At 50.2% G+C, this 270950-nt stretch overlaps 5 protein-coding genes across 7 annotated transcripts; 2 read left to right on the top strand and 3 right to left on the bottom strand.

The window, feature by feature from the left end:
- On the top strand, positions 29523-60539 carry FIBCD1 (fibrinogen C domain containing 1). The gene is made up of 7 exons (XM_018054790.1): positions 29523-29738; positions 38754-39233; positions 44173-44332; positions 44744-44880; positions 56072-56168; positions 59562-59741; positions 60261-60539. The coding sequence occupies exons 1-7, from the start codon at positions 29667-29669 to the stop codon at positions 60518-60520; spliced, it is 1386 nt and encodes a 461-aa protein (XP_017910279.1). The 5' UTR covers positions 29523-29666; the 3' UTR covers positions 60521-60539.
- QRFP (pyroglutamylated RFamide peptide) lies at positions 71272-71825 on the top strand. The gene has a single exon (XM_005687272.3). The coding sequence runs from the start codon at positions 71390-71392 to the stop codon at positions 71792-71794; it is 405 nt and encodes a 134-aa protein (XP_005687329.1). The 5' UTR covers positions 71272-71389; the 3' UTR covers positions 71795-71825.
- On the bottom strand, positions 77276-215710 carry ABL1 (ABL proto-oncogene 1, non-receptor tyrosine kinase). Of its 3 annotated transcripts, none has more exons than XM_018055988.1 (11): positions 214066-215709; positions 111976-112149; positions 111123-111418; positions 103309-103581; positions 93350-93434; positions 92424-92601; positions 90496-90680; positions 87076-87228; positions 85438-85527; positions 84925-85089; positions 77276-80960 (listed from the first exon to the last, which is right to left on the bottom strand). In XM_018055988.1, exons 1-11 carry the CDS (start codon positions 214199-214201, stop codon positions 79240-79242), a joined length of 3456 nt encoding a protein of 1151 aa, XP_017911477.1. In that variant the 5' UTR covers positions 214202-215709; the 3' UTR covers positions 77276-79239. The 3 variants fall into 3 exon arrangements, with proteins under 3 accessions (XP_017911477.1, XP_017911478.1, XP_017911479.1); XM_018055989.1 differs by lacking the exon at positions 214066-215709 and adding an exon at positions 126829-126991; XM_018055990.1 differs by lacking the exon at positions 77276-80960 and having other exon boundaries at positions 84095-85089; positions 214066-215710.
- On the bottom strand, positions 217702-227971 carry EXOSC2 (exosome component 2). Its single transcript, XM_005687271.3, has 9 exons — positions 227826-227971; positions 226085-226186; positions 224356-224401; positions 224012-224101; positions 223095-223160; positions 222082-222150; positions 220755-220931; positions 220227-220355; positions 217702-219724 (listed from the first exon to the last, which is right to left on the bottom strand). Exons 1-9 carry the CDS (start codon positions 227945-227947, stop codon positions 219644-219646), a joined length of 882 nt encoding a protein of 293 aa, XP_005687328.1. The 5' UTR covers positions 227948-227971; the 3' UTR covers positions 217702-219643.
- Positions 237193-252014, bottom strand: PRDM12 (PR/SET domain 12). Its single transcript, XM_018054789.1, has 5 exons — positions 251792-252014; positions 249857-250047; positions 248214-248369; positions 239587-239698; positions 237193-237599 (listed from the first exon to the last, which is right to left on the bottom strand). Exons 1-5 carry the CDS (start codon positions 252012-252014, stop codon positions 237193-237195), a joined length of 1089 nt encoding a protein of 362 aa, XP_017910278.1.

Below are 270950 nucleotides of genomic sequence, written 5' to 3'. Positions count from 1 at the left end.
GGGCTGATCGATGCTAAGCCAGCATGGAAAGCACGGGGCTCCCTGGGCCCCCCTGGCTGGTGGGCTCATGCTGCTGGGCCCCTCTTTCTCCTCTGCTCAGCCCGTCGGAAGCCCCTCACCACGTCTGCCCCCTCCCCAGAGGACTGGATTCAGCTAATCAGGTTACTGATTCCTCCTGTCCGGGACTCTTCTCCTCCTTCCTCGACGTTAGAGACAACGTGGAGGACTCCTAATGACGGGTGATTGGATTCTGTGTGTCTCTCGGGGCTTTTATTGCGGTTCTGAGGTCACTACAAGGACGGGGGGTGGAGTAGAAAGCCTGGCCACTGCCCTGGAAAAGGCCCAGCCAGAGTCGGCGGAGGAGTGGGTGGTCATGAGGAGACCGGACCCCTCCGAGGGCCAGAGCAGGCTCCAGTCTCCCCACCGTTGTCAGCTGCAGGCCCCGTGTCTGCCGCTGCCAAAGCCACAAAGCGGGGCTGCTGCTTGCAGAAGGCGGGCTCCGGGGAAGACCTTGGGCTCCGAGTCACGCCAGCCTGGCGGGCCTCCGCCGCCTCGCCCTCCCTGCTGAGAGAATGCTGCAGGGCTGAGCTCTCACTCTCTCTGGATCCCACCTGTTACACAAACCGACCGCACACAGGGTCTGACGCTTCCTCCTGGGGCCCCAAGCAGGGCCTGGCACCCAGCCGGCTCCATGTGACCGTCCGATCCCTTCTCTTCTGGAGGCTGGGGTGGGGTGGGGGTGGCATCCACACCAGCCCCTGTCACTGACTGCCTGCTTCCTGGGTGCCACATGCCCGGAAGGAGCTGTCCACACCATCTCTTGTCTGATGTCCCAGTGAACCCTTGAAGGCTATAACTAGTGTCTGAGTCAGTCCTGGGGCTCAGAGAAGTTAAGTAAGTTGCCCAGCGTCATGCAGCTTAGAGACAGTGGAGCTGGGGTTGGCACTCAGGCAGGTCTGACCCCTAGGGCCCCCTCGTCTTGGCCCCTGTGCCATCCTGCCCACACACCCCTGCCTGGGGCAGGCAGCAGACAGCAGGAGGAAGCAGTGTGACCCAGCTCCTTCCACCGTGGAGAGGATTTCGTTCCATCGGCTCATCTCTCCCTCCTCAATTATCTCGGCACCAGGAACCTGAGAGAATGAAATGTACCGCAACGACCGCCTCTCGCAGATGAAAGCCATCGCCTTCAAGTGGGGCCAAAAGCCCCATGGCAGGGGTGCCCCGCTGCAGTGTGGGGGCCCTGGGGGAGGGCCAACGTGGGTGGGGTCTCCCCTCCAGCCTCTTTCCCTTCCCACCAGCCAGCGGCGGGCAGGATAGGTTGTCTTGGCAACTCAGGCTGAGTTGATGTTAGTCATCTTCCTGGGATTTTTTTTTTTCTCTGTGATGAAAGGTGGGAGCAGGAGGGGCAGGGTAGGGGGGGAGAGCCAGAAGGAATCAGATGCCCTCCTTCCACGGGGGCTGCCAACTTAATAAGAATAAAGGCAGCTCTGGGGAAGCTGGAAAACCCCAACTGCAGGTTTGAGATATGTTCTGGGGGGATGGGGAAGCCAGGCCCGGCTGTGGGGAAAGTCCTCGGGTCCCATATGTTCCCCCACCCTGGGGGGCAGGGGCAGAGCCTCGGAGGGACCCGTGTGGGTCAGTGATTCCACAGACTTGGGCACAGCATTCCAGTGGTTAGAGCTCACCCTGGTTGACCTTGATTTCCCTCTTCACAGGTGGGTAGCCTTTTGCTCATCAGAACAGTGTGGGTGGGGTGTGTGTAATAGTGTCCCTCCCCTTGGGGTAGGGGGTTGAGTGAGATGCTGCCCTTGGTGGGTGCCCCTTCCAATAGGCCAGCACCGCCCTAATCACGGATGCGGTGGGCTGGATGGCCTGGCTGGGATGTCTACCCAAGAACTGGAGGGCACAGGACCGAGACCAGCCTCCCTCTTCCCTCTTCCCTCTTCCTTTTCCTTTTCTTTGAACCAGCCTGCAGAACAGCAAACCATCTCCCTTGGACTGGGAAGAGAGGCTCGCCCTGGCCTGCGTGGGGCAAGGGCATGTCTCTGCCTTGACCCCTTATTCTTACTCTTTATAGACATGGCCACAAGCTGGGGGGGACGCAGCATGACTTGCCAAGGGGTTCCGGGCCAGTTGGGTTTTCTCAGACCCAGGTGGGTGTCCTGGGGTAGGGGTGAGCAGGGGTCCAGGCGGCCCCCACCCACAGCTCTTTTCTTTTTTACAGCCCATCGGCTCTGCCCTCTGCTCAGAGACCCTCGAGGCCGCCTGGAATGAGGATGGCTTCACTCATGAGGTAAAACATCATCACTCTCTAACCTGGAGCCCCACGCGGCCTTGGCCACGCCTCAGAAATGGCCACATTAGAGGACAAACTCGCTCTCCTAACTGACCACCCCCAAGGCACCAACCCATGGCCTGAGAGTTGGGCAGAGCGGTTCTAATCAGAGAGCCAAGGACGAAAACTCTGATGGGAAAAGGTGGGTGGGACAGGACTCAGAGGCAGCTACAGACATTTTCTTTCTCTATTTTTTGGCCACGCCACGTGATATGCAGGATCTTAGTTCCCCAAGCAGGGATCGAACCCTTGCTGCCTGCAGTGGAAGTACAGAGTTAACCACTGGACCGCCAGGAAGCCCCAACAGACATTTCTAAAGCTGCTTTTCCCCAGTCACTGGGCAGGTGAACTGGGACAACCCCGACTGCCCGAGGGGCAATGCCTCATTCCTGAGTACCCTTACTGACAGGACGGCTGTGTGTTCCACAGTAATCAGAAGAGATTTCATTTAGTGAGCCCTTACTGTGAGCCAGGCCCTATGCTAAGACCCCTCGTGCTAGTAGTGAGGAATGTTACGTCCATTTTACAGATGAGGCAAGTGAGGCTCAGAGAGGCAAAGTCACCTGCTTATGTTAGGTGGACTCTTCCAGGAGCAGACCTGAGTTGAGGATTTTAGGACAAGCAATTTTATAAAGGAAGTGCTCCCAGGAGAAGCCAGAAGGAATAGGGGAAGCAGGACCAGGAAAGAGAGAAGGCCAACGAGGTTGTGATTTCAGGTTGGGCCCTGGGCTCAGCACGGGAACATAGATTGTACTCTCGGCGTTTGTCTCATTCGAGGAGCGGCTGGGCTTCTGTGTAAACTGAAGCCAATGGCTGCAAACTGTTCTCGGCAAAGCCGGGGGAGCTGGCAGATGTGCGCCAGGGCCATTAGGGGGCTCTGGGGATCTAACCGGCTTCCCAGGTTGGGCTAGGAGTAAAGAACCCTCCTGCTAATGCAGAAGACCTCAGAGACGTGGGTTTGATCCCTGGGATGGGAAGATCCCCTGGAGGACAGCGTGGCAACCCACTCCAGTGTTCTTGCCTGGAGGAGCCCAGGGACAGAGGAGCCTGGCAGGCTACAGTCCATGGGATTGAAAGAAGTTGGACACAACTGAGTGACTTAGCACGCACGCACCAGGCCAGACACCAGAGTCCCTACCTTACTTGCTGTAAGTCACACCCCTGGCCGGTGGCGGAGCCAGGATTCAAACCAGCACAGCCAGGTGCCCAGCCCTGGGCTCTCGCCCACGCCCCGCCCCCCCAACAACCCATGGCCTCTCCTGGGGCTGGCTATCCTCATTCAGAGCTTGGTGTCCCCTCTGTTTCCTGCTCTCTGCTAGGATGCCACGGGGCACATAGTAGATGCCCACATGACAGGCGCACACATCACACATTTCCATCACTGCACGCACTGCGTCAGGTCTAATACAAGTCTCGCCAGGAAAGCATAGCTCAGGGCCTCATGCATCTTTCATGCATCAGGACTTTCAGCGCAGGTACTGTGGGGGAGTCCTGGATATATGCCAACGTGGCCCTGCATGCTTGGAGCATCTTCCGTGTGCAGGGGGACAGTTAGACACTCCTGAATTAGGGCCCCTCTCCTTGCCTGGCAAAGCGAACAAACAAATGAGTGGATTTGAAGAAAAGGACCTGTAAATATGTGATGGTTGGCCCATGGATATGGCAGGGTGACGGAGGTTCGGATCACGCTGCCCACTTGCGGGTTAAGGGAACAAAGGGGCAGGGACAGGGAGGCAGGCCTGGGGATGAGGTCTGGGAAGTCATTCCTGCCCTACACTGGGCATCAGCTTGTGCCCTCTGGATGTTAGACACAGACATGTGACTAGCTCTGGCGAAGGAAAGCTGACATGGAAAGATGGGGCCACTACTGGGCCAGAGCAGGGAGATGGGGGTGCAGGAACCCCGGCCTGGCTCTCCCTCCAAATAGTAGAACATCTGTTCACCTGGTCCCCACGGCCCGGGAGCCGCAGGTGCTGACAGAGACGTCGGGGGGTCAGTCTGGGGTCTGCACAAATAGGGGGTGGGGGTGGTAGACCCCGCACCCTCCGATTGGGTCCCCAGCAGGCCGGGGGGCCTGTGCAGCTCCAGGGGCCACCCGAGGCTGCAGCCCACCTGCTGCAATTTCAAAGGCAAATGTTCTGAGAAGAAGAGAGGCATAATAAACTGGGTTGATCGATATTCCACTGAAGGAGAGGGACAGAGGGAGCTGGAGAGACTGACCTGGAGAGACATAAAGAGACACAGAGAGACCTGGAGAGGCCTAGAGAGACACAGAGAGACATGGAGAGACATAGAGAGACCTGGAGAGACTTAGAGAGACATGGAGAGACACGGAGAGACATGGAGAGACATGGAGAGACGCGGAGAGACCTAGAGAGACCTGGAGAGACCTGGAGAGACACGGAGAGACCTGGAGAGACACGGAGAGACCTGGAGAGACATGGAGAGGCCTAGAGAGACACGAAGAGACATGGAGAGACACAGAGAGATCCGGAGAGACCTGGAGAGACACGGAGAGACCTGGAGAGACATGGAGAGACCTAGAGAGACACGGAGAGACATGGAGAGACATGGAGAGACCTAGAGAGACACAGAGAGACCTGGAGAGACACAGAGAGACACAGAGAGACATGGAGAGACACGGAGAGACACGGAGAGACCTGGAGAGACATGGAGAGGCCTAGAGAGACACGGAGAGACATGGAGAGACATGGAGAGACCTAGAGAGACACAGAGAGACACGGAGAGACCTGGAGAGACATGGAGAGGCCTAGAGAGACACGGAGAGACATGGAGAGACATGGAGAGACCTAGAGAGACACAGAGAGACCTGGAGAGACACAGAGAGACACAGAGAGACATGGAGAGACACGGAGAGACACGGAGAGACCTGGAGAGACATGGAGAGACACGGAGAGAACTGGAGAGACATGGAGAGACCTAGAGAGACACGGAGAGACATGGAGAGACCTTGAGAGACACGGAGAGACATGGACAGACACAGAGAGACACGGAGAGACATAGAGAGACACAGAGAGACCCGGAGAGACCTAGAGAGACCTGGAGAGACCTGGAGAGACCTGGAGAGACCCGGAGAGACCTGGAGAGACATGGAGAGGCCTAGAGAGACACGGAGAGACATGGAGAGACATGGAGAGACCTAGAGAGACACAGAGAGACCTGGAGAGACACAGAGAGACACAGAGAGACCTGGAGAGACACGGAGAGACCTGGAGAGACCTGGAGAGACCTGGAGAGACACAGAGAGACCTGGAGAGACACGGAGAAACCTAGAGAGACACGGAGAGACATGGAGAGACCTGGAGAGATACAGAGAGACACAGAGAGACATGGAGAGACACGGAGAGACACGGAGAGACCTGGAGAGATGCAGATTAACAGGAACGAGACTAGAGAGAGACCCTTCTATACAGAAAGGTACGACAGACAGAGATACAGGCAGAAATCCACAGAGAGAGGGGGATGGAGAGAGAGACACAGATAAATACATGAACAACAGGGAGACAGACAGAGAGACAGACAGTGAGATACACACCAGCCCCACCGTACACCGGACACGTGTGACAGACGCGTGCACAGACACAGACAGGGTTGCAGGCGGACACCTGGAGAATGGGGGACACGGGTGATCGGGCGGCTGCGGGAGAGTGATGTAAGAGGCGGGGGAGGAGAGCTGCGCAGTCTGAGCCTGCTGGGGAGCTCGAGTGAAGCTGCTGGAGTCCTGGGCCCGCTGTCATTCCAGCCTCGAGGTCTTGTCCTTGGTCCTCCGGCTCTAAGGCAGTGGGGGCAGGCATGTGGTCACCCCTACCCCAATGCTCAGAATGACGGTCAGAGGGACGGGCGAGGCTGCGACCTCCCACCCGGGGCCAGCCCACCTCTCACCTGCCTCAGTTTCTACATCTGCAAAATGGAGGAGGCCCAACTCTTGCCTCCCAGGGTGGTCTCGAGGGTTAAATGAGGTGACGACCACAGAGACCACTAGTCCAGCAGCAGTTACCCTTTCTAGAAACTTCTGATGTGCCAGGTCCATCTGGGGACCTCAGGAGTCCAGCAGTGAGTGAAACGCAGAGACCCCATTTCCAGATGAGAACATAGGGGCCAACAAGAGAAGTGACTCACCTGAGGCCGCAGAACTGCCTTCACAGAGGTGAGCTGGGACACTGGCCCCCTCCTGTTCTGTCAGCCTTCCAATAGGTTTCTACCACCTTGAGGAGCAGACAGCCCAAGTCCTGTGTTAAGTATGGTGAATGAATAGCCAAGACAGGGAAGAAATCTACACGCCCATCAACAGAGGACCGGATGAAGAAGCCTTGTTGCACACACACAACGGAATATTACTCTGAAAAGAAGGGAATGCCGCCGTTTGCAGCAGCGTGGACAGCCCTAGAGACGATCACACTAAGTGAAGTGAGGCAGACAAAGACAAACCTCATAGGACGTCGCTAACATGCAGAATCTAAAAAAATGATACAAATGAACTTATTTACCAAACAGACTCACAGACACAGAAAACGGATGATTATCAAAGGGGAATGGTCAGGGGAGGGAAAAATTCAGAGGCTGGGATTAATATATACACACTGTGTGTGTGCTAAGTCACTTCAGTTGTGTTTGACTCTTTGCGACCCCATGGGCTGTAGCCGCCCAGGTTCCCCTGTCCAGGGGATTCTCCAGGCAAGAATGCTGGAGTGAGTTGTCATGCTCTCCTCCTATATATAAAACAGGTAATCAAAAAGGACCTATTGTATAGCATAGGGAACTCTACCCATTACGCTGTAATGACCTTTATGAGAAGAGAATCTGAAAAAGAATGGGTATACAAATATGTATCGCTAAATCACTTTGCTATGACACGCCACTGTAAATCAACTATACTCCACTATAAAATTTAAAAAATTTAAAAAAAAACAACAGGTGAACATCCACCCTGGAGGGCAGAGAACCATTCACTCATTCATCCCCCGCTCTGCTCACTCATTCATTCCTTCCCTTCTTGAACATGTGTGAATTGTCTGGCTATCACAGATTACTGATAACTAAACAGCATTTTAGAAACCAGCTACCTCCTGTCCCTTCTGCTGTTCCTCGGAGGCTGTTTTGAGCGTCCTTGGCCACCCGTGGATTGAGGGACCTGAGGCCTCCTCCTCCGAGCTCAGCAATAACGCGCATCCGCTTCTGTGCAAGGTTCACATTTTGGCTGGCGTGCCCCCCAGAGCAGGGCAGGGGGCAAGGCACTGGGGCTGGACATCCGTCTCAGGGGCCTGCCTGTCTCGCCCCATCAGACCAGCCTGGGCCGCATCCACGCGCCTGCCACTGGAGCATCTGCTGGATGCCCGCCCCTTGCCAGGCCCACACGCTGCCCCCTCTCAGCTTTGCCAAGAAGGAAGGGGAGCTCTTCACAGCTTTGTTCAACAGCTGGGAGAGGGAGGAGTCAGATCCAGGTCACACGGCTTGCGATAGCAGGGCTGGGACCCCAGCCCACGCTCTTGGCCACCCTCCTGCCCAGCAACACCTCCTGGGGCCCGGGGCCTCGCTCGGTGGCCACTTGGGACTCATCTCTGGAGCTTGGTCCTGGAGTCTTTCCTCCACAGGGAGCAACAGGCTTTCCCCACCCTGGTCTACGAATTGTCACCATAACCAGCGAAGCAGCAACTGGACTCTTCCTTTTTCTTTGAATAATTGACCTACTTCTGGCCGTGCTGGGTCTCCGCTGCTGTGTGGGCCTCTCTGGCTGCGGCGAGTGGGACCTGCTCTTCAGTTTCGGTGCCTGGGCCTCTCCTGGCAGTGTCTTCTCTGATTGTGGAGCGGAGGCTCTAGGGCCCTGGGGCTTCAGTACCTATGGCAAGTGGGCTCGGTAGACGCGGTTCCCAGACTCTAGAGCACAGTGTCCACCGCTGTGGCACACAGGCTCAGCTGCTCTGCAGCACGGGGGATCTTCCTGGACCAGGGGTTGAACCCGTGTCTCCTGGCTTTGGCTGGCGGATTCTTCCCTGAGCCACCAGGGAAGCCCCTGGACTCTTTCTCTGCAGAGCGCCGGCTCAACGGTCCAGCCCTCCTGCGGCGCACACGCTGCATGGGCCTCGGGGCTCCGTAGAACAGGGTTTGAGAGAAAGTGCTCCCCTCTCTGTCCCACTCCCCCTCTCCCAAGAGCTCCCTCTCCAAATGCACACTTCCTAAAGACCTCCTCTTAGGTGTCTGCCACCCAACCCTGGGTGCACATCAGAGGCCCACACAGCACAGTCCAGTTCCACCACCTGGATGTCTCCTGATAATTGTTTATAGTGGTAAAAAACACAAAACATAAAATTTGCTGTTTTAACCATTTTAAAGTGTACAATGCGATAGAATTCAATATATCTACCATGTCCTGCAACCATCTCCATCATCTGTGTCCAGAACTTTTCCATCATCCCAGTGGAAACCCTATACCCATTAAAGAGTCAGTCTCCATTCTCACCTCCCCCAATCCCCGCCCCGACCCCAGCCAATCCCTGCCCCGACCCCAGCAACCATTTATTCTTATTCTACTTCCCGTCTCCGCAGACTTGCCTGTTCTGGGTATTTCACATAAACGGGGTCATACGGTATGCGGCCTTTTGGGTCTGGCTTCTTTTGTTTGCCGTGCTGTGACATGCATCAGAACGTCATTCCTTTTCATGACTCAGCAATTTTCCGGTGTACGGACGTACCACATTTTGTTTGTCCGTTCATCCGTCCACAGATGGACACTGGGCGTCCATTTTATAAAAAAAAATTGCATTTCTTTATTTGACTGTGCCAGTTCTTAGTGGCAGCATACAGGATCTCTAGCTGTAGCATGTGGGAGCTAGTTCCCTGACCATGGATCAAACCTGGGCCCCCTGAATCGAAATTGCGGAGTCTAAGTCACTGGACCGCCGCAGACGTCCCTGCTTCCATCTTTTGGCTACTGTGAATAAAGCTGCTATGAATGTGGGTATACAGATATCTCTTTGAGACTTTGCTTTCAATTCTTTTGGGAATATATTTTCTCAGAATGTACCCAGAAGTGCAATTACTGATCATTCTATTTTTAATTTTTTGAGGAGCCACCATTTTACATTTTAACGGCAGTGCACAGAGAGCCAATGTCTCCATATTCCCATCAACATTTGCTATTTTCTGCTTTTTTTTTTTTAAATATATAGCCTTCCTAATTAGTGTGAAGTGGTATTTCTGGTTTTGATTTGGATTCCCTGATGGATGCCTTTTATCTTTTTCTTGCTTAACTGCTTTGGCTAGAACTTCTAATACTATGTTGACCAGATGTAGCAAAAGCAGACAACTTCACTTTGTTCCTTCGCGGTGGTTGTTCCCAGAATATTTTTTCAGGATCTGGGATGATTCTGATGGGCAGCCTGAGGTGCAAGTGCCTGGCTTGCTTTGGTCAGTGTTTCCCATCGTATCTCATTTACTTCTCATAGCAGTCTTTTGAGGCCCCATTTGTGTACCCACTTTATAATAAGAGAGAAAACAGATGTCCCGAGGTGGGGGTTTTCCACAGGATCGGGGGTGGGCAGCAGAGCCGGGAGGACCCAGGCAGGGAGGTCCCCATGTGCCCTGCTCACAACTGGCACCTGTTCTGATCCGTGGAATAAAGTGGCACAGCTTGGTGACTATTTCAAAGGTCACCATGCCTGGCCCAGGACTGCCTGATTCCAAAGCCCTTTGCTTCTCCCTCTCTGGGCACACTATGGTAGCCCTGGTGTTGGCAAACTATGGCCCACAGTCAAACTCAACTCCAGCCGGTAAGCTAAAGGTGTTCACGTTTTTAAAGGGTTGCAGAAAGAAACCTAAGAGGCACATGCGACGAAGTCTAAAGCATTTGCTGCCAGCCCTTTACAGGAAGTTTGCTGGCCCCAGCTCTGCCCAGGGAAGAAACCCTACTGGAAGGACCCTCCCTTGCCAGGGTTAGATCCGCGCCCGTGGGTAGTGTCTCCCAGCTGTGCTTTGTCCAAGGACCAGGCCCTGGTCGAGGGGTGTCCCCACCCAGTGCCAGACATCAGCTCTCAGCAGCTCAACCATCACTCACCCCAGGGGGTGAAAAATGCGACACCTCAAAGTACTCCATTAAAGTTTAAAGGGGGTGATGCATATTTCATGGGGCTTAACAAAGCATTCTTACAGAGGCTCAGACAGCCCCCCAGGGGTGGGGGCAGGCTGCAGGAGAGCCACCCTGCCCATGGCAGCCCCCCTCCCACCCGAGTCCCCTCATCTGTCTGTGGTGGGACAGCTTGGCATTCCAAGCTCCTTCGGGAGCCAAGTGCAGGCCCTTCCATTATTAATATCATGCGGATGTCTGAGGAGCTGTGTGAGTAGGGTTGCAACTCAGGCTGGCCTGGCCCCATTCCAAGCAGCCCCCAGCCTGTGGGACCTTTGTGGGAAGGCTGCCCCCCACCTCATCTCCATCCTCTGACCCTCCACTCGTGTTAGGGGTCACTGCCAAAGGCGAGAGGTCAGCAGGAGGCATCCCTGGGAGTAGGGCATGGAGACAGCCCTCCTGGGAGTTTTGCTTGTGACAGGCCCCAATCCCTGACTCAGACATCAGTGTCTGGGAATCAGAGGTCACAGATTCATAGAGTCACGGCATCTTAGGAGAGCTGTTCCTGACCCTCCCACATCCCAGCGGCCCGGCAGCTATGAGTTCTGACGAATCCACGTGAGCCACAGGACTCACTTTGCTGCTCCTCACCATCTGAAAAGCAGAGACCTCACTTTGCTGACAAAGGTCTGTCTAGCTGAAGCTATGGTTTTTCCAGTAGTCGTGTACAGATGTGAGAGTTGGACCATAAAGAAGGCTGAATTGATGCTTTTGAACTATAGTGCTAGAGAAGACTCTTGAGAATCCCTTGGACTGCAAGGAGATCAAACCAGTCCATCCTAAAAGAAATCAACCCTGAATATTTATTGGAAGCACTGATGCTGAAGCTGAAGCTCCAATACTTTGGCCACCTGATGTGAAGGAAGAGCTGACTCATTGAAAAAGACCCTGATGCTGGGAAAGATTGAAGGCAGGAGGAGAAGGCGACGACAGAGGATGAGATGGTCAGCTGGCATCATCCACTCAGTGGACATGAGTTTGAGCAAACTCTAGGAGATAGTGAAGGACAGAGAAGCCTGCTGTGCTGCAGTCCACAGGGTCGCAAAGAGTCAGACACGACTGAGCGCCTGAACCAGCACCATCCACATGGTTGTGTGGCTTCTGTCTCCTCTTAGAGCCACCCAGAGCCTTCCAGGGACCCCAGGGGTTTCCCACAAGGAGGCCACCAGTCCTTACCGATGTCCTGCCCTGGCCACTTGATGGAGGAGGCTCTCCTTGGCCACACGGCAGGTGCCCCGCCCAGGACGGTGACCTGGAATTCTCAAGCTGGGAGTCCCTGAGACTTGCCGTGGCATCTCTAACCCTTGATCATTCTGTGTGCAGAGATGATACATGACCTGCACCCACAGTCCAGCACATGGACCTCTGCCTTCAAGACACGCTGCATGGAAGGTTTCAGGGGTTCCCCGCAGCTTAGGGTATCAGTAGAAAGCTTCAGATCTACATCCACTCCCCTGCAAGCCTGGTCCCCACCTGGGTTCCTTGTTGAAAGCACCCCATCATTGAAATGCCTGCACCAGATGCCAGCTTGGTCACCCCTTGACACCCACCTCTCCTTCACCCCTGCCCACTCTGTCCTCCCCACTCCCCCTTTTTTCCCCAGGCTGGTCCAAGTGGGCAGCGCCTCTCTTGGCCCCTGTGCAGCCCCTCATGGGGCCCCAGTCCATCTCCCATTGTCATCAGGGTGGACTTCCGGAAGCGCCATCTGATGACATCAAGCGCCTGTTTGAAACCATCAGTGAGTTCCCAGTTCCGTCCCCAGCAGGACATGCAGGGGATGTAGAGTCTGACCGCTCTTCCCACCAGCCCTTATCACACACCCTTTCCCTCCCCGCCCTGCCAGCTGTCCCCGCCCCCTCCATCACAGGGCCCTGGCTCCCTCCCCTCCTCACCTATAATACCTATTAGCCTTCCCATCTCTTCTACTCCTTGTCACTTCCTCAGTTCCTCCACTGACCCTTCCTGACCAGGTAAGACCCCTAAGGAAGTTCCTGCCTCCCAGAGTTACACATCACAGAGGACACTCGATTGCTCTTGGGTGACCCGCCCCCATGCCAGCTGACCCCTTCCCACTGTCCAAGGGGTGCTGGCTCTGCTCTAAGACTCCAGGGCACCACCCAGGAGCCCAGCTTCAGGCCGAGATGAGAGATGACCCCCTCTGTGTCAGTTAATCTGTAGTTAATAAGCACCTGCCCAGGGTCAGGCCTGGTCCCCTGGGTCCCAGAGCAGCACCATGTAACCCAAAGTATTGCAAGTTTCAACTCCCAGGGTCCAACCTGGGAGTCCCTGAGACTTGCCCCAGCATCTCCAGCCCCTGACCATCCTTGTGCAGAGATGACACATGACCGGCACCCACAGTCCCGCAGGTGGACCTCTGCCTCTAGGACGTGCCTCATGGAAGGTTTCAAGGGTTCTCCCCAGACTTGCTCCATGGAAGGTTTCAAGGGCAAGGCTAGGGGGAAAAGGCCCCTTCTCAGAGCAGACACACCAACCCCCACCTCCTTCAGTGACCTCTGCTGGCCGACATCTGGGCCCCTGCTCAGCTGGTCACAGATGTGAGCAGAGCGGCTGGCCAGCCTGGCAAGGAGCCCCAGGCTCCCTTGGCATCTGAGGAGCTGACCCATTGTCTTAGACTCTGAGGATTTTCCAGTGTGTGCAGGTTTGATGTTACCTCTGCAGAGCATCCCTCCAGGCCAGGGGTTAAAGATGTCTGTCTTGCCAGCTCAGGTTCTGCGGAGCGGCTCTGCGGGGCTGAAGGCAGGAGGGGCTGAAGGGGGTGGCTGGCAGGCCAGCAGGGAGCCAGGGGCCTTCAGCACCCCCTCCCCACCCCTCAAGAACAACTTTGCTCTCCAACCACAAGGTTCTGTAAAAGATCTCTTTTAAACAGAGTATCTTGGCTAAAATCAAATCCAGAGACCTCATTTAAAGATGGGGGAGGTGGGGCAGGTTCTGAGGGGAGGGGGCCTGGGCTGGGGGCTTGTCCTGGTCACAGTGGCATCCCAGGCTAGCAGGGACCCAGTCGCAGGGGTGGGAGTTAGCAGGAGAAGGTGGGGGTGGGTGGGGGGCTGGGCGACATCTGGAGTGGGTGTCAGTCTCTGGTTCTGGCTCAGGAAGCAGCAGGTGTCCGGGCAGCCTCTCCAGCAGCCCCTCCGTGTTCCCACCCCCTCCCAGACACCCCGCACCCACCCGCCAAGAGGCACAAAGGAATCAGCCGTGCTCACATTTGGGAAGAATTACCAAATTCCTTTGCCATTTGCTATCTCTCACTTTTCTTTTTTTAAAAAAAATATTATCCCAAACATCCTGGGAGGCCTGTGATTTCATGATTCTACGAGCCTCTGGTCCTCAGATTCAGCAGTCGGAAGATTCTAGAAGCTGGAGATCCCTCTCCAGTGTCTGGGCCCAGCGTCCCTAACTGGGCGGTCAGCAGAGCCCATCCTGGCCTCAGGCCACCTGCCTTCTTCCTACTTTGGTCTGAGGCCTCACACCTGTTGTGTGAGCTGAGAGATGGTCCCAGGGCCTGAAGGGGGAGAACTGACTTTTCCTTTCCGGGCAGAGACTTGGGGTCAGAACCACCTCTTGGCCCACTCTGATCTCGGCAGTTGAGACTGGAGTCGCTCAGGACTGGACAGAACTCCCACAGAACCTCCTGGAATTGGATGCACACTCAGGTCCCATTTTGCCTCCCATTCACCATCATCATCCCTGGACCAAGCTCCTTTGGGGGCCTCTGGGCTGGGGAGACCAGGGTCTGGGGCAAGGTCCCCGAGTTCCTGGCCAAACTGTATCCTATGAGAGCCTCAGTTTCACCCCCTTTTCCAGGTCCCTTTGGGGCTGGAGCCCTGAGGTGGCCATCCTGCTCCTTATAAGCCCTCTCGACTCGGATGCTGACAGTTTATGGAAAAGGGGGCAGACTGCAGGCACCTGGGCACCTAAATGGGGGCAGCCCAAGGTACGATGAGGGCACTTCCTGGCTGTGCAATCATAGGTGGGTGTCTCAGCCTCTCTGAGCCTGGGTCGGGACTCAGCACAGGCCGCGGAATAGGATAACATATTGGTCCATGGGCTTGTAGAAGAGGGCTCACGCTGGGGCGAGTGGTAGCAGCCCAGAGCCTTGAGATCCACACAGGAGGCTACCCTGCCACCAGTACCCCCAACCCAAGGATGGACCGTCCTCACCCTGGAGGAGAGGACCCAGTACATCCCGGTGGGCTAGAAGCCAAAGCTCCCCCTCGCCTACCGGTCTCAGATGAGGAGCCTCGGAGATGAAGAGCCATTCTGAGCAGCTGAGCTGTGGGTCCCGGGGATACCAGGCAACCCAGGGCTCTGCCTGGCTGCCTGGAGGAGGTCATCACACACAGAACTCACTGTCCCCAGGGTGGCAGGGCCTCTTGGCGGGGGGGACCTCCAGGCTGGGCTGCAGCCCCCTCTGCAGCACCCAAGCTGTTGATAGTGGAGGAGATTGAAAAAAAAAAAAAAAAAAAAAAAAAAACCAGATGCTTCTCTGAACATTTTTGGCATTCATGAGTTTCATCCCAAACGCGGCTAACTTCCGCTCCCCTGCTGCCGCCTGTCTCTGCCCTACGCTTCCCCCACCCTCCAGGTGGGCAGCAGGATGAAGGGAGGGCCCTCTCCTCCCTCCAGGTCCCCCTCTGCCCTCCTCCCCCTTCCTCCCCCATCACTTAGCCTCCCCAGGGAGCCACATTCCTGGCCTGGCGGCTACAGCTGGCCCCATGCCTGGGTCCCCGTCTGATGACCCCTCACCTGCTCCCTCCTCCGAATGAGGGAGGCCATGGCCTCTGCCAGCCCCTGGGGGCCTCTGGTGGAACAACCGAGGCCCCAGCTGTGTTCTGGAGAAAGGTGACTCATGACAGGAGCTCGCTCAGCCAGCACCCAGGGAGGGGCGGGCCTCTGGGGGGCTTCTGAGGGGCTTCAGCTTCAAGAGGGGTGGTCCCACCTGCCAGTTCCAAAGGGGCAAGAGATCTGGGCTCTGAGTCTTTCCTGGATACCTGCCCCGGAAGGAATCTGTGGAGGGGCCCCTGCTCCATGTGCTGAGGGCCCTGTGGCCTCAGTTTCTCCCCAGACATTGAAGGGAGTTAGACTGGATGGCTTCATGGCCCTTCTGACTCTGATAGTGCAGGATTCTAGAACCGCGATCCCCAGTAACCTCACCTCCATCTACAAGGAAAAGAAAAGGAAAAAATAACACCCACCCCATCTAATCCTTTGCTGGCTTATACCACGCAGCTCAGCTCTCTCGCCGGCTTCTCTGGGGGATGATGGAAATGTGAATTTAAATAGAGTTATGCTGAAAGAACATTAGCCAGCATGGCCCCAGCAGGGAGAAGCCCCGCGGAGCCGCAGAGGCAGGCCGCGAGGTCCCCGCGTTCACGAGGAGGCCGGCACCTTCGGACAATTACAATCAGGAGGCTTGATTAGCCCTCCTCCTGCCTTGCCCCCTTCCAGGGACTCTCCTTAATAGCCCGCTGCCTCCTCTCTGGGTGCCGGGGGGCCAGCTGCTGGGGACCAGCCGGGTGTAGCTAATCTCCCGGTGGCACCACTCTGCCATCCAGGGCGAATGGGGACTCCGAAGTAGCTCTCTGGGGTGGCTCAGTGCCCCCTCCACGGCTGCCAGCCTGAGACGGGATTAGCACGGCTGTCAGCTCTGAGTTCAGGGCTCAGCCGTGGGGCTCCGGGCAGAACAGAGCTGGTGCCAGGAGCTGGGGTCATCTGGGAGGCCCTGGCTTCCCCCTAACCCCCGCACAGCCCTGAGCCAACCCCCTCCTCTGCGGCCCCTGCACTCCCTGCTGTTTCCCATCACCTGGGTGCCCTGGAGGGAGGGGACAGTCTGACTCCCTGACTGCTGGGCACAAGGCAGACCCTCAGGGAATGGCTGTCCCTGCTCTGGGCCAAGGGTTTTGTAGGGTTTGGAAGGTGGGCAGGGCTGACACTGAGGCCTTGTGTTGGAAGCGCACTCCTTGGGGTGGGGGTAGGGATCCCAGTACACCCAAGCTCAGGCCAAGGGGGCAGGGCAGGCCCCAGGGGTGCAAGCCAGGAGGCAAGTGGGGGCCCAGTGCAGTGATGCCGGGGAAGGCGGTTGGACACACCGAGTGAGCCAGGCCCTGGATTGGGAGCGAGAGGCCTGGACTGAGCCCAGAAGGCAGGATCCTCACGTGATCGGAGTAAGGGGCCTCTGAGCCCACGGGGGCGGGACCAGCATGGGGAAGGGACTGCGCTTCCCACTCTCCTTTCTGACGCTGTGGGGCCTGATGTGGCTAAACGGGGCCTGCTTTGGGGTTAGGTTCCAGAAGCTGCTCTTACCACACCCCCACCCCCGGAAGTGGTGGTGGAGGCGAAAACAGCTATTGTGGCCCCCGGGATGAACCAGGTGCATCTAGAGGGCCCTCCTTGCCCAGGGCAGGCCGCAGCCCTCGTGCCAAGCTCTGGTTACTGCTGGAGGTTCTGGGGCGGGCTCTCAGGGCCCCAGGAGCAGGTGGCTCCAGTTCTGTGCCTGCAGAACTCCAGCCCCCCAAGTAGGCTCCTGGCCAGGCCCTTCTCCCAGTCCCAGGAGGCAGCAGGGATGAGGTGACTGCGTCCATGGAGCTGCTGACTCACCCTTGCAGCTCAGGTAGGCATGGTGACAAGGCCCCTTCCCCTTGCTGAGCTGAACTTAACCCCCTCCTGCCCATTAGCCACACTCTTGGGTCCAGAGTCTCAGTCTCTCCAGGGAACCGCTGCTGGTTTGAATGTTCTGGGTGAGTCTGTACCATCCTATCCAAATCTTTGCCTTCTAGCCACATGCTAAGGCCTCTGCAGCCCCACCATCCCATCCTGTGCTCTTGGTGAATTAGGGAAAGGCGCCCATTTCAGTTCTCACCCCCTTTCTCAGTCAGGTGCCCTTATTTTTGTTTTGTTAATTATGTTAATTCATCATTTATTTGGATGCACTGGGTCTTCGTTGCAGCACACAGGATCTTTAGCTGTGGCATGTGGGATCTGGTTTCCTGACCAGAGATTGAACCCAGGCCCCCTGAATTGGGAGCTCGGAGTCTTAGCCGCTGGACCACCAAGGAAGTCCCATAGCCAGGTGCCCTTGTGCAGCGCACATCCTGGACAACTGTTCCAGGCAACCCTGCCTCGTTTCTCCTCCTGAACACCTAAAGCAGAAAGTCCTCTTGCATTAGTTGCCTGCATCGGGATCTCCCAGGTGTACCAGTTCTTTGAGGCTGCAGGCAAATCCACTCTGGATCCCAGTTTTGACTCAGCTGTTGGTGCCATTTGACATAGACTGGGTGTTGGATAATTGTAATCAGGTTGGGTGCTGGATAGATAAAATAAAACAGAGGGCCTGTGGGTGCCCAGCACCAGGCTCAGAGCTTGTCAGACCCATCTCCATGTATTCTCAGCACCCCTGGGAGGCAGCTATGGTGGGCTTTTGAAAAAAATATCCGTTCCTTTCTTAGGGCAAACCTAATTCCCCTCCCCCTAAGTGAGGACTGTCCATAGGGGCTTCTTTCTGATGAACAGAATGTGGAGGAAATGATGGAGGATGACTTCTAACTGTAGATCATAAAACACACGGTGGCTTCTCTTGCTCTCTCTGACCTGCTCCTATGGGGGAAGCCGGGGGCCATACTGTAAGGATGCTCGTCACCCTCTCAAGAGGGCCAGTGGCGAGGAGGAACTGAGGCCTCCCTCCAAGCAGCCACGTACGCTCTCCACCTTGGAAGTGGGTCCCTCCAGCCCCAGTCAAGCCTTCAGATGATGCAGCTCCATCAGCATTTTCTCTGCACCCTCCAGAGGGGGCCTTGAGCAAGAACCACACAGCCCAGCTGCTCCTGAAGTCCTGGCCCCTATACACTGTGTGAGATGATAAGTGTTTGTTGTTTCAAGCTGCTAGGTTTCGGGGTAATTTGTAATGGTGCAGTTGATAACCAATACAATAGGCATTTTTGTTCCCTGGTTTGTTCAGACTAGAAAAGTGAGCTCCAAAGTGTCCTGGCAGGGACCTGGCTTAAGCAAAGGAGCCCTGGCTGGAGCACTCATCTCAGAAAGAAAAGCACTTGTCACATGTACAGTGGAGATGCGACCAGGGATGGCTCTGGGGCTTCAGTTGCAAAAATGAGGGGTCCCTTCCCTCCTGCCCCCCAGTGGTGGGGGGCTGCCCTGTGGGCATGGCAGCTGGCCCTGTGGGCTTCAGAGGGGGGAAGCTGCTTCACAAGGAGCTGCTGGGCAACCAGCAGTAGATCTAGGCAGGCCAGGCATCTTGCTTGTTTGTTCATTCATTCAGTGATAACCAAGCCCCAACTGCGTGCTGGGAGCAACCATAGTCCCTCTATTAAGACCCTCCTCCTGTCCTCCCTTCTCCCATCCTTTCTGGAAAAAAGCTGACTCACTGAGAGCCTCTGGCCTCCTTGGCAGGGATACAGACAGGACCCGGGATGTCAGGCTGGAGGTCAGGTGCAGATCTGGGCACGCGGGGGCCAGGTGGAAGGAGGCCAGGGCTGGATACCTCCCGATGATGCTCGGCTCAAGACGGTGTGGGAAAGAAGGCGAGAGATTCCAGAAGCAAGGCCGAAGCAGGGCGATGGGGACGAAGAGTCTTAAAGACAGTGCCGTCCTTTGACCCTGTAATTCTCTTCGTGGAAATCTACCCTAAGGAAGTAATTAGCAAGGCCGACAGCAATGGGGGGTGGTAGGAGGCTGCTGCGCATTGTTTACAACTGGAAAATAGAGATAAATGTCTAACAATGAGCCAGGCTTGTAAATGCCATGTCCCCTTCCCACCCCTCTGGAGTTGGAGTCTGGTGACCTGGATGTAAATCTCCAGTCTACAGTGGTGACCTCTCTGTGCCTCTGCTTCCTCTTCTGTCAATGGGGAGAATAACGGGACTGAGCTATGGGCACCTGTAAGGGTCTGATGAATCAGCACTCTGAGCAGGCTAAGCTCAGCTCCTGGCGCAGAGATCCCCTCCCGTACATATTAGCTAATAGCTTTGTGGTGGTGTCGCTCAGTCACTAAGTCGTGTCCGACTCTTTGTGATCCCCACGGGCTGTAGCCTGTCAGGCTCCTCTGTCCATGGGATTTCCCAGGCAAGAACACTGGAGTGGGTTGCCATTTCTTCTCCAGGGGATCTTCTCAACCCAGGGATGGAACCCTCGTCTCTTATGTCTCCTGCGTTGCCGGGTGGCGTTCTGCTCTGACACAAGCCTAACTCTAATAGCGAGTTCTGGAATCACCAAGAACATGGGCCAGTTCTCACAATCAGGTTACACGAAGCTATGTATCGCAGGCCCTCCATCTGGTAAAACATGATGTGTGCCAGAAATAACCATCTCCACCACCGCCTGGGGCCCTCCTCTGGGTCAAGGGAGAGACCTGGTCACTGGGGCGCAGACGCCCGGCCACTTGCATCGGCGCATTGGTCACGGTCCACGTCTGGCACACAGTAGCAGCAGCAAGCGGAGTGCGGTGACGCTAGAATTTGCTGAATGACTGTGAGAAGGAATGGAGACGAAGGTGAAGCGTATACACAGAACACCTGGTTGCCTTATGTGGGCTTTCCCAGAAGCAGAGACATAAACACAAGCGGTTTGTTTGGAGGTGATCCCAGGAAGCGCTGCCAGGGGAGGAGGAGGGTGAGATGGCGGGGGGGCGGGGGGAGGCAGACAGCATGGTGGGGAGAATGTGTATCAGATCACACCGTGGAATCTGCAGCACCAGCCCCAGGGGACTCTGGGAAATGGGCCAGACCACGCCCTCAACAAACAGTGAGGGAGCTGGGGATTTACCCCTCACTCTCCTGACTCCACTCTGTTGTTGGCAAAGGGCTGCCCTTGGGGGAGAAGGTACAGCACATTCTGGAACCATGAGTACCCCCATGGACAGAGATTCAGCTGTGCCTGCTGCACTGATATCTGGTAAATGTTGAATAAATGCTGCTGGTATTTTCCCATCTCAGCCTTACCGGCCTGCTCAGAAAAACACTGCCAAGATTCTTTCCCGTCTGTGTTATGTATCGGTACATACAGATAGACTCCCAAGCCTTTGCTAGTGCCACAGCCCGTAGTCTCCGGCAAATACTTAGAAAAAAGACTGGAAGGAAGAACTCCCAAATGGTAACCTAGCTAAACTAGGCGATTTTTACAACTGGAAAAACTGATGAGATTGAAAACAGAAACACAGACGGACAGATGGCATTACCTGCGAACCTAAGCCCGAAAGCCTCCCGTCTGAGTGTTCCCGTCCCTGGGCTCCTCACGGTCATCTCTGCCACAGTCTGTCCCATCTGTTTCTCAGCCAGTGCTCAGCGGGTCTGGTGTTGGGTGCACGGGGCTTCCAGATGGGTCTCCAGAAGGGGACACAGATGGTACAGGAACCACGGCTCTTGAGCCCTGGGCCCCCGTGGAGGGCAGGCCAATCCCCGCTGGGATGTTCTGACCCAGAGGAGTTCCCGGGGGCCTGTCTGCCTGCCGGGCTTTCTCTGTCTAGCCTCCTCTGTCACTCAGGTGAGACTTGGAGCATGGGACAGAGGCTACCTGGAACCTCCCGCTCCAAGGCCTTGAGATCCGGGAAGGCAGGGAGTCAGAACCCAGCAGAAAGCCGGGGCCACACCCTCAGTGAAGAAGGAGACTGAGGGCATACCCGCCCACGTGAAGGAGCAGTTTAACAAGGACATATGTCCACCACAAGTGCATGGCCGGAGCCTTGTTCTCGGGGAGACCTGGGATTTTTTTGTTTCGTTTTGGCTGTGCCATGCAGCATGTGGGATCTTATTTCCATGACCATGGATCAAACACGTGCCCCCCGTAGCAGAAGCGTGGAGTCTTAGGCACTGAACCACCAGGGAAGTCCAATTTGGGCTTTGAATTTTATTTTCCCCCTCATGCTGCTAATGGGGGTAGCAAAGGCTACAACCACGTTGCGAAGCAATTGGACCACTGTTTTAGGAGGCACGGCCTTCAGCCCTTGATGCTGCTGGGTGCTGGGCAGTGCGGCTAGAGAGAGTGGGGAGGCTGGGAAATAGAATGATGATTGACAGGCTCTTCCACACGCTGACACGTTTCTGAGGCTTGAGCAAGACATCAACTCCAGAGCACAGATGACAGCCGAGCTGCCCTCCAGACCACGGCCACAAGACAGACCCTCAGGTAGGTGTGATGGGAGAGGGCACCCTGATGGGCAGAGTGGCACCAGCGGGCAGGCCGCCCAGCTATCCTGAGGCCCTAATGAATGGGACAAAGCAGGGGAGGTGCTCAGGAAATGTTTGCAGAATGACTGAGGGAGCAAGCGATGGGGCTTCGAGCACCCCCATCAGAGCCACCATCACCCACGTGGCACCCACAGGCGCACTGGGAGGAAGCCAGGTGTAAGTCACAGGGCACCTGCACCCCCCAGACACGGCTAGTGGGGTGTCAGGGTGTACAGCCAAGTTGGAAAGCAACTTGGCTGCTTCCTATCAAGTTAAACTTACTCCCACCCTGTCACCCAGCGATTCCGAGGACTGTGTACATGTGTGTACCAGCACGGGCGTACAAATGTTCACAGCAACGCTGGGCTTGACAGCCCCGCATGGAAACAGCCCAAACGTCCATCACCAGCAAAGTGCTTAAGCCAATTATGCAGAACCATAAATAAAATACTATTGCAGTAAAAAGGAAGAAACGACCGAAATACGCAACATGGACGCATCTCTTCAGCCCAACGCTGAGGGAAGGAGGCCAGATCCGAAGGAACACACACCAGGTGGTTCCACTATGTGAACTTTAGGAAAAGGCAGAACGAAGCTGTGGTGATAGAAGGCGGAGCAGGGGTTACCTCTGGGGGGACCGTGTGTGGCGGGGGAGGGGCAGGAGAGAACTCCCTAGGGCGACAGAACTGACAGGAGTGACGGCTGAAATTCACCGAACTCTGCCCTGAAGGTCTGTGCATTTGCGGACTCCCCTGGTGTCCAGTGGCTAAGCCGTCCCCTTCCAATGCAGGAGGTACGGGTTCCATCCCTGGTCGGGGAGCTAGGAGTCCTACCTGCCCGTGGCCAAGAAACCAAAACACAAAACAGAAACAATATTGTAACAAATTCCATAAAGACTTTAAAAAATGGTTCACATCAAAAAATCTTTTTAAAAAGATCTGTGCATTTTATCATACATAAATTAGAATTTATTTTTTTAGTTAAAAAAAGTAAATAAGCATGAGAGAAGACGTGAAAGTGGAGTCGCTCAGTCATGTCCGACTCTCTGTGACCCCGTGGACTGTAGCCTACCACGCTCCTCTGTCCATGGGATTTTCCAGGCAAGAGTACTGGAGTGGGTTGCCATTTCCTTCTCCAGAGGATCTTCCCAACCTGGGGATCGAACCTGGGTCTCCTGCATTGTAGGCAGACGATTTACCGTCTGAGCCACCAGGGAAGTCTTGAGAGAAGAAGGGACTTGTGTGTTTTATAATATGGTAGACTACTGCTGCTGCTAAGTTGCTTCAGTCGTGTCCGACTCTGTGTGACCTCATAGATGGTAGCCCGCCAGGCTCCGTCATCCCTGGGATTCTCCAGGCAAGAACATTGGAGTGGGTTGCCATTTCCTTCTCCAAGGCATGAAAGTGAAAGTGAAGTCGCTCAGTCGTGTCCGACTCTTTGCGACCCCATGGACTGCAGCCTCCCAGGCTCCTCCGCTCATGGGATTTTCCAGGCAAGAGTACTTGAGTGGGTGCCATTGCCTTCTCCGAATATGGTAGACTAGACTTGCGTTTTTGATAACATGGTAGACTCAACTGCTACCTGGTGGCGCAGTCAGTAAAGAAACCACCCGCAATGCAGGAAGATCCCCGGGAGAAGGAAATGGTAATCCACTCCAGTATCCTGGTCTGAAGAATCCTACAGACAGAGGAGCCTGGTGGGCTACAGTCCACGGGGTCACAAAGACTCAGACATGAGTGAGTGACTAAACCACCACAGACACCTACCACAACAACAGACACCTGCAAAAGTTGGATATGATACCACAGATGTTCCTTTAAATGTGTAGTTAGACTGAAAAATAAAGACGGAATCAACAGGGGCAGAAAACAAGAAGAACCGGGGCTAGGGAACCTGCCTAGAGATGGGCAGGCTAGGAAAAATTCCACCTTGGGAAGGGAAAAGGACCAGGAAAAAGTTTCCACTTTGGGTGACCAAACGGAAATCTGTTTTCATGAGGATTTGGGGTCTGAATTCGTTCTACATACAAGATAAGAACTTAAAGTAGCTCTGAGTTTGAAGCATCTTCAGTTACCTAGTGGAAACAAAAGCCATTCCTCCAGGGAAGGACAAATTCTCAGCTCAGAACACACCGGATTCCCAAAGATAAAGTTCTGACCAAGTTGGAACACGCAATCCAAAATTACAAAACACACAGGGAAGCAGGCACAACAGAATTAGCAGTGCAGGGACTCAAGACGGTGAACCCAGTATCACAGTACCCAGAACAGGAGACAAGCAGAGAAACAGGCACACCGCCTTTGAGGGTTTGGCCACGTGTGGGCTGGAATGTGGCCACTGGTTGCAAGAGATTTTGTTTTCTTCACCCAGTCTCCTTCATTGAACAACAAACATCGGGAACCTGAGGGTTAGCCACATAGGGGTCTCCGAATTCTAAAGGAGTGGGTTCTGGGACCAGAATGCAGAGGTCAAATTGATGCTGTGATTTTATCGGATGTATAACCTTGAGCAAGGCACTTGGCCTTCACATGCTTCAGCTGTTCCTTTATCTGTGAAGTGGCCTAAGAAATGCTAGCAATCTGCCTCTTAGGTACCGGCCAGGGTTTCCGTGAGAAAATTCAAGTCACCTACACGGTGCATAGCGGGCATTCAGTAAAACAGCACCTACCCTGATTCCTCTATAACGAAAGCTTAAATCACCTGCCAGCTGGATTTCTTGCTTGGCCTGAATTCTGGACCACAGCCGTAGCATCCCTCCTGTCCCCTGCCATAGCCGACCCTTCACTGTGCCTTGTGCTCACCTCGGTAGGGGCAGGGCCCACTTCCTTCATTTCTCCCAAGCCTTTCCAACACAGGTTGTTGAGCAGAGCAGACTCTTAACCAAAGACTGGGGGATAACAGATGGGCTCTCCTGTATCACAGCTCGGAAACCACAAACACCACTCTCGCACTCACATCAGCGCTGGGGTTCCCAGCCCAGCCTTCTCCCCAGGCCCCCAGGCGGCTGGGTGGGCTTCAGCCCCTCCCCCTCTGGTTCCCTCTGCCTCCCTTCCCCTCCCCTACATCCCCTCCCCTTCCAGCTGCTTCTGCCGAAACCACATTTCTCCGAGTTTCTTGCCTCCCCGCCTCTCCAGGTCCTGCCCTTCCCTCCCCAGTGAAGCTTGAGCCTCAGCTTTTTATACCCAAGTAGTCCATCGGGATGTTTTGCTGAATAAAAAGCCAGAATTCTGCCTCCAGCTTTGAAAATACCAGTGTTGCCCCCCTGCTCCATATTTCCAGAGTGCTGATCACGTCTCAGAGGACGTGGGAAGAGGGCTGGGGACACTGAGACCCACAGGGAGGCCCCGTCTCGCCCGCCAGGCCTGAGTTATCCTGCTCCTGGGTTCCGCCCTCAGCCTAGGCCTGCATTTCCCTGGCGCCCTCTGACAGACCCGCGGCAGAGGTGGCCAGCATCCCAGGGGACTCGGGGCACAGAGCCACCCGCCCATGCACAGCGCATCAGCGCCAAAAGCTCACGCTCACACACGCACGTCCACTCCGTGCTAATTCCTGCCTTTGATTGCGGCCTCTAGCCTGTCATCACCACTCAGTGTTGACAAAGCAAAAATAAAAAATAAAACGAAAGAAACCCGCCCTGTCATTTGGACTCCCCCCACCCACCGCCGCCCACCCACACCGGGCTTGGCAGCCCCCACCCCCGCCCCCGCCTTTGTATTATGGGTTTATGTCAAGGTATGTTGGATTCTAAATTAAATGTCAGCCCACTGTACGCTTCTGCCTCCAGCCGCAGAAAATGAAGAGCCAGCGCTGGAGACCATCCAGTTGTTCCGCTCCCCGTGCCTAACCGTGAGGGGTGACAAGCCCATTGAATCACCGCATGGTAGCTTTCCATGCCGTGGGAAGCCAAGATAAATTTATTTTTAATGATAAATGTAACTGTCAGAGTGAAGTTGAGACAGCTTTACAGTGAGAGTCAAGCGCCCTTGGCAGCGCGGGGCAGAGGCTGGGTGGACGAAGGCCAGAGGTCCCAACCTCCCAGCCAGCCGGTCCCCATGAGACAAAGCATATTCAACATTCGGCCCACGTGTGCTGAGCTCCTGCCACAGGCCGGCTTCGTAGCGCTGGGCTCAGGCTCAGCGCTGGCCAAGCAAGAGGACAGAGGCGAGGAAGAAAGGAAGGTGCACTCCAGCAGTGAGGAGCCCTCGGTTCACATTCTGGCTCCATCAGTTGCTGTGGGATCTCGGCTGAGGGACTTAACCTCTCTGAGCCTCAGTCGCCTCATCTATGAAATGGGTATATCGATAACATCCATGGGCTTTTGTGGAGAACCACGTGAAATAAGATCTATTGCTGATGAACGGTACACAGCACATGAAAAATGCTTTCTGAATGGTAGCTATTATTTATATCATTTTTGCTAATAGCACTTTTACCCAAGTTATGTAACTTACCTTTGGGAGTCAATTTTGTCATCCGTGAAACAAGGATAACAATATCGCTCACTTATGAGGGTGGCTGGGAGGATGCTGTGTGCCTGGCGCAGGGCCGAGTGTAGGAATGAGGGGCAGTGGATCCCAGCGAGTCGGACAGCAGTAACCTGAATGTTGTTGCCCGGCGTCTCTGGCCATGCTCGTCTCCTTGATGAGAAGGGTCTCCTCCTTTCCATCCCTCTCAGGCTGGCAGGCCTCACAGCCTGTCCTGTACCCCCTCCCTGCAAAGAAAAGGGGGTACCATGCATCAGGACCCCACAGCCATCCCCTCCTTCACACTACGGTGGGCACCTGGCCAAGGACAGCTGATGACCTATGAGTGACACGTCCTGGCTCCAAAAGATGAGCAGGATGAATCAGAGCCCTTCTTTTGGGAATTTCAAAATCCCCCACGAGAGATTTCTGTTGGTGCGGCCATCATGTCCAAGTGGCCAAAGGCAGGAAAGACAGGAACATGGGGAATCAGTGAACCAGAGGGAGAAGGGTGAGGGGATGTGTAGGGAGTGGGCAGGGTCCCGGAGCAGCTTCCCTGAGGTCCTGGCTGGAGTGCCCTGGTCCAGCCCTGATTCCACTGAGCACACCTGGGCTCCTCACGGGGGCTCTGTGGACACCAACTAGGAAGTTAGAGGGAGGGGCACTGTCCCCTCTGTGGGGTCAGCTGCCCTTCTGCTCATATAGACCTGGAGCTCACAAACAGAGGGCGGACCCTCCTCTCCCCCAGACAGGGCAGTTTGCAAGGTGCTGCGCAGAGGCCAGCAGCCCCCTTCTTCTAGGCGGGCTCTTCTTCTGGAGGGACTGAGCAGGGGCCACCATCACAGCGGGGGTCATGGGTGAAGACCACTCCCACACGCGCACTCACCACACCCCGCACTCACCACACCCCAGAAGGCAGGAAAGTGAGGAATCTGTGGCCCAGCGCGTGAGACAGGCTGACCGCAAACAGTGCTCGGAGCAGCCGCTAGGTGGCCCCCGCTTACCTGTCCAACCGCCCTTCTGCAGGCCTGGGAGCAGGACCTCTGGCTGGCGTCCTCTGGTTGGTAACTGCCTGTGCCCGGGAACCATCATGTCCCATCCTCTGCCTTTGCTTTGCGGCTTCACTGCCTGGAATGCCTTGCCCCCAACATTCCAGGTGTCTCCACCTTCACAGCCCAGTGCCCCACCCCCTCCTCTAGGATGTCTTCCCCACCCATCCAGAGGAGATACCCCAAAACTCTGCTGGCCCTTAGCACCCCCTCCACTCAGAATCTAAGCTCAGGGTCCCCCAGAGGGTGACCTTCTGTCTGCACAGTGACGCTTCTGGAGCTTACCTCCTCTCCCCAAACCGGACTCAGGTTTGCAGTTCCCGCCTCATGTCTGCAAACCTCACAAGTCCCCATTTAGAAGGGGGAGGTGGCAGTTTCTTGTTCAGTGAGGAGACCCAGGCTTGGAGTCTCCTCAAGGTCACAGCAGGAAAGTCTGAGGTCTCACCCTGCCAGGTGTTTCAACGCACTGTCTCTCAGAACTTCACAAGGGCCCTCTGAAGAGGCTGATGTTGGCCCTTTAGCAACCGTGGGGAACCCGAGGCTCAGAGGCACAGCTGCTTGCCCCAGGCCACTCGGTCACCACATGCCTCTCCGCAAGGCTGATGGCCCCCCTGCCAATCCATTTAACCTACAGGAAAGGCCTCAAGTGAGAGATGACATCAAGAAAGGGCACAGGGACCAGGACTCCAACCCAGGTCCCCGACTCCCAGTCGATGCTGGGGGACCCAAACTCCCAGGTGGCCCGACTGCCTCCCTTGGGCCTGGGGAGTAGGCTGCAGGTAAGGCTGGTAGACAGCTCTGGAAGGAGGAGGCGGCTGGCAGGTTGAGAATCCACCTTCCGTGGGTGAATGACAGTCCACTCGGATGCCAGGGGCAGCGAGTGCCCCCCAACCCCAGCTTTCAGGGCCCCCCACCCCCAGGCAGTCTGCTTCACCCGTGAGGGCCCCCGGGAGGGGGACGAGTACGGGGCGACAGACTGGGAGCCGGTGGGAGAGAGACGGAGACGGTGCCAGGGAACAGCCTGGCGGGCCAAGGCGCCCCGGGAGCCTGAACACAGCTCTGGGGAGAAGCGTGGGGAAGGGAACACGGGAGTCTATTCTGAAGCTGGGGGAGCCGAAGATGGGGGGGCCCCCGCAGAGAGGGGCGGGGGAGGGGCAGTCGGTCAGGCTCTGACGGCGGCCCGGGGGAGGGGGCGGCCGGCCGGGAGCGCGGCCTCGGTCGTGTGGGCGCCTCCCGGTCAGGAGTCACAATAGCAGCTCGTTAACAGAGCAGATTAAGGACTTTTGTCAATTACCTCTGAAGGCTACACCGGGCGGATTAAATGCTTTTTAAAGTGCTGCCGGTGGGAGGGGGCGACTAAGAAGCCCCCTCCCGGCACAAATCCCTCCTCTCCCGGGCAGAGGAGGAGGCGGGGGCCGAGGCAGCGCTGGGCGCGCCCGGGGAATGCGGGCGATCGGCCGCGAGCGCGGGCAGAGTGCGGAGCGGCTCGCACGCGACACCGCGGGCCGCCTGGGCGAGAAGAAGGCGTGGGGCCGGCTCTCCGTCCGCGAGCACCGGACGCAGGCCTACCGGCTCTGGCCGAGGAGCCCCCAGGGCAGGCCTCGCGGGTCAGGGTCGGGAGAGGGCGGTCCCTGGTGACCGGAGACTCCGGGCCTGGGCGCACTTGCCCCGGGACCCAGACTCAGACCTCGGACACCCGCAGGGGGCGCCCTTCGGCTGGCCCCCACCCCCGGACCCCGCCGGGTCTCAGGGTGAGCCCCTGCGCCTTGAGGGGGCCGGGAGGAGCGCGGCGCCGCTCCCCGGAGACGCCCGAAGGCCCCCCGGGGGCGCCCCCGGGGCCTGCCCGGCGCCGCGCTCCCCGCGCACGGTGAGTTGGCGCGGGTCCGGACCGGGAGGAAGTTTGCGAGGAGGCGGCCCCCGGGGTTCTCAAGCCCCTCCGGGCCCGGCGAGGGGAGGGCTGCCCGCGGCTCTTTGCTGTCCTCCCGGGCTGGCCCCGGGGGTCTCGGCCGGCCCGCCTCTTCTCTATTAATTAGCCTTTGGGGAGGTGGAGTTTCCCCATCGCCGTCCGCGGTGTGTGCGTGTGTATCAGAGGGAGAGCGGGGGAGCAATAAAAGGCAAAGAGAGTCCGAGACAAAAAAGACACGGAGATTGAGAAGGAGGGAGGGAGGAGGGAGGAGCGCGCAGGGGAGGCGCGGGAGCCGGGAGCGGGGACGGCGCGCAGCGCGAGCGGCGGGCGGGCGGCGGGCGGCCGGCGGCTCTCGCGCTCCCGCTCCCGCTGTCGCCCGCACACACCCGCGCACACGCCGGCACGCACACACACACGCACACACACACACTCGCACACCCACCCGCTGGCCCGGGCCGTCCAGGTGCGGGGCACCGAGGCGGGAAGCCGGCGAACAGAGCGAGCCCGCGCCCACCTCGGCGCCTTTGCGCTCCGCAGCGGCGCGCCTCGCCCAGCGTCCCCGCCAGCGGTCCTGCCGGAAGATGGTCAACGACCGGTGGAAGACCATGGGCGGCGCTTCCCAACTTGAGGACCGGCCGCGCGACAAGCCGCAGGTACGCGCGGGCCCGGGGCGTGGGGACACGGGCGTCCCGCGCGGTGGGCGAGGCCGTGGCGGCTCCGACCGGCGGGCTGGGCACCCGGGCTGGAGTTTGGGGCGTACCTCCCGTGAGGCTCGACAGGCCCGAATTGGGGCAGGCACCCTCCTTGGCTCCAGAGGAGACCCTTGAACTTGGGGTTCGGGCTGCCGATGGGGGCGGCACCCTTGCAGGAGTCCCCTTGCTCCTCCAACGGATTCAGGTGCACAGAGAAAGTAAGGGACCCATAGAGTTCACAATGTCACTAGCCCTTGAGCGCGAGCCTCTGTTTCCTCATCTCTACAATGGGCATCTGAACCATTTACCAAGTATCCCACCCTGGGTAGCACCCCGTGCCAGGCGCCTGGCATGCGACCCCCTCCCCCTCATCTCCTCTGAATCCTCTCACCCTTTAGCCAGCCTATCCCTACCCTCATACAGAAGAGGATCAATAAATATTTGCCTCTTGTAAGAACACTGGATATTGTGATTCTCCAGCTTTAAGACAAGGGAAGCAGGATTCAGAGAGAGTTGCTTCTGCCCCAGGCCTGTGGCTCTGCTGGGATTTGAACCCCGGGTCCTTGGGCTGCAGGTCTGTTCATCCCATGTGTTGTGCTGCCTCTTCAGGGGGCCGTGGAGGATGCCCAGGGCTGTGCACTGGAAGGCGGGTGAGGGCAGAGTTCCAGGGCTGGCCGGAGAGGGGGCTAGGGATGGGAAGCCGAGTGGAGGGGCAGCCCCGGGGCCGCCCCAGGCTGGGCTGCCAAGGGACTGGGGCAGGCAGGCGAGATGCCGAGGTCTGCTAGCCAAGGAGAGGAAATAATGGAGCTGCCCGTTTTAAATTTCAAATTTCTCCCAGACAGATGTCATTGGGGAAGGAACAGTTCTTGTTTGCAGAGGCAGGAGGGGGGTGGCAGGGGCGGGCCTTGGCGGGCCCCTCACTCTCTCGGGAGCGGGAGCGGCAGCCTGAGCGAGCGTTGTCTGGAGCCACATGCCTCCACACTTTGCAAAGCCCTTTCCCAACCGTCTGCACACCCTCGCTGTCGGCAGCAGCCTGGGTGGGGAGGCAGGGGTGCACGTGCCCTTGTCGCAGGAGGATGGTGGCGCAGAGAAGTCGAGGCATGCACCCAAGTCACACAGCATGTTAGCGGGAGAGCAAAGTTTCAAAGCAGATCTGACTCCATCCCTCTCCCAATGCATCTTGGTCCATTCTCCTTTCCTGTGAGCCCCCTTACAGGTACTGACTGCTTGTCATTTGCCAACAAGCAAATGACACCAGACTACCTGTTTCCAAACGTTTGCTGCCTCATCGTCCCCCAAACACACACACACACACACACACACACACACACTTCACTCAGGGAAACCCTACATATACTTCAAAACCTACTCAGATGCCACCTCCTCCAGGAAGCCCTCCCCGATGCCTGATGCCCCTTAGGCTCTGCCTTGATTCCCAGCAGCATTTAGCCTGTGCCACTCAGCTGCCTTTATCTCTGCCTTGGTCCCTAGCCTTGGTCCCTCCTCTAACAGGAGCTCCCTTTGGACACATGCTTCTTCTGGGCCCCCATCCTGGGGTCTCCCCCTGGATCCAAGCTCCTGTCTTTCCATGCAGTTCAGACTGGGAGTTGAGGGATTTTTGCTGAAATGAACTGCATGAAACCCGGCCAGGAGGAGCTGGAAGAGCAGAGAGTGCTGATGTGTCTCAAGGGGAGGTGGCTTCTGGGGGATCTATTTGAAATGTGGCTTTAAGGCCTCCTGGGTCAGCCCTGGCCTCTCTGCTGCGTCGTGGGGTATATATTCCAACTGCCACCAGGCCAGAGCCCAGCTGTCTGCCCCTTGGCATCGGAGGCTACCAAGAGCTTGTGGTCCCAGCGGCCTGGGCCAATATCAAACACCACCTTCTCACTCCACCCCTTTGGTGATCCCACATGTAGACAGGCTGTCCCATTGCCAGCTCCAGGCTTGTCTGAAGCTTCAGGTAGGAGGCAAGCCCTTTCCTGTGCCCACCGTCAAAAGGGAGCCAGGGTTCCCTTGGGCCTGGCCTTCTGGCATCCATCGCTTCTAGTTTCATCTCCACCACTGACATGCTTTGTGACTGGGTAAGTTACATCCCCTTCTGAGTCTGGACTTTACCATCTGTAAAATGGGAACAGCAATCTTTGCTTCCTCCTCACTTCACAAGGACTTAACAAGAGCTGAGTGAAATAATGGTGTGCTTTGCAAACTGTCAAGCGCTGTACACCCTTGAGGAAGGTGGTTCTCAGAGCAGCCTGACCCCTTTGCCAGGCTGTCAAAGTCCTGATCGCCTCTTTGCCCACCAGGGAAAGCAATATGACCACCCACTTCCCTCCAGAAGGCTCTGATTGAGGTTCTCTAACAAGGTACTTCCTCCAGAAAAGGCCCCAGAGCCACAGTCTGAGTGCCAGCTGTGCTCATCTGCATAACTTCTCGTTTCTTAGTCAAACCACTCTAGGAGTTTGGCAGCAGGAATGATCGACCCATTAAACAGATGAGGAAACTGAGGCTGAGATTTGCAGCCAGGACTTGAACTTTGGTGGCCGATGAGCCTTGTTGGGAAGACTAAGGGAAGAGAGGCTGGCTGCCCTTGGCTCCTCCTACTTGGGCGCATTATGTAATTCCCAAGGAGAGGGCTCTGGTACCTAGTGCATGGTTCTCCAGGGCACACACCGTACCCACTGCCACTGAAGGGCCTACATCCAAGTGTTGCTGTTTCTGCGGACAGCCTCGGGCCGGCTGTGTCCTGGGCCTGTCCAGCCTCAGCTCCTCATTTGCCAAGTGACCTTGGACAAGGTGCCGACTTCATTAGAGCTTCACTTCTCCCCCTGTGAAACCAAGGGGCTCTCACACCCTTAGGGCAGCAGGTGATGGTGGGATATTTGCCAGGAGTTCAGAGTTGCTCAGATAAAAGGACCCAGAAATAGTCATAATTCTCCTAATCTTCTAGTGTGGGGCAGAAAGTCACCCTGTAACTATCTCCTCTTGTTGCAGGGGGGTAGGGGGGCGGGGAGGCTCATTTCTGAGCAATCCCTGAGTCAAACCACCCCACAGGGAGGTCAACCTCTGAACCATCCCAGGCAGTGTCCCTTGATATTTTCAAAACTTTGAAAAATATTCCATACAGGGAATACAGTTCTCATTGGGAAGTTCTTCTTGATGTCTAACCTAAACCCTGCTGCATTTAATTCACTCAGTGGCTATTTATAGAGTCGCTCCCTCTTCTAGGAGAGACAGCTGTAAACCTGTGCCTCGGGAACTTAGAGTCTCTTGGGAAGAACACACTCGCATCATGGGATTATGACAAACCACGATGGGCACTATAAAGAAAACCATGCTGCCTCTGTCCTCATTGCCTGGGCTTTGGGCGGAGGTCACTGTGTCCGGGTTGGAAGGGAAGGAGGCTGAAGAGAACAGGGCCTGCCAGTCAAGGACTCCTTTCTCCTTCTGTTTCCTGAGCCCCTCCCCATGGAGCTCACCCCCAGCCCAGCGTGCGGCAGTGATGAGAAGGCTGGAGGCTGGGGTGGGAGGTCAGAGACCACTCTGGCATTTAAGCTGGACAGTGTCTGCCAGATCTGTGACACCAGCGTGTGTTGGGGGAAATGACAGACGGGGCGTCCCGGGTGATGCTAGTGGTAAAGGGCCCGTCTGCCAATGCAGGAGACTTAAGAGATGCAGGTTCGATCCCTGGATGCAGAAGATCCCCTGGAGGAGGGCATGGCAACCCACTCCAGTGTTCTTGCCTGGAGAATCCCATGGACAGAGGAGCCTGGCGGGGCGATATGGTCCATAGGGTGGCAAAGAGTCGGACACGACTGAAGTGACTTAGCATGCAGGCAGGCGGCTGGAGAGAGCTGGGCAGGAGTGGGGATGGGGGGAGGGGGCAATAGCGGAGGCTGGGGGTGGGGCGGGACCTGCTCCTGAGGCCTCCGAAGCCCCGCAGTGGTCTGAGTGGAGCGTCCTGGGTTCTTTGCCATCAGGAGGGTCCTGGGCCTCTGGGTGGGGTATTGGTTGGTAGGGCTGGGAGGAGGTGGGGAGGCTAACGGGGAGATGGTTGAGGTGATTTTAAAGCAGACGATGCGGCTTGGACCAGATCAGGGCTGGGGGGCCATAGGAACAGAGGGGCCCTGGGGATTCGAGCAGGTCAGAGTGGACCCAGCGGGGGTGAGGGAGGGGAGCCCAGGGAGATCCCCTGTTTTGGAGGGGGCTGGTGAGGCTGATACCATCCCTGGGTGGAACTCTCAGGAGGGCTCAGGTTTGAGGTGGAACGAGCCTGGTTTAGGGGTCAGTGGGCTGGAGGCCTGGAGATCTGAGGGGTGGGAAGGGTGAGCAAGACCCTCACAAGACACATCAAGAGACCCTCCCTCATCGGAAATAGACTCAGAGCTGAGTGCTCTCTGAGGAGTGACAGGGCTGGTGGCTCAGCTCCTTTGGGAGGGGTGGACACAGGCAGTTCCCAGACCCTTCTCTTTGTCCCTAGAACACCCCTGGCCAGTCTCCTGGGGCCTTCCTGGTGGCCTGAGGCTTCAGATGGCCTTCAGCGTGGGTCATGTGCAGAGGCCCCTGGCAAGACAGAGAGCTCTTCCCCTAGGACTCATAGAGTGAGCCAGCAAGGCGTCTTCCTAAGTCTTTGGGACCCCCCACCCCAGAATTTTGAGCAGAACAACCACCTCCTCTTTTTAAGGGATCTCTGGGACGCTCCTTCTCCCAGGGCCAAAGCATCAGAGCCCAGCCCAGGTCAGGCGCTGTTTGCCTGGCTGGGGGAGCAGATGTGCGTTCCTGGGGAGTGAGGAGGAAGTCTCCCCCAGGGTCTTTGGGCTGGGCAGGGGCTGGGCTGCCCCGCTCGCGACAATCACAAGCCCAGGTGCAACTCTGAGTCTCTGCCAGGCTCAGACCATACTGCCGCACCTTGGCTTTCCTAACGCAGGCCCACACAGTGTGTTTCTGGGGCTGGGGTGCTCCTAGGAGATAGGGGCTGGGAGCGGCTTGCACCTGGATCTCACCTTGCCTGGCCTCCCCTTGGGGGAGGTTTTCTTCTTCCCACTTTGCTACAAGGAGTGTAGTCTCAGCCTGCTCGCAGGACCACGACCCAGCTCCCTTATAAACACAGGGAAAGGGGCTTCCGTGGTGGCCCGCTGGTGGCCCCTTGCACACTCCCAGTGCAGGGCTCACAGTTTCGATCCCTGGTCGGGGAACTAAGATCTCACATGCTGCACAGTATGGCCTTAAAATAAACAAGAAGTGGGGTACAGTGCAGGCAGAGCACTGCCTCCGGGAGCCCTTTCTTCCAGAGCCTCTTAGTCTCAGCCAGACCCCGTGGCCGTCCCTGGAGGCTGGGGACTCAGAGGAGGCAGTCAGGACGCTGCCCCCCCTCTAATGAGGCAGCTCCGGGGCTTTCTCCTCCTGCCTCCCCTGGCGTGAGCCCACCGTGTCCTACCCTGGCTGGGGCGTCCTGGGCCGCCTTGGACCGCAGGCCAGCACTAGGGCTCATGCAGGGGACGAAGCCACATTCCCCCAGCCGGAAGCTTACACAAGTGTTTAGCCCCAGCAGCAGGTCTCAGACCCTGGGGTTCCTCGAATGTCCCCCACCCCCGACCTGGGATACTTTCCCAATCTACAGGCTCCTTGCCCCTGGGAGGTGGGGACCCCAGGCATGCACCACTCCGCCCCGGCCAAGGGCTGATGAGTTAAATGCCAGCCCCCCGCACGCTCCACTGGGCGGCTCGCACCCGAAGCCCCCCTTATGGTCTTGGACAGATTTCTTTGCAAGGCACGTAAACTGCAGCCTATAAAAGCGAACAGCACTTCATGTTTAAGGTGATCTCTGAAGACTGATTCTCCTCTGCTGAGTGGCCGGTTTCATCTCCAGGCTCTGGCATCCCCCTGCCCCTCAGGGGAACCCCTGCAGCATTCTCCAGTGTGCCCCCTCCTCTGCACCCTTGGCCTTCCCGCCAGGGACCTAGGGCCTGGGTGGAAGCAGATGCCCAAGAGGACCTGGGGACGCACACGGGGGACGTGGCTGGCTGCTCTGCCTCCCCAGCTGGGGACCTTAACACTCTCCTGTGGAGGACGGCACTCAGAGCTGCTCGGGGCAAGGTGTCTCGCGATGGAGTCCGGGAGGGGACTGACAGGGACTCACTAGCTGACACAGGGCTTTGTCTCAAACCCTGGCCAGTCTTCCCACAAGGCAGGACTGTGGTTGGATGGTCAGCAACAGCCGCACAAACGGGCGATGGGTTTGAACCCAGTCAAGCAGGGCTGGGTTCAAATGCTCCTGTGACCTTGGGCAAGGCTCTTCTCTCTTTGAGCCTCAGTTTTCCCATCTGCAAAATGTAACCAACCACAACAAGGGGATGTTTGGAGGTTTCAGTGGTGGGAACATAGCATAAACTCAAGTGATAGCGGTAACAATGCAATGTCCGCCCCATGGATCCTGCTGACTCGTGGCAAGGTTGGGGCAGCCTGGAGGCCGCCTTCATTCTGTGCCAGGCCATCCCGGGTGGGCACAGGGCTCAGCATGGAGGTCATGACCCTTTGCCCTGCCAAGCACCATGGGTGCCAGGGCTTTCACCTCCTACGCCAACAAGGTCATGGAGAAATGACCTAGCCCGCCCGTCCTGCCCTCCATCCATCCAGCAACCAGCCGCTCTATGCCTTTTGGGGGAGGGTGGGGCTCACGGTTTAGAGCGGGTTTCCTCGACCTGGGCTCTGCAGGCCCCAGAATTCTAGCTTCCCTTGTGTCCACATCATCTCCAAGGGGATCATGCCCCCAAAGAGGGTAAGAGTCATAGTCCATGGGACACGAGGTCCCTACGGGCAAGGCTGGCATGACTGTCCACTGCTACCCCTCAGGGACTGGCTTGGACCCTGGCTCGAGGGGAACACCAGGTAATACTGAATGGATGTTTGAGTGAATGAATGCAGTCAAAGGTGATGACTGTATTTGTTAGGGAGGAGCAAGGGCTGTGAGGAAACACTGAGGAGGAGCCTCACCCAAACTGGGAGGAGGGCTGAGGAAACAGTCTAGGAAGGCTTCCTGGAGGAAGTGACATCTAGCTGAGCCCTGAAGAAAGAGAGTTTAGCTGTGGAAGAGAAGGAGGGGGAGCTGATGCCTCAGGCTGAGGGAGCAGCCTGTGTAGAGCTGGTGGAGGGAAGCCGACGTGTTCAGGTCTGGCTGGAGTAAATCGTGCCACTGTGTGGAGTCCCAGCATGTCTGGGCAGGTGTGGGGAGAGGTGGGGTAGAATGTTGAGTCCCATCACTGCAGGGACAGACTAAGGAACCCTCTCCCTTGTCTCTCCAACAACACAGACCCCTGACCCCCTCCTCCTCTGGTGCCAAATGGGAGATTCAGGAGTTACTTGTAGAATTTGAATTTAGGGAAAAGTAGCTACTTGCTCTACCATATTTTCTCAGAAAAACATTGTATAAGAGGCTGTTGGGTTTTTTTTTTTGCTGCATCCTGCTGCACATGGGATCTTAGTTCTCTGACCAGAGATCAAACTTGTGCTCTCTGCAATGGAAGCATGGAGTCTTAACCACCGGACCACCAGGGATGTCCCTAGAGGCTATTTTATGGGTCACCAAGAAAGAAAGTTGTCAATCACAATTGTAAGATCCTCCCATATGTCAGAGATGTTGAGATATGGAGACAAAAAAAAAAGGCGGGGGGAAGGGACATTCTAGCATCAATGACACAGAAATAGCACTTTGGGTGGAAAATAAAAAACCCGACACCTCCAGATGCTCTGTGCACACTGATCATGAGATAATAAAAGCCGCTAATATTTATTGCGCAAACAGAGTGTGCCAGGCATGGCTCCAAGTGCTTTAATATACTAACTCATTTAAAGATGCCTCTTGGATTCAGAAAGTTGAAAATGTGGGGAAAATTCAGCGCTTGGACATTCCTGGCCCCGGGAAGAGGCGGGAGGCGGGGGTCCAGTCCTAGCCCAGCTTCTCATCTGCAGGGTGACCGTGGGCAAGCCCCTGGCCTTCTGTGGGCCTCAGTGTCCCCGTGTGTCAAAGGCTGTGATTGCTCCGCAGGCTTCCCTTGGGCCGTGAGTGATGCGGGCCAGTGAGTCTGGATTTGGGCTCCATCACGGTGCCTCCTTTAATTACAAGCTGCACTGGGTCCAGGGGGTGGAGGGGTGCTTTGTGAAAGAGGGGGAGGAAGGAAGGGCAGGCAGGAGAGGAAAGGGGGTGGGGAGGTGCTCAGGAGGCCACCCCCGGCCTGGGGACTCACGGCAGCCTCGTGGGCCTGCAGTGGCTTCAGGACGCAGGGTGTGGGTGCTCTGGGTTGAAAAGACCTTCAGTGACAGCAGCCCGTGGCCCCGAGGCGTCCATTCCGCTGAGACAGCGCGATGATTGTAGCATTGCTGGGTCACCATCGCAGCTCTCCCTTCCCGAGTCTGCACGGGCGTTGGGCGCCTGCCTATGGGGCGGGTGAGTCACCATTGCCCCCATTTGACAGATGAGGACACCGAGGCTCAGGGAGGCGAAGACCCTCACTCAAGGTCACCCTGCTGAAAATGACAGCTTGGGGACCTGAGCCTGGCCTATCTGGCTGCAGAGTGGGAGTCCACCTCCCGCTTGCCCTTACCAGACCCGGGAGGGCTCCACGTGCGGTGATGTGCCCGCCAGGGGCAGGGGCAGCGTGGGAGAAGGGACTGTCCCTCCATCTCCTGGCTCTCTGCCCTGGTTCCTCTTGTCGCCATCCCCATCTCTGTCTCCCTGCCTCTCTTGCCTTCTTGGGGGGCGGCCGGTGCAGGCCTGTTTCTCTGTCTCCCTTCTGGGGCTCTGTTTCTCTAAGACTCCCCTCCCTCGTCCCCCAGAAGGAGCCTCGCCCAGGCTTCACAAAGGCCAGAGGGCCCCGCCCGAGGGTTGGAGCCGGAGGCCTGGGCCTGCCCCTGATGCTGTCCCTTCTCTCTCCCACCTGCCCTCTGTCCTGTCTGCGTCCGTGTGCCCGGGCTGGCCTGCAGCGGCCAAGCTGCAGCTGTGTGCTGTGTACAGTGCTGCTGTCCCTCGCCGTGCTGCTGGCCGTGGCGGCCACCAGCGCCGTGCTGCTTGTGAACCACGCCCGTGCGCCCGGCACGGCGCCCCCGCCCGTCGTCAGCACCGGGCCGGCTGGGGCCAACAGCGCGCTGGTCACCGTGGACAGGGCCGACAGCTCGCGCCTCAGCATCCTCATTGACCCGCGGTGCCCTGACCTCACCGACGGCTTCGCCCGCCTCGAGGGCGCCCAGGCCTCCGTGCTGCAGGCGCTGAGCCAGCGCCAGGCCGAGCCGAGGCTGCCGGGCGAGCAGGAGCAGGAACTGCTGGACACGCTGGCGGACCAGCTCCCTCGGCTGCTTGCCCGGGCCTCGGAGCTGCAGGCCGAGTGCTCCGGGCTGCGGAAGGGGCACGGCGCCCTGGGCCAGGGGCTCAGTGCCCTCCAGAGCGAGCAGGGTCGCCTCATCCAGGTAAGGGTGGGGGTCTGTGCCTCCCTCAGGATCTGGGCAGGGGTGGGTGGGGGGGCTGCCACCACCTGCTGGCCCTGCTGAGTGCCTGGTGCCCACGGCGTCACTCTGTCCCAGGGCCAGGGGCTGTTGTGATTCCCGTCTGCGGACAAGCAGATGAGGCTCAGAGAGGTGGGAGTCTCACCCCAGGTCACACAGCTCGTGCAGCCATCCTGGTGACCTGGGTGTTAGTGTGGTCTCCATGGCAGGCAGTAGTCCACCCATCAGTCAAATCCATCCATCGAGTCAAATCCAGGGCTGGAGGGGCTTCCCAGGCGCGCCTGTGCCAATGGACACAGGAGACGCAGGACGTGGCCTCCATCAGGCTAATAGAAGTTCAAGGTCATGTGGTGCTCAGTGGCAAGCACCCCCACCCTCGGCTGTGCCATGTGGTCAGAGAGAGCCGTACCCCCTCCGCCAGGTCACCCCATCCACTGCCATTTGACGCCCACAGCCTTCCAGGGAAGGGGGGAGCCAACTGAAGAGCTCAACCCGACCCTTAGTGTGTCCCCAACACCTCCGCCCCACTCCAGCCCCGACCAGAGCCCAGCCAGGTAGGTCCCAGCATGCACCAGTGGATCTGGGTGAAGGGTTTCTAACACTGACCATGCTTGCAGCACCAGCAAGAATCTTCCCCCTCGTGGAATCAGGGTTCAGGATCAGCTCACTGGGTCTCTGCCGTTTTCCAGAAGAGAAAACTAAGGCCCCGAGGCGTCTGTTCCGCTGAGACAGCGCGATGATTTGTAGCATTGCTGGGTCACCACCGCAGCTCCCCCTTCCCGAGTCTGCACGGCGTTGGGCGCCTGCCTATGGGGCGGGTGAGTCATCATTGCCCCATTTGACAGATGAGGACACCGAGGCTCAGGGAGGCGAAGACCCTCACTCAAGGTCACCCTGCTGAAAATGACAGCTTGGGGACCTGAGCCTGGCCTGTCTGGCTGCAGAGTGGGAGTCTACCTCCCGCTTGCCCTTACCAGACCCGGGAGGGCTCCACGTGGGGCGATGTGCCCGCCGGGGGACAGTGATATGCCTGAGCGGGGCAGTGATTTGTCCGGGGTACAGTGGCCAGGTCTCCCCAGGCGGCACTAGTGGTAAAGAACCCGCCTAACGCAGGAGATGTAAGAGACACAGGTTTGATCCCTGGGTGGGGACAATACCCTGGAGGAGGGCACGAATACTCATGCCAGTATTCTTGCCTGGAGAATCCCCTGGACAGAGGAGCCTGGGTGGCTACAGCCCATAGCATCACAAAGAGTCAGACACGATACGACTCACCACATGCTTGTGCACAGCAGCCAGGTCAGGCCTGGCATCTGGCCTCTGGAGCATTGCCCAGCCTCCAGCCTTTACCCTATCTGCTGCCCACCCCCCACCCCCATGACTTAGGTCCTTGGGGACTGGGAGGCGAGCCCCACCCCTGCCATGGGTCCAGCCCATTTCTGGACACGTGAGATGGCCAGGCATTTGGTCACTCACCAGCTCAAGAGTGACGGGCCTTTTCCCTCCCCCGAAGGCTGCAGCTGGAGAAATTACAGTCCTTGTCATCCTGTCAGGGTGACTGATGGGGAGGCAGCCTCCCCATCCTGGGGGGGTGTTCAGCTGCCCTCCTGCTGCCCCTCCATCTGCAGCGGCCCTGCCCCTCATCCTCAGGGGTCGGGGAGACCTCCAGACTTTCTTGGGCATCTGGGCACCTCACTTCACTCTCCCCGTGGCTCAGCCCTGGACAGCCTGGCCCGCCCACAAACACTCACCTTCAGGGCAGGGGCGGGGGACTGGGTGGGAGCCTTGGGCCTCCCACCCGCTCACCTGCACGGAGGCCTAGAGCCGTCCCCTGAAGACTAATGGCTCTTCTGGGGCCCAGCACTGCCTCGGCTCACCTGATATATTCACTTCTCACAAGAATGTTTAATTTGACTCATTTCCCACAGACTCAAGGTGATTTCAGAGACCGTGTGTCTTGCAGAGCCATGCTGCCATAGCTCCTAGTTCCCCTTCTACGAGCTTCCCAGACCCTCCGCTGTCAGCTGGAGACCTGGGCTTCTCAGAGCAATGCCCACAGCACTCCCTGTTGGAGTGACCAGAGCTGCTCGTTAAAAGGCATGTCCCTGGACCTCACCCCCAAACCCCCGGGAGCAGCAGAGCTGAGTTCCTGCCCTCACGGTTTGAGTCAGTAGAGTCAAGGCTTCACTGAGGACCCACTGTGGGTCCCTGAGCACCTCCAGTGCCCTCCCTGGGCGGGGCACTGCCCTCCTCACCAGTAACACGGGGCTAGCACGGTCCATGCCCAGTAGGATGCTGGCACTCATAGCTGTACTGGGCTCGGTGGGCGTGTGGCACATGAGGGACGTTGTCTACGCATTCCCACTTCCTTTATTAAGATGGTAGCAACTTTGTAAGCTGAAGTTTTGGCCTATGGGCAGCCACCACTGAAAATCTCTTTTTCGGTCCACACTGTGTGTGATAAACACTTTGCAGTACAATAGCCCCTGGAGGTGGTGAAATGAAAGTGAAAGTCTGACTCTTTCAACCCCATGGACTATACAGTCCATGGAATTCTCCAGGGCAAAATACTGGAGTGGGTAGCCTTTCCCTTCTTCAGGGGATCTTCCCAACCCAGGGAGCGAATCCAGATCTCCCGCATTGCAGATTCTTTACTAGCTGAGCCACAAGGGAAGCCCAGGAAGTGGAGGGAATCGTTACCCCCATTCTACGGAGTGGCAGACCGAGGCTCAGCGTGGCAAAGCGACTTGTTTAAGCTCCAACAACTGAGAAGTGCTGGAAACAGCAGCTCGGATTTCACTGCCTCTGAAAGTCGCCAAGTCCTCTTGAATGCAGCTGCGCGGCTCAGCGAGCAGGGACTGACTTTCCCCATTAATTCGGGGCATGTTTTTATGTACATTTTCAACTTTAATCATTTGCTGGTTTAAACTGAGGTCTTCCTTGCCCGTTAGCAAGAGCTGGCTGTGCCTGAGTTTCTCGAGTGTGTCTGCCTCGTCACAGAAGGATGGGCAGTACAGATTCGACTGAACCGATGGGCTTGGTGATCTTTCCTGCTCACATCCCGCAGGGCCGCCCCCTGCCCCTGCTCCCTGGGGCTGCCTGCATCCTACCGCAGGGCTCCTCCAATGGGGCTTGTCTCCAGGACACTGCAATAAAACCCCAGGAGAAAGCTGCCACCCCGCCTCAATGCTCTCTCCACCCGTCTGGGTGCCTCTTCCCCGGGCCTGAGCCCCCACTGAATCACCTGCTCAGCAGAGGGGAAACTGACAAGGAAACTAAAAGCTTTGTCGGGCCCCTGCTCCCGGACAAGCTGAGAATCATATTTTGTGAACTGCTGGCACTGTATATTTCTATTTCCCTTCCTCGAACGAGCTATTATCTGGCCAGTGACAGATTTGGTGTGTAAAGACCCAGCAAGCTTCATGCTCGCTGGCTGACTGCAGTCTGCCTGTGACCCTGCCTCCCTCCCGCTAGAGCCCTGGGGTGGGGAGGTGACAGACCACAGACCCCTCAGGCATCAGGCACAACCGAGAGACCCCAGGTGGAACAGAGCTGCACTAACTGAGCCCTAAACCTCTGGACTGCGATCACAGTGGGAACGGTACAAATCAAGAAAGAAGCATGAACACATGCTGTCGTGAACCTTCCCCCCTCCCCAGAAAACAGGGCCCACCACGGTGGTTCGCGGGGAGGGGAGTAATGTGAAAGGGGTTTAGTTACCCTTCCAGGGTTATTTGAAAGTGATTGGAGGAGGGTCCTGAGCCAAAACTCAAAATCAACACCAGAGCCTGGGTCCAAATCATCGCCCGGCCTGCCCCCACCTTAGGCTCCCTGCACGATGGCACAGCCCTGGGTTCCTTTCCTGCCAGTCAGCCTGTGGGGGACCTCCCCTTCTGGGCCTCAATTTCCCCATCTATAACAAGGGGATGACACCTCAAGCCCTTCCACCTGGCAATGCTATGGGGTCAGGTGAAGGGGTGGACATCAGAGAGCCCTGGAAAGTCAAAGCTGGGTTCTCATGAGTATGCGTGGGTGGTGCAGGCCTCCAGGGTCCCACCTGCGGAGGGCAGACCCAGCACCCCTGCTTTGTAGCCTTGCTGGGCGATGAGAAGAGATGTTGAATGTTGATTGAAGATGTTTTGTAATCTGGAAGGTGCCTCATGAATCCCCATACTGAGGCAGGCACCCAGGTGCTGAGTGCTGAGTCCCTGCTGGGGGCCTCACGCTGTGACTGATCCCCAAGGCACCTGGGCCAGAGAGGCTAGGTTAACCCCATCTCAAGGCTGGGTTAATCACTCACCTGCAGCCATGTAACTGGCAAGTGGGTGAGCTGGGATTTGAACAGCGGGGTCTCCTTTAGTCAGTTCAGCTGGGCTGAAGGCACAGAAATGGATGAAGAACAGGGCCTGCGGTGTCTCCTCCCACCTGAGCCTCCGTCCTTTGCACACCGGGGCTGAGACCACAGTGGGCGGTGGCCAGAGTAAGCCAGGGGCTCGCACCAGGAGAGTGCCTCCACCGTGAGGACTAGTGTGTGTGCGCCAGAGCTATTGCCCGGTGGTCCACTCACCGGGTGAGCCCCACCCACATGGTGCCCCACCCACCTGGAACCCCACTCACCCAGTGCCCGCAGGCACCTGGAGCTCCACCCACCCAATACTCACTCACCAGGAGCTCTACCCACCCGGAGCTCCACCCACCCAGTGCTCACTCACCAGGAGCTCCACCCACCTGGAGCTCCACCCATCCAGCAATCCACCCACTGAGTGCTCCGCTTACCCAGGGCTCCTTCCACCCGGAGCTCCACCCACCTGGAGCCCCACCCACACAGTGCCCCACCCACCTGGAGCTCCACCCACCCAGTGCCCCATCCACTCAGAGCTCCACCCACCTCTGTGCCCTACAGCTTCTCTCTGAGAGCCAAGGCCACATGGCTCACCTGGTGAACTCAGTCAGCGATGTCCTGGATGCCCTGCAGAGGGACCGGGGGCTGACCCGACCCCACGTCAAGGCTGACCTTCAGAGGGCACCTGCCAGGGGATCGCGGCCCCGCAGCTGCGCCAATGGTGAGTGAGATGGGGACTGCCTTCCTTGGATGACCTGGGTGCCCAGGTTCATTCCCACAACGTCCCCCACCTGCCCGACTGACAAGGCTACACTGCTTCTGTGTGCCGAGGACTTCCTGCTGCCGGGCAGCACTGAGCACCCTACCTATACCCTCCTGTTGACCCCTCTCCCAGCTCGATGAGGTGGAGCTCACTGCACCCGTTTTCCAGATGAGGAGAGTGAGGCTCAGAGAGGGTACTCACTCACCACATCCGCCCAGGGAGAGGCAGAGCCATAGTCTGCCCCCAAGGCCAGTGCTCTGGAGCCCACCTGACACTGCTGGACAGACAAGTCAGAGACCCAGGGACACAGGAGAGTGGGCAGGAACGTGAGTGCGGGGCCCAGTGCCCTGACGGCCTTCCCTGTCTCAGGCTCTCGGCCACGTGACTGTCTGGACGTCCTCCTGAGCGGACAGCAGGAGGACGGCGTTTACTCCGTCTTCCCCACACACGACCCCGCCGGCTTCCAGGTCTACTGTGACATGCGCACAGATGGAGGCGGCTGGACGGTGAGTCTCCCGGGGTGTGCGGCCGGCTGGGCCAGGCCCTGCCTCCTCTGGGCCCTGCAGGTGGTCCGGGCAGATGCCGGGGTGACCCAGGAGGCTGTGCACATGAGCCGGGGTGCTCTGCCTGGCCCTGCCCAGGGGTTCACCAGCCATCACAAACCTGCCTGTGATCTCACCAAAGCCTCCACAGAGCAAGTGGGGGGCATGTGCTGACACGTGGGGGCCACTTAGGAGCAGGTGTCAGATCCCGAAGTCTGAGTGGAGCCGCCTTCCACTCCCTGAGTCTGCAGCCCCCGCCCCCACCCTGGGCAGTGGTTCTGGAGGGGTTGGGGGTGTTGCTGAGGTTGGGTCCTGGGACTGTCGGCCGCTAATGTGAGCTCCAGGGCGGAGATTTTCAGTTACTCAGTAGATGGTGCGTGTGCAAGAGACACAAGGGGCAGCACGTTGCTGTGAGCAGAGGCCCCGCCCCCAGGGCCTCCTGGTGAGGAGCCGTCGCCATCTCCTTGCACCTCCTGGTTCCTGACCCGATGGGAATTGGGAGCAATGGAAAGGCAAGGGTGAGAGCCGCATGTGGCCCAAGACCTCCCCGGGCCAAGAGAAGGAGGAGGTGGCGCGGCGGGGCAGAGGCCCTGGTTTGAAGACCTGGAGGTCTCCTAATCAGCCAGCGGAGAAGCCCCTTCTACAGCAGGGTCGACACACAGGTCTCCCCCTGTCTGCACCGCAAGTCCTCAACTCTGCCTTTGCAGGGGGAATGTAGCCACAAAACTTAAACACCTGGGGGGTGCGAGCTGGCATACAAGGGTGAGGGCAGCGGGGTTGGCCAAACGGAGCAGGAGGCGAGACGGGGAGGCCCGAGCGAGGCGGGTGGGCAGGGCCCAAGCAGATGCTCTCGGAGGGCAGAGCTGCCATCGGGAGCTGGTGTGAGAGCCGCTGAGAGCCCCCTGAGGACCCCGAGACAAACATTCTTCTAAACGTCCCTACAAGCTCCGGAGAGAGAAGCGTTTAAATGCACTGGACTCACATCTGAGCCTAAAAGCACTTTTGTTTTCCCATCTTGGAGCATCTGAGTTATGGCCTCCACCTCTGGGACCCCCTTGGCGGGCAGAACAGCTCTGATACACCAGCCAGAGCCGAGAAATCAGAGTTAAGGGTTAGGACAGGCTTAATGAAAGACCAGGATGCCGGCCCGGACCATGCATCTTCCACTTGGGTGGAGTGGAAGCCAGTCTCCCGGGAAGTCAATCAGGGTTGGGGCTGGGAGGCGGGTAATTCCTTGGGCCTGGGCTTCAGGGGCGATGAGAGGGGAGTCGATGAGGTGCACAGGCCTGCCCAGCCCTCCCGCCCAGACACCTGGATCAGCCAGCCTGGAAGAAAGGCCATTCTCAGCAGAGAAGGGCTAGCGAGGCCCACAGACGTTAATATCCATTTGGGCTTCCGTCAAAAGCAATCTTTTCTCGGATACCTCTGGGCGTCTGTCAGGATCACCTCCCTGCCACACGGAATCTCTCGGAAACTCAATTGCTGTGTGGGAGGGAGCTGGCTGCTGCTCTGCTGGACCCTGATACCATCCATCCTCATTTAGGCTCCATGTCCAACTGCCAGGCCTCGAGTGCCAACACGGGGGACAGGGTGCCTGGGGCCAGACACGCCAACCAGAACCTGCTTCCCAGAGAGCCGGAACTGCAAGAGGTTGGCACTCAGCATCCCTGTTTGCCTAGGAGCACTTTACAGTTTATATACTGTGGCCCTGCTGGCACTGCTCCAGCCCTCCTCCAACCCCTGGAGACCCACAGGGCTGCCTCAGAGAGGGCAAGAGGTTTGTTCAAGGTCATCCAGGTGGCGCTAGTGGTAAAGAATCTGCCTGCCAATGCAGGAGACGTAAGAGATGCAGGTTCATCAGTCCCTGGGTCGGGAAGATCCCCTGGAGGAGGGCATGGCAACCCACTCCAGCATTCCTGCCTGGAGAATCCCACGGACAGAGGAGCCTGGCTGGCCACAGTCCATAGTGTTGCAAAGAGTCAGGCACGACTGAAGTGACTCAGCACGCACGCACCTGGCAAATAAGCAGCCCAGCCTCATGCAAGTTCGTGGAATCAGGTGTCACTTGTCAGTTTACGGCTCAACCATGGGGTGACAACCACTGGCCAGAGGATTTTGCAGCAAGGTGCCAGCCTGGCAGGGAACTAGACAAGTCAGCCAACCTGTATGGGGGCTGCAGGGCTAGGGGTCCAGGGAGACCCCAGAGGAGAGCCCCCTTACCCTGTCTGGGGCAGCCAGAGAGGCTCCTGGACTGGGAGGTTGGGGCACAGGGGGATGAGGTGAGAACAATGTCCAGGCAAAGGGAACATGTGCGGTGGGTGGCGCGGAGCAGGGCAGGGCTTGTTCTGCGACCTTGGTGGCTCCGTTCTGCTGGCATAGCCCTCAGGGGGCCAGGCACGGGTGGGGAGGCAGGCAGGGCCTGGGTAGCATGGTTTTGCAGATGCTATAGGAGTCGGGCTTTCTCCCTGGGGGCACGGTGGGCTCTTGGGAGGGAGTGACCCAGAGACGTGGGGCCAAGGCGGAGGATGTGCCAGCAGCTCAGGAGCGGGGGTTGCAGGGGCTTTGAACCCCTGCAGAGGGCGTGGGAGTCACCATGTGGGGATGAGGCCAGGGAACAGGGGGGCACAGGCCTCAAGGTGGCCTCTCTACTGATGTGGCCACTGGCCCTGGTGGAGCCCCAGCCCCTCTCCACACTCACCATTGACCACAGTGACCCAGGCCACACTGGGTCAAGCTGATGAGCCAGGCCACTGCTGACCCTGCCCCGTGCACCCCACCCACACCCGCCCCGCAAAAGGAGGAGGAAGGCAGGATGCACAGTCTGCCCCCTGCTCGCCTGTGACCCTGGGCAAGGGGCCCAGCTTGGTCGCTGGGTCATTTGAGAGTTCTCCCGGGTCCCCCCCTCGTGCTCCCTTTCTGCACCTGTCAGGTGTTGTCTGTCTGCGTCCCCACAAGGCTAGAGCTCTGCAGGGCAGCAGCTGGTCACCTGGTGGCCCCCGTAGCTCAGGCATCCACACGATGCTTCCACACCATCTGTGCTCCTAAATACTTGCTGGATGGGCAGCCGTTGGCATCTTCTGGCGGCATAACTTCCCCTCTTGGAACCTCACTTTTCTCACCCGTTAAATGGGAATAAAGCAGTGCTCTTCATGGTGGGGGGGTGGGCGTCAGAACCCCCCACATGCTGCTTGCTTGTGGGGCAGGGGCAGAGGAAGAGGGAGGGGCACCAAGGGTCCTTGCTGAGCCTTAGGAATTCCTTGAGAACAGAAGAACTGGCTCTACCCTATAGGATCTTAGGGTCAAACAGTGTCTTTCATTATTTTTCACCTTTTTGGCTGCACCTCACAGCATGTGGGATCTTAGTTCCCCGACTAGGGATCGAACCCACGCCCCCTGCATTGGAAGGCAGAGTCATCACCACTGTACCGCTGGGGGAATCCCAAGCAGTGTTCTTAAAGAGGAGGAAGATGTGTTAAAAACAGAAGCCAAATTTCCTCATTTGGAAGGGTGATGCGTGGGATGAAGCAGCCGTTTCCAGCTCATCCCCGGGGCCCTGAGAAACTGGAAAGGTCACATTCCCTCTGGGGGCGTCCCCTTCCTCATCTGGCCAGTGGGGTGGGCCTTGTGTTTTACGCTGGCCACCTTTCAGGGCCTGGGGAACAGGATGACCAGGCCCAGGGCCCGGTTCGGGTTTTGTGGTTGGAAGGAGGGTCCAGCTGGCGTCCGCAGACTGGGTCCCCCACTGTCCTGCCCTTCAGCCCCCGGGGACACAGCCTTGTCCCCGCCAGGGTTGTTTCAGCAGAGCTGCCAGCCGGCCTGATTGCCAAGCCCTCATCTTTGCATAATCACCAGTCGAGGTCACAGAAGTCAGGTCCAGTTCAGCGTCTCCTACTGTGGGGACCTGCAATAGGACTGACTCTGCCCTGCGCCCCCCGCTCAGATCCACAGTGCCGCCAGCTTTCCCCTGGCCCCACCAGCCGAGTGCCCAAGCCTGCGTTCTCTGCCAGGCATTCTACTGCCGTGCAGGGTCAGCCGACTCAGACAGGTCTCTAATTGGCTCCACTGCGAGAGCAAACCTCCCCTCCCACCATGTCCATTCCCTCCCTACCTGTGCTCCCCAGGCTGAGGAAAATCCCTCTTACTGGGAAGACATCAAAGGAGCTGAACCCCTGAACAGAGCCCAGCCCAGCAGGGGATCAGGCTCAGGAGAGATGAAAGCTCCCAGCCTCAGCCAGGATGCCAGGATGCAGGTGATGGGGGGGGGGGTGTTGCTGTGGTACACACTGGGGTTGCCGCCTAGCAGGACTTGGGGGTCCATCAGGGTGCGGTCTCCTCCCTGTGTCCCAGGGGCTGCGGAGGCAGAAGGAGACCTGCGTGACATCAGTGGCTGTCGCCCGGCTTCCCAGTGTTCCGGGGGAGCCCTCCAAGTGCATGCTAGTAATGACCACATCCACTGCTGACGGCACCCCTCTGGTCCGTGAGTGATCCGCTGGGAGCGATTAGGATTTTTCAAACTTTGAATGTAGACGGGGTTGGAGGCGGGGGCATGTGGAGCTCAGCCCGTCGCCTCAGCATCTGATAAATGGCAGCTCCGAGCGCTGTTTGCCTGGAGCCGACAGCCGCCGCCTGCCAAGCCTGGGAAACGTGGCGGGGCGCCAGGCCCAGGGGTACCATTTGCAGTCACAGACAGGAGTGGGCCCACTTCCTTCTGGGCTTCGGCGGCTGGTTCTGAAAGAGAGGGAGGTTAGGCATACTGTGCCCCTCCCCCACCCCACCGGGCTCACACCTGCCTTTTCCTGCGTGGTGTCTTCACTGTGACCCTGCAGGGCTGACAAAGGGGTTGCTGATGGGGCCTTTGAAAATATATGTATTTATCTGTCTGCCCAGGTCTTAGCTGTGGCCTGCAGGATCTTGAGTCGCACCGTGAGGGCTTTAGATCCCTAACCAGGGATCAAACCCGGGCCCCCTGTGTGGGGAGCTTGGAGTCTTAGCCACTGGACCCCAGGGAAGTCCCTGATGGGACTTTTTTCTTTTTCACAGAGAGGGGAACTAAGGCTCAGAAAGGGTCCTGTGACTTGTCTGAGGTCACACGACCCATGAGAGGCACAGCCAAGATCTGAACTCAGTTCAGCCTTATTCCAGCAATTGTGCTCTTGCTAGCAAGCCCAGGCGCTGGGAGCTGCTGCCCAGAGGTGTCCAGAAAGGACTGGAGGAGCAACTGCCTCCTGGGAAAGCCGGCAGAGCGTCCCCAGGGGCCGGCTTTGAAGGGCTGCGTTTGTTCCACGTCTAAGTTCTTTGTTCTTTAGAGACAAAAATCCGCCTCTGCCATAGCCTGCCACCCCTCCTCCCGGAACCGCCTGCTCAGGAGGCCTGGGAAGGCTGGTGGAGCACAACCAACACAGTTCTGCCTGTAATTGGTTTCCACAGCAGCTTCATCAGAGTCGAGGAAAAATCTCAGATGCTGCCTCCTGGGGACCCTTCGATGGTGGCAGAGACTCCCCCCCCCCCACCACCTCATAGTGTTTGGACCCACCCTGTGCCTGTCTCTTGTGCCTCAGCTCCTCTGACCACCTGCCAAGACCCTGCTCAATCTGCAGTCCACCCAAACATCTCCTCCTCCAGGAAGTCCTCTAGGACCCAATCCTCCCAACCATCCCAGCAGGTGGCTCATCCTCCTCTGAGCTCCGGACAAATGTAACAAGTGTGACCCTTATGGAATGCTGTGTTATCAACCAGCCCATTTAACCATGTCACCCGTATGCTGGTGGGTTGGAGCTCCTATAATTCCCGTTTTACAGATGAGAAAACTGAGGCACAAATATCAGAAGAACACCTCAGATTGGGAGCTGCTCTGCCCTGAGGCTGCTGGCCTGTGCATCCATCTCTCCTTGGGCCGTGAGCTCTCTGAAGGTCTGAGTCCCCCCACCAGTCCAGGCACACCACACGGGGTCTGCAGCAGCAACCCTATCATTTTGTGGAAGAGAGAAACCAAGACTCAGATGGTCGCACGGCCCTCGGCTGGAGCCTGGCTAGAACTTGAATCTCCTGGGTGCCAGCCCAGTGCGTTTCCTGGGACCCGCTCAGCTCAGCTATGATGAGGGAGGGATGGGGAGCTCACGGGCCTGGGGGGCAACGTCCACCCCCTTAGCCATGGGGCACCCCCGGGCCGCCCTCAGCTTTGTGTACTTTCAGTCTCCCTACGTCAGGTTTCAGTGGGCCCCCGCCTTGAGGCACTCCTACTCTGCAGAGATCGCACCACCTCTCCAAACCTTAGTCTTCTCATCTGTCAAATGGGAGCATGAACCCCTTCCTCCGGGGCTGTGGCGGGGAGGACTGAGATCATCCTTGAAGGCACTGGGGTGACCACAGAGCCAGGCACCCCCCCCCCCCGACTCTCTCCGCACTGTGGGCAGCGTGGCTAACGAGATCAGCCGGGGTCCATCGGAGGAAGAGGCCCAGAGGACGCTGAACCTGCAGAGCGCGAGACAGGCCCCCAGGAGCCTGTCTGACAAACAGGGGACAGTCGGCCGCTCTGCTCCTCCCCCCACCCCCTCCTGCCGCCCAAATGCAGCGGCTCCTTCCTTTGAAACCTCCGGGTACCATCTGCAGGACCATGTGGGCCCAGCGCTCCCTTGGCAGAGCCTCCTCGAGCGGCACTTGGAAGATGCCGGGCGGCAGGCGGCTGGCTTCTGAGAATCCGCACCAGAAAAACGCGCCTGTCTGTCTTCCCACTCGTGGCATCTGCCCAAGAGGCCGCGGGAGCGTTTCTCCATCAATCACTTTGCAGCCGGAACCCGAGGGAGAGGCCCCAAGAGCTGGGCCAGTGGATATTTTAGCCCTAAAATTAATTGTTTGTTTCCCCACCTTTCCCCCACCTTTTTTGCCTAAATGGAGACTCCTGTTCTGTGGCCGGGACGGAGGAGGGGGAGGTGGACGCCTCAATCCTTCACTTGTCTCCCCCCTTTTTTTCATTTGGCTGTGCCAGGTCTTACTTGAAGCACATGGGACATTTTAGTTGTAGCATAGGGGATCTAGTTCCCTGACCAGGAATCTAATCCGGGCCCGCTGCATTGGGAATGCCAAGTCTTAGCCACTGGACCACCAGGGAAGTTCCGAGAGGTCTTTTTTTTTTTTTTTTCCTGCTACACTGAGAAGCCTGTGGGAATCTTAGTTCCCCGACTAGGGATTGAACCCAGGCCTTTGGCAGTGAAAGCGTGGAGTCTTAACCACTAGACCACCAGGGAAGTCCCTTGCTTTCTTCTTTGTATCTTCTTGTCTGGCTGATCCTTGCTCTGTAATTGAAGGCCTTCTGGTGGGTGACATCTGGCCCTCCAGGGTCCCCAAAGCCCAGCTGGTTTCCAAAAATCTGAAGCCACGACTGCAGTTCACCCCGAAAAAACACTCCTGGGAGCCTGGGAGGACCTGCGGATGACCTGTGGCCTGTGCCCACCTGGAACGCATTGCATGCTGTGGTCAGCTCAAGGGCAAGACCAGGGCTTTCGAGTCTGAGATCCCAGCCATTGCCCAGCATGCTCGGTCACCCAGAGTTGGAGCTGTGGGATCAAGACAGCCCATGGCAAAGGCCGACAACTTCAAACTGCGGGTCGTGATCCACTGGCTGGTGGAGAAATTAATTTAATGGGTTGTGAGCAACAATTTTTTTTTTTTTAATGAAATGGAGTGGAATAGAACAGAAGAACAGGGTGGAAAATATTAACACCCATCCATCTGAAGGACAAGTATCGTTTCGGGAAGCTTTTGTTTCAGATACAAAGAGCTGTGAGTATGTGTGTCAGGATGTCAACTACATTTCCCTGGGTCACGGTCCAAGAGTCTAAAAGCCACTTCTTTGGAACTGCGGCACAGCTGTGTCTCAGCCCTGGAAGGGGTCGGTCATGGTTTGTTACCACTCGGAAGAGCGCCCATGTTGGCAAACGATGCTCTGACCTCTGAGCTGCGGCGGATTGTCAAGACATCTGCTGCTCTCAGTGACGGCAGGTGCTTCCCAAGTGGAGGAGAGAGGCCAGGAGGCCCCCGTGGTCTGGAATGTGTGCTCACCACCTCTGATCATTCACCCAGACTGAGCCCCAGCCGGGGCCCTGCCTGCTTCTGGCACCCAGCCTGGAAAGGGAGCAGGAAAGGGGGGCTGAAGATGGGGGGATGCTGAGAGACCAGCTCTTGGCCCTGAGAGGCCTGCCAAGGAGACAAGGGGGCAGGTTTGGGATGCCCCTCCCTGGTGGGTGGCAAGTGAGCATGTGGATGTGGGTGTTGAGACGCGGACTTCCCAGTGTCCAGCACGGCCTCAGGCTACAGAGTGAGGGGTGAGTCAGACTGTCCACTCATAGCTGCCTGACTTCTGGCCAGTGTCCGAGCTTCTGTCTCCTGGACTGGAAAGTGGGGCGGGTCAGGGGACCCAGAACCGGGCTCCCAGGGTAGGGGTAAGGAAGTGTGTGCACCAGACAAGGAGAACTTAGCCTGAGCGTCAGCTGTGGTCAGCTCTCAACCCAAGCCAGTCTGTCTGTCCCAGTGGCTAGGGTTCATGTCCTGCCTGTGCCTGCAAGGGTGACACCCCCACTTTCCACTTCATAATAGCGGGAACAGGAAAAACAACAGCGATGGCAATAATGATACCAACTCCTCTGTGATTTGTTCCTCGCTGAGGTCTGGGAGGCAGGCTGAGCGGTGGGTGAGGCAAGCGTGGCCCCGGGGGCAGGAATGATGTTCCTGGACCACACATTGGGACATGCAGGGGCCAGGATGGGCCCTTGCTCCAGGGTCACCCTGGATCCCCTCCCAGAAGCCAGCCCCTCTGGCCATCCACTATTCCTCTGATCTGCCCTGCTTCCTGCCTGGGTGGGAATCCCCTCAACCAGGCCTCACCCCATGTTTCCCTGCCCCAAGGGCCCTGACTTGGATTTCCCAGCTGGTTCCTGACATGGATGTGCTCAGTGGGACATTTAGGGGAATAGACTTGGGACAGGCCCCTGGGACAGTTCTGGAGGAAACATGCCCAAGTCTGGGAGGAATATGACCTGGGGTGGGGGCAGGGAGAGAAGGGAGGAGGGGAGCCCCTGGTGGCCCATGTCCTGGGGCTGTGGGGCTCCTTGGCGGGTATGGGCTGACCACCGCCCATGTGCCAGGCCCTGAGCGGAATGTCTGTGGGTGAAAGTGAAAGTGTTATTCTCTCAGTCCTGTGCGACTCCTTGCAACCCCTTGGTCTGTCCATGGACTTCTCCAGGCAAGAATACTGGAGTGGGTTACCATTCCCTTCTCCAGGGGATCTTCCCCATCCAGGGACTGAACCCAGGTCTCCTGCATTGCAGGCAGTTTGTTGTTGTTGTTGTTGTTTTACAATCTTAGCTATCTACAGCCAGTGGTCAGCGGGGTTTGATGCTGAGATCTCCATTTTACAGATGAGGAAACAGGCTCAGCGAGGCAGCGTCACTGGCTGGCACTCTAAGTGGCAGAACCCGAGCTCTAGAGCCCAGATTGGGAACCGCTGTCCTCCCCGCCCCCGCCCCTCTCCTCGGCCCCTGCAGCCCTCCCCACCCCCCTCCCCCGCCCCCCCAGCCCTGCTCTTCCTGCAGAAACAGGTTCTGCTGTCCGAAGCCTTCTCGGGGGAGTGTCTGAGCTTCTGCCAGGATTAGGCTTTTCAAAGGGCGCGTGCTCAGGGTCCCAATCCGCAGCCATCAATACCCGCTTTCCACCGGCTCTCTGATCTCCGAGCCTGATCGAATTTCCTTCTGCTCGCGTCCCTTCTGAGGACTTTCACGTGTCAGGGCCAGGCCGGGTTGAAGGTAGCGAAGCAAAGGAAAAAGGTGTCTCCTCCCTCCCTTCCCGCCACCTGACGTCAGAGCTGCCCGAGCAGCTGCGGTGATGGACCGTGCCACGCGGACAGACCCGCAGTTGCGGGCAGACGCCGCACAGGGCGGTTCCAGGCGACTGAAGTCCGGCTGCTTAGTAATGGATCGGGTGGCTCTGTGCGGCGGCCAAACCTCTAACACCTCAGACGCGGGCGCAGATGGAGGCGGTGGGGGCGAGTGCTGCCTCTGCAAATGAGCAAGAAAAAGGCTTGTTAGACAGAAAGGCTTGGGGGCGGAGGGGGGACCGGGAGCAGCGAGCGGGGGAACAGGATTGTCAGCGGATCCTGTAAATACTCAAGGCAGCTCTGGCCTGGACCAGCGTGCTACTTATTTCAAAGCAATTTAACCGATGGGATTCCGGACTCCCAAATCAAGAATGTTATTAAAATGAAGAACAGAAGCGGCCCGGCGGCTGGCTGCGGACTTCTGGTGCTCCCCTGAGAGGTGGCCAGGGCTCTGCGGTGGCCAGAGCTCTGCTTTCCCAGGGCCCCCTGCCGATCTCCTACCAGGGGCTTTTTAATAGGGTTGGGGCGGATGTACATGAATGTAGCAGGGGCGTATTGAGAGGCCCAGCCAAGCCCCAGTGTATGTCTGTGTGTATGTTAAGTGAGGTGTCAGTCACTCGGTCGTGTCCGACTTTGCAACCCCATATATTATAGCCCATCAGGCTCCTCTGTCCATGGGATTCTCCGGGTAAGAATACTGGAGTGGGCTGCTGTGCCCTCCTCTGGGGAATCTTCCCAACCCAGGGATCGAACCCAGGTCTCCTGCATTGCAAGCAGACGCTTTGCCATCTGAGCCACCAGGGACACCCTGTGTGTGTGTGTGTGTGTGTGTGTGTGTGTGTGTGTGTGTTATTGGTCTTTAAAAACTCTACAATGAGCTTTTGTTCAGTTTTGTTTTGACCCAGGAAAAGGTACAGGGACCCTTGTTCACCCCCTTATTATTTGACCGGTGGGGAAACTGAGGTCCCCGCAGGGATGGGACCAGTCCAGGGTCACACAGCGAGGCAGCAGAGTGGGTCTGGAAGTCTGGCTTTCTCCACTGCACCCCAGTCCACCCCAGTTCCTCCTTGAGGGGGCGTTTCAGGGCCTGGGGGCGTTCGGTCAGTCTCCCCACCTCGGGATACCAGGAGCCTCCCGGGTCCAGGTCCCAGCGAGAGCTGTTGAGAGACATGAGGCCCAGCCCCTGTGCTCCCTGAGGGGGCGTGTGAGGGGCAGTGGGGGGCCGAGGGACGCATGTGAGGTCCTGGGAAGCCTGGGGCCAGCTCTGCATTCTCAATCCCCTCTCAGGTGTTTCAGCGACGGGAGGATGGCTCCGTGAACTTCTTCCGAGGCTGGGAGGCATACCGCGATGGCTTCGGCAAGCTCACGGGGGAGCACTGGCTAGGTGAGACCCCGGCCAACGCCTGGCCCGCCCTCTCCTGTGCAATGCATGCTGTCAGGCATGAGCCCCCTCCTCACAAGGATGCCAGCCAGGTCTCCATGGCCTCCTCACGCCCAGGTCAGCTCCCTGAGCGTCCAGTGGAACGCGCTGTAGGAGCGGGAAGCCCAGGGCGGTGCGTCCGCTGTGGGTGGGTCCGACGAGGATGTGTGCTTGTCCTGCTGGGGGCGCCCTGGGACCTGGTTTCTGTCCCGGCTCAGGCAGCTGTGGCCGATGCAGGTGCTGGAAGACCAAGACGACCCTCACGCTCCCCTTGAGGGTCAGCACCGCCCCCCTCCAGGGCAGCACTGGTGCCCCTGCCGCTCCTGGCATCTTAACCGAAATCTGTCAGCAGCCACTGAGTGCAGGGAAAGCATCTAAGTGGAGCCTTGGCCAGCTCCTGGCAGCAGGGAGCCCCGATGAGCATGTCGGCGGGAGCCCAGAACTCAACCGGCCTGTGCTGGGCCCTGCCTCTGCTTTTCCACATTCCCCGCCACCTTCTCATCCAGTGTTGTGTCTTTTCCTATTGAGTTATGAGAGCTCTTTATATATTAAGGTTATTGATTCTTTGTCAAATACCCCTGATACATAGTTACTCCCAGTCATTTGTCTTTCAGCCTCTCTTTTTTGGGTAACATTACTGCTTATTTCCTAGGAGTTTTAACTTTTTTTTTTTTTATGTAGTTGATTGTGCTAGTCTTTTTCTTCATATCTTCTGAGTTTTAGGCCCTGTTTTTCTCTCCCAGTGTCATAAAAATGTCTATTTTTAAAATGCCTTTTCAGTTTTCGGTGGTATGTTCAGCTTTTTAATCCACCTGGGAGTTCACTGGGATGACATAGGGGGTCTGAGTATGTTTCCGCATCTTCCTCCTCACGCTCTGTGATCTGAACTCTGATGGATGGTGGGGATGGAACTCCAAGCACCCAAGGGGCCCAAGGAAGTAGGGGTTGTGAGCATCCTGGCGGATCAACAAGGACTGGAGAAACCCAGAGAGTAAAGATGAGGGAGGTGGAGGCAGGGGGGAAGAGGGCCTTGAGGGGAGGAAGGGTGGAGAGAAGGGAGACCCCGGCCTCTCCCTCAGGACACCTGCCCCAGGGCCCCCTATAGGCACTAGGCTGGCTCATTAAGGAGTGGAACTCTGCTTATCCTGGCAGAGTGCTGTCCTAATGGGGGTCCATGGGGCCCACTCGGGGGTGGGGAAAGGAATCTTCCAGCATCCCCACGGGGCTGGGCTCCCTCTTGCCTTATTCCTGGATCAGATCATCTGTCCTGGGCAAGAACTAAATGAGCGCACAGAATCTGGGCAAGCCTGCCTGGGTTGAGCTCTGCCACTTAGCAGCTGTAGGACCTGGGCCAGTGACTTCACCTCTTGGCGCCTATTCTATGAAACACGGATAATACTAGCAGCCATCTCACTGGATCGTGATAGCAGTGGCGAACACCTGGATCATGTGTGCAGTGGGCCAGGCGCTGTTCTAAGAGCTGTACAGGGACCCTTTAATTAAATCGGACTCACTCGAATCCCCCCGGCTTCATTAATCCACGTGTAGCTCTCATAGCAGCGCCTGGCATTTGTAAGTGCTGTCTGGGGGGTGGGGGCTTCTGCCAGTGGTGCCTATGGTCTGCCCTTTGCAGCTTGGGAAGCCCTCTGGCCCTCACTCCACGGGTGTGCAGCCTGGGGCCCAGAGAGGGCCAGCAGCTTGCTGAGGCCCTAGCCCAGAGAGACGAGGTCCCTGGGCTCCGGCAGCCGGGTCCTCAGTGACGGATTCCAGTGGATGGAGGGAGGTTCTGGCTGTCTGGACGGCTTTTGCTCTCGTCATGGTTCCTTTTTCTCTGTCCTGGACCTGGACCGGAGTCTTCCCTCTGGGCTGGTTGGGGAGGAGCCAACACAGCCCTCCCGCCCTGGGGGCATGCACATGCTGACCCATGCAGGAAAGGAAGGCAGGAGGGACAGGCTGATGAAATGTCCCTTGGTGCCAATAACTTGTAAGGTGTTTAATTAAAAGCCCTCTTAAGAGGTAATCAAACTGGCAGGGAAGCACCTTGAGTGTGAGTAGCGGGGGCAGGGTGGAAGGGGAAGGGGAGGGCCTGGCATGAGACCCTAGGGTGGGCACAGGAGAGCGCAGGAGGGGAGGGACGGGGCAGGGAAGGAAGTAGGACAGGGTGTGCTGAGGGGTGTCCAGAGCCAGGCATGGTCTTCTGCCTCTCGTCCACTAGGCCAGCATTTATTGAGCACCTATTGCGGTAAAGCGTCTGTCTACAATGTGGGAGACCTGGGTTCAATCCCTGGGTCGGGAAGATCCCCTGGAGAAGGAAATGGCAACCCACTCCAGTACTATTGCTTGGAAGATCCCATGGACAAAGGAGCCTGGTAGACTACAGTCCATGGGGTCACAAAGAGTTGGACACAACTGAGCGACTTCACTTTCACTTCACTATTGTGAGCTGGCCCACCTCAGATGCTGGGGTTCCACAGTGAGCGGGACAGTCATGTTGATCGCATGGAGCTTCCACACTGGTGGAGAGGGGAGCCCGACATGGAAATAGGCAGCTGGAACCAGAATGATAAACACCAACAGGGGGCACCTGGGTTGGCAGAGGTCCTCCACCTCGACAGGAAGTCAAGCAGTCTTCCTGAGGAAGTGAGATCTGAAAATGAACAGAAAGTAACCAGGTGAGGGGGCTTCCTTGGTGGCTCAGCAGTAAAGAATCCACCTGCCAATGCAGGAGATGTGGGTTCTGTCCTTGGGTCGGGAAGATCCCCTGCAGAAGGAAATGGCAACCCACCCCAGTATTCTTGCCTGGGAAACCCCATGGACAGAGGAGCCTAGTGGGCTACAGTCCATGAGGTTGCGAAGAGCTGGACACAACTGAGCAACTAAAGAACAACATCAAAGCAGGTGAGGAGAGTTGGGACAAGTGTCTCAGGCAGAGGGAACAGCATGTACAAAGGCTGTCGGGCCAGGGAGTGCATGTGAGGACCAGATCCCATCTGGCTGGAGCCCAGAGTGTCAGAGAAGATAGAGGCTCCATCACCCCTAACCCAGAAGATTTTCCAGACTCCTCTTGACTCCCGCAGCCTTTCTGCCAGCCTTCAGCTTAAAACACTTGGGAAGCACAGCCTGATTTAAAGCAAACACAAAAAACACAAAACATGAAAAACCGTCGGTCCTGTTTCCTGCCAAACACAGCTCTGCAGGAAGAAGGAAGCAGCCCAGGGCTGAAAGTACACCCTTGGTGGTAGTTGTTTCTTTCTGTCACCAACCACATCAGCTTAGCTCTCATCTCCCCTTGGTTCTTTCCAGGGAGGTCACTTCTTCAGCCTCCAACTTCTCTCATCATTCTTTCCTGTATTTCAGGGCTCAAGAGGATCCATGCTCTGACCACTCAGGCGGCCTACGAGCTACATGTGGACCTAGAGGACTTTGACAATGGCACAGCCTACGCCCACTATGGGAGTTTTGGCGTGGGGCTCTTCTCTGTGGACCCTGAGGAAGACGGATACCCGCTCACCGTGGCCGACTACTCGGGCACGGCAGGTAGGGGTCCAGGCTGCGGTTGGGGGTGGGGAAGGATCGGGGCAGCCCAGCCACCTCCCCAGCTGGAAGGACAAAAGGAAGTCTTTCCAGGCCAGGGGCCAGCATCAAGGCTTCTCATCACCACCACCAAATCCCCAGCTAGTCCTCATCCCAGCCACATAAAGCTTGCAGGGCCTCTCCCACAGAACCACCCATTTTGCAGATGAGCAAAGAGCCCAGCGCCGGGAATCAGGACATCTGGAGTTTGAGCTCTGCTGAGCCTCTCCACCCACTCTGGGCTGGGTTTCTCCTCCCAGGGCCGAGGCAAGAAAACCCGGAACAGGGTGTGTGACAAAGCTAGAAGGAGCGAGAGGCTGCAGGGACAGCCGCTGGGACCATCAGGGCGGCTCTGGGGCTGCCTGTGGACACCAAAGGTGTGGGAAGGGGCAGGTGCGCGCACGCTCACGTGTGTGCATCGTGCACGGGAAGCAAGTGCACACACCTGTGCCCCACTGAACACACCTGTGTGCACCTGCGCAGGGGACTCCCTCCTGAAGCACAGCGGCATGAAGTTCACCACCAAGGACCGTGACAGTGACCACTCGGAGAACAACTGCGCCGCCTTCTACCGCGGAGCCTGGTGGTACCGCAACTGCCACACGTCCAACCTCAACGGGCAGTACCTGCGCGGCGCACACGCCTCTTATGCCGACGGCGTCGAGTGGTCCTCCTGGACTGGCTGGCAGTACTCACTCAAGTTCTCCGAGATGAAGATCCGCCCGGTCCGTGAGGACCGCTAGACTGGCGCGCTCCGGCCCCGCCCCATCCATGATGCCCCGCCCCTCGACACGCCCCCGCCACCACGCCGCACCCCCACCATGCCCTCTCCCTGCCCCCCAGTCACCACGCCCACGCCCCCACACCACGCCCCGCCCCTCTCCCCGCCCCCAGGCACCACGCCCCGCCCTTCTCCCCGCCCCCGCTGTCACCACGCCCCACCCCTCGCCCCCGCCCCCCGCCGTCACTACGCCCCTAGCCCTGCCCGCCGCCGTCACCGCGCCCACCCCAACTCTGCTCCTGCCCGGATGCCCGCCTGCCCGTGCATGACTGACCTGCTCTCGCCATGGGGTGGGCCAGGCCAACCCCGACCAGAAGTACTCCCTCAACGAGTGAGGCCACACAGCACCTTCACAGTCCCCACCCCCAATTTGCCCCTGCTGATGGGGCGGCGCAAATTTGACCACCCCAAATTCTGCCTGCCCGGACTTTAGCTCCATGGGCCACGTGTCTGCCTCAGCCTTGACCAGGAGTCGGCCATGTGCTCCTGGCAGCCCTTCCACTTTGCCAGCCCAAACATCTGGAGTCATGGGTGGCGGAAGAGGGGCAGATGGCACCCCTGGAGCTCTTCTAGCAGACAGAGAGAGGGAAGAGTCAGCTATTTCTAGGCAGCTCCGACACCAGCCTCCTCTGACCCTCTAGATCCCGCCTCAGTTTCCCTGGTGCCTGGAGGTCCCCTTCTCTCCCAAGGACTGGGGAGTCGTGGTACTCAGGGCTGCCTGTGCCCACGGGCTAGGTGGCCACATCCCTCTACGTCCTGAGGCCAGGCTGGGGTGCAGCTGCCTTCAGGAACTCACACCCCGGGGTGACTGAGATCCGTTCCCTGGAGCCCTCCCCACCCACCCACCCTGATTCCTGATGTCTTTTCGGGCCTGGGAGGTCCCCAGTCCCCTTGGCTTCTCTGCCCATCCTCCTGCCTTTAGGGGTAGCTGAAGTCTGGCCCCACCCTGTCCTGCCTGTGGGAGGCACAGGACCTGTGCTGGGCTGGTGAAGACCTCTTGATTTTCAGGGCATTGGTGGGGCTGTGCCACCCGCACCATCAATTTCCAAGCAGGGACTCTGGAATCCTAGGTCCTCCGAGGAGCGGGCTGGACGGAGAATGCTGGACCCAGAGGGGTTTGGTGGCTGGTACCTGGTCAGCCCGGACATGGCTGTCTCAATGGGGAGGCCGCCCCCTGCTGCTGACTGTGGGTGTTGCCACCTTGGGTCAGGGGAAAGGGAGGGTGTCACTGGGCAAGTGGGGGAGACTGAAGCACCTCCCAGGCATTCAGAGACCTTTCTCATCGAATCCTCTCAACGCTCAGTGCACTGTTACTGCTCCTGCATAACAAGAACCGCAGGTTCCCCAGGCCAGTGGCCAGGAGGGGCAGAGCGGGGACTTCAGCCCATGACGTCCTGCTCAACCAGCTTTGGGGTCCTGGTGTCAGAACCAAGCCCAGGGCTGTTTTGCCGAGTTTCCGCCTGTAGGGACCTGAGAGGGCCAGGAGATCAGCCTGGAGAGCGGCCCAGAGGGTGGGCATCCCAGCGACCCCCTCCTCAGGCAGGGGCTGGAAGTGATACCTAACCAGGACACCTGAAGGCAGTCAAGTGGGGAGTGTGGGATCCAGCCCTCTGTTCCCTTCCCACCAAGGTCTGTGCTTCAATAATAATAAAGTTGGCCGGAGTTGGCCACGAACAGCAGGAAAGGCCCCGAGGGCCTCTGACATGCCAGGGGACCTGGCCGGTCCCCTCCAGCCTCACCTGGTTGTTGGGCGTTTGGCAAGGTTTTCCGGACAAGACCCAGTCCCCGCTCTCCTGGCCCTCAGCCGGAATCAGAGACAGCCAAGGAACTGGCGATGACAGCCGAGTCACCAGGGTGGTAACAGGAGTGCCAGGTGCAGGCGGTGGGGGGGGGGCGGTGCGGTGTGCTGGAGATGTGTGTAAGACGACCACACGGGCCCCCCTGCTGGCCCCTTCCCCATCCTTGAGAAACCAAGAGAGCCAGCCACCCCCGCCTCCGGCCTCTGGGACCTCCCCCAGCCAAGGAGCAGAGGCCATGTGGAGCCCTGCGTCCTCATCCTGGGGACCCCCCTTCCCTCCTCCAACTCCAGACCAGAGCCAGCTTCTGCTGCCAGCCTCGCAGTGCCAGCCACTGTTTAGAAAGTGCCAAGTGCTTTCTGATCTGTCAGCAAACACGCTCCTGGTGAGCGTGATGTTAATGGGTTCACAGATGTGCGTGTGCGTCAGAAGGCTCAGGGGCGCTCGTACCAGGGCTTGGCCCAGGAACAGACGAGCCACAGCTTCGGCCTGGTTGGGGGCCGGGCAAGGGTGGCTTTTAGGAGTGTCGGACCAACCTGGAGACATTGGTTCCTTCCTGCTGGATATCCCAGGTCCCCCTCTGCAACCCAGGTCTAGCATCTCTAGGGACACGGCCGCACTGAAAGCTGGCTGATTGGGCACACGGCCTGTTGTGGTGAGGACAGCCAAGGCCAGTGCACCCCCTTCCTAAAGGGCACCCCTTCCCAGGGCCAGGAGGCTGAGGTGCGCAAGGCAGGCCTGGACCCTGGCTTGGAGGAGCCCACAGTGTGATTCCAGTGCACGCGGCTATCACCAGAGATGGGAGTGACCACAGAAGGAAGGGCGTGCTGGGGGAGGCGGGGGGGGGGCGGGCAGCGAGAGCACGACAGAGACGGAGAGGTGACAGACGCGTGTAAAGGCCACCTGGGACCCACAGTCACTGCGCCCGAACGCCGACCCACCATCACGATGACGGAGTCGATGGCTTGACGGTGGGCTGCCTGTGACCCAGCCATACCACGTTGCCTGATCAACCCCCTCCTGCTTTTTCCTTCCTTCCCCGATAAGGCGAGAACCAAGCGGCAGTGGCGGGGGGCGGGGGGCTCTCTCTCCTGGGAACCTCAGGCAGGGCATTAACTCCCTGCTTCCGAAAGTTCCTTTCCATAGGCACAGGTAGGTTTTATGGGATCAGCCTCAATCCTTGCCGCTCAAACTCTGGATCCATCTCTGAGACGCCACACAGCCAGCCACCCCAGCTCCCCACATTCATAGCGTGGACGGGCCCTGGGTCTCCAGCCTGAAGGCCTCGGCACGGTCAGCAGGAGTTGAGCATGGAGCCGGGGGCCATTCTCAGATGGCATGGCCCCCCTGCAGCTGCATGTGAATAGGTTTTGTCACGTTGGTCTTGGAGCAGAAGTGACAGCCACACACCCCAGCACCCACCGCCTCCGGGTCCCCCATGGCCACGCACCCTCATCCACACAGACCTCTGGCCCAGAAGCTGGGAGCCCCGTCCCCCAGGGTTCAGAGGATTCATGAGGTCCGTCTACAGGACCCGCTGGTCGTGTTACACTTCAGCAGAAGGGGAGGGAGGTGGGGACGCTGTGTGTGCCGACGTCGGGGGACCCGGGACAGGGCCCTGACGTGGAGTTTGAGGACTGACATGCTCACGGGAGAGACTGTTAAGGGGCGTGCAGACGAGGACACGAGGCTTTGGTCTGATGGGTTGGCCGGCACCCCCCTAGGGCCTGTTTCTTCATCTGTGAGAAGGGAGAGGGCTGCCCCCAAACCCCGAGTGCCCACACAGCTCGCAGGACTTGGCAGGCCCGGGGGACTGATGCTGGACCTTTGTGGGGGCGGGGGGTAAGGAGTGTACACTGGGCTCTGACCTGGCCATGCTGTCGTACCCACGGGCTACCTGACCGTCCACACGAGGGCAAAGCCCAGCCCGGGACGGGTGCTTGTGGGGCCCGTGTACACTTGGCGTCATGTGTGGTCCTGTCTCCAATAAAAAGTCTCGTGGTGACCGACTCGGGCCTCTGCCTCCCGCTGCTCGGTGCCCCACAGGGTGGGTCAGACACCCCAGGGTGCCAAGACTGCCTCGTGCACACTCCCCAGCGTGGCTGTTTTGACACGGGCAACCCCTGTTCCCCAGACAGTTCGTACCCCCAGGAACTGCACGAGACCCCGGGCAGAACCAGCCCCGCTCCTGCCCAGCAGCCTGGGCATCGGGGTGGGAGAGGGGAGGCCTTCCCGCCTCAAGAGCGCACCTCCAGAGGCTGAGCCTGGGCCCTTGTTTCCCATCACGGTCCCCAGGGTCCAGTTGGTCTCAGTGGGTCTCTCTTGTGGCTGGGCTGCAGTCCTGAGGAGTGGAGACTCTTCATTCAGAAAATCAGTCACTGTGCTCAAGCACTCGGTCGTGTCCCACTCTTTGCAACCCCATGGACTGTAACCTGCAAGGCTCCTCTGTCTATGCGATTCTCCAGGCAAGAATCCTGGAGTGGGTTGCCGTTTTCTCCTCCTGGGGATCTTCCCGACCCAGGGGTCGAACCCACATCCCCTGCGTCTCCTGCATTGGCAAGTGGATTCTTTACCACTTCCCTGGCTGGTAAAGAATCCACCCACAATGCGGGAGACCTGGGTTCGATCCCTGGGTTGGAGATCCCCTGTAGAAGGGAACAGCTACCCACTCCAGTACTCTGGCCTAGAGAATTCCATGGGCAGAGGAGCCAGACGGGGTATAGTTCACGGGGTCGCAAAGAGTCAGAGACGGCTGAGCAACTAACACAACACTTCTTTACCACTGAGCCACCTGGGAAGCCCCGTTCAGAAAATCAGTCCCTAACGACTGTTTATTCATTAAACAAATTTACAGCTTAAGGACATAGCAGTCCCCTGAGTTGCTGTAATGAAATCCAGTATTTATCAAGTGCCTGCGTTGGGGACCTGGTGGGGGCCAGGGGAAGTGAATGTGCCCAGTGTCCTGCCTCGGGCTGGCCTGCAAGGGGACCCCCGGGCTGGGGTGTCTTGCACTGCTGGCCTGTGTAGACCGAAGTTGCGGCCCAAGGCTCCCTGGACCGTCCTTAGCATCGGTCCCCTCCACAAAGTGTCCTCGCTGACGGGCATGTGGTCCTGCCCGCTGACGGCGCCGAATCAGGCCCAAGGGGACGCCGCGGGGTGAGACCCCTGAGCCAGGCCTCGGGAAGTCACCAAGGTGGCCATGGGTGCCTGCTTTCCCACGGGCCATACCCACACCCCAGGGGGACCCCGCTCCTCTACCACCCAACCCAACTCCTCTGGCCCGGCTCACAGCACCGTTCCAAGGTCCGGTGACTCAGGCACCTGGAGGTTCTCGGAGCTGACACGGGGTGCTGGCATTTTAGCGACAAATAGTGAGCTTCCCTGGTGGCTCAGCTGGTAAAGAACTGTCTGCAGTGCAGGCGACCCAGGTTCAACCCCTGGATCGCAAAGATGCCCTGGAGGAGGAAACGGCAACCCACTCCAGTATTCCTGCCTGAAGAGTTCCATGGACGGAGGAGCCTGGTTGGGCTACAGTTCATGGGGTCTCCAAGAGTCAGACATGACTGAGTGACTAAACCTACCCAGGGGAGAATCCACATGGTAAGAGTCCCAGGGCAAGGAGGGTTCAGCTGGCATGCCTGGGAGCTCTGAGGGGGATCAGCCGACTGGGAGGCCAATACTTCTGAAGAGGGCATTGTCCGGGCTCCCCTGGACGCCAGCAGCCCCCACCCTGGGCCCAACTGCCTGTGCCCTGTGGTTCACACAGTGTGGGCTCTGCTGTGGGCCCCCATCAGGAGGAGGAGTTGGAGGTTCAGGCACTGATCAGACTTGCCCGAGGCCACGGCTGCCTTGTGGCTGAGCAGGGGGGAGTCTGACCCTAGGGGCTCACGTGAGCCTGAAGCGTGGCGGAGGAAGGCATCTGAGATCCGAGGCAGGGGCCTGGGCTTACCACAGCCAGGCTGTGTCGCCCCGCGGGTTCCTGGCAGGTTCTGCCAGGGCAAAGGCCGCCGGTCAGCTTGGACATCCCGGGACACAGCCCCACCACTGCGCAGGGACGGCTTCCCAGGGAGCCTGGTGGCCCCGGGACCCCCTCCCCCACGGCCTCCTGTGCTCACTGGGGGTGCCAGGCAAAGCCTTTGCTTCTGGAAGCGGACCCTGACAGACCCCACCCGCCCTCCTACAGAGTGTCACACTTGCCGCCTCGTGTCAGTCACCCCACGTGTTACAGTTGTTACCCCCTCCTGCCCAGGAGTGGGGCTCGTTCCCTGGAGGAAGTCTAGGGGTTTTGAGGAGCCCAGGAAGGGACTTGAAACCAATCTTTTGGGCCAGATGTCCTGGGGAGCTGCTGGCAAGCCCCTGTGGTTGGGATGTTTGGCACCAAATCTGACATCAGACTTGCTTCTGGGTGCCCCAGCTCCAGGGTTGGAGTGGAGGACTCCTGATTGCCCCCAGTCTTGCCCCCTACCCCACCCACACCCAACACTTGGGACCTTCTGTGGCCACTTCTCAGAGCCCTGGACCCCGCGGCCCCTCCACCCCCACCCCGTCCTGAACCACGCCAGGGGCTGTTTTCACAGCAGAATTGTCTTCAGCCCAGTGTGTTAACAGCCAGGTGGAACTTTCCTCCTAGGGGGAGGGAGGTGGCCCTCAGGGCTCACCGCCACCTTTGCTGTCCCCACTGTTCACAGCCATCCCTAAGGAATTCTGCAGGGCACAGCCTGGGAACCAAACCGTCTCATTTGACGCCCATGGGAACTGAGGCACAGAGAGGGCAAGCATCTGGCCTAAGGCCCCAGAGCGAGTCAGTGACCCCACTGCGGGCTGCGCTTGGTCATCAACCAACACCCAATGTCATGACCAGCCAGCACTCACCAGGGAGATGAAAGGGTCCCGCACCTCCCAGCTCACATGCACACATTCACACACGTAAGCACAGGTGCACGCGTATATACACACCTGGCTCTGCACCTGCTCCAGTCGGCACACGGTGTGCCCTCTGCCTGCGCCTGCCTGCAAAGTCCTCGCCCTCACCAAGGAGGCTGAGCACACCCCTCCAAGGGGCCCGGAGGCAGCCCGCGCTGCCTGCCTCCTCTTGACCTCGTTCCTGCCACAGACGGGGCTGGAGACAGGAGCGCCAGGACACAGCTCTGATCTCGGTGCCTTTGTCTCCCCACCCGTCACCATGAGGGGAGTAAAGACTCTAGCCCCTTCCTCAGGTCGCTGGGAGTGAGGAAGGGTCTTTAAGGCCATCTATTCCCATGTGGGGTGATTCCCACCCCTTTCCTTAGCACCTCGGTCACTCACCGGCAGAGAATCCGCCTGCAACACAGGAGCCCGAGACGCAGATTCGATCCCTGGGTCGGGAAGATTCCCCTGGAGGAGGGAATGGCAACCCACTCCAGCATTGCCTGGAGAATCCCGTGGACAGAGGAGCCTGGCAAGTCATCGTCCACGGGGTTGCAAAGAGTCAGACACGACTGAAGCAACTGAACGCTCAGGCACACCAGTAACTCACAGGCAAAGCCAATGCAGGTCAGCAGGGTGAGGGCCCTGGAGCCGGAATCCACTGGGCTCAGTACTCAGTCCGGCCTGAACAGCCACCCCCAGACAACTGCGGGGCAGCCGGAGCCTCACCAAGCCCCTGCTCACCTCGCTGCCTGGCACGCTCTGGAAAATCTAGGCTGGGCGAGGCACAGAGGCTGGGGCTGTGCTGGGCACCTCCTGCTGGTCTCCCCAGACACTGACGGTGGACGGGGAAGGGGTGGGGGAGGGGAGGGGCCGGGAGGGATGCTCCTGGGTCTGTGGGCTGCTACGGGCCAGTGGGGGCCCCCAGGAAAGCAGTTCCCTGTGCTGGGCACCGGCCATGCCCCTTTGGCTGGTGCCTTGGGGAACATGCTGCCCAAGGGGCCCCGTGCCCTGGCTTAGCCCGCAGCCCACCCGCTCCCCACCCCATGCCCAGCAGGCCCCAGGGGTGCTCAGCAATCACACCCAGGGCAGGCGGAGGGGCGCACTGGGCTTTGTGGGGTGAGTGCCCTGAGGTGTAAGATGCCGAGGGACCAGAGTGGACCCCACAGGGACCTGTGCACCCACGGTGCGCCCCCTCCAGCCCTGTACCCCGCTGTGGGGAAGCGGTGCAGGTGACCACACGTGCACTCCCCACCTGGGCCTCTGAGCTCACGGGGGAAACTACCAGTGAGTGAGTGGCTGGGGAGTGACCAACACCAGTGCCCTCCATGACCGTGACCTTCACCCAGGCCTCGACGAGCCCCACACCGGGCTCACAGCCTCATCTCCACGGCCTGTGGCAGAGAGGCGGACGAGGTTTGAGCATACTCGCGGGTCCGTCCGTCTTTCCCCAGGTGAGGCTCAGTGGGGCCCGCCGCGCTGGGCAGTGGGGCCTGGTGGGACTGAGCCTCCCTGCAAAAAGGCATACTCTCCAGTGTTTTAGGGGGTGTGGACTTGAGAGATGGGCTGGTCTCACCCCCCTCCATGCCCTCTCACGCTGCCCAGCTCAGCTTCCTGGCACTGATGCCCCTCGTAAGGCTCTGGAGCAGGTGACCTGTGGCACCGAACACAGCTCCTCACGTCACCCGTGCAACAGGCCAGGGTGGGCTCCAAGCCGTCTGGCCTCCTGAGTCCCCTGGGGGTGGGGGTGCTGGCCCGGCAAGCAGATCCGACAAAGGCAGGACCGTTAGGTTTCCTCCGGGCCGGGTGGGACCCCAGGGCCACACCTGTGACTCACAGTGAATGAGGCGCCCCGGCTCCTCCAAGCAAGGCTGCCTTTGCCCAAAGGGCGGCCCTGTCTGGCTTCTCATCAGACCATATCCTGTTTGTGTTGGGTCTTTTATCAACGCGGTCCACGCAGTCCCATCCTTCACTACCAGGTCCCCAATGGAATCCCAGGGTCAGGAATGCGCAGCAATCAGGAGTGCCCAGGGCACGGGCCCCCTTGTGAGGGCGCTATATAAAGCAGGGAGCGCCCGGGAGCTGCACCTCCTGGACAAGAACCCAGAGCAGCTCTGCCCAGCCCGGCCCAGGTCCAGCCGCCCAACTGGGAGCAGACCCGCAGCACCGTGAGTACGGCCGCTCCATTCCTGGCAGGAATCGCACTCAGGCCTCCTGCAGGTCGGGAGCTGGGCGCAGGCGGTAGGAATCCTGGGGACCCACAGGATTGGGAAGGCCCTGAGGGGTGGTGAGCGGCACCTCATCTTGCTGCCTGGAGCAGGCAGATTGGCCACGGGTGCCCTCCAGGGCCCGGCACTGGGCCTCCCTCTGTCTTCTCCTGCCAAGTCCTGGATGATGGGGCCTGAGCCCCAACTTGTGCTGGGGTCCAGTTTTTGGTGTGGAGGTTCCAAGCTCCCACTGGATTCCTGAAGGGGTCCACGCTCCCCCCAAAGGGAAGGAGAGAAGGTGCCCCCTCTTTTGAGACCCAGAGGCTATTCCCAGGTGGACTCATCCACCGGCTGGACTCCCACCTGATCTCAAAGCTGTCTGCCTCACTTTCTGTGGGGAGGAAAGCCCTTGAGAAAAGCCCCCACTCCACCCAGACGCTGACGGAGAGGCTTCCCTGAGGCAGGTAAGAGGTTGCTCCAGTCTCAGGAGATGAGAGAGGCGTAGGAGGGCTGGATTTGGGAAGAGGAGGGAGGACATGTTTTAATATTTTTTTTTAAGCTTTTTGGGCTGAGTACACTTTGAAATGTCTTCAAGGGAGCCATTTCTGGAAAGAGCTCTGGGAGGCCGGGGCTGTCTTCTCCAGAACAGCAGCCTCAGCTCTCCTCAGAGGACCAGCAAGCTCCCACCCAACGTGGTCGTTCCCAAAGAGGCTTCCTTTGCAAGGGGACGAGCAATTACTGCCAAGGCAGGGGCACTGGGGGGAAGCTCTATTTCTGTTTCGCATCCCCATGGACCGCCATGCAGAGGGTAGAGGAGCCATTCCCGCGTCCAGCCCAATTAGACCCGGGCTTGCCTCCCAGCTTTGTCACTTACAGAACTGAGATCTTGGGCCCGTCACCCGTTTGGGGATCCTGCCTCCTCTGTAGAAGGGAATAAGGGAGGCCCTCCAGGACAGTATCAGGTGGGGATGGTTAAATTGGCCTACAGTCCAAGAAGCCCCCTGGCCATTAGAATCGGGAACCCTAGAGCCTCTACTTTCTAGCTGTGGGTCCTGAGCACAGTCTCTTAGCCTTTCTGACAGTTCTCTTGCCTGAAAATAAAAACGGGAATAACAGGGCTTCAAGTTAGGTTTACTGTGAAGGTAAAGTGCAACCATGCAGGCAAAGGTTTACCTCGCAGCCAGATTACACAGTTGGAGAAGGAAATGGCAACCCACTTGAGTATTCTTGCCTGGAGAAGTCCACGGACAGAGGAGCCTGGCGGGCTACACAGTCCATGGGGTCGCAAAGAGTCGGACATAACTGAGCAACTATCACTGTCACTCAGGTACACAGTTGGTGCTCAGCAGGCACTGGCAAACACTCCTCTCTGGGAGGATGTCTGAGTTAGACCAGGCCGTCAGATCTGGTTCCTGCTTTCGGGAGCGACTGGCTTCCACGTCGCAGAGACATGAGCAGAGCATCCCCGCTAAACAGCTTAACCAAACCCATTTATTATCGAGTTGAAAACGAAGAGGGGTAGATGCTATTAACTCTACCCTATGGCTCTGAGATGATACGGCCCAAGAGTCAATAATTATAATAAGGGAAGAATGAGCCCAAATTTGCTCAGCTCTCCCAGGGCCGCCTGTAAGCCATCCCAGCGGCAGCGGTATTAGTGTGCTAAGCTGCCAAGGCCGTCAAAAGATTGCAGGAGAGGGAGAACCAGCCTAATTGGCGCGGCTGGCTCCTGAACCTGCTAAGAAAATAAAGGCCTGGTCCCCCAACGTGGTGACACTTCCTCACGCTGCTTGCAGGCTGGGCTCAACCGAGCCGCCAGCTCACACCTTTGACAGTGGCCTAGGTCCCCGGGAAGCACGTGCACAGCTGTGCATGGCCCCGAGGTACAGCCCGTAACCTCCTCCTCTCTCCCCTCTGGACCAGATGCGGAACCCTTACTCCCTGCCCTACCTCCTGTTCCTGCCCCTGGGTGCCTGCTTCCCAGTGCTGGACACAGAGGAGCCCGTGGACGCCGTAGGGGGCACCGGACGTGAAATGAGCTGGACGCACCCAGCAGGGGGACGTCCCTTCCCGTGGGGCCCCCCTGGGTGGCCAAGAGCCCCACACCCACACGCCCTGCTCATCACGGCCAAGGAGCTGCGGGCGTTGGGCAGGGCGCGTGCTGGCTTCAAGCTGCGTCTCGGGAGGCAGGACGACAGCAGCGAGGCCACTGGCCTCCTCCTGGAGGAGGCTGAGAAGGTGGGGGGCCCACTGGGGACTCTGGCTGAGGAGCTCAATGGCTACAGCAGGAAGAAAGGGGGCTTCAGCTTCCGCTTTGGCCGGGGATGAAGGGGCCAGTGATCCTGGGAAGGGCCCCTCTCCACCAGACCCCATCCCTGCCGTTTCCACACGCTTCTCCTCTGGCCTCAAAAGACCAAGACACTGAGAAGGTGTGGGGTCTTCTTATAAAGGACAATAGGAATTATAAAAGCAGTAGGATTGGTTAGGTGGGTGCTCACTTTTGATTTCCAACTTTGCTGAAGCAAAAAAATCCTGGATGGTGTCAAAAAGGAGCTCAAAAGACCAGAAAAGCAAGGTAACAAGAGATACCACATCCGGCACCACCCCCTGGCAGTCTGCTGCGTTTCAGCCCCCTCTTCCGGGGGCCTGGAGCTGAGGATGCCCCTGGACCAGGAATCTGAACAGGCAGAGCTGGCTGTGCTGGCTCTGGCCTAAAGGTAGGTGGCCTGAGTGATTCCGTAGGATAACCCAAGTTTTGACAGTCTCCGCCAGGACGTCAGGGGTTGACATCTGAAGTGCGACTGTGAGCGAGCACATTCCACTGGGTACAGACTGTGGTTCTGAAAGTTAACAATGGAAAAAAAAAATCTTGTTCTCCATCCCATTAAGACAACATCCCTCTGGCAAGAAAACCTTGCTGCGGTGTTGCGATGCCACTTGGAACCCGCTGCCCAGCCCTTCTGACAACTGTCTTCAGCGGTGGTACAACGTTTGCCAAGCCGAGAAGCCTCGTGGGAGGTGAATGAGGAAGGAATACTTTTTTTTTTTTTTGCTGCAGCAACGTTGTGTCCAGTGTTCAGAATGTGAATGTATTGTTGTCTTTTGAAATAAAAGTTGTAGTGACTGCAAACTGTGACGGGAAGCTGCCTGACTCTTGCCTGCAGGTCCTCTGTGCCCTGGGAACTTCGCTTCCCGAGTTGCGAGTTGCCTTGACTTTGGGGAGATGGAAATCGTGTCTCCTGTACCCCACACACCTCTCCAGGCATCTCCTTAATTGGCAGTTGGTGAAATACCCATGGTCAGAGGTACAGGGAAAGACACACGGGGTGGTGCATTTTTCCTCTTGCGCTAGACAGCTCTTGCCCTGGTTTTCTCCAAGCGAGGAGAATTCTGAAAGCAACTGCTCTGCCCCGAGGGAAGCCCGCGCTGGGCAGCCCTGGGGCGAGGCGGAGCATCTCCTTCAAACGTGGCTTTGGTGAGTCCTGCGTTCTGACCCTAGTCAGCTTCAGCAGTCTGATGCTCCTCACTCCCTGGCTGGCTTCAACTGCCAGGACCAGAACCTGTATCGATGTTGCCATGGCAACACCTCTCCTCCTCCCTTGGGAGCCGTGGCTTGCCCCTGTTCACAATTGAATAATTCTCCATTGAGCTGTCACAATTAATTGGTAGATTCTTATTAGCCTTTTTAGAACCACACTGGGCCTGGGCCCAGCTTGGCACCTCAGAGCATTTCACAGTGTTTTTCCCGTTCTATTAGAGACTTAGGTTCCCCAGTAGCAGCTCTCAATCCTCAACAGCCCGGAAAGTCACTTCATTAAGGGGTGACAGATCTGAGCCACAAAGAGGCGGGCTGACTGGGGAGCAGAAATGGGATGCGGGGAGGGGCGGGGACGCAGGAGTTGGAGCTTCGCCTTATGTTGAAGCAAGCTGCTTAGAGCACGTCCTGGGCTCAGGGCCGTGGTGATGGGGCCGGCAGTGACGCTGAGTCTGGGAGCCACGGCGTACCTTTTGGCCTCTGCCACTGGTGAGGGAGGGAGGAGCCGGGAGGTCTGCTGCTAATGTGACAGGTTGATTGGGGGTGGGGGTGGTGGTCTTTGTGGGTGAAAGAAGCAAACACTCAGCCCTGAAGCCACGGAGGGAAAGCTCACGAAACCAGTCAAGGAAAGCCCCGCTGAGGAGGCCGTACAACACGGGGTGGCCAGAGGAGGCAGGCGGGGTCCTAGCCTGGGCTGTCACCCAGGCACGTGCTCACTTCCACTCTGATACAGGGGGAGGCGAGGCAGCATCCTGGAGTAAGTACTCCAGCCCGTAGCTCATTTACACACACAAAGAAGCCAGAGAATGTGCTCGTGGCACACCGGGGGAAACACAACAGACCAAGGGCAGAGGGACGCCCTGCAGCAAGGTCCCCTGGCCCGCGAGCTCGGGCGACTTCTACTCTCGGGACTAAAGGACCACCCCCGCAGTCACTCACGGTGAGAACTGAGAACCTGGAGGTCACCGAGGGGGAAAACGCTCCTGTACGTGTTTATGCACGCTGCGGGTATGCACCGGCTGGCTTTTAATTTACTAGGATTAGGTTAACCTCGGTGGAGAAATCCGAGATAAAGCGGGGAGGGGGAGAGGGGCGGGCCTTCAAAAGTGGATAACCTGTCATTAGGCTTTCATCATTCAACAGAAATCAACAACAAAGCTGTCCTCTCCAGTTGCTTGTACATTCAAGCTCAATAAACCTGAAAATCAGAACAATCAAACTGCTACGGGCGTTGATCTGTTAAATCCACTCCACTGCATTTGGCTAACCTTCCTCTTTAACCTCCCCACACCTCTCGACCCCCCGGCTCTGTAAAGGCTTGGGGGTCTCTCGTGCCATCCCCACACAGCCCCCTCTCCTTGATGGAGATTACTCCCCAGATTAGTGAGGGTGAGGCTCTTCGGAAAACAACTGCTTTGGAAGCAGGGCGATTACGCTCCCCCGGTGGCCTGGCCAGCTCCACCTGGCGTGGCTGTGCTGTCCTCTGGCCCAGGCACCTGGGAGCTGACGCATTCGCTCATGTTAAGCATTCAAGACACACACACAAAACACTCCATCTTGGTGTGCAGATCTCCAGGTATTTAGCTCTTAAAATGGATGGGGAATATTTGCCAGTATTTTCTTGCATGTTTGAAATATTAATAAAAATGTCCAGGAAAAAAAGATGTTGGGGGCGGGAGCAATAGCAGACCATCACCAGCAGCTGCAGCAAGTGAGGCATCAACTCGTCCCAACAGCGCCTGACGCCAAAGATGCTGCAAGACACACACCAGAGGGGACCCAGACTCAGGCAGGGCGCTCTCACTGTCCAGGCAGGGAGCCAGGGCCCTGGGCTGAGATGGGGGGCGACCATAGAGGAGGGCTGGCACCAAAGACAGGGGACACCACGGTTGGGCAGTCTAGTCCCACCTAACATCTTCTGTATGAAGACAGCACGTCGGCATCGAGTGCTCAGCTGAGGAGTGCTGTCTATAAAACACCTCTGATGCCGACAGACAGGGTTGGGCGAGCTGTAGTTCTCACCTCCCCTCTTTCACGATGGAGGAGGGGAGGTGAGCTTGGCCCTGGAGCCCCGGTCTCCGCGGATTGTGCTGTGGCCATCTGGACTGTCGCCAGATGAGTCAGGCGCAGTAGGCGTTAAGCAGGCACGTGCTGTGTGACCTCGGGCTAGCAGCCGCACGTCTCTGAACCTGGCTTTCCCACCCATGAAACGAAGATGGTCACAGAACCTCCCTTATTAATTCTGAAAGTGTGGGGGTTTCCCATGTGGTGCGGAGTGCACTTGGAGTGCATTTGTAGAGTAGCTAAAAGCACGCCCCTGGAAGCTGAAATTCTAAGAAAATCTTCAGTGCAACCGAACACACATCTGGAACGTGCCCCAATTCTAAGCGTGGCTGGATGAGTTTCCAGCCAGTGACACACCCATTAGCCGGCACCACCCAGGCTACGTACCCCGTGTCGCCCGCCCTCTGACCTCTTCCACCAGACCACATGCCCGTTTAAACATCACTGTGCTGGGTCTGGCAGCTGCCTGGCACCATGTACCATGGAGTGGGGTGTCTGTCCCCTCCCACTCCCAGTGCCCCCCAACATTCCATGGCATGAACACACCACCCCTACCTATTCTGTTCCCCTCTTGATGATTGCTTTCAGTTTGGGGATCTGAAAGGTTTTTAAAAATTTTTGAGGCTGGAGGCTTATACATTTCGAGGTAACCATGTCAATAGCAGCTGCCCGCCTTCTGGGGCCTGGCCCTCTGGTGCCCCCTCCTTGGTTCTGGACCTCAAAGGCACAACTCAGACCTTTGGCCACCATTGTGTGTATACACAGAGATGTCTTCCTGGGGCTATATTCCAGTCCTCACTACATTCTCAAGGGGTTCTGTGACCTAAGAGGTTCAGGACCACTGACCTAGAACGGTGAGACCCAGGTAAGCTTCTTCAGCTTGCCTGACACTCGTGGAAGATGTTACTTTGGATTAGAGCCTTCTGAGACCCTGCCTCATGCTGATACAGCTGCCAGGGTGACTGGCGCGTACACGAGGCCTCGTCCTGGTCTCACCGCATGGGAGCTGTGACTGGACGAGCTCTCTGCTGGGCAGTGGGAAGACGGGACAGCTCACCCTGTTTGTGAGGCTGCCGTGAGGAGTCCGGGACCCATGCATGGCTGACCCAGGGGAAGCAGCCGTCAGCGGGGACTGTCACTGCAATCCCACGTCCTCTTTCAGACTTCAGAGCTGCCACTCAAAGGAAGAGCCTGCTCCCCGTGGAAAAGTCCCCAACTTGGGAGCTCTTGTGTCCAGTGACAGCTCTGCCACTGACCCACCCTGTGGCCTGGGCCCGTTTCTGCCTCCCTGAGACAAGGAGACCTGTTCCCCGGTGCCCCCTGGGGCCACGCCACTTGAGCACACACCATGGGTCCCGCTGACCTCGTCCCCGGGCTGGCGTTTCCACTGCCCCGCTGCGGAGCGGCACAGCTCGCTGCCCAGGTCTCTGGGAAAGAGGCTCCGCTGGACCGTGTCTTCACTGGGCTCTGGTGGACAGGAAGTGCGTCCTCTGACAGGCCTGCTAGCTTAATAAGTATCATTAGCAAGGGGCAGCTACTAAATTCCCCAACGTCCACTTTCCGAGCCACCAGCTGGAGTCAAATGGAGAACGGATATTGAGGACACGTCAACACCCCCTCGGGAGTTCCCCGTGGGAGAAGTCATGCCGTGGCCCTGGCTGGTGGCTCCATCCCCTCGCAGGCTGGCACACCTTCGTCGTCTTCGTCCACGGAGAAATAAGATGCCTGGGGCACTGAACACGAGTGAGTGGACAGCGCTTTGGGGACTGATGACAGTGGCTGAAAGTGAATTCAAATGCAAGGAGAAAAAGAAAAAGCCCGTGGGGAGGGCTGAACACTTTCAGGCCAGAGAGGCATTCCGGATGTGACCTTCCCCTCCCCATTTCAGGGACGGGCAGCACCGCTGTCGCTGGTCTTCCTTTCCCACGCCAGACGGCCGAGGCCCGCATGGGAGCACAGCCTGTTCTCAGTGCTGCCGCCAAGCCAGGCCGCTGGCAAGCAGGGCTCGAGGGCACAGAGGGGCCCAACGTGAGGGCTGGCTGGTGACACGGCCGGTGCGGGGTTCTGCCACACTCCTGTTCTCTCCTGTCGTGTGAGATCCGACACGGCCCGGCAGCTTCTGGAAAGCCTGGCTCCCTCCCGGCCCATGCACGCGCCAGGGCTCTGAGGATGACAGGGAAGAATTATGGACCACAGCAATTACCCCAAGGTCTGGTGTTGTAAACATTTATTTAAAAAATACTACGGAGGAGAGACGTGGATTCAAACAAACACAGAGTCATATACAGAAACAAAATGTACTGGACCAAAAAAAAAAAAGAGACCATAGGCATTGCAGAAGGGAGGACAGTGGAAAACTATTTACAGGTCATTTATAAAAGGGCAAGTCTATAAAAGAGTGTAATACCAAAGTATAAATGCAAAATATAGTGGCACATCGTGTGAACGGGAAGAGACAAGTACCTCAGAAACGGGCAGTGGAGGGGACCTGGTGGGCTTCGTTCCGCTTCGTCTGCAAGGCCACTGGCGGTGTTCGGGCACACACCCCCCTTGGTCTGCGCAGCACAGCAGCCCGGGGGGGCAAAGAGGTGAGGAGCTGTGAAAACAGCGTAAAACGACCCAGAGGAAACCATCTCTATCAGAGAAATAAAAGACAAACTCGGGTGATTAGTGTACAAACAGGGCCCAAGTGAGGTCATGGGCACGGGGCGGCCTGGGGGGCGGGTGGGACGCGGTCTCCTCCTGGTTTCTCCTCGATTCTCCTGAGCAAGGCCCAGGCAGGTACCGGCCCACTCCTCAGTAGCTGCTCCAGGTCAAGGTCAAGGGCACGTGGGCTCCTGCCCCCAAGCCTAGTCTTGGGCAGCCTGGGGAGATGACGCTGAAGACTGCTCTCTGAGACACTTCCTGGGGTTTCCTTTGTCTGATTCTCTTCATCCCTGATGACTCCCACCGGAACATTAGGTTAAGTGTTGCTCGTGGTAATTACATAAGCTACATGCCCACTGGGGCATGGCCCACGCTGGGCGGGGCTTTGGTGCCCCAGTCCTTTCCCTCCTGCGTGCGCGCTGGGCACCCGATGGCGGCTCCTTCTCGCTGGGGAGCCAGTTGTGCTGAGGGCAGTTTGGAAATGCTTCAAGAACTCTGGAAAGCTGAAGACTGACTCGTCACCAGGGAAAGAGCCCTGCAAGAATCTACTCTGCCTTAAAGGAGCACGATGGAATGGAAAGAGAGCAACTGGAAGTGAAGACTGAGCACCTTATCAGGGGCCCCTGGGAATTTGGAAGGAAGGTAACTGTGCTCACTGCCGACCTGCCAGGCCCCGCTCTGGGCCATCCTGGGCCTGGCTGCGCCCCCACGCTCGCCATCCCCTCCTGCCTCTGGAGCCCCTGTGTGCTCCCCCGCGACCCTGCTACCCTCCAGACTCAAGCTTTCTATCCAGGATTAGCAGTGCACGTCACAGGAGAGCAGGTGACGGGGCCCTGAGGACCTGGAGAGGACGGCGAGGAAACTCTCCCCATCGCAGACTCCTTGGCTTCCCCCCAGACTGGGACCCAGAGGCTGGCTGGTGGCGGCACCCTGGCCTATCTCAGCCCCCAGTCAAGAGCCGTCCTTCACATGGGGGGATGGTGCAGGGGGGTGGGGAGTGGGGTGATCCCTGGGCCGCACTTCCCAGGATGTGGCTCTGGACACATGTCCTCAGCAGGCGGCCCGAGTGAGGGGAGTGTACACTCGCTGCCTGGGGTGAGTGGAGGGGACAGTCCCCAGGCCCTGCTGACTCAGCTCCCATTCAGGGTGCTCCTTCCTCGGGACAAAGAGGGCAAACGCAGAGCCCGTGGAGGTTCTCCAGGGTGGAAGATGGAAAGGAAGTGCTCATCGACCTTCCTGCCTGGCCCGGAGGGCTCAGTTCTGAAGCCCCACATGCAGGGAGGAGGCTGGCGTGCCCACGGCAGTCCAGAGAGCAGGAACGCCACAGACAGAACTTGGATGAGGCTCCGGGGGCCAGGTGGAGGGGGGGAGGCGAGCGCAGGACAAAGTCGTGGCGCTGCGCTCCATGGCGGCCTCTGCTCTGCCCGGTGCAGAGCTCTGGGCCAAGGTCCCCACACGCGGGTCCTGCCGGCCGCCTGCCTGCTGCCCCTGGCACACACAGGGAGCCCTCGTGCACCGCCGGCTCCTGCTACCTCTGCACGATGTCGCTGATCTCCTTCACGGAGCTGAGAAGTTTGCTGAAGTCCTGAGTGGCCGCCGGGCCACCGCCTGCTGTTGCTGGGCAGATCTGCAGCTCCCGGAGGTTGTTCTCCAGTTTGTTGATGGCCTCACGGAAGGCGAATTTGTTCCTCATTTGCTGGATGGAGTCCACATAGCTCACGCAGAACGTGTAGAGGTTTTTGCCGGCTTCGAGCACGGCACTGTGGCTGGCCATCTGCTCCGAGTTCTTGGAGATGGCCAGGCACAGGGCCTCAGTGCCATCCAGAACCATGCCCTTGGTGATGGCGCCACTGGCAATCCGCTCAGGAGGCTGCCGGGTTTTCCGAAGAGACACACGGGTTGATATGAGTGGGATGAAGGCGGTGGAGGACGGCTGGTCCCCTGCCAGGGCAGAGGGTGCTGACGGCAATGTGGTGGGGGTGGGGGCGGGGCTGGTTGGGGTCCCTGCCGGCTTGGTGGATGCCGGCGGCTTTGGCACGGACGGGAGTGCAGGCTTCTTGGCGCCCTCTCCCAGCTGGCCAGGCTTGGCGGTGTCGCTGTTCATGGCGTCCGCAGCCAGAGCCACGGGTTTCGCCTTCCCCCCAGCGCCTGCCTCCCCGGCTGCTTCCTGGCTTGGGCTCTGCGAGGGCTTCCCGGCTTTGCCAGCGGAGGTGGGTGGCGGGGGCGGTGGGGCGGGTTTGAGCTTGGACAGCTTCCCCTTGTCTCTCCCCGGGGACTCGGAGGCGGGCTTGTGCCTCCTACCCCGGGGCTCCTCTGCAGCAGTGGCAGCGGCCTTGCTGGGCCCTCCGGAAGCTCCTGGCCCGGCCCGGCTGGTGGGGGGTGCCGGCTCCGCGGGTGTCCCCGCGGCACTGGGCCTGCCGGCATCCTCCTTGTGGGGAGGGCTGGAGGGAGGCGCAGCCGCACCCTGCCTCCGGAGCGGTTTCGGCGTCAGGCTGGGCGGGCTGGAGCCCGGGCTGGCCTCAGCCGCGTCCTTGAAGACCTCGTCGGCGGCCTCCTCAGTCTTCTTTACCAGCCGGGGTGGTGGGGTGACCGTGCCTCTGGTCATCTGGTCGGACCTGTTCTCGCTCGCCCGTTTCCGAGGCAGGGCCGGCTTCTCGCTTTTGTGGCCTCCGAAGGTGGATGAGTCGAACTGCCTGCCGGTGGACTGCAGGTCCCGAGGCAGGGTGACTGACCGCCACTCTGTGTCCTTGGCGCCATGGGGCACGCAGGAGGCTGAGCAGGACCTCAGGAAGCGCTTGCTGGCACCACCACCGCTCTCCTCTTCACCGGCAGCCAGCCGGCTGCTGGTCAGTGTGCTGGACTTTTTCCACAGGTGGGGTGACCGGAAGCCCGCGCCCCCAGACTCCCGGAAGGCTCCGTTGGGGACCCCGGCCCCGCTGCTGGGCTTCGGCATCTTGGCCGACTCCGCTGTGTCCAGGGGTGCCGGCGCCAGTGCCCCATTGCTGATTTCCCGGCCTTCCTCCTCACTGGCTGCTTTCCGCTCGGGCGGGCCATCCATCTCCCGGAAGGAGCTGCTGCGTTTGGGAGGGGTCGGGGCAGTTTTCTTCTTCTTCTTGATCAAGGCGCTGAACAGGTTGGTCTTCTTGTCTTTGGGAAGCAGGCGTTCATCCTCATTGAGGCCGCCATCTGGAGGACCCCGCTCTTTTCGAGGGAGCAGTGGAGATACAGCGGGCTCATGGTCCACAGGATCTGAAACACACAGGGAAGAGCTGAACGAGTCCAGGCCAGAAGCGACGAGCCTGGCCTCGCACGGGCCGGCAGCCTCTCCTCACAGAGAGGCCCTGCATCTGGGCTCTGCCAGGCCTGCATGTGTGGTTGGGCTGCCCGACCCTGGCGAGCGACTTCTCTCTGCTCACCCTCGGCCTCCTCATCGATGAAACGGAGCACATTAGAGCTACCCGGAGTGCTGCAGTCAGAATAGAAGGGATGTGGGCATCTATCACAGCTCCTGGCATGGAATCCTCAGTAGCTGTTGGCACTGCATGTTGGTGTTGTCATTACTGGGCAGAGCTAAGATCTCTCTCCTTGAAGACAGCAGAACAAAAAGCTGTGGCACCCGCGCCCACTGCCCCACCCCTGTTAAAGCAGAAAAGGCCCCTGCACACCACCATCTGGAGGGTACAAGGCAGACGAGGCCAAGCACAGGGTCAGGAGCTGGGCCTCTCCCACCAGGCGGCTGCTTGTGGCTCCCGCAAGGCTGGGCAGGAGGGAGAGGGGCCGCGTGCCACAGAGTGCAGTGACAACAGGCTATTATGCTCAGGGAACTAGAAGGGTGACCTTTTAAAACTTTTAAATGGGCATCCTTTAAATATGAATAACAGTGTCTAAGAAATCTTTCTTGCGTTGCTAAGCTCCCCGTGAGTGAGTGACAGAGCTCTCCCTCCGAGGGCAGCAGCAGCGTGGTGGCCGTCAGCACCTGGGACGCTGAGGGACGGGGCATCTGTCAGAACAGCAGGCTGCACACAGGACTCCCAGATCCAGGCAAGTCAAGGCCCTCCCCAAACCTCAGCCCCGTCGGAGGAAGGCAAAAAGAGTGAATTTCTAATGAATTATGCACAGCTCTGTTTCAGGGGCTGAACAGCTAATTGACACTCTTGGCACGCCATGAGATTACATATCAGAATACCCCTCAGATGAATACTGATGGGGGGTAAATGAACATGATGGCTTATCACTGGCCTTTTAATAAGCCGCAAGTTCTCGGAGTGGCCCCTCCTCCCCACCGCTGTCCCACTTCCTGACGTCAGGACGACTAACAGAAGGATGGAGGGGCCAGGCTCTAGACAGTTTACATGCTGTCGAAGCAGGGCAAGCAAGACGGTCCAGGGAGTGTGCAAAGAAAGCAGGATAATTTATCTCTTATGTAAACCTTTTAAGTGTATATTTTTGCTATATTTCACAGTAAATATATTTGTGCAGCAGTACATATACAATACCTATGTATAGGAGCTACACATTCAACTTTTAAAATATGGGTACATGATGAAAGAATAGCAAGGAGAGATAAGAAATCTGAAAACTTCCAGATGTTCAAGCTGGATTTAGAAAAGGCAGAGGAATCAGAGATCAAATTGCCAACATCTGCTGGATCACGGAAAAAGCAAGAGAGTTCCAGAAAAACACCTACTGCTGCTTCAGTGACTACGCTAAAGCCGTTGACTGTGTGAACCACAACAAACTGTGGAAAATTCTAAGTGATCAATGTGAAGAAATAGAGGAAAACAATAGAATGAGAAAGATTAGAGATCTCTTCAAGAAAATTAGAGATACCAAGGGAACATTTCATGCAAAGATGGGCTCGATAAAGGACAGAAATAGTATGGACCTAAAAGAAGTAGAAGATATTACGAAGAGGTGGTAGGATTACACAGAACTATACAAAAAAGACCTTAATAACCCAGATGACCACGATGGTGTGATCACTCACCTGAGCCAGACATACTGGAGTGAGAAGTTAAGTGGGCCTTAGGAGCATCACTATGAGCAAAGCTAGTGGAGATGATGGAATTCCAGTTGAGTTACTTCAAATCCTAAGAGATGGTGTAAACTCCATATGCCAGTAAATTGGGAAAACTCAGCAGTGGCCACAGGAATGGAAAAGGTCAGTTTTCATTCCAAACCAAAAGAAAGTCAATGTCAAAGAATGTTCAAACTACTACACAACTGCACTCATTTCACACGCTAGCAAAGTAACGCTCAAAATTCTCCAAGCTAGGCTTCAACGGTACATGAACCGAAAACTTCCAGATGTTCAAGCTGGATTTAGAAAAGGCAGAGGAATCAGAGATCAAATTGCCAACATCTGCTGGATCATGGAAAAAGCAAGAAAATTCCAGAAAAACATCTACCACTGCTTCATTGACTATGCTAAAGCCTTTGACTGTGTGAATCACAACAAACTATGGAAGAGCTGGGATATACCAGAACACCTTACTTGCCTCCTGAGAAACCTGTATGCAGGTCAAGAAGCAACAGTTAGAACCAGACATGCAACAACAAACTGGGTCCAAATTGGGAAGGGAGTATGTTAAGGCTGTATATTGCTACCCTGCTTATTTAACTTATATGCAGAGTACATCATACAAAATGCTGGGCTGGATAAAGCAAAAGCTGCAATCAAGACTGCTGGGAGAAATATCAGTAACCTCAGATACAGCACCTTTATGGCAGAAAGCGAAGAGAAGCTAAAGAGCCTCTTGAGGAAAGTGAAAGAGGAAAGTGAAAAAGCTGGCTTAAAACTCAATATTAAAAAAACGAAGATCATGGTATCGGGTCCCATAACTTCATGGCAAATAGATGGGGAAACAATGAGAGACTTCATTTTCTTAGGCTCCAAAATCACTGAAGATGGTGACTGCAGCCACGAAATTAAAAGATGCTTGCTCCTTGGAAGAAAAGCTATGACAAACCTAAACAGTGTATTAGATAGCAAAGATATCATTTTGCCAACAAAGGTCCATATAGTCAAAGCTATGGTTTTTCCAGTCATCATATATGGATGTGAGAGTTGGATCATAAAGAAGGCTGAATGTTGAAGAATTGATGCTTCTGAATTGTGGTGTTGGAGAAGACTCTTGAAGAGTCCCTTGGATAGCAAGGAGATCAAACCAGTCCATCCTAAAGGAAATCAAGCCTGAATATTCACTGGAAGGACTGATGCTGAAGCTGAAGCTCCAATACTTTGGCCACCTGATGCCAAGAACTGATTCATTAGAAAAGACTCTGATGCTGGGCAAGATTCAAGGCAGGAGGAGAAGGGGACGACAGAGGACATGGTTGGATGGCATCACTGATTCAACAGACATGAGTTTGACCAAGTTCCAGGAAATGGTGAAGTACAGGGAAGCCTGGTGTGCTGCAGTCCACAGGGCCGCAAAGAGTCGGACACGACTGAGTGACTGAACAAGAACATGATGAAAAAAATTGGAATCATGGGGTCTTGTAGATTCTGGCTTTGTCCTGTCCCTTCCCATTCACCCAGAGTATGTGGCCCATCAGAGCAATCCCCTAGAGGCAGCTAAAACCCAGACACCTGACCCACTGCAGACATCTCCACCCAGTTGGTCTGCTCTGGAATCCATACTTCTGTATTTTCTTTTTGGTTGGGGCGACTGCAAAACCAGAGCAGCCTTGCTCAGAGCAGAGCCTGGCACACAGGAGGCACTGGGTCCATGTTTGCTCATGTTAACCCCTCCTGCAGTGCTCCCACCACCTTCGCTAGTCAAGGGGACAGCACCAGTCTCTTCTCAGGGACAATGAGGACCCCAGCTCTGCCCCGGGGGTCTCATGGCTCCATCAGCACCAGGGAGCTTTTCGTATCAGTGCTTTCACAACGAGCTGCTCTTTGTTTGGTTCAGTGTTTATTATTGCTCTATCTGTCCACAGTGCAGAACAACCACAAACAGTGTGAATGATACATGAAAAGGTGGGCTTGTTCCTGTAGGTTTCATAAACATCTCTGCCCATCTGACTAGACTGACTGCGGAAGCAATGGCTCCTACCTGATGGGGGCGGTGGGTGGGGTGGGTAGAGAGTGCAGAGAAAAGGAGAACTTTCCTCTCTGCAGCTGGCCCACTCATGAGGGATGTGCCTGCCTTTCAGTTTAGGGTTGACTCCCTGGGGCCCCCGAGGCAGGTGGGGGGTGGGCACATACCAGTCTCTCCTGGGCCCTTGGAGTGGGGTGTCTCGGGCATGTCGGGGGTGTCTTTGTGCTCAGCAGCTCTCCTGGAGGTTCTCGTCTTGGTGGGCAGTTCTGGGGCCTGCAGCAGGGTACCTGCAACCCCTCGCATGCCTTTCTTCCCCAACTCCTTTTCCACTTCTAAGAAACACCAAAAAAATTAAGAACAAAACCAGCAGTCATCAGCAGTGGTATCATTGTGGTATGTTGGCTTTCTCTTCTTAAGGCAACAGTAGTAAACTATATACGGTTACAGAAAAGGGACACACACTCTGAAGAAACAGTACTTGAGCAACTTTCAGAACCCTGGCTGCAAGAGAGGGAAAGCCACCCTCAGCACCCCTGCTCCACTTTCTGGTCTCTGGCGAGATGCTGGCCCACACGCTCTAGCAGGAAGTGGACTGAAGGCCTGGGCTGGGCCCCACATGGCTGTCCCTCCCAGGTCGACCTCGCTCTCCACCATGGGCACCCCCAGGACGGGCACTTTACCATCTGATATGCTGGATTCCTGGAACATCGTTTCAAAGGCTTGGTGGATCTCAGCGAAGGAGGGCCGGTCGGAGGGATTCCACTGCCAACCTGCAGATGAGACCCAAGTCAGACTGCCCACGACGCCTCGCGAACATGGGGGGACGAGACATTCTCAGTGGAAAGTCTGGAAATTAACATTCCAATCCTGCTTAAGCATCTTTTGCTATGACAAGTTAAAGTGATGAATGTCACTGTGTCCTATTACAGACATTGAGAATTTGAGAAAATTTTACATACTGGCAGGAATACGGAGTCTAAAATCCTAGAGACAGGCTGACAGCAACAACTACATTAACAAATAGGATTTTACCAGCCTGCCTCCAGCAAATGTAGAAAGTTACTAAAGCCAATAGCTTGCTTCCTACCTTACCCTTACTTCATGGTTATCAAAGCCCAAGTTCCTCATCAGAAAAGATGTACTAAATTAAAACAAAGTTAAAATGAGGATTAAGGGATGACTAAATCCCATTAGGTGAAGACATAGAGTCCCTCTCAGAAACTTCTGTTGAGAGTATCAATTCATATAACCTTTTTGAGAAAAAGATGATAAAACCTATCAAAATTTAAAATGCACTTAGCTCCCTGAACCAACAGTTCAACTTCAAGAAGTACTAGTAAAGTGCATAGAGGTCTATGTTTGAGGGTGCTGGTTCCTGCCTTATTTATAATGACAAAAAAAAACAAAAAAACAAAAAACGACGACAACAAATGTGTAAAGCAACCAAATGCTCATCAAAAGCGGACTGGATGAATGAATAAATCATAATAGATGCCAGACAGCTACATAAAGATATGAGACAGGAAAGTGGGGGAAAGAGGGTGCACTTGCTCTGAATCACAGACATGGAAACACAGGCCTGTTCCACTGCTAAGTACAAAAAAAAGTTGAGGTGATAAATTTTTATACATTTTATATATGCACACACACGTTACATACTTACACACACACAACCTATAACACACACATAACACACATACACGTAGCACACTTACACACACATATAACACACACACGTGTGTGTGTGTGTGTGTGTGTGTGTGTGTGTGTGTGTATGTGTGTATGTAAATTGCTGAAATTTCAGGGCCCATAATATATATGGGCTTCCCTGGTGGCTTAGCTGTAGAGAATCCTCCTACCGATGCAGGAGATGCAAATTGGATCCCTAGGTTGGAAAGATCCTGGAGAAGGAAATGGCAACCCACTCCGGTATTCTTGCCCGGGCAATCCCACGGACAGAGGAGCCTGGTGGGCTACAGTTCACAGGGTTGTAAACCTTGGGGTTCTTATTAATAAATGCAAATTTCTTGTATAGTAGGCAAATATTCTGAGTGACTTTTATCCACCCAGGCTTGGTATCCATCGGTCTCTTTTGCATGAAAGACAAACAAAAAAACCCTCATACGTAAAATACTATATATGAATAAAAGCGCATAGAAACATGGAAAAAAAAAAAAGTACCAAACTGTACAGCAGTTGCTTCTGAAGAATGGGAAAGAAGAGAGGAAATGGAGCACTTTTAACCCCTCACTTGACACACACGCCCTGCACTGGGTTGCCTACAGAGCCCACATCAGAACCAGCAGGGGGAGGCTCACATGCTCGCATGAGTTCGTAGACCTTCTCTGGGCAGCCTTCCGGGCGCTCCATGCGGTAGTCTTTCTCCAGCAGCTCATACACCTGGGACAGGTCAATTCCTGGGTAAGGTGACATGCCATAGGTAGCAATTTCCCAAAGCAACACTCCAAATGCTAAAAGAAAAAAGAAAGAGCCAGACTGTTCAAGATGCGTTTAAGATTTGACTGCACCGCATTCAAAACCGGCTAACTATACAGCAGACTTCAGAAGTTATACCCCAGAAGCAGCCCAGACACTCTGACATTTTATGAGGTTCTTAATTACCAACAGCCCTGGACAGGACAGGACAGAATTAGGCTTTCCGGTCACTCACGCCCACGGACTAGCACATGCTATAGTAGAGGAGGGGCCTGGGGTGACCAGCCCCTCCAGGGTCTTTAAGGGAGCATGGCCATCTTGTTGGGAGATGTGATGGAAGGCACCTAGGACTGGAACTGAAGAGGCCATTTCTAGTCGTCGCTCTGTGACCAACTAGCAGCGTGCCTCCAACAGGCACCTCTCCTGGGTACGTGAAGTTATCTCTAAGGTCCCTTCCAATTCAAAAAATTCCATTAAAATCTAACGAAATCACTGAAATTCCAGGTCCCACTAAGGAACCTGAATTCCTTGGAGAAGTGGGTGGTTCAGGTCTGGGGCAGAGAATGAACCTGGAGTATTTCATTCATTTCAGATAGCACAGATGCTATAGAAGACTATAGGGTTTTATCAGAAAGAACCAGGAATAATTTGAAGTTCCCATGGACCAAAGTTGAGACGATCTGAGTATCAATTTTAAAAAACTGCTGCAGTGGATTAATCTATAATATACTCAAATATAATTAAATCCAAGAGCTTGTAATAATACTACAAAAGAAAAACAAAACCTAATTGGTCAGGAAGCAACAGTTAGAACTGGACATGGAACAATAGACTGGTTCCAGATAGGAAAAGGAGTACGTCAAGGCTGTATATTGTCACTATGCTTATTTAACTTCTATGCAGAGTACATCATGAGAAACGCTGGACTGGAAGAAACACAAGCTGGAATCAACATTGCCAGGTGAACTATCAATAACCTCAGATATGCAGATGACACCACCCTTATGGCAGAAAGTGAAGAGGAGCTAAAAAACCTCTTGATGAAAGTGAAAGAGGAGAGCGAAAAAGTTGGCTTAAAGCTCAACATTGAGAAAACGAAGATCACGGCATCCGGTCCCATCACTTCATGGGAAATAGATGGGGAAACAGTGGAAACAGTGTCAGACTTTATTTTGGGGGGCTCCAAAAATCACTGCAGATGGTGACTGCAGCCATGAAATTAAAAGACACTTACTTTTTGGAAGAAAAGTTATGACCAACCTAGATAGCATATTCAAAAGCAGAGACATTACTTTGCCAACAAAGGTCCGTCTAGTCAAAGCTATGGTTTTTCCTGTGGTCATGTATGGATGTGAGAGTTGGACTGTGAAGAAAGCTGAGAGCCAAAGAATTGATGCTTTTGAACTGTGGTGTTGGAGAAGACTCTTGAGAGTCCCTTGGACTGTAAGGAGATCCAACCAGTCCATTCTGAAGGAGATCAGCCCCGGGATTTCTTTGGAAGGAATGATGCTAAGGCTGAAACGCCAGTACTTGGGCCACCTCATGCGAAGAGTTGACTCATTGGAAAAGACACTGATGCTGGGAGGGATTGGGGGCAGGAGGAGAAGGGGACGATGGAGGATGAGATGGCTGGATGGCATCACGGACTCGATGGACGTGAGTCTGAGTGAACTCCAGGAGATGGTGATGAACAGGGAGGCCTGGAGTGCTGCGATTCATGGGGTCGCAAAGAATCAGACACGACTGAGTGACTGAACTGAACTGAATTGGTCACCACTGGAGGGTATTAAGAAATCAATCTGTTATCTTGGAAACTGGTTAATAATGGCAAGGAAGTTTATATTTGTCTTTCCTGTATGAACTGTACCCCCTACTGTAATCAGATGGTAGGAGGGAGGAAGTTTCTTCTTATAGAAGTATGGAGCTCATAAATGAATAAGGAATGACAGAACCAGGGAACTGTCATTTGGCAACCCCCTCATAAGTCAGTGGCTCTAGACAGAGGGAAAATCAAGAATTACGGGGCTACTGATCAAAGGTACCCTCCTTCCTATGAAGTACTCTTACCAAAACAAAACAAGTCAAACCCGAATGTGATCAAGGTGTCTAGGTCCAACTACCCATTTTCTGGGAACAGTGAAGGCTGAGGAACATGATAGACAGTGAGCAGAATCCGGAATGTGGGAGACTTTAAAGGACAAATGGCAGGACCTCTTCCACAAACAACCAGCGAGAGACACAGAGACAAAAAAGAAGTTTACAGATTAGGGGAGACCTAAAGAATATCATCAACTAATTGCACTGGGAAATTTGTATTTTCACCCCAATTCAAACAGATTAAAAAAAAAAAGCATGACTTTTATGATTAACTGGAAATTTGAACATTGATATTTGCTAATATTTAGAAACCGGTTCCTTGATGGCTCAGCAGGTAAAGAAACTGTCTGTAATTCAGGAGACACGGGTTCGATTCTTGAGTCGGGAAGATCCCCTGGAGAAGGAAAGGCAACCCACTCCAGTATTCTGGCTTGAAACATCCCATGGACAGAGGAACCTGGTGGGCTACAGTCCAAGGGGTTGCAAAGAGTCGGACACAACTGAGTGACTAAGCACGCAAAATTCAGAAACTAAGCTCAACTTGCGGTTCTACAAACACAAAAGCCGTCTTTAAGAGACATATGAAATATTCATGGACAAAACATTATGCTGTCTGGAATTTATTTTGAAATAACAAGGGTTGGGGCTGGGCGGGGGGATAGGGTGAGAGGGTACCACGAGGTGAAGACAGCAAAGCTGGGGGTGGCAAGTGCCTGGAGTCACCAGGCAACTCTTGCCTCCTTGACTGCCTGCTGACAATCTGCATAACAAAAAGTAAAAATAAAATACTGTCACACAAGGCTTTGGAGAGGAACATTCTACTTGAATCTCAAACCAGACTCTGCAGCATTCTCTCCACAGAGGCAGACCCTGGGTGCCTGCAAGGTGGGCTGGCTGCCCTGCACATCCAGGCAATCTAACAGTGAAGAAGACATAAAGTCGTTAAGTTGGGGGAAAGAGTTCATCTGAATTATTTTGGAAGAGGAAAAAAAACCTCACTTTTACCTCATTTAGGAGAGAAAACATGGGAGAAGAGATTTTTAAAATTGAAAAAGAAGTAAAAGAAACAAAAAGAGAAGGAAGCAATGAGAAAGAAATGAAAGAGCAAGGGAAAAGGAACTGAAAAGGCAAGGAGAGAAAGCAAAATGGGATCACAGCCCCACCCTAGACGAAGGCGAGGACAAAACCAAAGCAGTGGCCCTTACCCCAGATGTCCGACTTGATGGAGAACTTGTTGTAGGCCAGGCTCTCGGGTGCCGTCCACTTGATGGGGAACTTGGCCCCGGCGTGGGCTGTGTAGGTATCCCCTGTCATCAGCCTGCTCAGGCCGAAATCAGCCACCTTCACCAAGTGGTTTTCCCCTACCAGGCAGTTTCGGGCAGCAAGATCTCTGGGAAAGGAAACAGTTTATCTGTGAGTTCCTGGCTGGCTGTCAGCTTTACAAATCTTCCACTACTGTTTACCAAGGGGCAACACCCACAATGGGAAAATGGGAGATCCTAAACAAATACATCTACTTGTAAATAGTAACCACCAAGCTCTACCTGCAGAGGGTGGCAGGAGAACAGGCTCCCTGGCCCCATGACCTGGAGTGAGCAAATCACCCTAGGACTCAGTTCTCTCCCCCATAAGATGAAGATGATGATAGCAGTGCTTGCTTCTTAGGGTGGCTGTACGTGGTAGTGAATTCACAGTAGAGCACTGACTGATGCCTGGGGACAGTGTCCTTAGGAGTCTGTTCAGCTACTACTACCCTGTGCCAGGCACCGGGAGCGGACATCCAGGCCAGGCCTTGATCTCGAGAAACTTCCTCAGCGTGAGTCTCTGCTTGTCCTATTTAGACTCAACAGGATAAAATAAAGCCCACGACATTCTTTATCCAAATTGTATTTCCCACTTTCCTATTTCTTCCTGATGCGTATCCAAATGTATCCTATGGATTCTCTCCTGTATAATCGGCTTCCTTTTGCCTCCTGATTCTCCCACGGAGAGAGGAGCCTAATCTCTGGTTCACGGACGTTAACCATGAAATCGCAAGGCAACCTGGAGTGCGGGGTGAGGCTGTGAAGGCGATGGCTGTGTGAGATAGCCTGATCACCAGCAATGAGAGGGAAAGGAAATTCAGGAGGGTTGTGCCTAATAGGATTTCAGTAAAGCATTTTAAGTTTGCGTGAATGAAGAGAGAACGAACCAAGCCATGCAAGGCAAACCAGAAGTCAAGAAATTTCAATTTGCAGCCTCAGAGGGTTCACTTTCCTGAGTGACAGGAGCCTCTGAAGCAGACTCGCATGGAGCAGAGAAAAATCTGTCATACAAGGCACCGCCAGCAGTTCACACACGCTCCTCTTACTCCTCACTACGAAGTTCCGTGTACAGGTTTCATACTTGAGTTAATTGGGAAGGAAAGGTCACCACGGTGGCTGGAGAACATCTTGTATAGAAGACTCCGGCAAAGCCCATCAGGCCCTGTCCTGCACAGGCCGTCACTCTGCTAGGAAGCCATTTCCACCAGCAAAGAATGTGGAGACCAAGATAATTGTGGCATGCTTGAAGGTCAGAACACTCCAGGCTTTGAAGCAGCCAAGATGCTTAATTTAGAACTACGCATACACAATCCTGACAATGGTGGAAACATCCCTGAACCAGATGACAGCAAGTTAAGTGGAGAATGAAATGATAATTACCAGAAGGGAGGGGAAAACACATACACACACAACACGGGAACAAAACCCATGTAGGGCCGTTTCTGAGAGCTTGTGGGGAAAAAACACGCCAGTGGCTGCTGGGAAGGGGTCACAACACTACTAATGAGCCCCAGCCCTGGAGGAGTAACAGGTGCCCTATGTCACAGGGAGCCCTGCCAGTGAAAAGGGGCGCCTTCTGATAAACTTCACTCAGTATTCCTCCTAGTCCAAAATGATTCTGCAGTGAAATACTTCTCAGCCTGGCAACGTCAGGAACCTGGTGTTTGCCTTTGCTCCAAGGTCCAAGCAGCTGCCGGCACTAAAAAAGTCAGAGGCTGAGCCAGAAGACCTTGTAGGTTGGGGTGTTTTTTTTGTAAAAGGATGCCCGGGTCCCACTGTTGCCCCGCGACTCTGCTGGTGCGGGGAGGGCGGCCTCTTGGGGCTCCTACCTGTGGATGAAGTTTTTCTTCTCCAGGTACTCCATGGCGGACGAGATCTGAGTGGCCATGTACAGCAGCACCACGGCATTCACCTCCTGCCGGTTACAGTCCCTCAGGTAGTCCAGCAGGTTCCCATAGGTCATGAACTCAGTGATTATGTAGAACGGGGGCTCCCGGGTGCAGACCCCTGCCAACGAGACAAGGCTTCAGCGTGCCGCTCCGCTCCCAACGGAACACACACCAGAAAAGATGAGCCCTGAAGAACAAGGCTTCTGAGATGGATTCTCACTCTGCCCTACATCCTGGACCCACGTCCTGCGAGGACTCCACGCACTCGCCGGTTGAGATGTTTCCGTGGGAGGGACGTGGTCCCCTGCTTTTTCCTTCCTCTCAAGCCCATGGGCTTCAACAGGAAAGAGGCTGCCGTTGAGTTCAAGAGCAGAGGCCGGGCCACATCAAACATACTAAGTCATCACCCCAATGGATATATGGATATTTCTACGTACAGAATCGCTTCAGGAAGGAACTTCTGAAATTCTTACGTTTCAAGATGTTGATTTGAGACTTGTGCTTGACCACTTTCGGGTATCAACTAAAAGTTATAATATTCTCTCTCACTCATGTGGGCACATGGACACACACCTGCCATCCATCACTAGTGTGGGCACATGGACACACACACACACACACACCTCATCTCTCACTTGTGGGGGTGCACGGACACACACACCCGCCATCTCTCACTTGTGCGGGTGCATGGACACACACACACACACGCCCATTCAACACAGGCCTCTTTGTACCAAGGGCTGATGCAGGTGGGGAACAGATGTACAGACCAGAAACTTTAAGGCAGTGAGCCATTCACCTCTGTTCCAACAGCGCCTGTATCACTTGGAGAATTTAATTCAAAGTTCAGAGCTCCTCACACTCACCGAGTAACTGTACTAAATTGGGGTGCTTGATCTCTTTCATTACTGCAGCCTCTTTCAAGAACTCCTCCACCTCCATGGTATCCTCCTGTAGGAAAGAAAGAAGTGATGACATTATCTCAGCAAGGAAAGTGTTCAAGTGGGGAAGTACGACTTGAACGGTTAACACAAGCTGGAGCTCTGACGGGCAATGATCCTGGTCCACCGGTTTCAACCACGACATCCTTCTGGACAGGTTCCAAGGTAGCCAGTCATCAGCCCAACAGCACAAAGAATTTTCCACTATGGCGTGGAGCTTCTGAATTCTCACCCTGAGCACGACAGCAAAGCTGGCTAGGTATGTTGGTGACTTGCTCTGGTGACTCCATGCAGACTACTTGTTTCCATCACCTAGTGAAGTTTACGGGGAGGGAGGGAGATGTGTGAAGGCAACCACCACAAGCATGGTACCACTTCCCTAAGGAACGGCTGGTTTCCAAGGACTCCCAAAATGTTTAAAAAAAAAAAAAAATCACTTGAAGAATCCCAAAGGTACTTGATTCAAGAGAAGGGACCTTGATGACACAAAAAGATGTATAGCACTACCAATGAACAGGGCCTCAAGATGTGGCAGCAAGACAGGACGCTGAGTTTCTTAAGAACCGTGGTCTTAAGCGGCCCTTAATGAAGCAATCGCCACTACCTGTCAGGTTAATTTACTCAGATCCTAAAACAAGCCTCACTAGCAGCTCCCCTAGCAACGGGTTCATAAATGTGATCACCAGCCCACACCACGTTTTAGCGAGTTCACAGTATTTAAATGCCAAGGGGAGACAAAGGTATTAGCATACGCCCAGAGCAAACGTGACAATATTTCTACATTTCCTCACCTATCAGGGTGGAGTGCTGCGATGCTGGGTCCTGGGGTTGGCCCTGTTATCGAGATCGTGGGGGTGGGCTTATGTTGGGGAGACCTCTTTTCTGACCACCAAAGGAAGAAGCCAATGGATGAGATGTGATGTAGTCTGTTGCTATAAAGGCCAACGAGGGAAGTGAGACCCTACCCTCCCAGGTTTCAACATGGAGTCTGAGTCTGTCTGAAGAGCAAGACTGCAGGGGAGACAGGGAGAGCATGTCTTGAAAACCAGATTCCCCAAGAAGAAAGCTTTATCAACTACTTTAAAAGTGGAGCTTTCTTTACACTGTACCTGCGGCCCCTCTGGGAAACAAAGAGCTAGTGTCCTGCTCACTGTAGCTGCCGGTGCCCACCCTGGCACCTGGGGATGACCTCCAGAGGACAGGTCGCCCTCTACTGAGCGCTGTCCTGCTCTGGTCAATCGTGTTTACCAGCGAAGAAGGACCAGTGAGGATGTGTCAGCGCCCTGAATCACTCAGCTCAGGGCTTGGTGGGACTGAAACGCAGACATAATTTACTGCCCTATAGAAATGGTGAGGGCTTCCCTGGTAGCTCGGTGGTGAAGAATCCACCCAGCAGCAGCTCAATATCAGAAAAACAAACAACCCAATAAAATACTGGCAGAAGACCTAAACAAACATTTCTCTAAAGAAGACACACAGATGATTAATAAATACGAAAAGATGCTCAACATTGCTTATTATTAGAGACATGCAAACCAAAATACAATGAGGTATCACCTCACTGTATGAGATGATGGCCATCATGAAAAAATCTACAAACGACAAATGCTGGGGAGGGTGTGGGGAAAAGGGAACCTCCTTGCACTGTTGGTGGGAATGTAAGTTAATAACAGCCACAATGGAGAACAGTATGGAGATTCCTTAAAACCACCGTATGACCCAGCAATCCCACTACTGGGCACATACCCTGTGAAAACTATTTCAAAAGACACATGTGCCCCAGTGTTCACTGCAGCACTACTTACAACAGCCAGGACATGGAAGCAACCTAGATATCCTTCAACAGATGAACGGATAAAGAAGTTGTGGCGCATATATACAAGGGAATAATATACACCCATAAAAAGGAACAAATTTGAGTCAGTTCTAGTGAGGTGGATGAAACTAGAGCCTGTTACATAGAGTGAAGTAAATCAGAAATAGAAAAACCAGTATCATATTAACTCTTACATACGGAATCTAAAAACATGGTACTGATGAACCTATTTGTAGGGCAGTGTTAGAGACCCATAGACAACAGATTTGTGGACACAGTGGGGAAAGGAGAGGATGGGACAAATTGAGATAGAAACATATACATTACCATATGTAAAACAGTCAGTGGGAATTTGCTGCAGGAAGCAGGGAGCTCAACTGGTGCTCTGTGATAACCTAGAGGGTGGGATGTGGTGGGAGGTGGGAGGCAGGTTCAAAAGGGAGGAAACATATGTATACTTATGGCAGATTCATGTTGCTGTATGGCAGAAACCAATACAACACTATTAAGCAATTATCCCCCAATTAAAATTAGATAAATTTAAAAAAGAAAAGAATCTACCAAACAATGCGAGAGGCCTGAGTTCCATCCCTGGTCTGGGAAGATTCCACATGCCTTGCAAAGCAGCTAAGCCCATGAGCCACAATTAATTCCTAATTTTTAAAGAAATCTCCATACTGTTCTCCATAGTATCAATTTACATTCCCACCAACAGAGTAAGAAGGTTCTCTTTGCTCCACACTCTCTCCAGTGTTTATTGTTTGCAGATTTTTTCTAAGCATCTACTGAGCCCACGTGCTGCGACTACGGAAACCTGAGTGCTCTAAAGTCTGTGCTCTGCAAAAAGAGAAGCCACTGCACCAAGAAGCCCATGGACCGCAATTCAAGAGGGGCGGCCCCACTCACCGCAGCTAGGGAAAAGCCATGCAGCGACAAAGACCCAGCAAAGCCAAAAAGAAAGAAAGAAAGTTGTTTTTTTTTTAAAAAAGGTGAGCCATTCTAAGGTCAGTTAAACATCCTGGGTGGTGTCTGTGTCACGCTGCATGGGTGGGAAAAGAACACACCCCTGCCACCACCTTCCTGGCTGTTTAATTCTTCAAGTCCTCTCTGTCCTGAGCACACTGAGCAGACCACACTGTCTCTGGGGCAGTGGGCTCTGATCTACCAGGGTGAAAATGAAAGCTGCTCAGTCATGTCCCACTCTTTGAGACCCCATGGACTACACGGTCCATGGAATTCTGCAGGTCAGGATACTGGAGTGGGTGGCCTTTCCTTTCTCCAGGGGATCTTCCCAACCCAGGGATCAAACCCAGGTCTCCCGCGTTGCAGGACCCCACTGTCTCCGGGGCGGCGGGCTCTGATCTACCAGGGCGACACACTACTACGGATGGCTGGGGGGCAAGTGCCTGCCGGAACCACGGGACTCAATGCCACTCACGGGAAGGACCAGGGCCTGTACGACTCCTGCTCAGCCAACAGCACGTTCAACAAGCAGCCCTCGAATGAAGGCTTGTCGGCGTAAAGGCCCCCTAACGAACCACGCAGAGTGAGATCATTTCCGAAGTAATACTGCTCTTGTAGCTACTGACTCTTCTACAAGAACCACGTTCCAGGTCTTGAGGGGCGTGGACGTGCAAAGGAACTCTTTGGCTTTCAAAGGCATCCTCCTCTCTCTCCGCTCATTCACTCACTCACACACACACATGCAGACACACACACGGCATGTGGACAGTATAAATAACTCCTTGTTTTTTGTCTTTCAGGACAATCTTGTGTGAACTTGTCTCCCCCTGCTGGAAGCAGGCCTGGTTCAATTTTTAACTTTAACTACTAACAGCATCCTACACTGGCAGCTGTGTTAAACTGGAAATATCCCTGATGCTATCCTGTTGTAGTCCTTTCATTTAAAAAATCTCCATCACCTTTTTGAAGAGGTTTCTTCCATTTACATAGTAAAATAAAAGGAATTCTGAATGATTAGGGCGAAGTCCACACTGTGAGTAAAGGCTGTGAATTTCAGTCCTGTCTGTCAAGGAGGGAGATGGGTCCCCTGGCCCCTCTTCACGAGGCCTGACTGGATGTGGACGAAAGCTGTGGCTGGCCCAGTGGTTAAGAGGATGCTTGTGAGTCATCCCCACCGAGCTCTGCTGCTGTGTCACCACGGTAAGTCACCTACGTGACAGGTGACAGTATCGCTGGACTTGTCGTCTTGCCTACTGAACGGAAAGAAGAGCATTACCTGGCTCGTACACAGCACCAAGGGCAGCACTCAGAACACGGTCATCACCACTCTGGGGGATTCACTGTCCCTATTATTAAGACAGCTGATCTCTATTCCTGAGAAGCAGGCTAAACATATTGCTTGTATGGAAGACGGGCTGGTTCTTTACTTAACATTGGCTTTGGGGTCTTTTTCACATTCTCTCAGACTCAACATGTCACAGGTAGCTTCATCCTTTTTGCTCACTGGCCTCATCCCCAAAAGCAGGAACTCTATGGCACAGGAGAGAACACCATTTTTAAGTCCAGCCCAGCTCTCAGTCCTCTCCAGACCTCTCTCTTGGTCGAGCTGGGCTCGTGTCTAAGGTAGATCAGCTTTCATGTTTCGTGTTTACCCAACATCAGAGGAGTGCAATTACAAGCACACTGAAATGTCACTCCGCACCATCAGCTCGACCAGGATCAACACGCGGGAGAGACAGGGGAGGTTCTGAGCTAGAGTGAGGAAGGTGGCTGGTTCACAAATCAGGTGGGGGGCTTAAAGAGCAAGTGAAAAGTCCATAAGGGACGATCTCAGAGAGGAACCCCAGACTCTGGTCCTCAGTAGTGTAGCCGTGTTGAGCTCCATGGCCAGAGGGAACCCACATGACAGGGCAGCAGCCCCTCTCCCCAGCACATGGCTCCTCACGAAGCCAGAGCGACCTCGGAGACTGGCCAGGGTTCTTGGTGTCCTGGGGCCTTCCCTTGTCTGTTTGTGACTGGAGCTCTCCAGTAAGACCAGCTTCCTGGGGGTGGGCCGGGGGAGTAACAAATGCAAAACCCAAACCGAACACATACTGTGTCAGCGCAGGTGCGGAAAACAGGCACCTCCTCCACACGGGGGCTGGAGTGCGCACTGGTCCGAGCACGTGGATCCAGCAGTTTCTTCTCAGAGGAACTGACCTACCAGCTCAGTCTCCCACATGTGCAAACACGGAGAGTCCCTGTACCCTGCGTGTAACAGCAAAGGAGAGGAGAGAAGACGCATGTCTACGGAAGGCTGGTAAGATACTAAAATATCAACCAAAACCAAGGCCACCTTCCGAGTACTGTCAAGGAGGAACTGCCAAGATACAGCAACAGAAGGTTCAGAGCTGTATCTGTAGCAGGCTACCACATGGTTAAAAAGAGAACACACGTGTGGACTATTTCCGGAAGGACATGACACTCAAGGGTGGAGGGAACTATGTATATATATCACCTACTGGAAAAACAGGTCAGCAGCTGAAGACGGGGCTAAGCTCCAACTTTTTTCAACAGTGCTATTTTCCACTATTTTAACAGTAAATTTGTCAGCTAGCTTATGAGTCAATATTAACACAATTAGATCAATGGCAGACTTTTCCAAATTATATTACTTACACAGCTGTTTTATACAAAGATGACTGATGTACAAACTTTTACTAGACAGCTCAAGACTGTCAAAATTCAAACTAAACGTTCCCCATGAGGAGGCCTTTGCTGTAATTCCAGTTTCCCACCACAGGGGTCAACCTCAGTTCAGTTCAGTTGCTCAGTCGTTCAGTCGCTCCGACTCTTTGCGACCCCATGAATCGCAGCACGCCAGGCCTCCCTGTCCATCACCAACTCCCGGAGTTCACTCAGACTCACGTCCATTGAGTCCGTGATGCCATCCAGCCATCTCATCCTCCATCGTCCCCTTCTCCTCCTGCCCCCAATCCCTCCCAGGATCAGGGTCTTTTTCAATGAGTCAACTCTTCTCATGAGGTGGCCAAAGTACTGGAGTTTCAGCCTTAGCAGCATTCCTTCCAAAGAAATCCCAGGGTTGATCTCCTTCAGAACGCACTGGTTGGATCTCCTTGCAGTCCAAGGGACTCTTCAAGAGTCTTCTCCAACACCACACTTCAAAAGCATCAATTCTTCAGTGCTCAGCTTTCTTCACAGTCCAACTCTCACATCCATACATGACTACAGGAAAAACCATAGCCTTGACTAGATGGACCTTTGTTGGCAAAGTAACGTCTCTGCTTTTGAATATGCTATCTAGGTTGGTCATAACTTTCCTTCCAAGGAGTAAGCGTCTTTTAATTTCAAGGCTGCAGTCACCATCTGCAGTGATTTTGGAGCCCCCCCAAATAAAGTCTGACACTGTTTCCACTGTTTCCCCATCTATTTCCCATGAAGTGATGGGACCAGATGCCATGATCTTCATTTTCTGAATGTTGAGCTTTAAGCCAACTTTTTCACTCTCCTCTCTCTTTTATCAAGAGGCTTTTTAGTTCCTCTTCACTTTCTGCCATAAGGGTGGTGTCATCTGCATATCTGAGGTTATTGATATTTCTCCCACTCAATGAAACTAAGCCATGCCCGTGGGGCCACCCAAGATGGGCGGGTCATGGTGGAGAGGTCTGACAGAATGTGGTCCACTGGAGAAGGGAATGGCAAACCACTTCAGTATTCTTGCCTTGAGAACCCCATATCAGTATGAAAAGGGGTCAACCTACAGTCCCCTTTTTCTCTCTTCTGGTCTTCCTTTTTCCCTGAAGGGAAGAGACCAGTGCTGCCTGGAGGATCAATACACAGTGGTGGTTAAAAGCAGGGCCTTGCTCCCCCGCTGGTTAAGGAGGGTCTGGTTCTGTCTGCAGAGGGCCCTGCGATACCGAACAGGAAGGATAAAGAGGGCCTCAGTGAGAACTGGCTAATTGGACAAAAGCTTGGGCTAGAACATGAGGACTTCCCAAGGTGTCTTCAAGAGAAAGGCAGGTCACAGCCTGTGGGGGAAGGGAACGGGGTGGGGGTGGGGCTGGGGAAAGGTGATTTTTAAGGTGCGCAACTGTAGTTTCTGTGTATTCGTCATGGTATACGAGGAATCGGACGCTGCGTAACAATTTTTAGAAAGACCTGGGCTTTGCAGCAGGATGTCTGGGTCCACGCCCTGCCTCTGTCACTGCCAGCCATGCAACTGACGCCAGGCCAGTTAGTGAACCTCCCCCTGCTTCAGGTCTCTCACTCTGAAATGGTCGGGGTAATCAGCAGCCTTCTCTTCAGGTTGGAAGGATTAAATGCAGAGCATGAAGCACTCAGACTCTGCCAGGCACGTTTGGAGCATCAGTAAACGATGGCCACCACTGCCACTTAGAGCCCACACAAACTCTCCACGTCTGTAGTGGAGATGAACGCCCCAAATGCTGACACCAGGCTGATCTGATAAGCGAGAAACATACTGTGCACATGCTTTCTGAGCAGAGTGGGCTAGAAGGAGGGATCATTTATTTAGCCATTGCTCAGTACCTTATTATTGGGTTAATCCATCTCTAGAAAATGACACACTCCCCCTTCCCTAATTAGCTGCCACTGGGAATGACTGACTGGTCACAGAAATCTATGCAACTATATTCTGTAATTTTTTTTTCATGAACTGCGGGATCATAAGTTAATAAGGCTCTTAGGGAAAATCATTAAAAGTATAAAAAGCTTAATAACACATCATTAGAGAAGTACATTCTGGAAGGCACCCACTTCCAGTTAATTGTGATATACGGGTAGAATAAAACCCCCCCTGAGCTCCAGGGAGCCTCTCCTCTAGAAGCATCTTCTTCAGTCATTCAGAAAAACAAGGGCTCGGCACAGCTAGTGGGCTACGGTTTCCCCAAGCGCAACTGCTACCTCCTCCTCAAGTTTTCGAACAGGCCTCTCTCAGACCGCTGTCTGTTTGTGCCTTTCCTCTTGTCTGGCTTTGGCAAATCCCGGCAAGCACGTGGGTAGCGCCTGGGCCTTGACCAGTTCTGCAAGCCAGCCAAGGCCTTGTCTCCCGGGGTCTGGTCTGCAGCTGTGGCCACATGGGGACGTGGGAGCACGCATCGCCCTGCCGTCACCAGGCCTCCGTTGAGCTCATTCAAAGCCCGTTGACAGGGCTGCCCCAGGAACAGTGAATCTGATCACCTTCTTCCTGTGTATCAAAACCTTCAGGGTGCCCCACTGCCTCCGGGATAGCACCCCAGCTCCTCAGGCGGGCTCGAGGGCTCTGAGACATGCCGAGTCCACTCTGCCCCCTACCTCCCTCTCCCAGCTCCGTCCCCTCGCTCACCCTGTTCCTCCTCTGTGGCTGGCTAGGATCTGTCCTGCCCTCTCCCTGGCCAGCAGCGCTCACCCATCCCTCCTCTCGTCCCCACGTGGCGCTACAGCTCCGAGCTCCTGTCGCGATCACAGCCTCCATCACACATGGTGCAGTGAGTGGCACACCGACCCATTTCTCCTACTAACTAGACAACCGAGTAGGGCTTCCCTGGTGGCTCAACAGTAAAGAGTCTGCCTGCAGTGCAGGAGACCCGGGTTCGAGCCCTGGGTCAAGGAGATCCCCTGGATACAGGAATGGCTGCCCACTCAAGTATTTCTGCTTGGAGAACTTCATGGACAGAGGAGCCTGGTGGGCTACAGTCCGTGGGGTCGCAAAGAGTGGACACAACTGAGAGACTAACACTTGCACTTTTCAGACTACCTACTTCCAAACAGACCACTCTAACTGCCTAGACGTGGCCCGAGGCCAAGAAGTCTGTCCAATTCCTTTTTCACAATCCCAGTGTTAAGCTCAGGGTCTGGCAAATGAGAGGATTTTTAAAACTTGATAAGCATTTACCAAGTTCTTCACTATCTGGAAAATATACAGGAGTCCTCAAAATATTCATGCCATCCCCCCACCAAGTGTATCAGTCCTGCATCCAAGGACCAAGCTAACGGGACGCGCTCAGTACGAAGGCCAGGAAGCCACCTTTGGTCTCTGGGACTAAAGAATGGGATCTTTTCTCTAAAGTGTCACTTCGCAGCAACCAGAAACCACAACTTCTATTTTGTCATGCCTTTGAGTGAGAACATTAGGGCATTAATTGGATCCCGAAAGGGCAGGCGTTCTGGCCACATGTACCCGAACGACCTTCGAAAAGAAGCACGTACACACTCGGGTTCGTTTTCACCAGGGGTGGGTGTTTCAGTTCTGCTTCTCTGCCAATAGCTGAAAAATGGAGCTCCCCTCTCTCCCATTTCTGGGCACAGCTCAATGGAATCAGTTTATTTAAAACAAGTGAAAACCACACAGGTCAACACTAGGGGACACTCTCGCCACAGCTAAAACTGTGGGTCACACTTTTAAGGAAGTGGAGGGCTGCAAATGAAAACTTCCCTCCCTGGGCATCCTAAGAGCCGCCTGGACACGAAAAACACTAGGCATCAGCTGAGCGGGAAAGCCACAGGTAAGGGCACAGAATAGACAGTATCTGAGTTAGCAAGAAGCCCTCGTGTTTTCTTAACGCCTCCTGGTGGGGGCAGCCCCACACTCGTCTTTCCAGGAGTCTGGACACATGATACAGAGAACTGGAACCTACTAGAAACACCTGGTGCATCTGCTCTCACATCTAAAAAAAAAACCCACAGATTTGGTTTTGTCTCCTACAAAACTAAAGAGATTCCCTGCCCACCCACCCCCGCCCTCTTAACTCAATAGGAAGTGATTCAAATGCCACACAAACTGAACGGAAAGCCGCAGCTTTAAAACACCCTTGCCACAGAATGAAAAAACTCCTTCAAATGACTAATCGTTTTACACCAAAAAAAAACCCCACAGCACTTCTCAGCTCTCAGCATATGTGGAAACACGTGGAGAATAAGAGAGTGAGTCAACCCGCTCACAGAAACCCAGACGGCGTGTGCCGGGGAGTCAGGCCTGGGGCTGGGTGTGCAGGCAGGCGACGGAGGGCGCGTGGCTGTGCCCTAGCGGACAATAGGCTCCCCGGAACTGAGGCGCCGCGAGCGCCTGGTCTCGCTGGACGGCCCACCGGGCACGTCCCGGGCTTACCTTCAGGGTCTTCACGGCCACCGTCAGGCTGTATTTCTTCCACACGCCTTCGTACACCTCCCCGTACTGGCCGCCCCCCAGCTTGTGCTTCATGGTGATGTCCGTGCGCTCCATCTCCCACTTGTCGTAGTTGGGGGACACGCCGTAGACGGTGGGCTTGTTGCGCTTGGGGGCCGGGTAGTGGAGAGTGGTGATGAGCCCGTCGGCCACAGTGGAGTGGTGATGGACCAGCTCGGCCAACGTGTTGAAGCGGCTCTCTGAGGAGACGTAGAGCTGAGGAGACAGGGACAGCCTTCAGCCAGCGAGCAGAACCCAGCGACTCAGGAGGCCAGCTCTGTCTGCGGAGCCTTAACGCACAGCAGCCCCTCAGAGGAACCACCTTCCACACAGGACCCCGGGTGGAGAAAATCACTCACGCTGTGTTTCTCTGTGAAATCCTCCACCTGCCTGACCGCCACGTCTGGCTCTCTATAACCAGCCTGAGCACACTGGCAGCATCCATGAAGTATTCCCTGACCGGCCAACGCAAAGTCACGGCTCAGCACCCGTCTTCTCATCACCTGCCTTACTTCTCCGCACTGTACTTACCTCAGGCTGATGACTCCTGGTCTGCCTGCTTGGTTACTGTCTGTCTCCACCCACCAGAATCCCAGTTTCATGAGAATAGAGCCCTTCGGCCACAGTGTCCAGAAAAAGATACAAGCACATAACTGGTACTCAATAAATGTTGTTGGTTAAATTAATAAACAGGAGAACTTAGCATTTGCTGATTAGAAAAGAAAATGAATTATAATAATTATGTTTATTACCCTAAACTTATAATGATATAATTATCTAGAACTAAACAGTGATCAGGCTTCCCTGATGGCTCAGTGGTAAAGAATCCGCCTGCCAATGGAGAAGACGTGGGTTTGATCCCTGCGTGGGGAAGATCCCCTGGAGGAGGAAACGGCAATCCACTCCAGTATTTCTTGCCTGGAGAATCCCATGGACAGAGAAGTCTGGAGGGCTACAGTCCATGGGGCTGCAAAAGAGTTGGACATGACTTAACAACGGAACAGCAACAACAGTGATCAGAGGTGAAAATCACTAAACAAAACATAAATCTCCTCACTGCTACTCCCTCGATTTGGGCTGAGTAGAAAGCATCAGAGGCCAAGACTTGCAAATGCCCGTGGCGTGCCCATGTGGGATGCCCTGCCAGCTCTCTCTCAGGATAGAGTGGGGGCATGGAGGGCTACACAGAGGCCACACAGCCCCCTCCAGCACAGGGAAGTAAGGAAAAGGGATAGACACACAAATACACGTCAGTCTCAAATTGAGACTGACAGCAGGTGAGCACCCACACAGCGAACCCCTCCATGTGGCATCTTCATCTGAACATGCAAAGGGGAGGAAGGCAAAGGCAGAGGCTGGCAGAGAGCAGCATGAGGACAGGATGGCTATCTTTCTTCCTTCTTTTTGGCTCAGTGATGCAGTGAGGGGGTATTTCCTTACCAAAACCAATTCACATTAAAATTCACAGAGAACACTCGGGATCCAGGCATACAAGTGACTCTGCTAGCTTACTGAGGGCAGCTGACAATCGCTCAAGGTGGAACGGATCTTTAAAATCACGACTAGGTGTTCGTAAGCCTTGCCCAAACTGCAAAGATGTGGGAAGAAGGAATACAGATTTGGGACAGTGGTGATGCCTGAGGCAAGAGGGACAGAAGGAACAGGATCAGTCAGCTGCAGCTGTATTAACTCCCTACTGAAGAAAAAAAAAGACACAGGAAGAAAAAGCCCAGAACACCTATGACGGCTGCGGCCTCGGCTGTTGGCAACAGAACGCTTTGTTACTCTCTGCATGTCTGCAGTTTTAGGCAGTAAAAACAGTTTAAAGGAAGGAAATAACAACAAATATATAAGTAGATCCCACCTATAGCTCTCAAGAGGTAAACCGGAGTCCTTAATAAGAGATCTTTCTTTGCTTGGGAAGATGACAAATTTTTAAAAATCAGGCAAGCCAGTGGCAAACTGTGGTTTCAGTTCAGTCGCTCAGTCATGTCCAACTCTTTTCGACCCCATGGACTGCAGCACGCCAGGCTTCCCCGTCCATCACCAACTCCTGGAGTTTACTCAAACTCATGTCCATCGAATCAGTGATGCACCCAACCATCTCATCCTCTGTCGTCCCCTTCTCCTCTTGCCCTCAATCTTTCCCAGCATCAGGGTCTTTTCATATGAGTCAGTTTTTTGCATCAGGTGGCCAAAGTATTGGAGTTTCAGCTTTAGCATCAGTCCTTCCAATGAATATTCAGGAATGATTCTGGCTTACAGGTTTATAATCTGCACTCTTTTTATAGCAATTCTACTAAAATAAAATTCTACCCCCAAGAACCATGCAGGACGATTCTGCATCCCTGGGGAGTTTGTCCCTCAGGAAGAGGGCGCCTCTGGGTGGGAGGATCAGTCAGGGTGAGGAGGCCCCACCTTCACACCTCAGAGCGCCGAGGACCAAGCCATGAGTGAACCGCTCTAGGGAGAGGCCGTGGGCCACCCGCAGGCCCTCTGAATGAGGCAGGGTCGGGGGCTGGCAGAGGAGGGCACTGCTGAGACTGCCCTCAGTTTAATGTCTGCACACTGATGACACGACACCCCAGTCAGTGTTAAGTCACCAGTGCACCTGCCATTCACAAAGATGACGGAGTGGGGGACGTGGGGAGAGCTCCTAACCCCTGTCCTTCTGGAAAAGTCTGACTGCACCACTATAGGCTGCAGACCACCCCCAGCTCCCCAAGTCCTTTTCTCTCTGGCTGCTCAGCTGGTGGGCACTTTTCCTACCAAGGAGTGATGAGAGGAGGCATCCCCCTTGGACAAGAGTGACCCTCCCAGCCTGGAAATCTGTGCACAGCACAGGCAGAAGAAGAGCCTGTTCCGCCTGCTGGGCTCCCGTTTCTCCCCGTCAGCTTGAAAGCGGTGCTCTCCAACCTGAGGATCAAGTTCACTCAGTTGCACAGAATGCTAATGGCTCCCCTAAGCCCTAGTTTATGCAGAATTTGTTCTTGGTCTCAGCTGATTCCCTCTCAAGCTCCTTGGTTAAGAGATTTCAGAATGATGGGAGGTTTCACTGACTGGGCAAACTATCCTTCTCAATAATTAAATTTACAGACCCTGAGACTCAGTTTATTTTTCAACATAAAATTTACATCCCGACACTTATTAAATATTGACACTGCTCTCCCTTCAACGTACGGCACAGCCATCTTCTAAGAGTCAAATCTGGGGGCCTCCTTCTGATTAGGGCTGCTCTGTGAGCGGCATGTTGCTTAGTGAACTGGGGGAATCATCAGGAATTCATGGCATGTGCACAGGAGAAAGTGAAATGAGCATTATGAATGGCATGTCACCATGCTATGCGCCCAGTTACGTAAACACTCTGGGTGCTCAGCCAGGGCTGCACGTCTTCCTAATCACGCGGGGACCCGAGAGATGGGGCCTGTCAGAGACACTCACCAGGAACAGCTCTCCTCCTGACAGCCAGGCTCACAGGCTCATCGGACTTGGGCAACCTTTGGCTGCCTCAGACCTGGGCATCCAACCTCAGATGTGTGATTTATAGGCTGTGAGGCCGAAGTGACACCTGCCCAGCAACTCCCAAGCTCCTCAAACACCAGCAGGAAGGCAGTCCTCACTAATAATTCCCCCTGGTCTCCTGGACTAGGGAAGGTCAGCTTGGTTCAGCAGGCTTTTCACCAGGTGCCTGCACCTGCTGAGCCAGTGTCAGGGCGGGCAGGTCTTAAAGACACGAGAGGTGATACAGATGGTGCCCCGTCACGCCACCTCTGCTAAAGCTAGGCCCAGATTCTGCTCCTGTCAACCCCGAATCTGTGACTTCAGCAGCCCGTGAAAATAAACGCCAACTGGGTGGCTTGTTGAAGAAAGGCAGGAAAGACACTTACCGAGGGCTGTGAGGAGCTGTGGGGCTTAGCAGTGGCGTCCCGCCAAGAAAGATAGAGACACAAATAACCAAACAACGGGAGAAGGACGGGGGTGGGTGGTGGGGAGGAACAGCAGCCTTTAATTCCGCTTTAACTCTGCTGGCAGAGGGTTCCAGACTTTAAGAAAGCATCAAGAACAAAAACCAAACCCCAGGGCATCTGGAGATTGGTAAACCTCACAGGACACCCAGGAAACAACAATGGCTGTTTGGTACGGCCCTTCCAAGAGGCTCGCCTGAGACTCCCGGAGTCCTGGGCTCTGGGACCTGAGGCTGACGGACCAGCCACAAGGGCTGCTGAAACCAGAGCCAAGAGGGTGGAGGCAGAAAGAAATCCTTTGGGGCCTGAGAGAAGAATCTTCTAAAAATTCAGTTGTTTCCTAAAGATTAGCTAATTTGAAAATAAGAATTAAACTTATTCAACCCTGGCCTATTCCTCCCACCAAACTTTAAATTTTCCCCTTCGAAATCCAAAAAGGATTGCATCAAAGCTCTGCTATGCGAGCTGCGTTTTTCAGTGCCGAGCCACGTTGTCCCATGTGCCGCTGTAATACCTCCCCCTCCCTCCGACTTTGAGGCTGTTCCACTCATTCCAGGAATACGACCCCACCCAACAGAGTCCCCTCGAGTGTGACCTGATGACCCCATGGGCTGAGAAGTCTCCAGGTGCTGGGACAGCTGAACGGAGAGTCTTTGCTGGGGGCGGGGCGGAGGAGGGGAGGGGGGTCAAGAAACCTAGGACATACTCATGAGCTGCCCAGTAATGGACACTGCCTGGTCAGCTCCCCGTGGACTACCTGGAATGAAAGGAACCCAGTTGGCACACACCAGCTTCCAGACAGGGAGCTGGGCTTCCTCGTTAGATGAATGCTACAGATCATGTATCCACGCAGGCCTTGCTCTCTCCCCCGCTTTAACAATATTTCAGACCAACCCCCAGCTAATGAGTTGTCAAACTAGATCATGCCTGCCCTGCATCTGTTCCAAGGATGCTGATTAAACAACTCCAGGGAAAAGAAACCATTATCCTGTTCAGTACAGACCTTGCCTGATTACTGCGGTGCAGCATGGCTCGCCCTGGGTAAACAGCACAGATGGGAAGCAAGCTGTCAGCTCCAGGAAATCACCTCCCTGCCATGGGTGGTGCACTCAGTTCTAATTCACTGAAAAGGCTCCCCTGTGGCCTGAAGGCAAAGTTGCAAAGGGCCCAGCACCCTGGAATATATCCGCAGAATGGAAGGACCTGGCTCCACAGCTGGGCTGAGAACAATGGCCTGCAAAGCATGCTGATGAGGCCGCACTCTGGGCGCCCGTCAACAGCAGCCTATGCTGTTTGTCGTACAGACAGACTCTGGTGCTGGTGTAAAGACATGGGCAGTGACGGAAAGGATCAGAAAAACATCAGATGAGAACACTGAAAAAAGACATGTACTGTGCGTCTATATGGTACAAATGAATGTGTGAGAATAGCCACGAAAATGCTAGTAAGATTAAGAAAAGGGGACTAGGAACTTCCCTGGTTGGTCCAGTGGTTAAGACTCTGCTTTCCAATGCAGGGGGCATGGGTTTGATCCCTGGTCAGGGAATTAAGATCCCTGCTTGCCACCGAGGTTTGGCCAAAAAAAAAAGGACTAGCCCTACCAGATATTAAAATATATTTTAAAGTTGTACAATTAAAAAGTCTGGTATTGGTATATGAAGAGACAGACCAATGAAAGAGAATATACCTAAATACAAATGTAAATTTGGTATACTTCAAATGTATAAGAAAAGATTAATTTAGGAAGCACAGGTATAGTAAATATAATGAGATATCATCTTTACCAGTCAGTGATAGGTTTTTGCAAGTCTGAGAACAGACTGCTAAGGAGGGGAAAGGGAACACACTCTCACAACACTGCTGGTGAGAAAACACATCTGCACAGTTCCTAAAGAAAGTAATCTGGCACCATCTGCAAAGCATACTGATGAGGCCGCACTCTGGGTTTTAGATATGTATAACCTTCAATCAGTTCTAGCAACTTATCTTGCATAACTTGGACTGTACACAAAGAAGTATGTGCAGTGTAATTTCAAAATGCTGGTCATGACCTACCAGTTGGGTCTACAGAATAAATTTAGTGGATTGTGCCCAGAATGTTTTTAAATGAAACAGAACAGAATGGTATACAAAATATCAGAGTGCATTACACATAGTAAGAGTAATGAGTAGGGTTTCCTGAACCTTCTGTTACGACTGTATATATGGGATGGTGGTGTAAAGCTCTCTTTTTTTAAATACAGTGGGCCAAGATTTTTTTTAAAAGGCTTGAAATCCACCTCATAATGGCATTATAATAGCAAAAGACTGGAAACGGCCCAAAAATTGGCCAATAGGGAACTGCTTAAAAAAAATCCATACTATGTAGTCATTAAGAAGAATGAGGCAGCTCTGAATGTGCTACCATAAGACAATCTCCAAAATATATTATTAGATTGGAAAAGCAAGATGCGGAACAGTGTAGATTGTGTATCACTTGTGTTTCTTAAAAAGTATAAACAAGTATACACAGAGGAACTATGGGAGAAACTGGTCACAGTGGTTGCCTCCGGGCAGGGGAACTGAATTAGGGGACAGAATTATGTTTCATGGCAATTGATTTTCTTTTTTTTTTTTTTAAACCATATGCACGCAATACATGTTATTAAAAAATACATACACCATCTGGACCCATGCCGATAATCCACCTACCTATACCCTCGATGACAGCATGAAGCAGACAGTGGAATCTGAGCCTGGTTCCATTGATGACTCACTATATGATCTTCAATAAAGAAATTTTATCCCTCTAAACCTTCACTGGGGGCTTCCCTGACAGTTCAGTTGGTAAAGAATCCGCCTGTAATGCAGGAGACCCCAGTTCGATTCCTGGGTCAGGAAGATCAGCTGCAGAAGGGATAGGTTACCCACTTCAATATTCTTGGGCTTCCCTTGTGGCTCAGCTGATAAAGAATCTGCCTGTAATGCAGGAGACCTGCATTCAATCCCTGGATTGGGAAGCTCCCCTGGAGAAGGGAAAGGCTACCTATGCCAGTATTCTGGCTTGGAGAATTTCAAGGACTGTCTAGTCCTTGGGGTCGCAAAGAGTCAGACACAACTAAGTGACTTTCACTTTCAAACCTTCATTTCCTTAATGCAAAAATGTAGATAAAAGCACTATCTGTCCTGAGGACTAAGGTGAGGTTTAAAACAATAGTAGGAACTCAGTAAATGTATATTTCTCCTTTCCCTTCATGGACTCTTAATGACTGTTTATGGGAAGATCAAGAAACCATATATATCAACTCCTTTACAAAACTATAGCTCAGGTTTTGAAATATATAGGTATAATGTGATCCCATCTTTATTTAAAAATATTACATACACACGTGATTTTATCGACAGGAAGAAGGCCACGTACCACACTTGTTTTGAAGAGGTACTATTAAGGTGATCTTTCACTTTAAAAATAACCATCCATTGTGTGAATTCTCACTAAGGATAAATTACTATAACAAGAGATTTTCTAAGAAGGGAGAGTCTTAATGTAAGAAGTATGTCCACAACCCAACAGTCCACCTGTCTTATGAAACTGCTGACCATACCACTCCAGGAGGACAATGAAAGAACATCACGCTGTGGACCTCTAACTGCACATGACTGCTCCTCCACAGAGGGTCTTTGACCAGGTTAGTGGGATGATGCCTGCTGTTTCAAACATCTTCTTGCTTTGCTGCAAGAACTTAGCAGCCCAGCAGCAGGGTCTCTGGCCCCCATCCCGGCCCATTGGTACCCCTGCCTAGGGCCGCCTACCTTGCCATCAGAAGCAGTGTTGATGCGGTAGTGGTACACCCTTCCTTCGTATCTCAGTGAGATGGACCTCTGCCCAGGACTACTCTCGCTTTCCCGAACCAAGAAGCTGCCGTTGATCCCGCTGCTCAGAAGGTACTCAGCGGCGTTGCGGGACACAGGCCCGTGGTACCAGGAGTGCTTCTCCAGGCTGTTGACCGGCGTGATGTAGTTGCTTGGGACCCAGCCTTGGCCATTTTTGGTTTGGGCTTCACACCACTCCCCATTGTGATTGTAGCCTAAGACCCGGAGCTTTTCACCTTAGAAGAAAAGAACCCGAACCGGACTCATCAGGTTTAAAAGCTAACACGTTCATTCTCATTCACTCTTCTGTGATTACTACAAAAAAAGAAAAACCTCCAAATTCCTAAATACCTACTTCATTTTAGCATGTCCACATAAATAGATGCACTTAGAACTGCATGAGTATGCAGTTTCCCGTTGACAGTGAATATGTAGATAAATACATAGGCACAGTTTTTATAAATCTATTATTCAAGTGCCCTAGTTTCTAATATAAGGAAGCTTTTTGTAGAAAAATACTTTTTCTTTAAAAAAAAAAAAAAAAAAAAGTGTTTTCAATGTTTGGTCCAGTTGTCTTTTTCAATACAAAATAGAGAAAGCTCTGCTTTTGCTAAGAACTATTCAAGAACTTTTCTCCTGAAGGAAAAGTGACTCTCATAAAGATGCTCCTAGTTTTTCTGGCTCTCTCTGCACTCCAAACCGCTCTTTCAACAAGCAGAGGTGGGGCCAGTCAAGCCACATTCCCCCATCTCTGTCTCCTGCAACCAGCCGCAGCTGCCCACAGCTCCTTTACCTTTAGTTATGCTTAAAGTGTTATCCCCACTGGCCACAAAGTCATACAGTGCAACGAAAAGGTTGGGGTCATTTTCACTGGGACCAGCAAGAAGGTTTTCCTTAGAGTTCCAACGAGCTGCTTCGCTCAGACCTTGGGGCTCGAAGTCAGATGCTACTGGCCTCTGAAGGGCTTCTGGAAGAGAAAGAGAAGAAATGGAAAAGAGTTTCATTCTCAGGAGCAAAATCTGTGTTTCCAACATTATACGTTCCTGGTTTACTTTTACTTCTTAACATGTGTACATACTACTTACTAACAAAAAAGGGGGATAAAAAATGAGACTCTTCCATTTCCAAATTTTGTGAAAAACCGTAAGCATTTACATTCCTGAGAGGTAACTACTTACTGTTGCCAAACAGTTTAAACTTTAAGTTCTTTAACTCAAAATGAATTATATGAGAAAGAGACGGTCCACCCGCACACCACTTTGCCATTGGTAATTTATGTTATAATACAGAGCAAAAGCTTCTTGCTTTAAAATGTTTTCAAATGTACGAATGTTAACATACATACATAATTTAAAAATCAAATAGCGTTGAGGGGCTTATAATGAAGGACAAACATTTTCCATCCCACTCTTCTGTTACCCACAGGTAACAGTTGCCTTATTTTGGTGATCACCTCCATCTCTTTAAACACAAGCTATCCTATCATTACCACTGCCCTTCCCTCTCCCACACCAGGCTCAACTACTTACCTTTCTATTTTCAGTAAGAGACTTCCACTTTAATTTCCTGTTCTCCCAGCTAGAGTCAGTATCTCTCAATGATTTACCTCACAAGATAAGGATATTAACTTCCTACCCTTCCATCTACCTACCCCTACTTCCCCACATACATACTCCAAGTTGGCCTTCTTTTCATTTTCTTTTACTTTGTGTAAAAGTTCTGTTCTTCTATTTTGTCATAACAAAGTCTTCCATTTTTGTCTATGCTGCTGCTAAGTCACTTCAGTCGTGTCCGACTCTGTGTGAGCCCATAGATGGCAGCCCACCAGGGGTTCTCCAGGCAAGAACACTGGAGTGGTTGCCATTTCCTTCTCCAATGCATGAAAGTAAAAAGTGAAAGCGAAGTCGCTCAGTCGTGTCCTACTCTTTGCGACCCCATGGACTGCAGCCTTCCAGGCTCCTCCGTCCATGAGATTTTCCAGGCTAAGAGTACTGGAGTGGGGTGCCATCGCCAAAGTATATTCTAAAAGTTGAAAACCAATCAACATCTTTTATGTTAGGAACGTGTGATTATTACCCAACTAAGGGGTTAAACACAGTTCAGTATTTTTTCCTGAAGTTTCTTCGATTTTTTTTTTCTTCGAACTCTGTTCAAACTCTCCACAGGTTCTTTCAAGGCAGCAAATCTACTCCAAGTAGATCTTTACAGTTGTAGAATATTATGGGGTGAAATCAGAATGCTCATTTAAGGACACTACAGTAAGAAATCAAACATTTAAAAAGGAGGAAAGTGGGAAATTCTGATTTTTATGCCAAAACACAAAAGCAAGAAAACAAAATTGTTTCAGTTTTTCCCTTTTTTATGGGAAACATGTTTTTCCCAAACATGTTTTCTTGGGGAATGACACCCATCTCAGGGGTAGGCATGATTTTCCAGTAGTCACTTCAAAGGACACACTAGAGGCACCTAAAGTATCTGAGAGACTAGGCTAACCTTCCAGAAACACGGCTGGAAAACTTTCAGAAACAAACACTCTTAAACAATCTCTCTGAAATAAAACAATAGAACATAAACAAGAAGCTCTTTCTACCCTAGTTTTGTATTACTGACCACAGTGAACCTTCAGGAATTGTTTTTCTAAAGAGTAAGTCCCAAATTACGTCACCACTGCACTTGGTATTTCATCCTGTGAATCATGAAGGCAAAGAGAATTTCAAGGAAGAGGGTCTTGTGACACTATCATTTCCTAGAATGTGCAAAAGGCTTAGTGAGATGTGTTAGGCCCTGTTCTCTGAGTACTTACAATATACATAGCTCTAAAAGCATATCTAGTGCCATCGTGACCAGAGGCTGACCAATCAACCAAAAAAGCTGGTTACAGCAGGGAATTCATGAAAATTAAAACATGAGATCCTCTGGCCCCGCCTGAATGTACACTGATTTGCTAGTCTTGACGACAGGGCCGAGGACTGTCCTGAGTGTGGGTGTGTGATTAGAGTTGGATGCTGTCTTACCATCCACCCATGATGCCTCATCTCAGTTCCAGCTCTACATTCCTGCAGGTGGAGGAAGAGGGCGGGCCACTCGCTATAAAATCCCAGTACAATCCCTTCCAACTGTTCACAGTTGTGTCACTCACACCTAGTCCTGAAACAATTTTTTTAAAAGACACCTGCATTTATAGAGTCTCTCTAAAGCACTGACCTAAATTTTCATAGACAAATCTCTTCACATTTGGATTTCACTGGTTTCATATGAACCGAGTAATAAAACCAGAATATCTGAAAAAAAGGGATGTGGGAAGAAACACAAGTGGCTCTGGGTGTGCTTGTGACTCAGAGGGTGGGAGCAGAATGTGGCAGAGGAGCGGCTGCTCGACTCTGTGGGCACCAGAGAGGCGTGTGTTTTGAAGGGAGCCAGGCCGTTTCGCGCTGCAGAGAGTCAGTTAAGTGAAACTAAGTCAAAAGAGTGTCTATGGTCGTTATATTAAGCAGACTTATTAGGCAAAGGAACCTTAACATAAAAGAACTCTTGAAAATCGAAAGGGAAAAGATAAAACCCTCCTCCATTGAAAAATGGAGAAGGAAACGGCAACCCACTCCAGAATTCTTGCCTGGGGAATTCCACGGACAGAGGAGCCTGGTGAGCCGCAGTCCATGGGGTCACAAAGAGTCGGAAGTGACTGAGTGACTAACATACACACTCCCACTAAACCAAAACTATGAATAAGCAATGCACAGAAAATTTAAATTACTACTAAACAAGGAAAGCATGTTAACCTTTCTTGTAATCAAAGAAAGGCAAATTCTCTGTCAAGTTGGGCAGGGACATTTTCTTGAGGCTAACAGTGTAAAACTTCAATGCAATGGGCATTCTCATACAATGCTAGTAGTTGATGTAGACACTGCCGGAACATTTTAGGAGAAAAACTGGAAAAAGGAGCTGAACTGAGTCTTTGAGGAATTCCATCACCTTAGATACACCTCAAGGAATTTATCCCAGGAGACCCAAACAATGATTTGTATATGCTCAGTCACTCAGCTGTGCTGACTCTCTGAGACCCCACCGACTGCAGCCCGTAAGGCACCTCTGTCCATGGAATTTTCCAGGCAAAAATACTGGACTGGGTTGCCATTTCCTTCTCCAATGATTTATATGTACTGATTTTTAAAATAACAGCACCAAAAAGGAAAAGCACAAAATATTTATCCATTCAAGATAGGTTAGTTTGTCGTCCATCCATAAAACAGAATATAGTCAATACTGTCATTCAAAATATCTTTGGAAAAACATATCTAGCAACTTGGAAACATACTATAACAATCCATAATTTTATAAAAATTGAAAAAAGTCCAGAAGGAACTATACACCAAAATGTGAATAGTAGTTAATGCATGGTAGTTGTCAACAGTACCATTAACAGTAGTAGTTTAACACAGGGTGGTGGGATTACAAACATTTTAAGTTTTCTTTTTTCTTTTCTATATCCTGGCACACTTCTCATCATGAATGTGAATTGTTTCTATAACCAGAGAACAATTACAAGAATAGAAAAACGGTCATGAAGAAGCCAGCGGACGCTTATATAATTGATCATCTAACATGAAAAAGTACACAGGGGGAGGAGGGACTCTTCTCTCTCTGTCCTGAAAAAGTCCATGTGCCTTTCCCTGCAGGATCCCAACCTCGTAGGCGTGAGCACACGACTCTGGCAGACCAGGGCTACACAGGAAATTAAACCAGAGTCATGAATACAGAAATGCTTTTCTTCTCAAAGGCCATCTGACCTCTTCTATCAAACATTCTGCAGCATCTGGATTTGATCAAAGTTACATAATCGGGGGAAGTGGCCTGGAAAACACCTGGAATGGGCAGAACACAGACACCAGCCCGGGGGTGACTATCGATTTAAAGTGTGGATTATTAAAGGGGGACTGTCCCTCACATGGAGACAGATGCTGAGAACTTCATGTGAGGGGATGAGGCCTCTCTGTCAGGAAGGAAAGGGCCTCCCACTGCTTTTTGATTCAACAGGACGTCAGGAAATCCAAGGCAGCCTCTCGATTTTCCTCTCCAGTTCTTGCTCCATTCCACAAATTAATGGCCAAAGCCCAAAGGGAAGTATTGCTCATGCATGCCTCTGGATCGAGACGCTGAAGTGCAGCCACAGTCCAACACCAAAACCTTCCAGTCAATTCCCAATCCAGGCTGATGTCAAAATTGACTCACGACGAATAAATGCCAAGTTCCTTGCTTCATTTCATAGTGAACGATGCTCGTCAACCTTAAAAATGATCACAGCTTACAAGGCCCAAGTTGCAGAATGTACTTAAATCTTTCTTGACTAATACATGAACTTCCTGCCAGTCCCCGGATGGACCCTTAAAGGAGCTCAAAGGATTCATTAAAAAAACGATGCCCAAAATAGCTCCCCTCTTCTGCCAACGGATAAAGAAATCCTTGCATCTATTCTTCTTCAAAATGTTAGTTTAACATTTTCTGCGCCATCCTGAGTCATAGCTTTAAAATATTTAAGATTTTTATCTTCAAGAATGCCTCTCACCTCATTGGAAATCTTTTTGTTATTACCATATCCTTCATGAAAAGGTTTCCACTCACCCACAAAACTCAGGAAAAGTCATTAATTAGCCAGTTGAACACCAAGAATGGTGCTATCTAAACGTTCTCCGAAGTTATGGCTCCAACGTGACAACAAACTGAGAAGTCTGTAAGAATGGTGCTGCAGAATTCACTGGAGCTGTGAGTGATTAACTTACTTGGACAGCATTCGAAGAAAAGCGCTTGGGTCTTTAAAGTATAATTTAAAGATCATTTTATACAAAATAATCCTTTCTTAAAAGTTGTGAGTCACTGATCAAAAATGTTTACAAAAGATTCTCCCATATGGCATGTCTGGTCTAGACTCTCAAGGGCTGCTGCTAAAGCTGCCACTGCCAAGGAGGAGGGGAACAGGGTACTTCAGTCCCAAAGCAGGAGGGGATGGGAGTGGTGGGGAGGAGGTGGGAGGGATACAAGTGAGGAGGGGGTGAAGGGGAGGGAAAGGGAGGCTTCACCTCCAGGAAAGCTTCCCACCTCCTTGTTAGTGATTGTACAAGTTCACGGTTCCTGCCGGAGTCAGATAGCCAGGCTATGTGGCAGTCATTACTGTCCACCTCGTGGCTCTTGGGGGGGCGGGGGGGGAGCGGAGGGGAAAGGGAGGAGGGGAGAGAGGACAGGGCATGTCACACGTGATAAACACCCCCTTCACTTTTGCTCACATTCCATTATTTAAATCCTGGTCGCTTTAGTCTTATTTCCTTTGTGGGCCCTTCAATATGATCCTCCAGTTCAAGGAATCTCTGTAATTTGAAAATCTATAAAACAGATCCTTCAAAAAAGAGGGACAGCTTCGTGTTTTATTTCACACTCGGTTCCAACCGATGAGATCATGCTCAGACTATTCTCAAGTCAGTTTATAACAGTCTGATACAACTTTTTATAATATAAGCCTAGAGGAAAAGGATGATTTCCCACAATCTGAACTCGATGAAAGTCATTTTATCTACATTCTACATGGTCCTTTATTTTGTAATTTACACCCTCACCTAGAGCAGTTAAACCTAAAAAACAAGTTTAGCTGAATAAGGCTTGGCATTAACTTTACACTCTGAACACAATGTGCCCCCAAAACACTGTGTCAGCTGCTGGGGAGCAAGGGTAGGGCAATGAGGTAAGGATGCAAGGAACACAGCCTCTGCTCCTTGATGGAGAAACAACCGTTCAGGGAAATGTACATACCCTCAAAGCAAAAAGTCTAACAGAAGACAAGCGCTGTCCTGTGGATTAATTTTTAAGGACACAGACATGGACTACCAGGAGTTGTGAAGTGGGGAGAACTCAGCAGGGTTAGGAAGGAAGTAGACTCTGAATGAGACCATGCCCAGCAAGAGAAGCCTGCTTAACACAGGGACCCAAGGTCAGCCTACTACATCAAGCCTACTCAGGGAGGGGGCTTCACCTCTGCTGTGCTGTGAGCCCTCTGGTGATGCCCAGGAACTCCTCAGAATAAAGTCTGCAAACACATCAAATAAACATGGAGCAATGAAGAGAACAACGGTACTGAAACAGTCCTCAAAGTATCTTTTGAAAGCAATCTGTAATACAGTGTTTCTTTACTATGCATTAAATATACGCTCCTATATTAACACATTAAATTGCAAGCTCCAGCAGCAGCTGTCCTTTCAAAGCAGTGATGAATTTAGGTAATAATCACAATTGTTATATGATTTGAAAATATCTGAGTTCTACTGCTGGCAAAGTCACAAGCACTGCTAATATTACTGTGGTTTGTTATATACATTTGTAAAAAGAAAAAGATAAAACACTAATTTTCAGTTAGCACTTAGTGAAATAAAGTCTTAAATATTGTTCTATCCAAGGACATGGAGCCTCTGAATGTCATCCCAGACCCCAAGGGCCTTGCAGGTTCATGTCTACTGACATAGTTCAGCAGAACCCAGCAACCCGACAGAGGCAGGCCTAGAAAGGGGGTCGCTGTAAGTTCCTGTGAAGTCCAGATTATGCAAGTTTCTTTCTTTTTAAGTAAAAAGAACTAATAATTTTCTTTCCATTACTTCCCATTTAGGGGTGTTATAGGCAATAAATTAGATGGGCTTCCAGAGAAATCCCCTTTAAAAAATAAAAAAAGTTTTTTAACAAGTTACTTAAATTGGCCCAAGGTGTAACTATTGCTGAGAACCTGTTTATATTGTGATACTCCTAGGCAGTCAATTTTAGAAAACAGAATTTTCCATCCTAACCTCTGTCCAGATAGGCAGTTCGGATACTAACTCTTCTGAAGGTACACAGTCCCGTCCCCCTTGGCTCAACCAGAAAGCGAAAACGAAACAACGGAATTTCGTGTCACTTTCTAAGAATCTACTGTCAATGAAGTCTACGATGACTAAAAATGGAGTACAAGGACCGACATAAAAGCCTTTACTACCTTCACGTCATTCTGAACCCAACATTCACACCCCTCTCCCTCTCAATCCAGTCAGGGCACACCCACAGCCTGGCCACTTTTCCTCCCAAATCTCTCAGCAAGCCTGTACTTTCCACACCCTTGACTGGTTCACAGCTTTGATCTGACCCCTCGTTCCACCTCCGCACTGCCACCAGAGCGGTCTTCCTAAAAAAATGCAGATCTGACCCAAGTCGCTCTTCTGTTAAAATCCACCAAGATGGCTGCCGGCCGAGAAGCCGGAGAGAAAGCTTGGGAGGTGGCCCTACCTGTGGGCCTCGGTCACGTTTACTGGCGCGGTCAGCTGAGGCGATGTGAGGAACAGGGCCATCCTGTGCCTCACGGGGAAGCTGGCAGTTGGCCCGACAATGTAGGAGACACTGTTCCCCCAGACACGGGCGGGGGCTGCTGCTGCCGCCACCTCTGCGGGAGGAGCCCGAGCTCCAGAAGGACCATCTCCCCCGCAGGACGCTTGCTCTTCATTCAGCCTCCTCCCATATGCCCCTGTGGGTTCCCCATTGCTGCCTCAGCGGTGAGCACCTTGGCCAGGGCCAGTCACTCCCCCTGGAATGCCTAGCCCCTCCTCATCCTCCCGCCGCACCGTCTCCAGGAAACCTCTGACTGGTTTCCTGCCCCCCACCCCTCACCTCTGGTTGATTACTTCCGGTTCGCCTCACACTCGGGAAGGACCTGATGTCCGTCAAGGGTGCCGTGAGGAATCTGCCCCCATGTCCCTCGTGGGACACTAAGCCTGGGCTCCAAGGTGGACAAGGCTTGTTCAAATCACAGCCCACCATGTCTTTAAGATATTAATTTCTGAGCCTCATTTTCTCAACTGCACAATGGCTTCAAAACCGAGTCGGGCCGTCAGGCGGGGTCAAGGCATACTTGCTGGTGGAGACTTTCTCCGCACCGATGCGGGCATGGAGCCTGGCACCAGGGCACCGCAACAAAGGGTAATCATCCCTTCTCTTATTATTGTTACCACAATAATGTAAATTCCTCTGGGGCAGAGATGGAGCGTTCTTCTCACAGTCTTCAGTTTCCCTGCCTAATACAATATATGACTCAGCCCTGCTCAGGGTTTCTTAGAATGAACTCAGTTGTAAGAAAATCCTGCATTTGTCATGACTGAAGAGTGCACCTTAATGACCTGTCAACCTTAAGTAAGAACAGCAGAAGTGGCAGACGGGAAAGATGAGAAGCAAATGCAACCCAACCAGGAAAACTTAGCAAGATTTAGGAAATACAGTAACTTTTTAAATGGAATGTACACCACAGCCAAGAACCTAAAACAAGGTGTAGCATGAAAGTACCTTTCTCTGTGCTTTCAAAAGAAACAGGATTCATTACTGTCTCCTAACAGGCCGAGATGCCTCCACAGACTTCTTGTTGGTGAGGGAAGAAAGGGTTAGGACTGGCCCAGAGTCAAAGTGGCCACAGTGAGCCCACTAACCTTAAAAGCCTTTTTATTCTGTCACAGGCCATTTGCAACAGACTGAAAGCCTCCCCCTCTGCCTGCCAGGCTTGGGAGGGTATGTAAGACCTCATTTCGCATTTCCTGTTTTCTGTTAGAGCATCATCAAGGCTCCTGGGTCACTTAGACCCGAGTGAAGTGAAGAGGCTGCCCAATGGAAGGCAATTTACCTAGAACGTCGTCTCATCGCATTACTATTGGAATAACTTTAATTGGAGTCAATCCTAAAGGAAATCAACCCTGACTATTCACTGGAAGGACTGATACTGAAGCTCCAATACTTTGGCCACCAGATGCAAAGAGCCGACTCATTGGAAAAGACCTGATGCTTGGAAAGATTGAAGGCAAAAAGAGAAGAGGGTGACAGAGGATGAGGCGGCTGGATGGCATCACTGACTCAATGGACATGAATCTGAGCTAACTCCGGGAGACAGTGAAGAACAGGGAAGCCTGGTGTGCTGCAGTCTGTGGGGCTGCAGAGTGGGACTCGACTTAGGGACTGGACAGCAAACAACAAAAACTGGAGTAACCGAATGTAACCCCAATAAAGGTATTTTGTCTCCAAAACACAATGGTCAACTCTATTTATTCATGGCCCATCTTTAAGTTAAATTTTAACGTTAAGGTATTCAGTGTATAGCGCTGTTGGCTAAATTTGAGGACTGATAAGGCTGATAGGGATTAGGTAGAATTTAAGAGTAATAAGGCTGAAGTTTATGCAACTGAATGTAAGGGAGCAACAGCTAGTACTTATTGATCCCTGCTGAGTGCCAGCACTGTGCCAAGCACTTTATCTGCACAAAATCCCCACAACCCATTGAGTAGCCTCTATTATGAGCGTACTTGAGAGTGCAGGAAATGGAAGCAGGTGTGAAGCGCCTCACGTGCTCTCTCTCCAGGAATCCCTCCATCGGCTACCTGTCTCTCAGTCTCACTCAGTCTCAGCATTGCTCTCTCGTGACCTGGCTCTTTCTTTTCCTTCTCCACTCGGGCCTCTCTTGTTCCCCTCCCCCGCCCTCCCTCTGCCCCTGTCCTAGCCCTAACCCCCTCCTTCGCTCTCATCTTTGGTTTCCGCCTCTCCTGTCTCAACTTGTCTTCATGCCTTTGTCTCCTAGTCTGCACCTCCTCCTCCTCCTCCTGTCTGTCTGCTCTATCACCACCACCTAACACAGACAGCATATAACAAAGCATCGAAGGTGTGGATTAAGACAGAAGCATTCGAAAGCCAATTTCAGAGAATAACAACTGTCAGTATCTGAGGACAAAGTTAAGTCTCTCAAAAGTCAGCAACTAACAAGCTATTTTTCCAAACGGCTTTGGAACTTCACTAGGCAAGAAACAAGACTGACCATAAGTGATAACTATTAAAGATGGACAGGAGTACAAGGGACTTCACTATGCTGTCTGCTTTTGTTACAGGTTTAAAATTTTTCCACTAAAAAAAAAGTAAAAAACACGAAAATTCCCTGGTGGTCCAGTGGTTAGGATTCTGCACTCTCAATGCCAGATCACCATTACAGAGGAAAAGTTAAATTCTTTCAATGTCTCATCTGATCTTTGGTTCTTGGTTCCATATACTTCTGGTTTTATTTTTTCCAGTTTTATTGAGATGGAATTGACATACCTCATTGTCTAAATTTAAGGTGTACAACATAATGAGTTGATATGTGCACATTTTATGAAATGATTACCACAGGGAGTCTAGTTAACATCCATCAGTTACAAATGACTTTTCGTGTGAGGAGAACGTAGATCTACTCTCTAAGTCATTTTCAAATATACAATATAGCATTATTAACTATAGTCACCATCCTGTACAATGTTATGCATTTTTAAAACCTATCCATCAATTATTTTTCCTGTTTCTATTTCAGATCAGTGATTACACTGATAAAATTGTGGCCTGATTTTACAATAAGGTAATAAGTAGTATGAAATTTTCAGTTTTCACATGTTTGGAGCTGTGGAAATGCATCTCTAGAGATGAGAAATAAGATGCCAAATATGGCATCTCTTCCTGCCAACAGGATTTTTCTTTCACAATTAAAATATTTACCATGGGAGTAAGAAAGGGTCAGAGGAAGAGAAGATACACTTCCTTAAAACCAAGGACAGGAAGTATTAATTATAGGCATCAAAGCAAACTTGGAAACAAATTGTTTTTTTAACAAGAAAAACTATGGGTGGGTTTAGTTCAAATTCTATCATCACACTTCAGCCATTACAGCAATTGGCAATGCCAACATTTTAGACCGTGAAATATTTAAATTAACAACAGCTAACATTTGCTAACATCTTGCTGTGTGCTAAACAGTTTAAATGAAATGTCTGATGTGAATCTCCCAACTCAAGAAGGCAGGGACTACGATGAGCCTTATTAGAAATGAGAACACCGAGGCTCAGAGAGCAACATGCCACAGTCACTTAACTGGCAGGATGGCTGACATCCGGGCCAGGCGGGCTGGCTTGGGAGCTGTGTGCTTCCCAGGAGAACAGGACCTTGGCAACATTCTAGCCATAATACTGCCTGGATTTAAGGACATCCCAAAGGAGCCTCACATCAGTATAAATACATACACTTAGCACTTCATTGGTCTCAAAGCTTTCCTGTGACTCATCTCCTGGATCCTCAGAAACAATCCTTGAAGGTGGGCTGGCCAGAGAATGTTTGTTCTCTTGGTCTTGGAGGTAAGAAGGCAGAAGAGTTGAGACATGAAGAAAACTTGGGTTCGCCTGACTCCATATTCAAATGTTTTTCCTACCCAAATGAACTGGGGCCCTTCTTCCTCCTCCTCTCTAGAAACCTCATAGCGTCAGTATGAGAATGAAGTGAGGATGTCTATGAAGTGCTTGGTGCCAAAGAACTGTCACCTCATTGATGCTCAACAATGTCAATGTAACCCTCAAATGAAAAGGACTGACTGGCTTTCTATTTGGTTACAGAAAGAGCTTCAGATTTTTCTTTGTTACTAAACAAGGGAAGTATTTGATGACCTCAGAAGAGAGTATTTAGAAAGAGAGCATGAGCTTCTGTGAGGCAGGAGTTCTAAAAGTGTATCTGTGTGGCTGGCACCACACAAAGCCTCCACCAGAAAGCTAACTGCTGAATAGAATCGTTTCAAAGTGGGCCCTTAAAATAAATGCTGACAGTTCACAAAGAGTTCACTTCACAGAACACGTCCACATGTAAGATTCATGCACAGTGTACGCAAACACAAACACACGAACAAGTCAGAATAAACTGTGGGGGGGCGGGGGGCGGGGAGAATTCAATTGGCGAATGTTCATGATTCTTTCACACCTCTAGGAGAGAGAAGAAACTAATCAGAAAATTCGTGCTTGACGTAGACCTAAGATCGTAAAGTTCAATATGGCCATAAAGGACAGATACACCTATAAACATACATTTTTGCAAAGCTGGAACATGGAAGTTAAATGCTATAAATGCCTATATATGCATAAAATGTTTCTAGAAGGATACACAAGAAACTCAAGTGAGGTTTCTGGATGAAGAACAGAATTTCTTCTCACTAACCTTTAAGAATTTTTTAATGATGTACAGCTATTCTGATAAGTATTTAAACATTTAAAATTTTACTGCTAAAAGTAGTCATTTTTAATCAGTATTAGAAAGAAAAAAAAAATCCCTGTTTCAGGCTTTAGAGTGTTTCTGAAGATACTATTTTAACATCCACAGAGAGTTCCAAAAGAGATGAACAGTCATAGCTTGTAAAGCATATACTGGCTAAATCTGGGCTCTTTGGGGCCAGACAGTAAGGGTTCACGTCCTGGCACCACCACTTGCGGGCTCTGTGACCTTAGACGAGCTTTCTAACTTTCAGATGCGTCAAGTTTTCTTCATCTATAAAATGGAAGTAACCAAAGGGCTATCATGAGAAATAAGCAAATAAAATCACATAGTATGCTCAAACAGTGCTTAGAATACAGTAAGCATTTAATAATTGTTGCTTTGGCAGCTAGGCCTAAATCGCAATAGATGCATGATCAAGTTGCATATATGGCTGAACTTACTCTCAATGGAAAACTTGATCATATTCGATTTTCTTGGTCACCTGGGACACCTGGGCCCCCAGTGTGTGTCAATAAACACTGACTGATTTAGGATGTCGGTAAAAACAAAAAGGCTGGATTACTTATCCAGATGTTAGAAATATTTTTCCCAAGCAGCTAACAGCACATCCAGTCTTTAAGAAAAGATCACTTAGGTCTGTTAAATTCCTTCAACTACAAAACAATGATTTCATTTACCTTCTCCAATTAAACATAACAATGAAAGAAGGAAAACTCAGTAACAGAAAAGAATTCCTAGAGTGATACTTTCCTAGATGGAGACTTAATGTCAGGTAGTCTGCTGTAATCAGAATTTTTTTTTTTTTTTAAACTTGAGAGTCAACGTCATTTCAAGACACATCAGATTTTGTAAACCCTCGCCTTCAAAAAAAAAAAACAAAACCCATAATTAAACCATCCAGGTAAGAACTAAATCTACTGTTTACCTCCAGGGAATACAAAACAATGTCACAACAATGCTGCGACCTAAACCTTCCTCCATCTCTGCAGCTACAAAAGTCCATTCATCTACTCTGCCTGAAGCATCATCTGCAAAATGGATGGTGATGCCTAACACTAACTCGTTACAGATGTAAATGAGAATGTGCTCAGAATTCTGAGCAACTTGGAAAATAAGCAACATATTAACTGAAGATGATTTTGGCGGCTCACATGCCAACTTCTAGGGACAAATAAACCATCTTCTCCCTCTAAACGCTAGATCTTGTGAGCTCACTCCATCTAGTTGCGCCTTCTCCCAGGCGGCCAATATACACTTCTCATGGCAAGAAGGGGCAACTGATTTCGTCCGTACCACTGGTGTTTATGGTTTGAGCTGCGCTTGTGACTTCATGCAGACCCTCGGGTCAAAAAGTTGGAGAGAAAAGAAAAGTAGGTGAGACAATGAACGAGGCCTCCTGTTCATTTCTCCTTCATTTTAAAGAGAAAAACGTTACAACTCCGATGGCACTCCAGCAGCCGGAATTCTACTACTTGTTCTAAAAGGAGCTTTACATTTCTACTCCTGTTTTAAGTCCTAAATAAAAAGGACAGACAAATGCAAGCAGATCTACATCCCTAAAGTACAATTAACTTTTCTGCTGAAAGCCAACAGTCTGGGGCTACGAGTCCTCAAGTCAGATAAATTTCCGCTTCATCCTGAAGCTACAAAATGAAGGCCACTCATCATAGTCAGTTGGTTTTTTTTTTTTTTTTCCAGTTGTCACCTTACCAGGACAGAAAACAAAGACACACAGGAAAAGGGAAAAAGGGGCGGGGGGGGGGAGGGGGATTAGAGAAGAAAAGGGGAGTAGAATGGGAAGAGGGCAAAAGTGAACCGCCCGGGCTCTGAGGCTTTACGAAAGGAACTTAACACGAGCTGACCCTCCTCCAAGTGCCCTGGACTCATTCAAAATCTTCCTAAAATGCGGTGAAACTTATCTTTTCTCCCAGCAGAAGTCTTAAGAATTCTTACGACCTCTTCGTGGTCCGTAGATAAGATGCAGAGTGTGTGTGTGTGTGTGTGTGTGTTGGGGGGGGGGGGGGGGGGATGGTGTAGAAAGATCACTTCAAATTCTGTATCCATAAATGGTAGAGCCGTGTTCCCTTTTGTCCACGAGACTTTAATGAAAATCGTCTGTTTCACAAACACGGGTCGACCTTTTGGACTCGTAATTCCCAATTAGCGGTGGAAATTCCACGACGTGGGCTCACGAGGCCCTTTGGGCCTTGTACGGTTCGCTTTCTCAAACTTTCTCGGGGAGACCCCGCAGGCGTGAGGGCCCCGCGACTCGGCCCTCCCGGTGTGGGCTCCTCCGACACCCCTGGGGTTAGTGCGCGCCGGGGTGGGTGGGGTGGAGGGGGCCCGGCGCCCCGCACCCTCCGCGCTGGCGGCGGCGCCCAGGGGCGGGCGAAGGAAGCGGAGAGCGGGAGAGGGCGAAGGAGGAAGGCAGAGGGGAGAGGGGGAGAGGGCGGGCGCCGAGGGAGCGCGCGCGCGCGGCCGGGCGAGGCCTAGGAAGGCAGGCCGGCCAGGCGGCGGACACGCGGCCATCCTCGGCCCGTTCCCCCGAGCTCACCTTCCAGGTAGCAGCTGGAGGAGGACGAGAGCCCCTTCTTGGATTTGCAGCCCACCAACTTCAGGCAGATCTCCAACATCTTGGCGCGCCGGAGGCGTCGGGGAGCCCGCGCCCCGGGCTGCCCTCCGCGGCGGGCTCAGGCCCGGCTCGCCCCGCGCGCCGCCCCGGGCCCCCGCGGCCCCGCCATGCCGCCTGCCCCGCCGCCCCGCGCCCGCGGCCGCTCCCGGTCTCGGCTCCGGACGCGCCTGTTAACAAAGGGGCCCCGAGCACGGCCCCGCGAGGCCCGCCCCCGCCGCCTTAACCCTCTGCGCGCCGCGCGCGCACCCAAGGGCTGCCCCGTGTTCCGCCCGGCCCGGGCTTCCGTCCAAAACCGACGCCTCGCAGGTTTCGACGTTAAGGAAAGCAGGGGGATGGCGATTTTAAGCGCGGCACGTCTTGGTTCTCCGAGTTTCGAAGTACTGTCCTGACGCCCCAAGAAAAGACACCAGCAACTATGGCAGGCAAGTCGGGGGAGGGCGGGCCTGCTCAGCATCACTTTTAGGAACCTCCTGCGTCTCTGGGAGGAGGTCCCACCCCCCAACCCCCAACTGCACCGCTGAAGGCCGAGCGAGTTGCACCGGGCGCGGTGCCCCGGCCAACCCCGTGTCCCCTGACTGTTGGTGAATAAGGCAGATTCCTCTGCAGTTATCAATACTGGTCTCATTTCTATTCGGTGAGCTTACTGTGATTAAGGCCAACTCAGTGGGTGTCTGAGGAGTGAGTAATCAGAGAGCTGCAACCCGCAGTACTACGCAAGTTTGCAACACATTTGTCAAGTCATACATCCAGACCAGGAGACAAAGGAGACGAGTGAGGTCAAACACAATGTCTGATTATTAATAAAGAGAGTTTAGTCTCCCCCTGATGAGGGGCATGGCCTGCGCCCCTTCTTTAAGAAGTCTCATTTTTCTTTCTCGTTTGGTGTGTGCCATCGGGGGAGGGGAAAACATTATTTAAAACCCATTTCCCCCCCTGGAGAAGGGATAAGGCTACCCACTGCAGTGTTCTGTCCTGGAGAATCCCATGGACTGTATAGAATCAGACACGACTGAGCTACTTTCACTCACTGCTGTGCTTGGCTCCAATAGACAATATCATCACATATAACAACATAAAAAATAACAATAACAATAACGTGTGACTTGGCACCAAACGCGAAATCTACATCAGTGGAATACGAATCCAGACATACCAAATAATTTAACAAAATTGGAAACGTTTCAGTAAGTATAGGAAGGAGAAGTTGTTTAAACAGTGTTAGATAACTAAATTGCAACAGGGAGAAAAATCAAGTTAGTATACATCATAGCGTCCAGGAATACTAAGAGCTGAGGGGTACTGAGATTCTCCTATGAGTCAGACTCCTGTGAGAAATACCGTCCAATCATTACCTGTGCACAACTATTCTGTACAGAAAACAGAATTCATCCTGATTCTTCAGGTGAAAATCTGAAATTCAGACGAGTCAAACACCTTGCCCAAAGTCTGAGCTGGACTACCCCCAGATCTGCCTGGCTCCAAGGATCAGGCTCCTAACCAGTGGATTATGCAGTCCCTTCTCACCAAAAATAAATCCCAAGTAAATTAAAGCTACATATATCTTTATCTTTGGCTAAATAACTAAGGTTACCATGCTACAGTCATCAGTCCCAGAGGCAAAGCTGTGGTCCAACCTATCCTGTAACGACAAAAACCTGGGTATCTTCACTATACTAGGAATGGCTAAGTAACAAGACCTTCACTCAGGTCTGCCAAAACCTGACAGTTCAAGGTTGGACTAGATGTGACTAGTGTGTATCACAGTGTTTCTCAACCACATTAACTTTTCAGAGATGTCCTGTCAAATTCTGATTCATATACAAAATGTCTAAGTGACCTGTGGTTTGTGTTGTGGTACCAGGTCAGACCTCATGAGCAGCTAAGAAGACACAGCACTTCCCATTGCCTGGAGACACAGGGCCACAGGGCTATGAGGTGACAGGTGACTGTGGATGCCATCTATTGATAGATGCTGGGAGACACTATCATTCTGTCAAACAGCCCGTATATAATGCCGGCCAACTGTTACCTGAACCTTTCAACCTCCAAGTATAATGCCAAAAATAAAATCCCAAAGGGTGCCACCAATACAAATAAGCTGAAAACTACTGTGTTGGTACCTTTTAGAAAGTTCAAGGGCTTTGGATCAGACTATAATAAAGTCAGTCAATATGTAGCATTTCAGATGTAATGTGATGGGCTATATTCAAATAGGCACCTTAATGACAAGAACAGTGGGCATTTTTGCAATTTTAACCATATCCTTGAATTCTATCAATTAATACAGGTCCAGATATTTGCATGTGCTATATTTTATATTAAGATGTAAGTTTATTTTAAAAAGTTAATGACTATTACTAATATTCTGCTCTTGAGTCTAAAATGAACTTATCCCTTTAAAACATCTTAAAATGAGTAATGCTTATAAACTGTGTCCAGATCTTTTAAAATAGTTATAAAACCATACATCAACCGGTCTGGGAAAACACTCTGAATTAGCAGCAATGAACACTGAAAATATTGCCAAGCTCCCCACTACCAGATTAAACTAGGACTGTTCTTTCCAGATCTAGCTTTTGATGCTTTTGAAACTCACTCACAAGTACAAAAAACATTCTGCTACAAGCAGATAGGAGAGCTCCAGTCTCCTTACTAGAACAGAAGCCCAAGAAGGATTCCTCTAAGTAATCTTAAGCCTAAAGGCCATTAACTTTTTTTTTTTTAAAAAGGAAAACAAATCTAAAAGATTGTGAAGTAACTTGTTTGCTACATTGTACTCAGTTTGGGAAAGGAATAACCTTTTAATATGTGACAGGCACAAATCTTTCAACAATCCTATGGATTTTCTATAGTTTAACTCCATTTCACAGGTAAGGAAACTGAGGGGTAAGCAGGCACAGGGACAGGTTAACAGTCTGTCCAGGTTCACATAGTTAGGAATTAGTAAGGTCTAAAGCCCTTGAACTTTCCAAAATGGACATAATTTGTAATTTAAGTGAAAGGTGGATAATTGTAGCAAAGCCAGAGGATGAAATAAAAATCATTAACTATTGAAAAATGTCTTGAAACAGCTGATGGAATTAGAACTATTTAAGAATATTTTAAAATATATTCAGAATGATGAGAAAGAATAAAGTTCCTTCAGTTCAGTTCAGTTCAGTTGGTCAGTTGTGTCCGACTCTTTGCTTACTTACATTAAAATATGTGATCTGCGCTGTGTTTCTAAAAGCATGGTCCATGGACAACCTATTTTGAATTGCCTGGGATGCTTGTTTAAAATGCAGACTCTTGCTCTCCAGTCTAGACTTACACAATCAGAATATATGGAATGGTGGTATCTTAACATGATCTGAAGATGATGTGCGTGCATACGTAAGTCTGACAACCATTGTTTTGGAAGAAGGAAGAGCTCCTCCTTGTTTTCCCTGGAAATAGGACAAATAGGGATGGATATTTCTAAAATTTATTCATCTGAAAGCAGTTTCTGCATTTAAGAAATTGTATAATTCTAAAACAAGTTACTTTGTCAACAAAGGTCCGTCTAGACAAGGCTATGATTTTTCCAGTGGTCATGTACGGATGTGAAGAGTTGGACTGTGAAGAAAGCTGAGCACTGAAGAATTGATGCTTTTGAACTGTGGTGTTGGAGAAGACTCTTGAGAGTCCCTTGGACTGCAAGGAGATCCAACCAGTCCATTCTAAAGAAGACCAGTCCTGGGTGTTCATTGGAAGGACTGATGCTGAAACTCCAATACTTTGGCCACCTCATTTGAAGAGTTGACTCACTGGAAAAGACTCTGATGCTCGGAGGGATTGGGGGCAGGAGGAGAAGGGGACGACAGAGGATGAGATGGCTGGATGGCATCACCGACTCGAGGGACATGAGTTTGACTGAGCTCCGGGAGGTGGTGATGGACAGGGAGGCCTGGCGTGCTGCGATTCATGGGGTCGCAAAGAGTCGGACACAACTGAGCGACTGAACTGAACTGAAAACAAGTTACCAAAAGAGGACTTTTCTCTGAAAATTTTGGATAAAGAATGAACTTTTTTAAAGTCTGGAGTTCAGTCCTTTTTTTTTCCTAAAGTAGTTGCAGGGGGCGGGGCGTGGATAGGCAAGGGCCCACCACAGAAGTTGCTCCAGGGAAGAAAGCAGGATATGGATGCTGGAGGCGGGATGTGGAAGCTCTACTTGGGAGCAGCAGGATGGGGGTAGGGATTTAAGGGAGACATGAAATCTGATATGGTGCCTACTTTGGGACCCCCAGGACCAAATGATCCCAGATCTGACTGATCCCTTCCCTGTTTCCAGCCCAGTTAATAACTTTAGGAGGAAAGAACAAAGATCTTGAGGTATGTACATGCTTGCTATTTCACTATTTCACATGCCAACAGAGACTACACCCTCTGATGTGCGGACACTGTCCAGTGAGAGCCTGCCAGGCTCCCAAGTGATGGGTCCAATCCACAGGAAATGTGGCTTAGAAGAACATATCAACCATACCTACTTTTGCCCCTAAATAAAGGGCATGCACGCATCTCTTTAAGTATCACAGATTTTCAGTGAGATAACACTGTTTATTGGTCAAGTGTCACAAAGGTCCAGGTACTCTGGTGTGGGGGAACCAGGTGAGACGGGAGGCCGTGCAGTGAGGCTGAAAGAGCTACGACATCACACGACCTTATTCTCAGTCTCGGATTTTCCACTCACTGTGGTGGCAAAGCCAAGTGACTCAGTTTTCTAGTCTGTAAAACTGTGGGGTGGTCTTAAGAGGAGCCATCTCGATGGGTGATGAAAATTAGAAATAGTGTATGAAAAGTGCCCCATGCAGAGAAGGTGCTCAGTGAACAGTATTTTTATTTCCAAAAGAGGACTCTTACTGTATCAGGTGATGTTCTGTGCTCCTGCCTAAGTCTTACTGGGACCAAGTCAAGAGCTAAAATTAACAAATGTGATACGTGAAAATGATTCCAGAAAACACAGTCTGAGGGAGTGAAAGCAGTCTGGAGGTTTTCCAAGGGACAAGGAAATCAACTTATTTTATTAAGGGAAAGAGACACTAGTTATGGGGTAAGAGTAGCAACCAGGGTTCAAATGTCACAGAGAGTCCTATCTTTAACTTCTAAAGACAAAGTTTTACAACCACAGCTTGGTGGCAAAACACAAACTCCACACCGCACATCTTTAGTGAAAGTCTATTTCAGGCCCAGAACTTGAGAACCTGATGTGCAGTCTACCCATAGGACGGTCTTTCGCAAAACACTGATTGTTCTGTTACTCCCTTTGGTGGTTCCAGACCTACAATTTTCAACGGGGGTGGGGGGGAGAGGCTCATCTGAACTGCTTTAGGGTAATTACCTCCACTTTCTAGAAAATCTCATTCTAGAAAGATTTTACTATATTTTTATAATTGACAAGTCAAACATTACTAGTAAGTGATTTTTCTCCCAGAGGAAACTAGTATTGTTGGTATGCCCTAAATAGTCTTATTTTTATTTTTAATCAAAGTAATAAAAGTACATGGTTAAAAACATGGTTAAAAAGTCATCCAATAAAATCAGAAGTCCCCTGACTCCATCCCCTTGTCTGTTTCTCCAAAGGCAGCCTTCTTCGGATTCTTAATATCCTCATATTGTTGTTTCTGGATTCATCAACTTTCCACATGCTATATTAACTGGTTATAGTAGTTCCATGCTATCACGATCTCCAATCTCCCATAACAATACAATCACAATTTTTGGTTAAATCAACAACGGTCAGTGCTGATCATTATTGCGATGATTAAATATTGTTCATTGCTCCACCAATAATATACTGTGAATGTTTCCTTTATTATATAACTTTGTTTATCCTGGAGATATTATTAGGTTGCAAAACTAATTGCAGTTTTGCACTGTTAACTTTGCCATTTGATATTGGAATACATTCTTAAATAAATGTGGTTATTTTATACATCATTTTAATGTGCACCTCTCACTTTTTTTTTTTGGCTAATGACTTATTACTTGCTGCGAATTTTAGCTTAGACTATGGAAATGATTTAGACAAAAAGCAAATTCGGGTGATTTTTCTTATTCGAACTCAAAATGGGTCATAAAGCAGCAGGGACAATTTGCAACATCAACAATGCATTTGGCCCAGGAACTGCTAAAGAACGGATAGTGCAGTGGTGGTTCAAGAAGTTTTGCAAAGGAGATGAAAGCCTTGAAGACGAAGAGCCTACTGGCCAGCCATCGGAAGTTGACAACAAGCAATTGAGAGCCATCATCGAAGCTGATCCTCTTACAACTACATGAGAAGTTGCTGAAGAACTCAACATTGACCATTCTACCTAAGGTTATTCGGCATTTGAAAAAAACTAGAAAGGTGAAAAAGCTCGGTAAGTGGGTGTCTCGTGGGTGTCTCATGGGCTGACTGCAGATCAAAAAAAATAATCGTTTTGAAGTGTTGTCTTCTCTTATTCTACATGCGATGAAAAGTGGATTTTATACGACAACCAGCAACGGCCAGCTCAGTGGCTGGACTGAGAAGCTCCAAAGCACTTCCCGAAGCAAACTCACACCTGAAAAAAGGTCACGGTCATTGTTCAGTGGTCTGCTACCCATCTGATCCACCACAGCTTTCTGAATCCCAGCGAAACTATTACATCTGAGAAGCAAGCTCAGCAAACCGATGAGATGCACCAAAAACTGCATTGCCTGCAGCTGGCATTGGTCAACAGAAAGAAACCACTTTTTCTCCATGACAATGTCCAACCGCACATGGCACAACCAATCCTTCAAAAGTTGAAAGAGTTGGGCTGTGAAGTTTTGCCACGTTCACCTGACCTCTTGCCAATGGACTACCACCTCTTCAAGCATCTTGACAACTTTTTGCAGGGAAAATGCTGCCACAACCAGCAGGAGGCAAAAAATGTTTTCCAAGAGTTCGTCAAATGCCGAAGCACAGATTTTTATGCTAAAAGAATAAACAAATTTATTTCCCATTGGAAAAAAATGTGTTGATTGTAACAGTTTCTCTTGATTAATAAAGATGTATATTTCTGATTTAAAATTCACAGTCCAAAACCACAGTTATGTTTGCACCAACCTAATAATTGCCTTGATTTTCTTCATTTGATTAGTTTTCTGTATACCTATTACTGTTTTTCCTCCAAACATTTCAAATATCTGTTAAACAACTAGTAGTATTTTTTCCAAATATTACAAAACATTTAAAATAGCCTCAGTTCTATTTATTGACTCACATCCTCGTGTGGCTGGAATTCACCATCCAGTAGCTTCCTGGGGGTGGGGAGAGGTGCATATTTGAAAAAAATGCCTTTCCATTCCAGTGAGTTTGGCTGGGTATAGAATTGTAGGTTGAAAATCATTTTCCCTGCTTAATTTTGAAGGTATCTATCTCTCTGCTATCTTCTAGTTCTCAGTTGTTGTTTAGAAATATAAATCCACTCTGACTCCTGATCTTTTATATGTCACCTGCTTTTGTCTTTGGAAGCTTTTAAGATCTTCTAATATTCTCGGTGTTTTGAGATTTTACAATGAGATGGCTTGGAGTGAGTCTTTTTTCATATATTATACCGTGCACTCAGGGAGCCAGTCCAATTCAAAGATTTAAGTCACTGAACTCCAGAAAATACTCACTTCATTAAGTTCTGAAATTTTTCTGATATATACTGTTTCATAAATTCTCCTCCATTTGCTCTCAGGTGTCTCTTTCTGGAAGTCCTGCCAGATGGCTACTAAAGCCCTGGGACTGAGCTTCTAACCTTCTTACCTGTTCTGTTTTGTTGTCTGAGTCTTTGCTTTATGCTTTGCTTTCTGAGAGCGACTATTTTCCAAGCCTCCCGTACAGTTCTTCTGAACTCTTCTTCTGTTTCCTACATTGTCTTTATTCCCACTGTGTTCCCTTTCTCTGTGAATTTCTTTTACGCTTTATCTATCATGCACTTTTAATTTGGCTATCCATTCATTATACATGGGAGAGGAGCTAAAAAGTGCGCACAGAAAGGGCGCAACATGTGGACTTAGATGCAGGGAGGTGGTGAGCTTGCTTTTCCATCAAGAGAATGTCCAAGTCGGCTTTTCTCTGAGACCATTCAGTTTTGGTTTTGTTTTTTTTTCTAGAAAGGATTCTTTCCATCTCTTCTCTGTTAGGAAGCAGGCTGGAGAATCTCATTATTCAGTATGCAGACTCAAAAAAGAATCTGCTCTTGCCCACCCCACCGGTTTCAGCCCAATGGTGTACCCACACCTCTGCTGGGGGTAATACCCCAGAGTCTGGAGCCTTTATAGGGCAATTTCTCAATAATACTTCTCGTCTCATGAAAGTGGGAAGGAGAAGTGGTCATCTGGCTGTACAGGGATGGGGAGGGGTATGAAGAATCTAAAAACTCTTTTACAGGCTTTCCACTGATCCCCTTGATTTCAGGTAAGAGCCTCATCACCCCCTGCTTTTTGTAGTACTAAAGACTCCAATTTCTTATTTTTTCCCTCTCAGATTCTTATAACTGGCTTACTTCTAATCAGTGTCTCTCTCAGAAGAGGTTAGGCTTTAGTTTCTTTGATTCTGCTAGGTCTATTACAACTTTTTAAATATATATATATGCATTTCTTTAATTATTTTTTATTAATGAGTTTATTCCTTTATTTTTGGCTGTGCTAGGTCTCCATTGTGGTACTTCTCATTGTGGTAACTTCTCTTGTTGTGGAACACGGGCTTTAGCATGAAAGCTTCAATAGTTGGAGCGTGCGGGCTCAGTAGTTGTGGCTGGGGGGCTTAGCTGCTTTGTGGCATGTGGAATCTTCCCCAACCAGGGATCGAACCTGTGTCCCCTGCATTGGCAGGTGGATTCTTATCCATCGTACCACCAGGGAAGTCCTGTTACCACGCTCTTGACTGCCTTCCAGTTTCAAAAAACATTTTTGCCTTTCTTATCTGCTTTTCTTACTGGGTTCTTTTTGTCCTTATACATTTTCACTTACAAAAAAAAAAAAAATCATCTTACTGCTGTTCCAGTAGGGCTTGGGGGAGGTAGTAAAAATGAAAACAGGTCTGCAAACTTTAATCATTTTAAATCAGAGTCTCATTTGACCATTTTACAGATGAAAAAACTGAGGCAGGTTAAGTAACCTGACAAGGTCTTATAGCCAGTTAGCGGCAGAGCCAGGGCAAGAGCCCGGATCTCTGAATTACCTTGCTAGACTTTTTCCTTATATGACGCCCACGAGGCACCCATAATCAAGAGCTGACAGACTAATTTTAGGATATGAGGCCGAAAAAGCATCTAAAATTTGTTGCAAGCTACAGGTCTCAAATCTTAATATTGCTGGTAGTGAAGAAACCACCAATGCCTGAATTCTTAAATCCAGTCACATAACTTTAAATTATAAACAGATACGTTATTAAACAGAAAGAGTTTGGGATATTCTTATTAAACTCTGAGTTGCTTGAATTCAATTTAAAGAGGTTTCGCATGATTTCATGAATTGTCTTTGTCCCTTTCATTTTGGTTAACTTTTAAAATAAATGCCACAGAATTTTATTTTAAATCGTGGAAAGTCTTGTTTGTTTTTAGTCAGAAGATTGAATAGAGATTGAGAAATCTACAAGACAGATAAAAAAGAGCAATGTTGCCGAAATCTAAAGGCTTCAAACTATTTTCTTTATAATAAAGTAAATTTAAGCTCACTTAAGTAGAACTGGTTGAAAAAAGAAAAGCCCAGCGCTGGTTATTTATAAACAGTACTCCTTTTATTTTCAAACACTAGCACTGCTTTTGGCTTTTATAGTGTTGTTCCGTCTGAACTGGAAAATCAATGGTTAATCTTTTCTCCTCTCTTTCTGTAAGACTGAAAGAATCTGGGAAAGCAGCAGAGCAGGCCTAGGGGATCACGTTACTTTGGGGGTGGGGGGAAGGAGGCAGCTGGAGGGGAGTGTAGAGAGAAGGGCCAGAAGGGAAAGAAAACAAGTTGTCTGAACCTCCCCACAGTGTAAGACCCAGCAGGGATTAGGAGGTACGTGGAGGAGCCCGTGTTTATCCAAGTTATCTCTGGGGCAGCTGAAATGGGCTGTGAAAGTATGGGCTCCCTCGATATTAAAACCTCAGCAGCAGAGCTGCACCCGGGAAGGCGGATTTCTTGGTAATTGTTACCAAGGCCTGAAAAACCTAGAAATGAAACGCTCAGGGAGCGTTAATGTTTGTTTCTTCCAAACATTCAGTACCAATTTGTTTTGTTGTCAAGGTTTTAAACACACAAAGGACAAACGGATTCAGAAGATTTCTTCCCTACACTTGTTAGAAATTACTGCTGTCCTTAGAGAAGCAATGACATCTCTAAACGAAACACTGCTGCTCTTTTTCCTCCTAAAGAGACAGATCTGGCATATTAATACAGAACTACAGATTAACCAGAGAAGAGCAGCTACAGTTAACACTGGAGAAACTGCTCATTAAACGGCACTGTCAGGGGAAAGAGCCACTTGAAAAGCTACAAAACAAAGCTGACCTGGCAGAGGGTGTCCTCTTGTCTGCCACCTTCCTACCACTGGTATATAAAATCTATATTCAGTCAAGCAGCTCCAGAACTGTATTTGATCACTAGGGTATCGTCACATTCCCTAAGTAATAATAATTCATATTTAGTATTTATGGCTACTTCACCATTAAGAACAATGCTAAAACAAGAGTAAAATGAACTCCTCCAAAAAGTTTAGGCCAATAACAGCATATCAACTAGACCTTCTTTGATGAAAAAGTCATGAGAATCCCACACAGACTAGTTATAGGAACCGCCACACCCAACAATGGCCTCTAACATCTGTTCTCCTCTCTCACCCTCAACCTCTAAGTTTTAGATGGACATATGGCCCCTAGTCCCTCTTGTACCTAGTCATTACCGTGTAACTTAAGTTTTAGCTGGAATCAAGATTGCCGGGAGAAACATCAATAACCTCAGATACGCAGATCTGATATGCAGACAGCACCCTTATGGCAGAAAGTGAAAAAGAACTAAAGAGCCTCTTGATGAAAGTGAAAGAGGAGAGTGGAAGTTGGCTTAAAACTCAACATTCAGAAAACTAAGATTATGGCATCCGGTCCCATCACTTCATGGCAAATAGATGGGAAAACAATGGAAACAGCAAGATACTTTATTTTGGGGGCTCCAAAATCACTGCAGATGGTGACCACAGTCATGAAATTAAAAGACACTTGCTCCTTGGAAGAAAAGCTATGACCAACTTAGACAGCATATTTAAAAGCAGAGATATTACTTTGTCAACAAAGGTCCCTCTAGTCAAAGTTACGGTTTTTCAAGTAGTCATGTATGGATGTGAGAGCTGGACTTTAAAGAAAGCTGAGTGCCGAAGAATTGATGCTTCTGAACTGTGGTGTTGAAGAAGACTCTTGAGAGTCCTTTGGAATGCAAGGAGATCCAACCAGTCAATTCTAAAGGAAATCAACCCTGAATATTCATTAGAAGGACTGATGCTGAAGCTGAAGCTCCAATACTCTGGCCACCTGATGTGAAGAACTGACTCAGTGGAAAAGACCCTGACGCTGGGAAAGACTGAAGGTGGGAGGAGAAGGGGATGACAGAGGATGAGATGGTTGGATGGCATCACCAGCTCGATGGAGATCAGTTTGAGCAAGCTCTCGGAGTTGGTGATGGACAGGGAGGCCTGGCGTGCTGCAGTCCATGGGGTCGCAAAGAGTCAGACACACGACTGAGCGATAGAACTGATGTTTTAACCAATGATATGGGGAGCAGAGGTGGCGCTCTGCTAGAGCTAGGTGGCGCCAGTGGCAAAGAACCCGCCTACCAATGCAGGAGATGCAAGCGACTGTAGGTTAGAAGATTTCCTGGAGGAGGAAATGGCACCCCACTCTAGTATTCTTGCCAGGAGAATCCCACAGACAGAGGAGCCCGGCAGGCTACAGTTCATGGGGTCACAAAGAGTCGGACACGAATGAGCCTCTGAGCAACATGGCGAGCAGAAGTGATGCGTGTAACTTCTGGGCCACGTTCTTAAAAGGAATGAGAACAGCTTCCCTCTCATTTTCTACTTCCCACTGCCTGCAAGGGGACAGGCCAGCTGGAGTGGCCGTTTGGATCGTGAAGTAGAATCTACACCTGAAAAGTAACAAGATAGAGACTGTGGAGGCCTCATACACATGCAGGACTGCCAATGCCCGACTGTTCCAGAAGCCAGAAATAAACATGCAGTTGTTCAAACCACTGATATTCTGTGTCTGTACAACAGCCATTTATTCTTTACCATAATACTAAAAGACCAGTTCTAACTCCTATAAAGCTAAGGATTTCCCAAATCAACTGTTTCTTTTCTTTATCTAGTAAAAACTGTTAATCAGAGAGCAAGCATTTGAAATTGCCCTATAACCTGTAGAAAATGAGAAAGTGTTTTAAATAAATCGCTGTGAAAGACACAGTCCAGTATCCAGCTCATAGCAAAGACTCAAATATTACACATTAACTGTTATTACTAGTATTCAGCTGTCCCTTTCACCTTCCACAGTCTCCAGGACTGGTGTGAAGAAGATTAAAAGATTCTGTGTTCTATGATATATCTGAGAAAGAATTTGCATCCAGAATACAGAGAACTCAACACTCAATAAGACAGTAAGCAAACCAAATAAAAAATGGATACAAAGATTTTAACTGGAGTGTCACCAAAAAGGAAATATGAATGGCTAATAAGCACGTGAAAAGAGGCTGAGCATCATTAGTTATTCTAGAAAGGGAAGCTAAAAACACAATGGGGTACTTCTTCACAACCACCCAAATAACTATGATCAAGAAGACAGACAAAACCAAGTGCTGGTGAGAATGTAGGGAAACTAGAAGCCTGGCGTGCTGTGGTCCATGGGGTCGCCAAGAGTCAGACACGACTGAGCGACTGAATAGCTGGTGGGAACCTAAAATGGTACAGCCCTGCTACAGAAAATACTTTGGCAGTTTCTTAAAAAGTTAAACATAAATTTACTGTAAGACCCAAAAATCTCTACTATTAGGAATCTACCCTAGAGGAATGAAACCGTATCCACACATCAATGTCCACAGTAGCATTGTTCGTAACGGTCAAAACCTGGAAACAATCTAAATATCCATCGATTGATGAATTAAACAAAATATATATCCAAAGAATGGAGTTAATATTCAGTAACAAAAGCGGATGAGGTGCTACAATAGAAATGGCAACCCACTCCAGCATTTTTGCCTGGGAAGTCCCATGGACAGAGGAGCCTGGTGGGCTACAGTCCATGAGATCACAAAAGAGGTGGACACTGCGGAGCCACTCAACAACAGCCACAAAGGATAGATGAACCTCAAAAACACACGGTGATGTGAAAGAAGCCCGTCACAAAGACCGCATAGCGTATGATTCCATTTATATGAAATGTGCAGAAAACGCAAATCTAGACACAGAAAGCAGATCTACCGGTTGCCTGGGGGTAGCGGTGGGACTGACTGCAGGGGTGCAAGGGATCTCTTTAGGATGATGGAAATGTTCTAAAGCTGGACTGTGGTGATGGCTGCACACTCTATAAATCTGCTAGAAATCACTGAATTGTACACTAAAATGGTAAGTTTTATAGCATGTAAATCTTCCCTCAAAAAAATGTTAATAAAAAAGAAAGCAAGCAATGCGTTCTACGATTCTGACTCCATTTCCTAACTGGAGAGCATAGAGAGGGTGAGAGAGCCTGGCCGCTCAGTTCCCTGCTGTGAACCGAAAACCTACTGTGCGTTGTGGGTATGTAGCATCTCATTTCGAGATGATTCTACCAAGAGCCCCATTCCCAGAGGGTAAACGTGAAACAGTTCTGCCCAGCCCTGCTACCTGTCCTGTCTCCTGGCATATTCCTGGCTGAGGAGTGTATGTGTGGGGGAGGACTGGATGTACAACCAGGATACCTGGCGCATCAAAGACTAACACTGAAACACACAGAAACATGTCTCCCGTTCATAAGAAGCACCTGGACATGCTCACGAGTCCTTGCAGCTTCCAGCCTCCACCTTCACAGAGCCTGCAGGGATGCAACTTTTGAGTTCCCAAATCTGCACCTTGGCACCACTCATCTTCTGGACACACAGTCCAAACTGTTAAACTTCTCATAGAAACCGAAAATCACGGTAAATTAGTTGAGAACAGAATGTTAAGAATATTTAAGATTTATTGTAGGAAAAATGTCTAGGTGGTAAATATTACGTTTCCGAAGTCCAAGGAGAAGCAACCAGTTAAATCCTGGAATTAATTAGGAAGGAATATTTCATGAGTCTGAAGTTCCTGACAAAGGAACCTTAAAAGTTAATCAGTCAATAATTCTCAATACTGTCCAGACTTCTTTACTTTTTCTTGTCTGATCTCCAAAGTGACTCAAGGGAGGGAATACCATGGTGGTCCAGTGGTTAGAGTTCTGTGCTTCCACTGAGGGGTCATGGGTTCCATTCCTGGTCAGGGAACTAAGATCCCACAGGCCTTGCAGTGCGGCCCAAAAAAAGGAAACAAAACCAAAACTCAAGGGACGTACCGAGGGAAGACTGTATTCCCAATGAAGCCGCTGTGACTGAAGCCCAGCATGAAGGAATCCCACAAGAAAAGGGACTCAAGAAGCCGGCATGCTCCGAAGCCAAGATTCCACCAATAGCCCAGCTGTACCTAGTATAATGGATCCACCCCATGCATGCCTGGCAAAACAGAGGTCACATCAAACTAGAATAAGAGACAGTTCCTGCTTTAAAGAGATCTGGGTGTTTATCTTCACTTCTTGATCCTTGTCTGACTCTTGACTTAGCTCTCATAAAACTCTTATTACTTGTTAATCAAAGATTTGACTTGTCATCAGAGATTTGAGAATGGGCTGCTCATTCAACAAACATTATAGAGCCAGTGGTGATGAAGACGATGAAAAGGAAGAAGACACACTTCCAGGCTTCTCAAGATGCTGGTCTCGAGAGAGACGTGGGAAAGAGGAACAGACACTGAAACAAGGAATTAAAAGGTTGTGGTTGGCTTAGTCACCAAGTCATGTCCAACTCTTGAGACGCCATGAACTGTAGCCCGCCAGGCTCCTCTGTCTGTGGGATTGTCCAGGTAAGAATACGGGAGTGGGTAGGCATTTCCTTCTCCAGGGGCTTTTCCTGACCCAGGGATCGAACCCCGGATCTCCTGCATTGCAGGCAGTCCCCTGCACTGAATGTGGATTCTTAACCAACTGAGCCATCTTTCAGTTTAGAAAATTTCAATAATAAGTATATGCATAATAGCTACAGGAGCCCAGAAGAAGTGGCTAATTCTGTCTAGAAGTGAAGTGAAAGTTGTTCAGGCGTGTCTGACTCTTTGCGACCCCAGGGACTATACAGTCCACAGAATTCTCTAGACCAGAATACTGGAGTGGGAAGCCTTTCCTTTCTCCAGGGGGTGCTTCCCAATCCAGGGATTGAACCCAGGTTTCCTGCTTTGCAGGCAGATTCTTTACCAGCTGAGCCAAGGAAGTCCAAGAATACTAGAGTGGGTAGCCTATCCCTTCTCCAGCAGATCTTCCCCGACCCAGGAAGAGCCTAGACATTCTGCCTAGAGATGTCAGGAAAGGTTTTCCAGTGGAGAAACCAGTAGTACAGTACCATTTCCTTTCAGAATATAGAAATCAACTAAATAGCATACAAGTGACCCACACATATGTGTCGAATTGCTTCTCCACAGAGGCAGTACAAAGGCAGTTGAGTGGGGATAGGACGGTCTTTTGAATAAATGGAGCTGGAACACTGTGCCATCCATATGCAAAATGATGACATTTGGTCAATATGCACCATAAATGCTAAATGAAAACTTACAAAACTTCTAGAAGAGTATCTTTGTGACCTTGGCGTCAGCAAAAAATTTTTAGATACAATACCAAAAGTATAAACCTTAAGAGAAATAACTGATAAAAATTAAAAATTTCTGCTCTTCTAAAGACACTCCTAAGAGAATGAAAAGGACAAGACTGGGAGAAAATGCCAAGTGCTGGTAAAAATGTGGAGCAACTGGTGTGAACTGCTGATGGGGAATGCAACGTAACACATTCACATCGTAAAACAGTTTGGCAGTTTCTCAAAAGCTAAGCATACCCTTAACATATGGCCTACCAATTCCATTCCTAATTATTTAATCAAGAGAAATGAAAACTAATGTTCACACAAAAACTGATATGTGAATTTATATACAGTATAGTGGCTTTATTCATAACCATCAAAAACTGGAAACTCAAATGTCCTTCAACAGCTGAGTGGATAAACACACTGCCACACCATCACACAACAGAACACTACTCAGCAATGAAAAGGAATGAACCACGTTGATTACATGGAACAACACAGATGAACCGTGAATGCATTCTGACTCATAATTCTATGTATGATATCCTATAACAGATAACATCTTCAGGAAACAACACTGAAAAGTGCTTGCTGGGGCTGGGAGGATATGCTGACAACCAGAGGAACCAGGACCGGAGGTCTGAGTGATGGGGCAGTTCTAGATCTCAAGGGTGGTGGTAGTTTCATGACTGTGTGCTGGGCTTAGTCACTTCAGCTGTGTTTGACTCTGTGCAACCCCGTGGACTGTGGCCCACCAGGTTCCTCTGTCCATGGGATTCTCCAGGCAAGAATACTGGAGTGGGTTACCATGCCCACTCCAGGGGATCTTCCCAGGGGATCTTCCCGACCCGGGGATCGAGCCAGGAACCAGCGTCTTCTGCACCTCCTGCACTGCAGGCGGATTCTTTATTGCTGAGCCACCAGGGAAGCCGTACATGACTGTGAGCACTGTCAAAACTCAAACCTCTAAAAGGGGCACATTTTACTGTAGGTAAATTATAAACGTAATAAAAACATTTCCTTCTTCCTTCAGGGAATCCACTCACTGCCAGAGCCCCAGCTTGGTGCTTCCCTGTGAATAACACCCCTCAGGGGCTGTGAGAGGGCACTGCATTACTGGACTTGATTTGGCTGGTGAGAATTTCATTAGTGGAACTAAAGGAGTGGTCCTAGAGGGGTGAGAACAGTCTATACCATTTGGTTTCTTTGCCTCTGTTCCTTCTAGCTACAAGACTCAAAGATGAATATATATCAGAAGTACACACGGCACTGATAAGCAGCTTTATCCTTTGGCATTCCAGGTGGCAGAAATCCATGCAAAAGAGTTGTCTTTCTCTAATGCAAACCTCCCTGGACCTGGATGGGAAGGCACTGGTTACCACAGAGGAGAGGTAGCTGTGGCGGATGGAGAGAAGCCCTGCAGGACAGTGGGGCCCTGGGTTCCGGAGGTTTCTGTAAGGCTCGGGAAGGCACTTCGCCAGCTCTGAGTCTCATTCACCTGCAAAATGAAGGCTGTACCAGATGGCTGTTGTGATATGTCCCGGCTCTCAGTCGATAAGATGATTCAAGGTCTAAGGTAAATCTTTCTGCTTCTCCTTGTCAAGGGCTTTTTAAAAATGACCACAGGCATTTTCCTGACCAGGATAACTTAGGTTTGCTAACTTACAAATGCCAGCATCGTACCCAAAGACTGGCTTCCCTTATCTAGACCATGCCCACAGCCAGTCAATCTTCACAGATGGACTTAGGAGCACTGGGGCCACAGGACAGTGAAGGGCAGGTCTCCAACAGATCACATCAGAAGTGTGGACAGTCAGCCCTGGCTGGCTGCAACTGATTCCTCTCAACATTTCCAGATCAAGTGAGCCAGAAAGCTTTATGAAAAACAGCGTCCAGAGCCCTGGGTGTTCAACTTCCTGCTGGTAAGGTGTACAAAGACGAGGATGGGGTGGGGCTGAGCAGGTTTGCAGTCTCCTAAGGATTGAAGGCACTGTTTAATTAATTCTGCAGCTTTCCACTCTTTAAGGCCACAGAATTGCCTTTGACTTTGTCCTATAGGTGTGAGCTCTTGACTCTGCCTAGGGTTTGCATATCTGATTCCTGAGTCTCAAAAAGCCCCATAAGGGAAATTTGACAATATTCAATATCTATCAAAATTATAAATTTATTTACCCTCTGACCCAGTGATTATATTTTGGGGGGTTTACTCTATATAGCCATCCATACACACACAAGTGGATGTGAATATACACATATTCATTCAAATATACATACATTCATTGTAGATTGTTTAAACAGCAAGTATCCATCGTTAAGTTACAGAAACTTTGGTCTTAGCCTTCAAAATGGGGTACATTTATGCCTGGATGGGGGTACACATTAGCTTTCCAAGAAATATGCAAGTATTTACTTAAAAAGGAATAAAAAATAAATAAATAAAAAGGGGTCAACTTTCAGAGCTTCAATTTCACACGTTATCCTTTCCTACAACTGATCTGCCTAAGAACTCCTCTGACGGTTCTCTTTGACTAATGTTGCTCTCATAATGACCCCTCACTTTCACCACGACAGAGAGGAATACCCCTCATAAGTCCATGGGTTTAAAAATTCCTGGTTATAAACCATGGGACAATCTGAGAATATATATCTTTAGACAGGAAGTTGGTTTTCTTTAAAAAAAAAAAAAAATTTTTTTTTTATTTTGTATTTGAGTATAGCGGATTAACAATTCTTTTCTTTCTTTTATTTTTTTGTGAGAACAAAAGAGATAAATATTAGATATTCTGTGATAAATAAGATAAATATTATGAGATAAATATTAATATAAATATTGAGATAAACATTAAATATTCTGCAAACGTGTATGGAGTACCTACTAAGAGCCAGGTACTGTCCTACACGCCAGGGTTACAACAGCTAGAACACAGGGGAAAAGAACCCCTGTCCCTTGATAGTTCACACGCCCGGGGTGGGGGTGGGGTGGCGGCAGAGAGCCAACAAAATAAACTCGTAAATTATAGACTCCATGGAGGGTAGAGGCCACTAGAGAGGGCTTCCCTGGTGGTTCAGTGGTGAAGAATCCGCCTGCCGATGCAGAAGACACGGGCTGGATCCCTGGTAAGGGACGATCCCACCTGCCGTGGAGCAACAGAACACAGCTAACTGCTGAGCCTGTGCTCCGGAGCCCGGGAGCTGCAGCTGAGCCCTCATGCCGCAGCTACTACAGCCTGTGTGCCCGAGAGCCCGCGCTCCGAAACGAGAAGCCGCCGCAATGAGGAGCCCCTGTACCTTCGCTGGAGAGTGGCCCTCGCACCCCACAACTAGAGAAAAAGCCCAAGCGGCAGTGAAGACCCACACAGCCAAACAATAAATTTAAAAAAAAAAAAAAACACTAGGGAAATAAAGCACGTTAATAGGGGTGGGGATGCTGACGTTGAAGAGTAGGGATTGAGAGCAACATTTTAAATAAAGTGATTAGGAAAACCATCACTGGAGATGGCAATTGAGCAAAGACCCAAAGTGGGTAGCGTGAACTATGGGGGAAGCACTTTCTTAGCCCAGGGAACAGAAAGTACAGTCAGTGGGGCAGGGAGGATGACCGGGAAGGTTCGAGGGAGAGCAAAGATCCCACGAATTTTTCATTGCATTTTCACTTTCATTCAGTTCCAAATACTTAAGAATTTCACTTTTGATTTTTTTTTTCTTTGACTCATGGTTTTACTTAAAAGTGTGTTATTTCATTTGCAAATAGTTGAAAGCTCTTCCAGATATCTCCCTGTTATTGATTTCTCATTTAACTCCACTGTGGTCAGAGATCATACTTTCTATGAATTGAATCAACTTACATGTATTAGACCCTTTAAATGGCCCAGAAAAGGACTTATCTTGGTAACAGTTTCACATGCACTTGAAAACAATGTGTATTCTCCTGTTTGGAGGTGGGGCCAGAGTGTTCTGTAAACATAAATTAAACCAAGAGAGTTGTTTTTATTGTTCAAACCTCCCATATCTTTACTGATTTTCTGTCTATGTGTTCCATCAGCTGAGTGAGAAGTGTTAACATCTCCAAATATAATTGTGGATTTCTCCTTAAAGTTCTATCAGTTTTTGAGTCATGTATTTTGAATCTCTAATACATATATGAACGCTTAGGATTATAGATTCTTATTAGACTGACCTCTTTATCATTGTGAAATGACTCTCTTTACCCTTGGTAATATGTTTTGCTTTGAAATCTACTTTGTCTGATACAGCCATTCAAGTTATCTTTTAACTGATGTTGATATGGTACATTATTCCCTACCCTTTTGATTTTAATCTATCTGTATCAAAAGAGTTGGACAAAACTTTTCGATAAACAACAACACATCTTTATACTAAAAGTACGTTCACTGTAGGCAGCATATAATTGGGTCTTACTTTTTCATCCAATCTGACAATCTCTGTTTTTTATTGGGACATTTACAACTTTTCTATTTAACATAATATCAATGATAGAGTTTAATCTATCATCTTGTTATTTTATATTTATCCAATCTATTCTTTTTCAAAAAGTAAGCTTCAGATGTACTGCTATGGTTAGACAGCATCAATGACTTAATGGACATGAATGTGAGCACACTCCAGAAGATAGTGGAGGACAGAGGAGCCTGGTGTGCCGCAGTCCATGGGGTTGCAAAGAGTTGGACACGACTTAACAACTGAACAAGACAAGTACTGATGTGTAATTGGCTCTGTGTTCGCTTTTCCAAGTTTTTCTGCCTGCCCTTTTTTGTGGTAAGTGACTTCATGATTACAATTTATCTCTGTTGGCTTATTAGCTATAACTGCTGCTTTAGAGTTTATCATATACATCTTTAACTTATTACAGTCTATCTGCAAATGGTATATTAACTTCACATATGGTATAAGAATCTTGAGACTTCCTGGGTGGTCCAGTGGTTAAGAATCTGTCTTGCAGTGCAGGGGGACCTGGTTTTGATCGCTGGTGGGGGAACTAAGATCCCACACGCTGCAGAGCAGCTAAGCTTGCGTGCCATAACTGGAGAGTCTGTGCACCAAAATGAAAGATCCCACAGGCTACAATTCAAACCCCACACAGCCAAATTAATAAATAAATATTAGAAAAAGAATCTTACAATAGTACGCTTCCATTTCCCCACTCCCATTGTTGCTTGGCTTCCACATAAGGTATAAATGCCACAGTGTGTTATTTCTGCTTTTGTTTAAAAGACATATCTTTTAAAGAGAGGTTTAAATAAAGAGAAGAAATATTACATATTTGTAATAATAGTTATCCTTTTTCCAGTGTATTACTTTCTTTCTGTTGCTCTGGTTTCCACCAGGTATCATTTTTCTTCTGCTTCAAGAACATTCTTTTAAACATATTTTTAGTGGTGGCCCACCAATAATGAATTCTTTTAGCTTTTAATATGTCTGAAAAAGATTTTATATTGCCTTTGTTTTTGAAAGACATTTTTACCAAGAAAAGAATTCTAGGTTGACAATTTTCTTTTTCTTTTGTTACTTTGAAGATGTTCCTCCACGGCCGCCTGGCTTACACTGTTTTCCAAGAGGAATCTGCTGTCAGCCTGAGCTTCATTCTTATATACGCAATGTGTCTTTTTCTATGGCTGCTTTTCACATTCTTCTCTATCACTAGTTCTAAATAATTTGAGTATGATGTGCCTTGAAACCATTTTTCTTCATGTTTTTTAATGCTTGGAGTTTCTTGAGATTTTTTGATCTATGGGCTTATCACCTTCTTTACATTTGGAGATTTTTTTTTTTTTTCCCCAGTTATTCTTCGCTTCTGTTATTTCTTCTGTCCCTCATATTCCCTTCTTTGTCAGGCATTCCGGTTACATATACACTTGGTGCGACACTTCAGTGATGCCCTGTTCATTAATTTTTTTCCGATTCTTTTCTTTCTGTGTTTCATTTTGGACAACTTACATCGTCTTCAAAACCACTAATCTTTACTTCTATGCTGTTTATTCTGACATCAATTTCATTCAGCATATTTTTCATCTGGAATCTCTAGAAGTTTATCTTCCATGTCTCTAACGCAATCTTTCCTCTAGCTTCTTAAACATATGGAATACAATTATAACACTTATTTTAATGTCCATATTTACTAACTGTACCATCTGTGTCATTTCTGATCAGTCACTGGTTGTATTTCTTACTTCCTTACAATTTTTGATTGGATGCAGACATTGTGAATTTTACCATATTAGGTCCTAGGTATTTTTCCATTGCTAAAACTATTCTTTAGCTCTGTTCTGAGATACAGTTGGGAAATAGTTTGATCCTTTGGGGTTTTGCTCTTAAATGTTGTTAGGCAAGACCAGGTTAGCATTTATTCTACCATTAACTGAGGCAAGACCCTTGTGATGGTTAATTTTATGTGTCAGCTTAACTGGGTCACAGAGTACCCAGATATTTGGTCAAAATGTTATTCAGGTTCTTTCCATGTGGGTGTTTTTGGATGAGATTGCCCTCCTTAATGTGGGTGGATTTCATCCAATCAGCTGAAGTCCTGACTAGAAAAAAAGGGCTGATCCTCTCCCAAGTAAGATAGAATTCCTACTGCCTGACCACCTTTGAACTGGTATTCTAGCTTTGTGTAAGAATGGGATTTAAAAGTATATGAATTCATTTTTGCTTACGTTTGCACAATGAAGTGATGGAAAGACATCTAACAAAACTGACTATAGTGTTTATTCATGCAAGAAATGAGAATGGAATAACCAAGTAGTTCCGCACAAGGGTCAGAGTATGACTTCTCAATCTACTTTATTTACACATTAATTTTTAAACTAGCAAATTCATTATTTTACTCTTAAAAAGTCATCACAGGAAATAGGGCTTGCCTAGCTTACTAACGTATGAACAGGGATCTTAATATTCTGCAGCATGCTGGAGTCCAGTAGGGCGTTCTCTGGAATTTAAGTCTTACTGGTGTAACTATTTCATAGTAATTAAATCACCTTGGATTAATTCCAAGACAGATTTAGCCTACCATTAAGGCAACAACTTAAGTAATATTTTGCTCAAAAGAAGAGCTAGACTGTGAATTCCCCAGGCAGCTGAAACTATGTCTTATGTCCAATTCACCTTTGTACATACTTAGAGCCAAGTCCTATAGTTATTCATTATTGATTGGATGGGTTGGTTGAATTAAGAACCTAATTCCACTGTTAAGCAAACAGTGTTAAGGTGAATTTCCGTAAGCCCTGTTTTCTAAGGATAGTGATAGATATCTATTGTTGAAGGGTTCACTGGGACTCCACTTGTTGGTTTCCCGGCTTTTGACCAGATTTTAGAGTTCTGAGGTTTACATAAGCACCATTTCTTTGTTGTTGTTTTTTTTTTTCAATTGAGGTATACATCAATGAACTTAAATTCCAAAGAACCCCCTACTGGATTCCAACATGCTGCAGAATATTAGGACTGCTGTCCTTATGTTAGTAAGCCAAGCCAGCCCTATTTTCTGTCATAATGTTTTTGATAAAATAATACATTCACTAGTTTAAAAATCAATATATAAAAAAGATTCTCTCACTAAAAATTTTTTGATAAATACAAATTTATTTTAGAAAAGTCAGAGTACAGAGTGCTAGTATCTTATTTTTTTAATTTCTATTTAGTCTTTTTTAAAATTTATTTTTGGTATTATAGTATCATACCTAAAATAGAAATTTAAACCAATACTTTATTGAAAAGCAATTATCCTCTAAGTAAAAATAAATAAATAAATAAAATTTTAAATAATTAGAAATTTACATCCCACTTGAAAAATATACTGATTGCTTAATCAGCCCAACCATGGCTTTTTATTAAGAATTGTTCATGTTTATAAAGTGAAAAATACCTATTCTATAATTTATCTCTTCAGCCAGCTGCAATTTTTAGACATCAGAGTCTCTTACAGAGAAATGTACTTGAACAAAAAATATCTGGCCAGTTATGCAAAAGTAGGATCTGTCATGCTCATGTACTTATGATATTGTTGGGAAAACAATTTTAAAAATAAGAGCAAAGAAACAGCTACAAGGAACAGACTATTCTGAAACTATTTCCAGGAATAGGGTTTGTTTAAACAAAATGTATTAAGTAAAACCAGCTGCATTAAGGGTCAATGCCATCTGAAGTGGAATTCTAAAACCACCCACTTCATAATATCTGGGTAATTATTCCTTCCTGTTGCTATAAAGGAAATACTCAATGGCCAACTTGCTATAAGAAATCATGGCAAGGAGCAGTGTACCAATGAACAAAAGGCCCAACTGTAGCACAAGTGGATGCCCCCCCAAACCCTTGTGTCTCACTAGCACTAGCTAGTTCAAATGGCTTTATGCCTCCATATCACGCATCAAAGTGCTGAAGAAACGTGAAGGGAGCCACTCTTTTCAGGGTACCAGGAGAGAGAGGCCTATAGTCAGGAATAACAACATTCTGCCAGTGGGTCAACTGATGATGCTTTCACACAAACTGGTTAAAAAACAAACAAACAAACAAAAAACACTCCTTGAATTAAAATATGCTCTAGGGAATTCCAAAAAATGCATACTTATTTTCCAATCTGAAAACTAAAACACATCTCAAGAAAAAGGGGAGTCTGAATCATAAACAAGGTTCCATTATTTTAAATCATTTTCCTTAACTTATAACAAGAGTGTAAAAAAGAGCTTGCTTCTTTGAAGACTTCCTAGTGGCAATATATCAGGGGGACCCTTCATGAAGTCATGTGACCCAGTCAGGAATATCACCCGTTATGAAAGTGTTTCCCAATGTATCATCAGTACTGGTGGCAGGACTGTAATCAAAACAGTGCAGTTGAGAAATGCAGCCATTAATCATTTTATTTTGGAAACCAATTAGGGGATGATGAAGGAAGAAAAAAACAGTGATTCATTTGTTTTGATGAAATCTGGCCTTCAAAAGAGAACAGGCCAGGAGACACACATATTTTTATGGTCTAAGGTATCTTAAACTATACCTTTAAAAAAAGATTCTTCCCAGGCTCACTAAATGACCAAAATAAATCAGTTAGCTTATGAACCTGACTATGATGTATTCTGCTATATTTACGGATGTAAGCTTACAGGTAAAAAATAATACATACGACTTAAAGGCAGTCACAAACTTAAACTCAACAAGATAGCGGTGTACCACCATCCAATGTCACCAGCAAGATAATGGTGGCCCAGGTTTGAAACTGTACTCATTAGCTGGGTTTACCTCACTCTTTAAAAAGCAGGCAAAGCTCAGTATTAAAATTCAAATCAAAATGTGCAGTTTGCAACACAGCTTATATGGACCACAGCTGTTTCTCAGAAGAAATAGTCTGAAACTTCTAAAATCCACCCAGAGGATAATATCAACAATGTCCTGAAAGGTTTTAAGAACATTCCAATTATAGGGATTCCTGATTAGTATGACTGCTGCTGCTGCTGCTGCTGCTGCTGCTGCTGCTAAGTTGCTTCAGTCGTGTCTGACTCTGTGCGACCCCATAGATGGCAGCCCTCCAGGCTCCCCCGTCCCTGGGATTTTCCAGGCAAGAACACTGGAGTGTGTTGCCATTTCCTTCTCCAATGCACGAAAGTGAAAAGAGAAAGCGAAGCCACCTAGTCGTGTCCATCTTGCAGCGACCCCATAGACTTCAGTCTACCAGGCTCCTCTGTCCATGGGATTTTCCAGGCAAGAGTACTAGAGTGGATTGCCATTGCCTTCTCCGGATTAGTATGACTACCATCCGTTAAAAATTCATGATTACTTGGGCCCAGGTTAGACTTCACAATACTTATTGAGAACAAAGCGGGTAGAGGCTGAGTCCTTGGAGGAACTAGGGGAATGCAGAGCAAAGTAAATCTATGGAAGAAACTTCTGAAGAAATTCATCAATACTGACAGGAATACTAAAAATAAGCAAATTTCATACGGTTCTTGGTGGCTGATTAAAAAGTATTGTTCCTTAGCAACATCTATGAGCCATTACTATACAAAGCAAGATGGTATTGGTGGAGAGTATCTGATTAGAACCAAGAAGGCATGAGCTTGAGTCCTGGGACTCTCCCTTCATGAACACAGGCAAGTCAATTAACCTCTCTAAGCCCAACAACCTTTACCCATACAGCTGAGATAATATCGGCCATCTCATATGACACCAGATGAGATGATGTCACACGACCAATGTTGCCAGCACAACCACGTAAACAGAAGGTACAGTATTATTTGAAATAGCTCTTAAAAATATTTTCTTCTTAATTTGATTCTAGTTGATTTTCTCTTAAAATATCCTATTCAACATGTTTCACACATCTTAACCCATCTTATACTCTCCCTATTCGCTATTTCCACTCTTTGTGCTGCCCAGGACCCTATGTCAGAAATCTTACTTGACGCAGCTACTGGTCTGTGGAAGGCTGGGAGAAGGATGAAACACCTGAAGGGTGGTCAGTGCAAGAAGAAGCTGATGGAAACTGGAAAGGAAAAAGAAGAAAATCAAGGGCCCATGAGTGAAATGAAAGCGGTCACGTCCCTGGCAACACAGAAGAGGCTTTAGGTTACTTGTGGCCTTAAGCTACCATGTGGCCTCTTAAGGGCAGAAAATAAAGATAAGAAAGTTCTCAGTTTGAGCAACCACTTCAGTGTCCAGAGAAAGGGAAAATGACACATTAGCAATGAGAAGCTCAGAGCAAATTCCCAGAGACTGTCTCAACCTAAGTGATGGTGGGTCCTGGCAAACATGCAGGGCTTACTTCACAAGTGAACCCCAAGGCACCCTAGGTCTGCTTCCTAACAGAAATGCTATTCTGTTGTCAACTTTCTTACTCTCATTCTGTCTGGATGGAAGAAAGATGATTTGGAGGTTTAAGTCCTGGCTAGGCTCTAAACCCCCTGGGATCGTCAGGCAAGTTAATCCACCTTTCTGGGTCTATTCAGCTTCTTAAATTTTACTTTTTTTCTTGGAGTCATTTCCCTTTTGAAATATATCCTTGGGAATGTCTTTTAGTGCTGAGTTCTCAGTGGTAAATTCTTTTTATTTACCTGAAAATGTCTTTATTTCATTCTCATTCTTGAAAGACAGTTTCATGGCTATGCAATTCTAGGTTAACAGCTATTTTCTTTGCCTCCATTGAAAATATCGTTCCACCATTTCAGGGCTTCTCCAGCCATCGCTCTACTCTTTTTAGGTAATCTGTCTTTTCTCTATAGCTATTTTAAGAGTCTTCTCTGTTTTTGATGTTCTATAGGTTCACTATATATTTAGACATGTGTTTCTTTCCTTCTTTCTCTTTCTCATTGACTGCTTTGGACTTTAATAGGCTTCCCAAACCTAAGAATTTTTATCTCTCTACCACCCTTAGAACTTAGGACAAGAGAGGCCCCTGTCCTCAATTCCACAATTTAATAGAATCCAGCTCTCTCCATAAGGCAAGTGGTCTCAAGGTTCAGGGGATATGTCCACCCAGAGCCTGCGTAGCATACTTCAGGTACCCGGGACCCTGGAATCCCCTACCTAAACAGCTCCAAGCCCACAGTCAGGGTTTACCTGGATCTCTTCCCCACGTCTACTCTAAAAGTGGAAGGCACCAGCAGTGCGGACACATGCCAGAGGGTGTCCTCAGGTGGCACGTCTGTGAGAAGTATGAACTGAGATTATATATGTAGGGTGAAACATCCGTGCGTGTGTGCTCGAGGCCCCTAGGCAGTGCAGAAAACAGCCGGGGGAAGAAAGAGAAGAGGGTCAGGCCGTAGGCCAGGGTTTGGCTCAGTGTGTGCTGCCACATGCCAGTGCAAAATTCTGTGAAGTCTGGACACTCTAAATTTCTAGGGTGCTGTGGTATATTCACCGAGAAAGGAATACAGAACATACTTTATTTAATAGTTTGTTACATTTGTAACTTTTAAATATTTAGACATATGGTGTGTAAGTTTCCATTTATACGGATGCACACACTCTGGCAAAGGCACCCCACTCCAGTACTCTTGCCTGGAAAACCCCATGGACAGAGGAGCCTGGTAGGCTGCAGTCCATGGGGTCGTGAAGAGTCGGACACGACTGAGCGACTTCGCTTTCACTTTTCACTTTCATGCACTGGAGAAGTACATGGCAACCCACTCCAGTGTTCTTGCTGGGAGAATCCCAGGGACGGCGGAGCCTGGTGGGCTGCCGTTTATGGGGTTGCACAGAGTCGGACACGACTGAAGCAACTTAGCAGCAGCAGCAGCAGCAGCTCTCACACATGTTAAGGGATGGCTTGATTTCATCAGTTATAAAAATTTTCACCCATTATTGCTTTCAGTATTTCCTCTAGGTCATTCCCCACAGCATCTTTTTCTTAGAACTCCAATTAAACATAAGCTGGATCCTCTCACTATGTACTCTCTCTTAACCAACCCATTGTCTGCCTCTTCCTCTCTCCAAACTGCAAGCTCTGTTACGTCTCCAAATTTATCTTCCAGTTCACTAATTCTCTCTTCAGCTAGATCTGTTTCCATATTCAATCCCTTCTTGAAATTTTTATTTCAAAGATTACACTTTTCACTTCCTGACATTATATTTGGTTTTTAAAATAAATTTGCCTGGTTCTGCTTGATGATATCTTTTTATTTATTCATACTTGCAACTCCTCCTTTTGTTTCCAAAAACTACTAAGTGAATTTATTTTATATTCAACATCCAATATTTCAAATATCTGAAATCATTAGATGTCAGAGCTGACTATGATTTCTAGTGACGCTTGCTCATATCTTGCTTCTGTGTGTCTGCCTGTCGGCTTTTTTGGTATGTTCACATTGGTTGGAGTGACCCACAGGAACTCTTTTGAGTCCAGAGAAGACTTTGATTTGCTTCTGTCAAGCACCCAAGACCACTAAAAACCTAGGTCCACTTTAAGTCAAGAATCAACTTGTAGTTATTGGAGGGGGGTGGGGGTCACACAAATAGTATAAAATCAGTTTCCAAATCCATGTGAGAGCAGGTCAGTAGCCACAGTTCTTATGTTACTTTTTTTTTTTTTAACTTTGTCCTCCACCCAAAGCCAAAGTGAAACAGAAACTTTTCTTGCTGCTTGATATTATATAAAGTCCTTCTCTCCTAGTCCACCTTTCCTCTGAGAGTCTAACCTCTCTCAAGTCTTGGCTTCACAAGAAATAGTCCTGGATCACCAGCTAACTCACTTCTCTATCCTCAGAGAGCCCAAGGCTTGTCATAGGCACGCTACTCCCCTCCTTCCCCCCACCAAAGTTCCAGGTCATCCGAATTGATGTACCAGGGTATCATCAATGGATGCTTATTCTGGGGGTAAAGTTTTGTAATAGCAGACTATTTACATTGTCACAGAATGTCTTCCCCACAGATTGCTTTTTAGTTGTGAGAGCAAAACCAACAACTAATTATCCAAACCACACACTTCAAATCAATGTCAGTAATGACAGGCAGAAGGACACTGAGGGTACCTGGATGTCATACCATGAGAAAGACATGGCTTGACTTTTGTAGTATTCTAACCAGGGGTGCATGCCCTGAATCTAACAGGAAGGAAACAGGCCAGAACTGAAAAACATTCTATAAAATAACTGGCCTATATTTGTTAAGAAATATCAGTGCTGTGCAAGATAGAAATGCTAAGGAACTGTGCGAGATTACCGGAGACTAAAGAATACGACTGCTTAATGCAGTCCCTGATCCTCGGCTGGGTCCTACACTTGGGGGTGGGGGTGGAGAGATGCTCTAAAGGGCATTACTGGGACAGCTGAGAAAGCTGGAAACACGGATTACAGATTAAACAAGAATATTGTCATCAGAGTTAAAATTTTCCTAAATTTGGTAATCACACTGTAGTTAAATAAGAGAATATCCTTGTTGTAAGGAAATATATTTGAAACATTAAGGGACAAATATTACAACCTCAACTGACTCAGAAAAATGAATTTTATATCCACATACACATATGGGGGGGGGGTGCGAGAAAGAAGGCTAAAGCAAATGTAAACTGACAAAAATCCTAAAAATCGATGAATCTAAGTAAAGAGCGTGTGGGAATCTCTATACTATCCTAGTAAATAGCTTGTAAATTTTGAAATGATTTCAAAATACAAAGTAAAAAAGGTGGGTGATCCAACTTGAGCCAGTGGTAGACGTGGAAAACAGAACAAGCAGACATACAGTGCTTGCATTAGCAACCTATACTGATCTGCGAGGGACCTAAAACTCCAGTTTACCAAGTATTCCTGCTGAGGAACAGGTGAAGAAATAATACAGAGCTCTGCTCCCATTTAAAACACAGAAAGTTGTAAGAGAAAGTCTCTCTCAACCTAACAAGAAAAAGTTGAGTATCTATAAAATCGTAACATTTCTTGAGCTAATCAAAGAGAGCTGAGGTCACGAGGTAACCAAGTGAACTGAATTCTAAAGAGTGGCAAGTCCCTCCAAGGAGAGACAAGACATACAGACTGTGCGACCTTTCACATAGCACAAGAGAAAAAGCTGGATGTCATAAAAATCAGGTAAAAGGGAAACAGCCGAAATTTTAATGAATTCTTATAAAGCCAGTTGTGGCTTAGTATAACAGATCTCTGGGGGGTCCAAACATCACTGCTGTCTGGACTGACTTGCAAGCTCCTTCCCATGAGGATTCTACCAGATGCTCATGAGAAAGACTCGGGGCAGAGAGGGAGACTGGAGAGCCCTTCACCTCCCCCAGTATTGACTTGGGATAAAGTCGTGCCCACTTCCTGGACAATTCTCTCAAATAATGCTTTTTAATCCACCAGGGGGAAGGGCAAGAAACCCTCCCTGCAACCCAGGATCCAGGCAAAGATCTACCATTTCTGGGGGTGGAGGAGAAGCAAAGACATCGTTGACTGAATTGGGCATTAATACAATATAGAGGTCTGCTATTGCTGGGGAGGAGCAGCCCATGAGAAATTATATTCCACTCCTGCCATAGAGGGACTTCCCTGGTGGCTTAGACGGTAAAGCGTCTGCCTACAATGCGGGAGACCTGGGTTCGATCCCTGGGTCGGGAAGATCCCCTGGAGAAGGAGATGGCCATCTACTCCAGTACTATTGCTTGGAAAATCCCATGGACAAAGGAGCCTGGTAGGCTACAGTCCATGGGGTCGCGAAGAGTCGGACACAACTGAGTGACTTCACCTGCCATAGAAGGTAGAGTTTGTGTGCCACAGAGGGTGGAAGTGCTGGAATGCTAAGAAAGCCCCAGCACAGGACTAAGGGGACCAAGCAATTCCCTGTCCCAAGCAACCACGTGCCTGGCTCCAAGTAGATAATTACAGCAATTTACCACTTGGGTAATAATAAAGGTAGGTTAAAAGTAAAAGAATAGGGAAAAAACTACACAAGCATTATCAAAAGGAAGCTGAAGTGGCTATCCGAACAAAAAGTATTACCAGGGATTAGGAGGGATGATACATAATGATAAGAGGCCCATTCAAGTCTAAACAGTCCTAACTGTGTCTATACCTAATACCAGAGCTTTAAAATATAAAAAGAAATAATCTAAATAAAAGTAATTTAGTCTTTCCTTTCATTCCAACTAGTCATTTCTTTGTCCTTCCTTCATCCTTACTAGTCCAACTTTTATTACTCGTTACTATATGGAAACCAGCTTTGAAAGCTAATGACTAACTTCAATATATGCCATACTTTCATTGCAGCACTGTTTGTGTTAGCAAAACAACTTAAATGTCCTATGACAAGTTGGCAGAGATGTTTATTGCCTTAGGGAGGAGGGAGGAGACAACGTAAGAGGAGTTAAGTCCTACCAGAAAGAAGTAGCAGGTCTAAGCCTCCCATATCAAAGTGTGAAGAGAAGAGGAGGAAGAAGCAAATAGACATGTCCTCACCTCCCCTTCCTGCAACATTCTGAGGGCAGGGATGACGTATCAGTCAGGGACAGACGTATCAGTCAAGAGACAGAAACCACAGCAGTAATTTGTACAGGGAAATTTTAATATAAAGAATTAACTAACAAAGAGTTGTTAACTAGTAAGAGGGCTTTCTAACTGTGTGTTCTTAAGAGTCCCTATGTGTCTATTTGGCATCCATTAACTAAAGGGCCAAAGTACCCAGCCAAGCTGCTTACATCGGCCCCGTGATCCCGAGCCTTCACTCCAAACCACATCCTTATCCAGCTCTCACACACCCAGCTGGTACGTCCCCTGCCCTAAGTCATCCAGGGCCAAGGGAAAGCACACGACGAAGGAACTAACAACTTGGAAGAGCCTCCCCGCCACTCCAAAGATGAGGCTCACACCCTGCACAGAGAGGTCCTGCTCCACTGCAGGAACACACAGCTAGCTGGGGGCAAGGACACCTGCCAGCGGGAGCAAAACAGGCCTCTGGACGTGGGCCGTGCAGTGGGGAAACCTGTTAGGAGAGTGTGTGAATGGGTGGAGCCAGTCCCCAGTGTGGCCTCTTGGGTGGTCTGGGAGGGATGCTGAGTGTCACTGGGCGTAGTCCACGAAAAGCCATGCCCCACTGAAAATCAGCACACCTGAAATGGGGAAGGAAACCCCTTCTCCCTCGATGGCCTTGCGGGGTCCCTTCAACTCTGTCCCTCTACTGACAAAGTCTAACATGAAGCCAGCTGGCAAAGGAGAAATGCTTACAGAGTCCAGATACCATGTCACAAAGCAGGGCAAAGAAAAACAGATTTGGAGATGAAAGGCAATAAATGGGGACCTGGCACAGAGATGGGAGGGGAGGGCAGGCTTGTAGACAGAGGGGAAATAACGGGCTTGTGCCCTACTTGAAACTCGAGAGGGGACCACCTTGCAGGAGACAACCTCCCATCCATACACAGGGAAGGCCACAGAATAAAAGTGGGGCGTGGCATGGCAGGACGAGACACAGGGAAAGTCTGAATCGAAGCACTCTGAGCCTCCCTTAGTTTCTGTGTGGGAAGAAAGGGACTCAGAAGTTCTTTTCTGGTTCACGGAAAAAAAAAAACCCAAGTCAAGAGCCATGTCATCTGCCACAGGGTGAATGCACTGAAAAGGCAGACGAGGCTAGTCAGCCGGGCCTGATGGAAACAAAGAGTAAAACAGAACGCAAGGTTACCAAACACACCTCGGGGGACGTCTGTACAAAGGGCGCAGACGGGACTAGATCAGCAAAGGCAGCGAGCATGGAGCCCGGCCTCATCACAAGACCTCATTATCCTCAAGCCACTCAGATGCCATTCTTTCCTGGGGAAGGGCAGGGGAGGGGGAGGAGGGAAACGTGGAAGCCTCAGAGCTCACCCAGAAGGCAATTTTTAAACTGAAAGGAAATCAGACCTTGTTAACTGGCTAATTAAAACACTTCTCCCCACTACAAGATGGCAATTTATGAGGAAGACAGATTGGTGATTTACAGAAAAAAAAAAAAAAATTCTCATATCTCTGCACAGTAGGTGGTAGTATATAAATCTATGACTCGTCTACATTACTATATGTCTTTAAAAGAGAGGGAAAAACCAAAAAGAACACACTAACTTGTACATACATAAAATATTAAACTTCATCACGTCTAAGACGCCACTGTGAGATACAGATTTACTTTATGTATCATTAAACCATGGCATTCTAATAGAATTATTAGAAGATCCATCCTGATATTAGAGTTTTTCTTCTCAATTTTCAATTTTTTAACCACTTTTTCAAACTGGCATACAATTGATATATAAGTTACAGGTGCACAATAGTCACAATATCTGAAGGCTATATTCCATTTATAGTTATTATAAAATATCTGTTATAGAGCTTTTTAAGTGTGAAATAATGGACATTTCACAATTAAAGTAGCTCTGAAAAAACACAGGATAAACTAGCAAGGTAGACCTTACTTTCTACCAAATACCTTCCTTTGTTGCTTTCATTTTCTTACTGTGTGTACTTAAAAAGACACACATGCACAAACTTCCCTACTGCTGCTGCTGCTGCTAAGTCGCATCAGTCGTGTCCGACTCTGTGTGACCCCAGAGATGGCAGCCCACCGGGCTCCCCCGTCCCTGGGATTCTCCAGGCAAGAACACTGGAGTGGGCTGCCATTTCCTTCTCCAATGCAGGAGAGTGAAAAGTGAAAGGGAAGTCGCTCAGTCGTGTCCAACTCTTCGCGACCCCATGGACTGCAGCCCACCAGGCACCTCCGTCCATGGGATTTTCCAGGCGAGAGTGCTAGAGTGGGGTGCCATTGCCTTCTCCGAAAAGACACCCTGGTCACTCTCAATTTGAGGGAAGAACTTAAATTTCTACCCAGACACATTCTAATTCCAACAAAACACGGGTTCCCAATTCACAGCTGTCCAAATTCACATGTAACCTGTTGCTCCACCCCTCTGCATTTTGGCGGGTACCTTTCTGGTGCATCACTTTACTATCAGAGCACATCTCTGTGAGCTGGCCGAGTAAAGGATGCTCTCTCTACTGCAGGTGTGATGGCTGTCCCCACACAGAGGAGACAACCCCAGGCTCCATCTCAGCAGCTCTCTGTGGTTCATATAAAAGGAGGCCAGCAGCTGATTTAATATTCTACTTGAGAGTTACACTTTGGGTGTTTATTTTCATCTTCACAGGAGTGAGGACCTTCCTAGGCCATCTGGTTCATCCTTAACTCTTTTGAATGGTTCATCTTTAAAACATTGCTGTGAGTTGGGGAATTTTGCATATGACCGCACGTTGAACAATGCTGCTGGATCCATGCTGATTTTCTTATGTGCGCCAATGGTGCTGCGTTGGTAGAAGAGAGAAGGTCCTTATTCTCGGCTATCAGGCGTCTACAGGCAATTTCCAGGTGGCTGGGTAAAAAGGAGGTGTTTGTATGTAAAGAGAGACGGAGAGGGTGTGGCAGTTGTTAATAGCTGATGAATCAAGGGGAGGGATAGACTGGTTGTTCTCTGCACTTATTATTCCAAGTTTTTACTGGTCTGAAAATTTTCATAATAAAAAATTAAGAAAATAAAATAAATGTTCTTGATAAGTACAATCAATCCTTCTTAACATCTTCAGGAAAGGAAATTTCATGACTTCCCATGAAGCCAATACAGCTGCAGCATCTTAATAAGGGGAGTCTTGACCACCACTGAAGCAGCCATTAAATACAATTACCGGGGAGGTCTCTGCAGGCACCGTGCTAACAGCTTTAGCTCATGGCCTTTCCGCATCCTCTCAGTAATCCTTTGAGGTGGGTGTGTGTTATCACCATTCCTATCTCATGGGAGTCAGAGCCAAAGCTTTCAAGGGGTAACCCAGTAACTATGAGATCCCACTCCAGTTACGGTGGAGTCAGGATTTCTGGGCAGAGAAACTCTGGGGCCCATACTCTTTATACCGTCTCTTCAAACTTGGATCAGGACTCATTCCTGGTCATGAAATCCACTAGTAAGGCATAGCCCAGCATTTTTCAGCTTTTTGAAATAAAATAGAAAAATCACTGTGCAGGATGAAGAGGGTGTGTATTAATTCACAGATTTTCTTCAGACACACAGAGTGAATCGTACTAGAGTATATGTTCCCCACACAGGTTACAATGTTTGAAAACCACTGCATTATTCTATATTGCTGCTGCTTCTTTCATTTCCTGCCCAGAAGCCTCACTGTTTAGGAGACTAGAGAAAAAAAAGCAACACAGATTTAGAGAGTTAAGAGGGAAAATTCCACTGGGAATTCTCTAATCTCAATATAAGCCAAAATAATATACTTTTAGTACACACTAATAGATAACAATGCAGCTGGCAAATTTGCTAATATAAAAGACATTTTCAAGTAGGAATCTGGATAATCCCCTTGATGTTTGTTACAGTGAGATGTTATCTGCCATTCTATTAAAAGATACCAATTTAAAATTCTGGCTGAAATAGTACATATAAATACAGTCAGTTGTTAAATGAAAATTCTTCTCTGGTGATTCTTCTCCACTGAAAACCCCATTGCATGTCAACACGACTGAGGTCAAGAATGATGAGTGAAAACTACACCAAGAAGTCCAAGGTGAGGCGTGTCTGTGTATGTGTCTGTGCTGGCAGTGCACGACCGTGCAAATGAGTGGTAGAGAATTCTATCAACAGTGTCTCCCCAAACCAAGTACCTAACCTTTTCTAAAAGGTTAAACAAGAAAAGTGAAGGGGGAAAAAAAAAATCCAAATGTGTTGAAGGACTATCATTTAAAGAGGATTATCTGTGAATTAGTCTTACCAGCACCAAATGAAGTCATAGGAAGAAAGTACTACGTCTTTAAATCCACAGCTATTTTTCATTCCAAGTTTCTGTTTAAGGCCATTACTGCTCCCTTGGGACTGTACTGACTCACTGCATCTTCAGAATGACGCAAGTGAGCTTCTCTGTACAACTTCAAAACAGACTGTGAATATATCCAGGCAAAGGCTGTCTGGGGAGCCAACAGATCCATCAGGCACCCATTCGCCCAACAACTGCTAGGACTGGGCAGGTGACGAGAATGCTCTGCTTCTCATCTTCAATTTCATCACGGTCTGAAAACTTTTCTCAACTGGTAAAAGACCCTGACCACTTTTTCCACATCTTTTCTTAGCTTGCCTGTCCTCTTCAGGACCTCAGATCCACCTTCTCTGCCCATCTGGGGTCCAGTCTACTTTCTTAGACTTACTTGGTTATGTAGTAAAAGGAGAATCAAAACGAGAAATCCGGTGCAAATTTCTCCAGTGCTGGGTCTCTTACACATCTCCAGCTCCCTCCTCTAATCTTTTTTTTTTTTTTTTTTTGTGGGGAGTGGGAGGGCAATTTCAATTATCCTTGCTCTCCTGCCCCATTATTAGAAAAAACTGAGTGCTGGCTGTAGCTCAATATTCCTTCCAGTGCTAACAGAGACAGCAGCGAATGGTCCCCCTCAACTCTTGCATCAGTCCTCATCTGCATCCAGCAGTCACGGGGAGAGTGGGAAGTGGGGAGGACTGGCCGTGGCGGATCTCCATGCGGCCATCTAAAATCGAGGAGCAGCCCACGGCGCGCGCCGGGCTCCGTGCAGGCACTGAAGATGGAGCAGGCAGGCCCCGACGGCCACGGGCCTTCCCTGCACAGAGCTGACAGTCTAGTGAAGGAGGGAGGCTTTAAATGACTGTCACACTAATAGGGTTCGTTGTGAGCACGGAGAAGTGCTAACAAGGACTAACACAGGTGCTAGACGATCTGGCTGAGAGTGCAAAGGCCTCGTTGAAAGTGACAGGTAACATGAGACCTTGAGGAAGAGGTGATGTTTGCCAAGGAGAGGAGAGGGTGGGATATGAGAAGCGGGGGGAACAGTTCACCTGGAAATAGCAAGGACAGAGGCCCGAGGCAAGGAAGTGCTCGCTATAAGAATCAGTATGAGGTTAACGGAGTCCAAGCCTGAAGCTTCAAGGGGCTTCATCTGGAGACCAGTCACATAGACAGTCCCAATCACCGCCAATGTGGCAAAGGCAAATAAGGCTACAGCTGCCTGGCCTGAAAGCCAGGCAACTTCAGGGTCACCTGGTTCAGCAAAAAGCCCTACTGCTTCCTTCCCAAAACACATGACCGAAAGGCAGAGACTGAACCAACATAAATGTGCGTGCCTTTTTTTTTTTTTTTTTAAAGTAGTTTACATTTGGGGCTGACCATTTTCACACAGTGTTCTTTCTGAGAACACTCAAATTATAAAAGGTATCCGTGGTGCCAGAAAGCAGAGTGGGGTCTATTAATACAATAGCTGAGCAGCTGTAAATAATAAAACCTCGAATAATCAAGCTACAATGTCAGGCTTTGCCTGTAGTATCTCTCAAAATCAAACACAAGTTCATCATATTTCTATTTTATCCTTTCAACATGGGTGGCGATAGTGGTAAAGAAATCTACCTGCCAATGCAGGACACACAAGAGGCAAGGGTTTGATCCCTGGGTCAGGAAGATCCCCCCTGTGTAGGAAGTGGCAACCACTCCAGTATTCTTGCCTGGAAAATTCCGTGGACAGAGGAGCCTTGCGGGCACATTAGCCACCCAAAGTATCAGAAGTATGACAGTGTCTTAAAGAGAAGCTCCTCAGGTAACAGATTACTCACACGCTCTGTATTACTGGGTGCTTAGTTGAGGCACCCAACTGAGATAGTTCACCATCAAATGCACCACTTTGAACTCATTTCTCTATATAAATGTATACGCTCCCCCTCCCCAAGCATAAAGGGATAAACAGTACAAGGCCCTTTCGGGATTTACTACTGGGGACTAAAGTCTTTAACATATCTCAAGACTTTACAGGACTTTGTATCAGAGGTGAAATTGTACCCCAATATGCCATAAGTCAGCAAGCTCTAACATAAAGTAAGAAATGGCGGAGGGCAGCAAAGAGGCAACGGAGGATGGAATTTTTATAGTAAACAGCTTTGCCATTGTGAATAATGACTGTTACTAAAATGTGCGGCTGCTTTTCCAGTATCTCCCTCTTTCTCCCTCTGTTGATCTCCGTTGCCATAACGACCACTTGAGTCATCTTAACAACTGCATACACATCTCCAGTGCTGGTACTGCCACTCTGTCGCTCCAGCTCAGCTTTCGTTCACCTGGCAGCTGCTTAGACCAGAGGCTGCAAACACAGCGCACGAGGGGCTGTTTTGTGAACAAGCAGTTAGGAAAATTCCTAAGTCCTAGTTCTCAATATATGGTAATATTTAAATCTCAATCATAATTTTCAATCAGCTGGAAAGTTTTTTCTTCCCTAATTGCCACAAACTTTTTAATTTTCAAGGAGAAAATGACAAATTTTCAAAATATAAGAAACGTCTAAAAAATTCTAAGCTCCATATTTGGCTCTGTATATTTGGCTTCATGGCCTATGATTTCCTCTATCTGCAGTCATCCATCATCATCAACGGTGGGAAAATAACGACTGGGTTTCTGGGGAAAGATGATGGACTGAGCATGCGTGCTCAACTCCTCTTCTGATGGCGGCGCCTTTAAATTACAGTAAAGGAATTTCAAAGGAAGTCTAAACCCACGACAAGGAAGAGAAAAGATAGCGGGGTTGCCATCAGACTAGAAGTTCTAACTAAATTTTTTTAGAATCTGAAAGTGGATGGGTTCACGTTGCCTGGTGAAGCAGAGCAGAGGAAGTCACCGCTGCGCAGTCTTGAAAGAGGAGAGTGGTTAAGACACATAGCCCATGTGTCGGGAGAACTCCGAGCACTGAGATGGCAAGCAGAATGCAGGGTGGAAGTGAGACAGGGGAGACAAAACTGAGGGATGCAAGCCTGAGCACAAAAGGATCCACAGCCAAAACCCACACCTGACCCACCTCTGCACCCCTGGACACTCACCCCACCAGCAAGGAGGAGTCTGCTCCAAAGGAGTCTGCAAAGCACAGATGCAGCCCACTGATGCCCCACTGTCACATAAGCCACCGGAGAAGGTTTCTTAACTCCCCTACTCACCCACATACACACAACACACTCACCCTCCCGATTCCCACTTTTCTATGGACAACAAGGATCACCAGACTCTTGAGGAAAGCCTAGAGCATCAGAGAAAGCAATCAAGACAAACAGATTAACCCTGAAGGGAACAGGTAATTTAGGGGGAAAAAAAATTTAAAGCACCAAAACACAAGACCCTACAACTCTTCTAATTCATACCTTCAGAGACTCTTGTAAAGATTACATGTTGAGAAATCAAGAATGTCATGCTAGGGAAAAGATTTTAAAAATTAAAAAAGAAACCCTCTGGTAGTTAAAAACATGACTGCTGAAATTAAAAAAAAAAAAAAAAAATGAGGGCTTCCCTGGTGGCTCGGTGGTAAAGAAGCTGCCTGCAAAATGCAGGGGAGACATGTTCGATCCCTGATCTGGGAAGACCCCACATGCTGAGGAGCAGCAGCTAAGCCCGTGCTCCAGAGTCCGGGAGCTGCAACCACTGAGCCCGCGAGAAGAGAGCCGCCCTCGCTCACTCACTACAACTAGAGAAAGCCCGTGCACCAATGAAGACTCAGCACAGTCAAAAAATAACCAACTACATAAATAAAATTTCTCAAAAAAAAAAATGAATGAAAAGTAGGGACTTCCCTGGGGGTCCAGTGGCCACACTCCCAATGGAGGTTTGACCCCTGGTGGGAGAGCCAGATCCCACATGCTACAACTAAGACTTGGGGCAGCCTAATTAATTATTGATTTTTTTTTTTTTTTAAAGCATGAGAGGTAGTCAAGGAAATTTCCCAAAACCCTAGAAAAAAGGCAAAGTCCAGGAGGGCAAATATGAAATTAATACAAAGAGCCCCTGTAGTAAACACGGCCCAGATTCACGGCTTCCGTGGTGGTCTGCGCTGTCCCTACTCTGCCCAGCCCCTCCGGGGCTTTCCCCTGTGTGATGCCATCCTGGCCACCAGGGTGCCTGGAAATCAGCTACCACAACTTGTCAACTGAGGTTCACTTAGAGCTCACCTGATTCAAATTTCACAGAGGCCACCTAGAGCAGACTGACCCCTCAGGCTTAACTTCTGTATCTCACAGTGGCTATACCACTCAAGCACACACACAGCCTCTCTTGCATTGCAGACATCTGTTCTGCCTTTTGGGGTCCTTTCCCCTTTTTTCCTTAAAGTATAAAAGTTTCTTTGCGAGAGTCTGCTGCAGGTCAAAGCTCAGTTTTCATTTATCTGAAAACGTTATTCCCTGATTATTAAAAAGTTATATTTTAGCTGAGTTTAAGATTCTAGGTTTGGCAATCATGTTCTCTGAGCCCTTTTAAGACACTGCTCCAAAGGTTTCCACTGCTGCTGCAGAGGAGTCTCCCTGGGAGGCAATCAATTTTCTTTTTGACTCCTTTAAGATCACCTTTATGCCTTTGGTGGTATATTATACTGATTTGCCTGGATAATGCTTTTTCTAATTTTAATTCTACTTGGGATTTACTCTGATTCTTAAATCTAAATATTTCTGGGTTTCAGTATTTTTGGAAATTTTTAGCATCATTTTCTCAAATACTGCCTTTTCCCCTCTCTCTTTTATCTTTTTCTGCCTCGCTATTTATTTTAAATTATCTCATTCTGTTTCTTTAGATTTTCAGTTTTCATCTTTGTCTTTCTACACTGTATTCTATGGCGTTTCTTCAGCTTTATTCCCAGTTTACAAAAACTCTCTTTAGCTATGTCTAATGCATTGTTTGACTCATCCACTAAGGTTTAATTTCACTGATTATGTATCTCTGCTTTCAATTCTTCCAGATCTTTCTTCATAGGATTTTAGCTCTGCTTTTAAGCTATAATTTCATATTATAATTCTAATATCCAAAGCTCCATACTAGTTCTGCTTTTTTTCTCTCTCTTGCACTCATAGTTGCTTATTTCCCATATTTTTAAATTGAGAATTATGAGCTCATGTTTGGAGAGGCTTTATCTGTGGGAATCCTGGGCTAAGGCTAGAATAAAGGCAGCTATATCCAAACAGGATATATATTGACTACTGCCAGTATCCAGGAACTCTATCAACCCAGGATCTCTTTAAGATAATTTCTCTTTTTGGAATTCCCCAGACTACATAGATCAGGTAAATTCAAACAAATTTCATGAGAAAGCAGGCCTAGGGTAAAAACTACCCAAGGAGAATCCCACCACCACCACATACCCCAACCCCAGCAATTCAAAGTACAGGCCAAATCAGACAAGTTTCAAAAAAAAAAAAAAAAAAAAAAGAAAATCTGCCAATGGGCTTATTTTTTCATTCTACCATTTTGCTAGAGATATAGGTAGCACTTCAATAATCCTAACTTTATACGATAGTCTCAGTTCCACCTGCCTGTTTAACACAAGCTCCAGACTTTGTCTCCTATCCCAAAAAGCCTTTAAAATACAGGTCTCACAGACACCCACCATATGAGTGAACCACTCCACCTTGCAGCTATATACCAAAGGGAAATAAAGCATATGTCCACACAGACTTGTTCACAAATGTTCTGGCAGCTTTATTTGTAACAGCCCCAAATGGAGACAACCTGAACGTCCAACAACAGGTGAGCAGATAAACACAGTGCGGCATGTCCAGACAAACGGTCGCATTTGGCAATAAAAAGGGACAAACTACCGATACACACAACAGTACGGGTGACTCTCAAAACAGGTGAGAGTATTCAGGATATGACTGTATTTTCTAGAATTTTATGCAGCTGAAAACTAACACATGGGAAGAGAAAACAGGGAAGTGGCTGACAGGAGACGGGCAGTGCAGACGGGGAAGGGCTGCAGGAGGTCATAAGAAAACCTAATGACTGGTATTTCCATTATTTCAATTATGGTGACGATTTCAGGGGTGTATACATACGTCATAATTTATCAGATTGTATACTTTAAATATTAGTAGTTGCAAAGAAATAGAGGAAAACAACAGAATGGGAAAGACTAGAGATCTCCTCAAGAAAATTAGAGATACCGAGGGAACATTTCATGCAAAGATGGGCTCGATAAAGGACAAAATAGTATGGACCTAACAGAAGCAGAAGATATTAAGAAGAGGTGGCAAGAATACACAGAACTGTACAAAACAGATCTTCACAACCCAGATAATCACGATGGTGTGATCACTCACCTAGAGCCAGACATCCTGGAATGTGAAGTCAAGTGGGCCTTAGGAAGCATCACTACGAACAAAGCTAGTGGAGGTGATGAAATTCCAGTTGAGCTATTTCAAATCCTGGAAGATGATGCTGTGAAAGTGCTGCACTCAATATGCCAGCAAATCTGGAAAACTCAGCAGTGGCCACAGGACTGGAAAAGGTCAGTTTTCATTCCAATCTCAAAGAAAGGCAATGCCAAAGAATGCTCAAACTACCGCACAATTGCACTCATCTCACACGCTAGTAAAGTAATGCTCAAAATTCTCCAAGCCAGGCTTCAGCAATATGTGAACCGTGAAGTTCCAGATGTTCAGGCTGGTTTTAGAAAAGGCAGAGGAACCAGAGATCAAATTGCCAACATCCGCTGGATCATGGAAAAAGCAAGAGAGTTCCAGAAAAACATCTACTTCTGCTTTATTGACTATGCCAAAGCCTTTGACTGTGTGGATCACAATAAACTATGGAAAATTCTTCCAGAGATGGGAATACCAGACCACCTGACCTGCCTCTTGAGAAACCTATATGCAGGTCAGGAAGCAACAGTTAGCACTGGACATGGAACAACAGACTGGTTCCAAATCAGGAAAAGGGGTACGTCAAGGCTTGTCACCCTGCTTATTTAACTTATATGCAGAGTACATCATGAGAAACGCTGGACTGGAAGAAGCAGAAGCTGGAATCAAGATTGCCGGGAGAAATATCAATAACCTCAGATATGCAGATGACACCACCCTTATGGCAGAAAGTAAAGAGGAACTAAAAATCCTCTTGATGAAAGTGAGAGAGGAGAGTGAAAAAGTTGGCTTAAAGCTCAACATTCAGAAAACAAAGATCATGGCATCTGGTCCCATCACTTCATGGGAAATAGATGGGGAAACAGTGGAAACAGTGTCAGACTTTATTTTGGGGGGCTCCAAAATCACTGCAGATGCTGACTGCAGCCATGAAATTAAAACATGCTTACTCCTTGGAAGGAAAGTTATGATCAACCTAGACAGCATATTCAAAAGCAGAGACATTGCTTTGCCAACAAATATCCGTCTAGTCAAGGCTACGGTTTTTCCAGTGGTCATGCATGGATGTGAGAGTTGGACTGCAAAGAAAGCTGAGCCAAAGAATTGATGCTTTTGAACCGTGGTGTTGGAGAAGACTCTTGAGAGTCTCTTGGACTGCAAGGAGATCCAACCAGTCCATCCTAAAGGAGATCAGTCCTGGGGGTTCATTGGAAAGACTGATGCTAAAGCTGAAAATCCAATACTTAGTCCACCTCATGGGAAGAGTTGACTCATTGGAAAAGACTCTGCTGCTGGGAGGGATTGGGGGCAGGAGGAGAAGGGGACGACAGAGGATGAGATGCTGGATGGCATCACCGACTCGATGGACATGAGTTTGAGTGAACTCCGGGAGTTGGTGATGGACAGGGAGGCCTGGTGTGCTACAATTTATGGGGTCACAAAGAGTAGGACACGACTGAGCGACTGAACTGAACTGATAGGTCAATTATACCTCAGTAAAACTATCTGGGGGTGGGGGGGTGTGAAAAGGCCTCTTGGTTACTGAAAGCAGCAAATGACACCAAGATAGCTGTGGTCTCCTTGCGCCTCTAATTTTCAGTCTGTCCATTAGTTTTTAGGCCCTGAGGAGTTCCCCCTTTTCTTGCAAGTTACTAAAAGATGTCATCTGTTTAAGCATTGTGTCTAAGCATTTTTATCAGGTGGATTTTCAGAACAGTTAACCTGTCACATCCCCAGTGAAAGTCTCCCTTGTTATCTGTGCTTGCAGGCGATGCTAAATTTCCAAGTCCTATGACATTATGCCGCCCCATCCCAGATCCTTCAACAATAAAACCCGGAGGGCGAGCAGAGTTGGTTCAAAACCTAATCCTTATGGGCCTTGTATTTTCCTTTCCTCGGGCTCTTGACATGCACTCTACCCAGAAGCTGAGTCTTCGTCCTGTACCCTTAACTCCTTTCAACCTGGGCTGTAGTGAAATCCCACCTCTTTACTCCTGGCCTCCACATATGCCCCAAAGCTCTCTCTCCTCCTCTCCCCCCACCAAACAATACCACTCCCAAATCTCTCCCTGACCTATCACCCTAGTGAGTGGCAGGCTCTCCTTCCTCTTGACCACTGTAATTCTTCTCACCTACACTCTTAATGGGAACTAAATCATGGCTAGCATTTGAATTAAATGCTTGGGTGTTTCATCTTCTCAACTTGGTTCCTGAAAACCAAGACCATCTTTGAATCTCCCACAGCTCTAGCACAATGCCTTGTGCTCTTGTAAACAAACAATAAATACTTGGCAAATGAATCACTGAACATACTCGGGAATGAAAATCCTTAAGGGCAAATTATTACAATGGGAGATATCTCCCAAAGGTGCAGAAGGGCCGACCGTGTGCCTGTGTCCAACTCTGCGACCCCATGGACTATAGCCCGCCAGGCTCCTCTGTCCATGGAATTCTCCAGGCAAGAAATACTGGAGTGGGTTGCCATTTCCTCCTCCAGGAGATCCCCCTGACACAGGGGTCGAACCCGAGTCTCCTGCATTGGCAGGAGGATTCTTTATCACTGTGCCGCCTGGGAAGCCCAACCAGCCTGACATTCTGATACAAATCACTTAAATCCAGACAGTCACAGCAAGAACCGTTTGGAAGTATCTGTTTCAAATCTATAGGTCATGTACACTTTGCTTCAAGAGAATCACAACTACATGTTAAAACTGCACTCCCTAGAGTAATTATCAGGCAGCATTTTTAATACCAATGTTTGAAGGAGAAATATCGATGATATTTTCTTTACAGATTTTTTTCCCCCTAATAAGCACACATGCTTCTGAGTGAAGATATCTGCAGCATTTCAAAAGTCAAGCACTGGTAAATGTACCATGAATATGTCACAGTGCTTAAGAAAGAACAAATGTTCCTATATTCTGACATCTGCATGATTTGTTGAGCCAACAGAATGAAAGGGCTCTAGGTTTGTCCCCTCAAGCTCAAAGCACAAATGTATAGACCATAAACTGGCATTCCAGCTGCCCGTACTCAACTCCATGCCCAAACCTCTAGTTTTCCCCAATCTCACTTTTTAAGGGAGTGCCACCATGCGGTGACTGACTTGAACACACTTCTAACAGATGCCACTACAGTGCGCTCTGTGCTCCAGAACAGGAGGGGAGGGCCACACTTTATAGGGTATCTTATAACAGATTACTTTCACAAATGATCAGACTTTAATAAAAGTCTAATAAGATATTCTCTGTTCTTTTCAGGAGGGTTCAGGTTGGGAATCTGATTTCATGTTAGTGAGACCCAGAGTTGATAATCCCCCCCGCCCCGGCAACTGTAACTGGGGCAGGGCTGAGAGGTGGGGCAGGAACATTGCTAGGCCCTGCAATCCCGGTCTCCTGCCTCGGTGTCCCAACCCCACAGCTCTTCTGTATAAGATGCAGGTTATCTGGCAACTTTCAATTTTATTTATTTATTTAACAAATACGTTTATGGCACTCACCATGTGCCTGAGACTTTATAAATATTTGTAAAGCAGTATTTAGAGCAGTGCCTGGCGCACGGTAAACACTACATGTGTCAAATAAACAAAAAATTAAAATCTCCAAATAATTTGTATTTAATGCAGCTCTTCTCATCTGAGGAGTCTGAAGTAACAGCCTATATTATAAAATTTCAGCAATCTTCTAGGGTGTTTTTTTTTTTTTTAAAAAAAAAAAAAAGGATGCAAAATTCACAGAAATTAAGCTAAGAGCAAAAGCCAGAAGTCTGTGCTCTAAAAGGCTGGAGCACTGTCCTTCAGCTGGTGGCTGGATACACGAGCAGTGACACGTCCACGCAAAGGGATACCACTCGGAGACATAAAGGGATAAAGGGAGGGACTCGCATAAAATGCTCCACCGAGAATGACTCACGCCGCGTGACGCTGAGTGAAAGAAGCCAGACTCCAAAGGCCATACACTATATGACTGCTATACGATGCCCTGTACATATAAGGACAGAAAGCTCGCCGCGGTTGCCAGGAGCTGAGGAGGGAGTGGGGTAGGGACGATTCCAAAGGAGCAGCGCTTGGGGATGTGGGGGATGAGGGCAGGGCTCTGTGTCTTGAATGAGGTGGCAATTTCACAACGGCACGCGTTCGTCACAGTCCATAGAACTGTACCCTGAAGAGTTAAGTTTTATACTATACGGAAATTATACCTCAATAAACCTGACTAGGTCCACAGTTTAGCTTTCCAAATTAAAGACTAGTTGTAGTTTAAGAAGCTAAAGAAGTTGCATTCTAGAAAAGCTAACCAAAACCTGGTCAGATTTTTTTTCTCTGTCACTGACCTCTATCCTTTATTAACTTTATAACTACCCTTCATAAAAGCTACAGTTTGCTGAGCTAACTATGTAACAAGCACGGTTCTGTTTCTTGCCCTTTACTGCTTCCTCCTCTGTGTCAACTTCAGACACGTGTGAAATAACGAGGGGAAAATGCCCCTTCCCTTCTCCATAGCATACTCCCACACCCATTCCACTCCCAGGACATAACCACCATCAACAGACTTTTTCCTACACATGTTCAGACCCACACTTTTCCCTGTGGAATGAATGGGATTGTATTCCATATTACACTTGCTTTTCTCCTGAATGTTTTGAACGTCTCTCCGTGTCTATGTAAAGCTGCCTCGATCTCTTTAACAGCTGCAGAATGTTACACAGAACCATGGCCATAATTTATTTAGCCATTCCCTGATAACGTGTACCTAACTCCTTCCAAATGGTCTAAGGTAGGTTCCTCGTAGAGAGTTTAATTCTCCCAATGACCCAACGACGAGAGGGCCTATTAAGGATAAGCACCCCAGGGCTTTGGAAAGACACACTAAGTCCTTCCTTCCACAAGTCCTGCTCTGCGCCAGGAACACAGCAGTGCACAGGTCAGACACTCCTGGCCACCACCTAAGTCACTACCTTTCTTCTTCACTGGCTGTAACCAGTAACAACCCCCTCAGCCCCCCGACTGGTACAAGTCAGGGCTGATGCGAGAGGGGCTCTGGGGGCCCCCAGAGGGACTCTCGGCTTGGTCTGGGTACAGAGTGACCGCCAGGGGAGGTCTTCCCGTTCCTGGTACTTGGTGCGGCCTTTCCTCCATCCCCATCAGACGGTGGACACACAGTGAGAGTCGTCGTGGACTCTATCCCAGAGCAGCTCTGCTCCCAAAACGGAAGTCGTCTGCCTACTGCTGCTACATGCTGGCTCACACCAAGCCTCCCAGGAAGTGGCACACTCGGCAAATCATAAAGTAGTTCACAGGTTCACCAATGAGGCCGCCGAGTAAACCTTTCTCTCAACAAGGAAACAGAAAGAGGAGGCTGTGGGCTCTGACGGTTGTACATGTGAACGAAGGGCACAGGGAAAGATCCCCATGTTAAGAGATGCAGCTGAGAGAAGCAGTGATTCAGCGCCAGCAGACAGCTACAAGCAAAAATGCAGGGTCTGGGGGTAAAATCTCACAGTTTAAAAAAAAAGGCATTATGGCAGTTTAAAAAAATGTATCTCAAAGCAGAAGAGCATCAGAACCTCCGGGCACTCCACATACTCCGTGTCCCCACGCCCTGCTCTTCCTGGCTCCAGCGAGTATCGACGCACAGCTGGTCATCTTTCACTTAGACCCTGGCCCACTCCTCTGGCCCAGATAATTTTGAAGCATATATCTGATACTATATAATTTCATTCATAAATATCTTAATACGTGCTTCTAGAAGATAAAGTCTATTATAAACATAATGATCCTTTTGGTTATAAGACCTAAAAATTAACAGTAAATCTTAAATATCATCCAATATTCAGTTAAAGTTCAAATTTCCCCCATCAGCTCATAAATGCATTTCCACCACTCCAATTTCTACAGTTTGCTTGAGTTCAGATCTTAATAAGCACCATGCACTGTGGTTACTTCTCCTTTAATCTATAGGTTCCACTTAATCATTTTCTTCTAATTCACTTTCTAAATAAACCAAGACCTTTGCTCCAGTATTGCCCTCTGTCGAAATTTTGATGACTAAGTTTAACATGTTAGGGGGCTGAATTTTAATTGTTGCTTTTCCTGTGAAAATTTCCTTTGCTCATTTGCGGGTGATGACTGCTGTTTAAAAGAGGTGCCTTTTTCTGCGTGTAGAGGGCGGGCGGGGATGGATGTGTGTGCACACTTTATTTTGGAGGGCTGTTCTGCGGCTGGTTGAAAGAATCAAGTGAGTTTCTCAGACAAACTGCAACTCTTTCACAACTGAAACTTATTCCCTCCTGAGGTCAGACTCTCCAGGGCATTCTGAGGCCAAGCAAGCCTTTAGAAGATCAGGGCTATGAAGGACTTCCCTGGGCAACACGCTGCGCTCCCGCTGCAGGGTGCATGGTTGGGGAACTAAGATCCCACATGCCGTGCAGTGTGGCCAAATAAAAACGGTAGGGTGATGAAGGGGTCCTCCCCATTTTAGGAGCATAGACAGCTGGGAGATCCAGGTGGCGCCAGTGGTAAATAACCTGCCTGTCAGTGCAGGAGACGTAAGAGACACGGGTTCGATCCCTGGGTCAGGAAGATCCTCTGGAGTGGGCATGGCAATCTACTCCAGTACTCTTGCCTGGAGAATCCCATGGACCAGAGGAGCCTGGTGGGTTACAGCCCATGGGGCCGCAAAGAGTCTGACAGGACTGAAGCGACTTAGCACACACAACCAACTATTTCCATAAATAACCGAGGTTGAGTTCGGATGGCACGAGTTGGGAAGAAATTAAAGGCGGAGAAAGAGCTGGTGCTGGCGTGGGCGCTCTGCCGGGGAAGTTCTTTCCTAAAGGTGCCATGTGAGCTGGGACTGCATGATCTGAAAGGCCAGTAACCAGAGCTGGTGTACCAGTACCCAGCAGAGGGCAGAGCAGGGCTGGGGGGCAGGCACCGACAGGGCAGAGCACTGCAGTGGGCAGAGGGAAGGACGGGAGCGGGGGTCTGAGCAGGAGACCAGGCCCAGACCACACAGGGCCCACAGGCCGTGGAGGGAGACTGGGGACTCCCTCCTGAGGTGGGCACCCAGCGGAGGACGAAAACTGGGAAGCGAAAAGGTCTGACATGGCTGGCTGCAGAAGGGTCTTTTTGACAGCAGGCGAGCAGACACGGAGGGGAAAAAGACCCGGCCGGAAGGCGGAGAACTTTTCCCAACAGAGGCGGTGGTGGCGGTGAGGGGCCAGGGTGGTGTTCCCTTGCTCTCAGCCTTTATGCTAGGATGCTAGGATTCTTCTGAGACTTACTCCGGGAGTTCTTCCTGGAGCTTTTGCTGCCACCCCAGGTGCGGGACTGGGGAGCGGGCCGGACTTGGGGAGACGATGCCATGGTAACATGCCGTCACCTCTTCCCCAGCCATGGAAAAAAAAGGACGGGACCACAATGTGAAGGCCAGGACTGGAGAGAACGCATTAACGCAGACAACAACAACAACGACGCGGAAAGCACCTGCCCGTCTTCCTCTTCACAGTCACAGGGTTCACTCTCAGCTGCGCCCTAACGAGCTACGTCCAACACAGCCGCCCGGGGGAGCCCACCTATGCGCCCTCCCGCGTCCTGCCAGAAGCCTCCGTGGGCTGGGCGGCCGTCCACCACAGGTTTCCCCTTCTTTCCTCCAGGTCCTTCTCGAGAGTCTGTCTGGGATCACCCTTCTCTCCCAGAGCCAACAGTCCCGCCCGGCCAGTCCCGCCCTCCGCGCTGGCGGTCAGCAGCTTGCGCGGGCTGTTGAGCCTGGTGGGGAGCGGGCGGTGGGGGGCGCCGGGGGGAGGGCAAGTGTGCTCAGCATGCGTGTGTGCAATGCCCCGGCCACGGCCGCATTCCTCGGCGCGCACCGACGCACCGGAAGCCCCTGCTGGGCAGCCCTTTCTCCGCAACCCTGGGAAACTTGTCGTGGGCGATGACCCGCACCCACTTGGTCTCCGTGCTGCCAGACAGGCCCTCATGAATTCGCCCAGTTCTCTGCTTTGGCTTTGCCCTCCTTGGGGCAGCGCTCATCAGGCGACCAGCGCCCGGTCCCTGTGACGTCTCCGTACCTAACTCTGCTGATAAGGGTTTTTTTTTTTTTCCACCAAGTGTCTGCATAGGACTGATATTTTTGGCCCGTGCCAGGATTTGGAAAATGTGCCAACTATGATGCCCTACTAGATTTATAACGCTTTCAAAAATCTCAACATTTGTTAAAGCATTAAGCTATGGTAAAAAAAAAAAAAAAAGAAAGAAAGAAAAGAAAGGAAAAAAAAAAAAAAGCAAAAAGGGCTCTTGGGGGCCTAAGAGACAGATCAGAAACACAGGGGCTGTCGGGTAGAATTACGGCTCCACACCACAAAGCAATGTGAATTTCCTCCTTCATAAAGAGAAATAAACACTGCTCTTTTATTGTCAGTGCACAGGTGGACTGTTCTACTGGACACATCTTCCAGGCGATCCCACTTCTAGAAAACTTATCCTGAGGAAATGACAACATACAAAAATGGATTATGAAGACGATCCTGGGGAGAGAAACTGCCAACAGTGTTTAGTGCTTGTGAATGGAGATTAGAATAGACCATGTCGTGGCCACATCTACCAGGCAGACGAGGTTTCCATCCTGCCACACGTGTGTGCAGTGCTCCCTCCTCCTGAGAGAACTCAGCAGAGAAGCAGGTGAGCAGTACCCAGGTGGCCCGGGCTGCCAGCTGCAGCACTATCATGACTGCAGCAAAGCCTCTCCACGCATCTCTAACAACTGCCCTGAGAAAGCAATAAAGGCCTTCACACACACACACAAGCCACGTGGATATACAAATGTCTGCATATAATTTCAAAAAGGCCTACAAAATCCAAAGAGAAGCATATTGTTTATATTTAAGAGTAAACAAACAAAGAATAAGCAATCATCTTGGCAAGGTAACAAATTCTGAATATGGGCAACTCTGACCACAAAGAACAGGGGTAGGGGAAATTCAGTCTTTGGAGGCAGGCCCCAAGCACACCACAAACTCTACCTGGCGCTTCTTTTTTTAAATTACTTTTTATTTTAATTGAAGCCTAATTACTTTACAATATTGTGGTAGTTTTTGCCATACTACCTGTTATCTCCTGAAATGATTCAATTAATCCACACAAGGTGTCGGGAACACAAAACACAAAATGCCTGGCCCTACACATAAAAGCACAAGGAATGAGAAATCTGTAGAGATTTCCAAGGTTTTTGCACACATTCACTAGAACAGGAGTCTGATCCTGCTTAGTAAACCAAATACATCGTTGAGACAAAAAGCCCAGACCCTCTAATGAGAGAGGGAACCTCTGACATGTAGAAAGGTCGGCGACAGAGTTTAGTCTGAACCAGAAGACCTGGACATACATTCCTCCAGGGGTAACGAAAGAAAACAAAGAGCTCTGGGGAGATGCATGGTACACAAATACCTCCCATTGCAGGATAAACGCAATCCAGAAAGTTCAGCTCTTACTTTCTCTGCTACCTTCTGGATAAACGCAGCTGTTCTTCTAGAGAAGAAACTCTTCCGAAAGAGCACGGTGATGGCCACGTCCTGGCCTCTGTAGCTAGGCGCGACCTGCTCTCTGCCCCATCGTGGCTACTCTCCCTTCCCTGTTCAGCAGCCTGCCCACTCAGGACCTTCGCATGTGCTGCCCCTTGGCCTGGAAAGTTCTTACTGCCCCGAAGCCTGCCCCCTGGTCCAGTCTCAGCTTAAATGTCTCCTCTTCCTGCCCTCCCCCCAAACCCATTATGTTAGGGCCGCTTCTTATCTGGGTGGGCAGAGGAGGCAGTTAATGACAACAGAGTCACAAGTGAGATGCCTGCAGTGCCTGCTGTGTCCTGGGGAGTTATCCTAACTTTACCCGTATAATCTCATTCAATCCTCACTATAACCCAAGGATGCGAGTACCGTTAGGATGGTCACTGCAGGGCCGGTATAGCAGTCAGCATCCAACGTGGTCCCCAGTGATTCCCACCCCACCTTCTGTTCAGTTCAGTGGCTCAGTCATGTCCGACTCTTTGCAACCGCATGGACTGTAGCACACCAGGCCTCCCTGTCCACCACCAACTCCCAAAGCTTGTTCAAATTCATCTCCATTGAGTCGGTGATGCCATCCAACCATCTCATCCTCTTTCATCCCCTTCTCTTCCCACCTTCAATCTTTCCCAGCATCAGGGTCTTTTCAAATAACTCAGTTTTTCACAGTCCACGGGGTCGCAAAGAGTTGGACACGACTGAGCAACCTCACTTACTTACTCGCATCAGGTAGCCAAAGTATTGGAGTTTCAGCTTCAGCACCAGTCCTTCCAATGAATATTCAGGACTGATTTCCTCTAGGATGGACTGGCTGGATCTCCTTGCAGTCTAAGGGACTCTGAAGAGTCTCCTCCAACACAGTTCAAAAACATCAATTCTTCTGCTCTCAGCTTTCTTTATAGTCCAACTCTCACATCCATACACGACTACTGGAAAAACCATAGCTTTGACTAGATGGACCTTTGCTGGCAAACTTTAGTCCCCTCCCTTACTGAATAAGGCTGGCCAGTATAACCGACAGGATATGGCAGAAATGACAGTGTGACTTTTGCAGCCAGGCCATAAAAGACACAGTGGTTTTGGCCTTGTGGTCTCTTGGACTGCCTGCTCTGCAGCCACTCAGGTAGCCTGTGGAGAGGGCCATGTGGCAAAAAGCTGAAGCCTCACGCCAACACTCAGCATCACCCTGCCAGCCCTGTGAGGGAGCCTCCTTGGAAGCGACCCCCCGCCCCCACCAGCCCGTCAAGCTGTCAGATGGCTGCAGCCCCAACTGACGTCCAGCCTGCAGTCTCACTGAAGACCACAAGCCAGACCCAGCCAGCGAACCCACTTCTAAATTCCTGTCCCACAGACACTGTGACGTGATGCTTGTTGTCTTAAGCCTCTACATTGTGAGGAGATTTGTGAGATTTGCCATGCAGAAATAGATAATACTGATGGGAAAACTGGGATGCAGAATGAAACACGGCTATAAAACTTACAAGTGGTGGGACCAACATTTTTGAATCCCACTAGTCTTCCCTGAGAGATTCAGTTGGTAAAGAAACTGCCTGCAATTCAGGAGACCCTCGTTTGACTCCTGGGTTGGGAAGATCTGCTGGAGAAAGGATAGGCTACTCACTCCAGCATTCTTGGACTTTCCCTGTGGCGCAGCTGGTAAAGAATCCACCTGCGATGTGAGAGACCTGCATTTGATCCCTGGGTTGGGACGATCCCCTGGAGAAGGGCAAGGCTACCCACTCCAGTATTCTGGCCTGGAGAATTCCATGGATTGTATAGTCCCTGGGGTTGCAAAGAGTCAGACATGACTGAACCACTTTCACTTTCAGTCTGACTCCAGAACTTGAGTTCTGAATCATTCCACCAGGCAGCCTTCTCCACAGCAGGATTAATGACCCCAAAGGACCCCATAAAGGCAAGAATCATGACTGTCTTTTTTTTTCTTTTTTTTTAATGCTATAACCCCACCAAACACCAGTACAACGGAGCTGGCATATAGCAGATATTTTGTCAAAAGAAAAATAAATGGACTAAATGAAATGAAAAGAATGACCAAAATGTGGAGTCAGTAGAGGAATTTATAAGGTGACATGCTCTAGCCTACATTTTGCTAGATTTTTAACTTTATTTATTTCTCGTATTTATTTTCGGCCGTGCTAGCTCTCTGTTGCTGCTCAGGCATCTCACTGTTGGGGCCTCCCTTGCTGGGGAGCATAAGCTCTAGGAGCAAGGGCTTCAGCAGTTGCAGCTCCCGGGCTCCGGAGCACAGGCTCGATAGTGGTGGCACGCGTGCTTAGGTGCTCTGAGGCATGTGGCATCTCCCCGGATCAGTGAACCTGTGTCTCCTGTACTGGCAGGCGAATTCTTTACCACCGAGGCACCAGGGAAGCCCCTTGGCTAGGTTTTTTTAAGTTTTCCTACCAAGTACATGTATTCTGGGGTTCACTTCACTTGAATTCAATTTGCACTGGGATCTGAAAGGAAGGAAAGCCCACCACCCAGTATTCCAGGGCAGAGGAACTAGAAAGCAGTGCAAAGACCCTACGGTTGAAACAGATCTGTCCTGTTTAATGAATAGCAAGATGGGGCCGATGTGGCTGTGGGGGGAGGCTGGGGACATGGATGGGGCAGATCTTGGTTAGGCGTTTGGCTTTTAGCTAAAGTGAAATGAGAAGCTACTGGAGGGTTTTTAGCAGAGGAGCAATATGATCTCATTTGCATTCCTGAAAGATTATTCAGGTTTCTGTATGAAAAATAAGTTGTAAAGCATAAAGTCTGAAAGCAAGAGGAGGCCAGTGCGCGTGGCCAGATGAAGTGAGGATCTGATGTGGTGATTCCTGTATGAGCACGGGGCACACTGCCTGGCAGACTTTATGCACCCAACTATTCTTTTTTCCTTTGGGAAGGCTCAATTTGAAAATCAGTATAAACATATGCAATCACTATAAAGTACACACCCATGCACCCAACACAAAATAAAAAGTTACCATATTCTACATTCAGTGGCATGGAAAAACATTTACAATGTATTGTGAAAGGTTTTTTTTTAAAAGCAAATAAACAGTTTTTATATGTGAGGCGTATAGCTCTGAGCAGAGAAATAAATCTGAAAGGTTTCTACAGAACAAAGAGTGGGTTATCTCTAAACAGGATCGGAGGGCTCAGTGAAATTGTGGATAAAAATTCATATATGCATACCCTATGGCTAGCAGTTCAAGAATTCTTATCTGTATTTACCAAAAGACATGTATAAATATACACTATTCATCACAGCCCACAGGGTCGCAAGGAGTCGGACACAAATGAAGTGACTTAACATACACGACACACCTGATGGGAAAACACGTGTTCTCTTTTCTAATAATGAGCACTTATTTAATGGAGAGAAACATAACATTGATTTCATTGGTAGGAAACACTTAACTTTTAGAATATATATTTTTTTAATTTGAAGAAGTGGCTGGATAACCCACTAAATGAAGATTTATATTATTTCAAAGCAGAATAATTTAACTGGGAGAATCTTCCGGTCACATGGTAGCTGCGAAATGCAACGTTCGTGACATCGCATGGAAGAAATCTGTTAATGTCTACCAACGATTTTCAAAAAAATTAAAGGGGGAGTTGGTTAAAACAGGATATTTCAGCATTTCTTGATTTTTGTCCTCCTGGTCCTAAAATGCTTCCGAAAAAAGACCTTTCCTTCACAGAGGAAAGAGAAAAGGCTGGGAGAAGCTTCAGGGTGGGGAAGGACTGACAGGTTAGAGGTGTGATTTGCTACTCCAAAGTCAATTATCAGATTTCAATGATATGCCAAAGCCCATGAATAGTCACAAAAACATGGGGGGCGGGGGGATGGGCAGCGCAGATACATTTAGCCACCCAGAAAATACATAAAAGACATTTTCTTCCTTAAAAAGTAGAGAAGCAGTATGTTAAGGATGGGTTATCCTAATGTTTTAGCAGAAAAGCTGTCACCTAATATTTTGGGGTCTTCTTACAAGGATCAGTTATGCAGCCACTTGGAAAAGAATGGAGTATTTCCTGCTTTCAAGAACGCCTGACATTTGTAAGAGTGAATGTTAAGAGAACGGAAAGAAATTCAGAAAAAACAGGTCTCCTGTTATAGGATGGCGCTGTCTATTACAAACCCAAGAATAATAGGAATCCACTTGATAGCAGCCACTTGGAAGTCGCCACACCAAAGGACTGCCTTTAAGGAGGGGGCAAGAGACCGAACCCAGCAGCTGCTTCTCCTTGGCACAGCAAAACGACACCCCGACAGCCCCAGGATCCGTAGGCAAGGCAGCGACAATCCTAAGGAGACCACATTTGAACCAGGCTGAAGTGGGAACACTAAAGAGCTGCAAGGTGGCCAAGGCTGAGCCTTCCAAGCCTGCGACAGGAGCCTCGGCTCTCGTCCAGGCCCACCACTGAGAAGATGGGAAGCACGGCTACTCAGTGACACTGGCGCTGCAGCGTGATTGGAGGATTAAGCCAGAGACTAGGAGAATTCCAGACACGGTATGCTCAACAGTTACAATAATAAATGGCAGACATCCTGGGAAACGCTCACCCCTTGCTCTATGTGAGTCGGCAAGCTTTGGGGTACCCCCAGGCCTCCCCAGCCCTGGGGAACTGCTGTCAGGCACTTACCAGGCCTCCCTCTGCTCTGATGAGTGAGAGAATGCCCTCCCAAACCCAAGGAAACAGGTATGATTTTAGCTGAAACAAGCAGCCAGATCTGAAGCTAGTAAAGACAGAGTCAGAACTCCATCCCCAGGTCTGACTCACTCCTGGGCCCAAACTCTTAGCCACTCTGCAAAGCAAAATGGGCATGAGATGTTGAGCACACAGCAGCATGTGGCCCACTCAGAGTAAGCCCTCAATCTAAGTCAGCGGACCGCCGAGGTAATGTCAACGATATCCCTTCAAGGAAGGGAACTGGGGTAACGCTCCTGGGGGAGAGAAGACAGTGCGTGGGGGCGCCCTGGAGAGACCATGGCTTCTCAGCTTTCTCAGAATCTTGCCCGAACTCTCCAGTTTCTTGTACGACATTAGATTCTCAACAGGATCTGGCGTTCTCCAGGAGGCGAGCAGACCTCCCCAGTGGACTGAACTCAGAGCCTGTCTTATAGCAACTTGTTCTGAGCTCTTGAGAAAGAATGCTTGAGTCAATCTCCGTTTCTTCCCTTACACGGCAAGTTTTGAGGGCCCCAGACTGCCTTCCCACAAGGTCAGAAGGAAATTCTGAAGAATAAAATGGCCTGAGACCCCCCCTTTCCACCCAGCATTCAGGATTCTCCCCCTTTTCCTGAGGTCAACTGTGTAGCGAATCCAGCAGGTAACACCAAGAGAAGCCCTGCTCTGCCCAGGCTGAGGTTCTAGAGGATTCCAAATGCCCTGATCCCATAGCCATGAGCATAGGGCAAGGAAGAGCCTGGTTCCAAATGCCCACATCCCACAGCCATGAGGACTGGGCAAGAAAGAGTTTGGTTTTCATTTCCTTTTAAAATGCCCCAGGCATACACACCTCAAAACCTCCTTACAGTCAAGGCAAAGTGGACAAAGATCAGTTATCACATAATAGAATGTAGCCAGCCAATGCTAATTCTGCAGAGGCCAGTGGCCAGCTGGCACCATGGGCACAAAAGTTCCCTTAGACATTTGAAGATAAGTTGGCAGACAGCAGCAATAAAGCAACATCTTCCCCTCAACTCCTACAGCCCTAACTATTTCTCTTTTTTGGTGAAACACTATCGGGCTGCCTTAGACACGGTCAAGGGAAGTCTAAAGGTGAAGAGGAAATGTTAAGAGTGAAATGGACTTCAGTGGTTTAGAAGACAAAAGAGCCATTTATAGCAGTGCTGAAAAACAGCTAAAAAAGGCACCAACTTTGCTGTGCCTGAATTCATCAAAATGTTTTAAAAGTCATAAAGAATTAAGTGACCCACTGAATAAGCTAACTGGAAATCTAAAGTCTGTTGCAATTTCATACGGAAGATCTGAAGTAAATGCCTTTCATTTGACCACATAGTTAATTAAACTCCCCACCCAGATGCAGAAAGCCCAAGAAGCAGCTCTCTGCAGGAGACCTGGGGCAGGGGGTTCGGCTCTGTGTGACTGTGTGACCAAAGTCAAGGAGAAAAGGAAGTGAGAAAACACAAAGCCTCCCAGATTCAGCTGCTTCCCTAAAGCGGTATGAACTTGGAAGCAGGCTACTACAGCAGGGAACCACCTTCTATTTGTTGATCTTTGCATTTCGAAACCCATTTGTCTTCATAAGAAAAGCGGTTGCTGCTTCTCTCACAGAGAAATACTAAATGGCATACCTGATGAAACGACCACACAGCCTGCAGATCGCTTTCTAATAAAGGAGAAGTGTGGTCGACACTAGGCTATTCTGACAGAAACTTAACCTGACGCAAAAGGGTGTTCTTTCTGCACAATTAAAGGCGTGAAAGGCCCAGGTCCTGGAACGAGCCCCGGCCTCCTTGGGCACCCGGGGCAGATGCCCACAGATGGCAGGTCACAGACCCCATCTCTGGAGACCAGGCAGAGCAGCGGCTAAGCAGAGGCCCCTGGAGCTGGGTTTGCAGAGACAGCCTTCATTCCACTACGCCACATGCCCAGGGAGAGGAGCTTCAGGGTGTCCAAAACACAAGAAAATACAGTTTCGCTTAGCTTTTCCAAGATACAAAAAAGGAGAGAATTGCTCAAAACGGTCTCCTAATTTACACACTATTATAGCTAACACATCAAACACACCTTAAGAGTGAGGAGGAAAAGCATGTGAGGGGCGTGTCTTACTGAATCTACAGGGAGTAAGTCCTACCAGGCACTTACTCTCTCATTACAGTGGATTCTCTCTAGAGACCTAGACTTCCCAAGTCATGTGGGAACCATGAACACCGTGGAAGTAAGTGGTGAGCGAGGGACAGCTGTGTGCAAAACACAGGGGGAAGAGTGGATGGAGACTGTCAACCCAACATCATTACTAACGCACGTCCAGAACAAGCCTCACCTTCTTCTGCTTACGCAAGAACTACAAGGAACTGCCCTATTTCTGTGATTTCACTGCTGTTTCTGGTAACCAGACTAAAGTTCAAGAGAATCACTTTTCCCTCTTGCCCATCTCTGCCCACCTGACCAAGCCAGTCAAGCCCATACCCAAGATGGCTCTTGGCATCACTGCTGTTCATCAGGCTCTCCTTACCTCTGATTATGCTAAATCATGGCTCTGATCTTTTGACAAACTCCTTCAACAAACATTTATTGAACAGGTACTATGTGTCAACTACTGTTCTAAGTACTGGGTATACTCTCATGATGCTAACAGATTAATGGGAATCCTCTGTAACTTTCGACTTCCCTGGTGGCTCACATGGTAAAGCGTCTACCTACAATGCAGGAGACCCAGGTTCAATCTCCGGGTTGGGAAGATCCCCTGGAGAAGGAAATGGCAATCCACTCCACTACTCTTGCCTGGAAAATCCCACGGACAGAGGAGCGTGGTAGGCTACAGTCCACGGGGTCACAGAGTCGGACACGACTGAGCAACTTCACTTTCTGTAACTATCATTGGCTGCCAAATATCCCCCAAATCTTTGGCTCTGCATTTGAGGTCATCGCTGAAGCAAGCCCAAAGTGCCTTTCTGCCTTAATCCATGTACCACCTTGAATACTGCAGCCAAGCCATTCCTAACAAACTTTTTCCTTTGCCACCTGAAGACATCTCCTCTCCCTTATTAAAGAATCATCTCCCTGAGACCGTTCCCTAGGGCACTCAATGAAGATACTCAGAGAAGGAAGAATTCTGAGAGGCCCCACTGAATTTGAACCCTTCTTTATCATCGTATCTTGCTGCCTTCTGAATAACCCCCGTGATAAAATGATCCTGGTTTCCCGAGGCACTCTATTGCTCAACGGCTCTCCTGTCTGAAAACTCTTTCCACACTGAGCCCAAACACGTTTTACTTTGTGACTGCCATCCACTTCTCCTAATTCTGCCATCCAAAGCGGTGTAGGGTAGGACCAGCTTCCTCTTACATGACTATCCTTTAAATATTTTCAGACAGCTAACACACCTTCCCTTGGTTTCTTCTTCTCCAAGCTCAAAACATCACCCAGGTTCAACTATTCATTACACACTCAGTCACTGAATACTTACTGAACATCCTATGCGATAGGCACTAAACACAATCTCTGCTCTAAAGACATGTAGGAGGAAATGATAGAGAGGCAATTATAAAACAGAGTGATAAACACCACAGTGATAAGCAAAGAATGCAGCCGGAGCAGGGGAACTGATACCTCTGTGGAGGGTGGATTCTGGCAGGTAGCAAGGAAATGACATGGAATCCCATTTTCTGAGCCATGACCATTTTTAGGTTAAAAAACGGGCTCTTCAATTTTCAGAGATTGAAACTTGGTGCTATTTATTTATATTAAACCCCAAATGTCATATTAAAAGGAACACAATTAGACTAACATGATAATACAAAGATACGTCGTTTATTTTGTATCAGTTCATTTACTCTACTCTGCCATGCCTTTCTGAACTGAGGTTTTTAATTCTCAGATAATGGTTACCAGCATTCATTTAATTGCCCCTCATAACTCAATAAGAACTCACACATCAGAAGCTAGTGTGTTGGACTTCATCAAGGACCAAAACACAACTTAGCACAATTTATTACGATAAATTATCACTGCTTCAGGAGAAGATAAATGGTTGTACTTCAAATCTAGTCTAAATGATGATTAAATGTCCCTAAAAGTGATCTATAGCAACGTCACACCAGTGTGAACTGCAGCCTGACAGCGGGAAAAAGATAAACTCATATCATGCTTGGGGGCGTGGTGGAGACAGGGTTTGGTAGAGAGTCTTCATTTAAAAAGATAATTAGGTAAAGAATCAACATGTTATAGATTTTTAAAATTATTCATTAGAAAGCTACATAACATTCACCTCTTCAAACACAATCAAGAATATCATCAACTCAGATACTACTGTATAAAGAAACCTGAGAGAAGATACATTACATGGAATAAAAGAGATTTGCAATGTGGTATTGCACTGCTACTGTTCAGTCACTAAGTCGTGTCTGACTCTCTGCGGCCCCATGGACTGCAGCACACCAGGCTTCCCTGTCCTTCACTATCCCCAGAGTTTGTTCAAATTCATGCCCATTGAGTACGTGATGCTATTTAACCATCACGTCCTCTGCCACTCCCTTCTCCTTTTGCCTTCAATCCTTCCCAGCATCAGGGTCTTTTCCAATGAGTTGGCTCCTCTTTGCATCAGGTGGCCAAAGTATTGGAGCTTCAGCATCAGTCCTTCCAATGAATATTCAGGGTTGATTTCCTTTAAGATTGACTGGTTTTATCTCCTTGAGGTTCAAGGGACTCCCATTCTCCAGCAAAATTCAAAAGCGTCAATTCTTTGGTGCTCAGCCTTCTTTATGGTCCAACTCTCACATCAGTACATGACTACTAGAAAAACCATAGCTTTGACTATACAAACCTTTGTCAGCAAAGTGATGTGTCTGGTTTTTAATACACTGTCTAGCTTTTATTCCAAGGAGCAAGCGTCTTTTATTTCATGGCCGCAGTCACCATCTTCAGTGATTTCGGAGCTCAAAAGAATAAAATCTGTCACTGCTTCTACTTTCTCTCTATTTGCCATGAAATAACAGGAATGGATGTCATGTTCTTAGTTTGTTGAATGCTGAGTTTGGAGTCAGCTTTTTCACTCTCCTCTTTCACCTTCATCAAGAGACTCTTTAGTTACTCTTTGCTTCTGCCATTAGAGGGGTATCATCTGTGTATCTGAGGTTGCTGATATTTTTCCCAGCAATCCTGATTCCGGCCTGTGATTCATCCAGCCTGGCATTCTGCATCATATGCTCTGCATAGAAGTTAAATTAGCAGAGTGACAATATACAACCTTATCATATTCCTTTCTCAAGTTTGAACCAGTCTGTTGTTCCATGTCTGGTTCTAACTGTTGCTTCTTGACCAGCATACAGGTTTCTTAGGAGACAGGTCAGGTGGTCTGGTATTCCTACCTCTTAAAAGAATTTTCCACAGTTTGTTGTGATCCACACAGTCAAAGGCTTTAGTGTAGTCAATGAAGCAAAAGTAGATGTTTTTCTGAAATTCTCTTACTTTTGCTATGATCCAACAAATGTTGGCTATTTAATCTCTGGTTCCTCTGCCTTTTCTAAATCCAGCTTATGCATCTGGAAGTTCTTGGTTCATGTACTGCTGAAGCCTGGCTTGAAGGACTTTGAGCTTAAACTTACGAGCATGTGAAATGATACTGTATAACAGTGCTGTAGGGCCAGATTCTGCTCCAAGACTATCATGGTCTTTCTTCAGCTATGATTCAGTTCACTCTTTTCCTCCTCATACTTATAAAGGCAATAAAAAGAGTATAAAGTTTTCATATGAAAAGATTCTCAACATCATTAGCCAGCAGGGAAATGCAAATTAAAACCAGAAAGAAATATCCCAACAAGAATAGCGAAAAAAAAAAAAAAAAAGATAATACCAAGTGTTGGTAAGGAAGCCGGGGATTTTGGCATGGTAAGGTACTGGGAGGGATGTCAAATGATAGCTCCTCTGCAAAAGAGTTTGGAAGTTTCTTATAAAACTAAATAAACTTAACAGGTGACCTAGTAATACCCACACCAAGAAATAAACCCACACGCTTATGGTTAACCTACAACAAAGGCGGCAAGAATATACAATAGAAAAAGACAGTCTTTTCAATAACTGGTATACTCAGAAAACATGTAAAATAATATAATTAGAACATTTTTCACATAATATACAAAAATAAACTCAAAATGGATTAAAGACCTAAATGTAACATCAGAAACTATAAAACTCCTTGAAAACATAGGCACAACATTCTTTAACATGAATCATAGGTAGTTTTTCGGATCTGTTTCCTAAGGCAAGAAACAAAAGCAGACAGAAACAAATGGGACCTAATTAAGCTTAAAGGCTCTCGCACAACAAAAGAAACCAGTGACAGCATGAGAGGACAGCCTGCAGAAAGAGAGAAAATACTTGCAAATGATATGACTGATAAGGGGTTAATATCCAAAATATATAAACAGCTAATAAAACGCATTATCAAAAAGAAAAACATTAGAAAATGGGATGAGAGAGTGAATAAACATTTTTTTTTCTAAAGAAAACATATAGGCACATGAAAAGATGTTCAACATCACTAATCAACAGGGAAATGCAAATCAAGACCACAGTGAGCGACCACCTCACACCTGTCGGATGACTATCACCCAAAAGACCACAAGTAACAAACGCTGGCAAGGATGCGGAGAAAGGGAACCCTGGCCACTGTCAACGGGAATGTAACTGGCCACGATAGAAAGCAACCTGCAGGTTCCTCAAAAACCGAAAACAGAGTCACCACAGAATCCAGTGAGTCCACTCCCACGTCTATATCCAGAGAAAACAAAAACACTAATTCAGATAGATACATGCACCCCAGTGCTCACAGCAGCAGGATCTGCGACAGCCAAGATATGAAAGCAACCCAAGCGTCCATCACAGAAGAGTGGGTAAAGAAGGTGTGAGACATACACACACACATACGTGCACACACACACACGTACGTACGGTGGAACACCACTAAGCCATAAAGAAGAATGAAATTCCGCCATTTGCAAGGACATGGATAGACCTGGAGGGTATCAGTTCAGTTCAGTTCAGTTCAGTCGCTCAGTCGTGTCCGACTCTTTGCGACCCCATGAATCGCAGCACTCCAGGCCTCCCTGTTCATCACCATCTCCCGGAGTTCACTCAGACTCATGTCCATCGAGTCCGTGATGCCATCCAGCCATCTCATCCTCAGTCGTCCCTTTCTCCTACTGCCCCCAATCCCTCCCAGCATCAGAGTCTTTCATGCTTAGTGAAATGTCAGACAAAGACAAATACTATATGTTATCACTTATACGTGGAATCTAAATAATAAAACAAGCAAATGAATCTAACAGAAAAAAGAAGGGGGAGGCTGAGGGAAACAGGACTACGAAACAGGAGAAGAAGATGGAAGTGAGAGGTTGGAGGGATCTGAGGAAGGAGTTACAAGCCAAGGCTCGCTGGTGGCCTCTAGAAGCTGGAAGAGGCAAGAAGAGGTTCTTCCCTCGAACCTTGGAAGGGGCAAGGCCCTGCCGACACAATGACTTCAGCCCAGCAGTACTAGTCTCAGACTTCTGATTTCTAAAGCAGTGGGGAAAGAAATTTCTCTTGCTTGTGGTAATTTGTCATAGCATTCATAGGAAACTAACATGCCATGTGAATTGAAAGCTTATATTCTCATTAAAAACTGTACCCCGAGGTTTATAACAACTCTGTTCATACGCATCAGTAGCTGGAAATGACCCAAATGGCCTTCAACTGATGAATGAATAAGCACACCATGGTAATGGGCACAACAGACTACTACTCAGTAATGAAAAGGAACAGACTAGTGCTAGTCGCAACACCTGGACGCATCTCAAAGGTGTTATGCTCAGTGAAAGAAGTCAGTCTTCAAAGGTTATACACTGCATGGTTCCACTAATGTGGCATTCTCAGAAAGACAAAACGCAGAGACGACAACAGATCAGTGGTTGCCAGCGGCTAAGGAGGAAGGGAGGGAGTGACTGCAAAGGAATCGCATGAGGAAGGTTACTGGGGCTATGAAAGCATTTTGTGTCCTGTTGTCGTGGGCGGTAGTTATTTATAGTTTATTCTGTATCTTCCCTCCGCATCTTCTGTAATTAAATCAGCACTAACACAGTAATAAAGAATTAAATAACTTTTGAGCCCAAAGCATTCTCCAAAGACATTTGGGTCAGCCCACATTCACTAAGTAGCTAAACATAAGCCTAAGGACCATAAAGTCAAAAAATAATTCTGCATTGGAAGAGCCTCAAAGAAATTCACCTCTTCCCTTCATCCTATGGTAGATGAAGATGCTGGTGAAAAATAACATGGCTAAATAGCATAAGGATGGAGGAAGCTGAAAGCAAGGGCCTGGAAAACCAGTTGCCAAAAAACCAGCAGAGTGTAAGCTTTACTTCAAATTCCTACAGACTTCTTTAAATTGACAAATGCCCAGAAAGTCATGAGGAGAATCAGCCATCACAACAACATAAAGAAAGAAGGCAAATACTCGGGCGTGTGTGTGCTAAGTTGCTTCACTCATGTCGAACTCTTTGCAACCCTATGGACTGCAGCCCCCCAGGCTCTGGTAGACCACTAAATTCCTTAGGCTTTTACCCATGCAAGACATCTTTCTGACCAAGGAAAACTGAAGGCTTGCAGGGTTGCTTAAAAACCTCAGAACTTAATCTCTAGCAAACTAACCACAATATATGAATATAAACATTTTTAAAATTGTTTTATTATCCTTATTTTTATTTATTTATTTCGGCTGTGCTGCGTGGTTTGCAGGATCTCGGTTCCCCGACCAGGGATCAAACTCATGGCCCCCTGCACTGGAAGCACAGTCTCAACCACTGGACCGCCTAGGAAGTCCCTATCCACAACACGCCACACCAAACTGTGCCTCCTGAACTGACAAAGGTTCACAAATAAAAACCTATGCAGACTCTGACAAAAGGGCTGAAAAAAAAATGTGTGCGAAATGACAGGCAGTAGATTTAAGGGTTAGATAACTGTCCTGAAGAAATAAGAAACTATAGGAGGGAAAGAAAAAGAGGCATCCGGTCAGCAGCAAGAACGGCCTGGAGGCCCAAACGACAAGGAAATCCTCAGGGCAGGTGAGTAGAGGCACACATTTCAAGGAGCAGGAATGGAAAGATCTCTACAGCTCACATCCTCCAACCACCCTGAAGGAAGTACTTTAATAAAAAAAGTATTTACAGTTTAAGCAGGGGTTTTCTTGAGAATTCTCTTGAGGCACTGCATTCTAGTGTCATCGTGTGTTCAGGTATAACCCATGGATTTTACAGATAATCCATAGTTACCAGCACTGTGCAACCTTGTCTCTGGCGAGCTGCTCATCACAACATTACCACTACTAGAGTTTCTTTCTTAACTTTCCTCTAGTTTAGTCCTTTTTGGCCTGATCCTTATTACTGACAGGTGTATTATTCTAGAATTATAAATAATAAGAGCAGCAATAATTAACATTTGTTAGAGGCTAAGTAGTCATGTTTTTCCAGTAGTCATGTACGGAAGTGAGAGTTGGACTCTAAAGAAAGCTCAGCGCCGAAGAATTGATGCTTTTGAACTGTGGTGTTGGAGAAGACTCTTGAGAGTCCCTTGGACTGCAAGGAGATCCAACCAGTCCATCCTAAAGGAAATCAGTCCTGAATGTTCATTGGAAGGACTGATGCTGAAGCTGAAACTCCAATACTTTGGCCACCTGATGCAAAGAACTGAGTCATTTGAAAAGACCCTGATGCTGGGAAAGATTGAAGGTGAGAGGAGAATAGGACGACAGAGGATGAGACGGTTGGATGGCATCATCGACTCAATGGACAGGAGTTTAAGTAAACTCCAGGAGTTGGTGATGGACAGGGAGGCCTGGCATGCTGCAATCCATGGGGTCGAAGAGTCAGACATGACCGAGTGACTGAACTGAGAGGCTAAGTGCCAGGCTTTGTTAGACTTTTTATTATCTCATTTAATTCTCCCATCAACAGTACAATCAAGGGGAGTACTACGATTCCTATTTTGCAAATCGAGAACCAGAGACTCTGAGAAGTTAAAAAGACTCGCTGGGTCTCCCTGGCGGCTCAGTGGTCAAGAATCCACTGCCAGTGCAGGAGACATGGGTTCGATCCCTGGTCCAGGAAGGTCCCACATGCTTCGGCACAACAAAGCCTGTGCGCCACAACTACCGAGCCTGTGCTCTAGAGCCCGGGAGCCACAGTCACTGAAGCCCTCGCGCCCCAGAACGTGTGCTCCGCAAAAAAGAGGCCACCACGACTAGAAGCCCATGCACCACAACTGAAGCAGCATCTGCTCTCCACAACTAAAGAAAAGCCCGAGCAGCAGTGAAGGCCCAGCCCAGCCAAAAACAAATAAATACAATTGTAAACATATATACTTAAAAAAAAAAAAATAAACACTTGCTGTATTGCTCAGTTCAGTTCAGTCACTCGGTCATGTCCGACTCTTTGCAACCCCATGGACTGCAGCACGCCAGGCTTCCCTGTCCATCACCAACTCCCAGAGCCTACTGAAAAACTCCATTGAGTTTTCATTGTCCATTGAGTCAGAGATGCCATCCAACCATCTCATGCTCTGTCATCCCCTTCTCCTCCTGCCTTCAATCCTTCCCAGCACCAGGGTCTTTTCCAATGAGTCGGTTCTTTGCATCAGGTGACCAAGGGATTGGAGCTTCAGCTTCAGCCCTTCCAATGAATATGCAGGACTGATTTCCGACAGGATGGACTGGTTGGATCTCCTTGCAGTCCAGGGGACTCTCAAGAGTCTTATCCATTACCACAGTTCAAAAGCATCAATTCTTCGTGCTCAGCTTTCTTTAGAGTCCAACTCTCACGTCCATACATGACTGCTGGAAAAACCATAGCTTTGACTAGAGAGACCTTTGTTAGTGAAGTAACGTCTCTGCTTTTTAATATGGTGTCTAGGTTGTTCAGGAGAAGGCAATGGCAACCCACTCCAGTACTCTTGCCTGGAAAATCCCATGGACGGAGGAGCCTGGAGGGCTGCAGTCCATGAGGTCGCTGAGGGTCGGACACAACGGAGCGACTTCACTTTCACTTTTCACTTTCCTGCATTGGAGAAGGAAATGGCAACCCACTCCAGTGTTCTTGCCCGGAGAATCCCAGGGACGGGGGAGCCTGGTGGGATGCCATCTATGGGGTCACACAGAGTCGGACACAACTGAAGCGACTTAGCAGCAGCAGCAGTAGGTTGGTCATAGCTTTTCTTCCAAGGAGCAAGTGTCTTTTAATTTCATGGCTGCAGTCACCATCTGCAGTGACTTTGGAGCCCCAAAACATAGAGTCTCTCACTGTTTCCCCATCTATTTGCCATGAAGTGATGGGACCAGATGCCATGATCTTAGTTTTCTGAATGCTGAGTTTTAAGCCAACTTTTCCACTCTCCTCTTTCACTTTCATCAAGAGGCTCTGTAGTTCTTTGCTAGTACCGAGCAAAACGTGCAGCACAGAGGATGTCCTCAGCTAGTACCAACTACACCAATGCTGGTGTCGGCAGTCACACCGCTCGTAAGTGGTAAACAGGAATCTGAATTCAGAAAAAATCATGATTTCAGTATCACCCTTATCTCCCTGTTGGGACAAGGAGGCAGACACAGAAGCAGGAACCTGTCAAGGGACAAAAGAGCCCCTGTATATTCCACAGTCTGTACTTTCACTTCTGGGAAGGCTTGATTGAACATATACTCTCGTTCTCTGAAGCCTTACTTTTCCAGGTTCACTCTAATTTATTAACTTAATCTTCAATTTCTCTTTCAAAAACAGAACCAGCCACAATCAAACAAGAAGGAGTTTAATAATTAGACAATATGGGGAGTTTTAGGAGATCAAAAACGCCACAAATTTCAGGATTCCCCTGGTGGACTAGCGGTTAAGACTCCATACTTCCAATGCATGGGGTACAGGTTCCATCCCTTGGCAGGGGGAACTAAGATCCCCATGTGGCAGAGTGTGGCCAAAAAAAAAAAAAAAAAAAAAAGAAAGGAAAAAAGGGCCAATTTCAACGCTGATAAACATTTTCCATATGCATTTCAAAGAACAAGAGCTACAGTCTGTTATCAAAAGAGTTCAGGCTGAAATCTGAGGGAAAGAGCTTCAGAATGGTCAACATAAATGTGAAAGTCATTTCCCCCTCACTCCGGGAGTTTCCATTTCCTATCGTGAGCCAGAATTCGCAGGCAGAAGGGAGGAAGGGAGAAACAAGGAGGTAGCAAGAGTTATGCTGTTGTTTATTTATTCTTTTTCTTTCTACAGAAAAATGCAAATCAAAACTGCAGGGTGGTCTATTAGGCAGGCCAGTCTAAGCCACCTACACACCAGACAATTAAAAGGTCCTAAGGAAGGGAGAGTACCTTCTCACCTCCCGACCTTTATTCTTGCCCACTTTTGTCTCTGTAAAAGCAAACAAGTGAAAACAATTCAACTCTAACACAACTTCAGCAAAAGAAATAAAATGAATATATGTATATACATATATATGTATAATATGTATATACATATATATGGTTTACCTGCTCAATTTTTAGATAAGAGTACATAATTTTTCACAAAAATAGGCTGCTTCACTATATAATGGGAACCACCAGAAGTTTCTGAGCTACAAAGCACCAGATTGTACCTTAGCACAAGGGCTCTGGTGTTATTTGGGAACTATAATTTGCTGGCTCAAAAATTTTTGAGAGATAAAGGTATGTGATATTTTACAAAAATAGAGACTGCTGCTCCACATAATAGGAACCACGAGAAGGCTTTAAGCTACAACACCCCACACTTAGATTTTTCTTTAGTGTAAGGGCTCTGGCATTATTTGGTAACTTTTAAAAATGATACGCCAGGTGGGAGGTGGGGTTCAGGCTGTGTGTCGGGAAACACATGTATACCTGTGGTTGACTGACATTGATGTATGGCAAAAACCATCACAGTATTGTAATTATTCTCCAATTAAAATAAATTAATTGAGAAAAAGAATACACTTCGACATAAATTGTAAAAAAAAAAAAAAATTAAAAAAAGTAACACAGCAAGGGCTCTGCATGGTGCTTTGCACAGAGAAAGCACTATGGGGGCAGGCGCAACAGGTAAGGGGTATATGACAACACCTGGTGTCCAAGCCTCCACTTCACCTAACGCCCTTTTGCTGAAATAGGACTCAGCCTCCAGCCAGGGGAGAAAAGGTTTTGCATGTAGTCATCCGGCCTTCTCAGAAGTCTGTCTAAGTGCACTGCATTGGTTAATGACTGAAAAGCCCCAGTGTGCGTCCTGTCTGACTCACTGCTGAGCGCACAGCCTCAAAATGACTGACATCCACGCAGCTGGAGACATCCCACATACGTGGGAAAGAGAACTGTTATCCCTCATAGATGGCCCTCCTTTGAGTTCAGCCCAAACCAAAGACAACCAGAGAGTACACGTGACCCTGTAACCTTAGTAGGCCTAGGAATGAGCACCTCACCACAACAGAGGGCCCAGGCGATGGGGCTGGCGACTGCTCTGCTAAGGGCATGGAAGGTCTGGGTCCGACTTATCGCAGCCCAGAGCCCTGGCGCTATGCGGTGGCCAAGCAGCTGGGCGTCGCCAATCCCAACAAACCTACTTTATCCCTTTTCTTAGGCTCTCATCCAATTTCCTTTTCGCTACATTTTCCTTACCCTGTTCTTGTTTTTCTCTGTGCTGGATTGTAAATGGCTGAGGACACGGGTGGTCTTGCCCTCTTCCGTGTAACCCACAGTTCTTGGCCAACACAGGCACTCTGGTGGGTTCACGGGTCTCCCGTGGCGTCTGTGGGAGCAGGCAGCCCCACGACCAGCAACCACACAGAGCAGCCGCCCACTTAGCTTAGGAACTTTGTACCTATGCACAGAAAAGGAGCCAATTTCCAGTTCTTTCCAGCCCTGCAATTCAAGGACATCCCAGGTGCAAGGACATGGCTCTTTGGGTTGTGTTATCTGTGGCCATTCATTATGAATTTACTGGTAAGTCCTCCCACAAGCCAATTTAAACAAAACCTTCATTTCAATTAAAGAATCCTGTGTTACTGACTCCACTGACTCACTATCTACGTCATGATTACACATTCTTACAGAACAATGATGTGAACTTAGAAAGTCATACAGAGTTTGATCAACTTACAGAATCCATCCCATAACCATGAATTCATAATTTGGAAACACTAACCCCAACGCACCCTGAAAACTGTCGTAGGACACCTACATTTTTCTTACTTTGATCATATATCACTTATCCCAGGAGAGCATTAATTTTTCATTTGAACAATGCTGACTCAACTTTAAATTACTTCTTTGAATAATTTACAGAAATATATGTTGTTTTTGTAAGGAAAAAAAAGTATTTTTAAAGTACTACATCTTATATTTCCTGAAGGTGCCTCTCTGTCATGTCGTTGTTGATGTTCTTCAGTCGCTAGGTTGTGTCCAACTCTTTGCAGTCCTATGAACTGCAGCATGCCAGGCTTCCCTGTCCTTCACTGTCTCCTGGAGTTTGCTGAAAGTCATGTCCATTGAGCTGGTGACGCCACCCAGCCGTCTCATCCTCTGTCACCCCCCTTCTCCTCCTGCCCTCAATCTTTCCCAGCATCAAGGTCATTTCCAGTGAGTCAGCTCCTCTTTGTTATCAGGTGGCCAAAGTATTGGAGCTTCAGCATCATTCCTTCCAATGAATATTCAGGGTTGATTTCTTTTAAGATTGACTGGTGTGATCTCCTTGCAGTCCAAAGGACTCTTAAGAGTCTTCTCCAGCACCACAACCTCAGCTCTTTCTCTGTTATGCCCACATCTTAATTAAACTTTTTTCAAAAATAAGAGCCCTAAAAAAAAAAAAAATCAGGAAACGCTATGCATTTGACAATGACATGATGGCATGATCGTAGATTAGACAAAGCCAAGGCAGGTGCTACTAATTAAACATCACATGTCATGGCTTAGCCAAAGTAAGACAAGGCTATACAGGCAGCTTCCTGCTAACGCATAACGGAAGAAACGCACTTTTGTATTTCAAGAGTTCCATTTCCCCTACTAGGCCGAAAAGGTTTACATATCACCAATGAAACACACATTTTTCTAAGGATAAAAACTTTTCCTTACCGTGTAGCCACTAAACAATATATTTTGTTTTGAATAATGGTGGGGGGGGTGGTGGTGGAGAGTGATAACTGTCACTATTACTTTTAACAGCGTGATTTAACATTTTCATGTTATCCTTCACCCACGCAGACCACCTGATCCCAGCAACTACCTCAGATGTGCTTCTCAAAACAAACCTTCCAAATGTGCTAATAATGATCACTTCTTAGTTTCCATTTTTTCCTTGCTGTTAAAAGTATCTGAAACTGTAGTTGTATAAAATAACTTAATGTATCACAAGGGACTGGACTAGTACCTGAATGTACTCATCAAATGTCGCCAGTTACTACTGTGGAAGGAAGGGCAACTGAAAGATAAACACTATCGTGACATTTCTTTCCCGTTCGGCCATGTTCTGACTGTATCTTACACTTTGAGGTTCTCTGCATTATGACTGTATCTGGTTTTCCAACTGTCATCTCTCAAGAACAGATAGTGTGGTGAGGCAGAAGCAGTTTTAATATTTCGACAAGAGTGGTCACCAGCAGGCCTCAAGGAAGACACTGAAAATGAGCTGAGTCTTTGACCAGTCTTTACCCTGGGCACTCAGCATGCTTTACCATGTGGCTTCCATGTAAAACAGTCCGGAACACACACAATAGCTCCTTAAGCCAGAGGTAGGTCCTGTGTTCTTTAAACTGACCCGGAGCTCAGCACATTAGCTGGGGTCCTGACCACAGGAACAGCCAAGCACAGGAGGGTCAGGCACTGTGCCAGGGCTGGCACTGGCTGGCCCAGTCAGTCTCCCAAGAAGTGGCAGTAGCCAGGCGGCACCACCAACCCAGGACTGGGTTTAAAGGCAATAAAAATAACCTATTATCTTTAACAAAGTGGTGCTGTAACAAGGCAGTCCAGCAGTACACTTCAGGGATATAATTAGTACAGTGTGGTAGGGAGAGGGAGAGTTGCTCAGTCGCGTCTGACTCTTTGCGACCCCATGGTCGATACAGTCCCTGGGATTCTCCAGGCCAGAATACTGGAGTGGGTAGCCTTTCCCTTCTCCAGGGCATCTTCCCAACCTATGGATTGAACCAGGTCTCCTGCATTGCTTGTGAATTCTTTTTTTTAACTTCTTTCTGCAGGTGGATTCTTTACCAGCTGAGTCACAAGGGAAGTCCGTGGTAGGGAGAAGCATCCTTATGAGACTAAATTTTGCCAGTTTCACAAAACATAAAAACAAGTGTGAAAGTAGAATACAAACGCAGAAGTGAAGCCACTCAGTCGTGTCCGACTCTCTGTGACCCCATGGACTGTAGCCTGCCGAGCTCCTCCAACCATGGGATTTTCCAGGCGAGAGTACCGGGGTGCATTGCCATTTCCTTCTCTAGGGAATCTTCCTGATCCAGGGATCAAACCCAGGTCTCCCAAATTGCAGGCAGACTCTTTACTATCTGAGCCACCAGGGAATCCATAAGACTAACGCAGAGCCTAACAAATATAACTATGATTTGTCAATGGAATCTGCCATTTTTCTTTCAAAAAATGGAAAGGTGAAATAACTGATCACCTTAAAATGTATTGCCTTTTCAGCGAGAACACTGGTGGTATAAGTTATAGGAAAGCGCAGGCGTGCTCAGCTGTGTCTGACTCTTTTCGACCCCATGGACTGTAGCCCACCAGGCTCCTCTGATCGGGGGACTTCCCAGACAAGAGTACTGGAGTGGGTTGCCATTTCTTTCTCCAGGGGGTCTTCCCAACCCAGGGATCAAACCCTCCTATCTCCTGTGTCTCCTGCCCTGTCCGGTGAATTCTCCACCACTGCGCCACCTGGGAAGCCCAAAAGTAACAGTAAATCCAACACAAAATTGGCTTAAACGATCAGGCAGCAGTGTGATGTCACATAATTCAAAGCCCAAAGGTCAGCTGGCAGTAGCAGTCCTACACCGTCCCCCTCACTCCCCCATTCCACCCCAGTGCCGAGCCTCCCAAGGCTTCCGGGCTGCGGCCTGCAGGGGCTGCCTCACGGTTTACACTGACTGCCAGAAGCAAAGACCGTCCTCCCCCAGCTCCAGGGAAGAAGGCCTTGCTTTCCATCAGAGGGTCGTTCAGATGCTGTGCGGGTCTGAGGGCAGGGGTGCTCAGTCCTGGCTGCTTGTCAGAATCACCTGGAGGGTTAAAAACAAGAACGAAAACGAGGAGACACTCTGCAGACCTTACAGTCACAGTGTTCTCTCCAACACAACAGCCCCTTTCCCTCCCTGGCAGTAATCCTTTTGTGCAAAATATCTCTCTGCTAAAAAACAAATAAAAAAAACTGAGGCTCCCCAAGGTATCTCCCCAGGCCAATTAAATCCTCCCGAGTGGTGGAACCTAGATGGAAGTCTTCTCAAGCCCCTAAGGAGAAGGAAACGGCAACCTACTCCAGTATTCTTGCCTGGAGAATTCCACGGACAGAGGAGCCTGGTGGGCTACAGTCCATGGGGTCACAAAGAGCAGGATGCGACTGAGGGACTCACACACAAGGAGATGCCTGGCGAGAACCCCTCTGGAGGCTGGGGTGGGGCTGTTCCTTGTGAGATGCAGGGCAGTGAAGGAGCCGAGGGCAGTAGGGGCTATGCAGGCAAGCAACCCGGCCCTGCAGTTACCTCTTTAGGATTTGCCACACAGTGAGCCTGGTGAGACGGTTCACAGCAACATAAACACGTATATCCCTTAAGCATGTTAAAAATGTTCAACCTCACTCAGAGGAGAGCTACTAATTAAATTAAACCCATAGTAAATCCAAGATACTATTTCCTACTGACAAGTCCCCAAACTTGATAACAGGGGCTCTCAGCTAGGCTCTGGGGATACAATTACCCTTGTGCATTACCAGTGAAGAGAGTGTAGCTATCAACATAGTATCCACCTTAATATCTACTACCTACTACTATCTATTGATACTAAGTAATACCTTGGTATAGAAAGTAATTAAAGTGATTCTAAAATGTATCCAGGAATGTATCTAAAAGGTACCTGGACCAAGAATAGCCAAGGCAATCCCGAAGAACAAGTCTTACTCTGGGCTAAGTTGCTTCAGTCCTGTGCGTCTCTTTGCGGCCCCACGGACTGTAGTCCCCCAGCCTCCTCTGTCCATGGGGTTCTCCAGGCGAGGATACTGGAGTGGGCTGCCGTTTCCTTCTCCATACTCCACTGGCTATTAAGACTTACTTTAAAGCTACAGTGTTTAAGACTTCCTGACACTGGTGCCAGGACAGACAGATAGAACAAATAAGTGAGCAACCCGACACAGACCTGAACACACGTGGACACCTGATTTATGCGGCAGCAGACGTTCTCCTCAGTTAAAGAACTAGTTAAATATGGGGGGAGGGGAACAAACCATTGTCTCTACATAGAGAAAATCAATTTCAAGTGAACTATAGGTCTAAATGCGAAAGGTAATAGAATAAAACTTCTCCATGACCTTAGGGTAGACAAATATTTCTCGTATAGGACCAAAAAAAAAAGCACTAATCATAAAGACTGTTAAATTGAACATTAGAATTAAGAACTTTGGTTCATTAAAGATACCATTAAGAGAATAACAGAAAAAAAAAAAAAAAAGACAAGCCACAAAGTATGAGAAGATACTTGCAATAAATGCATTCAAAAAGTGATTGAGAATATAGAAACAATTCCTATGAATCATTAAGATTCATTATGTATGTGTATATATGCATGATATCCAAATAGCCAATAAACATCTGAAGAGGTACTTAATATCATGAGTTACAAAAAAAGTTCAAATTAAAACCACAATGAGACACTACTGCAGAGTCCCATGAAAAGTGGACATTTAAAACACTGACAGTATCAAGGTTTGACAAGAATGTAAAGAAACTTAGTCTCCTCTACTGCTGATGGGAACGACACTGATGCAATGACTAGAAAGCTCTTTGACGGGGAACATGCCTATACCGTGTAAACAAGCGATTCCACTTCTAGGCATATAATAAGAACGTTCGTAGAAGCATTATTTGTAAGTAGCTAAAACTGAAAATAATCTGCATGGCCATCAATAATAGCATGTGCAAATAAATTTTTGAACACTTATAGACCAGAATACTAATTAACAATGAAAATGAACAAACTACCAATACCTGCAACAACATGGATGAATCTTACAAAAATAACGTGGAATGAAAGAAGCTGTCAAAGCAGAGAAATCTACATAGATATATACTGCTCGGGTTGAAAAACCTGTAGACCTGAGCCTCTGCTTCTGGCCACAGTGCAGTATCAGATATCCTTTCGCCCTAAGCAAATGCAAAACTGAACAAAATAAACGAGACAACTGTTTTCAGGCATAAGACAGCAGGCAGGGCGGTGACCCTTAGAGAAGAGGAAGACAGCAGGGACGCTCGGACTTCCTGCACGGGGCACTTTCCCAACCGTGGTGCAGGGAGACGATGGCGCCCAAGCTGACAGCAGCAGTCCCAGTGAACTGCAGAAGACAGCCCGGACTCCAGGCTGCTGAGGCAACTGGAGCTGCAGGCAGGACATCCGAGAGGTGGAGGCTCTGGGAAGCGGCAAGCGTAAGACAACAGCAGGTGGCTGACGCACGTGCAAGGTGACATTCCACAAGGCTCAACAGGCAGCGTCGGCTGCGAGGGTGAGCAGTGAGCACAAGTACCAAGATTTCACGGGGCCCGAAACACGCACGTGCAGCCAGTCCAGAGCGGAGAGACCTTGCTAAACATCAGATTCCAGAAAAGTCAAGCATTAGCATCAAGAATGTCCTCTACAGTAAGGGCCTTGCCTCTGGACTAAGGATAAATCCAAAAACAGACTCACTCTAACAAAATACAAACCACCTATGGGGCCAAAAGAACATGTCAGTAACTTAACCGCCTGTCAGAGCAAAATGAAAACCTCTCTAAAGTATTGAAAATCCCTACAGTGTAACATGCACATGTCTGATACATAATCAAAAATAATTAAACATGCAAAGAAGCAGGAAAATGCGACTCCTAAGGCAGGGGAAAAGAAATCAATCAAAATAGACCCCAAGATGAACCAGACTGGGCTTCCCCTGTGGCTCAGCTGGTAATGAATTGGCATGCAGTGCAGGAAACCTGGGTTCGATCCCTGGGGGGGGAAGATCCCCTGGAGAAAGGAAAGGCTACCCCACTCCAGTATTCTGGCCTGAAGAGTTCCGTGGACTGTATAGTCCCTGGGGTTGCAAAGAGTCGAACATGACTGAGTGACTTTCACTTTTCACTTTCACCTGACCCAGATATTTGAATTAACAGACAGGTCTCTACCTTCAAGAATTTGGAGGAAAAGATGGACCTAATGAGTGAAAAGATGGTGAATCTCAATAGAAAAATTCAACCTATAAAAAAGAACCAAATGGAAACTTCAGAATTTAAACTGATTATATCTGACATGAAAATTTTAAAAAAACTGAAGATTAGAAACTGCAGAGAGTTAGTGAACTTGTAGATCAACAGAAAGTATCTCAACTGAAAAATAGGAAGAAAAAAAAAAGTCTGGTGACTTAACAGAGTTTCAAACTATATGACATGAAAACTAACAGAATACCTATAGTTACATTTTCATGCTAAATATTGCCCTTGTATGCCTTTTCTTTTTCTTCATCAATCTCACTAGATGTTTGCCTGTTTGATAAATTTCTTTCAAAGTCAGCTTTTGGTATATTTTAAAAAATTTTTTGTCTATTTATTTACTTATTTGGCTGTGCTGGGTCTTCACTGTTGCAAGTGGGCTTGCACTAGTCGCAGTGAGCAGGGACTACTCTTCACTGGGGTGCACGGGCCCTAGGCGAGGTGGCTCAGGAGTTGCGATGCACGGGCTTAGTTGCTCCATGGCATCTTCCAGGACCAGGGGTCAAACCTGAGTCCCCTACGTTGGCAGGAAGATGCTCAGCCACTGGACCACCCGGGGAGTCCCAGCTTGCGGCATTTTTGATCATTTCCATCTCTCAGCTTGTGTTTTCATTCTTGCCACTCTTCTTCTTTTGTGTACCGTGGGATTACTCTGCTTTCCTGGCTTCTTTAATTAAATGCTTAGTTACCCCCTTCTCCCCCACCATCTTTGTTTTCTAATAAAAGGTTTTAAAGCTAAAAAAAAAAAAAATTTAAGATAGAATTAAAAGCAAAAAAAACCCCCAACCTATCATAGCTGTGATTTTTAACATCTGAGGATCGGCAACAAAACACACCAAAAAAGAAACTGAGCAAAAGTACAGATAAAATAAGTATACACAAAATAGGTAAGGCTGTAGAAGATTTTAAACAACACTGTCAACCAACTTGATCTAATTCACATTTACAGAAAATTACAACCAACAACTGCAGAACACATATTCTTTTCAAGCAGAAATGTAACATTCAGTAAGACAGGTCAAAGGCTGGGCCATAAAATTAATCTCAGTAAATGTCAAAAGACTGCAAGTTTTACAGAGGATGTTCTCTGATGACATGGAATTAAGTTTGAAATCAGTAAGATACCTAGACTGTCCCAAATATCTGGGAATTAAACACTTTAAAAACAACACATCAAAATCTGCCTTTAAGAAGGAGGAGGGAGTCAAGCAGAGTGCTGAAAGGCAGATGGGTTTTGAACACACAGAACAGTGATGTCCGGGGCACAACCACCACACAGAAGATGTACACAGAAGGCCCTAAGGGAGTGCTTCCCCTTACTGCAGCTCATCTTCTAAGTAGTGGTCTTAATCTTTTTAGCCCATAGACTCAGATAATATGCCTGACATACTCCTATGGGTATAATTCCCAACTCAATCATGTTAACTCGTCCTTTTCCCTCCCACTCATTAAATGCATCTCTTTGCAACACACTTCACAACACACCAGTGGTTATCACATGGAGATCTGTGGCACAGGCAAAGTCCCTAAACATACAAAGTGATCTCTTCTTTTCTCCAATTTCTATTATTTTCTTTGCTAGGCTGCTTCATTTAAAGAAGGTAAAAACTCTTTCAGCTAAATCATCTTTGATCATCCTCCGTTACTAATCCCATTTTTCTGTTTTCTGAATTTTCTATTTACTTCTATATTATTAGCTTATTTCTTAAAAAGGGGAACAAGGGACTTCGCTGGTGGCTCAGTGGTAAAGAATCCACCTGCCAGTGCAGGGCACATGAGTTTGATCCCTGTTCCGGGAAGATCCCACGTGCCGCAGAGCAACTAAACCCATGCGCCCCAACTACTGGGCCTGTGCTCTGGAGCCCTGCAGCTGCAGCTGCTCAAACCCGAGTGTCTAGAGCTCCACAAACCACCGCAATGGGAAGTCTGTGGGCTGCAAACAGAGAGTAGCCCTCACCTGCTGCAATTAAAGCCAGGTGAGGCTTTAATGAGAAAGCCAGCATGCAGCAACGAAGACCCAGTGCAGCCAAAAATAATTTGGCCAAAATAAATAATAGGTAAATAAAATTTTTAAAAAACTTACTTGTAATGCCAAAAATAAGTTTTTTTTTTAAAAAAATGGGGAATAAGATTTTATGAAAAACAAAGCCATACAAAATGTATTAGACTATGAAAAATAACAGGATGCCTGAAGAAATGTACAAACATACAATTTTGCATCTTAGTTCATGTATCACAACCCCAATCCCTAACATAAAGTACATGATATAATCTTTCCAAACAACCCCTTTATTTAAAGACCTGATTGAACTTTAATACCTATAAGACTCAACAGCTGTTCTTTTTCCCACCTCCTAGCCTGTACGGTTACACAGTGTAATTTAACAATAGTAAGAACTATATTGTTGCTCTATCAAGTTCCTATTTGATTACCTTGCATAAAGTTTCATTTAAAAACAGTGAAATAGTTTTAAACTGAGAGTAAATAATTTCTTATAATCATTTTTCAGTTAAGCTCATAATAAAACATCTGATATGTACAAATTAAATAAGTAATACCCTGAAAACATAGAATGTACTAACTTAAAAATTTGAAAATCTAGAAATAATTTAGAGGAAAAAACCTTCAATTTTAAAAAGTACTAACTAGAAAAGCATTACAAAGCTTTACAAATTGAAATGATTTTATATGAAAAACATTTACTACCAAGAAAAACAGGAAAACTTGTGTGCAAATTTTTTTTTAACTCCACAACTTTCTGATTTAGGGTGGAAAAACCTAGAGAAATGGGATTTAAAACTTAAACATGAATTAAAATCATTCTCTTGTAAAATTTTGAATATCACCACCTTGACCCCCACAAAAGAAAAAAAAAAAATCAAACTAATTCTACATAAAGGTGTTAAGTCTTAACTTCATACACTACCGAACGGCACCTTGCTTATGTGAAACACACACGCAGGTTCTCCCTTGGGGATGTCATCCACTCTCGTAGCTTTAAATACCATCGAGAACCTGGTGACCCTCAGGTTCCCTCTCCAGCCTGGAGTGCGTCCCTGAACTCAAGCTTGGAGCATGCATGTATGCGTATCTGACATACCCACGCACAGGCACCTCACACGCAGCGAGCGCAAGCAGCAGCTCCAGGTGGTCGCCGCTTCCTCACCCTCCCACCCTCTGGCTCCCATTTCACGAAAAGGCAACTCCATGTTTCCAGTCACTCAGTCCCCGAACCCCTGACTTCTCTCACATCCCACATCTAAGAACAAATCTAGTCAGGAGAGCCTTCAGATACTCACAGAATCTGACCTCTTGACCGCAGCCACCGCCCTGACCAAGCCAGCGCCATTCTCACCCAGACTAGTGCCATCAACAGCCGGTGGACTCGCTCCTGCCTCCTCGGCTCCCCTTCAGGACGAAGCAGCCAGAGACTGCATTACAGCATGAATCAGGTTGTGGTCCTCCTCTCTCGAAATTCTCCCAAGACCACACGAGGAAAAGCCAAAATCCTTGAAATGGACAAGAAGGCCACTTTCTTCCCCAGCCAACCTCCCGGCTCCCTCATTTCATCTCCTGCAACCCTCCTTCACTCTCTCTGCTCCAGGTACTCTGGGCTTCTCGAACCTGCTAAGCAAGCTCTACCTAGGGCCCCCATACGCCTTGATTCCCCTCCTGCCTGAAAGCCATTATTTCCATGGCTTGCTCCCTCACCTTCCTCTTTAGGTCTTTATTCAAACCCCACCTTCTCAAAGAGCCTCTCTGGCCACCCTAACTAAAGTCACCCCCTAACATTCCCTGTCCCCTTTTCTGTTATTCAGCTCCTCAGCAACTCTATGTTTTACTTGTTGCTGGTGCTGAGCTCCTTATTGCAAAATTCAGGCTTAAATTGAAGAAAGTAGGGAAAACCACTAGACCATTCAGGTATGACCTATGTCAAATCCCTTATGAGTATACAGTGGAGATAACGAATAGATTCAAGGGATTAGACCTGGTAGACAGAGTGCCTGAAGAAATATGGACAGAGGTTCATAACATTATACAGGAGGCGGTGACCAAAACCATCCCAAAGAGAAAGAAATGCAAGAAGGTGAAATGGCTGTCTGAGGAGACCTTACAAATAGCTGAGAAAAGTGAAAGTGAAAAGGAGAAACGGAATGATACAGTCAACAGAGAACAGCAAGGAGAGACAAGAAAGCCTTCTTAAGTGAACAATGCAAAGAAATAGAGGAAAACAATTCAATGGGAAAGACTAGAGATCTCTTCACGGAGAAGGCAATGGCAACCCACTCCAGTACTCTTGCCTGGAAAATCTCATGGATAGGAGAGCCGGGTGGGCTACCATCTATGGGGTTGCCCAGAGTCAGACACAACTGAAGCAACTTAGCAGCAGCAGAGATCTCTTCAAGAACACTGAAGATACAAGGGAACTTTTCACACAAAGATGGCCACAATAAAGGACAGAAATAGCAAAAAACTAACAGAAGCAGAAGAGATTAAGAGGTGGCATTAATACACAGAACTATACAAAAAAGGTCTTAATGATCCTTTTAACCAGATCCAGATAACCACAATGGTATGATCACTCACCTAGAGCCAGACATCCTGGACTGTGAATTTAAGTGGACCTTAGGAAGCATTACCACGAACAAAGCTAGTGGACGTGATGGAATTCCAGCTGAGCTATTTCAGATCCTAAAAGAAGATGCTGTTAAAGTGCTGCACTCAATATGCCAACAAATTTGGAAAACTCAGCAATGGCCACAGAACTGGAAAAGGTCAGTTTTCATTCCAATCCCAAAGAAAGCCAATGCCAAAGAATGTTCAAACTATCACACAATTGTGCTCATCTCACATGCTAGCAAGGTAATGCTCAAAATCCTTCAAGCTAGGCTCCAGCAGTATGTGAACCAAGAACTTACAGATGTACAAACTGAATTTAGAAAAGGCACAGGAACCAGAGATCAAATTGCCAACATCCACGGGATCATAGAGAAAGCAAGGGAATTCCAGAAAAACATCTACTTCTACTTCACTGACTATGCTAAAGCCTTTGATTGTATGGATCACAACAAACTATGAAAATTCTTAGAGATGAAAAAAACAAGAAATTCGTAGAGATGGGAACACCAGACCACATAAGCTGCTGTCTGAGAAACCTGTATGCAGGTCAAAAAGCAACAGTTAGAACCGGACATGGAACAAAGGACTGGTTCAAAACTGGGAAAGGTCTTGCTGTATATTGTCACTCTGCTTATTTAAGTTATATGCAGAGTACATCATGTGAAATGCTGGGCTGGATGAATCACAAGCTGGAATCAAGACTGCCAAGAGAAGTAGCAACAACCTCAGATATGCAAATAAAACCACTCTAATGACAGAAACTGAGGAACTAAAGAGCTTCTTGATGAAGGTGAAAAAGGAGAGTGAAAAAGCTGGCTTCAAACTCAACATTAAAAAATCAAAGATCATGGCATCTAGTCCCATTACTTCATGAAAAATAGATGGGAAAAAAGTAGAAACAGTGGCAGGTTTTATTTTCTTGGGCTCCAAAATCACTGCAGATGGTGATTGCAGCCATGGAATGAAAAGATGCTTGCTCCTTGGAAGAAAAGCTATGAGAAACCTAGACGGCATATTAAAAAGCAGAGACATCACTTGGTTGACAAGGGTCCGTATAATCAAAACTACAGTTTTTCCAGTAGTCATGTATGGATGTGAGAGTTGGACCAGTAAGAAGGCTGAATGCCAAAGAATTGAAGTTTTTGAATTGTGGTGCTAGAGAAGACTCTTGAGAGTCCCTTGGACAGGAAGGAGATCAAACTAGTCAATCCTAAAGGAAATCAACCCTAAATATTCATTGGAAGGACTGATGCTAAAGCTGAAGCTCCAATACTTTGGCCACCTGATGTCAAGAGCTGACTCACTGGAAAAAACCCTGATGCTGGCAAAGATTGAGGGCAGGAGCAAAAGGAGACAACAGAGGATGAGATGGTTGGATGGCATCACTGACTCAATGGACATGAGTTTGGGCAAGCTCCGGGAGATGGTAAAAGGCAAGGAAGCCTGCTAAGCTGTAGGCCATGGGGTCACAAAGAGTCAAACACCATTTAGTGACTGAACAATGAACAACAACCCCACCAACTAGAATGTAAGTTTGAGGAGGGTAGGGAGGTACTTTTACCCACTAATGTATCACCAATGACTAAAACACATAGTGTGAGCTCAATAAATATTTGCTGAGAAAAGAAGGACACATTAAGGTAAACAAGTTTACTAGGGAATGCTTTCAATCCTGTTTTACCAACTTTCACAAAAGTGAATTTTTAGTCAAGACACTGAAATTTGGAAGGAACAGAAGGTCCATGAAACAATACCATGGTTTCCTTCCCCCCCGTTGCCTGTACATATGGCTAGCCCTTTGACCTGAATAATCCTAGCAAAAAGCTGCCAGCTGCCCATTCCATTCAGGTTCATCACCACCACCACGCCACACATTATTCTTGGCTTCCAGATTCATGTCTGGTCCAACACTGTATGTAACGGCTGCAAGTTTTTTAATCCAAACTATATGGATATTAGCCAACTCTAGAAAGAGCAGCCTGTGAGAGATCAAGAACCATTTGCTCCCCTGGGAAAAGTATACCCAAAGTCCAAAGAAATTCACTTGTCTTCAGTTAAAACATGATCTAGGCAATTTCTTTCATTAAACAATATTTATTACAAAGAGCTGACTATCTGTTGAGACGTCATCAATTTGTTCTTTAGACCCTCCTAATTTGGGTATTACAAAATAGAACAAATTTGTTGTGAAAAGTCTGAAACATCACAAATGCAAAGTAAAAAGTGAAAGTTTTCTGCTATTCCACCTAACTCCCAGTTCCCTAGAGATTAACAATTATGTCAGTCTAAATGCTTCTATACTTTTTTCTGTACATGAACAAATAAATAGCTAATTTTTGTTTTACAAAAATGGGGCCACACCATGCAGACTGATCCCCAAATTGCTTTTTTCCACTTACCATTACACGGACAGCTTTCCGTGTTGGCATTTACAGCATGTTGGCAATAAACATCCTTATGTGATTTCCTATTTCTGTTTGTTTGCTCACTGCCCTACATGACTTCCTGATAGACTTTCTATAGCAATAGTTTAAAAACTTTTATCTCACGACCTCTTTACACTCTTGAAAACTAAACAGAACCCCAGAGTGCTTTTATTTATATAGATTATCTCATCAATATTTACTATAGTATAAATTTAAACTGAAAATTTTTAATTATTCATTTGTTCATCTAAAAATAAACATGTTTATTTTCACTGGGAAATGCCTTGTTTACCCCCGTTTGTAGATAACTGTAGATACTGTTCTTTGAAGCTACACCAAACTCAGTAAGTGGTAGTTTCCTACAGGCTAGTTTTGATACAGAATCTAAAACTCTTATCAATTAATATTTGTATTGTTACATTAAAATTCAATGGTCCATCTTGCCCCTTGAATGAATCTTTTTCACCTGTGCTTGACTTTATAACATCATGTGTTGTCATTTACAAAATATCAGTTCACTGAATCATGCAGGTCTTCCAAATAATGTATTCCATTATAAGATATCAAAATAGTGTGTTTATAAATATTACCACCAATCTCTACTTCACAGGAGCAGATACAAGTTTTCCAAAACCCTAATTGTTGCTGGAAAGCAAAGATGTTTTCATTGACAACAGACAATACCAGCTGTTCTCCTTGAAACACTTTTTAATACATTTTTAAAATGTGAATAACCACAGTTTGTCAGTAAAAATGGTAGTCTATGAAAAAGCAGCAAGTTCGGCTTGAACTAACCACTGCCGAAAGCTCTTCCTAGAGACAAACAGCACAAAGAAGTACTTTCCAGTTCCTTCAGTGAAGATTACAAAGATGTATACATAATACTTGAGAACTGATAAAATTAATACTTCTTGCTCTTTCATCAGGAACATCCTTAAGTGAAAACCAAAAAATATACGTATGCATGTATTATACTAGTTTACTATGAGTGCGTGGCATGAAGAACACAATGGCTACTATGGTTAGTTGCCACAACCTTGATTCATGCTTAGAAGCTGCATTACTTTTGCACCATTACTGCGAAAATTGCAAATAACATCTTGTGTGAGTGTAAGCTAAGGTCAGCTCAGTCATATCCAACTCTCTGTGACCCCATGGACTGTAGCCCGCCAGGCTCCTCTGTCCATGGGATTCTCCAGGCAAGAATACTTGAATGGGTTGCCATTTCCTTCTCCAGGAGACCTTCCTGACCCAGGGATAGAACCCTCAACTCCTGCATTGCTGGTGGACTCTTTATTGCTCAGCCACTGGGGAAGCCCAACATCTTAGAATTGTGTTGTGAAAAGCTTTCACCTCTGGATCCTCTGAAGGGGTGAAAGGCACACCAAGGGCACTACACTATTCCATGCTAGGACAGCCTCCTAGAAGTGAGATTACTGGGTCACTGCTATGTACATCTTAAATTCAGATATGATTGGTCAAAGCTCTCCAAAATGTCTGTACCAGTTTTCACTGGGGGTGGCAGAGGATGAGATGGCATTACTGGCTCAATGGACATGAATATGAACAAACTCCGGGAGGCAGTGAAGCACAGGGAAGCCTTGCAAGCTGCAGTCTATGGAGAAAGTTGGACGTGACTCAGAGACTGAACAATTTTCACTACCTAAGGTTGCACGATCATCACTGGTTGAAATGCAAATAATTCACTTACAAATCTTGATCGTGGGAAGTACCATAATACGCTATTTACCTGTCTAAAACCAATGCTAAAATACAACTCGTGTTTCAAGGCAAAAGTAAAATCCAAGTGCCCAGATTATTTAGAAAATCAAACCTCAACTGTCAAATACAAGTTCACTGAATAGAAAACTTTGTTTATTGCAGTCACAGGTTGTTAAGTGTATTTGTGACTGAATTTCAAAGTATATGCTACTTGCACACGTCTTCCATTTGCTTACAGAGGGTGGGTGGGCTGGACTGATACTTAAATAAGTACTAGGTCTGAAAAATGTCAGGCCGTGACAGTACAAACGGTATGCTAATTAATTGGTGCGTGGCTGGCCCCTGGCACAGACATGGGTCTAAGCTGATCCTTAGCGTTAAAACTTCACGCAGAATTACTGGACGTGACCAGAATATGTACTGTCAGCACTCAAATGCCAGTGGTGTTCATAAAAATGTCAAAGACAACCTTTCTTGCCCCAAGTGTCATGTGAAACAAAGAGAGGAGGAAAAAGCTCCATTCTGAGGAAAGGACTACTCCCCATCTCAGGTGAAACCACTGAAAGCTGGGGCTCCTCAGTTCACAAGGAATGTGGCCTCCCCTCAGCTGTTTCCACACAGCTCCAAAGTGAGGATTTTCAAGTTCTACTTATGACTGAAAAGATCAAGGTTATTAGTGTCAACTAGGGCCTGTGGTTTTCAGCTCTGGCGAGTGCACAAACCCCTTTGAGGATAAGATTGAAAGCTCCCCACAGATAAAGCAGTGAAGGATCCATGTACTTCAGAGGAAGGAAGAGCCCAGGCCGTAGGTCAGAGCAGAATCATGGACTATGGATCCTGTGAAATCCCCTAAGTCCAACCTCCTCAGGAAGCTGGAATGGTAAAATGGCTTGTCCAAGGTCAACGGTGAATTAGATAGGGAATCAGGCAAGAAATAAGCAGTAAGACTTCGAATAAAGCCATCCAGTGTCATCAAGTAACTTTTTCTTATACAAAGAAAGTTCCACCGGAGATTAAAAGATACCTAGAGGAACTGAAGTTTTACATAGAACTGGAAGGAACCAACACAAGCCCTGTGGTTCCAAAGTTCCTTACGCATGGCAAAGCGGAAAATAGGACCAGAAATCTTGAAGAGCACTCACCGTGTTCCACAAAAACATTGCAGTGTGGACCCCCGTGCCTCGATGATTCCTTCTTGCCTGCTCCTTTGATAAAATGCAGGGCAGGCAGACTTGGCCTCCTTTGGTCCCCAAGAACTTTTCCAGGCTGCTGCCCCATAAAGCAAGGATAGGCACCCCTTTCCAGAAGAGGGTTCAAGATCTTTCAGAATGTTCAGTGAGCTGAGAAGGAAACGGTCTTTACGTGGGATTTCACATTCACCGCATCTCCACCAGTCAGTAACTGAGGTCAATCACAAGACATCTTCCACAATAAAAGGAAGTGAAGATTTTAGGTTGACGTGTGCAAACAGGAGTTCCGATTATATTCGCAGTTTATCAATTCGAAGTAATGTAACTGCAGTGCGACCTCAAAGTTCCTGGATTTCAAGTGTCTGTTACTGGCTAAGTTTCCTCCCTTTCAAGGAGAAAAACCTAAAGAGAAATATTCACAGGGGATGCTGTACAACGGTCAGTGAGGCTAAAGTCGTGTCGATTTCCACACATCGAGGAAACGTGGATTGGTCTTGGAATGCTCCTCCAGAACTTTTCCTGGGGAAGTCACCCACCCCCTATCTTGGTGTCTCCATCTTCCAACAAATTTCCTGCCACACTAGCTGCCGCTCCTGCTTTTTCTCTACTCTGCTCTCCGGAAAAGGACACGGGTCACCCCGACTTCAGCGAGAGCTGGCCCTCTGACGAGAAGGAACGCATGGCCAGCAACTTTTTAAGTCCGCTTTTTAAAAGGCCTGTGAAACCAGTCCAGGCTTTTCCTCTGCATTAAAGTTTCTGGCTGGGCTGAGGCTGAGGGGGCCGTAGGTGACATTGGAAGAAGTCAGGGCATTACAGGCTCATGGGAGCAACGTTGGGGGGCTGGGGAGGGGAGGCCACTTGACAGCAGGGAAGGGTTTTGAATGAGGGGGGCGCTCCGAGGCCAAACTTGAGGCCGGGATTCGGAGTTAAGGGGCGGCTCGGGGGGAAAGAGGGAGGCTGCCGGGGCGGGGGGCACGGGCGGCTTACTCCGGGGGGCGACGCTCCTCCAAGCCTCAGGAAACGGGGTGTCCCCAGGTCTGGGGAAAGAGACCACAACCCCAGGGTCCCAGAGCCGGGATGGAGCTGATAAGGGACGACGGGCTCTCGCGGCCCCGAAGGCGGGTGGAGGACAGAACAGGGAGGAGGCCCGGCGGCCTCAGCTGCCCCGAGCCTTGGGGGGAGTCTCTGTCCGAGACACCCCCCTCCCCCGGGCCCGGACGTGGCTAGGGCCGCCGCTGCCAGGCAGTCACATCCCCCGGGCTCCGTCGCAAGACCCGGCCTCCCCGCCCAAGTAGGGGCCGTGGACAACGCAAGGCGGGCTCCTCAGCTGCAGGACCCAGGAACCGGTTCCGGCTCCGGCGCTGCTCAGGGACGGTCACCGACCCCCGCGGCCGCCATGATGGATTACTAGCCGCTCCACAACGAGGCCAGGCCCCGCCCCGGCCCCGCCTCCCGATGACGTCCGGTGCGCGCCTCGCGTGGGGACCGGGACCCTCCAGACACCGCTTTCGGAGACGCTGCGGCTTCTTTCAGCTCTGGTCCCCCTGCCCTGCAGGGCCTGGCCCCGTACGATCTGTTAAACGTGGTTCTCTAGAGGGGCAAGGTGAGTGGTAAGGAAGCTCCCGCCTCCCCTGCACTGCCATTGGTCCCCGAGAATCCGGGTCAGCTCCCTCTCCTGCATCCCATTGGCCGACGCGGCTAGAGCTCCCAGCCAACCACTTTCGGCGTAGCCCGCGGGGCAGGCCGGGACTTGTGGTCCTGCGGCGCCCCCGCCCCCGCCCGCGCTCGCCCGAGCCTTGCCTTTTGCTCCCGGCTCCTGAGCGTCGGTCCCGCCCTCCTGGGAGCCGGTGGACTCTAGCCGGCCTCGCGCAGGGCTGGCCAATGTCTCCCTGAGGGGGTTGGTAAGGCCGGCGAGGAACCAAAGCAAGGGGAAAACTGCGGATTGGATTTCCCCAAAACCGGAGTTGGATCGCTTCCTCGAGCTTCTTTAGGAGAATTTAGTTCACTCCAGGAAACCGACGTTATTTGGTGCCTCCACTGCCGCCCCTCACCCCCAACTTCCACCTTGACTCCAAGCAGCATAAATATTAGAACGAGCGAAAAATAAACAACTGGAGAGCATCGACATATTGCTAACGAATTGTTTCTTTGGAGTATCAGGGAACCCACTCATTAATAGCATTTTAAGAACCTTTCGGAGGCATCGCATAAACATAAGTGTTTTGAGTGAGAATCTTTAAACTGTCCAGTGATGTATGTCTTTTTCTCAAGAAAACTGGAGGTGGGGGGGGAACAGTAGAAAAAGATTACAATATCTAATTTCAGGGGTGTACACATAGTCACATGAAAACATGTTAGCCGAAACTGTTGAGAACTAGCTAATGACCCATGCAACCGGATCCACACATGCCATAACCCATTTTTATGCAACTAAAATGTACCCTCCTGGTCCCCTTCTTCACTCTCCAAGTCTCCCCAGAGCAATGCACCTGCCACGATATACCTATCTCTAAGGGAATCCACTCATCACACCTAATCTACACTATGGTCTTCCACTCTTTATAAGCCATATTCTCATTTAATCCTTACTGTATTGTAGCCCAGTAACACAAGTAATGTTATCCCCTGTATACAGATGAGGAAACCAAGTAAGATGTGAGTTACTCAAGGTCACTGGCCTAGTCATGTGACAATTTGAGCCCAGATTGATACTACTCCAAAGCCTTGAATTTTCTCTTGTACCATTCAATATCAAGTAACTGTTGATCTAATGTTAGTTATTTTAGAAATTGCTACTGATAGTAGGGGAAAACCAGTAGCATTATAGGTGTTGCACGTTCGGTTGTGTATTTTAGAAATATTTCTGCTGGATTGGGAAATGGTGCTGATTTTATAGATACTGGCTTGTAAAAATAGAGTTCCCTGGAGGTACTGAATGTGAAGCAAATTCAGAAGCAGAATTTAGATGTTAACTGGGTTAGCTTTTCTCTATCACTGAGTAGTCTGGCTGATGAACGTCATCCTGGCTTATAGATCAGTCTTCAAGCATCAATACCCTGTTCCCTCTATTTACCCATCACCTTATCTTTACCATCACCCTTTCTCTTTGAAGATTTCACTTTTTATTCCTTTTCACGCTTTCATCATTTCCTATGCATCTTCATTCTTCACTCTCTAGCTTAAAATTGACCAATCAAATCAGAACTCTAACCCACATTTCTTGAACTAATAAATCATTCATAAGCATTATTCAGCCCGTGTGCCAAGCACTGTCCTAGGTGCTGGGGTACAAATGAAGCGTGGGGGTGGAAGGACTCATCCTTGTCTCCCACAGCAGACATGGGAGGGACAGGCAGTGTACAAAATGAGTAACAACCCAAAGTGTAGGTCTCAGTGCTGGAAATGACATTTCTGGACCCCATATCCCTTCACTATCAGTCCAACCCCTTCTCTCAAGGGTTGCTTTATGATTCATCCAAAGAGCTTAAGCCTACTGATCCATAGTTGCTAATGAGCTTTAATGAAGTCACTTTAATTATCTGAATGGCTTTCATTTATAAACAAGTCATATCAAACTTTACAAGGTTATCATGAGAATCAAATAGGACTTTATTTCCCATAAATATTGAGACTAACTATGCTTTAGAGGCCAGCAGCACTTGATTTAAAGGTTTATCCCTACTCACGATTTACTTCCTGCTATTTTCTAGTTTTAGGTGAACCCCCAAGCCAGACTATAATATTTTTTTCCAGAGATGCACTGTGTAACACTGTAGAATGATACTCTTAAGGACTTAAAACTAGAATCCAGAGCCCAGCAAATGCCTGACAGAAGTAAATAAATGTTGCCAAATTTGAATAAATCCCTTTAAGCTCATATATTCCACTAAGAATGACGTAGTTCGGCCTAATTTTGTGCTCACGCTTATAAAGCAAAGCAACCTACACAGTGCTAGAGGAATTCAGAACCGGTGTAAAAACTTCAGCTTTATTTAAAAAAAAATACTGAAATTATGCTTAACAAGGGCACCCTCTAGTGGGCCACAAGAAAAGTACCACTTAGTAAGTAATCACTATTCAGGATATACTGAGTGAACATTATAGGCTGGCAGCTTGGCAGACCAAGTGAGAAGGGCAAACATTCAACGAACCCACTTATGGCCCTGATCAAAACCAACCCAAACCAGGCATGCAGGCTCCCCTCCTTCCCCATTCCCTTCCCTTCAGGGACATACAACCTAGAACATGAACTCAAAAACAGGGAGCAAACCTACATCTGCAACATAGCCTGTGCAACACTCAGTTGATTGCAAACTCCTCAAAACAGGAGACAGACTGAATATTATAAAGACGTACAATTTAACAAAAAAGAGCTGAGCTATGTTTCAAAACTGTCATATGCTCCACATTACTACTGAAACTGTCCTAGGGTTAAATTGTACTAGGTGTTCTGGGTTTAAATTTAAGGGCCTCTGTCAGAATTTCTGTCTCCCAAGTCATCCTTCACCTGTATTTAACTCCCAAGTATTACACAGAATACAAGAACAGAAACAGTGATGCCACATATATAAATTAAAAAAAAAAAAAAAAAAAAAAAACAGCTCACCAAATAGCACTCTCATATGCTGACTTTAAAAGAACTGTTTACCCCAAACCCCAATCAGGGCACCATGTTTAGAAAGTCATTTGAAAAAGAATACAAAGGAATTCTAGCCATTCTCAGTTAGACAGAACTTCAGTGTCTAGTTTTTACCTTTCAACCCTGAATTATTCAAAAGTAAATGCATTGCTGCTTCAGTTATAGGAGGAAAACCTTTTCTTTTTCCATCTCCACTTTTTTACTTTGTTTTCACGTTTATCAGAGCACCCAAAACATTCATTCTCTCTCTCAATTATTCAGCTTCTTACAGATCATCCTCAAAGGCAGAACAGATTAAGGCAGCCTGGCGGGGATGTACTTACATCTGTCACTAGGAGGAACATGTAACAGGAAATGAGAACCAACCAAGCAAAAGGCTGCCTGGTCGCTGTGTCCTTCCACTGACTCTTGGGCTCATTTTACCAAGCTACACTCTTCAGTGTCATTCTCGAGATGCAGAGGAGGTGGGAATGGAGGCCAAAACAGACAACTGGGGGGATCAGGGAGGCTATGTTTTATATAGGGGCAATTTCATGGGGCACTGTGCCTGGTGAGTTGACGGTGACTGCAAGACAAAAGATTCCCCGTATGATTCCAGGATAGGAGTCTATTCGGCTGGAACTCAGAATGCTTTTAAGGGCCTGAAACTACCCGTAGCACCCGAAGTCTGTGGGCAACTCAAGGGGTCGGCAGCAGTAATCACGTTCCCCCTCGCTTTGCCTTAAAACAGGAGAAAGTAGTATCTTCAAGGTAGAGGCAGCCTGATGTAGGTCCAGTGATGAATTTTCCGGTTCTTCACTGAGCTGCATGCAGAGACTGCCAATCAGATTCTCCACTTTCAAGGACTGCTCTGCTCGGGTCCACACAGTCCTGGCCTTGAGATGCTTCTTCTTACCCCTCCTGTTCCAAAAGCCTCTGGCGTGTTTCCATCACAATTTCCTCCATTATTTCTGGCTTTAAGATGTCTTTGATCTGAAAAAGAAAAGACAAAAGGTAATTTGTTCAGTCAGTAAGTACACCATCAAGCCGACCCAAATGCAGAAACCAAGCCTGGCTAACACGAGCCTTCCGTTTTCCTTTCGTTTATCAGAGGCTACATATTGCCAGGAAGGATCTGCTAGAACTAGCTTAACAAATCAGCAAGGTTCTCTGGGATATAGCTAACAAGAACAACAACGCTATTACTCCAGCATTCCCTAGAAAGGCAGCTAAAACTGGGATGGCCAAGATGAAGTCCAGGGGGTCGCTGTCATAAACCAGCCCCACCTGGCACCTCCAACTGCCCACAAACCCTCACATGGACATCAGACATTGAGAATATTAGCATCTCGGGGAAAGCTCTACCAGCCAACAAGGGAGTCCACCAGGTGAGTTCACATTGATGGGCATGGTGAAGGGACGTGGGGGGACGAGAAGCGGATGACACGGCACGCCTGCTCACACAACAGCGAGAAGGGGGCCCTGGGTGGCATACCTGATGCGGAAGGGATGCTTCATAGCAGTACAGGATGCTGGTATCATAGAGCATCATCCTCTGAGTTGCCAGTGAGACGATGCAGTTCCGGAGCCGGGAGATCACCTCTCGATCCGCGAGGGAGACCGGCTACCAGGGGAGACAAACAGAATCAAGACCAGAATGAGTGAACGGTTACAGCGGATCACAGGAACCACTTACAACTGAGGCGGGATCACTCTGGGACTCCAAACCAAGCAAACTGCTGACTCCAGGGAAGATGAAAAAGGATGGCTCCCCAGTGGCTTTTTGGCTGTTACCCTGCAACTGCCATCTGGGCCAACAGAGATCAAAGTCACTGATTTCATCTCTCCACAACAAGAGAGGGCAGCACGATGTTTTGAGCAGACTTCAGTGGAAATGCAAACCAGCTCAAACTACAGCCACGCAGCAGGGAGAGACGGGGAGCGCCCCCACCTGCCGCAGAAGCACAGCACCCACTCAGTGCCTCTGCATCCAACAGGGCAACGGCGGGCGGCGTGTGCTCACCTCCAGGTTTGCGATGAAGCCCCCTGCATCGTCGTCTTTGTGCTCGGGGGTTGGGTAGACCCAGATGAAGCCGTTGTTGCCCAGGATCACTGACGCACCGCACGGCAGGTCATGGAAGTGGGTCTTCTGCCGTTTCACCAGGGAGGGGGAGACCTGAACCAAAACGCCCTGACCTAGCTAAAAAAAAATATATTGTACATTAAGTCACTAGGATCACCAGTGAGGCGACTATACAGCAGAGTACAGACTGTCCTAGGGAGGCTGGAATCGGGGTCCTTGCTGGTGATAACTGGCAATGAACGCGCATGCACAGTAGAGAGACACCTTCCGGAGGCAGGTGTCACTTACACACCCCAACAGAAGGCGACTCTCACTCTCTTCTCCACCATTTATTCTCCTTTGCAAGCGTCATCATGCTCTGATCCAGGGCTGGTGTGATGGCTGAGAGAAGGTGGAGCCAATGAAGATGCGGGCTTGAGCCTCTTGAGGGCCAAGGAGCACTGCCCTGTTCCACCTTGACCCCAACCGCCTGGCCTGCCCATGATTCATGCCACTGGAGAAGGGGACTGGCCTAGGGCTGGGCACAAATACATCCCCGGTCCTGGCAGGTGAGCTCAAGGCCCACATCCTGCAGAAGGCGTGTCTGCTACAGGCCTTGGGCCCACAAAGGTCAGCACAGGCAGTGAGCCTGTCTCCCCTCCTGATTCAAGGGTGAGGGCGTGGCTGGCTGCAGCCACTCCACTGACCAGCAAGGTTTCTTTTCCACTCAGAAACTGAGAAAGTTCACCCAAACAAAGCCAAGACTAATGAGTCATCATTTGTTTGGGAAAACATGCTGTCATTAAAAAAAATAAATAGCCTCAATAATGTCTTGTCACCTTACAGCAAGAAAAGCAACAAAATTTCCTTTAGAGGCTCAAGTGACAAACCCATCTTTCTTAACAATAATATCCATTTTCTTGATTGGATGTTTGTCCAAGGGCCGGGGGCCATCGTGTTTCATCAGTCCATGAGCTCCGTTGGCTGCAACTCAGGACTGAGGCCATGCAAAGCCACCGCACCCCTTGGGAGAGAGTGAGACAGCCGCGGGGCCAGGCCCAAGGGTCATAGGGGCTCTTGTGCCAGAACAATCTATTCCGCAGAAAAAGGGTGAGTGTTGTCGTGCTTTACGATGCTAGCAGCCCACAACCACCTGAGTCAGCATGTGAAATGCCAGCCTGTTAGCACTTAACTTCCAGGTGCTTTAGGGCAGAATGCCAGAGACAGGTGGAGACCGGGAAACGGATTTGAAGTCTCATCCAGTGAGAACACCCAGAGACCAACTTACTTTTCCATATTTGAGACTCCTCGTGTGCAGAGAGACGGCTCCATCAGAGAACACTGCCTGGACCTCAGCCTGGTCGGTGATAAAGGAACAAACACTTTCTCATCACCCGTGTCCCTGGTTCTCCCTCCATCCTCGCGTCTGTCCACCAGTCCCGCCTGCAGCTGTAGATGGACTCAGAGGTCACACTGCTGTGACCTAACCTCTCCCCCTCGGCTGTCATGAATATCCGGACATGAACACCACCTTTTCTCCTTCCTGGGATAAAAGTTAACATCACCAGGAAACTTTGAGCTGGCTTCAAGCATGAGCCACCACAAGTTATAAGACCCAAAAACCCGACTGAGCAGCAGCAGGTCTGAACAAGAGCTGCAGGGTAGCCTGGGCTGAGGAGATGGGGCGGGGAGGGATAAATGAGGCATCACGGAGTAACATATACACACTGCTATGCATAAACAGATAAACAAGAACCTACTGTCTAGCTCAGTAACTCTACTCAATATTTTGTAATAACACATATAGGACAAGGCTGTGAAAAAGAATCACATATTCTCATATGTGTGTGTGTATAACTGATTCACTCTGCTACACACATAAAACTAATTGTGAGCATGCGCACTCAGTCACTCAGTCGTGTCTGACTCTTCGCAACCGCCTGGACTGTAGCCCACCAGGCTCCTCTGTCCCTAAGATTCTCCAGGCAAGAATACCGGAGTGGGTAGCATTGCCTTCTCCAGGGGATCTTCCCAACCCAAGGACTGAACTGAATCCCGGTCTCTTACGTCTCCTACATTAGCAGGTAAGTTCTTTACCACTAGCACCACCTGGGAAGCTCCCAAAACTAACTATACCTCAAATTTTTTTTTAATGTAAAAAGAAAAGCAAGAGACAGGCTGCAGCAGAGGCCTTAGCTCTTGGTCGAGGCCAGGATTACCATTTTCTCCTGTGAGAGACCGACAATCTAAGCCCCATTCCCCAGCCAACATGAAGATGCTGGAATGCAAGGTGAAGGATACACTGATAAGGTCCCCTTCCTGTAAGAAACCTCTCATCGCCAGCTCGTCTTCTGCAGATCTTCGCCTCTGAAACACACAAGAAGGCCACGTTAGGGAGTCTGACCCTAAACTGCGCGGCCCACCACGCTCCACTAGGACTGGCTACCTCCTACTTAACTGTATCTTTGCTCACACGTTTCCGTTTATCTCAGATTCCTGAATTCATTGTTAAAATTCTAGCCATCCTTCAAGGATAGGATCAACTTCCAACATTCATTTTTCCTATAAGCTTCTCGCGGGGAATTTAATCATGTCTTTTGTACAATCACACACTTGTTTACTCTTGGACTGCAGGGTATTTAGACCAGTTATCTCATAGTCCCTGCTAGTCTAAGCTCTTTCAGGAACTGAATCATGCCTCCTGGATCTTGGCGTTCTCCAGCCAGCCAAGCACCACGAGCCTCTCTGTAAATAGATGCTCGCCTGAAGATAAGGCTGAAGCATGGCATTTTACAAAAGGAAGCAGCTTAGGTACTGCGGTTGTCTGGAATAATCAAATACCATTCGATTCACGTAAAGCTGATTTGTAAACACAACTGATTTGTAAACACAGTTTTCAAGCAAGACCTTCACTGAACAAAACTGATACACCCAGAAAAGGAAAATTATTAGCACCAAGCATCTGAGAGAGCTTCTCTCAACTCTCCTTTGGGATTTCCCCACAGACATCCCAGATTTTACCACATACCAACTGCTGCCTGAGTTGGGAGGCTTGGGCCAAGTGAAAAGCCTACGTGTACATCCAGACAGCAAAATTCACAGCAGACAAACAGGAGTACAAGTGGCAACCTCAGTATAAAGCAAAGTTCTCTGGTGGAGCAAGGGATCCCAGCACTCTCACCAGCAAGCTATACATAGTCCTAGCTGGAGATCCTTACCAGCTCTCCTCCGGGAAGGTTCATGGATGAGAGAAGCAAGACTGAATCCAGCCTGGAGTTGGTCTCCACTTTCCACCTCTTCTGCTGAACCTACAAAACAAAGGAACCCCACACCTGGACACATACTCCAGAGGCCAGAGCTCACACTGTAAATGAACAATAACCCCTGATGGGACAAACCACTTACATCAAACTGTTTACAAACTGTTTACATCAAAGGTCACGTAAGAGCCAAACACAATGAATCCTTCTTTCATGTAACTGCATGTAATAGGACGACTATCTCATCCATTAGATCACCAGCTCACTTTTACTTTGTAAAAACCAATCTGATAAGACTTTACCTCTGTGATTCTCCCCACTACAATGTCTCCCACTTCACCATTATATCTGAAAGAAAAAGCAGAAGGTCCTCCATTAGTGAAAAGCCCCCATGACAAGACCGAGTACCATTTGCGATTTCAGTTAAACAGCACGCAGGCCTGGATCAGGCACCACATTTGGTAAGCTCATATAACCATGCTGTTCGAACTTAGTTTCAGGAACTGACAACTTCCAACATTCCTATGCATATCAAGTCTCCATCAGCTATTCTTACACCATTTATTACAAGGAGTTCATTAAGTCTGAAACCCCTTATTTTGTTAATTGCATGAAAAATGGATACGCAAGGGATATTTTCTGGTGGGCTCTGGAACACAGACGAGTTCCACATCAGCTAGAGGAGGAGAAAGGAAAGTGAGACAGGTACCTCCCAAACCGGTCTACTCACGTCTCCCTCAGCCACTGGCTGCATGTCTCAGATCCCTTTCCTAATTCCTCCTCCCAACTCTAATGATGAATTAGAGCCTCCACACTGAAGGCTAAGTCCTTGGGCCTCTTCTCTTTCCAGCCCACACTCACTTGGTGAGCTTACCCAGCTCGATGGCTTTAAATACCACCGATGAGTCCACCACTCCCCTGAATTCAGGCTCTAGCTCTAGTCAACCACTGGCTACCCAGCACCTTCACTTACGTGCCTAACAGGAATCTGCGTAAGTTAGAAACCTCAAACAAAGCTTTCTAGCAGCCCCTTCAATTCCACTATAGTAAATGGATCCTCTCCCAACTGTCACCGGCCCAGGAAATAGCAACTCCACCCCTCCGGTTGCTCAAGCCACAGTCCTTGGAGTCTTTGGAGGAACCCCGTGTATCTCCCTCCTCCCCTCTCTCTCCTGCTCCAGGACAGGTCCAGCAGCAGATTCTACGACCTCTACCTTACCAATGTAGGCAGAAAATAAAAAGCACCCCAAAGGAAGAAGTAAAACGATCTCTTCTCACAGACATAGTCCTACGTGTAGAAAAGCCCACATACAAAACCCTACAGCTTTCCACAGTAAATATACACAGAACACAAAATACAAGCAGACCTGATCACTATTCCCCAAGTCTATGGCTATCACCTTAGTCCAAGCCACCACCAACCGAGATGATGAGAACAGAGCAGGAATCCGGCTCCCTAACCCTGCGCCACCCCCGCCCCCAACAGCAGCCAGAGTGATTCCATTAAAACAGAGGGCGGATCAGGTCCTTCTGCTCCCGCTGCTCCAGGGCCTTCCCAGACCGCACAGAGTGGAAGTCAGAAACGTTTCTCGTGGCTGCAGGGCATGCAGACTGCCTACCTCACCTCTCTGCAGCTGCTCCTACTACTCGCCAGCTCACTCTGTTCCAACCCCACTGGCTCCTGTTCTGGGGCTAACCTTTATTGAGCCCTCAAGGCAGACGGCTCTCTGGGTAAAGTACTTTATACACACTATTTCGGTGAATTCCAAGGAAAATCCTACCCAGGAGGTCAGGCAAGGTCTCATTTTGCAGGAGAGGGAACCCAAGTTTGAAGAGGTCAGATATCGTAGGGAAACCTTTGAAGCCTGCCCTTACCGACAGTCATCTCTACCCTTCCTCCAGTCATGTTCCCGAAATCCCAGCCCTACAGAATGACAGGGCAGGCAGGGCTGGGGGTAGGGGGTGTGTCATGGCAGAAAAGACCTGGCTGTGCAACTCAGATGCCACAAAATACACACCTTTTGCTCTCACCTGGTTTTCAAAGCTTTTACACAGATCAACTTGTTTACTCGCTCCACGGAGCCAGCCACAGATGCAATGAGCTTCTCTTCCCCCATGTAGGTTCCATGGCCCCTGTTGCAACAGGAAGATACAAAGGATACCAGGGTAATATTTGAGGTGACCTCTCGCAGCCAGAACAATGTGTTCCTCAAATCTGACTCCTCCTGCCTCAAAGACAGGCTTTTCTGCTGGCTGCCACCTCTGCCTAAACACTCCTTTAGAGTCCTACGTGGCCATCTCTTGCACTGTACTCAAGTCGACTCAAATGGCACTGTTTCCACCAGGCCTTCCTCAACTCTCCCATTTGAAATAGTCACCCGCCCTGCGGCTGCCATCCCCACCATATTTCCAACTTATGCTCCACTTACCCTGCCTCACTTCTTAATTCTTTTCTACTGCATTTACCAGCAAATATTCTAAATAACTTGTTTGTTGTGCTTATTTCTCATCTGTCTCTCTCAGAACATAAAGTCCACCAGGACAGAGATTTCCTCTTTGTTCAGTTTATACCCCAACCACAAATAAAATTTATGGACTGCATGAATAAAGGACTGAATCTTAAGATTTCCTGGGAACCAATAATGCCAAACTAAGAGGTTAAAGGGCAATGGAATAAATGCTGTACCTCTCTCATATGCATATGGGGGGAGGGCGGAGGCTGCCTGAGGTATGACTAGTGTTGACCACTGTGATGGTGATAGAATGGTGAGTCTTACTTTTTTTCATAATCATTACCCCTCATGTAATCCTTCCCTGGTGGCCCAGACAGTAAAGAACCTGCCTGCAATGCCAGAGACCTGAGTTGGATCCCTGGGTGGTGAAGATCCCTGGAGAAGGGAATGCAACCCACTCCAGTATTCTAGCCTGGAGAATTCTATGGACAGAGGAATCTAGCGGGCTACAGTTCACCCGGAGGTAAAGGGTCGGACATGACTGAGGGACTAACTCTTCCACACTTTCACTTTCATGGAATCCTCACCACTCTCTGGAATAGTTATTATTATTTTACAGACGAGGAAACTGACCTCGGAGAGGTGATACAGCTAATATTGTGACGGCAGCAGGACCAGAACCCCAGCTGCCCTTAAGTTGGAGCCTGCCCTCAGACTCAAAGTTACCTATTCTGGTGCATGTAACATAATATATTTGCATGCCCCCTAAGCCCAAAATGGCAACCCACTCCAGTATTCTTGCCTGGAAAATCCCATTGACGGAGGAGCCCGGTAGGCTACAGTCCATGCGGTCGCAAAGAGTCGGACACGACTGAGCGACTTCACTTTCTTTAAGCCCAAGCAATGGCTCGTTCCAAAACCGTGCCCCTGGCTAGGAGACTGAATGCTGAGGGCTAAGTGGAAGAAGTCAAAAACGCCCACCATCCCTTCCGCCTGTGAAGGGGCCCTAGCTGCAGGCCCCAGCTGCAGGTTCAACGAGGAAGGCCTCAGAATCGGGGCCTGAGGCACAGGACCCACGAGTCACAGCTACCAGTGTTCGGGACAGGAAGGTTTCGGGGGAGCTGAGGCAGCTGCAGACGGAGACACACAAGAGGTAGGAAGTAGGAAGTCCGAAGCCTCGAAAACGAGGCAACTGAGATGCTCCCAGATGCGCCCTGGGTACCGCGAGCACTTAGATGCAGAACACAGGCCCAGGTTTCATGCGGAGAGAAAGCAATGCAGCCGCCCCTGCCGCCCAGTGTCCCCACAACCCCACGTACCGCATGAAGCCTGTGTCCGTGGTGATCGTGTCCCCTGGCACCACTAGGTGCTTTTTACTCTCGCGGCCCAGGCTCTCGCTAAGAGGCTTCCGAGCGACGGGAAGCCTCATCTCCAACGCCATCTTGGCGCCAATAACTCGCGCAGGCGCAGCCCCACTCGGAGTCACGCTTTCCGTCTCCGCAGTTTCCAGCCGTCGCTCATAGGGGCGGGGCCTCAGAACAGCCGCCAACGGGAACTCACGGTCTGGCCTCCATGTTGGCTACTGGCAACCATTAGGTTAATACGAAGGGAAGGAAGGAGTCAAGTTGCCATTTTTACTATTGGCAAGGCTGCTCTGGTCAAATAATAAAATCTCAGGTTGCATAGCGTTTGACTTTTCAGCAAAACTCTTGTGCTCATCTCACTTACTGTTTTCCAGGGTTATAAATAATTGTGAAATGGGCCTCTGAGTGTCCTTCCAATTCAAAGCTGCTTCCAATTCAATTGAAATCTCTCTTTTTGGGTATGCGATTGACCAGGAGGATCAAGAGGAGAAAACACTATTTGGACAGAGGAGAGAGTCTCTTTTCGTACTGTTACTAGTAGCCCCTGTATTCTACATTACTGTCACTTCGTGAGTGCTAGTTCAGCACCAACCATCACCTACACCCCCAAACAGTGCTGCAGGTGCTGTTTCCATTCTTTCTTAAGCAAGCTGATTTCCCTGGTATTTCTTTTGGAAAAAGCAAGAAGCCGTCTAAGAACACATTTAAATCTTGCCAAGCGGGTGTGTTTTGACAGGTAGGACAAATGGACACAATACAAAGATTTTCGCGTACATTTACTCACACAGCGAAATGAGCCAGGAGCTGTCCTAAGGGTTCAGTGATGAACAGATGGAAGGATATGTGGTTTTATCTAGGCATCAGGAGTATTTCGCTTGTCCCTCTCCCCAGGTCCTACCCTCTCCCTCACCCTTGGCCCTGCATGCTTTATAACATTCGCAACAGACTTAGTTTCAACCTCAGGGAATTGGAGGTGATAATTCTTCATGCAGGCTTCCCAGGTAGCGCTAGTGGTAAAGAACCTGCCTGCCAATGCAGGAGACATAAGAGACACGAGTTCAATCCCTGGGTCGGAAAGATCCCCTGGAGGAGGGCATGGCAACCCACTTCAGTATTCTTGCCTGGAGAATCCCATGGACAGAGGGGCCTGGTGGGCTACGGTCTGTGGAGTCTCAAAGAGTCGGGAGTCGCAAAGAGTCAGGCAAGACTAAAGTGACTTAGCACAGCACAGCCCAGTACAGGGATTCTAAATAGGATGAAATGAAATAACTTGCATCAGCACCACTCACTGAGACCAGTAAATTAAGTCTGTTTTCTCCTGAAGACCCATCAGACCAATAGCCTGGTAAATCTTCAAAAGGATAGCATTTCTTTCACCTAAGCGTGGCTCACAACTACATTTGTCTAGAAAGCCAACCCTGTAAGGTAGTCAGTTATATAGATTCTAATTGCTCACAGGTCATCAGTAAGTGGACAGCCAGACACTTGCCCTCCTCCTTGCCTGGAGGAGGGGCTCAGTTCAGTTCAGTTCAGTCGCTCAGTCATGTCGGACTGTTTGTGACCGCATGGACTTCAGCATGCCAAGCCTCCCTGTCCATCACTAACTCCTGGAGTTTATTCAACCTCATCTCCATTGAGTCGGTGATGCCATCCAACCATCTCATAAGACAGAGGACAGAGGAGAAGGGGCTAGAGCCAAGAAAAGTATGAGAAAGGGTGCATCTGTTGAGTCTGCTCTCGACCAGAAGAGGGCAGTGGTGTCGTTTGAAGCAGTATAGCTCAGTCAGGCTGCCAGGCCTGGGAATGCTCCTAGACCAAGTTCTAGTCCTGGGTTATAGTTGCATGCTGGATTATAGTCTTGACACTATCCATTTTCAAGGAAGCATGGACATAACCATAATCCCTCCCGTTCTCACAGCACTGTGCTTATGGAGCCTTTCACAATATTGGGGTTGTGGATCTGTCTTAGTATAGTGGCAGATTCAGTGTCTGGTTCAGATAAGGGGTCCCTGTGACCCCTGCATGGTGGGAGGGGCCAGGGAGCTCTCTGGGGTCTCTTTTATAAGGCACACAATCCCATTCAGGAAGGCTCCACCTTCATGACCTAATCACCTCCCAAAGGCCCCACCTCCTACTACCATCACCTTGGGGTTAAGAGTTCAAGATATGAATTTGGGGTGGACATAAACATTCTGTCCACTGCAGGTCCCTTTTTAAAGAGGAGGAAACTGAGGCCCCGAAAAGGACTGGAATTCACACAGCAGATGGCGGCAGGGCCATGTTCCTCCTGACTGCACCTGCTTCACCCTAGAGCCTGCACATCCTGAGCGTCTGGTGCTTTGTATTAAGCAAACGTTATGTTATTGGAGTTCCCTGGCGGTCAAGTAGTTAGGACTCTGTGTTTCCACTGCCAGGATCCCAGGTTTGATCCCTCATCGGGGACCTGAGAGTCCATAAGCTGCTTGGCGCAGCCAAAACAACAACAAGAAAATAATTATGTTTTACATTCCTCGAAGTCAGCTCATCTTGGAGGTAGGCATTATGATCCTTGATGGACGACTTTGCATCACATCCCCAAGAGGCTTGTTGGAAATACTGGTTTTTGAGCCCAGATTTAAGCACTGGGGTTTTGTAAGAGGGGTCCAGAAGTCTGTGAGTAGGTGTCTGAACTCCCAAAGTGATATTAATTGCTGAACAGGTCTAACATTCACCATTTCCTCCCATATCCATCTACCTCCCCATCTGTGCAGCACCAGGGCCATCACCCCAAGCCAATGGCATCACCACCTGACTCAGTTCCCTAATTCTGCCTTTACCATGCCTACAGCCAGTTTCTGTACAGCAGCCAAAGGTAGCTGAACTTATCTACAAAGCAGGAACAGACTCACAGGCCGAGAGAGCAGACTTGTGGTTGCCAGGCGAATAGGGGAGGGATGGATTGAGAGCTGGGGATTAACAGATGCAAACTATTATATACGGATAAACGAGGTCCTACTATATAGCACAGGGAACTATATTCAGTATCCTGTGATAAGCCATAAAGTGAAAGTAACCCAGTCGTGTCCGACTCTTTGCGAGCCCATGGACTATACAGTCCATGGAATTCTCCAGGCCAGAATACTGGAGTGGGTAGCCATTCCCTTCTCCAGGGGATCTTCTCAACCCAGGGATCAAACCCAGGTCTCCCACATTGCAGGCAGATTCTTTACCAGCTGAGCCACCAGGGAAGCCTGATGAACCATAATGGAAAAAAAATATTTTTAAAAAAGAATGTATACAAAAGTAAAGAAAAAAAGAAAATTATTGTATGGCAATGTGACTAAATAATTAGTTACTTAAATTTTAAAAGAATGCATGTGTACACATATATGTATAAAACTGTATATGTTCATATATATATGAACTGAATGGGGCTTCCCAGGTGGCACAGTGGTAAACAATCTGCCGCCAACACAGGAGACACAGGAGACACAGTTTCAATCCGTAGGTCAGGAAGATCCCCTGGAATAGGAAATGATAATCCACTCCAATTTTTCTGGCCTGAAAAATTCCACCGACAGAGGAGCCTGGTGGGCTACAGTACATGGGGTTGCAAAGAGTTGGACACGACTCTGCAACTGAGCACATAAAATGGAATCCCTTTGCTGTACAGCAGAAATTGACACAACATAATAAACCAACTACACTTCAGTAAAACGTGTAACTAAAAATGAAACAAAAATGAGCAAGACACATAAAGAAAAAAAAAAAGTTCTCCTGTATAGCACAGGCAACTATATATACTATCCTGTAATAAACCATACCAGGGCTTCACTGGTAGCTCAAATGGTAAAAGAATCTTCCCACAATGCAGGAGACCTGGGTTCAATTCCTGGGTTGGGAAGATCCCCTGGAGAAGGGACTGGCAACCGACTCCAGTATTCTTGCCTGGGAAATCCCATGGACAGAGGAGCCTGGTGGGCTACAGTCCATGGGATCACAAAGAGTCCAACACAACTGAGTGACTAACCTTCACTTTTTAAAAATAAACCATAATGGGAAAGGGTAAAAATAAATAAGTAAGTCTTTTAGGATATTCAAAAATAAAATAAGAAATAAACACAGATCAGATTAAATTACTCCCTTGCTTAGAACACTTCTGGCAGCTTCCCTTTTCCCAAGAATGAAATCCAGATTCATCTTTGCCTGACTCTGCCCATCTGCGACTGAACCTGCTCCCTCACCCAGTACATACGCTGCAGCCAGGGGTGCTGGCACCGAGGACGTGTGTACTTTTGGTGTTGTCTGTGTGGACCGCTCTTCCTCCTAGGTCTTCCTGCATCTCCTCCTCACTTAGATCTCAGCTCATATATCACCTCCTTGGAGAAGAATTCCTGACCACCTTATCTAGACTAGTCCTGTTTCTATCACTCGATCCTGTTTTAGTTCTTGTCACTGAATTTTCCCCTGGTTAGGGAACTAGATCCCAGATGCCGTGCAGAGCAGTCACAAGATGAAAAAATAGAAAAACAAACCCAGGTACTCTCAGAACAGCACTCAGCAAACATCTGTGGAATGAATGAACTTATTCCGCAAGCATTTCTGGAGCATTTCTACCCCAGGCATCAGGATGTTCAGTCAGGAGCTCAGGGATCAGAGGGTTGAGAGGAGGACAGAAAGACCTCCTGACAGCAATGGTGTTCGAATGAGCCTTGAAGGCCAGGAACTGTTGACACTCGGGAGTTGGGTTGAGGGCCACAGAGAACTCTGAGTGAAAGTAACCAAAAAGGAAATCAGGAAAAGTGTGAAAACAGAGGCAGCAGGAGCCCTCTAGCCCTGAGCTCTTCGGAAGCATGCAGTCCTAACCACTGGACCACCAGGGAATTCCTCCCCCCAGCCCCCGATCCCCAGAAGTTTTGCAGTCAGAGATGTGCACAAAGATTTCCACCCAAGGACCTCACGTTTTGAGGACTGCCTCTCCCCAAAATATCAGAAACAGTTTTGATGCCTATGGCAGCTCTTAAGCATGTCCACGAATTTTAAGAATGGCAGTCTGTCCCTCCTTGTCTTACATTTGGGCAGACTTGTGACTAAGGCAGCTGTCTATCACCTTGATAGCGTGTGTCAGAAGTGCCTCTACAGGACTCCAAAGACCCATCAGAACAGACCAGGTAGCCTGGTTCTCCCACAACACCCACCCTGAAGCCCTGAGCCAACATGCACGAAGTTTGACTTCCCCAAGGCAGCCATGCCATGGAAAGCAGTCAGGATGGGTGCTAACAAGTCGTTGCCCTTAATCTGTCCCACCTCATCATGGACCTGCAGGCTAGTAGACCAGCCCCAAAGTGGGAAGGAAGCTGAGAGCTTAGAACATCTGTTCCTCCATTTCAAGAGCTCCGAGGATAATGGCTAATGGAAAGGGCAGGAGATGGGGTGATGGACAGCTGCCTTAGATGCCCCTGGGGGATGCCCAGTGAGGTGGGTGGTAGAAGCAGCCACAACCCTTCACTCTACTAAAGGCATCCTTGTGTTAACAATGGTTTCCATTTGCTGAGCACTTACCGCATGCCAGATCCCAAGTCATGTATTTCACTTACATCCATTGTCCCACTTAGTCCTCACAATCTCCTTAGGAGCGAAGCATCACCCCATTTGTCATTTGAGGAAGTTGAGACACACAGACATTAATTCACTTGTCCAAGTTCACCCAGCTAGTGAATGGCCAAGTAGAGTTTCAAACACAGAGCAGTGACCTCTATCTAGAACTCTCTATACCCAGCGGTCCTGAACCATGCAATAAAAAAAGACATGAAAGTCATATTGATTGGAAAAAAAATAAAACTGCCTTATTCACACACAACATAATCATGTACACAGAGGTCCTATGTAATCTAACTTCCCAAAGCTACAAGAATGAATAAGTGAGTTTTCCAAGATTAAGGCTACAAGGTCAAGACAGGAGCAAAAGCACATACATCCGCGGTGCCAGCACCTCTGGCTGCAGCGTGTGTACTGGGTGAGGGAGCAGGTTCAGTCGCAGATGGGCAGAGTCAGGCAAAGATGAACCTGGATTTCATTCTTGGGAAAAGGGAAGCCGCCAGAAGTGTTCTAAGCAAGGAAGTAATTTGATCTGTTTTTATTTCTTATTTTATTTTTGAATATCCTAAAAGACTTAATTATTTATTTTTACCCTTTGATCAGCTTGTCTATACCGCATGCCTATAGGATATGCAGTAAGCCCTTCGGATTGAATCTGCGGGCTGACTGGGAGGTGGTGTATTTGTGTGCCTCTGTTAGGAGGAGGGGGATGTGCACTCTTGGGAAAGGAGTCCGAGGCCCCTGCTGAAAAAGTGAACAAAGTAAGAGATTAAGCTTTGAGTATCAAGCCTCCCAGCGAGGAGTGAAAGTCACTCAGTCATGTCCAACTCTTCGGGACACGACTCTTTGGGTTGGGACATGACTCTTTGGGACTGTATAGCCCATTGGAATTCTCCAGGCCAGAATACTGGAGTGGGTAGCCTTTCCCTTCTCCAGGGGATCTTCCCAACACAGGGATAGAACCCAAGTTTCCCACATTGCAGGCAGATTCTTTACCAGCTGAGCCACCAGAGAAGCCCCCACGTGCGTGCAGTCCTTCAGGCAGCCAGTGCCTCCCAGCTCATCTTGTTATCTCTAGTGCCAGCAACGAAATCGAACACAAGCACTTTAGTCTGCAATTACAGCCTGCTGCCACCAGGTGGGTTCTGGAGCAGGGGCTGTTGCCCTTCAGATCTGCCGGTTGGAACTTCATAAAATTACCTACAGAAAGCAATTTAGATTTTTGATCAAGGGCCGGCCCACTGACTTTTATGAAGTCTGACAATGCCGTTGCAGTGAGAGAAGGGGAAGGCCAGGGGCCACCAGAGGCATCGGAAAACGTCTCTCGAGGAATCAAAGGCGAAGAAAGATTTCTAACAGGATGAAGTGGAGCAGTACGAAGAGTGATGTCCCCACTGGCACCAAAGACCTGCAAGTGAACAACTTGCAGGACCTTCCAGCAAGATCAGTTCCCAAAGTACTGGGTCTTTGGGAATACCTGAAGCTCCAAATGGGAATGGCCTGTATGTACAAGTGTGAATTCCAGCATCTTCAGGGGTGTGTGTGTGTGTGTGTACACAGCTAGAATGCACAGAGAGGTGAGCCTGATGGATGCCAGCAGGTTGGGTGACAGCCTCACGGCTGTTACATGCTGGAGCACAGGCGTGAACTCACACTTCCCAGTTTGTGCACCTTCTCCTGGCCAGGAGGTCCTGGAGAGGACAGCCAGGGCCTGGCTCTACACCGATAACCTCCCTGCTCTTTGTTCTTCCTGAAGGAGGGTCTGGAAATGGGCACCAGAGCGTTTTGAAATTCTGGGCATTGGGAGGGTACTTGATGTCCATCTTGGTCCACCTGCACAGGCTGCATGGATTCCTTCAAGCTGTCCGTGAAAATTAATAAAAAAGCAGCGAAGATTTGGGAGCAGTAACAAAGCAAGACACTGATATTTGAGAGTCAGCTGGAAACCAGGAGGAATCTGCCCAGCGCCTTGTGAGCCTTGACTGCTTTATACTGCGGCCTTCTCTCTGGGGAGCTGATGCCCCAGCTGCGACAAGGATGGTTGTTTTAAAAACCAGTAGGTGAAACAACTCTTCCTGCCCGCTCTCCAACTCCTAGGTATTTTCCACATTTCCCTTTCATGCAGACAAAAGCGTCGACCCATTCAGATGCTAACTGGTAAATGTTCCAAGTAATTTTTATTTTAGAATACAAGAGAGGTACAAATGTATTTACAGTTCTACATGTACAATCAAATAATATATATCACAGGTTCGTAAATATCATTTAAGATAAGTATATACAAAGTTAAAGTGACCGTTTTCTGGAAGTAGAGCACAGGTTCTTGAAAACTCTATACATTTTATACTTCTCATCATTATAGTTTATTTTACAAAACGCTCTAGGCGGGATTCTAGTAAATGACTGCAAGGTGGGAAAGGCGACACTAGAGGGCGCCCATGGCCCGGAGCGTGGGGAAACCGGACGGAGCCAAGGGCGGAACCTCCTGGCATCGCGCACCGCTCGGAGATGCTTTCCGGGCCGAAAAGCCAGTCTTGGCCTCCTGGTGCCGGAGGGTGGCGAGGAGGGCCCCTCATCCCCTTTCCAAGCTTGACGTTAGAGCTGAAGGCGAGGTGGCGTTGGTCCAATTCTCTCATTTTACAGATGGGGATAGGGGAAGCGTAGGCCCAAAGAGAGGCAGGCCTTATCCCAGGGAGTGGATTTCTATTTTGCCTTGGTGCGTGCTTAAGCCACTTCAGTCGTGTCCTACTCTTTGCAACCCTGTGGGCTGTAGCCCACCAGACTCCTCTGTCCATGGGATTCTCCAGGCAAGAATACTGGAGTGGGTTGCCATGCCCTCCTCCAGGGATCTTCCCCACCCAGGGATCGAACCTGGTCTCCTGCACGGCAGGCAGATTCTTCACCGCTGAGCCACCGCGGTTTTGCCTTCCTTCCCAGCCTGTTTGGCACATTTGTGCCTTGTGTGTCCCCAGGGAGCCCATTTTGGGGTGGGGGGCAGGTGGCCCGGAGGAGAGAAGCCTCCCCACCCCATCCTGGCAGGGAAGGGCAGGTCTCTCCAGCCTCCTCTGGCTGCTCCTGAGCCCGCCAGCCCCCACTCTCAAGGAGGGGGCGACACTGCAGGATAGCAGTCCCTGAGGAGGGAGGAGGAGAGAGATGGCGCGTGCCAGCCCCGCTGTGCCCACCCTGGGACAGGGAGGTCGCTCTCCATTCCCAGCACGCGCCTCTCTGTGAGGGTGGTGGGAGTCTCCCTTTCCCCTCCCCCTCGCTGAGGACCCTCGGAGGCTTTCAGTCCCCTCTCCGGCCACCCACGAGGGGGCTATATCATCCCGGTCAGCCGATTCAAGAGGCGCGCAACTCGGGGACCGTCTGAAGAAGAGGTGGCCGATGTCGGGGAGAGGGGAGGGAAGGCCTGGGAGAGGGACTTCGCCCCTCAGGGTCCTCGTGTGCGAAACTGGGGGGAAGAGAGTAAGCCTGGGCGTCATTTCTGGGGCGCGCCTACAGAGCCGGAGGTCGCGTCAGGACAGATGACAGCCACGTGTCGCGCGGCGGCCCGGGGAATGGGGGGCGCGGGCGCGCGGGCGCGGGGAGCGGGGGCGCGCGGGCGCGGGGAGCGGGGGCGCGCACGCAGGCGCAGGTGCTCACAGCACCTTGGGCGGCAGGTGTCGCGTGGCGGCCTGGGGTCTGGGCGGCGGGGGCGCGCGGGGGCGCGCGGGGGAAGCGGGGCCGCGCACGCAGGCGCAGGGGCTCACAGCACCATGGCCGGCAGGTGGTGCGCGGCGGCGGCGGCGGCGGCGAGCGCGGGCGCGTGCGCGTGCGGCGCGGGCAGAGCTGGCGAGTGGGCCTGCAGCGCGGCGCTGGGCGGCCGGTGGCGCGCGCTCTTCTGGTGGGCGCGCAGGCCGGCCAGCTGGGAGTAGGCGCTCTGGCACACCTGGCACTTGTAGGGGCGCTCGCCCGTGTGCAGGCGCACGTGGTTGCGCAGCGTGGACGACTGGCTGAAGCGGCGGTTGCAAAAGCGGCAAACGAAGGGCTTGTCCAGCGTGTGGATGCGCATGTGCGAGCGCAGGTTGCTGCGCGAGTTGAAGCCGCGGTGGCAGATGACGCAGCGCATGCGGCCCGCCGTGCCCGCCGCCGAGTCCGCGGGGTGAAAGTCCTCTGGCCGCGCGGGCAGAGTCCGGGTGGGGTCAGGCAGGCGGGAAGAAGGAGAAAGAGAGAGCAGCCTCGTTAGCATCCCCGAGGCCGGCGGCTCGACACCACGCCCCCCACCCGTAAGCCTCCCCAAGGGGCGCCCTCCCGGGGCTCAGCCGCCTCGGATCATCGATCAGTCGGGGTGACCGTTCCGCCGACTGATTGGGGGCGCCGCACAGGGGGTGGAAAGGGGCAGCGAGCGCCCTGACCTGGCATCCGTTAGGAGTTGGACTCCAGACCCATGCTGCGAGATCTCGGGGACTTAGTGACTTACCCTCTCGGGGAAGCCTCAAGTTTCTCATCCAGTACAATGAGAACCTACGTGAAGGTGCTTTGTGACAAGCTGGAGGGATGAGGTGGGGAGGGAGGTGGGGAGGGATGGAGGGGACACATGGATGCCCTGTGGCCCATTCATGTTGATGTAAGGCAAAAGCCATCACGGTATTGTTAAGTAATTATCCTCTGATTAAATTAAATAAGTAAATTTTGAAAAATAAGTTTTTTAAAAATGGGAACCTACTACGACCTCACGGGGATTATGCACAGATGCACCTGAGTGCATGTGCACGCTCAGCTCTCAGTCGTGTCAGACTCTTTGTGACCCCATGGACTGTAATCTGCCAGGCTCCTCTGTCTATGGTATTTTCCAGGCAAGAATACTGGAGTGAGTTGCCATTTCCTCCTCCATGGGATCTTCCTGAGATAATCACCAAAAAAGCTGACATCTTCAAAGGCTACTCTGTACAGAGCACTTTACCTGCCTAAGCCTGGACTTAGGAAGTACCAGGCTTATAGTAACCGTCCATAAATGGTAGTAACTGTTATAACTACTCCTCCTCCCCCGCCCCCAAACCTTTCATTAATTTATCCCACATTTATTTACTGAGTGCCATCTATGTACCTGGTGGCCTTGATGGTAAAGAATCTGCTTGCAATGCAGAAGACCTGGGTTCGATCCCTGGGTTGGGAAGATCCCTTGGAGAAGGGAATGGCAACCCATTCCAGTATTCTTGCTTGGAAAGTTCCATGGACAAAGGAGCCTGGTGGGGTACAGTCCATGGGGTTGCAAAGAGTTGGGTTTGACTGGGCAACTCACTTTTTCAACTATGTACCAGTGAACTGTACCTCACTTTTCTCATCCCCAAAATGAAAGTAATGATGACATCGTTATCATTACTTATCACAGCAAAAAGTTGCTATGAGGATCAGAAAAAATGGTTTGTGAAGCATTAGACCAAGGGCTGGATAGACAGTAGTTCCTGAGCCTCAGAGTCGTCCTTTAAACATAAAAATGACCAAATATCACACAGGTTTTATGAGGACCCAAGTGGGATGATACCTGTAAAAGGTTTAGCCAAATACTTGGCAGGAAATAGGTCTTGAGCAAATGGTCTCTACCATGATGATCAGTGCTGCCCCCACCCCGCCCCACCACCCAACAAGCACACACACGTGCACACACGCTGCTCAGCCTTCATTCAACAGATGCACGCTGAGCACCTACTCTGTGCCAGGTCCAGCACCATGGACAGAGCTGGGAGGGCGCTTAGACATCATCTTGCCCAACAAACATCCTTCTTTTAGAGGTTGGGAAACCGAGCGCAGAGCCATTTCCCAAGATTGCACAGCAGAACTGGAATTCAATCCAGTGTCCTTACTGCCTGGCCCCTTGCTCCTCTGCCACACCCTGCTTCTCCCTCCACCCAGTCTGCCCCCAGACAGTCTATTTTGTCCAGAATCAGAACTGTCTTCCATCCATGCCTGGACCATGGCAGTGGCTCCAGGGGCATCAGCCTCCTTAAACCAGGAAGTGCCTTATGCTTGACGCTGCTGGAGGCAGAACCAAGGTCCCCAGAGGCCAGGAGTTTCCCTGCCAAACACACACACATACACACCCTCAGCCTCTCACTCTCTGTGGGTCCGTTGTCATTGTGGTCTCATGGGGACTACCTACCATGCTTGTTCTTCTTCTGCTCCTCCTCCAGTCCGGGCACACCAGGGATCCCCAGGAAGGTGTTGTGTGAGTTTCCATACCACACCAGCAGCTCCTGGTCTGGAGGGATCATCTGTAGGGAAGGAGGCAAGAGGAAGTCCGGGAGGCAGCAGAGGAGGATGTCCCCTCCCCACCCCCCCCCCCCCCCCGGCCAGGGGAGGATGTCCGCTCACAGCCAGGAGGAGCTGTCCTAGCTCCCACCATGGACATGTCGATACAGTCGCAGCCCCAAGAGAGCCACACTGGGGTCCCTTTCTACCAGGCTATCTCCAACAAGCTTCACAGACATGGGAGGCCCTGGGACGCTCCGCCCCTCTGCTCCACTCTGCCCAGGCTTCTCACCGTCTCATCCTGGCTCTGCTGCTGGGACCAGAGCTGCCTCCTGGCCGCTCGCCCAGACTGACAACAATGGGATGGAAACCATGCTTCAAGCAGAAGTAACTGAAGAAGGAAAGCTAGAAAACTTGTAATTTCTCTCCGAGGGGAACCAGAGCCAACCAGCCCTCAGGTCTGCAGGGCTAAGCCAGACATCCCCAAGGAGCATGGGCTGCGGGGCACCCTGTGGTTCTCAGTTACACCCTGCCTGATGGTTTTCTGGAAACATCTCTCAACCAGTGCATCCAGGAGGCAGCACCATGTCACATACACTTCTCTCCCCATCACAGGCCTCTGTATGACTCCCTGCAAATGGCTAAAAAAGAAGCATTCAGATCAATGAACGCTTCTGCCTCCAGACATACCGGGGCACCCAGCCTTAAAGGGGATCTGTCTCGTCATGTCATAGGCCTGTGGTACAGCTTCCCAGGCGGCTCAGAGGTAAAGAATCTGCCTGCAATACAGGACACAAGAGTTCAGTCCCTGGGTCGGGAAGATCCTCTGGAGGAGGAAATGGCACCCCACTTCAGTATTCTTGCCTGGAGAATTCCATGGTAGAGGGGCCTAGTGGTCTATAGCCTATGGTGTGCAGAAGTGTCAGATATGACTTGGGAACTAAACAACAATAGGTCTACGGCAGAGAACTCCACAGTGACAGGGCTCTGCTGCTCCCAGGGGAGGACCTGCCATGGGGAGGACCTGCCATTGGGAGGGCTCTGCAGTGACAATCCAGGGAGGCTGCGGAAGGCTCATGCCTGAGGTGGTGCTGACCCCTTCCTCTGGGACATCCCAGGGGCCTGCCACCCCTCTGGTGGCAGCCAGTTACTCAAGGTAAAGAACCCTCAGGTCCCAGCCAGCTAGAGCAAAGGTGAGAGGGCAAGGCCCATCACCTCCTGAGGCCTGGACCCCAGAGGAGTGACTTTGGCACCCACCCTGGGGGTCACTCTCTGATCAGCCCAGAGCAAGGTGGACACCCCCAGGCAACAGCTGGGTTGTTTTCCTAATGGGTCCTTTTTGGTTTTTTGGCATCACGTGGCATGTGGGATCTTAGTTCCTGGATCAGGAATTGAACCCGTGCCCCCTGCAGTGAGAGCTCAAAGTCTTAAGCACTGGGCCGCCAGGGAAGTCCCCGGGTGAGTCCTCTTTTAGTTGAAGTGAATACAAAAAAATCACACAGGACTCCATGTAGGCTGTCTGAAATCACCCTAGAATGGACCCTTCTCCTTGGCTTCCAGGGTCACAGAGAAAGCCCCAACCCCTTCCGTTTGGTTCTGGCCTGCAGACCCCTGCCAATGACAGAACTGTTCTGCTCACCACACCTGCGTTCCTCTGGTCTGAGCCAGGAAGAACCTCAGACCATCAGAGCCAGCTCTGCACTACTCTGCAGAGGAGGGAAGCAGGGAGAGGAGGGGGTGGAAGAAACAAAGTTCCAGGGGGCCTAGGCAATGTCCATCCTCTGATGACTCAGCCTGAGGTCCCCATGCCCCTTTCCAACAGACCCCACAGCCCTTGGGGTGTCAGGGCAAGCCACGTGATCAGTGAGTGACGAGGAGCCTGGCAGAGGGTGCCACGCCCGCTCAGATGGATGGGGTTTAAATATGGAAAGATCACATGCAGTCTCAGAAGCCAAGGGAAATTAGGCCATGCCTAAAAGCAGATAAATGAGAATCTGGCTCAGCAGCAAGAGTCCTCGTGGCCTCTGATCATTCACAGGCTCAGCCACCATCGAGGAGGCCAGCAGGTCAGAGCTGGAGGCCCTGCTGGAAAAGCTGGGAGAGGTTCGGTGAACCCCTTAGAAAAGAGGGTAATGGAGTAAAGTATTCAGGATAAATTCACTATGAAGGAAGCTGCTGAGAGATGGTGCTGGTGGGCCTTCAGTCCCTGGGTCCCTGGGTGACCTTAGGCGAGCACTCAGCCTTCCTAAGCTTGTCTCCTCAAATGAGTGGGGTGGGGAGCATGATCTCTGAGGTCCCCCCAATTCTAAGACTCTGTCAGTCACCTCCGACATTGTCCCAGCCCCTGGCTTCAATGTTCAGACGACACCAGATCTTTGTACATCACAGTTCTTCTAAAGTGACCAGTTGTCTGGTCCAGCTGTCCAGACATCTATACATGCCCCTTCCTTCAGGAGATGGTATTGCCAAGGGCTCTGGCTCAGGCACTGGGGCCACACAGGTCGGGGTCTGCTTGGGCTCCCCGCCTGCTGACCCTGCCCCCTTGGGCAAGTGGCCTTCTGTCACCAGTCCTCACTTTCCTCACCTGTAAAACAGTGACCGCACTCTGCTGGACATCCACCTCTGGGGTATTGGGTCCCCCAGTTGTCCCCACAGAGCCTGCAGTGTGGCGAGGGGGGCCCAGGATGCCCGTGGCTCTGCCTTTAGTGACCATCAAAAGCACAGGCTGGGGAATTCCTCAGAGGTCCAGTGGTTAGGACTTGGTGCTTTCCCTGCCGAGGACCAGGTTCAGTCTTTGGCTGGAGAATTAAGATCCCGCATGCCACAAGGCAGAACAACAAAGAAAAGCACAGGCTGGCCCACGTGCCCCCAGGACACCAATACCACGCTGGTGCCACTGTGTGCTGGCCCCGTCTGAGCAGGAGGGGAAAGCCCAGAGGTGGGGTGAGAGGGGTCAGCAAGCCCCCACGATGTCTCTGAAAACTGCATCGCCATCTCCAGACTTGCAGTCCGGGAGTCAAATGCCTAAGTCAACACCGGCCTTTTCATTTGAACTGACAGTGATAACCATTACGAAACATAAAACAAATGTAACAGTGACAACTATCATGGTGATGAATGAGGAGCCGAGAACATCTGGAAATGCACGAATTCTGAGGATTGTTATTCAGAATGGTGCTTGGGGATAATGTTTTTAAAATAAGAGCTTTAATACTGACTGTTTTGAGTCATTTGTTTACGGACACGTTTTTCAAAAGGACGAAAATTAATTTTACTCCTGGATTTTAAAAATTAAAACCGTGACACAGACACAAAGGAGCATATTGGGAAAAGTAATTCTCCCACCCAAGGTGCCCAGCCACGTTTTCTGGTTTTCTGCGAATTTTCCCTCAGACAGGTTTGTCATTTTGAGACTTTTTTTTTTTTAATGTTGATTAAAATGGACATATCTTCTACAGGCTGCATCCAATGTTTTAAGAATTAATAAGCACATATTGCTTTTATACAAAAAGAATATATACATTTAAATTAATTAATTTAGCTGTGCTGGGTCTTAGTCGCAACAGGAAGGACTCTTATTTTTATTTTTTTCAGTTGCAGCATGTGGGATCTAGTTCCCTAACCAGGGATCGAACCTGGGCACCTTGCATTGGGAGCGTGGAGTCTTAGCCATTGGACCACCAGGGAAGTCCCACAAAAAGAAGAGTTTTTAAAGAAAGAAAATCTATTAAAAAGAACCTGCTAGAATTGACAATGACACACATCCCCAGACAGCAAGAAGTTTCCAGTTTGGGGAGACTGGATACATGTGTATGTATGGCTGAGTCCCTTCACTGTCCACATGAAACTATCACAGCATTGTTAATCGGCGTACCCCAGTACAAAATTAAATATGTTTTAAAATAAAATAATCAGAACTGATGACATGAGAGCAACTGAGGTTATCCCGGTCAAGAAAAAAAAAAAAAGAAGTGTCCAGTTCTCAAAGCAGCGTTGGGGAAGGCAGCCTCACCTCTTGGAGGCCGGGCACTGAAGGTTCTTAGAGCTCTCATCAGAGCTCTGGGAAATTAGCGGCAGCTCCTGGCCTGGACCTCTGGCCTCTGCCTGCTCCCAGTGGCCCCAGAGATGGAGACCACGAGAGCCCAAGAACCGGCAGCCTGTTCCCTGAAAGCCTAGTACCACTGGCCGGAGGCTCCCGGATGCTGGTCGCCTGAGAGCAAAGAACAGCCACGGTCCTCTGCAGGGACCCCTAGTGCCCTCAGGAGCCCTATTTCTCCTTTTTTTTGAAGAGGTGCCCACTGCACGGCATGTAGGGTCTTAGTCTCCCAACCAGGAATCGAACCCACACCCCTCCCGCCACAGTGGAAGTGTGATGTCTTAACCCTTGGACCGCCTGGGAAGACCCCAGCCCCATTTCTTTCCAGTCAACGCTCTGGCCTGGCCCAGCCGGGGCTCTCCGCCGGGGCTCAGAGAATGAGAATCAGCTGCTTGCTCACTTTTCTGGATAGCAGAGACTAACTCAGGACACACAATAAACAAAGCAGTTCCCAAGGAGACGAATGCCACACCATAAAGTTCGCATCATCAAGACTCTGGGTGAATTTCAGAGCCTGACTCCTAAGTTGACAAATTACATGATCTCCCACGTGTGCTTCTTCACCTTCCCTGTCAGCCCAGAAGTTTTGTCCTGACCCATTTCTGAATTTTTATTATCAGTTGAAAATGTGTGGGGGTTTGGGTTTGTTTTCCTAATATAAATTCATGTCACAGCATGGAACATGCTCCCAAGAGGCTCTGATGCCCCCTGCCCCTGCCCCCGGCGGTACAGAAACCCTCATCCAGAAGGACCTCGGTGTCATCTGGACGAATATCAATTTCCATTGTACCACAGATGTCCTGACACACCAATTAATAGAGTTCCAGCAAACAGATATTGGTCAGGGAGGTCCCATGGCGCAGTGACCAAGGGCTCTGCTCGGGGATCAGACAAATTCAAACCACAGCTCAACAGTCTCCCAAGATCCCCCTGAACCTCAGTTTCATCATCATTAAAATGGGGATAAGGAAAGCCCCAGGCTGAGGGGATGAAAGTTGCGAATATCCTTAGCGTGGTGCTGGCACATGGAGCTGCTCCACGGATGGTAGCATCATTAATGATGCTTATTATTAATAATTAAAGTCCCTTAACTGCACCCACCAGTGAGCAAGGTTGAAAGGAAAATAGAGCCTGTCCTCACAGAAAAAGAAAGATGGAGAGATGGAGCTGTTGGGCTCTAGGGGGAGAAGAAGTTCAATAGCCTGGAACAAAAAGAAAAGTCACAAACAAGGAAAGAGCCCATATTTCAGGGCACAGTCCTATGCCAAAACATCGGGCGAGGAAAGCCTGAGAAGTTTCTTCCCAGTTCCCAAATCCAAAATTTGCATAAATTATTCCTAAATACTTTACTTGTATTGAATTTGGGGGTCAAATTTCTTGCTTTGCAGGGCAGCCGATTTTATTTATCTCTTTTATTTTCCTGGGAGAAACAGGTCTGTGTGTCCACTTTCGAGCCAGCTCCCATCACCCAGAAAAAGACTTATGCATTAACATGTAGTGCTCATGTGCCACGTGCTGGGCAATTTCTAGAAATGTCATTTTAGGCACCTGAGGTTAGAGTCAATTCTTCCGAGGTAGAAGACAGCAAAGGGAGGAGGGTCCTAGTATAACATGCCAGCAAATCCAGCCAGATACCAAATCCACCTGGGCCGGCTGGCCCCAGAAACCCACCACCCTCGTCTCCATTTGGACGGCCTTCCTTTTGAATTTATAGAAAATTTCAGAGCCACATTAGTATATTCTGCTTATTTTATGAAGATGCTTCTTTCCATCTTTTTTTTTTTTTTTTTTTTTTCGCAAGAGACGGGTTACTATTATGAAATAAACATAGCAGTTCTGGGTGACGGGAAGATTAAGAAAACAGGTCATGGCACAGACCCTTCTTGGCTCCCTCACACAAACACAGGACAAACAGCCCCCATACTGCAGAGGCGTCTGGGGGAGTGGCCGGGGGGCAGCAGGAATTTCTTCCAGCCGAGCCCCGCTGCGTGGCAGTCAGTCACACACACCCAGACGCACAGCTGGTCCTGTAAGCGGCATCTGACATTTTGGCGCATCACTTTAAGAAAACTGCCACCACCAGAAAAAAAAAATGTGTCCAACATCACTTGTTTAGAGTGAAATGGGTGATATTTTGTGTTTTCTTATCCCTCGCTCCAGCATTCGGCTTGCTAATTCTGTTGAAGCACGGATAGCCAAATTGGTGATATCCACTAATCTAGATCATATCCAGGAAGATATATTTTCCTAATCTTCTTTCTTCAGTGTTTAAAATGTATTTTATTCTGTTTTGTCTTTTGGTCGCTCCGAGTGGTGGCTTTTGGGATCTCAGTTCCCCGACCAGGGACTGAACCCAGGCCCTCGGCAATGAAAGGGCTGAGGCCTAACTACTGGACCACTAGGAAATTCCCTTCTTTTCTTCAATTTTAATTCCCTGTCAAATGTAGATGACTTTTAAAAATCTGATAATCTTAGATTCCTCCGTGGAGACACATCTTAGCCACCTTGCCCTCTGACTCTGAATTTCTGTACAAATGTCTGTTAATATTTCCTGACTCTGCTCAGCACTCAGCCAGTGACCTGAACAGTGAGATGAGACTCCTGTCTCCATGACTGATGCTGTCGGGAGTCCTTTGCTAAAATCACGTCGGCATCCTTACCCTGTGTGTGTGCGTGTGTGTGTGTATGCGTGTGCTCGTCTCTCCGTGGGAGGGATGGAATGAGTGTGTGTCCCCCATCTCATCTGTTTCAGGGTAGCCAAGGAGCAGTGCACAAATGTTAAGGATACATGTGAGACCGAGCAGGTGAGAGGGGGTGCTCTCTGCCAGAAGTGGGGCTCAGCCACACATGAGGCCAATCCTAGGGTTGGCTTTTCTCCTGGAAGAAGCACCTCCACCCTCAGCCTCGGTTCGGATCAGTCCTGTCTTTACTCTACCCCATCTCATGCAAACTTCACTCCAAGAACTGCTCACCTTCCTTTTTTCTTGCACAGCAGGGCGTGTAGGATGTCAGTACTGAGACAGGGATCAAACCTTGGCCTGGCATTGAAAGCGCCGAGCCCTAACCCCTGGACCTCCAGGGCATCCCCAACCTCCCTTTACCCTTCCTGCTCCTCCTTGGGTCCAGCCCTCGATGGAACATACTTCCTGGCCACACCAGGGCCCAAGCAAAGGCCATTCTGTTGCCACCCCTGGGAGATTCCCTGGGGTTTTGTTATTAAGTGACAACTGTCCAGTGCCCCCTCAGAGCCTTAGAAAGACGTGAGGCTCTGAGTTGCAGGAAGAAAATGGACTGAAGGACGGAGGAGTCATTCAGAACACCCCCAAACTCAGCCAAGCCCAGACCCACCCCAAGAGGCACCGTGCCTCTTTCCACAAGCATGGGGTCCAGAAGACTATGGGGGCACGATCCCCCTCCGCCCCCCCCACCCCCTCACAGCACTTGCTGCCAACCTGCCATGGGGAGGCGGGGCTGCTAGCCCCCCTCCTGGGCCAGACACTGAGCAAATTTCCTGCCAAGGGACAAGGTCTTAAGGGTCCCAACAGCCTGGCTTCCTCAACTACCACCACTCATGCCATTATCCCCTCCCCAAATACCATAAGCCTGTCTGCCTCTGCCCAAGCATTTCATACCTCCTTTCCATCCCCCTTGAACCTCCTGCCCTGGGCCTGGCCAGCTCCTCACCCCACCCCCAACCCCATCATGGGAAGTGATATCTATCTGCCTGCTGTCTCGCTTTCCGTCTTGTCTGAGAAGCTTCACTCGCTCAGATATCAATGCTAACATCCCCCTACCCCCACCCCACTCCAATGCCCGTAAAAGCTCCCGAGTCTGCCCGTTACCAAGTAAGACCCAGTAAATGGTAGATGATCACAGAAGCCTTCCTCACAGATTAAACACATGAGGATTACACGCAATCACGCTCATACCACATCTAAAAAAGCCCGACGCCTCCAGTGATGAGGATGTGATAGCTGAGGCTAGAGTCGCGATCCACGCCACCCACACGTCACTGGTGGCCCATGCATGCAGGACGACGGGCAACGTGCAGCCGAAACACTGCTGACTCAGTACCTCTCTCCCCACCAGATGCTTTCCCTGGACCGCTTTCTGATGACTCTGCATCTCTGTGGCTTCTCAATCCCAGGACCCCCTCAGCAGGTATCCCGGGACCTGGCTATTGAGGCACCCATGATGTTCACAATGGCGTTCAGTCAAAGGTTCTGTCCTTTCTGATCTGCAGCAGGAAGTTGCCCTGAAGGTCATGCTCCTGGAGACTATGATGTTCGGGCTTCAGTCCTCCAGCCTGGGCAGGGCCAGCTAGGCCAGCATCTTCCCCAGCACTCCCCTCTTGCTTCCACCACAGTCCCTGGACACAACTGCCCTGCACCCCAGCCCGGCTGCACCCCCACTGCCCCCTACACAGTGATACACACACTCACCTCAATGGCTTTGTAGAAGATGCTGGTACCTATCTGGACCACCTCCAGGTTCTGCTCCTGCTCGTTACGGGCGCATTTGATGTAGGTCATCCAGCTTCGGTGGTCCTCCTGGCTGGCGTCGATGAAGTAGCGCACCGTGCCGTCCTCATTGAACACCTAGGCGCAGGTAAATCGGGGCCAGATGAGGCAGGGCTGTGTGGTGTGTGCTGCCTGGGGCCAGGGCTAGGCCCCACACCAAGCACATCCACACAGTGTCTCTTTCCAGCCTCCCAGCACTCCCAGGAAGGGGACACAGCTATTATCATCTCATCATCTTGGTTTTCCAGTGGAGGAAAGGAGGGCTCAGAGCAGTATAGCGATTTGCCTGAGGCCGGCCGGCTGGAAGTGACCAATAGGGAGTCAGTCTCCAGGGCCCCACAGGCTCCTGCTGCCACAGCCTCCCCAACCCCGGATGAAGAGGGGTCTCCAGGAGATCACTGACCAAAACTGCATCTCCTCCAGCCCGCTCTCTGGGGAAGCAGTGGAGAGCGCTGGCCAGGATCTCAGAGGGGGACACAGAGGGGCCTATAAAGGGAAGCCTGGCCCACTTGGGGACCTTGGCCTGGCCTCTCTTTGCGGGAGCCACCAGAAGTGCTCCTACATCTCCTGGAGCCCAGCTTCCTAACCCAGCAGCCAGTGGAGAAAGGAACTGCTGGCCCAGGCCTTCAGAGGTGTGGGAGGAGGTGAGGTTACGAGAGGCCTTGGGGCATCTCCGTGGCCTCCCCCCGCACCGTCCCCCGCTGCTCCTGTGACCACGTGCAGGATTTGTCCCACTCCTTGAGCATCTGCTAGGAGGGGGTCGTGGTGGAGCCCTGGGGAAGGGAGGGGAAATGACACTAGGGAGTGGGTGCATCAGCTGACCTCCTCCAAGTGAGAGCCCCAGGAGGAGGAAGTGCTCTGGACTGGCTTTATCCCAAGGTGGGGGGGGTGGTGTTTGCTGGCATCTGGCACTGTTGTAGGGAGGAGAGACAGAAGTCCTCGGATGGAAGGTCACTTTCCTTCTCTGAAATGGGAATAATAATCCACTGGGCTGCTGAGACAATCTGGTGGAATGCAGGCCCGGTGCTCAGAAAGCTGACTCCATGCTCAGAAAGCGGACTCTGTGCCAGTTCAATGGCACTCGTGTCCGCTGTCATTGTTCCATCTGGTTTGAGAAGCCGACTCCCAGGGAGCACCCTCTCCCTTCATCCTTCCTTCCAGCCATGATCACCCCAAGTCCAAGGCTGGCTCTGAGGGGAAAAATGCAGGTGGCCGGGAGGTGGCTCCCAGGAATGGCTTCTCAGGTCTCCAGTGGGACTCTGGGCAAGGTACATGACTTCTCTGGGTCCCGGCGCTGCCCCACCCCAGCCCCAGAAGTGCTCCCCAAGGTTCACAGGAGGAGAGAAGCTTCGCCTTGTGATTTGGGGAAGAACCTCCAGACATCAGGCAAGGTGAAGGAATCGACCTCAGGAACCAGTCATGGCCCAGCCCAAAGTGCCTACAGATCCCAGAAAGGGAAGAACCAGCAGTGGGTCAGGCAGGCCGCCAGGGCCCCACCCACATCCCACACCCCGCAGTCCATGCTGCTCTTCCCCTCACCCCCACGACCCGGAGACCCTGCCTACCTCCCACATGAGGTTGTTGTTCTTGCAGATGTCCACGTGCTCCGGAGCGATGACACGGCCAGTGAAGGGGCCCATCTCGGTGCCGGCCTTGATCCACGTCTTGGAGAAGATGCCAAGGCCCTCGCCGGGGATGGAGCTCTGCGCGATGATCACCTCGGCCGGCAGCACCAGGCTGGACAGCTTCTGAACCTCTGTGGCCACCAGGCAGGGGGACTGGGTCAGAGCGGAAGGCAGGGAGGCCCGGCTCTTCCCCCCCCTCCCCCGCCCCCCGGGGGTGGAGGCTCAGCAACCCGCGGAGCCTCCGAAAGCAAGAGGTGCCTTTGGGATTCATTTCTAGGAGAGTTTTCTTGTGTTTGTTTTCGTTTGGGGTCTCTCCACGAATTCTCAGAACATCCACAACCGCCCTTCCCCTCCACTTCGGCCAAGTTTAAGAACTGCGGGGCCGACGGCAGTTTAGGCCTTAACCAATGAGTAAACTGAGGCCCGGTCCCACGAGGAGGTGACGGCCCAGCCAAGACTCTTTCGCCGGGCTCGGGTTCTGGGCGGTTCTCCCGTGGCTCCGCGCGCGCTGCGCTTTCCGGCGCGGGGCGCAGGGCACTGTCGGAGGACCCGGGGCTCGGCCAGGGGCTCTGACTTCGCTTGGGGTGCGGGGAACCCCGCGCCCGCGGCGCTGCGACCGCGCTGGGAAAGGAAGTCGGGCTCTGAGGCGGAGGCGGCTAAAAAGAAAGGCGGGCGACGGCGGCGGGCGGTATTTCACGCTTTCTGGGTGACCCTGGGCGTGCCCGGGTTCCCGGCGAGATCCGGGGTTGCCAGGGAGGGCAGTGCCCGGACCTAGGCCAGCCGCGAAGTCGCTTCTCCGAGTGGACAAGAGCCGGGGCGGCCCGCAACCCCCTGGGGGGGGGGGTCCTCCTGCCTTGGCCGGGCAGCCGGGGTGGGAGCGGAGAGGCGCACAGGGGCGGCCTTCATGTCTTACAAGGTTCCCCTCTAAGCTACCTGGGAAAATACCCGGCGAGCGGGCCGGCTGAAAGAGGGGGTTAAACGGTGTCCATTGCGGCGCGGCCGGCAATTTGTCACGCTGTTAAAGTGATCGCATTCATTCGGCTCCATTCGAAAGAAATTGCTAATTCTAAATTCATTAGCCCTGGAAGAATGCTGTAGCAGTAAATTGTAGCTCAATGCGGAGGGGACTTGTTTAAAAGGGGCCGAGGAATTCCCCTTACAAAAAGGGGGGATTAGACGGTTGACATAGCGTGAATGGAAGTGGAATTAGTCTGCACGGTAAATTAAGAGAGGAACAGAAATCGTCAAGGGGGAAAGGGGGCGACGCGCAGAGATGCCAGCGCCGGGGAAAGATATTGTTTGCGGGTTGATGAATAAGGAGTAAGAACTTGAGACATCTTAAAGAAAAGAAACTTTTCTCCCTCTCTCATTCTCTCCCTCGCTCTCTCTCGCCGCTTTCTCTCCTGTCCGCCCTCCCTCCGCCCCCTCCCCAGCCCTCGCTGCCTTTTAAAGTTCTTGGTTTAAGTGGGAACTCTCGCGGGTCAAGCCCAAGTTAACTAAATGAATTAAAAACCCCTTCTTTTTGAGTCAACTGCTATTACACGCCTAGTAAGGCTTTAAATGCCGGGAACCCGCCGGCTCAGGGGGGTGAGGGGCGGCTGGGGAAGCGCGGGGGCGGCGGGCCGACAGCCGGAGCGCCCACATCTCGGACTTCGAGCCGTTCGCGGTGGAGGCGCCCCCCAGCCCGGGCTTGGCTGCTTGCGCCGGGGCTCGGCTTACGAGAAACTGAGTCACGGGCCCGCGTGTGGAACTCCCGGATGGGCGCGAGCGGCTGCCACCGCCCTCTGGTCCCTGCCGCGGCCCGCGCGTGTGGGCCCGGAAACCAGGGGGCTGCGGGGAGGGAGGGATGCGATCCGCCCCGACGGCGCGACTCACCGCCCGAGAAGGACTGCGCCAGGACCTCGGCGGTGAAGGCGGTCTTGGGGCTGGCGTGGTGGCTCTTGTCTTCGAAGAGCTGCTCGCCCAGCACGTTGCGCCAGCGGCCGTACAGGAAGCTGTGCAGGATGTCGGAGGTGATGACCTCGGCCAGCGCCAGCCCCGGCGCCTTCAGCCCGGTCTTGAGCACCAGGGCCTCCGCCGGGAGCACGGAGCCCATCATGGGCGGCCCGGGGCTCGCCGGCGCCGAGGACGAAGGGACGGCCGGACGGACGGCCGGACGGCCCGGCCGAGGCGGGGGATGTGTTGGACGAGCTGGGGGGGAGCCCAGGAGCGGGAGAAGAGAGTTGTGATGGGGAAGGAAGAGGGGCCGAGGGAGCGGGAAGCGAGGGGGTGGCTGGGAGGAAAGTGAACGAGGGAGCGCGAGGCAGAAGGCAGAGGGAGACGGGAAATGTGCGGCGATGGCAGAGGCGGCGCGAAGGGCTGGAGAGCCAGGGGTGGAGGCGGAGGCGGGTGCGGGAAGGCGGGGGCGGGCGGTGCGGGGTGGGTGGGAGGCGGGTGGCTGCAGAGAAACGGGCGGCGAGGGGGTCTCCGCCGCGCGCTCGCCTCTCACACACCCGGCCCGGTCTGTCTTCCCCTTGGCAAAAAATCTCAGCGCCTTTATAGGAGCCGCAGTGACCCTCCTAATTGGTTATTAATGACCCCCTGACGTCGGAGGACAGACTTGTTGTACCCGGCCCAGGCGCGAGGAGCCTTCGCCGCCAGAGCTCAAGGGGCGGGGGCTCTCGGCCGCTCGGATCGGTCCCCCCCACCCCGAGCTCCTCCCGCCCCTCCCTGGCCCTGCCAGCAGCACCCCCCACCTTCTTTCTCCTCCTCTCCCCGTGGGAAGCGCCGGGCCAGGAAGGAGGCTCGGCCCGCGGCGAAGAGAGGAGGGGGACGGAGCAGGGCAGGGGGTGCAGCGAGGCTCGCTCGGACTCCAGGGACCAAGACTAGGCAGGAGGAGACGCCTGCCCTCGGGCCCCGCGCTCACCCAAGATCCCAGGCCGGATCTGCGCTCGGCATCCCGGCCGGGCCAAGCCGCCACTCACCTCCCCTGCGCTCCCTGGCCCCGCCTGGCCCGCCGGGTGCCGCGCTCTCCCCGCGCTCCACGCCCCAGACTGCGGTAGTCGCCCCGGAGCCAGCCGGCCCGGCGCAGGCCCGCGTTAAACTCCTGCGCAGACGGCGCTGCGGAGACCGCCGCTTCGCTTCAAACGGGCCTCTGCAACCGCCCGGCTGGCTGCGGGTAGCCGGTGGAGAAACTCCTCTCTGGGCGGAGAGGGCTGCGGGGCGGAGTTGCGGCCGCCGTCGGGGCTGGGGATGTCCCGGCTTCGCGGGAGACATCTCCCGGTCCTAGGGTGGGGCTAGATCGGGGTTGGGAAGGGCACACCCGCAGACCGAAATTCGCGGGTCGCTTGGCAAAGGCTTTTTCCTGACGGATGTAGGGAGATCGAAAGAGGTCCCTGGAGCATCGCCAACGGGAACGGCAGTGCCCAGGAGCGAACGCCTCCGCATCTATAGGGAGCTCCCCGGGGCCAGGCCGCGCTGCTCCCTTGGCTTGAGGCTCGAGCCCCCTGACTCCTTCAGTTCAGCTGCGACCTAGGGAAGCCCGCCAGCGTCCTGCACCCCTTCCTGCCTCCTACCGCTTTCTCTTCTGGTCTCCCACTTCACTCCCTCTCTCCCTGCTTGCTTCCCCACCCCACCTCAACCTTACCCGGCCAGCAGACTCTCTTCACGAAGATTCCAAGGCTTCCCGGAGGGCGAGCGCAGTCTCTCTCGGGAGACCGGGAGCTGGGAACCAAAGCGGGAAGGCCACCGCTAACCTGTGGGCTTTGCTGCCACCCAGGGTTACTCTCAAGTCCCACCCCCACTCCCCAGCCACAGACGAGGGATGGGGAGCACCGAGGGCACCTTCATCTGCTGAACTCCGCACCCTTCCCACCAATGTCAGATTCCAATAACTGGTTTTCTGGACCTTCAGGCCAGTGCCTTGGGCTCGCTCACTGGTGAGCTGGAGGAATGGGACCCCCCCCCCCACACACACACACACACAAGCCTTGTCCTCAGAGAGGGGACTTGGGCAGAGGGGCAAGGGGGCCTGGTTTCCTACAAGGAGTACTGTCTTCATGCCCCTTGGCAAAGAGCTCCCTTCACAGCCGAGTCCTGTCTTTGCTAAGCCAGCCCCGCACCTGGCAGCCACGGACACACCAAGACACACACGGTTCGGCCCAGGGGTCTCCCGCCATCCCGGGGTGCGCATCGGGGCGTAGAGTCAGGAAGGCGGGAACCCCTATTCTTCAGACCCAAGGCCTGAAGTCACCTCGAGTCTGATGCCTCAGGGGAAGCAGCACTGGGCACCAGGGGCGACCGTCGGGCGTGGCGCCAGCAGAGGGCGGCGCGGCAGAGGAGCAAGCTGCAGCCCGCGCGCAGGTCAGGGTCCCGGGAACCTCGACTTTCTTCCAGACGTCGCCAGAGAGCCACACTGGCTCTGGCTTGAGGCGAGAGTTCGACTCCGAGGGGAGCGGAGGGACTCAGGGCGTGGGAGTCTCCCCCGCTCCTGGGTCTGTTTCTAGGAAGACTCGGTGGAGAGCAAGATGCGCCCAGGGTGGAGGCGACCACGCCGTCGGGGAGAGCCCCCCGGAGCCGCAGCCAAGCTCAGCGAGCGCCTCCGGGACAGCGGCGGATCGAGGCCTGCTGTCATCCCTGGGACGGCCCTTCTCCTCTCTGAGCCTCGGTGTCCCTGTGTGGGCAATGGTTTGGGTTGGACTTTGTGAACTGAGGCTTCTTCGCGCCTTGTGTCTTTCTGGGTCAGGTCACTTTCCAATGAATACCCTGCGAATTTTGCCGATTCCAGGGGCCACACCCCACCGAGCCAAGTCTGTGCGGTCCCTCTGTCCTGGGGTGCAGCATTTAGGTCCTGGACCTTCTTGGCTCGGGGTCAGAAGATGAAGTGACGGAGAGTTCGGACTGCAGCTAAGGAGCCCTATTCCCTTCGCCTGCACCCGCGAACGCAGAGAGCGGTGCTGTGGGCGGGGCGGAGGCGGAGCGGCCTGGGAGCATCTCCACCGCGCGCTCACATTTTGTGCCTCGTGTCTAGCCGCCGACCTATCCAACCGCGCCCCAGTCTTAGGGCCCCTTGGAACTGGGGAGCAAAGCCCCCGCGCTTGCATCTACCCTCTCTGAGATTGAGAGGGAAAGCCCTGCATTTCCCGAGGTTTCCCCGCGGATGAACCGAGTCCTTTTTCGGGGGTCCAGGGCGCGGAGTGTGTCCGCTCCAAGCCCCCTCCGCTAGCCCGGGCCTGGCCTGAACACGCAGGCGCCCCCGCCCCCCCGCCGCCACCTCCTCCACCTCCGCCCTCGCGCCCGCGGGCCGCCGCTCCGAGATCTCTTTAATATTCATGGGCGTTAATAGAGAGGCCCCCAGTATATCGGTCCATTGTGGGAGGCTCGTAGGGCTTGAATAGGCCCCGGCCCCCTTTCTTCGGCGCGGCTTCCCCAGGGGCCGGGCCAGGAGTGAATGGCCCCGCTTCCCGCCCCGCGCCCCCTCCCCCTGGCTGGGACAACATCTTTATCCCCGTCGTCGCCACCGCCGCCGCCGCCACCGCTGCAGCCCGGGCCCCTATTCACGCGGCCCGGGCTCCGGGCGGAACGAATCAATCGGCCGCGGCTTTTCGGAGGTCATCCTCATGGCCCGGGGTCCCCCCTTCTCTGCGCGCCCACGGGAGTGGAGAGAGGGAGGCGGCGGCGAGCAGGCCGACGCCACGGACTGAGGGGCACTGGGCGGGCGGGCGGGGCAGGTGGACATCCGGGCAGGTGAAGTGGGAATCCGCGCCCCGCGGCGGCCGGAGGCTGGCTGGTGATTTCTACTTGTTGACCCGCGCTGGGCGGATCACGGAGAGAACCCGGGCCACAGCCCAACGCCGGAGGCCTGCCCTACCTCCCCTCGCGGCACCCGCAGGAGCCCCTTCGAGTGCGGTGGCCGCATCTGCGAGGCCCAGGGCACAGGGTGGGAGGGGGGCCGCCTAGGGCTCCCCAGGCCCCGCTCCTCCGCCCGCAAGGCACGTTCGTTCACGCCGGGGCGCTCAGGTCTGGTCTGCTCTCTTCCCGGGGTGATCGGAGGGGAAGCCTGTCTCCCGGCTTCCGCGCCCTCACTCGGCGGCCCCGGTCCGGGGTGGAGGGGGCGCTCGTCAGTCAGGCGGGGCCGCGGCGCACGGGTTCCCGCCCCTCCCGCCCCGCCGGCCCTAGGAGGCGCAGAAAGGAGCCCATTGTCCGCCGGGAAATACATTTTTGGGGGCCAAGTGAAAGCCCGTCTTTCTTTTGAACTTTAGAAGAGTCTTCTGCTTCGCCCCTCGGAGGGAGAGATTTGTCCCCACCTCCCGGGGGCCCAGCGCGCCTCCTCCTCCCGAAACATCTGCCAGGGCAAAATCCACCCTGGAGGGCAGCTCGCACTCGCTCTAAGCCCCGCGAACTCATTAAAAAGATATTAGCGGCGGGGGCAGGGCCCGCGCAGGTATCGATCGGCCGGAATGAGCCGGAGAAAGAAAAGACGAAGAATGCGGACCCGCGGCGCCCCGGCCGCTTACCCCGGTCCCCTGGCCCCCCTGCGCTGCAGCCCCGAGGCGGGAGTGGGGCCCCTGCGCGGTCCGCGCGTCCGGCGGTCCGCAGGTCGGGCTGCCTCTGGCTGCTCCTCGCCCCCTCCCCTGCCCCGCGCTCCCGCCCCCGCCCCTCCTAGCCCGCACGCGGGTTCCCGTCTCCTCCCGCCACGTCCCTGCTCCGCCAGCTCTCCGCAGCCGTGGCGCGCCCCCATCCACGTCTCGCCTTCTCTCCCGCTCCGTCCCTGGCACTCTCTCCTTTTTCTCCTGCGCTCCGGCCGCCCCTCCGGCTTCCTCACACCCTTTGGGCTTCCTCCCCCCATTTCTCTCTTCTGCTAAATCTCAGTCTCTCTGGTCCCCAAGCCCGCGGGGCCTAAGAAAATTCCTTCCTCGCCTGGGGCCCGTGTCTCCTCGGTTCCCGCAGGCTGATTCGGGGCTCCGGGGTGCGTCCCCGCTCGCGAGCGCAAAGAAGCTACCACTGCGGAGATGGGGTTGGGGCGCGGTCCGCCGAAACGGTTTCAATAGACGTGACTCAGGCTGGCTAGCGCGGGGCTGTCGGGCGGAGTGGCGGCCTCAGCGCCGCCGTGAAAAAGGACCGCCCCCCCCCATCTCCAATCTAATTAGCCTCCGTGGCCGCGGGGAGACAAAGGCGCGCCCCGGGGGTTCCCACGGCGAGCGCCGTCATCTGCTCCCAGGCCGGCAGGCAGGTGACTGGCACGCGAGTCTCTCTGGGCGCGGAGGCCAGCGTGTCCCCTCCTCTGCGCTTCCTGGAAACTTCTCCCTGTATCGCCCACGCCCGGGGCCTCCAGGCCAGCGGTTGGCAGCGCCGAAGTCCTGGCAGATCGATGCGGCGGGGCTGAGGGGTGAGGCACGTGGGCAAGCTGGAACTCCAGGAGGGGCGCGGGAAGGCACAGGCTTTAGGAGATAGAGTCGGGCAGAGATGGAGGGAGACGGAGGCAAAGAGAGGCCAAGATAAAAATTTAGTCTGAGACTTCGGAGATCCAAGGATGCAGAGAAATGAAGGAAGTGGAGGCAGGGATTCCAAAAGAGCCTGGGGCTTGGGGAGACTTCTGAGAGTCAGAGAAATGGTGGAGAGGCAGGGATGGGGGTGCCTGGGACACAGAGACTGGGTACAGGGAGAGGGTCTGGAGAAGGCAGGCAGGAAGGATGAAGAGAGGAGGCTGGGGCCCGGGGTAGGTGGGAGATGGGTGGTACCCTTCTTTGCCTGTCTTTCTCCAGGCCCTCTGGCCTGGCCCCTCACCAGCTTTCAGCCCCTCCTGTGTGCCTAGGACCAGCTCCAAGGAACCGTCTCTGACTCATACACCACCCCCCCTTCTTTCTCCAGAGGCCCTTCCTCCCCCATCTTCGGGCCCTTGCACCTGCTCACCTTCCCTTCTGCCATATTCACAGCCTGGTGATCAGACTGGGAGCTCCTGAAAGGCAGAGACCTTATCTGGATCTTTCTTGGTCTCTGGGGACAGCTCTGGGGCTTAACACACAGCGGATGCTCAGCCAGGGAAAGAATGACGGGGGTGGATGGAGGCAAGATGGTGTTCAGTTCAGTTCAGTCGCTCAGTCGTGTCTCTTTGCGACCCCATGAATTCCAGCACTCCAGGCCTTCCCTCCATCACCAACTCCCGGAGTTCACTCAAACTCATGTGCATCAAGTCAGTGATGCCATCCAAACATCTCATCTTCTGTCATCCCCTTCTCCTCCTGCCCCCAATCCCTCCCAGCATCAGAGTCTTTTCCAATGAGTCAACTCTTCGCATGAGGTGGCCAAAATATTGGAGTTTCAGCTTTAGCATCAGTCCAATGAATATTCAGGGCTGATTTCCTTTAGGATGGACTGGTTGGATCTCCTTGCAGTCCAAGGGACTCTCAAGAGTCTTCTCCAACACCACAGTTCAAAAGCATCAATTCTTCGGCACTCAGCTTTCTTGGTGTGGACTAATTCAAAGGACCATGAGGCCTCTGAACTTTTCACCTTCTCTGGGTGGCATGAGGAAGCCTCTGTGTCCCAGCGAAGTGGCATCTAGGGACCTCCAGGCACTATCGAGCCAGCATAGCCAACAGGCTAGGGCAGCCCAGATCCTCAGAACCCTGGGCCCCAGTTAGGATGTTAGGGAGGAGACGCCAGGGCCCAGCCTCGGATGCTCCCACCTGGGTAGACACGAGGCAGTGGGATGTGTGTCATGAGACCCGAGAGGCTGAGCCAGAGGCACCCACGACTGCAGGCCAGGCCTGCTCCCACTCATCCTAGCTGGGGCCTCAGACTCCCTGGGCCTTCCTGCCTCCAGTCCTATGTCTCATCCACAGAGAGATGCCGCTCCCGTGGCATCCGATCATCATTGCTGTCTTAGCTCCAAAACTGTCTGTAGCACGGAGTATAAAGTGGTGAGGGCCGCCGCTGTCTGAGAGCTTCATTTACGCCTCTGCAGCCTTGTGTCAGGCAGGTGCAGAGGAGACGGTGAAGAGCTCATGCAGCCACTCTGCAAGGTAGGTTTCCACAGTCCCCCCATCCTACAGCAGAGAAATGGAGGCTGTGCAAGAGTCATGGATGCTCTCCAAGCCTGGACCCTTCCCTTCTATGCCTTCCTTGCTCTCTGCAGCCAGCAAAGAAAGCCTTCAGGGTGGTATCATCATATCCGTGTATGAGCCAGAGAAAAAAGCCCTCCATGTGCCCCCATGCTCAGGACTCTAGATGTATCAGAAAATGGGTGTTCAACTGGACTGAATGGAGATTTTTTTTAAGTCTTTTTATTTTGTATGGGGTATAGCCAGTTGACAATGTTGTGATAAAAAATAAAGAAAGAAAGAGAAAACAAAAAAATCCCATAAAATAAAAGAATAAAGAAAAAAAGAAAACAAACACCCACACACAAAGAAAACAGTGCTGTGGTAGTTCGAGGTGAACAGTGAAGGGAATCACCCACACACGCATGTGTCCGTTCCTCCTAAACTCCCCTCCCATCCAGGCTGCCACATAATATGGAGCAGAGTTCCCTGGGCTATACAGTAAGTCCTTGTTGCTTATCCATTTCAAATTGGATGGAGATTTTTCTTAATGTTAGACTCATGTATATCCTCCCACCCTTCCTCCTCTTTGTCTGAGGGCAGACTTTGGGCAATCAGGAAAAACAAACTCACTTGCAGGCCAGTTAAATAAGGTGTGTGCCATGTGCTCAGTCGTGCGCGACTCTTTGCGATCCCATGGACCATAGTCCTCCAGGCTCCCCTGTCCATGGAATTCTCTAGGCAAGAATACCGGAGTGGGGTGCCATTTCCTTTTCCAAATAAGGTACAGTTACAATGAAAGGAAATGTGCCACCCCAGGTATCCAGGGCTTCCGTGCTGGCTCTGCTGGTAAAGAATCCGCCCCAAATGTAGGAGACCTCGGTTCAGTCCCTGGGTTGGGAAGCTCCCCCGGAGGAGGGCATGGCAACTCACTCTAGTATTCTGGCCTGGAGAATTCTGGAGACTGTATAGTCCTTGGGGTTGCAAAGAGTTGGACATGACTGAGCGGCTTTCACTTTCAGATATCCAGTAAGTCACAAATTGGATTTTTTTTCCTGGAGGTTTCTGGACACCCCAGTCTCTCAGACCATCGTGTATTTATTTATTTATTTTTAAGATTTTTTTCTTTTGGTTGTGGACCATTTTTAAAGTCTTCATTGAATTTGCTACAGTATTGCTTCTGTTTTCTGTTTTGGTTTTTTGGCCCAGAGGCATGTGGGATTTTACCTCCCCGACCAGGGATTGAACCCCCGCCCCCTACACTGGAAGGCACAGTCTTAACCACTGGACAGCCAGGACAGTCCCTCATGTATTTATTTTAATTATGCAAATGTTTAATGTATGCCTGCTGGGTGCCAGGCTGGACCTGGAGATCGAGTGAGGGTTGTCATATCCTGCAGGGTCAGCCTGGCCCTAGTGGCTTCTGGTTCCAGAGACTTTGGTTCAAGGTCATTTAGTTCAGCCAGCATCTAAGGATCACTCGCGATGCACCAGCCCTGTCCAGGCACTGAGAGGCTGAAGAGGACTCAGCTGGTTTCCACCTTCAGCATGCTGATGCTTCCGGAGCAAGCCAGGCACATCCACGTGCCTGCGCCACGCCATGAGATGTTAGCCAGAGATGGAGACTCCTTCTCCATGCAGTTTCAAGAAGAAAAGCTTCGCCTCCTTGTTCTCCCGCTGGTCAAAATGTCCTCTTCCTCTCTACAGCTCCTGTGAAGGGAGTACTTGGAGCCACCAGCCTGCCATGCCCATTTCTTCTCACCATGAAGTGAGAAGGTGTACTTTCTCTTCTTTTTTTAATGTTTATGTATGTGTGTATTTGGCTGTGCTTGGTCTGACTTGCGGCACATGGGATATTCAGTCTTCACTGGGGCATGCAGGATCTTTAGCTGCAGCAAGTGGACCCTTAGTTCTGGCATGTGGGACCTAGTTCTCCCATCAGGGATCGAACCCGGGCCCCCTGCATTGGGAACACGGAATCTTAGCCACTGGACCCTCAGGGAAGTCCCAGAAGCTACACTCTCACACCCCCAGATGGGGGGCTTTGAATTCTGGGTGAGCAGTGAAATACTTTCTTTGGGTGAGATCTTGGGAACGAATCTGATCAGAACACAGTTACAGGGCTTTCAGGTACAGCTCTGCCATGTGGAAAACTTGGAAATCATCACCTTCACCTTTTTTTGGTCTTTATTCGCCAAGCCGTGTCCAGCCCCCTGTGATCCCATGAACTGCAGCACGCCAGGCCTCCCTGTCCTTCACTGTCTCCCTGAGTTTGCATCACCTTCCCGAATGGAAAATCAGCAGTTCTTCTCGGGTCCGTCAGAGAACTGAGGTTGCGAGGCGAGCTGTCACCCTGCCATCTGGAGAGATGGGACTCTGGAGGATCACAGCTGAGATCTGCTCAGCTGAAGCAATCCCTGGGGCCACAGGCTGGTAGGAACACCGAGCGGTAATTTTGATGAATTGCTGGAAGGCTGCATATGGACTGGCTGAGAAACTCCTGGGGTTTCCTGTCTTGGGAGGCGGGGGAAGGCTCATACTTTCATGGGTTTTATCTCCAGGAATCCCACCAGGTTCTCCAGAAGAAGATCTGTGAAGACCCTCTAGAGTCCTTGGTGGGAGGACAGGAGAAAAATCCTGGTGAAGTTCGGCCAGAGGCTTATCCCGTGTGTGTGCGTGTGTGTGTGTTAGTTGCTCAGTTGTGTCCGACTCTTTGTGACCCCATGGACTGTAGCCCACCAGGCTCCTCTGTCCATGGGATTTTCCAGGCAAGAATGCTGGAGTGGGTTGCCATTTCTTTCTCTCGGGGATCTTCCAGACCCAGAGATGGAACCCAGGTCTTCTGCATAGCAGGCAGATTCTTTACCATCTGAACTGCCAGGGAAGCCCAATTCCATGTGGGGAATGGGAATTCTCCCTCCAGACTTCCCAAATCACCTCAGAGAGAAACAAATGGGATAGGAATTTGCTTGGAATAGCTGCAGCCAGAGAAGGTGGGGAGGCAAAGGGTGAAGCTCTACCACTGGAAGAAACAACCCTGAGACACTTGTGCACTGAAAGACTGACATTTAGGGGACTTCCCTGGTGGTCCAGGGGTTCAGAGTCTGTCTTCCAATGCCAGGGTTAGTAGCAACTGCTGAGCCCGTGTGCTCTAGAGCCCAGGCACCACCAGAAAAGCTCGAGCTGCTACTTGAGAAGCCTTTGCACTGCAGTGAAGAGCCTGCAGGCCACGATGAAGACCCAGTGCAACCGAAGTATAAAAATAAAGAAAAGGCTGATATTTAACTGGGAGATGCTAGGGTACTCCCCACCCCCCACCCCTCTCCAGGGCCCAGCAGGGCCCTAGTATGCTAACTGCAGATGGTGACTGCAGCCATGAAATTAAAAGACACTTGCTCCTTGGAAGGAAAGTTATGACCAACCTAGACAGCATATTAAAAAGCAGAGACATTACTTTGCCAACAAAGGCTCATCTAGTCAAAGCTATGGTTTTTCCAGTAGTCATGTATGGATGTGAGAGTTGGACTATAAAGAAAGCTGAGCGCCAAAGAATTGATGCTTTTGAACTGTGGTGTTGGAGAAGACTCTTGACAGTCCTTGGACTGCAAGGAGATCCAACCAGTCCATCCTAAAGTAAATCAGTCATGAATATTCATTGGAAGGACTGATGCTGAAGCTGAAGCTCCAATACTCCGGCTACCTGATGCGAAGAACTGACTAATTTGAAAAGACCCTGATGCTGGGAGGGATTGAGGGCAGGAGGAGAAGGGGATGATAGAGGATGAGATGGTTGGAAGCCATCACTGACTGGATGGACATGAGTTTGAGTAAACTCCAGGAGCTGGTGATGGATTGGGAGGCCTGGCGTGCTGCAGTCCATGGGGTCACAAAGAGTCGGCCACAACTGAGTGACTGAACTGAATTGAACTGATGCTAACTGGTGCATTGCCACTGAAAGAGCTGCATGTCTCAGATTCTATCTGAGGAGGAGCATATAGGGAACCCCGAGGTCAGGGGAGGAATCAGAAAAAGGCACTCAAGAATTTAAAGCTTCTGGCACCCACATCTATGGAGAGCTCTACATACAGCCTTACTCTTAGGCAGGTTAACATGCACCCTCATTCTAAAAACCCATCCATTCCTGTCATCTCAGACAGCGTGTGCAGCTTTCAGCAAAATATTGCAAAGCATGCCGAAAGGTAAGGAAAAAAAAATACAATTTGAAGAGAGAGAGAGCAATGATCAGAACGAGACTCAGATAGGACACCAGCCTGAAACTATCAAACAGGGAACTGATTGATTGACTGATTGACTGACTTTTGGCTGCACTAGGTCTTCATCTTGTCTGGGTCTTGGCTGTGTCCTGTGGGCTCTTCGCTGTAGCATGCGAGCTTTCCCGCCCCGTGGCATGTGAGATCTCAGCTCCTCGACCAGGGATTGGAAGGTGAATTCTTAACCACTGAACCACCAGGGAAGTCCCTCTAACAAGGAATTTAAAATAACTGATTACTAGGTAAAGGGTTCTAATAGAAAAAGTGGGCACCATGCAGGAACAGATGGGTAATTTAGGCAGAGAGACAGAAACTCTAAAGAAGAATCAAAGGAAATACTAGAGATGGAAAACAATGGCAGAAATAAAGGATGCCTCTGGTGGGCTCATCAGTGGACTGGACATGGCTGAGGAAAGACTCAGTGAATCTGAACAGATGTCAAGAGAAACTTCCTGAAGTGAAGTGCAAAGAGAAAAGGGAATACAAGAAACAACAGGAGGCGCAGCCAAGAACTGTGAGGCTGCCTCCAAAGCTGTAACGTCTGTGAAGCTGGGACCCCATGAGGAGCAGAAAGAGCGAGAGGGCAGAATATCGGAAATAGTGATGGCTGAGAATTTTCAAAAGCTAGTGACAGGCACCTAGTTTATCCCTCCTAACTCAGGAACCTGGGATTAATATCTACACACTACTCAGTATAAATTAGGTAAATAAGAAGGTCGTATCACATAGCACAGGAAACCATGCTTAATATACCTTATAATAACCTATAGGGCTTCCCAAGTGGTGCAGTGGCAAAGAATCCACCTGCCAATGAAGGAGAAGCAGGAGACCCAGGTTTGATCCCTGAATCAGAAAGATCCCCTGGAAGAGGAAATGGCAACCCACTCCAGTATTCTTGCCTGGAGAATCCCATGGACAGAGGAGCCTCGCAGGCTACGGTCCATGGGGTTGCAAAGAGATGAACACAGCTGATCACACACAAACAACACAGCAGCTTGTAAGGAAGAAGAATCTGAAAAAGAACATATATATATATACATATGTGTGTGTGTGTGTATATGTATATATATATAATATGAATCACTTTGCTATATGCCTGAAACTATCACAACATTGTAAATCAACTCTACTTCAACTTAAAGAAGTTGACAGGCAGTCAACCATAGATCTAGGAAGCTCAGAGAACATTAAAAAAAAAAAAAAGAATCAAAACAACAAAAACAGATGCACAAAAAGCACCGCGTCTGGGCATGACACCGTCAAACTGCAGAAAACCAAAGAGAACAAATACAGTGGCATTTAAACAGTGAGAGATGGCTAAATTCATATTTACATATTTACTTGCCAGACCTGATACAAACAGCCAACCTATTGGAAAAGACCCTGAAGCTGGGAAAGACTGAGGGCAGGAGATGAAGGGGACGGCAGAGGATGAGATGGTTGGATGGCCTCACTGACTCAACGGACATGAGTTATGAGCAAACTTTGGGAGACAGTGAAGGACAGGGAAGCCTGGCTGCTGCTGTCCACGGGGTTGCAAAGAGTCATAGATGACTGAGAGATTAGACAGCAAAACCAACAGTCCATGGCTAATGATAGAATCTAAACTAGGAGTTTGGGGATGAGTTTCTCGGAAGCCACAGCATCCACATTATTTCTGCATTGGTTGCACACTGTGGGTGTGACCTTGACTCAAACAAATATGCAGTTGTTCATGACAATGGTATTTGAACTGCTTACCTTGTTATCTTAGATAACTCTTTAATAAAACTGATGAAGAAGATTCAAAAAGAACGTGTGGGAAGAACTTTTTGTTTCAAAGTTGAGTTGCTAAGTAACCACTGCCAGGGGTAAAGGAGCCCCTCTCTGGCATGGCCAGCTCTATAGGGGGAGGAGCTCTGTAGGGCGAGAAGATCTGTAGGGGGAGAGACAGGAGAACTTGACCACTAGGGTCAAGCTCAGTGCCTTGAGTATATAGGTGGTTCTCCAGCGGTGTTAGTTGTGATATTAACTGCACAATGACTGCTGGCTGTGCTGAGATGACCTGCTTGCTAGAGTCTTGCGTGTTTGGTCGCGCAGTTGTGTCCAACTCCTTTGTGACCCCATGGACCGTAGCCCGCCAGGCTCCTCTGTCCGTGGGATCCTCCAGGAAAGAATACTGGAGTGGGTTGCCATTTCCCTCTTGCCTGGCTTCTAACCGAGCATGGAACTCAGTAATAACCTGAGTGATGAACTTTTGGGTATGATTTTGCTGGAGTAGATAGTGGCAGTCTAAATTCCAAGACCAAGTGCAGAGTGAGAACTTTCCTCATCAGGAATGGTGGGCGTATAACCCAAATGGGAATGAGTTAAGCTGGAAGCGTGGGTGGGCACGTTTCAGGTCTTCAATGGGTTAAGTTATGGTATAGATTATAGGTTGTTCTCATGAATATGCACACAATAATCCTAAACAAAAATATTAGCAAATCGATCCAATGATATGCAAGGATAGGTAATACATTACCACCAAGTGAAGTTTATCCTAGAAATACAAGGCTAGTTTAACATTTGAAAAATCGTGCTCGCTTAGGCAGTGCATACGCTATGATTGAAATGATATAGAGATTAGCACAGTCCTTGCCCAAGGATGACAAAGTCATGAAACATTCTATATATTTATAGACTTCCCTGGTGGTAAAGAGTCTGCCTGCAATGCAGGAGACCCAGTTTCCAACCCTGGGTCGGGAAGATCCTCTGGAGTAAGAAATGCAACCCACTCCAGTACTCTTGCCTGGGAATTCCCATGGACAGAGGAGCCTGGCGGGCTACAGTCTATGGGTTGCAATAAGTTGGACATGACTGAGCAACTAACACTTTCACTTTTCTTTCAACTGACTCATTGGAAGAGACTCTGATGCTGGGAAAGGTTGAAGGCAGGAGGTGAAAGAGATGACAGAGGATGAGATGGTCAGCAGCACTGACTCGATGGACATGAATTTGAGCAAGCTCCAGGAGTTGGTGATGGACAGGGAAGCCTGGAGTGCTACAGTCCATGGGGTCACAAAGAGTGGGACACAACTGAGTGACTGAACTGAACCGATAGCTGATTTACTTTGCTGTACAGCAAAAACTAAGACAACATTGCAAAACAGCAAAAAATTAATTAAAAAATTGAATACTCATCAACGTGATTCATTTCATTAAAATTAACAAGGAGATAATTCATGTGATGATGTCTATGAAAAAACATGTAAAAAAAATGCAGACGAAGCATGTGAAAAATTCCACACCCATTCATGATAAAACTTCTGGCAACGCGGAATCAGAAGGGAACTTCTTCACCTGATGAAAAGTATGCGTGACGATTGTACACACATAATGAATGGTGAGCTATTGAAAGCGTGCCCTAAGACTGCAAATGAGGCCTCTCTCCCTCCTTTCAGCTGACAGTGTACTGGCAGTCTTGGCCAGTGATAGGAAGCAATAAAAAGAAACAAATGGCATAAAGATTAGAATGCAAAAAAAGACACCTTCGTTATTTATAGATGACATGATTCTGTACATAGAAATGCTACATAAATCTATACATTATTAGAATTAATAAAGAATTCAAGTAAAGTCACTGGAATCAAAGTCAATGTGTAGGCCTAAATCATATTTCTATCACCAGCCAACAAAGTGAAATGGAAAAAATATCTTTTTGGGTAATAGCCAAATATAAAAAATCCAGGAACCAATGGAAAGATGTGCAAGACTTTTATACTGAAAACCATGAAAATTATAGAGCAAAATCAAAGAACTAAACAAGAGACAGGGATATACCACGTTCATAGACTGGAAGGCAATGTTGTTAGGTTGTCAATTCTTCCTATAAATTCAGTGCAATCCCAAACAAAATCCTAGCAGCTTTAAAGTCATTTTTGAGATCTGCCTGAAATGCAGGAGGCACAGGAGTCCTGGATTTCATCTTTGGATTGGGAAGATCCCCTGAAGGAGGGCATGGCAACCCACTCCAGTACTTTTGCTTGGAGAATCCCAAGGACAGAGAAGCCTGGCAGCCTACAGTCTGTGGGGTTGCAAAGTGTGAGACATGACTGAGCATGCCTGCATCTCCTATAGCTGCCCAGACTTTGGGGGAAGCTGGGCCTCAGATCATGTGTCCTGGGGAGACCCAGAGACCCCAGGGGAAGCTTAGAGGGTCCGTGCTGAGGCTGACATTTGTTTCAGATCTCAGCCTGTCCTGGCCCTCAGAGAGGAGCAGAAAATACCATCAAAGCAGTCAGAAGCCGTGGACTCAGTGACTGCTCTAAGCTGCTACTTTCTGAGAGCTCAGGATAAGCCAGGGCTTTATATGCAGTCATGGATCCCCCAACTCAGCCCCAAGATCTGGGAGGTAGCTGTTATCCCCACTCTGTGGATGAGGAAACTGTTGAGTATTGGAGATGGAAGCTTGAATTTGTATCTTTAAACCTTCCACTCTGCTCCTCATGTGGGCTGACCCTGTTAGATCTCTCCAGAACCAACTCAGGGGGCCCTCGAACATGTCTGTTTCTGTCCTTGGCGGGGCACGATGGACAGGTTTTACAGTTGGACTGAGGTCTGAGCCCTGCTCTGCTATCTCCATATCTGGGGTGTGACTTTGGCAAGAACCTACTCAAACCTGTTCCTCATCTCCTGTGTGGGTACCCAGAGCCATGGGGCTCTCACGGGAAAGTGAGATACAGTCTGTTCTTGTTATTTGCAATGTGATGTTCTATAAAGTTGCAGACACTGAACCTGTGAATACTGAACCCTTGCTCCTTGGGGAAATATAAGCTCACTGCATTTTTTCATCAACTGACCAGCATATAACTTTGCTTCATTTGTGTTTCTCTTTAAAGAAACACAATATATGTTTCTTATATACAGCTGTTGTTCAGTCGCTAAGTTGTATCCAACTCTTTGCAGCGACCCCGTGGGCTGCAGCACAAGGCCCTCTGTCCTCCCACAATTTCCCAGAGCTTGTTCAAACTCATGTCCACTGAGTAGGTGAGGCCATCTAACCATCTCATCCTCTGCTGCCATCTCTCGTTTTACTCTCAATCTTTCCCAGCATCAGGGTCTTTTCCAATGAGCTGGCTCTTTAAATCAGGTGGCCAAAGTATTGTTGTTGATTCGTTAATATTGAACTCACAGCCAACAGCACCTCATGCTTGAACAAAGCTTACCTCACACCTGTATTTTCTCTGTAAAGCACATCATTAGACAGCGCTACCTCAGGGGTCATTGTAAATGCAAAATCACCCAGAGAAAGCACAAAAATGCAAAATACCTGGCACTAAAGAGAGTGCGCTAAAGAGAGGAATAACCACAAAAGTGTGGTGAGTGTTGATCTTAAAGTTATAAATGCATTTTAGTGAGTAGGTGAATTTGCAAATACAGCATCAGTGAAGATGACTGACGGCAGTGCACCAACAGGGCCTTGCCCGTGGCTTTCATGTGGCATCGGCTCTACGACTGTCTCCTCCTCCTACCAAGCATCTCACTTGGTGGCAATGGCAGGGTCCCTGCTCCTTGACCATGAGCTCCTGGTGGGCAATTGTGTTTCTCTCGATTGAAGTCTTAGGGGAAGCAGAGCAGAGAAGCCGGCATGGAAGGCCCACGTTCTTGGGTGGATAAAGGCAGTTGGTTCACCTCTGACTCAGCCCTCATCTGTGAAAGGGGAAGCATGGACCTGCCAGACTCCCCAGGTGTGGAGACCCCTAGCAGAGGAAATGCCTGAAAAGGGCCAGAACCTTCTTGGGAGATGCTACTCACAGGCCCTCAAGACAAAGGCCAGCAAAGATTCCCATTGTTTCACGGCTGTCTTCACTTGCCCTTCCACCCATCCAAGATGTGGACCCAGACCAGCACCCCCTGCGGAATTGAGTGTCAGTCCACTTTCTGGCCATTAATCTCGAAAAGTCTATCAAGACCATTTGCATTAGCCCATCTTAAAAAACCCCAGCTGGGTCCCAGCGGGCCAGACGTGGGCTCAGGAAACAGTGCTGCTGTAGCCAGCCAGAAGCAGAGGCTCCGTGGCTTCCAGACTCCATCGTGGACCAAGCCCTGCACCACGCTGTCGGTACCCCAGCCACCCTGACTGCGTGAGGATGTCACAGATGATCACCCCTGGAGAGGGACGCCTCCTACCTGAGACCAGGGGTATTGATGGAGGCACCCTGGCTGGAGGACTCACCACCCCGAGCCCAAACTCTTGGGTGGATGGGGAACAGGCTGGCTGGGTCCTTGGAACCCGAGCTTAGGCGGCTGGCAGAGACTAGGCTTGCTCGTGTGATGGAGGACGGAGGTGAGGAGAGAGTTCTGCAGACAGCCTGGGCCCCTGCCCCGCCTCCGCCGCCTCCCCCAACACACAGACTGTCCTTCCCGTGATGACCATGCAGCTTTCTTAATGGAACACAATCGCTGAACTTGGTACATTTCAAGCACTTTAGCCTTCCAGGACACCAGACTGCTGATGAAAACCATCTTCCGTGGGCGCCATGTTAATGAGAGGCCAAATTTCATATGCTTGCAAACTTTCCCCCCTCCTCCCGCTGTACTGCACCCCAACCCCCCTCAATAAAAGGTTGCATCAGAGAGAGAGAGAGATTTCCATAATTTATAGTATGGGCATTTCACTGGGGACAAGCGCTAATCTGTACTTACCGATACATTTAAGAAAATGCATCCTCCCGCAAGCCTGCGCCATTTATGACTCTTGGCACAAACCGCAATGCTCAGTCTTCAATTAAGGGACACCTTAGGGTTCATTATCACACAATCGCTCCCTGTGAACCATGCCAAATGCTGTTTTGGCACGGAGCTTGGAAGATGAATTAGAAGGAAGTCTTCTCTATAATGCCGTCTCCCTAAACCCCATTCCCACCATCAGCGTTTATGCCCTTCTCTGGCGTGACCCCCTCCTTCTTTCCAAGTGGCTTTTACTATTCAATTTCTCAACGTCAAAGTCGATTCTCTAGAGGTGTAGTCAGAGATGCCACGTCTCCTTTTTGTCTTCCGGCTCTCAACAGGCCTCAGAATGGCTACAGATGGGCGGCTCTCCACACCCCTTGTTGGCCTAAAGGAGCCACAGATGCTTTTTTCCCCCCTCCTCTTAAGAGCCTGGGGTAGAGAGAAGAAAAGGGACCAGAACGGGAGTCACACGCCATGAGAATGAGCCATAAGGAGGTTCTAAACAGGGTCCTCCTTGCAGCCCTGTGTCTAAAGGAAGAGGTGCCTCACGCGCATGGCTCACAGCAGAGGGAGGCGAGTTCAGAGTCAAGGGGAGAGCTCGGTTCAAAGTGAGCTCTGGTCACTTCCACCAACGGGAAAGGAAGCAAGAAAAAGAGTTAAAGGCCCATCTCCTTACCCCCTCAAAAACCCTCCAGTCCAGGGCCCACAGCGTGCCCGTATCCTGAATCCACAGGACCCTCCCTGGCTTCAACCCGTGGGTAAGGGCACCCCTTTTTGCCTCCTTCATAAAAACACTGAAACGGAACGAGCATGTTTGCCGGCACTTTCCAGCTCTCCCAGCTGCCCAGGTCCCACCACTGGTGGGGCTGAGAGAAAACAGCACCCATCCATGGAACGGGTGGACCCCGGGCTGTGGAAGGAACCAGCGGGGCGGCCGATGAGACGATGCACCGGGCCACGTCCAGGCTGCCCCCGTTTAGGTTCCGATTTCCCAGGGGTGTGTGGGGAGGTGGGCGGGAGGGAGCTGACTCAGGCGCGGGGACGTGGGTG

The sequence above is a fragment of the Capra hircus genome, chromosome 11 (genome assembly GCF_001704415.2).
Source record: "Capra hircus breed San Clemente chromosome 11, ASM170441v1, whole genome shotgun sequence".
Taxonomy (NCBI): Eukaryota; Metazoa; Chordata; class Mammalia; order Artiodactyla; family Bovidae; genus Capra; species Capra hircus.
The sequence above is the reverse complement of the archived record's forward strand: the minus strand, read 5'-3'. Positions and strand labels throughout refer to the sequence as shown.

Coding starts and splice junctions, on each gene's coding strand:
- FIBCD1 (XM_018054790.1), top strand. CDS start 29,667: ATGGTCAACGACCGGTGGAAGACCATGGGCGGCGCTTCCCAACTTGAG. Junction 39,234..44,172: donor AGCAGGGTCGCCTCATCCAG/GTAAGGGTGGGG, acceptor TGTGCCCTACAG/CTTCTCTCTGAGAGCCAAGG. Junction 44,333..44,743: donor GCCCCGCAGCTGCGCCAATG/GTGAGTGAGATG, acceptor TCCCTGTCTCAG/GCTCTCGGCCACGTGACTGT.
- QRFP (XM_005687272.3), top strand. CDS start 71,390: ATGCGGAACCCTTACTCCCTGCCCTACCTCCTGTTCCTGCCCCTGGGT.
- ABL1 (XM_018055988.1), bottom strand. CDS start 214,201: ATGGGGCAGCAGCCTGGAAAAGTTCTTGGGGACCAAAGGAGGCCAAGT. Junction 111,419..111,975: donor CACTTTAAGCATAACTAAAG/GTAAAGGAGCTG, acceptor TTTTCTTCTAAG/GTGAAAAGCTCCGGGTCTTA. Junction 87,229..90,495: donor CATCAAGTCGGACATCTGGG/GTAAGGGCCACT, acceptor TTTTTCTTTTAG/CATTTGGAGTGTTGCTTTGG.
- EXOSC2 (XM_005687271.3), bottom strand. CDS start 227,947: ATGGCGTTGGAGATGAGGCTTCCCGTCGCTCGGAAGCCTCTTAGCGAG. Junction 224,102..224,355: donor TAGTGGGGAGAATCACAGAG/GTAAAGTCTTAT, acceptor TTTGTTTTGTAG/GTTCAGCAGAAGAGGTGGAA. Junction 223,161..224,011: donor ACCTTCCCGGAGGAGAGCTG/GTAAGGATCTCC, acceptor TGTGTGTTTCAG/AGGCGAAGATCTGCAGAAGA.
- PRDM12 (XM_018054789.1), bottom strand. CDS start 252,014: ATGATGGGCTCCGTGCTCCCGGCGGAGGCCCTGGTGCTCAAGACCGGG. Junction 250,048..251,791: donor GGCGCAGTCCTTCTCGGGCG/GTGAGTCGCGCC, acceptor TGGTGGCCACAG/AGGTTCAGAAGCTGTCCAGC. Junction 248,370..249,856: donor ACAACAACCTCATGTGGGAG/GTAGGCAGGGTC, acceptor ACCTGCGCCTAG/GTGTTCAATGAGGACGGCAC.